The sequence below is a fragment of the Sciurus vulgaris genome (assembly GCF_902686455.1).
Source record: "Sciurus vulgaris genome assembly, chromosome: 4".
NCBI lineage: Eukaryota > Metazoa > Chordata > Mammalia > Rodentia > Sciuridae > Sciurus > Sciurus vulgaris.
This window is the reverse complement of record NC_136464.1, coordinates 105191563-105479920: the sequence shown is the minus strand read 5'-3', so window position 1 is coordinate 105479920 and position 288358 is coordinate 105191563. Positions and strand designations below refer to the sequence as shown.

General features: G+C 35.7%; 2 protein-coding genes, 1 long non-coding RNA gene and 1 pseudogene across 5 annotated transcripts; 1 reads left to right on the top strand and 3 right to left on the bottom strand.

The window, feature by feature from the left end:
- Window positions 1-19483: 19483 nt before the first annotated feature.
- LOC306659028 lies at window positions 19484-20479 on the bottom strand. Its single transcript, XR_013763179.1, has 2 exons — window positions 19837-20479; window positions 19484-19768 (listed from the first exon to the last, which is right to left on the bottom strand). It is a non-coding gene; the product is annotated as an uncharacterized lncRNA (long non-coding RNA).
- Window positions 20480-35054: 14575 nt separating this feature from the next.
- Window positions 35055-39345, top strand: LOC306660495 (sister chromatid cohesion protein PDS5 homolog B-like; annotated as a pseudogene). The gene has a single exon. The product of its transcript is annotated as a sister chromatid cohesion protein PDS5 homolog B-like (transcript).
- Window positions 39346-102810: 63465 nt separating this feature from the next.
- On the bottom strand, window positions 102811-245620 carry LOC306658963 (uncharacterized protein; the record flags this gene model as incomplete). The annotated part of the gene is made up of 28 exons (XM_079136235.1): window positions 102811-103841; window positions 104408-105356; window positions 120572-120755; window positions 122206-122425; window positions 127525-127666; window positions 131149-131182; window positions 133025-133182; window positions 138085-138212; window positions 138333-138390; window positions 154708-154880; window positions 154973-155030; window positions 166018-166166; window positions 166262-166319; window positions 174392-174543; window positions 174639-174696; window positions 185128-185276; window positions 185370-185427; window positions 201836-201984; window positions 202081-202138; window positions 211265-211413; window positions 211511-211568; window positions 220756-220904; window positions 221001-221058; window positions 228962-229110; window positions 229206-229263; window positions 237475-237638; window positions 237734-237779; window positions 245597-245620. 28 exons carry the CDS (start codon window positions 245618-245620, stop codon window positions 103786-103788), a joined length of 3846 nt encoding a protein of 1281 aa, XP_078992361.1. The 3' UTR covers window positions 102811-103785.
- On the bottom strand, window positions 245381-278169 carry LOC306659259 (uncharacterized protein). Of its 2 annotated transcripts, none has more exons than XM_079136679.1 (13): window positions 277901-278169; window positions 275741-275855; window positions 275400-275573; window positions 272028-272134; window positions 270585-270722; window positions 268277-268335; window positions 267053-267074; window positions 264702-264774; window positions 260612-260663; window positions 256660-256690; window positions 252364-252427; window positions 246118-246169; window positions 245381-246022 (listed from the first exon to the last, which is right to left on the bottom strand). In XM_079136679.1, the coding sequence occupies exons 1-13, from the start codon at window positions 278077-278079 to the stop codon at window positions 245793-245795; spliced, it is 1296 nt and encodes a 431-aa protein (XP_078992805.1). In that variant the 5' UTR covers window positions 278080-278169; the 3' UTR covers window positions 245381-245792. The 2 variants fall into 2 exon arrangements, with proteins under 2 accessions (XP_078992805.1, XP_078992806.1); XM_079136680.1 differs by having other exon boundaries at window positions 245837-246022; window positions 264702-264740.
- Between the last annotated feature and the right edge of the window lie 10189 nt (window positions 278170-288358).

Genomic DNA, 288358 nt, shown 5'->3' with positions numbered 1-288358 from the left:
AGTTCCCAACATATATGGCAGTGTCCACAGTACTTGAGGGAAATAAAAAGGAATGCAATAAAGCAAATTATATGTAAATTAGAATTGATTTTTCACATATATTCTACTTAATACTTGAGGAAAAATATTGGAAAACAGAACTAAAGAAGCAGCAATTTCTTGAATCTGACATACATTTCCTTTGCACATTTATGAATGCACCACAGTCAATCTCAACAATATGTACATCCACAAGACTGGAATCTTAATTAGAATAGGATACACCCCATGTTTGTATACATATATCAAAATGGTTTCTATTGTCACGTATAACTAAAAATAACAACAACAATAACAAGATCGCTGCAGGAGGAAAAAGAAAGCAAAGGATCTCGACTATGGTTGCTTTCTCTGCAAGATTCAGATGGCCAACTCATGGGATAGTCACCTGAGTAAACCATATACGTGCTTTGCTGTGATGATATACTTACGACCAAACATACCAGTATGCAGTACTATATTTATCATTACTTCTCCCTTCCTATCAGAAAAGACAAGGGAAAAAATATTCATTGCCTTTACTTATGAAAAAGTAGAACTACTTTAGAAAATAAAGGAACCCAGTGAAATGCCTTTATATACACAGCATATTTAGAAATGATATGTGGTTAATTAAAAAATGTTTGACAGTAATATAATTACTTTCATATTATTCTTTTATAATTTTAACGAAGGAAACATCATTTACTCATAATTGGTAAATGAATGTATCTTGAAGAATGTGTTCAAATATTGAGTAAAATTTCTATTTAGCATGAGAAAAGTTAATTTTTGTACTTTAAATACTTAAGGAAGTAGTTTAGAGAACTGATTTTAATTAAGAAAATCAATTCATATGAAAACTTGCATACAAATAGGAAAAATATTAATAGGAAATCATAGAGCAAGATGAAATTTAAAATTCAATGTGGATTTAGCTTCTATATCTTCCATATATTAAAGATGATCTAGAGAGTCATTATATGTCATTTAATAGGATCCAATTTATGCATACTGAGAAAAAGTATTTTCCATTTCAAAATAAACATCTCCCTCTTCTGGAATTTTTATTTAATTCAGCAAATTACAGATTTTATTGAATAAACCTAATCAATTTCAATTTGGCATGTAGATATTTGTAAAAACTAATCAGTACATTCCAGTAGCTCATCTATGCAATATAGATTACAATATGGATTTTGTTTACATTTTTCTCTTAGTTTTGCTTTTTAATATTAGTATGCTTAATCAAGAATTTTAAATGATCTTATTAATAATTGGGAAGTGACTTTTGAGTAATACGTATTTACTTCATTGCTATGTATGGTATTATGTAAGTTGTGTGTATATTTTATATTTTGTTCACTTTCAAAATGTTTATATGATTTTCTTTCAGTTACATATTTATCTCAATAAAGCTTACACATTTCCAAAACATTGATAACTAAATCACAAGATACCATAAAAAAAGTGAAATTTTTTAAGTCAATTAAAAAAAAAATCAAACTCTAACGACTTTTCTTTTTTTCATCTATCCAAAATTTAAAGAACTACAAATAATGCATTTATGAGAGCAGCTCATAAACAAGATTTCATTTATGAGATACAGCTTTTATTGATTTTAGAAAATTATGAAATTTATAATAGGAAAATTACCAAAATTAAATGTTTTGAAAATCAATACAAAACTTAAAAACTGAGAAACTACAAAATCATCCTTAGAAGCTTTACAAAACTTATTTCTGATACATACACATGGATCTTCCTGAACATTTTCTAAAGATTTATGGATTAACAAATTCCAAACCAAAAAATTTTAAGGCATTTCAGAAACAACTTTGGTTGCAGCCATCCTAAATGTCATAATAATGTGAGTCAAAACAATAGTTTTTGTAAACACATACACATATTTTTAATCTATATAAATGCTGGCAAGTAAACTGAAAATTTAAGGTTTTTAAAGTGATACAACTTTTCTAATATTAAAAATATACGAATGTATTTTAATAAAATTGAAGTGAATAAGAGCTATGAGTGTATTAAGAAGTTTTTAAAATCATTTTTAAAATATTGTTTAGGTTGACAATGGGCCTTTATTTATTTATTTATATACAGTACTGAGGATGAAACTCAGGACCTCACACATGCCAGGCAGTGCTCTACCACTGAACCACATCTCCAGCCCCTGTATTAAGAAATTTGTTATGAAAACATTGACAAATTATTTATAGCAGATTTTAGATTCCTTTGTTATCCCTAGAAAGAATCATTTTCTTCTGCAAAAGAAAAGATAACCAAGTTAATAATACCAGTTTAATCATCACATATCACCACCAAGTATAGCTCCTTGACCATGACAGAAGTGAACTCATGTCATAGCTCAGACTTGCCTGTGCTTTTTAATTTCTCACTCTGGGACATTAAGCTGACCTGTCACTGGGACAATTCTATCAAGAGACACAGACATGTAGTATCTTTTCAGACTGTTTCACAGAGTTCGTGTCACTGGTATGTAACACAGCAGTGACAGAGCTCTACACATAATAAAACAAGGTAACCCTGTTGTGGTACAAATGTTCATCTGTCTTTGGATCCAAGCTTCAAGCTTCTCAATCCCTGAAGAGATGCTAACACATGCTGATCAATCAGGTTGGACCCCTGAATGAAAAGTAAAATCCTTAAAGAAATGTTGACCTCTTTTGTGAGATTGATTCCCAAGTATTTTATTTTTTCCATGCTATTGTGAATGGGGTAGTTTTCCTAATTTCTCTTTCTGAAGATTCATCACTTATGTATAAAAATGCATTGGATTTATGAGCATTGATCTTGTAACCTGCTACTTTACTGAATTCACTTATGAGTTCTAAAAGTTTTCTGGTGGAATTTCCAGGTTCCTCTAAGTATATAATCATGTCATGAGCGAACAGGGATAGATTTAGTTCCTCTTTTCCAATTCGTATCCCTTTAATTTCTTTGGTTTGTCTAATTGCTCTGGCCAGAGTCTCAAGAACGATGTTAAATAGAAGTGGTGAAAGAGGGCATCCCTGACTTGTTCCAGTTTTTAGGGGGAATGCTTTCAGTTTTTCACCATTTAGAATGATATTGGCCATGGGCTTAGCGTAGATGGCCTTTACAATGTTAAGGAATGTTCCCACTACCCCAATTTTCTCTAGTGTTTTGAGCATGAAGGGATGCTGTATTTCATCGAATGCTTTTTCTGCATCTATTGAAATAATCATGTGATTCTTAACTTTGAGTCTGTTGATATGGTGAACGACATTTATTGATTTCCGGATGTTGAACCAAACTTGCATCCCTGGGATAAAATCCACTTGATCATGGTGCACTAGATTTTTAATATATTTTTGTATGCAATTTGCTAAAATTTTTTGAGAATTTTTGTGTCGATGTTCACTAAGGATATTGGTCTGAAATTTTCTTTCCTCAAAGTGTCTCTGTCTGGTTTAGGTATCAGGGTGATATTGGCTTCATAGAATGAGTTTGGGAGGGTTCCCTCCTCTTCTATTTTATGGAATACTTTGAGAAGTATTGGAATGAGCTCTTCTTTAAAGGTTTTGTAGAACTCGGGTGAGAATCCATCTGGTCCCGGACTTTACTTTGTTGGCAGGCTTTTGATGACCTCTTCTATTTCATTGCTTGAAATTGATTTATTTAAGTTGTGTATGTCCTCCTCGTTCAATTTAGGTAATTCATATGTCTCTAGAAACTTGTTGATGTCTTCAAGGTTTTCTGTGTTGTTGGAGAATAGATTTTCAAAATAGCTTCTAATTATGTTTTGTATTTCAGTCGTGTCTGTTGTGATATTTCCTTGTTCATTCCGAATTTTAGTAATTTGAGTTTTCTCCCTCTTTCTTTTTGTTAGTGTGGCTAAGGGTTTATCAATTTTGTTTATTTTTTCAAAGAACCAAGTATTTATTTTGTTAATTTTTCCGATTGTTTCTTTTGTTTCAATTTGTTGATTTTGGCTCTGAGTTTAACTATTTCCTGTTTTCTACCACTTTTGGTGTTGTTCTGAACTTCTTTTTCTAGGGCTTTGATCTGTAGTGTTAAGTCGTTTATTTGTTGATTTCTACTTCTTTTGTTGAATACACCCCATGAAATACATCTTCCTGTAAGTACTGCTTTCATAGTGTCCCAGAGATTTTGATATGATGTGTCTTTGTTCTCGTTTACTTCTAATAATTTTTTAATTTCCCTCCTGATGTCTTCTGTTATCCATTCATCATATAATAGTGCATTATAGTGCATTATTTAATCTCCAGGAATTGGAGAAGTGTCTGTTTTTTATTCTGTCATTTATTTCTAATTTCAATCCATTATGATCTGATAGAGTACAAGGTAGTATCTCTATCTTCTTGTATTTGCTAACAGTAGTTTTGTGGCATAAAACATGGTATATTTTAGAGAAGGATTCATGTGCTGCTGAGAAGAAACTGTATCATTCTTTGTTGGATGGTATATTCTATATAAGTCGGTTAAGTCTAAATTGTTGATTGTGTTATTGAGATCTATAGTTTCTTTATTCAATTTTTGTTTGAATGATCTATCCAGCAGTGAGAGAGGTGTGTTAAAATCACCTAGTATTATTGTGTTGTGGTCTATTTGATTTCTGGAATGGAGAAGGATTTGTTTGACATACATGGGTGAGCCAATGTTCAGGGCATAGATACTTATGATTGTTATGTCTTGCTGATTTATGCTTCCCTTAAGCAGTATGTAATGTCCTTCTTTATCCCTTCTGACTAGTTTTGGATTGAAGTCCATATTATCTGAAATGAGGATGGATACTCCAGCTTTTTTGCTGTGTCCCTGTGCATGGTATGTTTCCCATCCTTTCACCTTTAGTCTATGGGTATCTCTTTCTATGAGATGAGTCTCTCGCAGGCAGCAAATTGTTGGATTTTTCTTTTTAATCCATTCTGCCAGTCTATGTCTTTTGATTGATGAGTTCAGGCCATTAACATTCAGGGTTATTATTGTGATATGATTTGTATTCCCAGTCATTTGACTCATTTTTGTTTTTTGACATGATTTGGTTTCCCCTTTATTTGGCTATTCCTTTAGGCTAGCTCCTCCCGTTGCTGATTTGCATCGTTGTTTTTCATCTCTTCCTCATGGAATATTTTGCTGAGAATGTTCTGTAATGTTGGCTTTCTTTTTGTAAATTCCTTTAGCTTTTGTTTGTCATGGAAGGATTTTATTTTGTCATCAAATCTGAAAGTAAGGTTTGCTGGGTATAAGATTCTTGGTTGGCATCCATTTTCTTTCTTCGCTTGGTAAATGTTGTTCCAGGCCCCTCTAGCTTTTAGGGTCTGGATTAAAAAATCTGCTCATATTCTTATTGTTTTCCCCCTGAATGTAATTTGATTCTTTTTTCTCGTGGCCTTTAAAATTCTGTCTTTATTTTGTATGTTAGGTATTTTCATAATAAGGTGCCTTGGTGTCGGTCTGTTGTAATTTTGTATATTTGGAGTCCTATAAGCCTCTTGTACCTGGTTTTCCATTTCATTCTTCAGATTTGGGAAATTTTCTGATATCATTTCACTGAATAGATTGTTCATTCCTTTGGTTTGTTTCTCTAAGCCTTCCTCAATCCCAATAATTCTTAAATTTGGCCTTTTCATGATATCCCATAATTCTTGTAGATTCTGTTCATGATTTCTTACCATCTTTTCTGTTTGGTCAACTTTGTTTTCAAGATTAAATATTTTTTCTTCAATATCTGAGTTTCTGTCTTCCAGGTGTTCTATCCTATTGGTTATGCTTTCTGTGGAGTTTTTAACTTGGTTTATTGTTTCCTTCATTTCAAGGATTTATGGTTTTTTTTTCAATATCTCTAACTCTTTATTGAAATGATCTCTTGCTTCCCGTATTTGCTCCTTTAACTGTTGATTGGTGCGATCATTTAATGCCTGCATTTGCTCTTTCATCTCCTCCTTCAATGCCTGCATTTACTCTGTCATCTCCTCATTTGCTTCCCTGATTGTTTTAATTATGTACATTCTGAACTCCCTTTTTGACATTTCTTCTGTTGTGCTGTAATTGGGTTTTATTGATATAGTATCTAGGTTTGTTTGGGACATTTTCTTCCCTTGTTTTCTCATATTGGTCAGATGTCAGTGGGACTTTGTGATATTTCAGAATTCTTCTATTGGCTTATAGTGTCCCTATAGATTTCCAGTGTATCACCTTCCTGCCTTTGGTAGCCTGATGTCTTGGAGTAACTTGATAATGCAGTGCTTCCAAGGAAATCTACCCTAGCCCGCTACTGGTTCCAGGACTTAGAGCTGGCTCTGTGTGGAAAGGCTCTCACTAGGGGGCCTGCTCCGAGATGCCAGCCTGGAAAGGTGCTTCCCGCTGGAGGGGGCTGGGCTTTTGGCTGATTGCGGAAGTCCCTGGCTGCACTGTCCTGGTCTCTGAAGCAACCTGTGGGCAGGAACTCGCTGCCCTAGTTCAGGGACTTGAAGCTTGGTTCTGTGCAGAAAGGCTCTCAATGGGGGGCCTGCTCTGAGATGCTGGAGAATCTGGCCCTGTGGGAGGAGCCCACCACCGAAGTGCACAGAGCTGCCTGGGGAAGACTCTAGCTGCCCTACCCTACTCTAATAATCCACCCGAATCCGTGCCTGCCACCCATTCAGCACTTCACCGGGTGGGGGAGACTCACCCCATGGCTCTGTTTTGGTCTGAGTCTCTCAATGCTTCCCCTTCTCGTATCCTGGGTTCTGGAGCTACTGGAGATGCAGTCACCCTCTTGTCTGCCATCTTGGATTGCCCCTTGGAAAAAACCTCCGTCCAGGGTGCCCCGGGGGCAAGTCCGCCTGGAGAGGTCTCTGGCTGCCTTGCCCTGGTCCCAGAGGCTGCTTGCAGGCCAGAGGTCTCTGCTGGCTTGGGGACTTGAGGCTGGTTCTGTGTAGAAAGGCTCTCCCTGGGGGGCCTGCTCCAAGATGCTGAAGAATCTGGCCCTGTGGAAGGAGCCCACTGCCGAAGTGCACAGAGCTGCCTGGGGAAGACTCTAGCTGCCCTACCCTACTCTAATAAGCTACCCGAATCCCGGCCTGCCACCCAGGCAGTGCTTCACCAGGTGGGGGAGACTCATCCCGTCGCTCTATTTTAGTCCCACCATCTTGGATCCATCACATTTTAATTCCCTTTGCTCCAGTCTTCTCATGCTTGAGTTTAAGACCGTTATGTAGTTATTACTATTAAGTTTTGCCCCATGAGTTTGTATGGACTTCTTTGTAATCACATGATAATTTAAATGGGAATTGAGTGGGAAATGTATCTCTCCTTTCAGACAATATGAACATTATTCATAGTTTTTCTAGCTAATGTACTAACAACTTTAATGACAAAGGATTTGATTTTCACTTTGGAAATGGGACAGAAAGTGTGGTGGTATAGGATTTTTTGGGGTCCTGGGTTCACTCTAGGCATATTTTTCTAGCTGTGTTTTTTTTTATGTAAAAGCTTCTAGAAAAAAATGAGGTTAACCTTGACATTCATTTTTCTCATGCATTAATCAATATTATTCTCACAAATATATCAACTTACTATACTAAAACAACAATGATAGGTGGTGAATTGAATAATTTTGAAACAAGTTTAGTAGCTATAATACATTCAGCTATAATGTGTCTAATTAATACCTCTTGAGTTGGGGTTCCACATCTGTTTCAGAAGTCTGCTGATTTTTCAAAGCACATCCTGTTGGGGAGTTCCCTGACCACCACCAAGCCATTCTAAGGATGGAGGTTCTCCTTATTAACTAGATCTTCTCCACCCCTCCTAGGGGCTGGGAATGTGTCTGTGACTCAAGGAGGCTGACTAGTCCAGGAGGAGATTAAAGCTGGTCTGTTCAGGATTCTTTGGGAGCTTTAATTTTTTTTAAAGTGCCCTCGTCCCATATCCATTGCCTGTAAGGATGGAGATCCTGCTTGAAAATAAAGCCAGCTATCCCTAAAAACTAAGAAAAGTGATTATTTAATCTTGTTGCATAAGAGGTAGACATACTTAATGCCTTAGAGTGCACATGGTGAGCCTTTATGACTATAACTTTATGGAACCAGATAGAAAAATTTTAGGACCTTGAACTGTGTTGGGTACTATTTCCAGGCTTAAGTAAGTTCCCACAAGGAAATGAACATTGGTATAAATAGGCTTATTGGGAATAAATAAAAATAAGAAGAAAGAAAACACCCTCAAATTTCTGGAAACACTTTCTGCTCTTAGTCAACAGCCAATAAGTTTAAAAATCATAACAACATGCCCACCAAATTTGGGAAAATATGGTTAATCTCCTACCCAAAGTAGAGAGAAAGTGGTGAGAGTCACAGGCAGACATTAGATTTCAATGTAGAAAGGCAGAAAACTGAGGGAAGCCCAATCTCGTAATTTTTCTGAGTAGTTCTTGCTTGACAGAGGCCAAAATTATTGCACTCAGAACAAAAATGTCAACCTCTGGTAGTTTAATCCAGCCACCTTAAGTTTTTCTATTTCAGAGTTGGGCCCAAATTAAAGCAGATGAACCAAAAGTATACACTGTGCAGCTAAGCAGCATATGACAGGCACTTGGGGCCTGCATCATGGCTCATGCATGAATGGAGGTCCCCAGCTTTGCTGGTTGGCACTCTGATTCAACCAGCAGCCAGGGAAGGTTGTAAAGAAATTTCTTCTCTATCATGTAAGGCTAGAAAATTGCTGTCTGCCCATATAAGTTACCATCTGGCCTACATGCTTCTTCTATATATATCCAAGGAAGGCAGTGAATAATAAAGGGAGTGCTTTCAGAGGACATACCTGAGAACAGTAAGAATGACTGACCAAGAAAGGTAGTCCATGCTGAAGGCAAATGTGCTTGCTATCTCTGTCCAAAAGCATGTGGTCTGAGCAATGCAGCTGTGATGTGCTTTTCCAAATGGCATTCTTTTCTATTATGTGTTTATTTATAATTGCTTTATGTATCATCTTTTTATGGTTCTCAGAAATTTGCTTTTTGTGCCTAACATGCTTAAATTGGTCATTGAGCTGTATGATGAGGGCTGGCTGTAGTTATTTGGGAAGAATCTTCTCAGGACCAGGGTGATACTGCTCTTCTCTTTATGAGGTTAGGACTATCAAATTATCTAATTCAGATTTTCATCCCAATATGAAGGAAAGTTTCAAACAAACTTTCATTTGTTTGTTCTGAACCTGTATATCTTCATTTAATGTGTTAAAAGACCTCTTGTTTTGTTTTGAAATCATTTGGAACCAATACTTTTGTTAATTATAAGAAAAGTATAGGAAAAGCAAAATTTAAAATTCATATGAATCAAGTATTAGTATATTATTTTGAGATTTAATGGGCATAACTATTTGGTCAAAAAATAAAAATGTGTAAACATTATGAATTTCTGTACAATTGTACTTCAGAGAGGTGACAGATAGGATGCAGATGATACTGTGGTAACCCAGGATTACAGCACTGGGGTCCTGTACTTCATGAAGTTGTCCCCAAACGGCATACTCCATGACTCCATACTCAGCTTGAGAGTCACAGCGGCAAGGAAATTGACTCACACATAGAGAACATCTTATAGAGGTGCCTGATTTAAAAAAACAATGAACATTTAAGAGAACACATTGAATTAATGTGTTGGAAATTTCTAATTGCCTGCCCGATGTCCATTTTCTCTCTTTCCAACTAGGAGACTCCTGAAGTTTAACTGGTGCACTGCTGCTCTTTTAAAGGATGACTTTTCATTCCTTCTCCTGCACTCGTGTACAGCCAGGTGACAGTTCTTAGGTCCTTGGACAAGCCTACTGTGAAATTGCAGTCAAGTTTTTAGAGAAAGGGCAAATAGGATTATGCATTCTTCCCTCTGGTTTGTTCCTGGAGTGTGGAGACATTGGCAGAAGTTCCACAGCGGTGCCGGGTGAAGAAGATGGGAGTGCCACCCTGTGTCTGCAGAGTAGATGACTGTCCAGGACAGGATCCCCAGGTACCATGGAGCAGTCACAGATAAACCACCCCTGCCAGTGGCATCCAGGACAGATCATTTCTATGCTATATATTTTTGCAAATGCCAGAGGCCATGCAGTGCTTCAAATGAGGTGGATCACATGGCTTGAGTTGAGGTAAAACATTCTGGGACCGTTACTGCAAAGATGGCTGAAATCAGAGCATGTCTCCCTTTAGCACATCATTCTCCTATATTTATTTTGCACACAATGTGCAGCACATTCTGTTATATCTCTTTTTATTTATAAAGACAAACATGAGCCCTCCCCCCGCTGGAGCGCCATAGAGGAGGCCGCTCGGCACAGCACTGGGACTCGGAGCAGCCACTGGGGCTCCGGCGGCTGCCCAGGGGAGGAGTGGCGGGGAGAACTGTGTGGACTCAGGACACCGGGGCCTGCCCTGAGGAGGAGGAGAGGAGCGTGGCCACTTGGATTCGGAGAGACTGCACCAGAGCTGCAGGCGGTTGCCAGAGGAGAAGCCGCGCGGCGAGCTGTTTGAAATCAGAACGACGCTTCTGAACACCGGGGCCTGCCCTGAGGACAAGGAGGAAGAGGAGCGGCCGCTTGGATTCGGGTGACTACACGGGAACTACAGGCGGTTGCCAGAGAAGGGGCTGCGTGGCGAGTTGTTTGGACTCTGACCACTTCTGAACCCCGGGGCCTTCCCGGAGGAGTAGGAGAAGGAGCGCGGCGGGTCCTTTGGACTCGCAGGGACTGCATTAGCGCTCCAGGCGGCTGCTCAGAGGAGAAGGCGAGTGGTGAGTTGTTTGGTCTTAAAGTGACAGCTCCTGAACACAGGGGGGCTGCCTGGAGGAGAAGCGTGGTGGGACGCTTGGTCTTGAGGGGCCACACCAGAGCTCCGGGCGGTGCCCAGAGGACCCGTGCAGCGGGTCACGTGGATTCAGAGCCACTCAGAGGGACTGCTCCTGAACACCCGGGGGGTTATCTGGAGAAGGAGGAGGAACGGGGAGGGTCACTTCGACTCGGAGTGATTGATTGCCCCGGGCTACGGGTGGTTGGTGGGAGGAGGAGGCACGAGGTGAGTTTCTTGGACTCCTAGTGACCGCACCGGCATACTGGGCGGCTGTCTGGAGGAAGAGGCCTGTGGCGGGTCTCTGGGACTCAGAGCGATTGTTCGGGGCCACAGGTGGCTGCTCAGAGGAGGGGCCACGCAGCCAGGCGATTAGGTGCAGAACAGGGTCCCAGGACCTAGGAGGCTTCTGGGTGGAAGAGCCGCACAGAGACAGGCTTAGGGCGGAGCGAAGGTTCCAGGCCTATGGGCAAATTCTCTGAGGAGGGGCAGCCTAAGGAGATTCATCTGCGAAGGGTGAGGCTCCCAGGCCCAGGAGGTAGGGCCGGGCCCCTGGAAACTTTGCAGAGGAAGGCAGCCCAGCCCAGGCAGTAGCTGTAAATTGAGGGGAACCTCTAGGAGGAAACTGACCAGCGAGGCCTCCCCACTGGGTGAGTCTTCCCTGCCTGGTGAGGTTTCCCCACAAGGACGTTAAACCAGAGACACAGGCCCAAACAGGCCTTGCCTCAGCCCACAGCCTAGGTCCCCTTTGGATGACCATTGGTCAACAAGTGGAGGCACCTCTGCCCACTAGCAGGGAATATACCCCACCTGAAGGCCACCACTCCTAGAGAGGCAGCTTCCTTGTGGAGCACCGCATTATCAACCTCCTCCAAGACTTCAGCCTACTGAAGGCTAAGAGGGGATATATATAGAAATCTTCAGGGTCATTGTAAATCAACAGAGGAAATCTGCAATATCTCAGCGGTCCACTGATATCTGAACAACATGAGAAAACAAGGAAAGAAAATGCTGCAAACAAATCTAGATGTTACATCAATAAAACCCAATGACAGCATGGCAGAAGAAATGACAGAAAAGGAGTTCAGAATGTACATAATTAAAATGATCAGAGAAGCAAACGAGGAGATGAAGGAGCAAATGCAAGCATTGACTGATGAGATGAAAGAGCAAATGCAAGCATTGATTGATCGCACCAATCGACAGTTAAAAGAGCAAATACAGGAAGCAAAAGATCATTTCAATAAAGAGTTAGAGATATTGAAAAAAAAACAAACAGAAATCCTTGACATGAAGGAAACAATAAACCAAATTAAGAACTCCATAGAAAGCATATCCAATAGGATAGAACACCTGGAAGACAGAACCTCAGACATTGAAGACAAAATATTTAACCTTGAAAACAAAGCTGAACAAACAGAGAAGATGGTAAGAAATCACGAACAGAATCTACAAGAACTATGGGATATCATGAAAAGGCCAAATTTAAGAATTATTGGGATTGAGGAAGGCCTAGAGAAACAAGCCAAAGGAATGAACAACCTATTCAATGAAATAATATCAGAAAATTTCCCAAATCTGAAGAATGAAATGGAAAATCAAGTTCAAGAGGCTTACAGGACTCCAAATACACAAAATTACAACAGACCCACACCAAGGCACATTATAATGAAAATACCTAACATACAAAATAAAGACAGAATTTTAAAGGCTGTGAGAGAAAAGAACCAAATTACATTCAGGGGGAAACCAATACGCATATCAGCAGATTTTTCAATCCAGACCCTAAAAGCTAGAAGGTCCTGGAACAACATTTTTCAAGCCCTGAAAGAAAATGGATGCCAACCAAGAATCTTATACCCAGCAAAACTTACCTTCAAATTTGACGATGAAATAAAATCCTTCCATGATAAACAAAAGCTAAAAGAATTTACAAAAAGAAAGCCAGCATTACAGAACATTCTCAACAAAATATTCCATGAGGAAGAGATGAAAAACAAAGAAACAAATCAGCAAAGGGAGGAATTATCCTAAAGGAATTGTCAAATAAAGGAGGAAACAAGTTGTGTCAAACAAATAAATAAACAAAATTTTAAAAATGAACCAAATGACCGGGAAACCAAATCATTTCTCTATAATAACCCTGAATGTTAATGGCCTGAATTCATCAATCAAAAGACATAGACTGGCAGATTGGATTAAAAAGAAAGATCCAACAATATGTTGCCTGCAAGAGACTCAGCTCATAGAAAAAGATACCCATAGACTAAAGGTGAAAGGATGGGGAAAAACATACCATGCACATGGACTCAGCAAAAAAGCTGGAGTATCCATCCTCATTTCCGATAATGTGGACTTCAAACCAAAGTTAGTCAGAAGAGATAAAGGAGGACATTTCATACTGCTTAAGGGAAGCATAAATCAGCAAGATATAACAATCATAAACATCTATGCCCCACACTGTGGCTCATCCATGTATGTCAAACAAATCCTTCTCAATTTCAGAAACCAAATAGACCACAACACAATAATACTAGGTGATTTTAACACGCCGCTCTCACCACTGGACAGATCTTCCAGACAAAAATTGAGCAAAGAAACCATAGATCTCAACAACACAATCAATAATTTAGACTTAACGGACATTTATAGAATATTCCATCCAACCAAGAGTGAATACACTTTCTTCTCAGCAGCACATGGATCCTTCTCTAAAATAGACCATATATTATGCCACAAAGCTAATGTTAGCAAATACAAGAAGATAGAGACACTAGCATGTATTCTCTCAGATCATAATGGATTGAAGTTAGAAATAAATGAAAGAGTAAAACACAGAAACTATTCCAACATCTGGAGATTAAACAATATGCTATTATATGATGAATGGATAACAGAAGATATTAGGAAGGAAATTAAAAAATTCTTAGAGGTAAATGAGAACAAAGAAACATCATATCAAAATCTCTGGGACACTATGAAAGCAGTACTTAGAGGGAAATTTATTTCATGGAGCGCATTTAATAAAAGAAGTAAAACTCAACAAATAAACAACCTAACACTACAGCTCAAAGCCTTAGAAAAAGAAGAACAGAACAGCACCAAAAGTAGTAGAAGACAGGAAATAGTTAAACTCAGAGCTGAAATCAATGAAATTGAAACAAAAGAAACAATACAAAAAATTGACAAAATAAATAGTTGGTTCTTCGAAAAAATAAACAAAATTGATAAACCTTTAGCCACACTAACAAAGAGAAGACGAGAGAAAACCCAAATCACTAAAATTCGGAATGAACAAGGAAATATCACAACAGACACGAGTGAAATACAAAACATAATTAGAAGCTATTTTGAAAATCTATACTCCAACAGAATAGAAAATTTTGAAGGCATCAACAGGTTTCTAGAGACATATGAATTGCCTAAACTGAATGAGGAGGACATAAACAATTTAAATAGACCAATTTCAAGTACTGAAATAGAAGAAGTCATCAAAAGCCTACCAACAAAGAAAAGTCCGGGACCAGATGGGTTCTCAGCCGAGTTCTACAAAACCTTTAAGGAAGAGCTCATTCCAATACTTCTCAAAGTATTCCATAAAATAGAAGAGGAGGGAACCCTCCCAAACTCATTCTATGAAGCCAATATCACACTGATACCTAAACCAGACAGAGACTCATCAAGGAAAGAAAATTTCAGACCAATATCCTTAATGAACATCGACGCAAAAATTCTCAACAAAATTTTAGCAAATCGCATACAAAAACATATTAAAAAGATAGTGCACCATGATCAAGTGGGTTTCATCCCAGGGATGCAAGGTTGGTTCAACATCAGGAAATCAATAAACGTAATTCACCATATTAATAGACTTAAAGTCAAGAATCACATGATTATTTCAATAGATGCAGAAAAAGCATTTGATAAAATACAGCACCCCTTCATGCTCAAAACACTAGAAAAAATAGGGATAGTGGGAACATTCCTTAATATTGTAAAGGCCATTTACGCTAAGCCCATGGCTAATATCATTCTAAATGGTGAAAAACTGAAAGCATTCCCCCTAAAAACTGGAACAAGGCAGGGATGCCCTCTTTCACCACTTCTATTCAACATCGTTCTTGAGACTCTGGCCAGAGCAATTAGACAAACCAAAGAAATTAAAGGGATACGAATTGGAAAAGAAGAACTCAAACTATCCCTGTTCGCTGATGACATGATTATATATTTAGAGGAACCTGGAAATTCCACCAGAAAACTCTTAGAACTCATAAGTGATTTCAGTAAAGTAGCAGGTTACAAGATCAATGCCCATAAATCCAACGCATTTTTATACATAAGTGATGAATCTTCAGAAAGAGAAATTAGGAAAACTACCCCATTCACAATAGCCTCGAAAAAAATAAAATACTTGGGAATCAATCTCACAAAAGAGGTGAAAGACCTCTACAATGAGAACTATACAACACTAAAGAAAGAAATTAAAGAACACCTTAGAAGATGGAAAGATCTTCCATGTTCTTGGATAGGAAGAATTAATATTGTCAAAATGGCCATACTACCTAAAGTGCTATACAAATTCAATGCAATTCCAATTAAAATCCCAATGACGTACCTTACAGAAATAGAGCAGGCAATTATGACATTCATCTGGAAGAATAAGAAACCCAGAATAGCTAAAGCAATCCTTAGCAGGAAGAGTGAAACAGGGGGTATTGCAATACCAGATCTTCAACTCTACTACAAAGCAATAGTAACAAAAACGGCATGGTATTGGTACCAAAATAGAAAGGTAGATCAATGGTACAGAATAGAGGACACGGACACAAACCCAAATAAATACAATTTTCTCATACTAGACAAAGGGGCCAAAAATATGCAATGGAGAAAAGATAGCCTCTTCAACAAATGGTGCTGGGAGAATTGGAAATCCATATGCAACAGAATGAAACTAAACCCATATCTCTCACCATGCACAAAACTAAACTCAAAATGGATTAAGGACCTCGGAATCAGACCAGAGACCCTGCAGATTATAGAAGAAAAAGTAGGTCCAAATCTTCACCTTGTTGGTCTAGGACCAGACTTCCTTAACAGGACTCCCATAGCACAAGAAATAAAAGCTAGAATCAACCACTGGGATAGATTCAAACTAAAAAGCTTTCTCTCAGCAAAGGAAACTATCAGCAATGCGAAGAAAGAGCCTACAGAGTGGGAGAATATCTTTGCCAATCATACTTCAGATAGAGCACTAATCTCCAGAATCTATAAAGAACTCAAAAAACTCTACTCCAAGAATTCAAACAGTCCAGTCAACAAATGGGCTAAGGAAATGAATAGACACTTCACAGAAGAAGATCTACAAGCAATCAACAAACATATGGAAAAATGTTCAACATCTCTAGTAATAAGAGAAATGCAAATCAAAACCACCCTAAGATTCCATCTCACCCCAATTAGAATGGCGATTATCAAGAATAGGAGCAACAACAGGTGTTGGCGAGGATGTGGGGAGAAAGGTACACTCATACACTGCTGGTGGGGCTGCAAATTAGTGCAGCCACTCTGGAAAGCAGTGTGGAGATTCCTTAGAAAACTTGGAATGGAACCACCATTTGACCCAGCTATCCCACTCCTTGGCCTATACCCAAAGGACTTAAAATCTGCCTACTACAGAAATACAGCCACATCAATGTTCATAGCTGCTCAATTCACAATAGCCAGACTGTGGAACCAACCTAGATGCCCTTCAATTGATGAGTGGATAAAGAAACTGTGGTATATATATACTATGGAATATTACTCAGCCATAAAGAATGATAAAATTATGACATTTGCAGGCAAATGGATGAAATTGGAGAATATCATGCTAAGTGAGATAAGCCAATCTCAAAAAGCCAAAGGACGAATGATATCGCTAATAAGTGGAGGTTGACACATAATGGGTTGGAGGAAGGGTTAGAGTTAGGGTTAGGGAGGGGGGCAAGTATGGAGGAAGGAACTACTGTATAGAGGGTAAAGAGGGGAGGGAGGGGTGGGGGGAAGGGAAAAAATAACAGAATGAATCAAACAACATTGCTCTATGTAAATTTATGATTACACAAATGGTATGCCTTTACGCCATGTACAAACAGAGAAACAACATGTATCCCATTTGTTTACAATAAAAAAAAAAAGACAAACATGAGTATGTTTTAGTTAACATAAACATTCAAGTTTAAAAAATGGTTTTGTCCTAGAGCAGAAGAGATAATTTAATCATTGTACTTCCTCTTGGGTATGTTTTTAGGTAGAAAGGCAGCAAGATCAATTTATGTTTATTTCATATTTGGCATCTTTTTTTGGAAAGGATCTAGTTACTCAACTTGCTTCTGTACTTCAATTCACATTTCAGGTTGTTTAAACTTTCATGTACCCTCCAAGTAAGGTTATTGATCCATTATTTTACATTTATAAGGTATTTTCTGATAAATCTGTTTCCCAAAACTTCACAAGTTTATAGGTAGAACAAAGGAACATTTGAGAGTTTATGTTCTGAAATGTATTATATATTTATTCAATGGAATTAGTTACTTCAAAATCATAGATTCAGTTTATGAAAATATTTGAGCTTACATGCAGGTGAATTTTATGAAGTAGAGACAGTTGTCATTCTGTACCTGGGTACTGCATGACATGGTCTCCACTGATCTTCATTTGCCAAGAGGCCAGACATTCATTTGAAAAACAATTTCAGTTGAACAAATGATAAACTTCAACTCCCATGTGAAATTAATCCAATATCTAATTATCCAAAACTGTATAAAAACAAAAGTGTGTGATTATTTAACAGCTTTCCCCTTATTTTCCCAAACAAGCTGTGAAATAATAGTGTTGATACTTAAAAAGTAATGTCATAGTGGGTCTCATGAAACACTGCTTTAGATAAATATAAAGGACGTAATATTTTCCCAAACAACAAAGTCATACAAGAAAAGTATCCTTATCCCTCTGTAATTTTAAAAGTATTGCAACAGGGTTGGGCACAGTGGTGCATGCCTGCAATCCCAGTTGTTCAGGAGACTGAGGCAGGAGGATTTCAAGTTTAAAACTAGTTTCAATGAACCCCTAAACAACTTAGTGAGACTCTATCTCAAAATTTAAAAAAAGAATTTGGCATATATCTCAGTGTTTAAATGCCTCTGGGTTCAATCTCTGATGCCAAAAATAAATAAATAAAAGAAATATATATATATATTTATATATATGTATGTATGTATACTGCAATAGGTAGCAACAATATTATTTGTAAAAATCTGCAGAGTTTTTTGAGTATATTGTGATCTTCCTTCTGCCTTTGAGATAATATTTTTTGCCAATAAGCACAGTGTACAAAAGTTTCACTTAAAATTGAATTGCTTTCATTTCTTTGAAAACACTGTGATCTTTTATGCGTAGGTGACATACACAATCCAGATGACCTTCCATACATTGTAGATTCTTGGACAATTTGTATTAGTCCATCTTGAAAATTTCTCTTCTACTCCCCCTTTCTCTGCAATTCTGAGTCCCCAGTCTCAGTTGGACCTACATGCTAGGCAAAAAGCCTCCTCCATTCACATCTGTCTTTGCCATTAAAAGTGAGCTTCTCCGTCCCACTATCCAGTACATTTCAGACCACTAAATGGTTTCAAATACATATTATTGCCTTGTCATCTTTGACCATCAAAGTAAAATGAATCACAGATATAAAACTTTTTTGTTGTTGTCATTGTTTTTTGAAGTTTTAAATTAGTATTGGTATCATTGCTAGCTGAAAAATATGGACCATTTTCTAGTAATAGCAGATATCTATTTTCTCACCAGCGATGTAGGAAGGCAAGTTGAAGATTATCTTGCTGTAAGGCTCAGTGATAAATTGTCTCCTGAAATGTCAAGTGTTAGGTTGTTACAGAGTGTCATTGTGAATTTAATTATATTTTAAAATGCCAAGTGCTTTTTTGAATATTGCATCCTTAATGTAATAATTTCTGAGAAACACTGAATGGTTTACTTATTGTTTGTGTATATAGAAAAGTGGTAGGGCCCTAGTACTGGAGAATCTAGTGTGGGTAGAAGTTTCATCTCCCATACCTTCTTGCCTTTGTCCATTTGTATTATCAAACCTCTGCCAAAAATATTTTTACTTTTTATTTAAACAGTTTTTATCAAGATAGCATGTTGCTGTGCTTAAAAAAAGATAAAAGTTAGTAAAGTGTATGTTCTCATAATAACTAGAAAAAACTAGCCTAGGACTTTTAATAACTTGCTTTACTCAATTAAATTGCATGCACCCACAGAAGCATATTCTATCTAAGTGAAAGGAGGTATGATCAACATATTTTTCCCTTTCAATTTGTTAGTATCTTTATATAGAAGTACAATTACAGCCTTGTGAAGTTTGGTTGTCTATATTTTAATTATCAAATTTAAATAGAATGTATTCAAGTTGTAATTCTGCTTGCAGAATCAATATTCAACCACAACTTTAACTGGTGACTTCCATGAACCTTTAACCAAATGAAGGGGAATGATATCTTAATAATTTGGTAATATTCAAAAGATTTCAGAGCAGTAATGACATTGAACTACAACTCATTGTTTATTTCATAATTATATTTAAACCTCTATTGAGAAGATTCAATATCTAGAATATTAATCAGAAAAAAGAAAATACTTTCTAAGCCACCAAATATTCACAATTCATTAAAGAAAATATCTAAGATTTTGAAGCTTGACATCCCCCCACAGAAGACTAATATCTAAAGGCTATCAGAAGTCTGCATCCTGTTATGACAACTTAAACTAATTAGATCACATAAAAACGTATTTTTCTTCTTTCTCCCACCACTGAGTAATGATCAGATTCCTGCACATGAATATGGTGAATGAGTTTAATGCCTATGAAAGATGTGCAAGAATAAATTAATTTCAAATCAGTCCATCCTATTATTTAAAAAATGTTGTACAAATCATATCATTTGAGATGCAAAAAAGTAAATAAAATAGCCAGGATATAAAGTGGAGACAAGAAAATGTTAAAACCAACTGGGAGGTAAGCAGTAATAGCAGCAGAAAAGTAGTTTACAATCACCTTCAAAACTTAGAGCAGCCAAGTACAGAATGGGAAGGCAAACACACATTGATGGACAGGCTCTGGCCACCTGTTTGTTCTTCCTTTTGTGAATGCTTCTGTCTTCATATATTTGTACAACACACATCCGGGTAATCCGAGACATCTCACTGGTTGATCTACAGTTCTGAGATTCTACATTTTCTTCAGATGTGTCTCTTGGCATTGCAGTGAGAAAGGAAGCAGATGCCCAGATGAAGAGAAAGGAACAAAGAATTCTGGAATCTTCTGTCCCTTAGCTTACCCCAACTCTGCTGGATGGGCTTAATCTACACCATATTATGGGAGACAGCTTAGACTGTCTACATTGCACACGTTTCCATTACTAAACTGCTGCATTTGTGTTGGCATAGGTCTCAATCAATCTGATACACTATCCAGAGTTTTCCTTAGAGGGAAAACAACATTTCCAAATTCTTCTCTGGTTTTGATATTTAAGAATGAAGTCACTGGATTAAGCTAAATCTGTCACAGAAATGCTATGAACGTATGTAGCACTCTCCTGCATGTCTGTAATGTCACTGGTTTTTACATGGAAATAGTTTTGATTTTAATGTAGAAACAGAAAGAAGAAGCAAGTGAGGCTAAACAAGAATCCTAATCACATAAAACACATATTAGTCAAATTGGATTAGCTTAAATCACTTATGTTTTGAGTTATGTTATCAATAAAATGATTGCCAACGTACATAAAGAGATGTTCAGTAAAACTGAAAGATATTTGGGATTCCTTCAATAAAGTTTTTTTTATCATATGTCACCAGATTTCTGGTAGTTGAATGCAGTCACACAAAGATCTTCTCAGGAAATATGGAAATGACTATTTGAAGACAAACATATATCCAAAAATTTCTAGCTCTGAGATATTGTGAGCCATCTGTGAAATATTTTTTAAAAAACTTAAAATCTTCTGTGCATTTCACTAATTTAAGTATGATTTATTTCAGATACTAATCTTTCAATGGAAATATTTGATCTGTATTTAGATTTTTATTACATTTACTGTTGGAAAAATAAATTTGTATACCCTAGTTATGCCAACTGCTTTTCAGGTAGTTTTCAAATACTTGAATTGAACCTTTGTTTCTTAATTTAAATTTTTATTAGTTAGCATGAATTTAAAGTATAAATTCAGTTGTTTAATTATGAGTCACATCTCAAATTCTCAAAAGACCTGGGGATGTTGGCACACATAATCCCAGAGGCTAAGGAAGCTGAGGCAGGAGCATCATACATTCAAAACCAGCTTCAGCAACTTAGTGCGACCTTAAGCAACTTAGACCCTGTGTCAAAATAAAAATAAATAAATAATAAAAAATAATAAATAATAAATAAATGAATAAATAAAAGGCCTGGAGATGTGCTTTCATGGCTTCAATCCTGAGCACAAAATAATAATAATGATTATAATAATAATAATAATAATTCTCAATAGACATGTGACTAATGGATATCATATTGAACAAACTAGTAAGTTCTAAAACCTCTTTAAAATATATATTATAAAACTAGAGGGAAAAAAAAACTCTGAACATGAACCACATTAATTTCCAAGTGTAACATTTTCAAATTAATTTTTAAGGCCAAATAATACGCATATGAGTTGGTTTTTAGTCGGATAGCATTATAGATGGAGCTTTATAGTACAGAGTAATTGTGTCCAATGGTGGAAGGAAAGTTTAAACTAAGGTTATTCAAATCCATAGGGAAAATGGTTGTGTAAATTGGGAGGAAGGGAATTTTGGGGTATTAAAGCAGAAATCAATTTAAGAATAGAACAAATAATTAAAACTTTAGTTGGGATAATATGAAAAGGAAAGCACACTTTAGATTTTGCCAATAAGTCAAAAAAGGTATAAACCATGAGAAATGATCTAACTGGTGGTATACTAAATTTTTTCCTATTAAACTCTGCCTTTGTAGGGTCCACTAGATTCTCAGTGGTCTGCAGAGCGTAGTGGTTTTACAAATGGTTATTTGATGTTCAGTCAGCTGGTTGGATATTGAGCAGTTTTGCATCATGTTTGACAGAAGAGGAACCAAGAAGTTAAAATGATATATGGATTTTCTGCTCTCAGGTCAACCTGGGTACATTAGACAGGACACCTAAAGAGAACCTGGGGAAGGTTTTCAGTAAGTAAGCAGTAGGGTAAGGTTCTCTATGGATCTCTCAATCTGCATGTCTTATGAGCAGGGCTGCCTTGGCTCCAGGTTATGTTTTCAGCAGGATTTCTATAGTGAACAGTCTGGGAAGGTAAAGATGGTATTTTCCCTGGAGCAAAGGCTTTGCATGTCTATTGTCCATGATAAAAGGTTGAAGATCCTTAAGTTAAGGATCTTCTATGTTCACACAACCTGTGCACTGTTCTGGGAGATGAGTCACTTGGGCCTCTTTACATAACTCCATGGGAATATGGGGTTCTGAAATGGAAAAAAAAATTAGAGCTCTACTATTATTGCTGTAATAAGCTAAGTGTTTTCTCTGACTCAGAAATCCTACATCCTCTTATAGCATATGTGTGCAAATGGCAGGCTAAATTGATGGTGTTCAAACAAGGTAAAATCTCACTCTTTGAAATTGTTGATAAATTTTACTTTTATACTCATTAAAAATAGTTTGCTCTATGATTCTTTTACCTTGGGATATTTGCTATTGTGTCTTTTATGTAATGGAACACAGAATTTATATTAATAAACTATGTAGATTTAAGTTTTAATTAGCTCTTCAAATTAAAACTAATCAAAATTTGCATCTTCCATTTCAATGTAGATTTTAATATAATGTTTTAAATAAATATTTAAACTTTTAAGATTTTTCTATTAGATCACAAATATTTTAACAATTTCAAATTTTAACATCATGTACACCAGTTAAGAATACCATTAATCTGATTTTTAAAAGACATTATAACCAATGTATACATCATACTAACATGGGTTATACCTTTATGTTCTATCAGGTTTTGAAGAATTATTTAAATGAGGAGTAATAAACTGCTGCTTAGACTAAGAATACACCATGAGCCATTGTACTGGACAAAGTGTGAACTAATTCATTTCCAAATAGTCTTTATCATAATAGTGAAAAGCATTTATCATAATAATGAAAAGTGTTGGTCATAATAATTTAGCAATGCATCCTGATATTTAAAGAAAAATAGTAGTCGGTTGTGAAATATTTTTAATTCAAATGAAATTTCCAAGTTGTAGAAAATGCTTCCTGTTTGCAATGGAAATATTTTCCCTCTACTTTTAAGTCAGTCTTGGTAGATGTATTTTGGTGTGAGTGTAAAAATTATTTTAGTATCATTAAACATTTCAGTGTTAACTTTATAAATTTTATTTTCACCCTCTGGAGTACAGAAAAGTTTATGAATATGAGCTCGTGGAAAATATTTCTATCATAGTGCTTTTTTATTTACTTGCCTATTAAGAGATTTTATTGAATGTTTGTAATAGACACAAATTAGAGCAATCTCTAGCTTCCAAGGTCTCCAAAGACTGATGGTGGCACTTTCTTTTCTTTTGGTCATGATAGATGGCTTCCAGGACAGAAAGTGATCTAGCATAGATCTAGCATATCTCTTTCCCAGAGGTGGTTGTTTCTCCAGTTTCTAGTTTCCCTGAACCTCAATTGCTGCACCCTTCTTCAGATTCCATAAGCCTGGTCAATGTCCATAGTTATAATTTTTCTTATTAGAATGTGTTTCCATTGCTTTCAACTAAGCAGTCATGATTTGTATGTGTTAGGCAATGGGCATTTTTTAAATGAATAATAATGGGTATGATGAAAAATAAAGCAGTCACAAGTGTCATGCAATTGAGTGGAGATAAGTCAATCATCAGGTATAAATCATGAGATAGATGATTGCTAAGGCAAGAGTAAATGATGGTTTCCCTGAGGACATCAGAGTGACTTTTGACTCAGTCTCATTTGTCAGGTGCAAGGGTGCAGAGAGCTAGATTCCTCCATTTTCCTTCACTCCCCACATCTTCACTTTCCCCATGATGAAACTGATTGGAATAGTCTGCACTGAGCATGGCATTCTGATTTTTCCACTCCTCTTGGCCATCTTTACCATCACCATGTCCCTCAGCAGCCACAGCCCACCCAGGACAAAGAGGACCATGGAGAAGTAATATTTGCCCTGTTTCAGCTACTCTTCTTAAAATAACAAACATATTTTATAATAGTCTTTTAATATCCAGAAATTCTTTTCAGAGGTAATAGAGCTTCATTTTTATAAATTAAAAGTGTGAACAGTGCTTGTGATATGAAGGAGGGGAAAGGTCAAGGTATTTAGAAGGTAAGAGTGTGTACATTCTCCCTTCTGCGTTCATTGGGGATTGGCTCCAGGAACATCTCTGGATATCAGCATCTGCAGATACCAAGTCCTTTACATCAGACCATCTGTTCTCAGCCTCCTATAAACTTAGAATTATCTCTATATTCTTTGTAATACCTAACGCCATGTAAATGCTATGTAAGTTATTGTTACATGGCACCATTTCAGAAAATAATGAAAAGAAAAATGCCTGTCATGTTCAGTATAGACCTCAATTTATATTTCTCAAATATTTTTGATCCATGGTCACTTGAACTCATAGATGCAAAACTCATGAATACAGAGGAATGATTGTGTCATACAAATATGCTCAAGAATGACTGCATTAGAGTATAATGAACTAACTAAATGTTCATACTTCTCTGTATAATCAAGGTGAACATGGTAGCTAAGAATACAAAATTATACGCATATATTTAAATGACTACTTAGATGCTATAATCAGCTTCCCCACTGATAACGTGATTGTCCAAGGTAATGACAGGGCCTTATGAAAGATCTAAACAAGGCAAAGTACACTTATAAAGTTAGCTGCCCCAGGCATTTCATTGTAGCAATGCAAAGCCGACTAATGTATCAACGTAGATAGAAGGTGACACTATGAGGCAGTTTTTATGTGGGGCCTGTTTCCCAATTCCCCTGGTATCCATGGTCATTGAACATGTCAAATGTTTTTCCCTACAAGTGGGCAGGAATGACATGACTCCAGTTCAGGACAAGAAATGAAAGAATGGGTGGGCCTCTTCCATTCTCTTCATTTCTTGCTACATCCAGAGAATTTCCAAGACTTAGGGTATTGTGGGACTACAGACTGAGTGGTTCCTGGTTGTGGAAGCACCAGAGGTCTAGACGAGCAGGAATACTGCATCAAATTATTGCACGAATAAAAAATGAACTTTACATCTAACGTCATTGAAAGAGATCCTTATTTTAAAAAATGAGAATTTTTTTAAAAAATATTAAAATGATTCTATTAAACATTAATAGTAATTGCAATACATAACAAGAAATTTTTTAAAAAATTTTCTGCCTAAAGTTTGAGCTAAAACCTACAGGTTCATATAAAGAATATGATTGAAAATAAATGACTGGGGTAGGGAATGTAATTCAATGGTAGAATGCTTCCTAGCATGCATGATACCTTGGATTCAATCTCCAACAAAGAAAAGAAGACTTATGTAGACAGACCAGAATAATGTTAAAGAAAGATATACAGCAATGTTACTATTGGATAAAATAAAATTCAAGGAAAGAAACATGACAAAGACTTTTAAAAACTTTGAAATCATTTGAAAGAAAATAGTGCCATTGATTTGCATTCAAACAATTAAGAATTTCTACTTTAAGGCAATAATTAATGAAACTACCAGGAAACTTGGCAAAAGCCTGAAAATTTTAAGAAAAATTTTTAATATATTCTGCCAGAAAACAAAATTTTCATAGACAATAATAAATGACCGTAAATAAGAATTGAATATCATCATCAAGATCTAAATTATAGGTATGTATACAAAATATATATTTTTTTTTAATTTTGTTTTTGCAGATTGCATTTTGATTCATTGTACACAAAGGGAGTACAACTTTTCATTTCCATGGTTGTACATGATGTAGATTCACACCATTCGTGAATCACACATGTACATAAGGTAATGGTGTCTGTTTCATTCCACTATCTTTCCTTCTCCTACTCTCCCCCCACATTTCCCTCTACACAATCCAAATTTCCTCTATTCTTCTCTTACCCCCAAACACCCCCTCTCCTGTTAGGTGTCATCATACAATTGTCAGAGAAAACATTCAACCTTGGGGTTTTTGGGATTGGCTTATTTCACTTAGCATATTCTCCAACTCCATCCATTTACCTTTATTCTTCTTAAAGGCTGAATAATATTCCATCGTGTATATATACCACAGTTTCTTTATCCATTCATCTATTGGAGGGCATTTAGGTTGGTTCCACAATCTATACATTGTGAATTGAGGTGCTGTAAACATTGATGTGGCTGCTTTACTGTAGTATGCTGATTTCAAGTCCTTTGGGTATAAACCAAGGAGTAGGATAATTGGGTCAAACAGTGGGTCCATTTCAAGTTTTCTGAGGAAACTCCATACTGCTTTCCAGAATGACTGCACCAATTTGCAACTCTACCAGCAATATATGAGTGTGCCTTTTACCCCACATCCATGCCAACATCCATTATTGCCTATGTTGTTGAAAATAATCATTCCAATAGGGGTTAGAGGAAATCTTAGGGTGGTTTTAATTTGCATTTCTCTACTAGAGATGTCGAACAATTTCTCATATATTTGTTGATCATCTGTATATCTTCTTCTGTGAAGAGTCTGTCCAGTTTCTTAGTCCTTTTATTGATTGGGCTCTTTGTATTTTGGTGTCAAGTTTTTGAAATTCTTTATAAATTTTGGAGATTAGTGCTCTGTCTGAAGTGTGTGTGAAAAAGATTTTCTCCTACTCTGTAGGCTCTCTTTTCACATTATGATTGTTTCCTTTGCTGAGAAAAAGCTTTCTAGTTTGAATCCATTCCATTTATTAATTGTTTTCATTTCTTGCACTCTGGGAGTCTTGTTAAGGAAGCCCCAGAATAACCAATTCAGTCCTGAGCAGGAAGAGTGATGCAGGAGTTATCACAATACCAGATCTTAAACTATACTATAGAGCAATAATAGCAAAAAACAGCATGGTATTGGCACCAAAACAGAAGGGTAGACCAGAGGTACAGAATAGAAGATACAGGGACAAACCCACATACATACAGTCATCTCATACTAGACAAAAGTACCAAAAACATACAATGGAGAAAAGATAGCCTGTTCAACAAATGGTGCTGGGAAAACTGGAAATCCATATGTAACAAAATGAAATTAAACACCTATCTCTCACCCTGCACAAAAACTGAACTCAAAATGGATCAAGGACCTAGGAATTAGACCGGAGACCCTTCATCAAATAGAAGAAAAAATAGACCCAAATCTACATCACGTTGGCTTAGAATCAGACTTCCTATACAGTGTATTCGAAAGGCAAACAATACATACACAGATCTATTGTAAAATTACCTTGCACGGGCCCACTAGAGAAATCTCAAGATTTTTTTTACATATTATTTCATCAAGACTGTAGCTGTTCACTAGAGTTTAATGAAATTAGAAAATAAGAATAATTAACATCCAAAAATTAACATATGTCTCTACAATGGAGGATAGAGAACAAACAAAATAATTTGAATAAAATGACCAAAAACATGACATAAAAATATAAATAATATGATACTTTACAGAATTATATCCTTCAATGAATCTACTGCAAACATAAAAGTTTTTAAGTGAATCAATGACTTTGACAAAAAAAAAAGCAAAAACGTATCAATCAATCAAAAATAGAAATGACAGGAAATAGCATAGAAATTTCAAAATACAAATCTATCAACAAATTAACACTGATTAATACAATCTAAAGAGTGCCATTTAAAAATGAAATAAATTCAAAAATACAAAAGTACAATAACAAATATAGAAGGACAGGGAGCACCTTACAGTCAAAGCAGGACAAAATTAAACAAAATGTTTGACTTATAAGAATATCCAGTGTGGCCTCTGATTGCTACACTTCTCAGACAAATTACACAGGAGCCCAGCAAAGGCTTCTGCTTCTTCCATATCCAAGAATTCTTCCCTTCAGCAATGTCAAATTAGTACAAAGGTGCCAAGTTACATGTGTAGCTATTTAATTTATTATTCATTTTGACTTTGATGAAATTTAATAGAAGGAATAGAATTTTAGCACTCTGTATATCCAAAAACATACCAAAAATCTCTTTTCTCATCCATCTGTAAAAGACGTTTTTGATTTGATTCTCTACCCATAGTTACAAAAGAATCCTTTGAAATGTTTCCTCACACACTTTCCACGATGGAGAGTCACTACTCTAAATACTATTGATGGAGTTTGGGGCCATTTTTATCATTATAGCACCATTTCTGTCTTCATAAATTCATTGCCAGAATAGGTGGCATGTCCACTTTTAAAGTCAGAGCTTGGCTGTGGTAAGTTCCAGTTGTGTTCTGACACCTCTCAGTGCCTTGGCCCCAGAAACGTAAATCATCTCTCAGCTTTGCTGAATTATTCCTTGTTTTATTGTTACTAGATAAGGTATCAGAGATCTTTATGCTAGTATCAGCATATGGGATTACCTCACTTTATAAACTAATTGCTGCAGTTCTTCCCTGGTCACATATGAGGGAATAAATTCTTGCTCATTATCTCCTCATGGATTTAAGAATGATGGTCACAGGATCCTTCTATCATTACATAAGGCAAATAAATCATTTTTTACAATTAAATACAGAAACAATAGGTTTAAAAATTACATCTAAAAATCTAAAATTCAAAATGAATTGATACCAAGAAAAGTTTATGTTTGTTTTATAATGGTCAAAATCTTTACCATGGCATGTGATACAAAAGCAGTTTAACTTTGTTTAGAGAAAATGCAAAACACCTGTCAATCCAAAATGTCACAGATAGAATTAAATAGTAAATAGTATTTTAAAAACTATTTTTTAGCAAATAATTATCATCTTGTTATCGATGTAGATCATTGGATCAGGATACACTCATATTTCATTATAATTTAGAAATGGCTCAAAAAGACAATTATGTTAATTTTTGATACATTTGAAAATTTGGATAACACAAAAAAAGTCAATTTGGAGAACATTATAGGCATAACAGAAAGAAATCATTTCTATTAAATTGACAAATATTAAATCTATATATTCTCAATGCTTGTAAGGTATTGAAGTAGCCTTCGACTCTTGAGGAGAGTAAAATGCTGAAACCTTTTCAATATTTTTATGCGTATGAAGCTACCTTAAGGAAGAAAATAAGAGGGCAAACATTCATTTACAATAATATTAATAATTCTATCAGTGTAATAAAGGAAAGAAACTCAAGATTGCACATTCATTTCTCTTTCTAATAGTCATTGAACCCCCTGGTATTGTTCTGGGGATAAAATGGAGACTCATACATACCTGTCGTATTCAGAGAGAATTAGTACCTAGTGGTGGGAGTCAGTGTTTATAAACTATTTTACTACTAAATATATATTTGCAAACCACATGCAAAGAAAGTACAAAGAGTACACCAGAAAGTACTTGAGAGTACACCAAGGGGGTACAGAGAAATGAATTATCTTTTACAATTAAATTATAGAAACTTGATAGGTTTAAAAATCAACATTCCTGAGACACTGGGAAGAAAAAAATTGAAAGGTTTTGGTGCTGGATTGGTTATGGCCTTGATGGGGAGGGAGGCATCGTAATGGTTTCTAACTTTCTAATTTGAATAACCTACTAGATAACAATGACATTTACTGAGATAAGAAACCCTTTAAGGGCCTTTGGTAAGAAGTGCGCTCTGATGGAAATTCACATTTGGTCATCCTCCTGGGCATGCAGCAATAAGCAAAGCTGAAGTGCACCAGTGAGTTGTTGGAAAGACAGCAAACAGAACTGTATAATAACACATTTGCATATCTTATGAATTCTTGATGGAGTCCAGAAAGAGGTTAAACACGACAAAGTTACCACAGAGATCAGTGTGACCTCTGTCTTGTTACACTAAATTTAAGAGACACTGGGCCTCTGAAAACAGCCACACTGAATATATACGTCACTTCCATAGACTGAAGACTGATCATTTTTTGACCTGAGCCCAGGGAGAGAGCTTATGACCCAATATTTATAAATTTGGGCAATGTGTAAGTAGTTAAATATATTTATTTTAAAAATGAAAAAAAAAACTTAAGCATAATTAAAATCAGTGAAAAATACATCTAGATACATTGTTTAGGCAACTTCTAAAACACCCAAGTATTAGGATAAGTAATGTTGACATTTCTTCTCTTATAATTTGGAAATATACAAAATCTTAATCAATATGTCAACCCACAAGACTGGTGATGGAATTTCCCTGGGAATAGCATGCTAAGTACCATGTGTGCAGCTCTTGTGGCCTGTTTTCTTGAGTACTTCTGTCCCTACCTGCACTCATTTCTTTCTCCAGCCTCTAAGGATAAAAACAGACTTGGTCTGTGTTTATACACTATCCAAGCTTTCAGTTAGTTAAGTTTAAGACTGGATGCTACTGAGCAGCTCACACATTTAGATGGTAAACTTGCCCAGAATTTTGATGTCATAAAAATGTAGCCTTTACCGTAGTTGAGTGCATATTTAAGAAACTGTTAGGATCCTACATTAATTAGTTAATGACTATTTGTTACTTTCAATAAGAGAAGGCTTCTCTTATGCCAGAGTATTTAGAACTTACTTGAGAAGTAAACTGAACACACAGCATGGGCCTCAACAGAAAGATGAGAAATGCACATTTGAAATTAATCTTGCTAGAAGAAGGCAAGGGCTGCACAGCATAAGCCAGGGGAGTCCAAGGAGCGTCTCTTCCCTGCAGCTGAAAATATCCTGATTAATAGACCAATTAAATATGTGATACCAGTGAAGATGGATGTCAACAAAAACCAGTGGGCAGAAGAGTGAAATGCTGTTTTCTGGGAATAAACATATGTAAATAAAGCCTGATACTGGAGGGTCAATGGTGTGGAATTTTTCTTCAGTCATGAGTAGAGGTGTTGCAGCTAAGACTTTATTGAGATGAATGTTTCCACAAAGCAGTTTGGGTTGGTCCTGATGACCCACATGGTTTTTGCATGATGAATACAAAAGGAACAGGTTCTAGTCTTTACTCAATCAGTATATAGTGATGATAGATTTTGTAGACATCTTAAAGCATTGAATATTTAAGCAAGGGTAAATCCTCCTGCACTGAGACTGGAATAATAAAAAAAATATACTTGTGTGGGCTCAATTCAACATTGAAAATGATGAAAGTGGATGTGCAATGGAAATGCAAATATATGTGGGAGTTACAAAGAATATTAAAATATTAAGTGAAAGATTGAAGCAATTGATAGCTCCCAAAGAGTTCTAACCATTAAAACTTCCCTACGAATATTTATTTGTCTAAGGGATAAGGACAGACATAGTGAGACCTGAAGGGTTTAGTTTTATATATTTTAATAATTTGTGTTTCGTATAGAAATGAACAAAAATTGTAAATCCAAAATGAGGAAAGAAAAAATTTAAAAAGAAAAATGCTGAAAATATTACAGATACAACCCAATGTAAAAAGAAAAAAAAAAAAAAAAAAACTCCGTTAATTAGTTAACTGACTCAGTTCTAAAATACATGTTTAAAATTATTGGTTTGATTAACAATTCTGAAAAAAATAAATATTTTGACATTAGGAATACATTAGAGCAATTCAAATACATTTTAAAATTGCTGATATGCATGTTGAGCTACACTATATTGTAATCAAATTATTGTTATCCTACATTTGTTTATTTGTTAGCATGTGCAGGTGCCTCTGTGTATTTTTGGTTCTTTACTCTGATTTGCTAAGTTGATAGTGATTTTGTCTGAAGGTGTCAAATTTCATCAAGACAAAATGCATCAGACCCTACGACATGATTCTGCAGATGGGGATGTGTAAAACGTGCAACTGTATAAATGAACACTAGCTCCTATACTGGTGGTAAAGCTTTGAGGTTTTACCCCATAATCACACGGATTCTTATTACTTTCCTTCCAAAAAATTAATGATATGTATGATTTATTTATAACTATGTATGTACATATTAACATATATATGTTCTCACAGGTACACACACATAATTGTGTGTGTTTGTAGTGATAATTGAATTTCTCTTTCAAATACCAGTGGAAACTAAATCCTCTCATAAATTAAATGCACATTTCTAGTGCTTGGAAGACCTGTCCTCACACATCTCCTGCCTTCTGTGACTTCTGCACTTCTCGTGTGCTTCTCCTGACAGAGCTGTAATAGCCATTCACAGCAAAATGCAACTTGCGGTTCTGTGTCAGTGTCTTGAGAAGGGAAAAGTCAACACAGAGGGAAATGGATGTCTTCCTGAAAGCCTTTCCTGAACCACAGGACAGACCACAAAAACATAGCAGTGGAAGTGATGTCAAAGCATAAAAATGAATCCTATAAGTCTACTTCCTTCTGTTGGATTCCTAAAATGACAGCTGGCACTTAATGATCAACAAAAATAAGGAGTGATGTAACAGAGGGAAAATCAGAACAGTAATAGAAAATGGTCTTTATTAATCATAGTTGATTTAATTTTGCAAATTTTTTCAAGAGCGTTGTGACCAGTTGAACATGTTGCTTAATCCCTGAAGAAGGTTTGTAAAATTGCTCCTGAAAAAAAATAATTGTTTTTACATTAGTGACTCATCTTGTTACTAATTCCTGTTTTCCCCACTATTGCTCTGTTTTAAATGCAGAACATTATGTCTATTTTAGAGAGAGGCACTCTGCTGACTTCTGAAATGGAATCTGTGTAGGCATGATGCCAGCCTGCAATGCTCCAGTGCCTGTCAGTCATTCCCTTTTAACACCATCAGCTGTGCTTCAGGACGATCCAAACTTTGTACCTGAGCCCAAATGCGGTGGTTTTGGAAAGTTAAATAACATGAACCACAAGCTCATATATTTTAGAAACTTAAAAATCAGTGCTTTTCAGCTATTATGGTTTGGATGAGAGGTGTCCCCTGAAAGCTTACATATGAGACAATGCAGGAAGGTTCAGAGGAGAAATAATTGGGTTTTAAGAGTCTTAACCCAATTAGTGAATTACTCCTTGATGGGATTAATTGAAGTGGTAGGACGTGGCTGAAGGAGGTGGGAATTGGAGCATGGTTATGGGTATATAGTTTCTATCTGGAGAGTGGAGTCTCTCTGTCTGCTTCCTGCCACACTCTCCTGCCTTGATGTTCAGCCTCATCTGGAACCCCAAGGAATGAAGCTGGCCTTCTATGGACTGAGACCTCTGAAACCATGAGCCCTCAAATAAACTCTTTCTCCTCTACGGTTGTGCTGGTCAGGTCATTTAGTCACAGCAGTCAAAAAGCTGACTAAGACACCTGGTTTTCAGATAAGCAGCTGACAACCAATAATGAGGGATTTGCATATTGTCCCTTCATTAGGTACTAAAATAATCACATACATATGCCTTACTTTGGATTCCTAACACTTTGGAGTTGTTTAGATAATATCCTTCTATTTACTCAATACAGCACCCACCTTCATTAAAAAGGCTATTATATGTAAATAAACTAGTATACTGGAGGTCTTTTTCTATATTATTATCATTATTATTTTTATTATTATTATTTTGATGGTGCTGGGATTCAACCCAGGAACTCATGCATGCTAAGCAAACTTTCTACTCCTGAGCTGTAGCCCCCAGTCACATATAGTTTAATTTATATTATTTAGTAGGTTGTATATATGCTACTAAATCAGTTGGTTTTTATTAATTTATGACGGCATTGAAATAAATACTTCAAAACTAATGTACCTTCAAATATACACCTTTCCTACCAACTCTAAATGGCAGAGTGATGGCTTTAATTTGCATCAAACCATATGTTGTGAGTTTGGGCAAGAGATTTTATGTTAACTGTAGGTTAGTCAATATTCATTACTACATATTGTATTTTTCACAATACAAAGTAAATAAAATTATTTTTGAAAATAGCTAGAGGGAGATTAAATTGAGACAGCTCCTTTTCTTATTATGAATTACTTTCATGATCTTTTAAACTTTCTCATAGAGTTTTCTTCTGTGTTTTATCTAATGGTTGTCTTTTGGTAAGGGTAGTTAAAAACTGTAAGGTCCTACATAGAACTTGTATTATCTTTGCTAAACAAGTGTGTACAGAGGTCAATTAAACACTCTCATGTTTGTCCATTACATCTAAATGAAACTTTGTGTTCTGTATTTTACACTAATTCAGCAAAATTATTTGTCAGTTAAACTCATCAAGAAATTTTCCCAGTTGTGTGGACTAATTTTGTTTTGAAACACACTAAGAGTGGTTGCCATCTGTTTACGTCTTTTTAAGGTGTATGCGCATGGTAGGAGTGGCTGTGATTCCAGATATATGACCATGGCTGAAGCTGCAGAGTCCCCAGGTCAAGTTCTGATGTACTCTTGAAAGCAAAACCCAGAAATCACTAACATCAATATAATGCACATTTACAACTGATTCACAAATTAATGTTTATTTTTGACCATCAAAGACCATATTTTTAAATTTATATTTTTTGTGGATTGTTCCTTAAACCTGTGTTTTTTAGTAGAGGAATACAATTGGCAAGGAACTTATGATTCACTAAAATAGTTCATTATTCTCAGAATTTATAGACCATTCCACCATAACTGTAGTATTCTTTGCAATTACTCTCTTTGTAAATACTATTTACTTTTGATGCTTCTTAGATGTTAATAATGACATTTTAAGGAAGACAGTATCACCCTTACCAGAGACAGGAAATAGATGAATTGAATCTTTTTTATTTTGAGGAAATAAAATGAATTATTTGAAAATCAAGGAATATTCAATAGTGTTATTTACTTTAGAGTTGACCCCCAAATAGTGTAGTTTCATTAGTTAATTAACAACAAATCAGTTGTTTACTTTAAAATGATTACAGAAGGTCATTTTGAAGCGGAGAGGAGGAGGAACCGCTGGTCTGGCTGCGGAAGGGGAGGAGGCGATTGGTGGTGGATCCCAGTGAGCAGCGGAGTGAGAGGAGTAGTGAGTCGGTCACCCGGAGGGGTAAAAGTATTTCCACTATGGCTCATTCAAAGACTAGGACCAGTGATGGAAAAATTACTTATTATCCTGGTGTCAAGGAAATCTCAGATAAAATATCTAAAGAGGAGAGGGTGAGACAGTTAAAGATGGCTGTGAAAACTTTCATGCATATGGACCAGGACTCTGAAGAAGAAAAGGAGCTTTGTCTATACCTAGCTTTACATCTTGCTTCAGATTTTTTCCTTAAGCATCCTGATAAAGATGTTGGTTTACTAGTGGCCTGCTGCCTTGCTGATATTTTCAGGATTTATGCTCCTGAAGCTCCTTATACATCCCCTGATAAACTAAAGGATATATTTATGTTTCTAACAAGGCAGTTGAAGGGATTAGTGGATGCGAAGAGCCCACAATTCAATAGGTATTTTATTTACTTGAGAACATTGCTTGGGTCAAATCATATAACATATGCTTTGAATTAGAAGACAGCAATGAAATTTTTACCCAACATTATTTTCAGTAATAAACAATGGACACAATCAGAAAGTTCATATGCACATGGTAGACCTCATGAGCTCTATTATTTGTGAAGGTGATGCAGTGTCTCAGGAGCTTTGGGACACAGTTTTGGTAAATCTGGTGCCTGTCCATAAGAATTTAAGCAAGCAAGCCTATGATTTGGCAAAGGCTTTACTGAAGAGGACAGCTCAAGCTATTGAACCATATATTACCAGTTTTTTAATCAGATTCTGATGCTTGGAAAAACATCTATCAGTGATTTGTCAGAACATGTGTTTGACTTAATTTTGGAGCTCTACAATATTGATAGTCATTTGCTGCTCTCTGTTTTACCCCAGCTTGAGTTTAAATTAAAGAGCAATGATAATGAGGTACGACTCCAAGTTGTTAAACTACTAGTAAAAATATTCGGGGCAAAGGATTCCAAGTTGGCTTCTCAAAACAAACCACTTTGGCAGTGCTACTTGGGCAGGTTTAATGATAGCCATGTACCAATCTGCCTGGAATGCGTGAAATTTGCTAGTCATTGTCTCATGAACCATCCTGATTTATCAGAGGATTTAACAGAATATCTTAAAGCGAGGTCACATGACCCTGAGGAAGCTATTAGACATGATGTTATCATGTCTATAGTTACAGCTGCTAAAAAGGATATTCTTCTAGTCAACAATCAATTTTGTGAGATAACAAACATTAAATAAACAGTGGAGAGTGTGCAAAGAAGCCATGATGGGACTGGTCCAAATTTATAAGAAGTATCCTTTACAATCAGCAGCTGGAAAACATGCTGCAAAACAGATATAGTGGATCAAGAACAAATTGCTACATATATATTACCAAAATAATATGATGATTGATTACTTGTTGAATGGATCTTTGCTCAATACATGGTTCCCCACAATCTGGAAACTACAGAATGGATTAAGTGCTTGTATTACTTGTATGCCACACTGGATTTAAATACTGTGAAAGCATTGAATGAAATGTGGAACTATCAAAATAGCTCCAACATTAAGTAAAGGATTTGCTTGACTTAATTAAGCAACCTCAAACAGATGCCAATGTCAAGGCCATATTTTCAAAAGTGATGGTTATTACAAGAAATTTGCCAGATGCTGGTAAGGCTCAGGATTTCATGAAGAAATTCACACAAGTGTTAGAAGATGATGAGAAAATAAGGAAACAGTTAGAAGTACTTGTTAGTCCAACATGCTCCTGCAAACAGGCTGAAGGTTGTGTGCGTGAAGTAACTGAGAAGTTGGGCAACCCTAAACAGCCTACAAATCCTCTCCTGGAAATGATCAAATTTCTCTTGGAGAGGATAGCACCTGTGCACATAGAACTGAATCTATCAGTGCTCTTATTAAGTAAGTGAACAAATCAATAAATGGAACAGCAGATGATGAAGATGAGGGTGTTCCTACTGATCAAGCTATCAGGGCAGATTTGGAACTGCTTAAGGTCCTCCCATTTACACATCCTATCTCATTTAATTCTGCTGAAACATTTGAATCACTTCTGGCTTGTCTGAAAATGGATGATGAAAAAGTAGCAGAAGCTGCACTGCAAATTTTCAAAAATACAGGAAGCAAAATTGAAGAGGATTTCCCACACATTAGATCAGCCTTGCTTCCTGTTTTACATCACAAATCTAAAAAAGGACCCCTTTGTCAAGCCAAATATGCCATTCACTGTATCTATGCGATATTTTCTAGTAAAGAGACCCAGTTTGCATAGATATTTGAGCCTCTGCATAAGAGTCTAGACCCAAACAATCTGGAACATCTTATAACACCATTGGTTACTATTGGTCATATTGCTCTTCTTGCACCTGATCAGTTTGCTGCTCCTTTGAAGTCTTTGGTAGCTACTTTCATTGTGAAAGGTCTTCTCATGAATGATTGGATTCCAGGAAAAAAGACAACTAAACTTTGGGTTTCAGATGAAGAAGTTTCTCTTGAGACAATGGTCAAAATTCAGGCTATTAAAATGATGGTTCGATGGCTACTTGGAATGAAAAATAATCACAGTAAATCAGGAACTTCTACCTTAAGTTTGCTAACAACAATATTGCACAGTGATGGAGACTTGACAGAGCAGGGGAAAATTGGCAAACCAGATATGTCACATCTGAGGCTTGCTGCTGGAAGTGCTATTGTGAAGCTGGCACAAGAACCCTGCTACCATGAAATCATCACATTAGAACAGTATCAGTTATGTGCATTAGCTATCAATGATGAATGCTATAAGTAAGACAAGTGTTTGCTCAGAAACATCATAAAGGCCTTTCCCGATTACGGCTTCCACTTGAGTATATGGCAATCTGTGCACTTTGTGCTAAAGATCCTGTAAAAGAGAGACGAGCCAGACAGTGCCTGACAGTGTCTAGTAAAAAATAGAAATGTAAGACAAGAGTATCTGAAGCAACATGCAGCTATTAGTGAAAAATTATTGTCTCTTCTACTAGAGTATGTTGTTCCATGTACAATCCACCTTTTGGCACATGACCCAGGTTATGTCAAAGTACAGCATATCAAACAACTTAAAGATGTTAAAGAATGTGTTTGGTTTGTTCTGGAAATATTAATGGCTAAAAATGAAAATAACAGTCATGCATTTATCAGAAAAATGTTTGAAAATATTAAACAAACAAAAGATGCCCAAGGACCAGATGATGCAAAAATGAATGATGTTGCCATGAATATCATCATGTCAAAGAGCACCACATACAGTTTGGAATCTCCTAAAGACTGAGTGACACCAGCTCGTTTTTTCATCCAACCTGATAAGAATTTCAGTAACACCAAAAATTACCTGGCTCCAGAAATGAAATCATTTTTCACTCCTGGAAAACCTAAAACAGCCAATGTTCTAGGAGCTGTTAATAAGCCACTTTCATCAGCAGGCAAACAATCTCAGACCAAATCATCACGAATGGAAACTATAAACAATGCAGGCAGCAGCTCAAATCCAAGCTCTCCTGGAAGAATAAAAGGGAGGCTTGATAGTTCTGAAATGGATCACAGTGAAAATGAAGATTACACAATGTCTTCACCTTTGCTGGGGAAAAAAGGTGACAAGAGAGATGACTCTGATCTTGTAAGGTCTGAATTAGAGAAGCGTAGAAATTGGGGAGGGGAGGGAAACCCTGTCACAGATGCAGAGGAGAAATTAGGTATGGATGACCTGACTAAGTTGGTACAAGAACAGAAACCAGAGGCAATCAGCAAGGCCGAAAAAGAGGCCATACAGCTTCAGAATCAGATGAACAGCCGTAGCCTGAGGAGAAAAGGCTCAAAAAGATCTATTAGAAAATGAGGATGAACAGAACAGTCCACCTAAAAAGGGAAAAAGAGGCCGGCCACCAAAACCTGTTGGTGGAGGTACACCAAAAGAAGAGCCAACAATGAAAACTTCTAAAAAAGGAAACAACAACAACAAAAAAAATCTGGACCTCTCTCAGCAGAGGAAGAGAAAGAAGAAGATAGACAAAGTGGAAATACAGAACAGAAGTCAAAAAGCAAACAGCACCGAGCATCAAGGAGAGCACAGCAGAGCCATGTAGGACGCTCCAAGCAAGCAGCTACTAAAGAAAATGATTCAAGTGAAGAAGTAGATGTGTTTCAGGGTAGCTCTCCTGTCAATGATGATATTCCACAGGAAGAAACAGAGGAAGTGGAAGTTTCTGCAGTAAATGTATAGCAGAGAAGTTCTAAAAGGGACAGGCGATGAACAGATAGAATTTTCTTTATGAAAACTTTGGAAAAAATCTTTTTTTTTTTTTTTTTTTGGTCAAGCTTGAGGCTGAACCAAGCTTTTGATGCCCAAATGGGACTGCCGAAAAGTGGACAGTTGGCCCTCACTTTTATGACCTCATGCATTTGTGGTCACACGCTTTAGCCATACACAGTAATGACATTGTGGAATCTTATTAAAGTGTAATGTGCAATGGCTATGTAGACAAAAAACTAAAGAAAAACTTGTAAATATCCTTTTTTCTTTCCTTTTAAATGTTTCTGACTTCTAAAGTTCTTATATAGGTTTTATCTGTGGCTTTAAACTGACAGTACTCAACTGTTTACTGGATCTATTGATTTGAAGAGTTTGTTAGGATAGATCTTGAGCAGTAATCTGTCAGTGTTTGTATTTGTATCCTCTGAAGTTTTTCTGTGAAATTTTTTTCAACAATAACAACAAAAATGATTAAAGAAAATGTGAAATTAGATTTTGCCTCAGCAGGCTATTAATCTAGCCCCATGTGGGTCAAACTATGTATAAAGTTGCCATTATTGAAAACAAAACTGTAATTACTTGATTCTGAATAGCCTGGTTGTTTGGTTTGAAGCCTTTGTTTTCCTTGGATGCTAATGAAATGATTGCCCTGTTTGACTTTAGAAAATGTGGCCAATGAAATAAAACTATAAGTTTTGTCTAAACAAAGCAACTGTCAATTCACATCACAGGCTCCTTCTAAATAAAGGACTCCAGTATATTAAATTTGTTTTTCTTTAATGAACTTAACACTTTTCACTGTCATTACTCATTGCTTCTAAAAACAGTGGGAAATGCAATACATTAATCAACTGAGATAATTTGTCTTGAGGTGCATATTTTAGTGATGTAAGTAAATGAGATACTGGCTCACTTAACTACCAATGTTTTGATTTTATAGAAATTCTGAATATACATTGACAATTGTCATTTTTTTAAAATTAGCCCTCATTTCCAGAGGCTCTTGTAATAATCTGAAGGAGATTCAGTGTAAACTAGTTAGAAAACCATTATGAATGTGTGTTATGTGAGAAATACATGCTGAAGATGTTACAGATGCAGTTCCTTGAAAAGTGTGCATGTCATAAAACATAAACTTACAGAAATTCAGTTATTCTCTAGCCTCTACTAATTAACGATATTGTTCAATATACTCTTACTGCTTCAATCAAGTTAGAATCCAGCCTTCTCCATATAATTACACAATTATTGCAAAGAAAGTGTTTCTGATTTATTCTCATGTTTCCACTGGTAATAGTGAATTGAACCTTTATGACAGAATGTGTGTTCAGAGATCTCTGTTGCCTGCAAATGCATGCCATTTTGACTTCTAAACTTCTAAAATAGTACAGGTTATTGAAATCTCCCATGTTATGTTCCAGGGAAGGGATAAGCCAGACACTCAACATTCATAGAAGGACGCTTTGCGGCAATAGCCTGTCTGCCTTGAAGAAGAAACAGGCTACTTCCTTTTGTTTCTGGACTGAGACAAAACTTTTAAGCATATGTACAAGTTGGAAGAAATTTTTTGGTGGTATCAGTGTTTTGGAGTGTTGCAAACTTCTATATTGTTTATATTCTTATGCTCTTCTTTATAAATGCAATCTTTGAAGAACTCCAGTGTAAATTATCCTGCCTGATAACCTCCTCCACTCAGTGAAAAAAAAAAAACACTAAAGAAATTCATCAGTTGGATAGAAAAAAATGGGTTAAGTAGGATTTGCTCTTGGAATTCAAACAGATTTGAACCTATTGGCAACTTTTAATAAAAGGAAAGATTCCCTTAAAAATGCGACATTACGGAGTTTTCAAGATGGCGGCCTAGAGGGTGGCTGCATTTCATGTTGCTCCAGGACTCAGGATTCAAAAGAGGAGATATTGAGAGACTTGGGACTAACTCAAAGCAGCCGGGTGACTCTCACCCGTTGGGAAGGCGTCCCGGATGGGACGGTGGTCCCGGAACGCAGGAAACTTTGTGAAGTACAGCTGCCGGTGAGACGCCCCTCCCCCCGCTGGAGCAGTGAACTCGGACAACTGGGAGCGCCGTAAAGGAGGCCGCTCAGCACAGCGCTGGGACTCGGAACAACCACTGGGGCTCCAGCGGCTGCCCAGGGGAGGAGTGGCGAGGAGAGCTGGGTGGACTCAGGACACCGGGGCCTGCCCTGAGGAGGAGGAGGAGGAGCGTGGCTGCTTGGATTTGGAGTGACTGCACCAGAGCTACAGGCGGTTGCCAGAGGAGAAGCTGCGCGGCGAGCTGTTTGGACTCAGAACGACGCTTCTGAACTCCGGGGCCTGCCCTGAGGATGAGGAGGAGGAAGAGGAGCGCGGCCACTTGGATTCAGAGTGACTACACGAGAGCTACAGGCGGTTGCCAGAGGAGGGGCTGCGTGGCGAGCTGTTTGGACTCAGACCACTTCTGAACCCCGGGGCCTGCCCGGAGGAGGAGGAGAAGGAGGAGGAGGAGGAGGGCGGCGGGTCGTTTGGACTCGCAGTGACTGCATTAGCGCTCCAGGCGGCTGCTCAGAGGAGAAGGCGAGTGGTGAGTTGTTTGGACTTAAAGTGACAGCTCCTGAACACAGGGGGGCTGCCTGGAGGAGAAGCATGGTGGGTCACTTGGTCTGAAGTGGCCGCACCAGAACTCCGGGCGGTTGCCCAGAGGACCCGTGCAGCGGGTCATGTGGATTCAGAGCCACTCGGAGCGACCTCTCCTGAACACCCGGGGGGTTATCTGGAGAAGGAGGAGGAACGGGGAGGGTCACTTCAACTCGGAGTGATTGATTGCCCAGGGCTACGGGTGGTTGGTGGGAGGTGGAGGCATGCAGTGAGTTTCTTGGACTCCTAGTGACCGCACAGGAATACTGGGCGGCTGTCTGGAGGAAGAGGCGTGTGGCGGGTCTCTGGGACTCAGAGCGATTGTACAGGGCCCCAGGTGGCTGCTCAGAGGAGGGGCCGCATAGCCAGGCGATTAGGTGCAGAGCAGGGTCCCAGGATCTAGGAGGCTTCTTGGTGGAAGAGCCGCACAGAGACAGGCTTAGGGCAGAGCGAAGGTTCCAGGCCTGCAGGCAGATTCTCTGAGGAGGGGCAGCCTAAGGAGATTCATCTGCGAAGGGTGAGGCTCCCAGGCCCAGGAGGTAGGGCCGGGCCCCTGGGAACTTTGCAGAGGAGGGCAGCCCAGCCCAGGCGGTAGCTGTAAATTGAGGGGAACCTCTAGGAGGGAATTGACCAGCGAGACCTCCCCACTGGGTGAGTCTTCCCTGCTGGGTGAGGTTTCCCCACAAGGACGGTAAAACCAGAGACTCAGGCCCAAACAGGCCTTGCCTCAGCCCGCAGCCTAGGTCCCCTTTGGATAACCATTGGTCAACAAGTGGAGGCACCTCTGCCCACTAGCAGGGATTATACCCCACCTGAAGGCCACCACTCCTAGAGAGGCAGATTCCATGTGGAGCACCGCCTGATCAACTTCCTCCAAGACTTCAGCCTACTGAAAGCTAAGGGGGGATATATATAGAAATCTTCAGGGACATTGTAAGTCAATAGAGGAAATCTGCAATATCTCAGCGGTCCTCTGATACCTGAACAATATGAGAAAACAAGGAAAGAAAATGCTGCAAACAAATCTAGATGTTACATCAATAAAACCCAATGACAGCATGGCAGAAGAAATGACAGAAAAGGAGTTCAGATTGTACATAATTAAAATGATCAGAGAAGCAAACGATGAGATGAAAGAGCAAATGCAAGCATTGAATGATCCCACCAATCGACAGTTAAAAGAGCAAATACAGGAAGCAAAAGATCATTTCAATAAAGCGTTAGAGATATTGAAAAAAAACCAAACAGAAATCCTTGACATGAAGGAAACAATAAACCAAATTAAGAACTCCATAGAAAGCATATCCAATAGGATAGAACACCTGGAAGACAGAACCTCAGACATTGAAGACAAAATATTTAACCTTGAAAACAAAGTTGAACAAACAGAGAAGATGGTAAGAAATCATGAACAGAATCTACAAGAACTATGGGATATATGAAAAGGCCAAATTTAAGAATTATTAGGATTGAGGAAGGCTTAGAGAAACAAACCAAAGGAATGAACAATCTATTCAATGAAATAATATCAGAAAATTTCCCAAATCTGAAGAATGATATGGAAAATCAAATTCAAGAGGCTTATAGGACTCCAAATACACAAAATTACAACAGACCCACACCAAGGCACATTATAATGAAAATACCTAACATACAAAATAAAGACAGAATTTTAAAGGCTGTGAGAGAAAAGAACCAAATTACATTCAGGGGGAAACCAATACGCATATCAGCAGATTTTTCAATCCAGACCCTAAAAGCTAGAAGGGCCTGGAACAACATTTTTCAAGCCCTGAAAGAAAATGGATGCCAACCAAGAATCTTATACCCAGCAAAACTTACCTTCAAATTTGACGATGAAATAAAATCCTTCCATGATAAACAAAAGCTAAAAGAATTTACAAAAAGAAAGCCAGCATTACAGAACATTCTCAGCAAAATATTCCATGAGGAAGAGATGAAAAACAAAGAAGCAAATCAGCAAAGGGAGGAGTTATCCTAAAGGAATTGTCAAATAAAGGAGGAAACAAGTTGTGTCAAACAAATAAATCAATAAAATTTAAAAAATGAACCAAATGACGGGGAAACCAAATCATTTCTCTATAATAACCCTGAAAGTTAATGGCCTGAATTCATCAACCAAAAGACATAGACTGGCAGACTGGATTAAAAAGAAAGATCCAACAATATGTTGCCTGCAAGAGGCTCACCTCATAGAAAAAGATACCGATAGACTAAAGGTGAAAGGATGGGGAAAAACATACCATGCACATGACTCAGCAAAAAAGCTGGAGTATCCATCCTCATTTTCGATAATGTGGACTTCAAGCCAAAGTTAGTCAGAAGGGATAAAGAAGGTCATTTCATACTGCTTAAGGGAAGCATAAATCAGCAAGATATAACAATCATAAACATCTATGCCCCACACAGTGGCTCATCCATGTATGTCAAACAAATCCTTCTCAATTTCAGAAACCAAATAGACCATAACACAATAATACTAGGGGATTTTAACACGCCTCTCTCACCACTGGACAGATCTTCCAGACAAAAATGGAACAAAGAAACCATAGATCTCAATAATACAATCAATAATTTAGACTTAAAGGACATTTAAAGAATACACCATCCAACCAAGAGTGAATACACTTTCTTCTCAGCAGCACATGGACCCTTCTCTAAAACAGACCATATATTATGCCACAAAGCTAATGTTAGCAAATACAAGAAGATAGAGACACTACCATGTATTCTATCAGATCATAATGGATTGAAGTTAGAAATAAATGAAAGAGTAAAACACAGAAACTATTCCAACATCTGGAGATTAAACAATATGCTATTATATGATGAATGGATAACAGAAGATATTAGGAAGGAAATTAAACAATTCTTAGAGGTAAATGAGAACAAAGAAACATCATATCAAAATCTCTGGGACACTATGAAAGCAGTACTTAGAGGGAAATTTATTTCATGGAGCGCATTTAATAAAAGAAGTAAAACTCAACAAATAAACAACCTAACACTACAGCTCAAAGCCCTAGAAAAAGAAGAACAGACCAGCACCAAAAGTAGTAGAAGACAGGAAATAGTTAAACTCAGAGCTGAAATCAATGAAATTGAAACAAAAGAAACAATACAAAAAATTGACAAAATAAATAGTTGGTTCTTCGAAAAAATAAACAAAATTGATAAACCTTTAGCCACACTAACAAAGAGAAGATGAGAGAAAACCCAAATCACTAAAATTCGGAATGAACAAGAAAATATCACAACAGACAGGATTGAAATACAAAACATAATTAGAAGCTATTTTGAAAATCTATACTCCAACAAAATAGAAAATTTTGAAGGCATCAACCGGTTTCTAGAGACATATGAATTGCCTAAACTGAACGAGGAGGACATAAACAATTTAAATAGACCAATTTCAAGTACTGAAATAGAAGAAGTCATCAAAAGCCTACCAACAAAGAAAAGTCCGGGACCAGATGGGTTCTCAGCCAAGTTCTACAAAACCTTTAAAGAAGAGCTCATTCCAATACCTCTCAAAGTATTCCATAAAATAGAAGAGGAGGGAACCCTCCCAAACTCATTCTATGAAGCCAATATCACCCTGATATCTAAACCAGACAGAGACTCATCAAGGAAAGAAAATTTCAGACCAATATCCTTAATGAACATCGACGCAAAAATTCTCAACAAAATTTTAGTAAATCGCATACAAAAACATATTAAAAAGATAGTGCACCATGATCAAGTTGGTTTCATCCCAGGGATGCAAGGTTGGTTCAACATCAGGAAATCAATAAATGTAATTCACCATATCAACAGACTAAAAGTTAAGAATCACATGATTATTTCAATAGATGCAGAAAAAGCATTTGATAAAATACAGCACCCCTTCATGCTCAAAACACTAGAAAAAATAGGGATAGTGGGAACATTCCTTAACATTGTAAAGGCCATTTATGCTAAGCCCATGGCTAATATCATTCTAAATGGTGAAAAACTGAAAGCATTCCCCCTAAAAACTGGAACAAGGCAGGGATGCCCTCTTTCACCACTTCTATTCAACATCGTTCTTGAGACTCTGGCCAGAGCAATTAGACAAACCAAAGAAATTAAAGGGATACGAATTGGAAAAGAGGAACTCAAACTATCCCTGTTCACTGATGACATGATTATATATTTAGAGGAACCTGGAAATTCCACCAGAAAACTTTTAGAACTCATAAGTGAATTCAGTAAAGTAGCAGGTTACAAGATCAATGCCCATAAATCCAACGCATTTTTATACATAAGTGATGAATCTTCAGAAAGAGAAATTAGGAAAACTACCCCATTCACAATAGCCTCGAAAAAAATAAAATACTTGGGAATCAATCTGACAAAAGAGGTGAAAGACCTCTACAATGAGAACTACAGTACACTAAAGAAAGAAATTAAAGAACACCTTAGAAGATGGAAAGATCTTCCATGTTCTTGGATAGGAAGAATTAATATTGTCAAAATGGCCATACTACCTAAAGTGCTATACAAATTCAATGCAATTCCAATTAAAATCCCAATGACGTACCTTACAGAAATAGAGCAAGCAATTATGAAATTCATCTGGAAGAATAAGAAACCCAGAATAGCTAAAGCAATCCTTAGCAGGAAGAGTGAAGCAGGGGCTATCGCAATACCAGATCTTCAACTCTACTACAAAGCAATAGTAACAAAAACGGCATGGTATTGGTACCAAAACAGAAAGGTAGATCAATGGTACAGAATAGAGGACACGGACACAAACCCAAATAAATACAATTTTCTCATACTAGACAAAGGTGCCAAAAATATGCAATGGAGAAAAGATAGCCTCTTCAACAAATGGTGCTGGGAGAATTGGAAATCCATATGCAACAGAATGAAACTAAACCCATATCTCTCACCATGCACGAAACTAAACTCAAAATGGATTAAGGACCTTGGAATCAGACCAGAGACCCTGCAGATTATAGAAGAAAAAGTAGGTCCAAATCTTCACCTTGTTGGTCTAGGATCAGACTTCCTTAACAGGACTCCCATAGCACAAGAAATAAAAGCTAGAATCAACCACTGGGATAGATTCAAACTAAAAAGCTTTCTCTCAGCAAAGGAAACTATCAGCAATGCGAAGAAAGAGCCTACAGAATGGGAGAATATCTTTGCAGTCATACTTCAGATAGAGCACTAATCTCCAGAATCTATAAAGAACTCAAAAAACTTTACTCCAAGAATTCAAATAATCCAGTTGACAAATGGTCTAAGGAAATGAATAGACACTTCACAGAAGAAGATCTACAATCAATCAACAAACATATGGAAAAATGTTCAACATCTCTAGTAATAAGAGAAATGCGAATCAAAACCACCCTAAGATTCCATCTCACTCCAATTAGAATGGCGATTATCAAGAATAGGAGCAACAACAGGTGTTGGCGAGGATGTGGGGAGAAAGGTACACTCATACATTGCTGGTGGGGCTGCAAATTAGTGCAGCCACTCTGGAAAGCCGTGTGGAGATTCCTTAGATAACTTGGAATGGACCCTCCATTTGACCCAGCTATCCCACTCCTTGGCCTATACCCAAAGGACTTAAAATCAGCATACTACAGAGATACAGCCACATCAATGTTCATAGCTGCTCAATTCACAATAGCCAGACTGTGGAACCAACCTAGATGCCCTTCAATTGATGAGTGGATAAAGAAACTGTGGTATATATATACAATGGAATATTACTCAGCCATAAAGAATGAGAAAATCATGGCATTTGCAGGCAAATGGATGAAATTTTAGAATATCATGCTAAGTGAGATAAGCCAATCTCAAAAAGCCAAAGGACGAATGATATCGCTAATAAGTGGAGGATGACACATAATGTGGGGGGAGGGAAGGGTTAGTGTTAGGGTTAGAGTTAGGGTTAGGGAGGGGGGAAGTATGGAGGAAGGAACTACTGTATAGAGGGTAAAGAGGGGTGGGAGGGGTGGGGGGAAAGGAAAAAATAACAGAATGAATCAAACAACATTACTCTATGTAAATTTATGATTACACAAATGATATGCCTTTACTCCATGTACAAACAGAGAAACAACATGTATCCCATTTGTTTACAATAAAAAAAAATTAAAAAAAATAAAATGAAAAAAAAATGCGACATTACTAAAAACTAAAAAACAAATTAAAATAGACTTTACAATATCTGATCAGAAAAAAACTATTGCTCTTTTCTTAGGAATTTGAAGTAAATTCCTTCTTCTGAGTTTTCCTTCTTTTGAGTTTTCAAGTCAATGCATTTGAAAATCACATTTCTTCAGCTGTATCCCTTGAGTGACGAGGCATTATTATGTTATCAGCATAGAATTTCTTTGTAAGGTCATTGATTTAATGCAATACTTTGACCATTTCTTTATTCAGGAAAGGAATTAAACTTTACTAGGTATGCATTTTTACAAATTGCATAGGACTAAAAACAATGTGGTCCATATCATGAGAATAGAAAATAATCATGGATTAAATATTTGCTTCTGAGAAAAAAGAGAACATTCTATTTTTAAGTGACAAATCTTAATTCAAAAATATCAGGAAAAAAGAGATGATAAAATCAATCCCATTTATCTTTTCCTACCTTCATGATATAAACATTCAATATAGAGAAATATTCAACCCAGCCATCTTTTCTTTGCATTTAAAATTATTATATATGTTATTACTCATGTTAACACTCACAAACACACAGCTTTTTATTCAAAGGAGCTCTCTCTTCCTCTAGACAGGATTGGAAAGTGAGTGCAAGGCACTCAAATTATAGTATTTCTACAGGAGTTGATTGCGATCACTCACTTCCTTTCTTCCAATACGACATGACAACTGAAATAAAGAAGAGGGGACAAAAACCGAAATCAGAATTCAAAATTAATACTTTAGTTCTCATATGAATGATACTTTCAGTTAACCTCAGTCTGTTTAGAAGAACCCTGTCTCCTGTAGAAGCACTCCATTGAAAGACAGTATTAAAGCACACACATAATAGTTTGCGGTATTTTATCAGTCTTGAGATTCATATGTTTATTACGAATAGGTCACTTGTGGAACATGTAGTTAATATATTATCCTCTATATGTGTCCTTTAAGGAGAAGTATTGGAAAAGTTGAAAGGCGTCAAGTTTTTAGATATTTAAAAAATAAACTTGTCTCTCTAAATTTTCATTTTAATTTTATATAAGTATAATATAGCTACATCTATGAGTAAGATAAATAATTATATCATTTTAATTGCTAGGCATAGGGATAGGGTATAAACAAGAACATATTAGTAGATAAACTTTACTTCATTAATTTCCATGTCATTGAAGCTTCTTGTTTTGAAAATGGATGCATAATCCGCTATAAATACATACTTTGGTAGTTACCTGACAATTTGATCCAGATTTCTATAAAAAAAAGTTTATGATACCTATGTTCCCTTCATTGATCATCATTGGTGTTTTTCAACAAAGTATAAAAATTAACATTTTAAAATGTTAATATTTAATAATTAGGCAACACTCTGTAGCCATTGTTTTAGTACTGCTTACTTATCCAAGCAGATTAAAGTAATGACTATTATAATCATAGTGTAACACAAGATGCTTCTCAACTGCTCCTCAGGGAGATATGAGAGTAAAGCTAGTCCTGAACAGTTGCTTCACTCTAAAGTACATGAACATGCAAGCAATAGCCAATGTTTTCCAGTTTTGAGGGAAACAATCATATTGGTAGCCATGTTGAATCTGGAGGGAAAATGAATGGAAAATATAGACAACTTGCAATAGTCCATTTCTTTTTTGCCTTTGCCAGAACAGTAATATATGATTTCCGAAGGAAAAATTTCTAAGGATATTCCTGAAAGAAGGCATTTGAATGTAGCTCTTTTGATATCACCCCTTTATTTAGACCAGGAGTAAACAAAATTTGTTTGTGAAGTGGCACAAAGTACGTATATTCGGCTTCAAGAGCCATAAGGTCTCCGTGGAACTGCTCAGCCTGAGAAGTGAAAGCAGCCAGAGACATCATTAGACAATGGATATGGCCATGCAGCAAGGGAACCTTACTTATGAACACCACGATTGGAATTTTCTACAAATTGCAAGTCAGAAAATATTCTTCTGTAACAGTCACAAGCAGAGCTCTTGGGTAGAGCAGAGCTCAAAATTCAGTATGACAACTCTCTTGTCATATATGCCACCAAGGTCCTTGACCCTTTATCTTTTCCTATCCTCAGCTTTATACAAGGAATGAGTTGATACTCTGAGGTGGAATTTGGCATGATCTCAAGGTCACTGATGGGGTGAAATATGGACATCTAGCATCTTGAATATGAAATAAAGATGTCTGTGGTGTCTGTTAATCACTAATAATTACTAATGAAAAGAAAAATTTTTTGTGTGTGTTTTTAAAGTGCCTGCCCTCAATATTGTGTTGTTGAATTTGTAATATCAAGTTGTCGTGTCTTACATGTAACTTGTTTATTAAGCAACATTTTTAGGGCTTTCATATTAGGGATGATGTTTCCCTAAATAATACGCCAGATATTGGCAGAGTTCCATGAGTCTGCAGTTCTGGCTTGGCCACAGCACTGATTCTCAAATTGTATTGTACAGAACCCTTGTCAGGGAGCTTCTGAGAAGGCTGAGGGGTCTTTGCCCCCATGTTAGCAATGTTCCATATGATTTCTACACAGATTCATGTAATGCATGGTCCATTTTGCTGGTGCATGTTTTGGGTAATCAGTGACTTTGTACATGTAACTTTGTTAGTTTCACTTCAGCTAAAATAAACAAATTTCATTGGCACACACTTCACTCCTTAGCTGAGAGCCTCTCCCTTGCATTTATTACACAAGATGGTCCAGAATCTACCACACTTGACCTTCTCATTTCCCCCATTATCCCCCAAAATATATATCATTGCATTCTGGGCTGAATGCCTCATCCATCTCTGAAAGCTGAAATTTTGTCTGAATTTTCTGTGTATATGAATATCTTTGGAAATTCCCATCCACTTCATTTCTGTTTTCATTTTATTCACTTCTCAAAGAGCCAGCTTTTTTTTTTTTTTTTTTCTGAACTGGTATAATCTTCAAAATTTTTTTTCTAGATTGTTTTCAATAAGAATTCTGTACTCAGTGGATAGTTTCCTTAGGAGTTGGTAGGTGTTCATTGAAGGTATGCTGTAACACTACTTCATTGCTTAAGGGACCCCAAAGAGGGATGACATAGGTATGTCAGGGGACGTACAGTTCTCTGGGGCACACATTTTCAGTATAAACATGTAGGAGTGATGAACAGTACCTCATTTAAGACTGCTGAAATTTTGTAGTGAGGAAGAAGTCTAACCCCTAAAATTCCATTCCAGAGAGACCACCCAGTGATTTAAGCTTGGTATAAGTTGAGAAGTCTAAGAATTTCAGAATCATTTTAAAAAATATAAATGCAAAGGAAATGTTATGAAGCTTTTTTGCATATATCTCTGTTGATGGTCTACATTTTGTAGGTAATATTTTCCTGTTTATAGTTTTATCCTGTCAATTTGAATCAAATTGCTTTGTTTGAATTGATAGGAGAATTCTGAATCTGTATAAGGAGTTCTCAGTGGACATCACTGAGGGCTGGGTGGCCTTCCCCAACAGCTCCTTTACTGACACATGGTAACATTCTGCATGGTTCCAGTGAGGAGCTCAACATAGAGTCCTGCATGTTTAAAGGAGAGATTTAGAAACGGCGAACACATTTCGCTTAAAACAAAAATGTGTCTGTGGTTTCTTCTCCAATGTATAACTATTATTAACACTTTTGTGCATATTTCCCAGGTTTGTAATCTGTGGTAGTAATTTATTGCTCTGCTTTCTTTCTGTTCTCAATTTATTTTCTCATGTTAACATTATTTTAGCAAAATACACTTTGTTATCTCATGGTACTGTTTTTCCTACTATAAATCTGAAAATGAATTAACTTGCTGCTACAACCTTACACTCATACATAAAGGTTCCTTTAAAATATATTAAGTGGGCTGGGACTGTAGCTCAGTGGTAGAGCACTTGTCTCAAACATGTGAGGCACTGGATACAATCCTCAGCACTACATAAAAATAAATAAATAAACATATTGTGTCCATCTACAACTAAAAAATACTACATATATATGTATATGTGTATATATGTGTGTGTGTGTGCGTGTGTATGTGTATATATATATAAAATAATATATATAGTAATACCTGTGTCTTATTTGGGCTTCACAGAGTTTTTGGTTTTAAATGAGAAGATAAAAGATATCTAAAATATTTTAAGATTATTTAAAATACTTGGTCTTGCTTCCACTCAGATTCCTTTGGCATTTCAGAATGAAATAACAAACCTAAATTTTTTATTGTATAGATTTTAGGTGTTACATAAAATGTTACTTCATATGCTCCTTTGTCTTGTTCTGTTTTTCCTTTGAATTTCATTAATCCCTACAGTGGGTTATTGAAACCAGCTCTCTGAATTACTCTAGAATATCAGAGATGGGTTTGCTTTCTTTCATCATGAATCACTTAGTGTATTTGGATCACAGTTTCTGAGCAACGAGAAGAAAGTGACGTCAACGTTTTGGTTTCTAATGATTGGCTTGGAGTTGTGGGCACCTTGAGTAGGAGGTACTGCCAGGGACCTCTTCAGTACCATGGGTGGCATTGGTGTTAGAGAACAGCAGAATTCTGTCAGCTGGTCATACCAGCCACCCTGGAGTCCTTTCAAAGAGCACAATTAATTCTGGAGTTATGTTTGCTGTTTACATATCTACTCATCCACGTACTGCCCTAGGATTTATGTAGTCAGTTTGTATTTGGTTCATCAACACACAGTACTCAGAGTGCTATAGGGGCAAGTGTCTCTGACTTTGCCACATCTGTAGGGCAGGATCCAAAGAAGAGAGAAGCCACTCCTGGTGACTTGAGCCCAGTTGGTGGTGCTCCTGGATTCCATGTTTCCTGACCAGTATTCACTACAGAAGGTCCCTAAATACTCTTACATTGTACACTGAATCCGTGCCTCCACCACACTTGTGACCACACAGTCCCCACTACACAAGGAGCAAGGGATTTGAATCCCAGATGAAAATAAACAGTCTCTGTCCCCAAAAGCCCTGAAAGATCTCTATCCACTCCCCAGACACACAGGGACCCCAGAGAGCTGGGCAATCCCATTTGCAAAAAACAATGAAAGATTACCTTGCCTTAATCACCTAGTTATTAAATCCCTTCACCTTTGCCATAGTCTGCTGGCTAAACCTAACATACAGTTCTTTACACTCTCTAAAGGGAAGGGTTACCCAGATGTGAACAGCAAAGAGTGAGAAACGGTGGGGGAGGGCACCCAGGATGAGTGTCATGAGGGCCGCCAACTCCCAGCCTAGTTTCAGGTCCATGTCAAGTGACCCCTTCTCCCCGGTCTGTCCTTGAAGGATACACCTCCATTAGCATGCTCCCCTGCCCAGCACCAGCATGGCTTGAACATTCCCTGCCTTGTCCTTAGCTTGCATCTGCCTGCTCCATTTCACTGGGATCCTGTTTCCTCCTACATTCCTTTCTGTCCTCGGTACCTAATGGGGTTCTCTTCTCAGCCAGTCCTTCAGCTCTTTCCTTTCTACCTGCAGCTTATTCCCAGCTTGAAGCTCTATGAGCTGCACCTAAGAAGGAAAACCAGTTGGTGAGAAGAGGTGGGAGGTCTGCTTGGGGTAAGGTTTTCTTCCTGAGCAGTCCTTTCCCAGCACCTAAGGAAGGAGTGATGAGTGTTGCATTTGACTGGACACAATGCAGTCAGCAGTGGCTTAATTATATCCATATGTTGTTAGGAGGGACTAACCTCTTTCTCTAGTCACCTGGAATTTTCATCAGCCTTGAGATAAACAACCATCACCAATCTACCTTCTGGATCTGTCCATGTCTCTTAACTTCCCAGTCATCCAAGCATTAGGACTACATGTCTAGGAAATCTCTGAGGTTATATGAGCAATATAATTAAATGAGCCCTTGATGGCTTTTGTTGTTTTATAAATGAAACTTCTTGTGCTTGTCCATGAGACCATCAAATGTGGAACAGTGTTGGAGACCTCTGCTATTTTTACCTGAAGTGAACAGAAAGTATGACTATTTTGTAAAGAAAAGTCATTTCAGTCATGTGAAACTAGCTACTAGCACATACACCAAGGTGACTTTTAGAGTGGTGCTTTGAGTGCGCTGGCAATTCAGCATCCAAATTCAGCATCCTGAAGAGGCTCGATTAGAGTGGTTCTTCCAGCTGGTAGCCCACACAGCTTTGTTTTTCACTTACAGACATTTTCTCTGAGATGGTAGTTGCTTAGTAAGATGAGCTAAGTACCTGTGTGAGCCTATCAATGAAAGAGTATGCATAAAGTTCAAATAATGTATAAAAGAGCATGCAATCCCAATATGAGGAAATAGGAGCCCTGGAAGTACTCATTTCCACTTAGGGATGGACCTGTTTCGGAGCAGTACAGGTTCAGTTTGTGTTAGACAATCAAACTTCGATTATTTTTAGGTCTGAAAATAAAAATATTTTAGCCTGATAACTATATTTGATATGTCATATCACATTTATATTATAAGTTTTAAAATATTAGCAAAGCAGCCTGGGCCAAATCAGTAGAATGCCTTTATTTTGGTGTGTTTTGCTTTAAATTTGAACTTTATCTACAAGGTTTACACAGTCAGGAGCCTTCAGATGCTAGCATTCCAATGGGGTTTTGCAACACCAGTGGATAGAATGTTCCTGCTCAGATAAAGTGTTTTATATGGATTTCACTACAGTTGATTCTGAACTGAATTTCTTAAAAAAGGTATTCAACATCCTATTATATGGAAGCTTAGATTACTTTACAATTCATGGCTTACTATGTGCGACTCTAAGGATGTCACCTAAACTCTTAGTTGTCAGTGATTCCTTCATGTAAATTGGAAAATAAAATCCCTAAGTTATTTTCAGTTTTTAAAAAGGAATGCAACATCATTCTAAGCCTCCTGAGGTTTCTTCTATCCCTAGGGTCGATGATGGTTTTTAGAACAACAATACATAAACAACTGCAAATCTCTAATTCGGTGGAAATATATTTTCCATTAAAAGGAGAATGGATTTTTAACCTCTAAGTCATTCTGGGTTTTCCAGTTTGCATGACAGGCTCAGAGGTGGTGTTTCTAATACGCAGTCAGACCCTGTCTCTTCTTTCCTCCTCAAGTATTCTCTTTATTGCAGATTCTTTCCTGCTCACCTGAAATTCCAACAGTAGCTAATCTGGACCTTTTCAACATAAACAACCTGTAGTGGATGAGCCTCAGGGGACAGCAGGGAGGTTTTTTTTTGTTTTTGTTTTTGTTTTTTTATGTGAATATTTGAAATCTCTCTTTGGATAAAGGCCTAGATTTCTTTCAGAATTCACCTGTAATTATGTCATCAGCACTTTCCCTCCTCAGGACTGCCAGGCATAGAGTAATTGAGAATAGAACAGCTTTACTGTAGGGAGACTTACCTTTATGAAAATAAACCACAGTTAGAGTTTGAAACTTAAATGAAAGAGAGAGTAATGGGAGAGAAGAGAGAGGCATTGTATGAATCACCCTTATGCTCACCCATTTCCAGTTGCAGTCACTGCTGAATGATTCCAGATATTTTATGCTCTCAGTGATCAATAAGGGAGAATCTACTAGATGTGTTGAACAAATTTATTAGTGGTCCTGGTCAATGTATTTATGTTTCTGTAAGTTTGTTTCCTGTTAGCGGCAGCATGAGGACAGCAGTAGGCTTGCAGGAGTGTGTGGGGTAGACGCCTGGCTCTTCTTGATTTTTCTGTCTCCAAAGCTCTTTATGCTCCCATTTCAACAATTAAACCACAAGAATTATGATCTTGGGGATGATGTAAGATTATTTGAAAGCGCATTGTACCATTCACACACATGCTCAATGTAAGGAGAGAATGCTTTAATGAAGAACACATAAATCATGAATTTCTTGGCAAAGATGGATAATATTTTGAAGATAAATTTGAGAATCAAGCACTAAATGAGGAGTTGTCCTATGAATATACATGGACACACTGGGTATGTTATTCAGTTTGAGGGTTAAGCAGAATAGAAAGTTGAAACAGCAATTTATTTTGGGAAGCAGTCCCTGGAACAACTCTTTTGAATTATTGACACAATTCAATGTGTCATTTGAGTTGTTAAATAACCATAGTTTATTTTGAAATACAAATTAGTTATCTATTACAATCTTGCTATTGCTCATCTCCTCCAGTCATGAATATACAAATGACTCTAATTAGAGCACTGTCAGACAATATTAGGGCAAAGTCACTTACCATGGTTTAGAATGAAAGGGTTTGGTTCCAAAATATTTATAAAACTGTTTCTAATGTTCGCTTTTACTTAATTGGGATTGTTCTGAATGTCTTACTGGTTTGAAAGAAATAATCACAGGCAACAAGAAGAAATTTCTTTTACAGGCACAAGTTTTGAATTGACACATGATGGATTAGAATGTTAGAGAATATTCTTACTTCTAATATGAATTATATATAATATCTTAAATTTCTGAAATGGCTATGTTTATTCTTATTCCTTTTTTACTCATTACCATAAGAAATAAGGATTAATATAATTGTAATTTGCACCACAAAGAAAGTTTGTTTCATTTAAAATAATCATTTTATATAGCAGAATTAATATTAAAAAATATTAAATAAGCCAATCCCATAAAACCAAAGGCCAAATGTATTCTCTGATAAGTGGATGATGATACATCATGGGCGGGAGGTAAGAGAAGAATGGAGGAACTTTGTATTGTGCAATGGGAAATGGGGAGGGTGGGGTTGGGGGAAGGAAAGACAGTGGACCGAGACAGACATTATTACCCTATGTACATGTATGTGCGAATCTACATTGTGTACAACCATAGAAACACAAAGTTGTACCCCATTTGTGTGCAATGAATCAAAATGCAGTCTGTAAAAATAATTTTTTTATTAATCAATACAAGGGCATGCACATGACAGCATTGCATTTTGTACAGTGCATTTTAATTAAGGTTAAAAGGTTTTTTCCTATGCTCCATCTTTGTTATGTGCTGAGAGCACAGTAGTTTTATTTGAAGAGCCATAACAAGCTTTCTTTCTTTCTTTTTTTTTTTTTTTTTTAAACAAATGGGAATTCATTTTTTTTCACAGAGGAGGTTTAAAAGTTGATGACTACCACTCTTATTTCATGGACTCATGTCAGGCATCTCTCAGGGTCTCTTAGCCCTTTCTTTTGTTCTTTATCGCCATTAGGGAGCAAGATTGGCCACCCCAACTCCAGAAAACTTGTTAACAATCAAGCAGGAAAGAGAGTATGGAACTTTCTTATGCCACTCAAACTCTCTGACATTCTCCTTCCCATTGAATATAGTGTACATCTAAAGAATTACTTTATATAATGATTACTAGGAAGGGAAAAATAAATATTATAACACATTGCCTGGACATTTTAAACTGAAGTCATTTGACATCTTCCCTTCCAGATGATTACATTGGCATGCTGTATTACCATCTGTTTATATAAATAGAGAAGTTACATGAAGGAGTTACATCAAGGGGGAGACAGAATCATCAGAGAAGGAAATGTGGGGCTACCAAAATTGAGTATGAGAAGATAATGGTTCAGGTAAGTGCAGACTGAGAGGAAGAGTCGAAGATGTAGTGGAGGGAAAGAAGAGGGCACAGAAAACACAAGGGAAGCTCAGAATCCAACATTGAGAAGACTGCAGACATTTGAGGAAAAGGGCAAGTGAGGACCACTGACCAGCTTCCCTTAGAGGAGGTGGGAGACTTCCATGGCAGCCACTAGGCTAGGCCTGCCTTTGACTGCTGTTCTTAGGACACTCTTAATGAAGATACCGGATTTCTTTCATGAATAAAGAGACCAAAACATAGCAAGGAACCTTAAATCATTGGCCCTGGAAAAATGAGAAACTGAGACTGGGGCTAGACATTTTTTGTTTTTAAGGAATATTGACTTTCTTTCTTCCTATTTCTTTCTTTCCTTTATTTTTATTTGTTTATTTTTGCTGAACTTTATATGACCTAAAGATTATGAGCATGTTCTCTAGAGTCAAACACTCAAGCAGCAAGCACAGGTTAGCAATGGGAAACTAAGCATGTCCTCTTATTTCTCAAACACTCAATTTCCTCACATGAACTTGGTGCAGGATTATAAAAGTTAAAGCATGTATAGTGTATGTGCACAATTCCTGGACATTGGAAGCAATCAAGGAAGACAAGAATATGAACAAAAATAAAATAATAGAAACATGAATAACATAAAAATAATAACATACCTATTTTATTATATGTCTAAACAGTATGTTCCAATTATGTTTATCTTATATGCAACTTGTAAATTTAACTCATTCTTGAGCTTCTTGAACTTACTCATTTAAACAAAGCTGCTCTCAGGTGCTAGAGAGATCCCTCTCCCTACATTGTATTTTTCAGGTTTAGGTTCATCTAAATATTAAAGTAACTTTTAAAGAATTGTATTTTAAACCTTTTTACATTATTTGGTTATCAAAATTCCAAATTATTTCTTTTTAGCATGTTACTGATATCAGAGGAATTTGGGACTTTGTACTAGTGGTTGATGGAGGGACAGAGGTTAAGATAGTATTACAAATCACTTTTAATGTTCCAAAACAGATTAATGAACCAAATAATGTAAAATCTATTACCACTTATAAAGCCTATGAACTGCATATCAAAAATACTTTCTGATCATCAGTACAAGTGCAACCACAATACCTCTCATACAATAATACCAGCATTTGATATGGTAATTTTTTTCCTGTACTGACTTGCCATTCCCAGTGCAAATGTGCTCTGTGCCAGGACAACACAGCTAGCTTGCATTTGAGCATGCTGTGTGCACCCCACCCACTCTGTCTGTATGTGACCCATGTGCAGAGCATGGCAGACAGCATTTCCTTGGCATAAATAAGCAATTCCTGTGTGAATATCATTCTCATTTTATTAACCTTTAGCAATTAAAAAAATACTACTTGATGCAAAAAAAATGACAATGAAATTTTGAGATAGTACTAGTTCAAAACCATCTCTGGCTTTATCAGAGTATGATTATATGCTGTTTTTCATAGGTTGTACCCAAAGAATAAAAACCATAGTTAAATACTTATATTTCTAGGTTGTACTATGTTAGAGATGCTAAAAATTGTAACCTGAAAATGTCTACAACTTTCCAGCAAATTCTTTCCTTAGATTTCAAATGAATAAAGAAGCCTAAAATATGAGGATAAGTAGGGACACAACATTCTTTCTTTCTGTATCTCTCTATCTCTCTCTCTCTCTCTCTCTCTCTCTCTCTCTCTCTCTCTCTCTCTCTCTCTCTCTCTCTCTCTCTCTCTCTCTCTCTCTCTCTCTCTCTCTCTCACTCTTTTCCCAAGTTTTCAATGATGATTTTACTGGGGAAGAAACTTCATTAGCTTATACTTCCCCAGCCCCAAAAAGTGAAGCACAAATTTTGATACCAACAAAAAGTGTTCAAATTTGGCAATATAGAAAGACCCTACCTTTGGAACAGTCCCTGAAGCCACCTGCTCAGATGGTTTATGTCACAAAAGTGCTACTGTAAGTGCTGGATGTTAGGGATAGTGTCAGTGTAGGTGCAGGAAACCAGCCTTACTTAGCCTCAGCCAGAACTGGAAGCTAAATCATTAAAAGATGGGACCCTCACAGCCCCCCTACCAAGAGGCAGTGGAAGGCAGCAGGATTTCTGCCATCAGGGGAATGCTTATCTGCACTAACTTGAGGTCTCGGGGGCAAATAGTGCTTCATGGATAATTTATAGCAATTACATTTCTCTCACTTCATTTTAGGATTTGAGTTTGTTATTGATGTTACTGTCATGTTCTGGGAGATGCTCTAAATGAGAGCATGCTCCCAAGTTGACAGCTCCCTAGGTGCTGATGGCAAGTGCAGTGCTCTGGGGAGAGAGGCAGCTGCTCTCCCGTTCCTCACCCAGAGCTCCTCACCTCCTCATCTTCTCCACCCCCATCTCTCTTTCTGTGTTGAGAGCGATGTCCATGGCAGTACCTCTCTCTCCACCTGTGCCAAACTTGCTGTTGCACCCAAATGTTCAATTTTAAGGTTACAATAACTTCTGTTTCAAGGTTGTTTTTTTCCTTTTTGTCCTTGAATATTTTTGATAATATTTGTACTTTGCTTTATTTGGGGACTGAGAGAAGGTGTAAAAGAGTCAGGGGAACTATCAACAATTATTTCACAGTCACTTTTGCTGTCGTTTTGTGGTAGTGGGGATTTAACTCAGGGACACTCTACCAATGAGGCACATCCTTGGGCCTTTTTTATTTTTATTTTGAGACAGGATCTCACTAATCATGTTTGAGCTGATTATTACAAGCTGAGTTACTTGGTTATCTGCATTACTTTTGTTTCACTGCAGTTATCATTCACTTACAGTTTCTCCATTCTGTTTGTGAGCATTTCTGCATCCTGCTTTCTGAATACCATCCTCTGAGAAGGATTTGTATTCTGTGTGAAAGGCCTAGAACATGGATCCCTTGATTTGGGGGTTCCATAATCAGAAGTGTGAAACTCAACTGAAGGAAAATAAGAGCAATCTCACTGTTTAAATTCTCAGAAGGCCAGTGCTCTTTAAAGAACATTACCAAGCTATAAATTTCCCACATATTACAATGCATGTACCTGAATGGCACAAAAGACCTGGTGCAAACCTGGTTTTGGTCACCTCTTTTCCAATTTCACATACACATTCCGTTCACTTGCTTTGAGAAAGACATTGTTTTTCATTGACATGAGTCCCAGAGCAAGTTAATACTTAAGTAGTTCAATTTTAATATTCTGCTACATATATTTGATGAAATTCAGTACCCATTCCTTAGAAAAGGATGGTAAAAAACTGAAAACAATAAAAACCATTTTTAATTTAACATAAAGTTATAGAAGCACTTTAATCTACTTTGTTCATTGCTATATTCCAAAACTCTAGCACATTCCCTGGCATAAATTAGCCAACTGTTAAATGACTATTAATAATTATTCTTAGTGTTTATTAGTAATTAGTAATGAATAAATAAACCTAGGTCACTTAATGCATGTATTGAGTAGGGAAAAATTAGAAACACATTTTAAAAACTCGAATCATGATAAAAGATGTCCAACATTATTGCTTAAATCTAAAGTATCTATAAATTGTTTAAATAAATGAATATATATATATATAAAAAACATAAATGCTAGTCACATGTGTGCTGGTCACACAAACTTATATAAGTGATTGAAAGAAAGGTACTGCTCATAATATAAAGGACATTACTCAGATTAACAAAAGTACCCTGAAATAAATTTAATGAAAGGCAAAGTCTTGATTGGGAGACAAAACAATTATTAAGAAAAGTGTAAAATATGATGCCATGTTCATGGATAAATCTTACTAATGTAAAGGCATAATTTTCCCCAAATTATACCACGCATTTGATGTAATATAATTTCCTAGAATGTATTAGGAAACTTGGCAATATTAAATTATATCAGAATGAGCCAAGAATAGCTAAGATATTAGTGTGTGTGGCATGGGGGTTCTATGCAGAGCCAAAACCTATGAGCTAGTACAGGCATAAAGATAATTAAACATGTACTTACGTAACAGAGGCCTGGAATACAACTCACACATGAGGCAGTGTGAAATCTCTTCAAGTTGGCATTCATCTGTAGTGACCCAATAGTATCAATATGCATCAGTTACAAGTAATTTGTAATATATTTGGAAAAAAATAGAATTATATCTCCACACCCAAATCAGAATTTAATTCCAGGTAATTTGAACAGATTTGCAACATTGCATCGAAGTTTGCTATTTGTTGACCACCACTCCCTGCCCATTGTATTCCAACCTTCTCTACTTTTTCTCCATGTGCTAGAGGGCTAAAGTCTCAAGACCATACTTGTTAGAGATTATCACTACTTTCTATTTTGTCTTCATCATGTTTTATTCTCCAGGGGCAGCAACCAAGGCTCAGCAGTGTCACATCTCCACCTGCTCCAGGGGGACATGTCAGCATCAGGAGCCAGCACATCACTTCCTCAACAAGACTCCTAAAGAGCAAGAAGTAAAATCAGGAATCAACAAATGGGATGGCATCAAACTAAAAAGCTTCTTCACAGTTTAAGGAAACAATCAAGATTGTGAAGAAAGAGTCTGCAGAATGGGAGAAAATATTTGCCATCTGCGCCTCAGATAGAGCATTAATATCCAAATATAAAGAACCAGAAAACATAACAACAAGAAAACAAATAACAAAATAAATAAATGGACAAAGGATCTGAACAGACACTACACAAAAGAAATATGAATGGTCAACAAATATATGAAAACATGTTCAACATCTCTAGCAATTAGAGAAATGCATATTAAAACTACAATGAGATTCCATCTCACTCCAGTCTAAATGGTAAGAATACCAGTAACAATAAATGTTGGCAAGGATGTGGGGGAAAAGTATACTCATACATTGCTGGTGGGACTGCAAATTGGTGTGACCACTCTGCAAAGTAGTATGGAGATTCTTCAGAAATCATGGAATGGAACCACTGTTTGACCCACTTATCTTGTTATATACTAAAAGAACTTAAAATCATCATACTATAGTGACATGGCCACATCAATGTTTATAGCAGCTCAACTCACAATAGCTAAGCTATGGAATCAACCCAGATGTCCTTCAATGGATGAATGGATAAATAAAATAGATACACTGAGAAATATTACTCAGCCATATAAAAATGACTTTTGCCAATAAATGAATGGATCTGGATACTATTATGCAGACTCTTACTATTTACTTTTATTTACTTTTTTAATGCCAAATATGTAAAACTGAAAATATCATAATTCAAGGATGTGATAGTGATAAACATACAGGATTTATCATGCTTTGTACAACTGAATGCACAAAAATTTTAACACTAGTTTATGAATATATAGAAATTTTTCTCAGGTCTCAAAAATGGAAATATGTGATGTGATGGAGACTCTTGGCATTATATGTAGTACCCCTCATTAAAATTTTATAGTCTATGGAAGGAATCAGTCTGGATTATGAACAAATATCATTAAAGAAAGTATGTGTGGTAATTTGACATTTTCTTTTTCCTTTGAATGACTGTAACAGATTTTAGCCAGCAATTCTAGGTGATGACATACTCAGGCATTGTCAATGTGCTTTCTATTATTAGTTATATTATCTCACTAGAAAAGGAGAAAATTAAATTATGAGATTTTAAAATGCAATATTATTTAAAGCCAGTGCTGAAAATTGAACTAAAGCTCTGGCCTTGCAGTCCCAAGTCCCAAGTCCCAAGTTCACATAACTACCCACACATAAACCAGGGCTTTAGGGAAGCCATAGTTTTTTCACTAAGTTTTCTCTTCTGTGAAATTCTTCCCTGGACCCACCTGGCTCACAGGACATTGGCTCTAGAATATGAGACCTCAGAGACATTGGCTCTAGAATATGAGAGGGATATATTACCCCTGTTTCAATTGAACAAGCCCAGTTTTTAATATATTTTGTTTGAATAATTCCTGTTTTTTTCATTCTGTGATCCAAATGTTTTATAGAAATATATATTTATAATTATAGCATGCATAACTATGCAATTTTTCTATACTATATTCAATGACAGTCACATGTTAATCCAATTTTTTCATTCCTAACAGCTTTCTTTTAAATGGAGTTATGAGGTTTTTTTTTGAAGCATTGTTTGCTGATTGTTCATGTGATTTTGTTTCATTAATCATTTGAGAGACTTGATATAGAATTTTCTGTTTAAAAATACTGGGTTTATTAAAGGCAATAGGACCTTGAAAACTGAACTGACAGAAAGGTGGGGTTTTCATGTACAGCTCATAAAAACAGAAAGCTAAGAAAATTTGAATTACATTTATTTTCTTATATGAGGAGCTGCATTCAGTAAACCTATAGATGTCAATCCCTCTCTGCCCCAGTACCTTTGTGAGGAAGGCAGCAATGCTGTCAGTAGGGAGGCCTGGTATAGGAGTGTAGAGTTGGTCAGACTTGCAAACCTAAGCTGGTTGGATTAGAAAGCAGTCTTGAAGTCCCAGTGAATTCAAGGTGCCCAGATTCATGCAAGTCTCTCAAATAGTCCAAACTCAATCACACCAATAATTCATAGCCATTAAATTATTTTCATAAAATTAGAAAATTTATGTATGAAATTATAGCACTAAATTTGAGATTTAAGTGAGCACATTTCCACATAATTCTGGGTATTGAAGAAATGAAAGAGAAGTACACACTTTTTTCTTTTTTTCTGCTTTGTTCCTTACTTCCAAGGAACATCAATCTTTTTAATAGCAATGGCAATTTAGTCATTCACTAGCATTTTTTCCTGAATCATCAGGAATCAAAATGGTTTTATCAGTGAAGGAAATTTCATGAAGAGATATGAGGACAGATATTCACATGCAGGTTTTTTAGGTGTTGAATAAGAATTGCTAGGCATCTCATTTATCCTAAATGTTCTTTTAAATATTTCAAATGCCAGTGTCAATTTATCTGGCTATTAGATTACAGATTTCTTCATGTTTCAAATGACATGCATAGCATACACACATACACACATGCACACACACACACAAATAAAACCTCTGAGATGCCAAAATGTTCACTTTTTTGGTAGTAGTCAGGTACTAGTTAATTTTTGTTTCATCCTTGATTGAATGTCATAATGCATTTAGGTTGGCAAAATACTACTTGCATACAGGTTATTGTGTATGTGTTGTCCTATTTAGAATGCTTTAAAAATGTTGAATGTGTCAGTCTTTAGAGATAAAGAAAAATAAATAATACCTAGTCCAAATCTAGTCACATAGAATGAACTCAGTTTTCATAGTTTAAAGGAATGAATGAAAGAATGTTTAAATGAATTAATGGATGAGAACTTGAGCTGTTTAGTGGCTTAATTCTAGAGACCCAGGACTCTGCAATTAGACCATATGTATGGTTGTCCTTCAGTTTCTGAGTTCATGAGTTGGGAATTTTCTCTGTCCCTTTAATTTCCCAGGGTGCCTACTGATGGCAGGACTGTAGTTAACACACCTTGGGTTGAGTGAAGAGCAAAGATGTTTGCAGAGTTCTCTGTGCTCTGAAGCATCATAGCAGAGCAAGGTGGCTTTGGCAAAGCTGAGCAAAAAACTGGCAGACTGACAGTTAATCCTTGTTCTCCACAAGGACCACAAGGATCCCTTTGGAGGGCCCACAGCATCTGACAGGACTGAGGATTGCAGGCAACTGAAAAGCTTTCACAGTCTTATAGAACTCCAGGGGCTCCTGATGTATTATTACTAAAGGTATAAAACTGGATGTGATAACAGCATGCCAGTTAGCTGGTTAGTTTTATGGCATCATAGTTATGAGCTTACTCAGGAAAATTCTCACCTTAGAATATGGCTGTTATATGGATGTCTTGCCTAATAGAAATGTGTCTGAGGTCCCCAAAAATCAGTTTTTGCAAATGCTGCAAAGAAAAACTCCCTGCTTTAGATAAAATGTGTTGCACGCTTGAAGAGATACCCTTTGACTAGTGCTCCAAAAGATAGATTTGTTGATACAAGTAGATGCATAAACAAAAAGGCCCTGTTTAATCAAAGAGAATAAAAAGTCATTTCTTTTTCTATTTCTGAGACATTTAACAGGTAAATCACTTGTGTTTGAAAGTATCTTTTTTAATATATATATATTTTTAGTTGACAATGCACCGTTATTTAGTTATATGAAGTGCTGAGAACCCAGTGCCTCATATGTGCCAGGCAAGTACTCTGCCACTGAGCCACAACCCCGGTCCTTGAAAGTTTCTTGAAAGTATAAAAAGGAAAAGTATAATTGAAAAAAAAAATCACATTTACATTACATGAAAAAAATCAGGACTGAGTTTAAAATGCTTTGCTGGCTCTTACGCATAGATATTATGGAAGAGGCTCCCCGAGAGAGGAAATACAATTTAGGTTTTTCTGTTGTTCATTGTATAGTCATCAGAGAACTAGGGAATGAACACGAATCAAAAGAAAATGGAGCATGCTATTTCCTACATTTAATTATTATGTGATGATTCGTTGAGTCATTCATTCATAATTATTAGTGTTCCTGAGTTGTAACATAATGCATCTAAAATAAGATTTTATGCTTTTATTTTATTTTTGTTTTGTTTTAGGATTTCAGAGATAAATGTTTTGAGGTCTTCCATTCTCCATTCCTTCTTTTCTTCCTTCCTTTAAATGCCTTACTGTTTATTTCATTCTTAAGTTTCTCAATGATGTCAATAGATCCTTGAACATTGCACTTTAAATTACTCTTGCATGTTTTAAAATATAATAGTGAAGGTGTAATTTTATGATTGTCTCTGAAACTATTAACAAGATTAAGAGTAATTTGTATTACACATATTGAAATCTGTAATGTGTATACTATATTTCCTATTTTATACAATTCTATAAATTTATTCTCTGAATTTTTAAATTAAATATCACTTCAGGCCATTTAAATAAGTTTTATCTTATGTTTTAATTAGTTTAATTGAATATTTTTACACCATAAACTTTCAAAACCACCCCATAGTTTATGTAGGGATTTTGCTATTGTAATATTAAATGACATCACTTTTGACATATAACAATCTAGTATTATCAATTTTTTGAAAATAAATTCTCAAATGTTTGAAAATTGTGGTGAGATTTTATTTGAATCTTTCTGTGTTTTTAATTTTTGCAAACTTATCAAATAAATATACATTGGTGCCTCCATAGTACATATGTAGTCCTTTATATATAGAACAGTAAAACTAATATTAATTTTGCTCATTTAGTAGATAATTAAGTCTTTCTAAGTGAATTAGGTTTTTTTTCACCTTTAATCACTCATTAAGAGAAAAAAATTTTTTAAATGTTGGCCTGAGTTAAAGTAAAATCAAAACCAACAAACAAATATAAGCAAGCAAGTATCCCTTTGCAGTTTTTAGCTAATAAATTATGTGCAAAAATGAACAAATCTGCTATATTCTTAAAAAGTATGTCCTGTTTTCATATTAGATGAATTTATGTGACATGAATGCCAAGGCTGAGGCTGGAGTGATGTGAAGGGGGCAAATCTGCAGCCAGGGCTGGCTGTGGGTCTGAGGAGCAGACATGCTCTCCATGAAAGATGCCCTTTTGCTAAGGGTTCTGTTAAGTGACTCAGAAGCCAATAATTAGTTCAATTTAGTGTGTAATTCCTCATAATTTTACTTAATATCCTCTGCTTCTTGTTCTCTTGCTCTTGCCATGTGCTATGTCATTGTGTGTGCCCTATTTTTGCCAGGTGGCTTTCCATAGGGGGGACTTCCCAAATGAACGTGGACATATGGTACCATTAAGAATAGGAAGAAAAAAAATTCAAAACTTTACTTTGAGAAACGTAGGACTTATTTCAGACTGTGAAGCTATTCTATAAGAAGCCAATAACCCAGAAAGCAGCAGCATAGCAAGTGTTTCTTGAAGTATCATTTTACATTATGCAGTGATAATTATGTGGTAATTATATAACAGCAGTCATGAAAGTGACAAGGGCATGATGAGAAATAACATAATTGATAATTCTTAATTTCAGAACAGTAGATCTCAGATTCCATTTATTTATGTTATAAAACTGAATGAAACTATTTTTTGTTCTCCACTTAAGAGAACTTTGATCTAGAACTTTGGTTATCCAGACTTACACAATGTAAGAAATACTTAACTTGCATTTTAATTTTCAAAAATTTCCTGACTTTTGAAAAAAAAAAAAGCTAAATGTGAGTGGCCATTGTCTTATAAATGCCTCAAAACTAAAGAAAAAATGCTGACCTCATAGGTATTTCTCTAGCTCAGAGAGAAGCCCTCCTGAATTAGAAAAAGGCCCACCTAAAAATCATTCTTCCTGAGCTACTCTGAGTTGCATTTACAACTTTGGTGGAGTCAAGGACTGAGAGACCTATGAAAAACAGGCTTTTTTTTTTTTTTTTTTCCCTAAAGAGGAGCAGTTAATGTATTTCTTTATCATCCACGTTTTAAATATAGCATCATTATCCAAAGTGATTCAGCCAATTTCAGACTCATGAAGAACTAGAGAAAATGTAATGGTGGGTGATTTAATATATAGTTACAAGCCTGTATTATTTGTGAAAATGCTAAGTACAGATAGAGCACAAACGTGTGCAATGTCTAACATCTTGGTGCAGCGCTTCATCTGAAGTATGTTTGTTTATTATCAAGATTGCATGTTCAAGCTTGATGGACTAAGATGTAAATCATGTTTTAAATGTTCAAAAACAACAGCACAGAATCATTACTTAAGTTTAGACCTCGTTTGTGTGTCACATTTTCCCTTTTCAGCATTTTCTGAAAAACTTCTACATCATCGTGGGCATCACCCAATTATTGAGAGGATAGTTGCTCCCAGAAGCCATCAGCGTTGAACAGAGGCCCATGACCAAGGAACACATCTAGAGGGACACATCTAGAGGGACAGGCGAGTCAAGAGGCAGAACTAGTGAATGAAAGAATGTTGAAGAGGTTGAAAGTGATACAGATAGGAGGAAGAAATAGGGTTCATTCTTCGAGGCAAGATAGGGATGAAATCCTTATGTGATGCTTTCAAGAATTCAAACGTTATCTAACAAAGAATGCTGACTTGACATGTAGGAGACAAAGGGGTTTTGGAATGAGGGTTTGTACTAATACAACCACTATGGGTCGGGGCCACAGATGCAGTTCCAGGGTTGTAACACATGGAAGAACTTTTAAAAAGATATAAGGGATTAAACAAGTACAAATATTTCCTTTATGCCTCAAGGCTACTAGGAACAAGAATGAATGCAAACATTTGGAGAAAATTCAAATAAGTGCAAATGAGAGGACCACCTTTGTTTATTATCCTTAGTCTTATAAATAGAATTTGTCTTATAAATAGAATTTGAAGACCTCATCTTTCCAGGAAATAAATTAATTACATGACTGTTTGCTATTTTATCATATTTGCAAAAATAAAATTGTGCCTAAAAAGCTTTTATGATAACTATTTGACATAATACGAACTAAAAATTGAAAGAAAGTCAACAGTTTTTGGAGAGAGGAAAAAAACAATAGAATAAGACTCTAACAAGAAATGCTTTTTGTGTGCAAAAGGGACCTGTTTAGGAAATGAGCACATTAGCTTATGTGATGCTTCAGCTTTCCTTTCAAAGTGAAATTAAACTGAGTAATAATATTCTCCTCCAGACTTCTCTAAATAAATACATTCAAACATAATCACTTGCCCTGTGGCATGTGGCTTAATGCTTCTTTTATATGTAATGAGTCCAGGGCAAATGAAGAGGAAAAATATGTTAATAAGAGGGAGCAATGATAACTCAGGGGGTTCCAGTATGTAAAGATCCTACCTTCATCCTTCATCACTGCACAGAGAGTTTTCTTCATTTGTTAACTTCCTTGCATCTCTGAAACACATAAGATAACATAGAGACTTGCAATTGTAAAGGCACTTTCACTTGGATGTTTATGTTGCTTCAGGAAGAATTTACATTTCCTAATTGGGGAGTCATTGGAGTCAGCCCTCAGGGACTGCTTCCTCCATCCTCAGACTAGAAACCCAGGGGGTGATGCTTGATTCACTACTGTCCTTTGACACCTGTGCTCCTTTGCAGCTGGGTTCCTGCCATGCTGGGGTTTAACTAGATTAACAGGGATTGACCGCCCAGACTTGGTCTTCCTCCCCAACCTGTGCTTTGCTTGCTGGAACCCTGCCTCTCAAACTTGGCATCATATAATATCATACAGAAATTATGTTCATTTTTATTTATCCATGTATTTAAGTTAAAATCTTTTTATCTGTGTTTTTTGGTGTGTCATGCCTTAAAACTATATTTTGAAATTGTTTTCTTTTTCGTGAAAGTTGCTTCTTAGAATTTCCATTACTGAAAGAATTTTGGTGATAAAAACTTTTAGGTTTAGATATCAGAAAATGTGATATCTAAAATTCACTGATTTGAATTTTGAATCTTTTGATGCATTATCTATTGGAATATTAAATTATTTATTATATTACTCCACTTTGGCTTCTGTGGCAGTTGGAAATCAATCAACTATCGCCTTAATAGTTCTTTCTTTGTAGGTGATTTCTCTTTCTTAACTGAATGCTTTCAATTAATTTTTTTGTTTTGTGTTTCTTTTAGGTTATTTAATTTCACCATGAGGTATCTAGGTGTAGGTTTCTTTTTACTTGTGTCATTTTCTGTTTGCTTGTATTTTCTACTCGAATCTGAGGTGTGCTATCTCTCAACAAGAAAATTCTCAGAATTTATATATTTTTTACTGGAATAGTCCCCTTTTTCCTTTCTTCTCCTTTCTTTCCATGCAAAAAGTAATTGCAATGTGATGAAATTATTTCTTCCTTTTTCACTTTTTATCATTTTCTTTGGGTTTCACATATTTCTGTCTTCGTGATTACGTCTAATAGTTTTGGAGGTTTTCCTGTCTTAATATCTATTTCATTCACTGAATATCAGATTTTCAATTAGTTTAATGTCTAGATAGTCTTTTCATTATTTAAAAACATTTCTTTTTTTTTTTTTTTTTTTTCAAAATTGTGCATATTGGGCTGGGGAGATAGCTCAGTCGGTAGAGTGTTTGCCTTGCAAGCACAAGGCCCTGGGTTCAATCCCCAGCACAAAAAAAAAAAAAAAAAAAAAAAAAAAAAATTGTGCATATTATTATAATCAGTTTCTTTAAATTATTTTGAATCTGGTCATCTGCTGTGTCTCATCTCTCCACAGTCTGAAGTCTTTGAGGTCTGTCATGCTGTCATAAATGCTCTATGCCAGTTCCTGCGCCTGCTCCTAGGTTTCCATGGGTAACTTGCCATCTGCTTACCTTTGAGTCTCAGAATCTTTCAACTTCTTCTGTGAAAATTCTTTGAAGTCTAGATTGAAGTTAATTTGTTTCTTATCAAAAAGGCTTGCCTTCACTTTTGAAAATGCCTGAGAGTAATAACAACCTGACACCACTATTGTTTGGATACAGCTTGACATGACTGCAGCCCTCTGGAGGTACAGGCACCATGACTACTCCTGAGTAACCTGCCTGGTTGTTCCTGCATCATTTCCCAACAAACTGTAAGTAGACAAATCCATTAGAGTCATATTTGAGACTTTACAATTGAACCCTGGCTCCAGGGATATGCCTACCTCTTTAAGGCATATTCAGCCAATTGGAAATGATTTTTGTCCTAATCCATAAATAATCCTCTTTCTAACCTAAATTGCTGGGATCAATTTTTGCTGCCTAGACTTCTGGTGAGTCTCCCAATAAATCACCTCCTATGCAATCTAGGATTGGCCTCTTTTATTCATTTTCCTGGCATGTTGGGACTGGTTCTCATACACTAGGACTGGGTTGTTCCAGAACATCTATATTTTAATTTTCTGGAGAATTATTTGAATACACAGTTTAATGTAAATGTTCACTTCGAATGATAATGAAGAGTGATTTAGATTTTGAATTTTCAGGGAATATCTTCCTTCCCATATAATAAAGTGTACGTTTTTGTCCATTCTCTTAGAGACACATTTATGTTTGACCTTTAAATGTGAAGAGAAACTTTATAGAACCTTGGTGTTGCATGCAACCAACTCAGTCATCCTTTTTCTCTGTCTTCTTCATGCATGGCACTCCCTGCTCTCTAGGCTTCACCCATTCATTCTTCTGTGTGAATCAAACTTAACTGCAGGGAAAATATCTTTTCTCTATTCTCCAGCCAATATTAGATAGTCCTTACTCTTACCTCTAATTCTATTTATTTATTTATTGTTATTGTACAAAAACCACACAATTTTCCAGTTAGTTGTTCTCTACTTTGTTGATGTTGGTTATATGAATATGGATATTGACCAAATTTTAGAAACCTAAGTGCAAAAGGCATACCTTATCTATTTTCTGTATAATGCCTAGTGCTAATCTTGGAAATGTGGTGCTGTTAATAATAATAATAAAAATAAGTAATTGATTTCCAGAATATTAATCTTGGACTTTCTTGTTATATTGGCAGTGAAATTTTTTGTTCTGGTAGGCTTTTGGAAGACACAGATGAACTTTCATTTTATTTTTTTCAACTTTCCAAATGTGGTTTCATTGGCATGTGTTTAGACCAAGTTCCATTCTTGTAATACTGTTATGGTCTGCATGTGAAGTATGTCCCAAAGACTCCCGTGTTGAAGGGTTGGTTCCCAATTCAACAATATTCAGAGTTAGGGACATGGGGATGAGATTGGATCACAAGGAGTTTGACCTCAACAGTGGATTGATTCATTGAGAAATTCATAGCTGAATGAACAGTTTGCAGGTAGTCGACATTGTAGGAGGTAGGACATTTTTGAAGGGTGTGCTTCCTTGTGGGCATACTCTTAGAGGATGTGTTTTGCCCCTGGTCCCTTTCTCTTTCTTGCTTTGTTTGCTGGCCACCATGAGCTGAACTGTTTTTCTTCATCATGCCTTCTGCTATGATGTTCTGCCTCACCTCTTGCACAAAACCAGAGAGCTGACTAATCATGGATTGAAACTTCTGGAACTATGAGCCAAGATAAACCTTTCCTCCTTTAAGTTGACTTTTATTAGCATTTTGTCACAGTGATGAAAAACTGATTAATACCTGCTGGGGGATATGCCATATGGACTACGCCAAGATGGCGCCTGGCAGCCAGCCAGAAGTTGTTTTGATCACATGGGCAGTGAGGAAGTCGGTTAGCATAAGCACACCCAGGTGTTTTATCATTGGCCATATTCAATTAAGTTCAATACGTGCACAGGTGTTCCCGAGTGCTCCTGTTTGTGCCTGATCGTTCTTGACCTTTACCATGATTGGATGGCTAGCTCCTTGCCTAATAATTGGCGTCAGTCCTACCCTGTGCCTCCTGGAGGGGATATAAACTGACTCTTCTCAAGCGCCAGGGTTCCCAGGTATCCTGAATCTACAATAAACCGTTCTGAATTCAAGAGCCTCACTACTCTTTTGTCTCCCACGCCAAATTGACTCCGCTGGACAGCGTCAAATACCACTGCTTTTTTTTTTTCTGAAAAAGGTATGGACAATTATAAATAATTGTTGCAAATAAAACTGCACATCTTAAGTTTGTAAACTATATTAAGCAATCATATTTCCTTCTAAAAAACCTAATGCAGATTTGTTTAGCACTTTATGTAAAATTTGAACATGTTTCAGTGTCTTTTTTAGAAAATCCAAGTGTTTTTATTTCTCAGTGACAAAAAGATATGTGGTTAGGGACAAGCAACACCATGTCTATTTCTCTACTTGATCATCATTTGAAAATATGAGTTTATATGTGTGTGTGTGTATGAGAAAGTATTAAATGTATTTTAACAGACTGTTCAGCTCACTTAAAGCTTCCAATGGTTGTTATACACATGAGGCATTTCTAATAGCAATGTTTACATATAATAACTAGTCACTGGGATTTCAGTGGTCTGTAACAGAAATACAGAGGTACTCCTGGTTCACCTTCAGTGAAATCTTAGGTGTTTTGCCTTTGTCTATTCATGGTTTTCTTCCAGGAGTTTTTAAACTTGACATTGAATTTTCATTTCTGTGGGCTTCACAGAGCAATGGTACAGAGAAGACAGTGATAAACGCAAACCCATGCTGGCATCTGATCCTTGCCACAGGTGCCAAAAAATAATAGAGAAAAGACAGCCTACTAAACTACAGGAGCCAGGAAAACTGGTTTTCTATGTGTAGAAGAATTAACTAGTATCTTAACTCACACCCTGGCCAAAGATCAACTCAAAGTGTATCAAAGACCTAGGAAGTAGAACAGAACATATGCAATTCCTAGAAGAAAACATCAGGTTGACATTCCAACATTTAGGCACAGGCAACTGCTTTCTCTCCAGGACCACTGAAGCTCAGAAAATGATGCCAAAAGTTAATCAATTCTTGGGATGGCATAAAATTAAAAATCTTCTGCATAGCAAAGGAAACAAAGAGAAATGTGAAAGAAAACCTACAGAATGGAAGAAAAACTTGTTATCTATTCTTCTGACATAGAATTAATACCTAGAACATAGAAAGAACTCAAAAAATTTTACACCATAAAATACAATAACCCAATTCATAAATGGGTAAATGAACTAAACAGACCCTTCTCAAAAGAAGAAATAAAAATGGCCAACAAATATATGAAAAAAAAATGTCCAACATCATAGCAGTTTTGGAAAAGGAAATCAGAACTACATTGAGATTTTATTTTATACCAGTCAGAATGACAGCCATCAAAAATACAAATAATAATACAGCCTGGAGAGGATAAGGAGAAAAAGGGACACTATCCATTTTGGGGGATTCTAAACTACTACAACATTTAGAAAATCATAATGGAGGCTCCTCAAAAGACTAGGTATAGAACGACCACAAAACAAAGCTTTACAACTCTTGGGTAACTTTCCTACAGAAATAGACATCAGTCTACAGTGGTACATGCATACCCATGATCATCACAATTCACAATAGTCACACTATGAAAACAGCAGAGATAGCTGCCAATGGATAAAGAAAACATGATTTCATATATGTATGAATAATGGAAGTCAACATGAACGCTCTTCAGAAGACCAGGCCTGGAACCACCATATGACTCAACTGTACACTGTAGTCATCACACTACAGTGATACATGCACGCCATGTTTATAGCAGCAAAATTCACAATAACTGCAGGGGCGTCTGGAATTCCATCCAGCGCTTGACAAAGATCCTCTGGAGGATGTTTGCAAAGGCTCATCCTAAAAGGAATTGCCGGATGTTTTGCTCCGGAGCATGGTGTTTTTTCTGCTGTGTTTTTCTGATAATATATTACTCATTTCAGTCTGAACGGATTGCTTAAGGGGATGAGGGAAATACAACAAAAATTCCAGAAAATATTACCTACAATCTGAAAAACAATGGGTCTTTACCACTAACAAAATTAAAAATAATTTTGCAACCGTGCAATGAGTCCCTATAAGCCTCTGGAGAAAATAGATATAGATCTGCCTTTGTCTCCAACAGGCTGGTTAAATTCTAAGGATGGTGGTGGGGTAAAAGAATAAGGTTTCACAACATTCCTTCCTTCCTACAAAGAATAGGTCACCCCTATAATAAACGTTGGTGCACAATGCCCTGTTCTGGAAAAAAAAGAGCTACATAAGACAATGTAATATATTCAGTAAAAAAAACTTGGCCACGAGAACCATTGGGACCGCTGCCCTCCTGTAGCCCTTAACTCAGCAATTTCGTTATTAACCAGATGGACCTAGTAGAGATGGTCACATGAGATTACTTGTCTATCGCTTTAACCTGAGAATAATAAGAATAGTCTTAGGTCACATAGAGTTTAGATATTAAGGAAATAAACATTGTATTAGCTCATCGACTTAGTTAGATATTCTTAAAACAATTGTGATTAGGTAAGAATAATCTGTAAAGTTGCTGTTTTCTGCCTATGCTTTGGAAACTTCTTTAATATTAACTGGTTTTAATTTTAATATTAACTGGTTTTAATATTAACTGCCATTATAGCCTTGAAAGAAAAATGTATATAAACCCAGCCTTCCCCAGAATAAAGTGGGATTGATTGCACCAGAACTAGAGTCTGTGTCTTTCATTCTCTATCCATCGCCGACGCTGTCTCCCTGTGCCCTGTTTACCTGTGTGGAACCCATGGACTCCTGCTAGGGCTGGACCCCGGCAAATAACCAAACAATGGAACCAGCCTAGGTTTCCATCAATTGATGAATGGGTGAAGAAAACAGGGTGTATATACACAGTGGAGTTTTATTCAGCTATAAAAAATGAAATTATGTCTTTGCAGGAAAATTGATGTTACACGTTAAATGAAATAAGTCAGTCTCAGAAAGTCAAGGGGCATATTTTTTTTTCTCTCATGTGAACGATAGAGAGAAAAAAAGAAAAGAAAGGTGGGGAAAATCTCACAGAGGAAAGGAGGGAGATTAGGAGATAGGAAGAAACGCTGGGGAGCGATATTGGTCAAATTATATTGTTATATTTCGCCCATGTATGAATGTGCAACAAATCCCACCATTATGTACAACTGGAGTGCACCAAATAAAAAGTGTGAAAAATCAAAGTAGAAGAGGCTTCCTATTTCCCATGAATATATTGGTTACTCTCACATAGATAATGGGGCTAATTACTTACATATCCTGCTATGGTTACGGAAAGCAAACTCTGGGAAGCATCTCATTTTCCAGAATTCCATTCAAGCAAGGCAGCAGTCTCGTTCTGCCCCTTCTGTTGTGGCAAATCTTGGTTCATGTATTTGAGTGAGCTCCTTCACCCTTGATATCCCAGGATCCCAATGAGAAAAGAACTCCAAATGACAATGTGAGAAAAAGAACTCAGTCCAACAAGGGGGAATCTTCCTTCTACTACCAAAGTCCACAATTCCCTAATCCTAGAGGTTCAATATAAAATCCAGGCACATCTTGGATCATCTTTTTACTGCTTCCAGTCATATGGTATGCAAATGTTAGGTAGTAAAGAGTGGAGAAAAACAAAAACACAGAATGAAGAACTGTTCTTTTGGCAGTTTTGAAAAAAGGTATTTTTTTCAACTCAAAAAAGAAAAGACAAAAATTCAATGACTATAAAATTTAAAAACCAAAGGTATTATGAAAAAGTAATGTCATGACAATCAAACTAAGTAACTGATTAAATCAGTGATGAGAACACAACTAATTAATCTTATTGAAAAGTAACTATTATTCTTCACCTTCAACTTTCATAAAAGGTGGAAATATAAAGGAAGAAGAACAAAATTAACAAGATGGAAGTAATGAGGACACTGATGATGATGGTGACGAATTCATTCAACAAAGAAAGAAAAGAATTTTTGATCACCAGTGGTTTTTTCTTTCTTTTTTTTATGTAAACAAATGGGATACAACTTGTTTCTCTGGTTGTACATGAAGTAGAGCCATATCATTTATGTAATCATACATTTACATAGGGTAATGGTGTTTGGTTCATTCTGTTATTTTTCCTCCCCCCACCACCCATCACACCTCTGTTTTTCCCCTCTATAAAGTCCTTCCTTCCTCCATTCTTGCCTCCCTCTCACCGCCCCCCCCCCCCATTATGTAGCATCATCTGCTTATCAGCGAGGTCATTCACCCTTTGGTTTTTTGAGATTGGCTTATCTCACTTAGCATGATATTCTCCAATTTCATCCATTTGCCTGCAAATGCCATAATTTTATCATTCTTTATGGCTGAGTAATATTCCATTGTATATATATACCACAGTTTCTTTATCCATTCATCAATTGAAGGGCATCTAAATTGGTTCCATAATCTGGCTATTGTGAATTGAGTACCTATGAACATTGATGTGACTGCATCACTGTAGTATGCTGATTTTAAGTCCTTTGGGTATAGGCCAAGGAGTGGGATAGCTGGGTCAAATGTTGACTCCATTCCAAGTTTTCTAAGGAATCCACACTGCTCTCCAGAGTGGCCGCACTAATTTGCAACCCCACCAACAATGTATGAGTGTACCTTTTTCCCCACATCCTCACCAACACCTATTGTTGTTTGTATCCTTGGTAATCGCCATTCTAATTGGGGTCAGATGGAATCTTAGTGTAGTTTTGATTTGCATTTCTCTTATTATTAGAGATGTTGAACATGTTCTCATATATCTGTTGATTGCTTGTAGATCTTCTTCTGTGAAGTGTCTGTTCATTTCCTTAGCCCATTTGTTGATTGGGTTATTTGTATTCTTGGTGTAAAGTTTTTGAGTTCTTTATATATTCAGGAGATTAATGCTCTATCTGAAGTATGAGTGGCAAAGATTTTCTCCCACGCTGTAGGCTCTGTCTTCACATTGCTGATAGTTTCCTGCTGAGAGAAAGCTTTTTAGTTTGAATCTATCCCAGTTATTGGTTCTTGCTTTTATTTCTTGTGCTTTGAGAGTCATATTAAGGAAGTCTGATCCTAAGATGACATGATGAAGATTTGGACCTACTTTTTATTCTACAGGGTGCAAGATCTTTGGTCTTATTCCAAGGTCCTTGATACATTTTGAGTTGAGTTTTGTGTAGGGTGAGAGATAGGGGTTTAGTTTCATTCTGCTGCATAGGGATTTCCAGTTTTCCCAGCACCATTTGTTGAGGCTATCTTTTCTCCATTGCATGTTTTTGACACCTTTGTCTAGTATGAGAAAATTGTATTTATTTGGGTTTTATGTGGGTCCTCTACTCTGTATCATTGATCTACCTGTCTATATTGGTGCCAATACCATTCCATTTTTGTTACTGTTGCTTTGTAGTATAGTTGAAGGTCTGGTATTGTGATACCCCCTGCTTCACTCTTCCTGCTAAGGATTGCTTTAGCTATTCTGGGTTTCTTATTTTTCACGATGAATTTCATGATTGCTTGCTGTATTTCTGTTAGGTACAACATTGGGATTTTAATTGGAATTGCATTGAATCTGTATAGCACATTAGGTAGTATGGCCATTTTGACAATATTAATTCTGCCTATCCAAGAACATGGGAGATCTTTCCATCTTCCAAGGTTGTCTTTAATTTTTTTCTTTAGTGTTCTGTAGTTCTCATTGTAGAGGTCTTTCACCTCTTTTGTGAGATTGATTTCCAAGTATTTTATATTTTTAGAGGCTATTGTGAATGGGATAGTTTTCCTAACTTCTCTTTCTAAGTATTCATCACTTATGAATAAAAATGCATTAGATTTATGAGCATTGGTCTTAATGTAGTAGTAGTATCCTGCTACTTTACTGAATTCACTTATGAGTTCTTAAAGGTTTCTGGTGGGATTTTCTGGTTCCTCTAAATAAATAATCATGTCATTAGTAAATAGGGATAGTTTGAATTCTTCTTTCCTATTCATATCCCTTTAATTTCTTTGGTCTATCTAATTGCTCTGGCTAGAGTTTCAAGGACAATGTTGAATAGAAATGGTGAAAGAGGACATCCCTTCCTTGTTCCAGTTTTTAGGGGGAACACTTTCAGTTTTTCATCATTTAGAATGATATTGGCCATAGGCTTAGCATAGATAGCCTTTACAATGTTAAGGAATGTTCCCACTATCCCTATTTTTTCTAGTGTTTTGAGCATGAAGGGGTGCTGTATTTTATCAAATGCTTTCTCTGCATCTATCAAAATAATCATGTGATTCTTGATTTTAAGTCTGTTGATATGGTGAATTACATTTATTGATTTCTTGGATGTTGAGCCAAACTTGCATCCTTGGGAGAAAACCCACTTGATTTTGGTGCACTATTTTTTAATATATTTTTGTGTGTGATTTGCTAAGATTTTGTTGAGAATTTTTGCATCAATGTTCATTAAGGATATTGGTCTGAAATGTTCTTTCCTCAATGTGTCTCTGTCCGCTTTAGGTATCAGGGTGATATTAGCTTCATAGAATGAGTTTGGGAGGGTTCCCTCCTCTTCTATTTCATGGAATACTCTGAGGAGTATTGGAATAAGCTCTTCTTTAAATGTTTTGTAGAACTTAGCTGAGAATCCATCTGGTCCTGGATTTTTCTTTGTTGGTAGGCTTTTGATGACACCTTCTATTTCATTACTTGAAATTGATCTATTTAAATTGTGTATGTCCTCCTGGTTCAGTTTGGGTAAATCATATGTCTCTAGAAACCTGTTGATGTCTTCAAGATTTTCTACTTTTGTGGAGTAGAGATTTTCAAAATAGCTTCTAATTATGTTATGTATTTCAATCGTGTCTGTTGTGATATTTCCTTTGCATTCCAAATTTAGTAACTTGAGTTTTCTCGCTCCTTCTCTTTGTTAGTGTAGCTAAGGGTTTATCAATTTTATTTTTTCAAGGAACCAACTATTTATTTTGTCAATTTTTTGATTGTTTCTTTGTTTCAAATTTTATTGATTTCAGCTCTGATTTTAACTATTTCCTGTCTTCTATTACTTTTGGTGTTGATCTGTTCATCTTTTTCTAGGGCTTTGAGATGTAGTGTTAGTTTGTTTGTTGATTTTTTTCTTCTTTTATTGAATTACTCCATGAAATAAATATTCCTCTAAGTACTGCTTTCATAGTGTCCCAGAGATTTTGATATTTGTATCTTTGTTCTTGTTTACCTCTATGTTTTTTTTATTTCTTACCTGATGTCTTCTGTTATCCAATCATCATTCAATAGTGTATGATTTAGTCTGCAGGTGTTGGAGTAGTTTCTGTTTTTTATTCTGTCATTTATTTCTAATTTCAATCCATTATGGTCCTGATAGAATACGAGATAGTATATCTATCTTCTTGTATTTGCTAACAGAAGCTTTGTGGCATAATATATGGTCTATTTAGAGAAGCATCCATGTACTGCTGAGAAGAAAGTGTATTCGCTCTTTGATGGTATATTGTATATATGTCCATTAAGTCTAATTATTGATTGTGTTAATTGAGACCTATGGTTTCTTTGTTCAATTTTGTTGGAAGATCGTCCCAGTGGGGAGAGAGGTGTGTTAAAGTCACCTGGTACTATTGTGTTGTTGTCTATTTGATTCCTGGAATAGAGAAGGATTTGTATGACATACATGATGAGACATTGTTTGGGACATAGATATTGATTGTTATTGTCTTGCTGATTTATGCTTCCCTTAAGCAGTATGAAATGTCCTTCTTTATCCCTTCTGTCTAACTGTGGCTTGAAGTCGACATTATCTGATATGAGGATGGATACTTTGGGTTTTTTCCTGAGTCCATGTGCATGGTATGTTTTTTCCCATCCTTTCACCTTTAGTCTGTGGGTATCTCTTTCTATGAGATGAGTCCTTGCAGGCAGCATATTGTTGGATTTTTCTTTTAATCCAATCTGCCAGTCTATGTCTTTTGATTGATGAGTTCAGGCCATTAACATTCAGGGTTATTATGGAGATATGATTTGTATTCCTGGTCATTTGGCTCATTTTTGTTTTTTAACCTGACTTGGTTCTTCCTTATTTGGCTATTCCTTTAGGCTAGTTCCTCCCTTTGCTGATTTACATCATAGTTTTTCATCTCTTCCTCATGGAATATTTTGCTGAGAATGTTCTGTAGTGCAGGCTTTCTTTTTGTAAATTCTTTTAGCTTTTGTTTATCATGGAAGGATCTTATTTCATCGTCAAATCTGAAAGTAAGTTTTGCTGGGTATAAGATTCTTGGTTGGCACCCGTTTTCTTTCAGGGCTTGGTAAATGTTTTTCCAGGCCCTTCCAGCTTTTGGGGTCTGAGTTGAAAAATCTGCTATATTCCATATTGGTTTCCCCCTGAATGTAATTTGGTTCTTTTCTCTCATAGTCTTTAAAATTCTGTCTTTATTTTGTATGTTAGGTATTTTTTTTATAATGTGCCTTGGTGGGTGGGTGTTATAATTTTGTATATTTGGAGTCCTATAAGCCTCTTGTACTTGATTTTCCATTCATTCTTCAGATTTGAGAAGTTTTCTGATATTAATTAATTGAATAATTATTCATTCCTTTGGTTTGTTTCTCTGTGCCTTCCTCAATCCCAATAATTCTTAAATTTGGCCTTTTCATGATATCCCATAGTTCTTGGAGATTCTGTTCATGATTTCTTACCATCTTCTCTGTTTGGTCAACTTTGTTTTCAAGGTTAAATATTTTGTCTTTAATGTCTGAGGTTCTGTCTTCCAGGTGTTCTATCCTATTGGTTATATTTTCTAAGGAGGTTTTAATTTGGTGTATCGTTTCCTTCATTTTAAAGATTTGTTTGGGTTTTTTTTTTCAGTATCTCTAACTCTTTATTGAAATGATCTTTTGCTTCCCACATTTGCTCTTTTAACTGTCGATTGGTACAATCATTCAAAGCCTGCATTTGCTCTTTCATCTCATCGTTTGCTTCTCTGATCATTTTAATTATGTACATTCTGAACTCCCTTTCTGACATTTCTTCTGCCATGCTGTCATTGGATTTTATTGCTGTAGCTTCTAGGTTTGTTTGGGACATTTTCTTCCCTTGTTTTCTCATATTGTTCTGGTATCTTCCTCTCTAGTAGTGAAACTCTGAGATCTTGTTGATTTCCCCTATTGACTTATAGTGTCTCTGCAGATTTCCAATAACTCACCTCCTAACCTTCAGTAGCCTGAAGTGTTGGAGGCACTTGACAATGCAGTGATCCACAAGGAAGCTGCCCCTCTAGGGGTAGTGGCCTTCAGATGGGGTATATTCCCTGCTGGTGGGGAGGTCTCGCTGGGCAGCTGTCCTCCAAGAAGTTCCCTGCAGTCCATGACTACCACCCCTGACAGGTAGCCTCACCCAGTGGAGGAGACTCACCTGACAGCTCTGAGTTGGTCCTGAGTCTCTCAATATCTCCTCTTCTTGAATCCTGAGTCCACAGAATTTGTAAGAATGAAGCTTAATAGCCCTAGTCTCTAAAAGAGATTCCCCCTGTGGACCTTCTCTGTCTAATCTTCTAATCTGGTTTTTTCTTAAGAAAAATGAATCATATGATGGGTAAGGCAAAAGCAGTACTCCCAGTAGACACCTGTTATTGTCCTACAAAAATAACTTTGGACTAATATTCAAGCATATTTATGCTTTACTGCACATATTCAGCCTCAGGAGGTCATCAGAAAAACAATGTAACTAAATCATAAGATGCCATTTTTCCTTTATACTGATACATGTCTACCTACAAAAAATAACCAAGGTTGATAATTATGGGGATAAAGATGTTCTCATGTCCTGTTGATAAATGAAATTTGTCAGTACATTTGGAAGAATGATTTAGTAACATGCACCAAAATTTCAAAATATTATTCCATAAATCTAATAGTGTCACTTCCTTTTCTGTATCTTTCTGGGAAAGGAAAACATGATAGACAATGTTTACATATGCACATTTGTTAAGGACATGTAGACATGTATTCTATATTATCCAAAATGTACAAAGATGAATATATCCCTTATATGCATCATACATTGAAGACATGGAATACATTTGCTGGGCACATTAATATAAACATTACATATTAAGTGTGTATGTTAAAGGCATTTACCATGGCATTGTCATATCAAATTTGAGTTAGTTTGAATACTCAGCAATAAGGAAAGAGTTAAATTGTCATATCTATAAAATAATGAAGTACACAACCCATTAAAATGAAATCAACTCTCTAGGGTATGGTTTATTTAAGTCAGTTATTTTAATGACATCTCTTAAGCACAATTTTGTTTTAAAACTTACTTTGAGTTACAAAAGGAAGCTGCCTGCCACAGTGGCACTCTGCCTTGTTATAGCAGTACTAATCATCAGTAGATGTGGAGTATTTGTTTCCAATGCCCTAGTGCTCAAATAATGACTCCTCAGATTAATCTGAATATTGTGAATACGTGGCACATGGGGGTCAATGTTTCAGCAATACTTTCTTATATTGGGTAAACTCTATTAAAACTTCCATCAGATCTTCAATATACTGAAGTAAGAGTTGGCAAACTCTTTCTGCAGAGTCAGACAGTACATATTTTAGTCTTTGTGAACCATGGGTTGGTTTTTCATTGTTGTTTTGTTTTGCTTTGTTTTGTTTTGTGTGTATGTGTGTGTGTGTGGTGCTATGGGATCGACCCCAGGGCTTTGTGCATGAGGCAAGCACTCTATCAACTGAGCTATAACACCAACCCCAGAGGGTCTTTGTGATTGTCCTCTGAAACATGTTATAGTCACTAGTGGATGAGTATGGGTTGCAGTTTTTTAAGGGGTAGAAATATACCTATGGGTAGTATTTGTTTAAAATGCACATGACTCTGGGTTCTGTTTCAGCACCACAAAAATAAAAACAAAAACAGTAGAACTTTCTTTAGAAAAGTATGCAAATGATGGATTTGACCCACAGGCACTAATTTATTGACTTTCCTGCTAAATCCAAGGTTAGCTAATGAAGTGAATCTTCCTTGTAAATGCTGATTGCATGTATGCCATCATTTTTTTAAAGGTAATATATGGGAGCGTGCATCACACTACATTTTTCAATAGTGGCTTAACATACAACTCATGATGATTGAGTTTATAAATTTGATTATGTTTGGAATTTCTATCTTTTTATTACTGTTATAGAATTCAGTGTTTTAGTATGACTAATAACTTTGCACATGCATACCATAAGATATCATAAAAATTAAAGATTTGCTTGAAAACAAGAATTACTTCAGTGGTAATTAGCTATGAATATGAGCAAATGAAAATGTCTATAGATATATATCTAAGATGTTTTTAAGGTTATTTTATTTTAGTTTTATAGTTTTATGACAAATTTATTAATAACTTCATTTAGGGAGTGTATGTGGTTGGGACAAATGTAATCTTAAAAAGATGTAAAAGAGTCACAAATATACTATCAAATCATTATATAGGATTGAAAAATGAGAGTTAAATTAGAAAAACATTAGATCATAGCCACTATGCTACTTAACTAGAAGGCTATTGTAAGAAAGATCTCTACTCACTGACTACATTCCCTTCCCTTTTTTAGTAATTTTGTTTGTTCACTGAAAATCCCAGGGAATCAAACCCAGAACCTTGAGCATACTAGCAAAGCCCTCTACCATTGTGGACATTCCCAGCCCTCCATTTGTGCTTGAACTCACACCAATAATTCTCACTCATCTTTCCTCCAAAATTGCTTTCCCCAATTTTACTTCCAGTTTTCACTTGAATGAATCTAGAAAACAATTTCTTCCATATCAAGCTTACTTAACCTCTCAGCAGTATTGGGACCTCGTGGAGACCTCCTCCAGCACACTTTCTTCACTTCGCTTTTAGAATATATCAGTCCATCCCCCTGGTTTTCCTCCCCACTTTTGAGTCCCTCCAGCTTAGGTCTGTTTTATTTGTTTCTTCTCTTCACACCCTCTGATGTTTTCCTTATACTTTTTATATACCAGTTATTTCCAAATGTACCTCTCCACCATGATCTTACCTCTTAATTCTAGACATTTATATAAACTACCTGCTTAGCTGTTGAGTGCCAACTCAGCAGGTCCAAATTGATCTAAACATATCCTCATTCTACCCCTCATTCTTACTTGAGTTAATGGACACTTTAACCTTGGTGTCTTTCTTGACTCAGGTATTTCTCTTATGCTTCACATTGAATCTGTCTGTAAATCTTGTCAGGTCTGCCTTCAAGATTAGTCACATCTTCCATTTCCAAGCTACTAGCATCTCCTGTCCAGACAACTGTAATAGTCAGCAAATTAGTCTCCTTGTCTCTTTTTAAATGCTCTTACCATCCATTCTTGTCACAGTGTACCAGGTAGACCAACTCTGATTAGGTTACCTCTCTGCTCACAGCATTCTAGTGGCCCCATTTCACTGAGTCCATGTTAGAACCCTTCCTAAGATGTACCAGACATGCCATTCTTTCTTGCCACACCACAACCTGCTGCCACTCAAAGGTGCCTCATTCCACAGTGGTGGTTTTGGCTGTGGCAGACAAGATTGGACCAGGAGAGTCACCAACACCATCAGGTCATTCAGGTACAGGGAGAGGCTAGCCGATGCTTGGTCCTTCACCGCCTGGATCAGCCAGTGGGGAGTTGCAGTGGGAGTTCCAGGTGTCTGCCGGGCAGAGGCCATGGCCTGTCCTGGGCCCCAGCTCACCTTCTGGCCTGGGGCTTGAGGGTCCCAGAGGGCCCTGGGGAGCAGGCCAGGCTCTGCTTTCTCATCACAGCTCTCTATCAAAACTCAGAGTTGATACTTTTTTTATGGAAATAAAACAGAATAATGTAGTTCAGGAGAGAGGAAGGAAATACTCAGTATATCAATGCAGCTGACAGATTGACAAAGACCAGTGACTTTGACAAGGAGTAGTTTCTATACATTGTCACCATGAAAGCCTGACTTCAATGAATAATTGTAGGAAACCTCCTTAGGGAATTTTTCAGGGATGGCCATGAAAGAGTGAATAATGACTAAAGAAGAATGTGACACTAAAGAGTTAAAAAAACAAGTATTTAGTGTATTTCACATGCCCTTGGAAATGATCATAAGAGGACAGGCTTATTCAATTACTTGGGTTTTCATATCCAATATTAGCTTCATAGGGGTACCTTTTAGGTTTTATAGTAAACTGTCTATACAACTGCTTGTGAATTGTCTATATAATTCCATTTATAAAATTGTAAATGCTAATGGTCCTTAGAATTTCTGTTTACTTGTACATTTTCTATGCAAATGTTGTAGTTCATTTTGTTTGTTCAATATTAGATATCCTATATAATTGAACATTCAATTGATGACTCAAATTTTCGATTATGATAGATTTAAAAAAAAAATCAGTGTAGTAGAAAACATTCAGCCACACAGGTCATACTCTAGAGAACATAATCATGCCTTCTGCCTTGACAGTATTATCACTAGTCACTCTGATTTTGTATAATACTCTAAATTTATTATATTGAAGTATCAATATAATAGGTACTTAGAATCTGGGGGGAAAAGGGAGTGTTGTGTTTTGTGTGCAATAACAAATATGAAGTATTGACAGCAGAGTTGAGATTAATTCCTTTAATTGGGGGTTTGTCACTAACAAGATGCATGGGTTTTGGCAAGTTATTTGGCCTTTCTTTGACTAGTTCCTTCCTTTATAAGAGACTTAATGTTATCTACCTCACAGAATTGTTGGGAGAATGAGAATTAAAACAAGTTTGGCATATGTGAACTGCTTTGAATTATGTATAGTCATTGCATTGTAGGTCCTGAAACAAGAACCCTATCATTATTGCAAAAGGGTCTTCCTCATATAAGGATTTAAGTCATAATTTACAAATGAGTTTTGGTAACTTGTATAAGTTTTATTTTTTACAAATGATAATAAGAAAACACTGTCACATTTCTATCAAATAATGCAAGTAACATTATATTATTTTGCTTTGACTGTCAGAAAATGTGATCTGAATTTAATTCTTTGTTTTGATTCTTTTAGTAGTAGTATTCTTGGTTTCTTAGTGCTATTGTTTCTGTTTCCACTTGAATTCCCCATGTGGAAAATGATTGTAAAATTTATGGGTACAATAAATTAAAAATATAGAGAATTTATATATAAAAGAAAATAGTCAATGCATTTTAAATATTTGGTATTTGTCTGAAAGAATTTTATGTCTTTCTTTTCTTTCTTCTTTCTTCCTTTCTTCCTTTCTTTCCTTCTTTCTTTCATCTTCCTTTTTACTATTTTAGGCCCACATGAAAAACATCTAATGAAAAGAACAAGATATTATTACAAATAATACAAGATAATATTTATTGATAAAGTACATTATGAAAGGCAAAGTGATACAATACAAAAATATGAATTAAAAATATATTGCAAAAGGTAAAGAACAGAGAATTTTTTGCTATCTAAAGACTTTAACTTTGAAAATGATTAAGAAGCAGACCTTTGTTCTGGGTCTCGTGCTCCTCTAAGGGTTTAGAAGTGAGCTGTGATTTTTCACGCCTGGCAGAAAAAGCAAACATGGCCAGGTCAGAAAAAAGGCTTGGCCAACCTGGCCAGTGGCACACCAAGGATGACGATTGTTGTGCCCTTTCTCTGGACTTAAGCACAATGAAGAATATGAGTCCCTTTAGGCCAAAAGAAAAGCACAGAAGAAACAGGTCAGCTGTGTGGTAATTGAATCAGAATCTGATGATGAATATGCCCATAAGGAAAAGAAAGGTAAGTTAGGCAAAGGAAGCAGTGAAGATGAGATGTTGGAAGAGTTTTCTGACACCAAGGAACAGAAGCCTCCAATAACTATTATTGATGATGATGATGATGACAATGATGATGGCAGCAATAACAAATTGAAGGGTCCTAAGACACTTGAAGATGATTGCTGTGATCATGACCAAATTTCCTTTGATAAAGAAGAGGTAGATGAGTTTGCTGCCTCTCAGAGCAACACACTTGATAATATTGATGAGATGCAGAATTTTGGTAAAAATGGTATCCAACCACCAATGATCCTGAGGTTGATCTAGAAATTATAGATACAAAGTTGCCAAGTGAAGAGCCCATAACTGTGGTGGAACAACCAAAAAAAAAAGGCTTAAGTACAAAACCAAAAATATATGTGTGATACCTGCTGGTAGTGGGGGAAAAAAAAGCATGAGCTGTAAAGAAGAAATTCAGTACAATGAAAGTTGAAAATGGGAGTCTGGGAAGTCCATGTGCAAAATACCTGGATGTTTCTTGTATGACATTAAAAAATAAAAGCAAAGCTCTGAAAAGAATTTCAAGCAAAATAAAGATGAGTTGGTTCAGAAAAATCTACCAACTGTTCAACAGCACATCTTTGATCAAAAGCTGTGGAGAAAAGAGAAATCGCCTGGAATAAAAATGCTGAGAACTGCTGGCTTTTGCACCACTAGTGAGTCACAACACTCCAAAAGGGAATGTTATGCCAAGATCAAGATTCCTCTGAAAGTCTGTGACTCTGCAGACTTCCTCTGTGATATTTTGATCCATTAAATATGCCCTGCAGCCTCCTGCCTGTTTGCCAGTGTCTGATATTCTCATGGTGATGCATGCAAGTATTATGTGAGAAAATCCAATTCAGGACACCCTGAGCTGCCCAGGATCACTTGTTGCCATAACTATATGATTAGATACAGGATTAATTATGAGTGTACTCAGTGCAAAACCAGGGTTGGCTGCTACACCAAGTCAATGAACACTGAACACTTTATCTGTGCCAGATGCAGAGGACCTCTGGTCATGTTGCCATTAACTCATAAAGATGGAACCCCCTTTGAGCCCCAGATGAGACCATTTGCCAAATACCTGCAGGAGAATTATCCAGTGGTGTTTCAAGGAACAGCCAGGATCAGCCATGCAGACGTGATGAGAAAGCTCAGCAAGGATAATGTTGCCCGTAAACAAAAGAAGAATCCTTAGAGTATATTTATATGAACTGAAACCTTACTGATGTAAAGTTTTAGAAAAAAAATCTCTATTACTGTGAAGTTATGACTGTTAGAGTTTAAATACGTGTTTTGAGATTCTTGTTATTCAAGATGATTAATCTTAACCAAGGGCTCTATTGCTAACCATTTTGTCCTTGATCATATCCTGAAACTCTCTGGATCCATCTTGAATATTATTTTGAAAGTAGAGTTTTAAAATGCAAAACAAAATAGAGAAAAACTGTAAGGTTTTGAGAGTGGCAGCTTGAGAGAATAAGAATGATACTGGAAATTGAATAAGTTTTAAAAGCAGCACTTCACACAGGACCGCTGTCAGATGTAACCTGTTAAACCCACCTACACGTACAAGACAATCATGTTGTGTGAATTCAATTGCTGATGACATCTAGTGAAGCTGTCTAGTTGTAATTGTTCAAAAAATAAAATAAATGTTTTTGCATCTCCAAAAAAGGTAAGAATAACCATTGATATAAGTTTCCTTTTGATAGAAATTGGTTCTTTGAAACACTATCTGTGCCTTTGCTTATATAAGAAGGTGTATAATTTTCACCTCCATGTATTTAGTATATGGTGTATATATTTGGAGTATATTTTGATATTGGATTTATGTTTTATAGGTCAAAAAACAAATGCTATGGAAGAACTTGATGAATCACAGTCATATGTAACAGCCTCACAGGCTTCTAAAGTGATAAACCCACATAAATACAGTTATCTCATACTAGACATGGGTGCTGTAAACATACATTGGAGAAAAGATAGCCTCTTCAACAAATGGTGCTGGTAAAACTGGAAATCCATATATAGCAAAATTAAACTGCTATCTCCCACTTCATACAAAAGTCAAAGTGGATCAAGGACTTAGGCATTATGACAGAGACTCTGCACCTAATACAAGGAAAAGTAGGTCCAAATCTACATCATGCCAGTTTAGTAATTGATTTTCTTAACAAGATTAATAAAATGCAAGTAGTAAAATGAAGAATCAATAAATGGAATAGAATTAAACTAAAAAGCTTCTTTGCAGCAAAGGAAACAATCAAAAGGACAGGAAGAGAGAGCCTACAGAATAGAAGAAAATCTTTACCAACTTCACTTCAGCTACAGTATTTTTCTCCAAGTTATATAAAGAATTCGAAGACCTCATCACCAAAAAAAAACAAATAACCCAATCAATAACTGAGCTAAGAAATTGAACAGACACTTCATAAAAGAAGAAATATAATGTCTACAAATACATGAAAAAATGTTCAAAACCTCTCGCAATAGGAGAAATGCAAATTAAAACTGCACTGAGATTTCATCTCACTCCAGAGTGCCATTTATCAAGAATACAAGCAATAATAAATGTTGGCAAATATGTGGGCAAAAAGACACACGTATGCATTGGTGGTGGGACTGCAAATTGTTGCAATCACTCTAGAATAAGTATGGAGATTCCTCAAAAATCTTAGAATGGAACCACCAATTGACCCAGGTATTCCCTCCTACATTAATACTCAAAGGATTTAAAATCAGCATACTATAATGACACAGTCACATCAATGTCATTTTGATCACCATTTCTGAGTCTAAACAATACCACACAGCAAGTTTTGAGACCTAGTGTTTAAATCATACCTTAGTCAGCCAAGTACTAGTTCCCCTCAAACCTTGACAGACATTTTAACTTGTCAGACAGGGGAGCTAAAAGCCCCCAGCTGACATGCCCCTTTGTAGGTGTGGAGAAATGGGCATGAAAATCCCATTTCTGGATACTCATCTCCTAGAAAAACTGTTTTTGGGGGAAACTGAACCCGTAAGTACCCTCAACACAGGGCACCCCATGTGTGAGAGCTCATTGTCAACAAGATGGGAGGGGTGACCACAAAGGATGCATCCCAGACACTTCCCTGTCTACACTTCTACCACTGAAGTGACTCCCCTTGGCAAGATCTACAAAGAAAACTTGTCCTGAAGGCTCTGACACAATACACACTGTATGAAAACTCACAATTCACATTTAGAGAAGCTAGAGGGAAATTACACTGCAAACTCCATTTGGAATTGAATGCTGTAGTACACAACAAACAAATATCTTAGGACACAAAATCAAGAGGTTATTCCCTAAGAAGTTTCTTACATAAAAGTGGAAGAAATATACATCCCCACAGATGAGCAAATCTCAACATACATACAGCAGACATATGGAGGGAAAGGTTACATAACTTCTTAAAAAGTTCATAACTCTCTAGTAACTGATTCCAAAGCTAATGCAGAAGATGAAAAGCCAGAATAAAATTTCCAAAGACTGAGGTTACAGATGGTCAATTAATTCAAAGTAGATACAAGTAAATGACTGAATATATTAAGGAAGATAAGGAAGGATATTAAAGAGAAATTTGATAGTTTTTGAACAGAAATCTTGGAAAGGAAGAGCTCAGTCACCCCAAAAAATTGAGCTGAATTTACACCAACAGACTAGATCAAGTGGTCAAAAAAAATCAGAGTTGGAAGACAATATTGATAAATTATCAAAACAAAAAACCAAAAAGAAAAAACGTGAATTATCAGAAGACACATGGCCTATGGGGAACAATTAAATTAGTAAACTCATGAATCATATGTATATACAAAGGAACAGGGGTATGGAATAATAGCAGGAAATTTCCCATATTTTTGCAAAAAATGTGGACATCAAGTAGAGAAAACATTTAGAACACTGAAGGAGGACCGGAGAAGAAGATCTCCAAGCATTATTAAATAAAGTTGCCAAAAGTACAAAATAGGGAAGAATATTAAAAGCTCCAAGCGGGAATGTCCAAATCACTTATATAGACAAACCTGTCAGAAGAATAACAGGCTTTCTATATTAGAACCTTATGGCTATACATAGTAACTCAGTTCATTTTGACAATATCACACATGCATGGAATTTGATTTACCCCATTTCAGTTCCTATTTCCCACCTTTCCCTCACCTCTTCCTTCTCCCTTTCCATCTTTCTCTACTCTGTCTCCCTTTTGCTGGTTTGTTTATTTGTTTGTTTGTTTTGGGTACCAGGGATTGAACTCAGGGACACTCAACCACTGAGCCATATCCCCAGCCCTATTTTGTATTTTATTTAGAAACAGGGTCTCACTGAATTGCTTACTACCTCACTGTTGCTGAGACTAGCTTTGAACTCATGGTCCTCCAGTTTCAGCCTCCCAAGGTGCTGGGATTACAGGCAAGGGCCAGCATGCCCCACTGGTTTATTTATTTTTTATTGGTGCATTTTATATACCCATGAATGTGAATTCCCTGTGGTATATTTTATATGTGCACATGGCATGATTTTGTTTAATTTATTCCACATTTCCTCCCCTTCCTCTCACTCCTCCCTCCCTCTCATTCTCCTTCTTTTAAACCACTGATCTTCCCCATATCTTTATGATATCCAATTTACCCCTTCCCACCCCCTTATTTTGCCCTAACATTCACAATATGAGATAAAGCACTTGACCCTTGATTTTCTGAGTCTGGTTTATTTCACTTAGCATGATATTCTTCAGTTCCATCCACATACTGTAAAATGGCTTATTCCCATCCTTCTTTATGGTGGAGTAAAGCTCTATTGTGTACATATACCAAATTGTCTTTATCCATTCATCTACTGACAGGCATCTGAGCTGGTTCCACAGTTTGGCTATAGTGAATTGTGCTGTTATAAACATTGATATGACTACACTGCTATGGTATGCTAATTTTTGTTCATTTAGATAAATACCAAAAAGTGGAATTGCTGGCGTCATTTGGTAGTTCCATCTCTATTGTTTGAGGAGTCTCCACACTGCCTTCCTGAGTGGTTGTGTTAATTTGGTTATTCCACCAACCATGTATGAGGGCACCTTTTCCTTCACATTGTCAGCATTTATTTGTATTTGTATTGATGATTTCTATTCTGAATGTTGAGATGAAATCTTAGTGGAGTTTTGATTTTTTTTTTGTATATTTTATTGCTATTTGTGTTTTCTCTTTTGAGAAGTTTCTGTTAGTTCTTTTATTCCACTCTATTAATTTTTTTGGTCTAAATTTTTTGTGCTCTTTGTATATTCTGGATATTAATCTTCTGTCAGAGGGGTAGCTGGCAAAATTTTTCTCCCATTATTTGGCTCTCTTTTTATGCTCTAATAATTTCTTTGCTGTGCAGAAAAAGATTTTAATTTGATGGCATCCCACTTATTGATTCATGGTTTTATTTCTTGAGCTTTAGGAGTCTTGTTAAGGAAGTGATGCCTGCAACCAATATGTTGAGTGTTGAATCTGTTTCTTCTAGTTGTTGTTAAGTTTCTGGTCTACTCCCTAAGTATTTGAATCCTCTTCATTTGTGCTCTGAGCAGGGAGAGAGAGAGGGATCTAGTTTCATGCTTCTACATATGTATATTCGATTTTTCTAGTTTTGTTTGTTTAAAGGGCTATCTTTCCTCCAACATATACTGGTTATCTTTGTCAAGTCTCAGATGACTCTATCTGTGTGGATTTGTCTTTGTGTGTCCTATTCTGTTCCATTGGTCTTCATTTCTATTTGATGCCCAATAAAAGTGACAGTTTTGATGCTGTAGCTCTGTAGTACAGCTTAAGATCAGATATTGTGATGCTTCCTGCATCACCTTTATTACTCAAAATTGCTTTACATATTCTGGGTCTCTTATTCTTCCAAATGAATTAAAGGACTATTATTCTAATTCTATGAAGAATGCTAAGGTATTTTAATAGGGATTTCATTGAATGTATTATACTGCTTTTGGTGGTATGGCCAATTTACAATATTAATTTTGTCTTTTCCAAGAAGATAGGAGGCATTCATATTCTCAGGTCTTTATTTCTTTTCTCAGTGTTCTATGATTTTCATTTTTTAAATATTTCACCTGCTTGGTTAGATAAATTTATATGAGTTTTTTTCTTTTCTCTTTTTTTTGTGATTTTTTGAAATTGAATGGTTTTCTTGATTTCTTTATCAGAAGGATCACAGTTGGATTGTAGGAATGCTATTGATTTAGAAATATTGATTTTATATCCTGATACTTTGCTGAATTAATTTATGAGCTCTAGAAGTCTTCTTTTGTAGTTTATTTTTTTGGGGGGGTCTTTTAGTTATAGGATCATGTCATCATCAAACAGAGATAAATGACTTCTTCCCTTCTTATTTGTATCCCTTTAATTTCCTTACCTTGTCTGATTTCTCTGACTAGAGTTTCAAATTTCTAATGAATAGGCATGGTAAGAATGAATGTCCTTGCTTTTGTCCTGATTTTAGAAGAAATGCTTTCTTTCTTTTCCTCCATTTCAGTATAATCTTGGGTTTGAGTTTGTCATATTTCTCCTTTATAATGTTGAGGTAAGTTAATATTATTTCCAGTTTCTTCAGAATTTTTAACATGGATGGGTATGATATTTTATCAAAGGCTTTTTATGCATTAATTGAGATGATCACATGATTCTTGTCCCTTAATTTTATTCATGTAGTGAATTACATTTATTGATTTGCATATGTTGAACAAACTTTACTTCTCTGGAATAAAACCTACTTGATCATGGTGTACTGTCTCCTTAGTTTGTTTTGAATGTGGCTTAATATTTTATTGAGAATTTTGCATCTATGTTAATCAGGGAAATTGGTCTATTGTTATCTTTATGTCCTTATTTGGTGAAGGTATGAGAGTAATTCTGACTTCATGAGTGAATTGTGCTGTATTCCATTCCTTTGTGTTTCATGGATTAATTTGAGAAGCATTAGCATTAGTTATTCTTTAAAGGTCTGAGAGAAGTCAGGTGAGAATGCATCTGGTACTGAGCCTGTCTTTGTTGTCTTTTAATTACTATTTCCATCACATTGCTAGTTACTGGTCTGTTTAGAGTCTCTATAGCCTCTTGATTCCATTTGGGCAGGTCATAGTTACCTAGAAATTTGTTAATATCTTCTAGATTTTCCAATTAATTTTATATAAATTTTCAAAACAATTTCTAATGATCCTCTGGGTTTCAGAAGTATCTGTATTGACATCTCCTTTGTCATGTCTAATTTTTTGTCCTCTCTCTTTTGATTTGTTTAGCTAAAGATTCATCAATATTATTTCTCTTTTCAGAGACCCAATTCTTCATTGCATTTATCTATATATTTTTTATTCTAAATTTCATTAATTTCAGCTTTGATCTTGATGATTTCCTGTCTTCTACTGATTTGGGAATTAATTCGTTCTTCCTTTCCTAACCCTTAAGGTGGAGCATAAACTTATTCATCTGAAATTTCTCTGTGTTTTAATGTAGGCACTCAATGCACTATACTTTTCCCTTAGAAACTGACTTCATGCTGTCCCACAGATTTTGATATGGTATATCTCTGTTCCTTTGTGTCTAAGAATTTTTTTATCCATCTCATGGTTTCTTCTTTGATCCATTCCTCATTTAAAAAAAAGCATTATTCAATGTCTATGTGTTCATAATTTCTATGCATTTTCTTACTGTTGGTTTCTAGTTGTATTCTCTTATGGTCTGTTTTAGTCAGCTTCTTCACTGCTGTAACTAAAGAAGCCAACCAGAACAAGTACAGAGGAGGAAAGGTTATTTGGTTCATGGTTTCAGAGATCTCAGCACATAGAAGGATGGTTCTATTCTTCAGGGCTCAAGGTGAGGCAGGACATCATGGTAGAAGAGTGTGGTGGAGAGAAGCAACTCATATGATGATTCGGAAGCAGAGAGAAAGGTCTTCACTTTCCAAGCACAAATATATATCCCATAGTCATGGCCCCCAAAAACCATTTATTCCAGCCACACCCCACCTGCCTCCACTCACAACACAGTTAATCCAATAAGGGATCAATTCACTGATTAAGTTAATGCTATAACCCAACTATTTCTCCCTCAAACCTTCTTGTGTTGTCTCACACATGAGCTTTTGGGAGACACTTCACATCTAAAACATAACATGATTTAATGAGATGTATGGGGTTGAATCCATTATTGGAATTTGCTAAGAAATTGTGATCTGGAACATGGTCTGTTTTCAAAAAGGTTCTATAAGCTTTTAAGAAGAAAGTGAGAATCTCCCCCGCCAAGCAGAGGCCAGCCACCAGACCCACTGCCTGTGCCAGTCTCCCACACCCACCATCTACAGCACAGAGGCCTGTGCTCCAGCCAACCATCTCAGCACCTGCACCTGCATGATCTAGTGCCCACGCTGCTGTAACTGACCATCTTTCAACACATGGAGTTGCCTTTGCCCACTAACCTTGACTATTCCCAACCTAGAAGTCAACATCCATAGTGGGACAGCACCCTTCTTGGGACACCACATTATCAAGTTCCTCTCAGGCATCAGGCTACTGAAGACTCGGAGGTTTGAACAGTACAGTATAGTTTTATTGTAGAATTTTTTATTAGTAGTAGTAGTATGATTATTCCTATTGTAACTACTATTATTCTTATTTTTTTCTTATATATTTTTCTCACTCTCTCTATTTTCTTATCTATTTCCATGAAGATTTTTTCTCTCTTTTCTCATGCTGACAACCTATTTCTTTTGATTCCGCTTTCACTGTGCTTATGACCTAGTACCTCTAAAGATGCACTTCTTACCTCATAAATATTATATCCTACATCCCTCCCATCCTCTCTGTCCACCATTAGAAATTGTGGTCCTTATTACAAACCTACTGGTTATGCTGTAGATAATAACTAAACTCATCATCTCTGTTTATTAAGACAATATTGTTAATATCAAAATAGGGAATATTTGGGTTAAGGATGCATATTGTTTGTGTGGTGTGCTGCTAATATTGATTTCTTACTTCAAGGTGAGTTATTGGAAACCTGCAGAGACATTATAAGTCTATAGGGGAGAACTTCAATAACTAAGATTTGCACTACTAGAGGGGAAGATACACAAATGACATGAGAAAACAAGAGGAAAAAGTGTCCCAAACAAATCTAGACTGTATATGAATAGAACCCAATGATAGGATGGCAGAAGAAATGTCAGAAAGGGAATTCAGAATGTACATAAATAAATGATCCAAGAAGAAAATGATGAGATAAGAGAGTAAATGCTGGCAATGAATGATTGCACCAATAAACAGTTAAGAAAGAGCAAATGCAGGAAGCAAAGGATCATTTCAATAAATTGAGATTCTGAAAACAAAACAAAAATCCTTGAAATGAAGGAAACAATAAACCAAATTAAAAACTAAATAGAAAGCATAACCAACAGGCTAGGTCACTTGGAAGACAGAACTTCTGACAATGAAAACAAAATATTTAATCTTGAAAACAAAGTTGACCAAACAGAGAAGGATGGTAAGAAATTGTGAATGGAACCTCCAAGAATTATGGGATATTATTAAAAGACCAAATTTAAGAATTATTGAGATTGAGGAAGGCACAAGACACAAACCAGAGGAATGAATAATCTATTCAATGAAATAATATCAGAAAAATTCCCAAATCTGAAGAATGAAAAGGAAAATCATATACAAGAGGCCTACAGGATACCAAATGTAAAAAATTACAACAGATCCACACCAAGCACATTGTAATGAAAATACATCATATACATAGTAAAGACAGAATTTCAAAGGTTGTGAGAGAAAAGCATCAGATTATGTACAGAGGGAAACCAATGCAGATATCATCAGATTTCTCAGCCCAGATCCTAAAAGGAAGAAGGGCCTGGAACAATATATTTCAAGCTCTGAAAGAAAATGGATGCCAAACAAGAATCTTATAACCAGCAAAATTTAACTTCAGATTTGATGATGAAATAAAATCCTTCTATGATAAACAAAAGCTAAAACAATTTACAAATAGAAAGCCTGCACAACAGAACATCCTCAGCAAAATATTCCATGAAGAAGAAATGAAAAGCAACAATGTCATCAGCAAACGGAGGAACTGCCCTAAAGGAATAGCCAATTAAAGGAGAAACCAAGGCAAATTAAGAGCTAAAAATAAGTCAAAATGACCAGGAATACAAATCATATCTCAATAAAAACCCTGAATGTCAATGGCCTAAACTCAGTAATCAAAAGACATAGACTGGCAGATTGGATTAAAAAGAAAGACCCAACATTATGCTGCCTTTAAGAGACTCATCTCATAGAAAAACACATCCACAGACTAAAGGTGAAAGAATGGTGAAAAACATACCATGCACATGGTCCCAGTAAAAAAGCAGGAATCTCCATTTTCATATCAGATAAAGTGGACTTCAAATCTAAGTTAATCAGAAGGGATAAAGAAGGACATTTCATAATGCTTAAGGGAAGCATAAAACAGCAAGACATAACAATCATAAATATTTATACTCAAACAATGGAGCATCTATGTTCATCAAACAAACCCTTCTCAATTTTAAGAATCAAATAGACCAAAACATGATAATAGTGGGGGACTTTAACACACCACTCTCACCACTGGATAGATCCCCCAAACAAAAACTGAACAAAGAAACTACAGAACTAAATAATGCAATCAATGATATAGACTTAATGGACATTTACAGAGTATTTCATCCATCATCAAGCAAATATACTTTCTTCTCAGCAGCTCATGGATCATTCTCCAAAATAGACCATATGCTATGCCACAAAGAAGCCATTAATAAATACAGAGTACTACATTGTATCCTACAGACCATAATGGAATGCAATTAGAAATGAATGATAAAATAACAAACAAAAACTATTCATACAGACTAAATAATATGCTATAGAATGATACAATGATAACAGAAGACATCAGGGAAGAAATAAAAAAAATTCTTAGAGGTAAATGAGACCAATGATACAACTTAACAAAATCTCTGGGACACTCTGAAAGCAATACTAAGAAGAAAATTCATTGCCTGGAGCACATTCAAGTAAAGAATAAAAAGTCAACAACAAAATGACCTAACATTACATCTCAAAGCCCTAGAAAAAGAAGAACAGATCAACACCAAAAATAGTAGAATACAGGAAATAATTAAAATCAGAGCTGAAATCAATGAAATTGAAACAAGAGAAACAATTCAAAAAATTGACAAAAATTTGGTTCTTTGAAAAAGTAAACAAAATTGATAAACTCCTAGCCACACTAACGAAGAGGAGAGAGAAAACTCAAATTACTAGAATTCATGATAAAAAAAGGAAAGATCACAACAGACACCATTGAAATACATAACATAATTAGAAGCTACTTTGAAAATCTATACTCCAAAAAATGGAAAATATTGAAGACATTGACAAATTTTTAGAGACATATGATCCTCCCAACCTGAATCAGGAAGACATACACAATCTAAACAGATCAATTTCAAGCACTGAAATAGAAGAAAAAATCAAAAGCCTACCAACCAAGAAAAGCCCAGGATCAGATGGATTCTCAAATTCTACAAGACCTTTAAAGAACTGATACCAATACTTGTCAAATTATTCCAGGAAATAGAAAATGAGAACCCTTCCAAATTCATTCTATGAAGCTAGTATCACTCTGATAAAAAACCAGATAAAGACACATCAAGGAAAGAAAACTTTAGAACAATATCCCTGATGAACATGCATGCAAAAATCCTTAACAAAATACTGGCGAACTGCATACAGAAATAAATTAAAAAGACAGTGCACCATGATCAAGTGGGGTTTATCCCAGGGATGCAAGGTTGGTTCAACATCCTGAAATCAATAAATTTAATTAATCACATCAATAGACTTAAGGTTAAGAATCATGATTATTTCAATAGATGCTGAGAAAGCATTTGATAAAATACAGCACCCCTTCATGTTTAAAACACTAGAAAAAATAGGAATAGTAGGAACATACCTCAACATTGTAAAGGCTATCTATGCTAAGCCCACAGCCAACATCATTCTTAATGGAGAAAAACTGAAAGCATGCCCTCTAAAAACTGGAAGAAGACAGGGATGCCCTCTTTAACCACTTCTATTAAAATCAACCTTGAAACACTTGCCAGAGCAATTAGACAGACCAAAGAAATTAAAGGGATACAAATAGGAAAAGAAGAACTAAAACCGTCACTATTTGCTGATGACATGATCCTATATTTAGAAGATCCAAAAAACTCCACTAGAAAACTTCTAGAACTAATAAATGAATTCAGCAAAGTAGCAGGATATAAAATAAATACATGTAAAGCTAATGCATTTCTATTCATAAGTGATGAATCCTCTGAAAGAGAAATTAGGAAAATCACTCCACTCACAATAGCATCAAAAAAAAAAAAAAATTAAATACTTGGGAATCAAACTAACAAAAGAGGTGAAAGACCTCTACAATGAAAACTACAGAACACTAAGGAAATAAATTGAAGAAAACCATAGAAGATGGAAAGATCTCACACGTTCTTGGATAGGCAGAATTAACATTGTCAAAATGGCCATTCTACTTGAAGGTGCTATACAGATTCAATGCAATTCCAATTAAAATCCCGATGAAATTCCTCATAGAAATAGAGAAAGCAATCATGAACTTAATCTGGAAGAACAAGAGACCTCAAATAGCCAAAACAATCCTGAGTAGAAAAAGCGAAACAGGAGGTATCACAATACCAGACATCAAACTATACTACAGAGAAAAAGTAACAAACATGGCATGGTATTGGCACCAAAATAGAGGGGCAGACCAATGGAACAGAATAGAAGACACAGAGACAAAACCACATAAATACAGTCACCTCATACTAGACAAAGGAGCCAAAAACATACAGTGGAGAAAAGGTAGCCTGTTCAACAAATGGTGGTGGCAAAACTGGAAATCCATATGCAATAAAATGAAATTAAACCTGTATCTCTCACTCTGCACAAAACCCAACTCAAAATGGATCAAGGACATAGGAATTAGACCAGAGACCATGCACCTAATAGAAGACAAAGTAGGCCCAAATCTTCATCATGTTGGCTTAGGATCAGACTTCTTCAACGAGACTCCCAAAGCACAAGAAATCAAAGCAAGAATCAATAACTGGGATGGACTCAAACTAAAAAGCTTTTTCTGAGAAAAGGTTACAATCAAGAATGTGGAGAGAGAGCCTACACAGTGGAAGAAAATCTTTTCCACATGCACTTCAGATAGAGTACTTATCTCCAAAATTTATAAAGAACTTACAAAACTTTACACCAAAAATTCAAAGAACCCAATCAATAAATGGGCCAAGGAACTGGACAGACACTTTACGGAAGACACAGAGGCAATTAATAAATATTGAAAAAGTGTTCAACATCATTAGCAATAAGGAAAATGCAAATCAAAACTACACTGATTTCCTCTCACCACCAGTCAGAATGACAGATATCAAGAATACACCTATATTGACTCAGCTATCCCACTCCTCAGTCTATACGCAAAGAAATTAAAATCAGCATTCTACAGTGATGCAGCCACATCAATGTTTATAGGAGCTCAATTCATAATAGCTAGATTGTGGAAACAACCTAGATGACTTCAATAGGTGAATGGATAAAGAAACTGTGGTATATAAACACAATGGAATATTATTCAACCATAAAGAAGAATAAAATAGTGCCATTTGCAGGTAAATGGACTGAATTGGAGAATATCATGCTAAGTGAAATAATCCCAAAGAACCAAAGGCTGAATGATTTCTCTGATAAGTGGATGATGATATAAACGGGGGTGAGGGGAGGCAAGAAGGGAGAAGGATGGATTGTATAAAGAAAACTGAGGGGTGGGGGGAAGAAAAATAACAGAATGAGACAAACATCATTACCCTATGTACATATATGATTATACAAATGGTATGACTCTACTTTGTGTACAACCAGAGGAACTAAAATTGTACCCCATTTGTGCACAATGAATCAAAATAAATATTTTTTTAAAAACTGTGAGCCAAAATAAAACTTTTATCTTTATTTTTAAAAAAGAATACACCTATAATAAATGCTGGAGAGTATGTGGAGGAAAAGGAATACTCTTGAAATTTTTGTGGGATGGCAAATTAGTATATCCACTATAGAAATCAGTATGGAGATTCCTCAAAATACTAGGCATGGAACCACCACATGACCCAGCTCTACTATCTTTCAGTATTTATCCTGAAGAATTAAAGTTATCTTTCCACATAACCATGTTTTAAGCAGCACAATTCACAATTACCAAACTATGGAACCAGTCTAGGTGTTTATCAGTAGGTGAATGGATGAAGAAAATGAGGCCTGTGTACACAACGGAATTTCATTCAGGCAGAAAGAAAAATGCAGCAAAATGGATTATGATAAATAAACTCAGAAGGTCAAGTGTTGCATGTTTTCTCTCACATGTAAGAAGCTAGAAAGAAAAAAGGTAAGATCTCAGGAAGATCAAAAGGATATCAGTAAAGGAAAGGGATCAAGGGGAGGGAGGCAGGGTAGGAGAGGTGGAAGTGTTAGAGAGTGATGTTGGCCAAATTATATTCTTATATTGTATGAATGCATGAATATGTAATGACAAATCTCACCATTGTGTACAACTACAATGCACCAGTGAAAAACTAAAAAAAGCATATAAGGTTGATTACACTATAGTTATTGTAATAAAAATAAAACATTGTTACCAGCCACAGTGTTAACATAGCAAAATAATGTTAGTGTAAATCTTTAGGTCCATATTAGGAAATAAAAATTAGAGAATACAAATAAGACACCAATAATGTGATATTTAGATTCAAAAAGTTACTAATGACCACTTGGTTTTTAGGGTAGTGTTTAATCAGCTGGCTTTTGGGTGGTTTGGGTACATAAAAATCAAATGTGTGAATACTTGCAATTCAAATTTAGTTGTAGATAACAAGAAAGATTCAAATATTTTTTAAAAATTTAGTATATACTCACTTTATTCAATCTTGTGAAATTGTGTATTCCACACATACATACAAATACCCATTATCAATGCCAAAAATAAAGTCTAAATCCACTTGAGTGGAAAAAAATAACAAAACATTTTCCTACATAACCCCTGGATTAAAGAGTAATTTGGAATAGTGACCAAATAATTTCCTATAAAGAAATATTTTACAGTGAATATAGTTGAAGTTGTATTGAAAGAAAACAGTCTTCTGCATTTACTTTTCAAAGTCTAAAAATGAGTAATATGTTTACTAAATAATAATCAACCAGGATGAGTACATTAAAAATAAAGTTTAAAAAGTAGAAATAATTTAAAAAGCACAACTAAGAAACTTGGAAAACTAAATGTGTAGAAAGGATAAATAAAAGCAAACTTGAAATGCTAAATCAGAAATATATAACAAGCTTTATAGAAACATAAACTAAAAACATAAAGTGAGGATTTGAAAGCAGTAAAACACATGTTACAAAATATTTTTTAAATAATTATGAAAAAAGTAGATATTTTTACTACACTATGTTTGCAGAAAGTCTAGCAAGTCTAGGTTCAAATCCTGCAGCAAATGGAAAACAATTATTATTATTGCATTCTTTCTATCAAAAATTTCACTGTTTACAGTTCATGTTGTAAAACATTACTATGAAATATAATTTCCCCATAGTTGTACGCTGATTTAATTATCACTGTGGCTGAATATCAGAGCTTCAGGTTTCCCCATTCTTCATTTTTCAGTTCAACATTCATATGGTCAGGTAGTATGACAAGTATCAGAATTATAAGATTAATATGAGAAAGTCCACTCCTCACATGTTGAAGGCCCTGGGTTTACCTCCAGTTCTGAAAAACAAAAACAAATAAATAAGCTCACTATTAAGATAATAAAATTAATTATAATGGAAATCCAAAGAATGCTGTACACTGACATTAGTATCCAAAAACACATTTTATTGTTTAAAAAACTTCAGATTTACTGTTAAATGTCCACTTTCATGATACTTGACTTGTGACTTAATCTGGTTTCTTCTTAAATCCTGTGTATTTGCTTCTAAATTAAGGTGATAATCAGATGAAACTTGTAGTGAAGCCAGTTCTTGTTGAAGTGGTCTCACTACCACCTGATATTTGTGTTAATGATTGTATAAATCACTTATATTATTTCTATATGTTAATAATACTTAACTCTTACATATTTCTCTGACAAATATCACCACATACATCAATCCACCTTCTGGAGATAAATGCTTATTTATTTCTGAGTTCTGCTAAGGATACAGAAGGTGTTGTCTTCATGTCTAACCACTGTTATGTTCTTTAGACAACAGAAACAGCCCTCTATCCATTCAAACATTACTTTTAATTTTTCTTCAAAGGCAATTCATGTGATTTTCATATTTGATACTTACTTTTCTTTGTTTTATCATTTTCATATTGATGGAGTCTTTCTTCAAAATGATTGCATTGATTGCTTAACTTCTCAATTTTTTTTTCCAGAATGAGATTGTTGTTTCTGTTCTTAGCTTGAAATTTTTCTATAATATCATGAAATTCCTGTTGGATACACATTACCATGTCTTTATTGTCAGATTTGTTGTAAAGTTCGTGTAATTGCTGTTGAAGCAATATATTTTCATTTTGCAGTTGCAATCTCTCTTCCGTGGAATCCTGCTTCCCATGATAATTATTCACTTTAGTTTGTTCACTTTGATATGTGTGCGTAATTTCTTCCATTTGGCACTGTGTCTGCCTTAGGTCTCTTTGTACATTTTCTAAAACCAATGTCATTTCTTTAAGAGCATGTCTTGTCTGATGGAGCTTACTTTGTAGGCTACTGACTTTTATTTTATACTTAGTAAGTTCTTGGGAAACCTCCTCATAATTAATTTGGAGGCAAGAGAAATCAAACTTCATCTGGGCCTGTGAATGCAAATATTTATCTCTGGCTCTCTGGAAAGCAAGTTCTTGGTACCCATTTGATGTCTGGCTTTCACGAAGATGAGAGGGAGCAGCAATGATTCCGGCACGGTATGACTTCACTTCTGTTTCGAGTCTTTCCCTCTTTCGTTTTTCATATTCCAGTTGAAATATAAGCATTGTAATCTCAGATTTCATATTATCATATTGTTCATTATACTGGAATACATTCTCTCTAAGTATTTCTTCCTTTATTTTGATGGTCTTTTGAAGGTCATCATACTTTCTTTTTATAATTTCAATATCCTCAAGGTATTTCTTTTCCTTTTCTTGGTTCTCATGTTTTATTGTGTCTGTTTCTAGTCTCATCATAGTGACTATATCCTCTATCCTGTGATGTTTATCCAGCAGCTGTTTTCCTGTTTCAACACTAGTGGAAACCTAAGCAAAAACAATGAGATATTTAGCTAATACTCAGCAAAATGATAGATCACAATTTACTTTGAAATCAAAAAATAACCTATATAATATGTACAATGAAAGGGTTGCAGTAAATGGATATCCAACTGGAGGAAATTAGATCTAAACTTCAGAGCTTATAAGAGCATACATTCCCAGAAGTTAAAAAAGTTAATTGAAGAAAGGGAATCTATGAGAATACAAAAGAGTCCAGTGGGAAGCACCTCTCTAGGCTAGCTTCCCAGGACAGACCGCCCAGTGAGAGCCTCCTGATGCAGAGCCAACCACGGGTCCCCAAGCCAGCAGAGACATCCGATACACAAGCAGCTTCTGGGACCAGGGCTGGGCAGCCAGAGACCTCTCCAGGCAGCATTGTCCCCCTCCAGCTGCAGGCTTATTCCATGGGGCGATCCAAGATGGCGGACTAGAGGGTGACTGCATCTCCAGTTGCTCCAGAAACCAGGATTCAAGAAAGGAAGGCATTGAGAGTCTCGGACAAAAATAGAACCACGGGGTGAGTCTCCCCCACCCAGCGAATCTCAGCTGGGCGGCAGGCCCGGATTCGAGTGGCTTATTAGAGTGGGACAGGGCAGATAGCGTCTCCCCCAGGCAGCTCAGTGCAGTCTGGCGGTGGGTTCCGCCCACAGGGACAGATCCTCCAGCCTCTCGGAACAGGCCCCCCAGTGAGAGCCCTTCTGCCCCCCCAGTTCCAGCCAGCCCGCAGGTTGCCTCAGTGACCACCACAGGGCACCAGGGACTTCCGCAAGTAGCCCAGCCCCCCTCCAGCGGGAAGCGCCTCTCTAGGCTAGCTTCTCGGGGCAAATCACCCAGTGAGAGCCTGTCTACACAGAGCCAGCCACAAGTCCCCAAGCCAGTGGAGACCTCCGACCTACAACCACCTCTGGAACCAGGGCTGTGCAACAGGAGACATCTCCAGGTCTCTCTCCCTGGAACCAGTAGCGGGCTAGGGGCAGCGTTCTTCGGAAGCACTGCATTGTCAAATTAATCCAAGACTTCTGGCTACTGAAGGCTGGTAGGTGATACACTGGAAATCTACAGGGTCACTATAAGCCAATAGAGGAAATCTACAATATCACAGAGTCCCATTGACATCTGACCAATATGAGAAAACAAGGGAAGAAAATGTCCGAAACAAACCTAGATACTATATTAATAAAACCCAATGACAGCACAGCAGTAGAAATGTCCGAAAGGGAGTTCAGAATGTACATAATTAAAACAATCAGGGAAGCAAACAAGGAAATGAAAGAACAAAGGCAGTCATTAAATGAACGCACTAATCAACAGTTAAAAGAGCAAATAACGGAAGCAAAAGAGCATTTCAATAAAGAGTTAGAGATACTGAAAAAAAACCAAACGGAAATCCTTGAAATGAAGGAAACAATAAACCAAGTTAAAAACGCCTTAGAAAGCATAAACAATAGGATAGATCACCTGGAAGACAGAACCTCAGATATTGAAGACAAAATATTTAATCTTGAAAACAAGGTTGACCAAACACAGTAGATGGTAAATCATGAACAGAATCTACAAGAATTATGGGATATCATGAAAAGGCCAAATTTAAGAATAATTGGGATTGAGGAAGGCTTAGAGAAATAAACCAAAGGAATGAACAATCTATTCAATGAAATAATATCAGAAAATTTCCCATATCTCAAGAATGAAATAGAAAACCAAGTACAAGAGGCTTATAGGACTCCAAATATGCAAAATTACAACAGACCTACACCAAGGCACATTATTATGAAAATACCTAACATTCAAAATAAAGACAGAATTTTAAAGGCCACGAGAGAAAAGAATCAGATTACATTCAGGGGGAAACCAATAAGAATATCAGCAGATTTTTCAGTCCAGACTCTAAAAGCTAGAAAGGCCTGGAACAACATTTAACAAGTCCTGAAAGAAAATGGATGCCAACCAAGAATCTTATACCCAGCAAAACTTACTTTCAGATTTGACAATGAGATAAAATCCTTCCACGATAAACAAAAGCTAAAGGAATTTACTAAAAGAAAGCCGGCATTACAGAACATTCTCAGCAAAATATTCCATGAGGAAGAGATGAAAAACAATGATGTAAATCAGCAACGGGAGGAACTAGCCTAAAGGAATAGCCAAATAAAGGAGAAACCAAATCATGTCAAAAAACAAAAATGAGTCCAATACTAGGAATACAAATCATATCACAATAATAACTGTGAATGTTAATGGCCTGAACTCATCAATCAAAAGACATAGACTGGCAGATTGGATTAAAAAGAAAAATCCAACAATATGCTGCCTGCAAGAGACCCATCTCATAGAAAGAGATACCCATAGACTAAAGGTGAAAGGATGGGAAAAAACATACCATGCACACGGACACAGCAAAAAAGCTGAAGTATCCATCCTCATTTCAGATAATGGGGACTTTAAGCCAAAACTAGTCAGAAGGGATAAAGAAGGACATTACATACTGCTTAAGGGAAGCATAAATCAGCAAGATATAATAATCATAAATATCTATGCCCCGAACATTGGTGCATCCATGTATGTCAAACAAATCCTTCTCAATTCCAGTAATCAAATAGACCACAACACAATAATACTAGGCGATTTTAACACACCTCTCTCACCACTGGATAGATCGTCCAAACAAAAAATGCATAAAGGAACCATAGATCTCAATAACACAATCAACAATTTAGACTTAACCGACTTATATAGAATATACCATCCAACAAAGAACGAATACACTTTCTTCTCAGCAGCACATGGATCCTTCTCTAAAATAGACCATGTTTTATGCCACAAAGCTACTGTTAGCAAATACAAGAAGATAGAGATACTACCTTGTACTCTATCAGATCATAATGGACTGAAATTAGAAATAAATGACAGAATAAAAAACAGAAACTTCTCCAATACCTGGAGATTAAATAATACACTATTATACGATGAATGGATAACAGAAGACATCAGGAGGGAAATTAAAAAATTCTTAGAAGTAAATGAGAACAAAGACACATCATATCAAAATCTCTGGGACACTAGGAAAGCAGTCCTGAGAGGAAGAATTATTTCATGGGGCGCATTCAACAAAAGAAGTAGAAATCAACAAATAAACGACTTAACACTACAGCTCAAAGCCCTAGAAAAAGAAGAGCAGACCAACACCAAAAGTAGTAGAAGACAGGAAATAGTTAAAATCAGAGCTGAAATCAACGAATTTGAAACAAAAAAACAATCGGAAAAATTAACAAAATAAATAGTTGGTTCTTTGAAAAAATAAAAAAAATTGATAAACCCTTAGCCAAGCTAACAAAGAGAAAAAGGGAGAAAACTCAAAATACTAAAATTCAGAATGAACAATGAAATATCACAACAGACACGAGTGAAATACAAAACATAATTAGAAGCTATTTTGAAAATCTATACTCCAACAAAACAGAAAACCTCGAAGACATCAAATAGCTAGAGACATATGAATTACCTAAACTGAACGAGGACATACACAACTTAAATAAATCAATTTCAAGCAATGAAATAGAAGAGGTCATCAAAAGCCTACCAACAAAGAAAAGTCCGGGGCCAGATGGGTTCTCAGCCGAGTTCTACAAAACCTTTAAAGAAGAGCTCATTCCAATACTCCTCAAAGTATTCCATAAAATAGAAGTGGAGGGAACCCTTCCAAACTCATTCTATGAAGCCAATATCACCCTGATACCTAAACCAGACAGAGACACATCAAGGAAAGAAAATTTCAGACCAATATCCTTAATGAACATCGACGTAAAAATTCTCAACAAAATTTTAGCAAATCGCATACAAAAATATATTAAAAAGATAGTGCACCACGATCAAGTGGGTTTTATCCCAGGGATGCAAGGTTGGTTAACATCCAGAAATCAATAAATGTCATTCACCATATCAACAGACTAAAAGTTAAGAATCACATGATTATTTCAATAGATGCAGAAAAAGCATTCGATAAAATACAGCATCCCTTCATGCTCAAAACACTAGAAAAAATTGGGGTAGTGGGATCATTCCTTAACATTGTGAAGGCCATCTATGCTAAGCCCATGGCCAATATCATTCTAAATGGTGAAAAACTGAAAGCATTCCCCCTAAGAACTGGAACAAGGCAGGGATGCCCTCTTTCACCCCTTCTATTCAACATTGTTCTTGAGACTCTAGCCAGAGCAATTAGATAAACCACAGAAATTAAAGGGATACGAATCGGAAAAGAGGAACTCAAACTATCCCTGTTCGCTGATGACATGATTATATATTTAGAGGAACCTGGAAATTCCACCAGAAAACTCTTAGAACTCATAAGTGAATTCAGTAAAGTAGCAGGTTACAAGATCAATGCTCATAAATCCAATGCATTTTTATACATATGTGATGAATCTTCAGAAAGAGAATAAGGAAAACTACCCCAGTCACAATAGCATCAAAAAAAATAAAATACTTGGGAATCAATCTCACAAAAGAGGTGAAAGACCTCTACAATGAGAACTACAGAACACTAAAGAAAGAAATTAAAGAACACCTTAGAAGATGGAAAGATCTCCCATGTTCATGGATAGGAAGAATTAATATTGTCAAAATGGCCATACTACCAAAAGTGCTATATAGATTCAATGCAATTCCAATTAAAATCCCAATGATGTACCTTACAGAAATAGAGCAAGCAATTATGAAATTCAGCTGGAAGAATAAGAAACCTAGAATAGCTAAAGCATTCCTCAGTAGAAAGAGCGAAGCAGGGGGTATCGCAATACCAGATCTTCAACTCTATTACAAAGCAATAGTAACAAAAACAGTATGGTATTGGTACCAAAATAGAAAGGTAGATCAATGGTACAGAATAGAGGACACGCACACAAACCCAAATAAATACAATTTTCTCATACTAGACAAAGGGGCCAAAAATAGGCAATGGAGAAAAGATAGCCTCTTCAACAAATGGTGCTGGGAAAACTGGAAAACCATATGCAACAGAATGAAATTAAACCCCTATCTCTCACCCTGCACAAAACTCAACTCACAATGGATCAAGGACGTGAGAATCAGACCAGAGACCCTGCATCTTATAGAAGAAAAAGTAGGCCCAAACCTTCAACTTGTTGGCTTAGGAGCAGACTTCCTTAACAGGACTCCAATAGCCCAAGAAATAAAAGCAAGAATCAACAACTGGAATAGATTCAAACTAAAAAGCTTTCTCTCAGCAAAGGAAACCATCAGTAATGTGAAGAGAGAGCCTACAGAGTGGGAGAATATCTTTGCCAATCATACTTCAGATAGAGCGCTAATATCCCGAATCTATAAAGAACTCAAAAAACTCTACACCAAGAATACAAATAATCCAATCAACAAATGGGCTAAGGAAATGGACAATTCACAGAAGAAGATCTACAAGCAATCAACAGATATATGAAAAAATGTTCAACATCTTTAGTAATAAGAGAAATGCAAATCAAAACTACCCTAAGATTTCATCTCACTCCAATTAGAATGGCGATTATCAAGAACATAAGCAACAATAGGTGTTGGCGAGGATGTGGGGAAAAAGGTACACTCATACATTGCTGGTGGGGTTGCAAACTAGTGCAGCCACTCTGGAAAGCAGTATGGAGATTCCTCAGAAAGCTTGGAATGGAACCACCATTTGACCCAGCTATCCCACTCCTTGGCCTATACCCAAAGGACTTAAAATCAGCATACTACAGAGATACAGCCACATCAATGTTCATAGCTGCTCAATTCACTATAGCCAGATTGTGGAACCAACCCAGATGCCCTTCAGTTGATGAATGGATAAAGAAACTGTGGCATATATATATACAATGGAATATTACTCCGCCATGAGGAATGACAAAATTATGGCATTCGCAGGCAAATGGATGAAATTGGAGGATATCATGCTAAGTGAGATAAGCCAATATCAAAAAACTAAAGGACGAATGATCTCGCTGATAAGCGGATGAGGACATACGGGGAAGGTGGTAGGAGGGGTTAGTGTTAGGGTTAGGGTTAGGTTTAGGGTTAGGGATAAGGAGGGTGGTAAGAATGAGGAAGAAAGGAATGTATATAGGGAAAAGGGGGGGGGGGGGGGAGGGCGGAAGGGAAAACAATAACAAAATGAATCAAACAACATTGCCCTATGTAAATTTATGATTTTTAATTAAAATTAAAAAAAAATAAAAAAATGTTAAAAAAAAAAGAATAAAAGGAAAAGTTCCACTTTAAAAAACAAAACAAAAAGAATACAAAAGAAATGATAATGTTTAAGAATCTCAGAATTAAAGAACACTTTTCCTGAATTACAACAGACTCAAGACAGAACAAGTGATTTATAGGCTTGACCATGGGGCTGGGGTTGTAGCTCAGTGGTAGAGTACTCGCCTAGCATGTACGAGGCACTGGGTTAAATTCTCAGCACCACATAAAAAATAAATAAAGATATTGTGTTCATCTACACCTAAAAATCTTTTTTAAAAAGATAGGTCTGGCCATGTTAAAAAATTTTTCACATTCTTATAACTTAGGTATAGAGCCAACCCATAGTCAGGGCCTTAGTGTACATATATTTGATAGACAAAAATTTCACAAACTTCTTTTGCTTCTCCGTTCCTGAAAATGTTCTACAAAACTCTACTTTTCTAACATTTTTTACTTCATTATAAGAATTACACCTATTGATAATTGATGAATCCAGGCACTAAACTCCGCAATTCTACATACGCCAGTGAATTATTTTTAATCCATGATTCTGAAAAGAAAGGTGAGGTTGAAAGTATAAGTAATCTTTTATCCTCCTAATCCCATAGCCCCTCCCCTCCCTTCACTACCCTCTGCCTAATCCTCTATTCTGCCCTAGCTCCCCCACTGTGAATTAGCATCATATCTGAGAAAAGGTCTGGCCTTTGGTCCTTTGGGATTGGCTTATTTTGTATAACAAATTAGAACAACAACAAAAAGACCCCCAAGTAACAAAAAGTGGATACAGGCTTCAGAATTTCCTCCCAGTCCTCTGACCCCATTTGAGGTTCTCTTCCTCCAAGACAGTAATTTCTGTACTATAAACATATATGGTTCAAAATCCTAACAGCAAGTAAAGTAAATAATGTATAAGGCTCTTCTCAGAAAATCCTGAGATTGTTTTCTGTTTGGTAATATTTATTTTTTCATTGTAATTTTTGAAATATGAGTAAATATGAAATAGAGAAAACACAGACCTATTTTATTAGGAATGAAACAAGTACCAATAAATCTTCATTAAATATTTGGTATTCCGAGTCAGTGTTTTCAGAAACTCTTTGTACAGAAAGAGGAGATTACTTGGAGCAAACTGTTTCATTTCTCAAAATGGAGGAAAGAATATTCACACTAAGGTTTCTGCTGGCTACACTGTTCCTCCTGGCTTACTAGTGGGACTCTTAAGCAGACCTCCACATTAACATGCCAAGGGGTTAAAATCACTGCCCCAAACTAGAACATCTATTATTAGTAGCAATGGTTTGGAGATTATTAGAAAATCACCAATTGCTATGAAATATATTAAAAGTATTTTCTCTAGATGAAGCCATCATGAAAGGGACTACTGAATTGCTGCAGAAAAGATTAGTTGAAATAAGAATGTTACTTTATCCAATGGGATAAAATTGCCCCCATCACGAAAATATGTACATTAAGGATATACATAGATGATACTAAAATTCTCTACACATTCCAAGTTGCATACAGCTTTTGTTTAAAGCACATATGAATACACACACATATGAATACATACACATATATTTTAAAAACAAAAAGAAAGTAATCAGGAATTGTTTTTTTGCATGTCTGTCTATGTTGTTTGCAAGAATAATTTGCCAGAATCCCATCTTATAATATTCTTTCTCTTTTCTAAAAAGTTGCCTCTTGGTGTCATTTTGTCCCTCTAGAACATAGATACATTTCATTAAGTTTTTGATCTCCTGCCACCAGATGTAAGTCTAAAAGCTTATTAAAAGCAGTACTTTCAAAATTTAAAAAAAAAAAAAAAAAACCTGTTATAAAGGAGGAGCCTGGACCACAGACGGAAGCTGGTTGCTGAGCCGCCCTGTCTGCCCCACACTGCAGAGGGACACTGTGCCTGCCCCCCGAGCTGACCCAGCACACCCTCACGCTGGCTCTCCCCAGCTTCTTTGGAGACTGGTGCAGGCATTTTGAATTATTACTGATGGTGTGGCCATCATCACTGGAAGGGCAGCTCCCTTCCTAAGACACCTAGTGGAGACTGGAGGCCCTTTGACAGGTACCTCTATTTACTCACTAACATCTTACACCCTTCCCCATCCTCTTGTTCACAACTAGAAACACTGTAAATAGTAATTGAACTCATCCTGTTCATTACAATAATGTTAAAGTCTTCATAGGGGCTATCTGGTTCAGGTCTGCATTTTCTCTGTATTGGGTACTACTGGTATTGAGCTCCCCTTCAAAGGATAAGTACTGGAAAATTGTAGGGTCATAATAAGCCTGCACGGTGGAAACTTCAGTACCTCTGATATTCACTGCAAGAGGGGAATATAGAGGAACAATATGAAAAAACAGGGGAAGAAAGTGCCCCTAACAAACCAAGATGTTGTGATAGAATCCAACGACAGCATGGCAGGAGAAATGACAGAACAAGAGTTTAGAATCTGTATGATTAAAATGATCCATGAAACAAAAGACAAGATAGGAGAGCAAATGCAGGCAAAGCATGACCATTCCAGTAAATGGTTAAAAGAGCAAATTCAGGAAGCAAAAGGACACTTCAATAAAGAGATATTCTGAAAAAAAAAATACTTGAAATGAAAGAAATGATAAACCAAATTAAAAGCTCAATAGAAACATCACCAACAGAATAGATCTAGTGGAAGACAGAATCTCAGACAATGAAGACAAAATATTTAATCTTGAAAATAGGGTTGAACAGAAACGATGTTAAGAAGTCATGAATGGAACCTCTAAGAATTACAGGATATCATGAAAAGACAAATTTAAAAATTATTGGGATTGAGGAAGGTACAAACCAAAGGAATAAACAACCTGTTCAATGAAATAATATCAGAAAATTTCCCAAACCAGAAAAAGGAAATGGAAAATCAAATACAAGAGGCTTACAGAACACCAGGTACACAAAATTACAACAGATCCACACCAAGACACATTATAATGAAAATACATCACATATAAGCTAAAGATAGGATTTTAAAGGCTGCAAGAGAAAAGCAGCAGATTATATATAAGGGGAAACCAATAGAGATATCAGCAAATTTCTCAGCCCAGACTTTAAAAGCAAGAAGGGCCTGGAACAATATATTTCAAGCTCTGAAAAGAACACGGATGCCAACCAAGAATTCTATACCCAGAAAAACTAACTTCAGATTTGATGATGAAATAAAATCTTTCCACGATAAACAAAAGTTAAAAGAATTTACAAATAGAAAGCCTGCACAACAAAACATTCTCAACAAAATATTTTGAGAGGAGGAAGTGAAAAACAACAATACAAGTCAACAAAGGGAGGAACTACCCTAAAGGAAAAGCCCATGAAAGGAGAAATCAAGGCAAGTTAAAAGCCAAAAATAAGCCAAAATGACCAGGAATACAACTCATATCACAATAATAACCCTGAATGTTAATGGCCTAAACACAATAATCAAAAGACATAGACTGGCAGATTGGATTAAAAAGAAAGACCCAACATTATGCTGCCTTCAAGAGACTCATCTCATAGAAAAACACATCCATAAACTAAAGGTGAAAGAATGGTGAAAAACATACCATGCACATGGACCCAGTAAAAAAGCAGGAGTCTCCATCCTCATATCAGACAAAGTGGACTTCCAACCTAAGTTAGTTAGAAGGGATAAAGAAGAACATTTCATACTGCTTAAGGGAAGCATAAAACAGCAAGACATAATAATCATAAATATTTATGCCCCAAATAATGGAGCATCTATGTTCATCAAACAAACCCTTATCAATTTTAAGAATCAAATAGACCAAAAACATGATAATAGTGGGGGAATTTAACACACCACTCTCACCACTAGATAGATCCTCCAAACAAAACTGAACAAAGAAACTATAGAAATAAAAATACAATCAATGATATAGACTAATGGACATTACAGCGATTTCATCCACCATCGAGTGAATATACTTTTCTTCCAGCAGCTCCTGGATCATTCTCCAAAATAGACCATATGCTATGCCACTAAGAAGCCATTAGTAAATCCAAAAATATAGAGATACTACATTGTATCGAACAGACCATAATGGAATGCAATTAGAAATGAATGATAAAATAAAAAACAAAAACAACTCATATACCTGGAGACTAAATAATATGCTATTGAATGAGCAATGATAACAGGAGACATCAGGGAAGAATTAAAAAAATTCTAGAGGTAAATGAGACAATGACACAACATATCAAATCTCTGGGACACTCTGAAAGAAATACTAAGAGGCAGTTTCAAGGACTTAGGAATTAGACCAGAGACCATGCACCTAATAGAAGACAAAAGTAGGCCCAAATCTTCATCATGTGTTGGCTTAGGATCAGACTTCCTCAACAAGGACTCCCAAAGCACAAGAAACAAAGCAACAATCAAAAAATAGGATGGACTCAAACTACAAAACTTTTTCCGAGCAAAGGATACAATCAAGAATGTGAAGAGAGAGCCTACAGAGTGGGAGAAAATCTTTTCTGCATGCATTTCAGATAGAGCACTTATCTCCAAAATTTATAAAGAACTTACAAAACTTTACACCAAAAATACAAAGAACCCAATCAATAAATGGGCCATGGAACTGGACAGACACTTTACAGAAGAAGACACAGAGGCAATTAATAAATATATAAAAAAGTGTTCAACATCTCTAGTAATTAGAGAAATGCAAATTAAAACAACTCTGAGATTCCATCTTACTCTAATTAGAATGGCTATTATCAAGAACACAAACAATAATAGATGTTGGCATGGATGTGGGGGAAAAGGCACACTTTTACAATGCTGGTAGAGTTGCAAATTGGTGTAGCCACTCTGAAAAGCAGTGTGGAGAATCCTCAGAAAACTTGGAATGGACCCACCTTTTGACCCAGTTATCCCTCCCACTCCTTGGTTTATACCCAAAGGACTTAAAATGAGCATACTACAGTAACACAGCCACATCCATTTTTATAGCAACTCAATTCATAATAGCTAGATTGTGAAACCAACCTAGATGCCCTTCAACAGAAAAATGGATAAAGAAACCGTGGTGTATATATACACAATGGAATATTATTCAGTCATAAAGCCATATTCAGCCATTATTATTAACATAATAATAATGTTATGGCATTTGCAAAGAAATGGATTGAATTGGAGAATATCATGCTAAGTGAAATAAGCCAGTCCCTAAAAACAAAGGGCCAAATGTCTTCCCTGAAGAGAATGATATAATAATGGGGTATAGGGGGTTGTGGGGAGTGAGAGAAAAATGGAGGAACTTTAGATTATGTAGAAGGAAACGGGAGGGGGTATGAAAAGTGGTGGAATGAGCCAGACATTATTACCCTATGCACATATATGATTACAAGAATGGTATGAATCTACATCATTTACAACCACAGAAGTGAAATGATGTACCACATTTGTGTACAATGAATCAAAATGCAGTCTGTAAAAATTTTTTTTTAAATAATTAAATTTAAAAAGAAAGAGAATCAGGACTTTAAAGATGATTTAGTATCATCAAAAATAAAAAAGGAGCCTGTCAATATCTCCTAGATTTTTCCAATTTATTGAATAATTTCTAACAATCCTCTGGATTTCAGAAATATCTGTGGTAATATCGCCTTTTTCTTCTTTACTTTTGTTGACCTGGGTCTTTGCTTTCTTTTGGTTAGTTTGACTAAAGGATTATAAATCTCATTTATCTTTTCAAAGAACCAACTCTGTTGCATTGATCCTGTGAATTGTGTTTATTCTCAATTTCATTAATTATGGCTCTAATTCTTATTATTTCTTCACTTTTACTGACTTTTGTGTTATTTGTTCTTATTTTTCTAAGGATTTGAGGTGGAGCATAAGCTTATTTAGTTGGGTTCTCTCTATTTTTTTTAATGTAGGCACTCAAAGGAATGAATTTTTTCTCTTAGTACTTCTTTCATACTATCCCAAAGATTTTGATATGTCATATCTTGGTTTTCATTTGCTTCTAAGAATTTCTTGGTTTCTTTTCTCCAAATTTCTCCTTTGATCCATTCTTCATTTAAAAGAGTGTTAATTCCCATATCTTTATGTAGTTTCATTATTATTTTCTTACTGATGATTTATATTTTCATTCCATTATGATCTGAAATAAGAATTCACTCTCATCACTTCTATTCAATTTATTTCTCAAAACTTTAGCCAGGGCAATCAGGAAAGAGATGATAATTTAAGGAATACAAATTGGAAAAGAAGATGTTGAACTATCACTGTATGCTGATGACAAAATTTTATATCTAGAAGACCCAAAAAATTCCACCAGAAGATTTCTGGAGCTGATAAATGAATTTAGCAAAGTAGCAGGATACAATATCAACATTCATAGATCAATATCTTTTCTATACTCTAACAGTGATTCAGCAGAGAAATGAAGAAAACAACCCCATTCAGTATAATATCAATCAATAAATAAGTTAAATACCTGGGAATTTACCTAATCAAGAAAGTAAAAGGACTCTACAATGAAAATCATAGCACACTGAGAAAAAAAAATTGAGGATGACTTCGGAAGATGGAAAGACCTCCAATGTTCTTGGATAGGCAGAATTAATATAACCAAAATGGCCATATTCCCAAAAGCAGTATTCACATTCAATGCAATCCCCATGCTTTTTCCACATAACTAGAGAAAACAGTCCTACAATTCATGTGGAAGAATAAAAGAATCAGGATAGCCAAAGCAATTCTTGGCAAGAAAAGTGATTCAGGAGGCACTAAAATACCTAATCACAAATCATAGTACAGAGCTATAGTAACAAAAACAGTATTGACATCAAAGTAGACATGAAGACCATGAAGTAGAAGACAAGATACAGAGACAAACTCAAATTTATATACCCATTAGGTATTTGTCAAAGATGCCAAAATATATGTTGGATAAAAGACAGCCTTTTTAATAAATGGTGTTAGGAAAAATGGATATTCCGATGTAGAAAAATGAATTTAGGTCCCCGGTTTTTCATCCCATACAAAAGTCAAATCAAAATAGTTCAAAAACTTAGCAATTAGAGCAGAAACCTTGAAAGTGCTCTAAGAAAACATACACTCAACATTCCATGATATGGGTTCAGTCCCTGATGTCCTCAGTGAGACACCTAAAGTTCAAGAAATAAAACCAAGAATCAATAGATGGGATGCCATCAAATTATAAAACTTCTGACCAGCAAAGGAAATAATTAGAAGAGTGAAGAGTGAGCCTAAGGAATGGGAAAAAATCTTTGCTGGCTACTTCTTGGACAGGAGACTAATATACAAAAAAAAATAAAGAACTCAAAAATATCAGTGAAAAATAACAAGCAGTTCAATCAGTAAATGGGCAAAAGAATGAAACAGAAACTTCTCAAAAGAAGAAACACAAATGATCAACAAAGTATGAAAAACCTTCAGCATCTCTAGCAATTAGGGAAATGCAAATTAAAACACACTAAGATCTCATCTCACTCCAGTCAGAATGGCAATTATAAAGAACATGAATGCTGGTGAGGATATGGGGGGGAAGGTACACTGTTACATTGTTGGTGGGATAGCAAACTAGTACAACCATTCTGGAAAGCAATGTAGAGATTACTCAAAAAACTAGGAATGGAATCACCATGTGACACAGCTATCCCACTCCTCCTTGTATATCCGAAAGATCTAAAATCAGCATACCATAGCAATACACTTCAGTGTTTATAGTAGAATACAGTAGCCAAACTATTGAACCTGTCTAGATATTCATCGGTGGATGAATGGATTAATAAAATGTGATAAATATACACAATGGAATTTTACTCAGCCCTAAAAAAAGAATGAAAGAATGACATTTGCCAGCAAAGGGATGGAAAAGGGCAAAATCATGCTAAGGGAAGTAAACCAGACTGAGAAAATCAAAGGTTAAATGTTTTCTTTCATATGTGGAAGCTAGAGCAAAATAAGAGAAAGAAGACAGTGGGGGAAGGGGTCAGAGTTCATAAAGATACAGGAAAGAATAGTGAAGTAAATGTAGGAGAATGAGAGGAAGGAAGGAAAAGGGGAAGATAAATGGAATGAATTTAACAAAACCACACTATGACCATATATAAAGATACCAAAGGGAATTTCACTTTCATGCTTATGTAAAAGAAAGGACGTTTAATAGAGAAGAGAGGGAGGCTAGCAGGAAGGAAGCAAATGAGGAAAAGAGGGGGAAAGGGGCTTGAATTCAACTTCCTTGCAGGTAAGATTTAGTCAAAATGAACCCAAATATTACATATAATTATGGTACTCTAATAAATATATCTTAAATAGAAGGAGTATATTAAGGCACATAGAACTTTATCCGACATGAATAGCTCAAATTTTAATCACATATATGACAGCTAAACTGGTCAGAGCAGAAACATATCCTAAATGCAGACTGAGGCAGTATCATGAAATACAAAATTTTATAAAACATGTAACAAGTTTCCTGATATTTTCAAAGTGATTCAGCTTATATTATAACACAAAATGCCCAAATTAACAATTACGTTAGTGAGTTAACTTCACTCACCTTCCATTACTACATTCAGAAATGATGTTGAGCATCCATTAGATGTCAACATTTGCAATAAATAATTTTAGCCATAAAGGCCATCACTTAACTTTAGGATGAGATAGTCTTTTGTTTTAAATCTAAATAATGTAGTCATGCATAGCATAACAATTCTTTAATAGACAACACACTGGATATATAAAAGGGTAGACATCTTCAGTGAGTGTGAGTACAGCTTATGATTGCATAATGATGAAATTACTAAACAATGCCATTGTTCTCAGATCTTATCCCAATCATTAAGTGAAACATGACTACATATATTAAATTATACAAATATTACAATTAATGCTGAAATAAGAAGTTTGAAACTTTACTGAGGATTACTTTACCTCAATTAACTTATTTCTTGCAGCACTCAGTTCCATATCTCTTCTTTTAAGAGAGATTTCAAGTTGTGTTTTGATTTCCCTTTCTTTATTATAATCTTCTTCTTTTTCTCTTAACTTGGTCTTAATTTTATTTAAAAAATATTCAGCATTACTTCTCCTCTTCTCCTCTTCTTGTAGGTCACAGCTGCAGTTAAATAGGTTATCTTAAAATTCATTTTGTTAGTGAAAAGTTCATTTTGTGATCTGGCTCTTCGTATGTTAATTTATCATTCTAATAAAAAATTCTGTGTTCTCAAATACATTTCCCTTCTTGTTTTCATATTTTATTTTCTTCTTCAATCTTTCTCAAAGGGGATATATGTATATATAGATATAGAAGATTTAGACACAGAAAGGTAATAAAGAACATTCCATTAGTGGTTAAGAGTCTGTTATAAATAACTGGTAGAAATTATGCAAAAAGAATTTTGAGATGATTCTGTAAATTGATAAGTTGAAACTTAACTTTCAAGCAAAGTCATGTTTCCTCCTCAATTCTAAATAAAATTTAAAGATGTTTAAAAAATGTATTTTTTACAAATCAGTTTATAAGTTTACTAGAAATAAAGTTTCATCTTCATGAAACACTGAACATATTCCTACCAATGATTCACAATGTAAGTTATAGCACCTTTTTATATTGTTTTCACACAATACATATCAGCATATTAATATAACCCAAGGCTAGTCCACGGAGTCTAATTCCTGTTATTACACTTTTAGTTATTTCTTTCTGGGTGACATTTTCAACTGATCTTGTTGATTATTATGTACTTTATAAACAACTTACAAATTACCCTTGGAATAAGAAAGGACCTTATATTTAATCCAAAAATAAAGAGTAAAATATCCTTTTACCAGAGAAATTTGAACTAATTTTATTTATTTATGAGAAAAGGTGAATAAGCTAGTCAGTAATCACTTTTCAATTCATATTTTCTTTCATGGGTCTTAAGAATAAAACAGTACCTGGGGATCTAGCTCAGTAGTAGCACACCAACCCACTTGAACAAGATCCTGGGTTTTGATCCCAGACACCAGAAGAAAAAAAAAATATGTAATTTTTCAAAACATGTTCTTGGTTGAGGAAAATGCCCATTTCATCTCTCCTGGAACTGTAAATTAACATAAACTTTCTAGAGTACAATTTAGAAATCCTGATCAAATAATTTTTTAAAAATCTCTCTACTTTAATCAAATAATTCTATTTTGAAGAATGTAGTAAAAACAAACATATAGAAAATGATTTCTATAAATGAGGCTTCTTGAAGCAATGATTGCAATACAAATGTTTTTTAAAAGAATGAAAGACAACCCCAAACTTCATTTGTTACAAAATACTGAGATTCCTGTAAAGTGAGCTTCTATGTAGCCAGTAACATTATGATTGGAGAGAATATGCATTTAATTAGTAGAAGAAATCATTTCTACTGACTTGTTATTATGTCCAAGATTTTCACACTCCAGATAAATAAGAAATTTACTTCATTATGAAATGCCAAAAGGTAAGTCAGGAAATACATTATATTCCCTACATATCTGTAGTTAAAACAAAAAAATCATTCAAACATTCCTCTAAGTTTAGGATATTGTACCTCAAATTAAAGAGTTTTTGTTTCCACTCTGCTTTTTTATGCTCTAGCTTGCATGTCACTCTCATTGCTTCTAATAGCTTCATCTCTAGTCCACAAACTTTATCTTCCATTTTTACAAGTTCTTCTGTAAGTAGTAAACACTGTGAACAGTGACATTTTTTATGTTCTATTCTTTGAGAGGAAATAACTGCATCTTCAATTTTGGATAGACTAACAGAATCTATATGAGGGAAAAAATAAGATAGAAGTAAAATATTTGAATATTTCTCATATATGAATGACTTACATTTTCACATGCACTCATTCCTGCACTGAACAAATTCATGCAGTCTGCCTACAATTTCAGGCATATTATAATATACTTGGTAGACAAACCTATCAGACCCATGTTCTTCTTTAGCTTAAAGTGTAAAGGAGGAGACCAAAAAAATGCATAATGTAAGGAAACAGTTTTGTAATCACATAATGGAATCAAATCTACAGAAAGATTTCCCTGAGGAAAATATGGCTCCCCAGAGAAGTGAAGAATGATCAGGAAGTAGCTGGGCAGAGGGTGAAGAAGAGCATTCCAGTCAACATACAGCATGCACTGAATGAAGCTCTATTACAGTCTGCTTCTGGTCAAGATGGAGTAACAGGTACTCACCTGAAACTACCCAAACCCAAACAGGCAAAATACATTAAATACCAATTTTCAAGACAGTGGACTTCAGACAATGAGGACAATGTTCCCTGGAAGACAGGAAACAAACGATGTAAGCTTTGCAAGTGTGCCATCTCCCTGTTGTGAGAGAGCTTCCAGCCCTGACTCAAGGAGAACAAGCAGTAGAGTCTATCAGCCTCCCTGAGCTGAGATGATGGGGCTGAGATTCTGGTAAAACCAAGACACAGAGAGATCTCAGGATAGAGCAGGAGAAGAGAAAGCAGTACAGAGAAAGAATCTTGGAGATCTCCGGAGGGACCCTTTTGAATATTTAGAAGACCAGTGGACAACAAACCTATGAGTGCCAAGAAGCAACCTGAGATCAAAGGCAAAAGCACTGCAAAGCATTGGAGGAAACTGCCTTTGGTTCACAGAGTGCCAGGAAGGTCTCTTCCTACCAGTCAGTGTGGAATATCGGATATTTCATAGGACATGGGAAGAGTCATCAGCAGGTTCCAGTAGTGGAGAATTCATAACCAGTTGATCACCTGACAAATCATAAAAACAAGACTGAGAAGAATCAAGCTCATTACCAGTACCCTAACTGAATTCCAAAATAAAATTCAAAAGGAGACTAGGAGGCATGAAAGATATAATTTAAAAAGAAACACAAATTACACTTGTAGGGAGGAAAACTGACAGAAATCAAAGAGCACAATGACAGATAAGCCCAACTACATTAACCATTGAACAAAACAGGTTTGAACTCTGTGGGTTGTCTTATACAAGGATTTGTTTGTTATTTGAGGAAATTAGAAACAATTTGAAACAGCTCAGAGAAGTCAGGAAATATCATATACATAACTACACTACTCTAGTAATTTTGTAGTCACCTCCTATGGGTATTGAGGTGAACTCAAGTCTTATAAGCATCTGCTTAAAAGGCCACCAGAGCTAATCAACTCCATGGGAGCAGTTTACCTCCAGTAAATTAATTGACTATCACTGTAAGCAGTGATCTCTCACAGTTTTTTATACTCCCCCCACAACACCTTTCACATACAAAATGTTGTTTATATTATGAAGAAAGTTTTGGTCAACAGCAGTCCCTTAGTAACTCTGATTTTGCAGGGTTCAAATATACACTCAGATTTTTTGACTGCAGAGGTGGTTGGCACTCCTAACACCAAGACTGCTCAAGGGTCAAATGCATATAACAATCATATTAAATCAAAAAGTTCTAACAACTTCAATTAAAAGGCAGTATGGACAAAACAGTCTGATTCAACTACACTTCCTGGAAGAAATATGCTTCCTACAACCATAAATTTCCTACAAGAAATACCTTTTTAATACAGACACAAATTGGTTAAAAATATGAAGAAGACAAACCATACTGACACTTGGTAGAATATGGTTTAACAGGATTGGCTATTTAAAGGTATAATTACAAAACACTAACAGCGATAGACATGGTCATTTCACAGTGATAAAAGATTCAATTAATGAAGAAGACCCACAATCTTGAGTGTTTATGTACCCCGTACAGATGCAAAATTCATGAGAAAAAAAAAAACTGATAGAACTACACGCAGTAATAAGTAAATGTACAGGTATCATCTAAGAGGTCAAAGCCTCTTACTCAGTGAGAGAAAAAATAGGCAGAAAGTCAGCCAGAATGTAGAAGAGTTCACCACCACTTTTCTTCTCACCAAAATACAACATGTGATAACACCATACAATAAATTGTAATTAAAGATTGTCATAATGATTTAACAATGCATGGTAAGTTGCCTAATTACAAAGTCATCAGATCAGAAATCAACAACAAATATATGTTTATTTTCTTTATCCATTCATCTGTTGAAGGGCATCTAGGTTGGTTTCATAATATCTATTCTCTAGAAAGAATTTTGCATGATTCTAAAAGAGATGAAAGATAATCAAGGTGACAGATATCTGAAACATGCTTATCTTATAATTACACATAATATATATGAATTGAAATGTCACAGTTTACACCATAAATATGTCCAATTACTGTCAGCTAATAATAAAATGGTTTACAAAATAAATTAAAATGCTGTAAAACAAATATCTGTAATTAAACAAATGCATGAGTTAGACTTCATCAAAATTTAAAACTGAAGCTCTTAAAAATAAACTGTCAATAGGAGAAAATATCAAGTCACAAAGTGGTGAAAACATTTTGCAAAAAGAATAGCTGGTAATGGAATGGTATCCAGATCATATAATGAACTCTCCATCCTCATCAAATAATGAAAGAAACTAATTTTTTAAGTGGCAAGAGACAGTGGAATGAATCAGACAAGTCTTTCCAATGTACTTATTTGTTACACCACAGTGAATCTCAACTGTGTACATCCACAAGACTAGAATCCTAACTGGAATAAATTATATTTCATGCTTATATAAATATATCAAAATAGATTCTACTGTCATGTATAACTAAAAATAACAAATAAACAAAGAGAATTGAAAGGATAAATTGTGGGAAGTCATCCTTATTTAGCAGAATCAGACTAGGTTAAGCAGAGGGATGCAGAGGCCTGGTTTCTAGGAACTGCCAGGAAGCATGCATCGATGCACGGGAGTGGTTCCCTGTCTCCTTCTGGAATTTTCCCCCTAAGAGGATGGCTCTCCTAACTCCACCCTATCCTGTCCATCACAGAAAAAGCTCCTCCCCGTCCTTGCCTCCTTTTACCTGTGCATCTATGAATAACAGACAGTTGGACTACTGCAGGTCTAATGTTGTAAAGAGGCCAGATCTGGTATGGCCAGACCCGTTACACCCCATCTCTCACAAAGAGAGTATTGGCTCTTGTGTGTTTATTGAGTAGATATGTTTTTTGAGTAATGGATAGAAAAACCACCAACATCCTCCTCTGGCAGTCAACCCTTTCCTCTTCCACGTGGGACACAACACAGAAGATCCCAACAATAAATGACCAAAAAGTTATCCAAATTAATAATAAGCTCAGGGAAACATGCTCAACATTAATTGTCATTAGTGTAATGCATATTGAAACCATACTGATGTGTACATGTGTGCAGAGCACCCCCATTAGAATGGTTATAATTGTAAAAATGGACAATACTATGTGATATTCAAGATATAAAAGAATGGGACCTCTCATACCATGGGCATAGAAAATGGTGGAAATATTTTGGAAAACAGTTTGACAGTCTCTTAATCAGGTAATATAAAGGGGCATGAAAACTATTTTTGTGAGTATTGGGTTTCTTAACTGTTTTGTAATTTGTTATTTTTTCATTACACATGACAGTAGAATGTATTTTGGGAAATTATACAACATAGAGTATAAGTTATTCTATTTAGGATCCTATTCTTGTGGTTGTACATGATGCAGTTACCCTGGTTGTATATTCAAATACAAGGAATGGAAAGTTATGTCTGATTCATTCTACTGTCCACTCCCTTCCCTTCTTTTCTTTTTGTCTAATCTGATGGATTTCTGTTCTTCCTCTCCCCACCCTCCCTTGCTTCGGGTTAGCATCCGTGAATCAGAGAGAACTTTTGGCCTTTGGTATTTTGAGATTGGCTTATTTCACTTAGCATGATATTCTCCAGTTTTATCCATTTACTGGAAAATGCCAAAGTTTTATTCATTTTTATGGCTGAGTAACATTCCATTGCACATATCTACCACATTTTCTTTATCCATTAATCCATTGAAGGACACCCAGGTTGTTTCCATAGCTTGTCTATTGTGAGTTGACCTGCTATAAACATTGATGTGGTTGTGTCACTGTGGTAGGCTGATTTTAACTTCTTTGGGTATATACCAAGGTATGGGATAACTGGGACAAATAGTGGCTCCATTCTAAGTTTTTGGAGGAATCTCCATACTGATTTCCAGAGGAGCTGCACAAATTTTTAGCCCACCAGCAATGTATGAGTGTACCCTCTCCCCCACATCAGCACCATCAACATTTATTTTGCTTGTATTCTTGATTGTTGCCATTCTAACTGGAATAAGATGGAATCTCAGTGTCAACATCTTGATTATGGTATTTAAACATGTTTAATACATATGTCAAAATTTGTCAAATCACACACATTATATATGTGCACTTTATTATATTTCAATAATAACTCATGAAAGGTTTTGAAAACTAAAAGCAGTAATGCAAGGCCAAACATCTAAGACACTGTTTGGGACACAGAAATGCAGAATAAAGCTAGATAATTGAAATCTTTAACCTTATAACAAAGATAAGTGAGAGCAAGGTTTCAAGGGTGGGGTTAGTATAATCGATCTGAATTTTTTTAAATGTGTAATTATGAGAGCAGGCTTGAGCATGATTTCAGGAGGTCAGGCAGCAGGAAAAACAGGTCTAAGGTACTGCTGACTTCAGATAGAGACAATGGTAACCTGACCTGATAATGATAAAGGCATAAGAGTGCAACACAGCCAATAAAAGTAGTTGAGGTGCATTCACAAAGAAAAGTGCAGTGGGAATTATCATAGCTCTTTGGCTAAGGGTGTAACATAGTTCTCCATCTATTTTAATATAAAGTATATTTCTGATAGAAACAGATATAACACATCACTGCTCCACAGTGCAGTACCCTATACTATACTATTACTATAATATATATAAAAGGCCTAATTTTTATGCAAAGGTCCTACCTTTACATGATGTTTTGTGTTGTTCAATCAACAGCAAAATTTTATTATAATTAGGGTGAGCCAACTCAAAATCCTTTGAGGCTGTTTCAGATGATTGGTTTAAGTTATCAAGGTCTTCCATGGCATTGGCTTGTTTTTCAACCTATAAAACCAATATGATTTCCAAGGAAGAAATAAAAAATTATTTATAGGTAAATGAGAACACCAATACAACATATCATAATTTCTGGGATACTATGAAAGCAGTGCTAAGAGGAAAGATCATGGCATTGAGTTCATACATTAAAAGAATAAAAAGTCAACAATTAAATGACCTAACATTACAGCTTCAAAGTTCTAGAAAAAAGAAACAGATCAACACCAAAAGCAGCAGAAACAGGAGATAATTAGTATCAGAGCTTTATTTATTAATGAAATTGAAACAAAAGTAATAATTGAAAAACTTGACAAAACAAAAGTTGGTTCTTTGAAAAAATATACAAAATTGATAAACCTTAGCCACACTAACAAGAAGACAGAGAAAACTGAATTCATTAAAATTCATGATGAAAAAAGAAATATCATAACAGATACTACTGAAATACAGAAGATTAGAAATATTTGAAAATTTATACTCCAATAAAATAGAAAAACTCGAAGACATCGACAAATTTCTAGACATATGATCTATCCAAAACTGAAACAGGAGGCCATATAAAATTTAAACAGACAAATTTCAAGCAGTGAAATAGAAGATGCCATCAAAAATCTACCAACAAAGTAAAGCCCAGGACCAGACAGTTTCTCAGCTGAGTTCTACAAGACCTTCAAAGAATAATTAACACCCATATTTCTCTAGTTATTCCATGGAATAGAAAGGAGGCAACCTTTCCAAACCTATTCTATGAGGCTAGTATCACCCTGAAACCAAAACCAGACAGACACATCAAAGAAAGAAAACTTCAGACCAATATCTCTGAGGAACATACACACAGAAATTCTCAATAAAATTCTGGTTAATCTCATATCAAACATATTAAAAAGATACTGCACCATGATCAAGTGGGGTTCATCCCTGAGATGCAAAAGTTGGTTCAACATATGGAATCAATAAATGTAATATACCCATTAATAGACTTAAAGACAAGAATCAAATGATCATTTCAACAGATGCAGAAAAGCATTTGACAAAAATACAGCACCCCCTTCAGGTTCAAACACTAGAAAAACAAGGGATAGTGGGAACATACCTCAACATTGTAAAAAGTTAGCTATGTTAGGCCCATGGCCAACATCATTCTAAATGGAGACAAATTGAAAGCATTCCCTCTAAAAACTGGAATAAGACAGGGATGCCCTCTTTCACCACTTCTGTTCAATAGCATCCTTGAAATTCTAGCCAGAGCAATTCAACAGATGAAAGAAATTAAAGAGATACAAGTAGGAAAAGAAGACCTCAAAGTTTGCCTATGTGCTGATGACATGATTTGATATTTAGAGGATTCAAACATCCTACCAGAAACTTTTAGAACTCATAAATGAATTCAGCAAAGTAACAGGATATAAATCAATACCCACAAATCAAATGCATTTCTATTCAAAGTGACAAATACACAGCAAAAGAAATTAGGAAAACTATCCCATTAACCATAGCATAAAAAAAATAAATACTTGGAAATCAATCTAACAAAAGAGGTAAAGACTTCTATAATGAAAACTAAAGAAACACTAAAAAAAATTGAGAAGACCTTAGAAGTTGGAAAGACCATGTTCTTGGATAGCCAGAATTAATATTGTCAAAACAATCATACTACCAAAAGTTTTATACAGATTTACTGCAGTTCCTATGAAAATCCCAATGACATTCTTCATAGAAATAAAAAAGGCAATCATGAAATTCATTTAGAAAATTAAGAGACCCAGAATAGCCAAGGCAATTCTTAGTAATAAGTGTGAAGCAGGAGCCATCACACTATCAGACCTTAAACTATACTACAAAGCAATAGTAAAAACTGTATGCGTATGGCACCAAAATAGACATGTAGACCAATGGTATAAAGTAGAAGGAACAGAGACAAACCCACATAAATACAGTTATCTCATACTAGACAAGGTGTCAAAAACATACATTCAAGAAAAGATAGCCCTTTCAACAAATGGTGCTGGGAAAACTGGAAATCCATAAGTAACCAAATGAAATTAATCCTCTGTCACCCTGCACAAAAATCAGTTCAAATGGATCAAAGGACTTAGCACTCGGACAGAGAAAGACCCTGCACCTAACAGAAGAAAAGTAGGACCAAATCTTCATCATGTCAACTTAGGACCTAACTTCCTTAACAAGACTCCTAAGTGTAAAAGTAAATTTAAGAATCAATAAAGGGATGAATTCCAAACTAAAAAAGCCTCTTCTCAGCAAAGGAAACAATCAATAACGTGAAGAATGAAGCTACAGAATAGGAAACAATCTTTACCACACACCCTCAGATAGAGCACTAATCTCCAGGAATATATAAAGAACTCAAAAAACTTAACACCAAAAATACAAAGAACCCAATAAATAAATGGGCACAGGAACTGAGCAGGACACTTCACAGAACGAAGATATACAATCAATCAACAAATATATGAAAAAATGTTCATCATCTCTAGCAATTACAGAAATGCAAATCAAAACTAAGATTTCATCTTACTCAGTCAGATGCCCAATTATTATGAATACAAGCATAAGAAATGTTGGCAAGGATGCAGGGAAAAAAGGTACACTCATATTGATGTTGAGACTGCAGATTGGTGTGACCCCTTTGGAAAGCGGTATGGAGATTCCTCAGAAAACTTGGAATGGAACTACCATTTGACCCAGCTATCCCATTCCTTGGCCTACACCCAAAGGACTTAAAATCAACATACTACAGTGACACAGCCACATTAATGTTTATAGCAGCCCAGTTCACAATAGCTAAACTATGGAACAACCCAGATGCCCTTCAACAGATGAATGGATAAAGAAAATATGGTACATATACACAATGAAATATTACTCAGCCTTAAAGTAGAATGAAATAGGCATTTGCAGGTAAATGGATAGAGCTGGAAAATATCATGCTAAAGTGACATAAGTCAATCCCAAAACCCAAAGGCCGAATGCTTTCTTTTGATAAGTGGATAATGATCCATAGAGGGGGAAAGGGAGGGAAGAATGAAGGAACTTTGGATTATGCAGAGGGGAATGAGGAGAGGGGTGGGCTGGTAGGGATGTGAAGGATGGTAGAATAAGAGAAACATTATTACCCTATATACATGTATGAGAAATAATTTTTAAAAATTAAAAATTGAAATAAATAATAAAAATATGATTTCAATATGTCTTCCAAATATATATACCATGTACTAAATTCATGGGAGGGAGCAATTGTCTGTCATTTTATATGCAACAACACAGGTACTTGTTAAAAGAGCTAGTTTCTCTTAAAAGAGCTAGTGACTGCTTCTTAATCACTTTCTCAGAGTAGAAGTCTTTACCGAACAAAAGATTCCCTAATTTTTTTCAGGTTACATTTTACAAATCACTTTTAGATTGTATCACTTAGCCTTTCAGAGTGCATTTTTTAATAAAATACTATCTTTTATTATTTTTAACAATACCTTTCCCTTTTCATTAGATGCTTTCTCTGTGAGCCTAAAAAAAGAAAAAACACACACATAAAATCCTTTCAGGCAAATACTAATATGTAAATAAGAATGTCTATTATCTTTTTATGTAAAATCTCTACCTTCATAATTTGTTTCTCCTATTCATAAATTTTATGGGTTATTTAAATTTCAATCATTTTCTACTATCATAAACAGAAAGAGTAATATTAAGGGACAAAGAATAATACTAACAATAAGTCCATAATAAAAGTAAAATTCAGACCACACTTTGCCAAAGAAAGAGTATATGTTACCTCCATTATTTGATAGAAATACAACATTTTTGCAGTTGTAATCCAAATAAGACAAAATTTTACCAGAGACTCAAACCCACTGGTAAAATAGGACTTAAAGCCTTTTACAAGGGAAAATCCTTTTGTAAAATAATATGAGTTAGTTTCTCAAAACCTACTATGTAACCATTTTGCATGTTTCCAGCACTCCACATGGGTTCAACTTCTTTGCATCTTCACAACAATTCCACAAGGCAGATAGCATATTAGGTATTTATAAGGGAAGAAACTAGGCAAAGAAAGGCCAAGTTACTTGCTCAAAGGCATACAGATGGTCAGCAGCAAACCCAGAATACATGTTTCAGGTTCTAAAACATGTGTTTCACAATACGCTGAAAAAGTGTTTTAAGAGTTATAATAGCAGATCAGTCTACGTTATCATCCCTTATCTGGTGATAATTATAAATAATAATTTTTGAATCTTGCCAATATTTTTTAAATAAAGAGTTTAAGGCAATTTTGGAAACCTAGTTTAGTTTCAATAACTAGAGATTTATTTTTTCTACAGAAATTTATCAACAGGCATTATTATCTATTCACTAGTTTATTTGTACATTTCACAAATACTTTCTCAGCACGGAATCCATTTTTAATGCCACTGTTGATATGAGGAAACAAGATTTGTATGCTTTAAAACTTTAAAATCCCAAAGCAATATTGGATACTAGGATGTCAATTGTTCACATTTCTGTTGTGCACAAACAAAACCTTCCATTTTCCCTAAACAACTATTAAATTGATACACCTGATATTTTAAAGCACCAAACAAAATCATAGCTACACATGATGATTCCCAAGAATTAGAACAAAATGTGTTTAAGAGGCATCATCAAACTGTTGTAAATGTACTTAAATTGTGAAATTATCAGTGTGCTATAGAACCAACCTCATTTTTTAAATGAGTGCATACTGCATTAGTTTATGGAAATGGCATTTCACCTACTTCCTTATTGATGAGTATTTAGACTATTTCCAACTTAATATGACAGTGCTATAATAAACACCCTTAATATACACATTAATGTACATATTTATATAAATGTCCTTAACATATATTTTGTATGTTTAATGTACCTGTTACAATTATTAGATATATTCACCTACTGTGTATTATATACAACATATATTTGTTCTTAATATATGTGTGCAGGTAATGCATTTACAAGTCATCTTTTCTATTCCAAGAAGGATTCAGTAATAGAAGTGAAGCTTTTAGGTTTGAGGAATAATATTTTGAATCTTTGGTACATACCACTAACATATCCTTCCAAAAGTGATGAGCAATTTACTGCAAGAACAGTATACGAGAATGTGTTCTTCCTCACAGTGGTTATTATTTTGTAAATAAATATTCATCAATACATTTGGAATAAAATGGTACCTCATTGTTTATTTTCATTTTTCTGGAAACCCTCCAAGGTTGAATATCCCCAGTTAAACCTTAATATTTCTGAATCCTGAGTATTAGACCGAATTAGTATGAGATTTAGAAGAGAATAACAATTATCTACTGTGAAATACGACCATAGGCTTACCCATCATGTTTTTGATACTTCCTAAGAGAAACACATTCATGATCAGTTTTTTTGCTCTCTCTTTTTTCAGGTGATTCATCATCATCATCTTCAGCACCTTCACATAGGTTTTGTGATTCTTTTATTTCAATTGGGTGCTCCTTGTTTTTTTCTTCAACCTTTAAATGAAAACTGATACTTTTCAATAAAAAGGTTTCTCTTTCTGTTTCATCCTTAATTTTACCACCTGACTTAGTTTATTGTCACTATTTCAGCCCATAAAATATTTTGTGCTTCCTTTACTTTATAAAATGTCATTGAAAAGTTTTGTAAATTCTGCTTCATTTTGAGTGGAGGAAACAGAATTCTTCAAAGTATCAAAGAAAACAATTCTTCATTCTATGCTTATATTTTGATCCATTCTTTGCTATCTTTTACATTCCCTGTTTATGACTGGCAGATGCAGAAAAAAAGGACATGAAAGGAGTCCTCTTTTCTCTTTACTACCTGGATCTTAAATGAATCATCCAGATTCAGAGACTGCATCTGTGGGCCTCAGTAAACACAGGAAGATGTCCCCTTTCTTCTCTAGTCTTTACCCCTTGCCTTTTGCAATTTTTTTTGCCATTTGGATCCAGGGAGAGCAATACAGTGAAGGTGCTCACTGCACTGTATGCACTAAGTTTGCTGCAACACAAGGAACAGGGCAAACCTGCTGCCTTGTAACTGGAATGCTGGAAAGTGAGATGCTTCCCAGACTGGTTATCTACATTAGCCCCACTATCTACCTAGGAGTAAATTCAAGAGATTTTATGAGTCTATCAAAGCTCCCCAGTGGCACTACCTAGCATCTTGGTGGCATAGAAAAATACTGCAATTTCATAATGCTGGATCAGATAAATTATCTAGAATTTCATATCTAAACAGAAATATTAAATGCAACCTAGGCAAAGTGAAGCAATGCTTTCTTGGGAAATGGGAAGCCTCCCAGTTCACAGGCCACTACATTTATTTTAAAAAGGATATCTCTATGTTTTTGCTTATATTTAAAACTCAGTGATCTTCAAAGTCCATGTTTATATCAGTAATAAGTACAAACTTTGGGGCTGAGATTTAATGCTTTTTTTATGTGATAAAATCATTCATACCAAAATTAACAAATTTTCCAAAATGACCTAAAGGGCTGCCTGAAACAGAAACATTTAAAAGTAATGATTTTTAAAATGCAGAACTACATATACTTATTAAAAAATGTTTAAAGTGCTCATATTAGAATTATAAGTTTCAATCATTTGAGTAAAACAGATAAATTTATACAGATGGAAACACAATAAACAGATTAGTTTGGCTGGAAATATATGTCACACCTCCCCAAACTAGGCACATGGATATATTCTATCTCAGTCATGACTTCCTTCCCCTGACATTTCCATTATTTTGTTTAAATAAATGTTAATTAATCTTAGTCCAATAGGAAAAACCAAACAGAAAACACTTCAAGTTTATTACATCTTGTAAGCAATTTTCTCTATACTTATTTTGGTTCAGAAGGTTACATACATGGTACAGGACTAAATTTCCCAGTTCATATGCACTTGAAAGATTGATTGATTTAAGATAATGAAGAAGAAAGATCATGAGAATGTTTTCTCCTGTTTATGGAGAGAGCAACGAGAATCTATTTCTAGATAAAATTTCATATTTATATAACCCCATTTAATACATGAGCTTTTTAAAAGCAGGAAATCAGAATATAATCAATAGAAGAACCAAGAGTAGCAACAAGAGAACATCTATCCCATTTTGAAGGTACTCTTTTGCTTTTTCTAATGCCAGGACCTCCACCTGTACCATGCCTATCTCATTCCTAAACCTTCCCTTGCCTTGCAGTGAGTGGTCATCTAAACATCCTGCCATCATTCTGTCACTACGTGGCAGAGAGAAACTCATCTTTTCTAATTCAGTTCCCATGCTCTTATGGCTGTCAGCACTGCGATGATCATATAATGGCTTCTGGAACACACCTTGTATTGATTTTATTTTCTTATACGTATCTTTAACAGTGTAAATACTGTGCCTTTTCATTTGAGTCATGTGATGCACTTCTTGGGAGTAGGGAAGATGTGAATCGAGATGGGTTTTTTACTTACTAGACCCAGGCATATGTCCAACATTTAAATTCCAACTAGGAGTAATTATGTTCATAGTTGATTTTATTTGCAGATCAAATTCTTGATCTTCGTTCATTGTAACTGTTAACAACTTCTGGTTTGCTTTTTCTTATTTTCTGTATTATAAAAATCATCCTCTTCAGAATTAGAAACATGTTCAGTTTCTAATTTGTGATTTTCAGGCTCTAATTTATTTTCACTTAGATGCATCTCAGAAGATGAATAGTGAGAATGCTCCAGGAATTCAGAGCATTCATAAGAAGGAAAGATATTTTCAACACTGGGTTCTTTTGGTTTAAGACATTTCTGCAGTACCACAGAGACAGACACTTCGGAAGCAACTTTTCCCTTACCATCAAGTACATGACTTGTCAAATTAAAGGGTGTTTTATTTAAATTGGTTCTTCCTTTGGAGTTATCATATTTTAAGAGCCAATATCAGTATACACCAAATAAGGCAGTGTATGGATGTGAAGGACCTGAATCCACTGGATGACGGGAATATGGGCTTGGCAGGGTGTGCTGGGGTCTCCCTGCCCCCACAGCTGCAGTGGGAAAACACTGCAGTTCAACTGTACAGTCAGTGACCAGGTGAGACTGAGAACACATGTAGAACATTAAGAGAATTTCTAAAAAAAAAAAAAAAAAAAATAGGCTACTGTGCATGTTGGCGAGGTGGGAGAGGGTAAGATCCCCTCTGGGGAGACAAGTGAAAGAATGCTAGCAATTTCAAGAAAATTGGACACTATGATAGGCTAAAAAAAACTAGAGTTAATATCCAAGATACACAAAGAACTCAAAAAACTTAATACCAAAAAAGAAGCACAAATAACACAATCAATAAATGGGCAAAGGAACTGAATACACACTTCATAGAAGAAGAAATACAATTGGTTAAAATATGTATAAGAAAAAATGTTCAACATCTCTAGCAACTAGAAAAAATGCAAATTAAAACTACAATGAGAATCCATCTCACTCTATTCAGAATGGCAATTATCAAGAATGCAAGTAACAATAACTTTTAGCAAGGATGTGAGGGGAAAGTTCACTCATACATTGCTAATAGGACTGCAAATTAGTGCAACTACTATGGGAAGTAGTATGAAGATCAAAGAAAACTTGAGAGGAACCACCATTTAAGCCAGTTTGCCTACTCATTGGTTTATACCCAAAGAAGTTAAAATCAGCATACTATGGTGATGCAGCCACATCAATGTTTATAGCAGCCCAATTCACAATAGCCAAACTATAAAACCAACCAAAGACTCCTCTCTCCAACAGATGAGTGGATGAAGAAAATGTGGTATACACAAAATGGAATATTATTCAGCCATAAAAATGAATGAAACTGGCAATTTCCAGTAAATGGATGGACATGGATACTATCATGTTAAGTGAAATAAGCCAATCCCAAAGGATGAATGTTTTTTCTAATATGTGAATACTAACCCACAACAAGGAAGGGGAGGGAAGGAAAGATTAGAAGATCATTGGATTAGGAAAAGTGGAATGAAGGGAAGGGAGAGGGATAGGATAGGAAAGACAATAGAATGAATTAGACATAACCTTTCTTTGTTCATAAATGAATACATGACCAGTATAATTCCACACTGTGTAAAACCACAAGTATGGGATCCTAAATGAAATGGGTTGTACTTCATGTATGTACGATATGTCAAAATACACTCTACTGTCATATATATCTAAAAATACCAAATAAAAATTTTTAAAAATAAAATAAACGAAGAGAAAAAACCAGTAGAGTTGAGTATAGTTTTAGAATTCCATGTGCTCTATCCTAGGTATTTTTAATGGCTGGGTAAGGAACTATTTTTTCCAGGGGTCCTTTGTGTAGGCTTACTGCATGGTTAACCAGAAATCCCTTCAGTTTTTTTAGACCTGCAAAACCCACCTGCATCATTAATTGACTGGGGCTTCAGGATTCAACTGCAAGTCAGGCCTCTAAGTATATCATTTGGAATTGCCATCTGACTGCTATTACACTTGTTCAGATTTCTTAGAACATCTGTGTCCTAGTTTGTCTATGGGAGCTAAGTGGGTACAATTCTGAATTATAATTAGTGGTTTGATCCTAGCAACAGGGAACAAATTCAGCACTGTGAGCTTTCCTCAGGACTTATTTACTAAGTTTCTAAAAATATGTAGATTAATATTTGCTTATGTTTCTATACATTATAACAATAAAATATTGTGGTGATGTTGTCTCGCACCCTGTTTCCCAGTCACTCCAGAATGTGAGGAGAAAATGACAGACAAATGTGACCTACTGTTCTCTCTGTCCAGAATGTCCTTCTCCTAGATTTATGGGTGTGGTTCCTTCCATTCCATAACTTGTCAGCTTAAATGACAGAACTGGAAAGATCTTCACTGATTCCAGAATTCCACTCTTGCTCCTATCCACTTCTGATCAATACATAAACTACTTAAATTTAAAAGAAGTGTGAATTATATTTCTTCCACTTCTTACTTAAAATGAATTTTGAGTCTTTCAGAAGAATCTAGTTTACATTTCCTGCCATCCTTAACTTCGCTATTTTTTGTTGGGTTTGCATTACATCCTGTGTCTCCACTTTCTTTTTCAATCTAGATATTTATATCGTACTTCTTTGAAGAATACTTCCCATTTTTTCCCTTCTCACCTTCAGATTCACCTAGCTCTTCATTTACTTTTTTTTCTAATTCTCTCCTTCCATAATAACATACCTGAGAATTGTTTACTACTAGCAACTTCTATGAATCTCAGTCCTCTTGGTGCAATACATATTTTCTATTGTGACCTAGTAGGGGCCTTATATTTCCTTCTTGAATTGTCAAAATCATTATGAGGATATGGGAGATAATATGTTAAATAAAGAATTGAGAGAAAAGCATTAAAAGAGGACTGACCTTTAAGTGAAGTGTTGAAGGTGCAGTATTATGCAAGCTCATTCCTTTGATATGTCTTCTATCAGTGGTGGAAATCACAACTTCTTTTTGACTCTCAGAATTACTGATGGCAAGCAAGGCTTGATTTTCTTGTTTTGTAGGTTCATATTTTGTTTTTATGGTAATAAAACAAAGAAAAAATACATAAAATTCTTGAAAATTTCTAGTCAATAAACAGCACAAGAATGGGTAGTGTTCAAAGAGATTACCATCATCTCTGGATTGCTGGAAATTTTCACATACTTCTCCTTTTTCTTCATGGACATTCTAGGAAGGGAAAAAAAACAACACAAGTGTAATGAGCAAACATTCAATACACTTTTTTCTCAGCAGCACACACATTATTTTCTAAAATAGACCACATCTTAGGCCACAAAGCAATGTTTACTACATATAAAAAAATTAGAGATAATACCTTGCATACCACTGGATTATAATAGGATGGTATAGAAATCAACACTATAATAAAAAAAGAAGCTACTCTAACACCTATAGACTAAATACTATATTACTGAATGAATAATGGATAGCAGAAGAAATAAGGGATGAAATTTTAAAAGGCTTAGAGATAAATGAAAAGAGTGACACAACATATCAAAATCTCTTGAACACTGTAAAGGTTGTTCTTAGGGGAAAGTTCAGTGCACTGATCTCATTCTTGAAAAGAATAGAAAATCAGTTTTTAGAGGGAATGCTTTCAGTTTCTCTCCGTTTAGAATAATGTTGGCCTTGGGCTTAGCATAGATAGTCTTTACAATGTTGAGGTATGTTCCTACTATCCCTATTTTTCTAGTGTTTTGAGCATGAATGGGTGCTGTATTTTATCAAACACTTTTTCAGCATCTATTGAGATAATCATATGATTCTTGTCTTTAAGTCTATTGATGTGATGAATTACATTTATTGATTTCCAGATGCTGAACCAAACTTGCATCCCAGGGATGAACCTCACTTGATCTTGGTGCACTATCTTTTTAATATGATTTTGTATGCAATTTGCAGAATTTTGTTATGGATGCTTGCATCTGTGTTCATCAGGGATATTGGGCTGAAATTTTCTTTCCTTGATGAGTCTTTGTATGGTTTTGGTATCAGAGTGATACTAACTTCACAGAATGCATTTGAAAGGGTTCCCTCCTTTTCTATTTCATGGAATACTTTGAGGTGTATTGGTATTAGTACTTCTTTAAAGGTCTTTCAGAATTCGGCTGAGAATTCATCTTGTCTCAGGCTTTTCTTAGTTGGTAGGCTTTTGATAGCTTCATCTATTTCATTGAGTGAAATTTATCTGTGTATATCCTCCAGATTCAGTGTGGGAGGATCATATGTCTCTAGAAAATTGTCAATGTCTTTGAGATTTTGTATTTTGTTGCAGTATAGATTTTCAAAAAAGCTTCTAATTACTTTTTGTATTTCATTGGTGTCTGTTGTAATATTTCCTTTTTCATCACAAATTTTAGTAATTTGAGTTTTCTCTCTCCTTTGCATTAGTGGGGCTAGGGTTTATCAATTTTGTTTATATTTTCAAAGAATCATCTTTTTGTTTGTCAGTTTTTGAAGTGTTTCTTTTGTTTCAATTTCATTTATTTAAGCTCTGATACTAATTATTTCCTATCTCCTACTACTTTTGGTGTTGATCTGTTCTTTATCTAGAGTTTTGAGATGGACTGTTAGGTCATTTATTTGTAGACATTTTATTCTTTTATTGAATATGCTCCATGCAATAAATTTTCCTCTTAGTACAGCTTTCATTTTGTCCCAAAGATTTTGATTTGTTGTATCACTGTTCTCATTTACCTCTTAGAAATTTTTTATCTCCTCTCTGATGTCCTCTTTTATCTAAATAATATGCTATTATTTAGAGTTGTCGGAGTAGTTTCTGTTTTTTTTATTTTATCATTGATTTCTAATTTCATCCCACTATGATCTGATAGAATACAAGAAAGGGATGCCCTCTTTCACCATTCTATTCAACGTCATCCTTGAAACACTAGCCAAAGCAATTTGAGAGACCACAGAAATTAATAGGGTTATGAATAGGAAAAGAAGACCCTGAGCTATCACTATTTGACAATGAAATGATAGTATACTTAGAGGACCCAAAAAAATACCACCAGAAAACATCTAGAACTAATAAATGAATTCAGCAAAGTAGCAGGATGAAATCAACATGCATAAATCTAATGCATTTCTATTCATAAGTGATGTGTCCTCCAAAAGAGGAATTAGGAAAATACTCCATTCACAATAGCCTCAAAAAAAAATAATTGGGAATCAATCTAACAAAAGAGGTGAAAGACCTCTACAATGAAAACTACAGAACACTAAAGAAAGAAATTGAAGTAAACCTTGGAAGATGGAAAAATCTCCCATGTTCTTGGATAGGCAGAATTGATATTGTCAAAATGGCCATTCTATCAAAGGTGCTATACAGATTCAATGCAATTCCAATTAAAATCCCAATGACATTCCTCACAGAAATAGAAAAAGCAATCATGAACTTCATCTGGAAGAATAAGAGACCTCGAATAGCCAAAACAATCCTGAGCAGGAAAAGTGATACAGGAGGTATCACAATACCAGACATCAAAATATACTACAGAGCAATAGTAACAAAAGCGGCATGGTATTGGCACCAAAACAGAGAGGCAGACCAATGGTACAGAATAGAAGACACAGAGATGAACCCACATAAATACAGTTACCTCATACTAGACAAAGGAGCCAAAAACATACAATGGAGAAAAGATAGCCTCTGCAACAAATGGTGCTGGGAAAACTAGAAATCCATATGGAGTAAAATGAAATTAAACCCCTATCTCTCACCCTCACAAAACTCAACTCAAAATGGATCAAGGACCTATGAATTAGACCAGAGATCCTGGACCAAATGAAAGAAAAATAGGCCAAAATCTTCATCACTTTGGCTTAGGACCAGGTGTCCTTAACAAGACTCCCAATGTGCAAAAAATGAAAGTATCAATAAATGGGGTGGATTCAAACTAAAAAACATTTTTCACAGCAAAGGAAACAACCAATAACGTAAAGAGAGAGACCACAAAGTGGGAGAAAATCTTTTCTACATGCACGCCAGATACAGCACTAATTTCCAAAATTTATAAAGAATTTACAAAACTTTACACCAAAAACACAAAAAACCCAATCAATAAATGGGCTAAGGAACTTGGCAGACACTTCACAGAATATATAAAAGTGATCAACAAATATATGAAAAAATGCTCAACATCTCTAGTAATTAGAGAAATGCAAATTAATAGCACCCTAACATATCATTTCACTTGCATTATAATGGCTATTATCAAGAGTACAAGCAATAAAAGATGTTGGCATACATGTGGAGAAAGAGGAACACTCGAACGTTGCTGGTGGAGTTGCAAATTGGTGCAGCCACTATGGAAAGCAGTATGGAGATTCCTCAGAAAACTTGGAATGAACTCACCATTTGACTTAGTTATCTCACTTCTCAGTTGATAACCCCCAAAATTAAAATCATCATACTATAGTAAAGCAGCCACATCAATGTTTACAGCTCAATTCACAATAGCTACATTATGGAACCAACATAGATACCGTTCAATAGATGAATGGATAAAGAAACTGTGATATATATACACAATGGAATATTATTCAGCCATAAAGAATAATATTATGGTTTTTGCAGATAAATGAATGGAATTGGAGAATATCATGCTAAGTGAAACATGCCAATACAAAAAACCCAAAGGGTGAATGTTTTCTCTGATAATTGGATGACAATACATAACAGGGGTAAGAGAAGAATAGAGGAACTCTGGGCTGTGTAGAGGCAAATTAGGGGAGGGAAGAAGGGAGGGGAAGGAAAGGTAGTGGAAGGAGATAGACATTATTACCCTATGGACATGTATGATTAAATGAATGGTGTGAATCTACATCATGTACAACCATAGAAAGGAAAAGTTGTGACCCATTTGTTTACAATCAATCAAAATGCAGTTTGTAAAAAACAAAAATAAATTAAATTAAAAAAAAAGAATAGAGGCAATCCAAGATGGCGGACTAGAGGGTAACTGCATCTTCAGTTGCTCCAGAACCCAGGATTCAAGAAGGGGAGGCATTGAGAGACTCGGACTAAAATAGAGCCACAGGAGTCAGCCACAAGTCCCCAAGCCAGCGGAGACCTCCAGCCCGCAAGCAGCCTCTGGGACCAGGGCAAGGCAGCCAGAGACCTCTCCAGGCAGACCTGCCCCCGCCCCTCCCCCCTCGGCCGCAGTCTTTTTCCACGGGACAATCCAAGATGGCGGACTAGAGGGTGACTGCATCTCCAGTCGCTCCAGAACCCAGAATTCAACAAGGGGAGGCATTGAGAGACTCGGACTAAAATAGAGCCACGGGGTGAGTCTTCCCCACCCGGTGAAGCGCTGCCCGGGCGGCAGGCCCGGATTCGGGTGGCTTATTGGAGTGGGGTAGGGCAGCTAGAGTCTTCCCCAGGCAGCTCTGCGCACCCCGTAGGTGGGCTTCTCCCACAGGGACAGATTCTCCAGCATCTCGGAACAGGCCCCCCAATGAGAGCCTTTTTGCACAGAACCAAGCTTCAAATCCCTGAACCAGGGCGGCAAGTTCCTGCCCACAGGTTGCTTCAGGGACCAAGACAGGGAAGCCAGGGACTTTCCCAAGCAGCCCGCAGCCCGGCCGCCTCCAGCAGGAAGCGCCTTTCCAGGCTAGCTTCTCTGAGCAGGCCCCCCAGTGAGAGCCTTTCCACACAGAGCCTGCTCCAAGTCCTGGAACCAGTAGCAGGCTAGGGGCAGCTTTCCTTGGAAGCACTGCATTATCAAGTTATTCCAAGACCTCAGGCTACTAAAGGCAGCAAGGTGATACACTGGAAAACTACAGGGACACTATAAGCCAATAGAAGAATTCTGCAATATCACAAAGTCCCATTGACATCTAACCAATATGAGAAAACAAGGGAAGAAAATGTCCCAAACAAACCTAGATACTATATCAATAAAACCCAATGACAGCACAGCAGAAGAAATGTCAGAAAGGGAGTTCAGAATGTACATAATTAAAACAATCAGGGAAGCAAACAAGGAGATGGAAGAGCAAATGCAGGCATTGAAGGAGGAGATGAAAGAGCAAATGCAGGCTTTAAATGATCACACCAATCAACAGTTAAAGGAGCAAATATGGGAAGCAAGAGATCATTTCAATAAAGAGTTAGAGATACTGAAAAAAAAAAAAAACAGAAATCCTTGAAATGAAGGAAACAATAAACCAAGTTAAGAACTCCATAGAAAGCATAACCAATAGGATAGAACACCTGGAAGACAGAACCTCAGATATTGAAGACAAAATATTTAATCTTGAAAACAAAGCTGACCAAACAGAAAAGATGGTAAAAAATCATGAACAGAATCTACAAGAATTATGGGATATCATGAAAAGGCCAAATTTAAGAATTATTGGGATTGAGGAAGGCTTAGAGAAACAAACCAAAGGAATGAACAATCTAGTCAATGAAATAATATCAGAAAATTTCCCAAATCTGAAGAATGAAATGGAAAACCAAGTACAAGGGGCTTATAGGACTCCGAATATACAAAATTACAACAGACCCACACCAAAGCACATTATTATGAAAATACCTAACATACAAAATAAAGACAGAATTTTAAAGGTTGCGGGAGAAAACAATCAGATTACATTCAGGGGTAAACCAATAAGAATATCAGCATATTTTTTAATCCAGACCCTAAAAGCTAGAAGGGCCTGGAACAACATTTACCAAGCCCTGAAAGAAAACGGATGCCAACCAAGAATCTTATACCCAGCAAAACTTACTTTCAGATTTGATGATGAAATAAGATCCTTCCATGATAAACAAAGGCTAAAGAAATTTCCAAAAAGAAAGCCAGTATTGCAGAACATTCTCAGCAAAATATTCCATGAGGAAGAGATGAAAAACAACAATGCAAATCAGCAACAAGAGGAACTAGCCTAAAGGAATAGCCAAATAAAGGGGAAACCAAATCATGTCAAAAAACAAAAATGAGTCGAATGACTGGGAATAAAAAGTAACAAATCAAATTATCCCTATATACAAATCATCTGATCCTCTTTTAGAAGGTCCTAAAATCTCTACCAGAACAACGTAAGATGTGATTAAAAAATTTGGCAAAGTAGCTGAAAATGAAATCAACATAAAAATATAAATAATATTTCTATACAACAAAAACAATCTCACTGAGGTATGGGGTTTGGGCTCAGTGATACAAAACACTTACCTGGCATGGGTTTCTATTCTCAATACCACATAAAAAGAAATAAATGAAATAAAGGTACTGTGTCCATCTACAACTAAATAAATTTTTTAAAAAATCCCAGTGAGAATGTAATTAGGATAACAACACTACTCACAAGAGATGCAAAAAAATAAAAATAAAAATAATTCAAACCAAGGAGGTGAAAAAACTATTCAAGGAAAATTGCAGAATGATGAAAACAAAATTGATGAAAAACACAAGGTAGAGAGACATCTTATATTCAAAAACAAAGGTACCCTGAATATGGGGGAAATATTCATGTACAGAACGTGGTTCACAGATTTTTTAGGCTGTCCCTATCAAACCTCCAAAGTTACTATTCATGCAACTGGAAAAATTATTCTGAAATTCATATGAATAAAAAACAGATCAACAATAGACAAACGAAAACTGAGATAGAAGAGCATTACAATACCCAATTTCAAACCATAACACAGAGGAACAGTCGGGAAAAGAGCATGATGCTGGCATTAAAACAGAAATACAAACCAGAATTGACTGAACACACAGAGACAAACCCACATGGTTGGAGTTGTCTGATTCATGGAAACAAGTGCCAAAAACATTACTACAGGAAAAGACAGTTTTCTTTTGTTTTGTTTTCTAAAAGTGCTGGCAGCCAAGGAAAGAATAAAGAACAGGAAGAAAGTTCACGAAAGAGGAGAAAATCTTTGTGCACTAATCCTCTCAGAGGGCATAAATAATAAGAATATATAAAGAACCCTAAACACTTAACATCATAAATACAATTAACCCAACTGATAAGGACTTAACAGACATTTCTGAAAGGAAGAAACACAAATGATTCAATATATATGAACAATGTTCAAAATATCTAGCAATGAAGAAAATGCAAGTCAAAACTCCACAAAGATGTCCTCCCTTTAATTTGGAATGGCAACCATCAAGCATATAAATGATATTAAATGTTGGTGAGGATGTGGGGATAAAAGTTACCCCCAGACAAGGAATGAAATTACCATAGTATTCAGCTATTCCACTCTTGGGTGTACACACAAAATTTGTAAAATCACCAGAACATTTGGAATACAAGTCCATCAAGGTCAATAGCAGCATAACTCGTATTAGCCAAGACATGATGAATGGAATATAAAATTCATTATATATATATATAATATATATGTATATGTATATAAAATTCATTATATATATATATATGAGACATGGTATTACTTTGTATTAAAGAATGAAATTATGCTATTTGTCAATACATGGTTAGAACAGGAGAATGTCAGGATAAATGAAATAAGTCAAATAAAAAATTTGAGTATTGAAATGATTTTGCTCAGAGACAGGAGATAAAGCAAACTAAGAGGGACAAAGGTGGGGTGGATATCACAAGTAAAGGGAAGATTAGTAGTGGGAAAACACTGAAACATGAGACAGTTACGTGGACTGAGGAGTGTTACATAAGGCAAGGGCACATAGAAGGAATCTGATAAAATTAAACTTTATGCATGAAAATACATAATAGAGAATTCCACTTTTATATATAGAGTATATATTAATTAAAAATTAATATATATTAATTTAAAATAAATATATAGAGAGGTTTCAAGATGGCGGACTAGAGGGTGGCTGCATTTCATGTTGCTCCAGGACTCAGGATTCAAAAGAGGAAATATTGAGAGACTTGGGACCAACACAAAGCAGCCGGGTGAGTCTCTCCCGTTGGGGAGGCGTCCCGAATGGGGCGGTAGTCCCAGAACACAGGGAACTTTGTGAAGTAGAGCTGCCCGGCGAGACGCCCCTCCCCTGCTACAGCAGTAAACTCGGACAACTGGGAGCGTCCTGGGCCGCTCAGCACAGTGCTGGGACTCGGAGCAACCACGGGGGCTCCGGTGGCTGCCCAGGGGAGGAGCAGTGAGGAGAGCTGTTTGGACTCAGAGCGACCACTCCTGAACACCGGGACCTGCCTGGAGGAGGGGGAGGAGGAGGAGCAGTGCAGCGAGGCGCTTGGACTTGGAGCGACTGCGCAAGAGCTACAGGCGGTTGCCAGAGGAGGAGCTGCGTGGTGAGCTGTTTGGACTCAAAGCGACCTTTCCTGACACCGGGGCCTTCCCGGAGGAGGAGGAAGAGGAAGAGGAGCGCGGCGGGTCGCTTGGACTTGGAGTGACTGCCCAGGGCTACGGGCGGTTGGCGGGAGGAGGCTCGCAGTGAGTTGCTTGCACTCCTAGTGACCGCACCGGAGCACCGGGCAGCTGTCTGGAGGAAGAGGCGTGCAGAGGGTCTCTGGGACTCGGAGCGATTGTACGGGGCTCCAGGTGGCTGCTCAGAGGAGGGGCCGCATAGCCAGGCGATTAGGTGCAGAGCAGGGTCCAGGACCTAGGAGTCTTCGTGGTGGAAGAGCCGCACAGAGATACGCTTAGGGGCGGAGTGAAGGTTCCAGGACTGCGGGCAGATTCTCTGAGGAGAAGCAGCCTAAGGAGACTCATCTGCAAAGGGTGAGGCTCCCAGGCCCAGGAGGTAGGGCCAGGCCCCTGGGAACTTTGCAGAGGAAGGTAGCCCAGCCTTGGCAGTAGTTGTAGATTGAGGGGAACCTCTAGGAGGGGAACCGACCAGTGAGACCTCCCCACCAGGTGAGTCTTCCCTGCCGGGTGAGGTTTTCCCACAAGAATGGTAAAACCAGAGACACAGGCCAAACAGGCCTTGCCTCAGCCCGCAGCCTAGTTACCCTTTGGATGACCATCGGTCAACAGGTGGAGACACCTCTGCCCACTAGCAGGGAATATACCCCACCTGAAGGCCACCACCCCTAGAGAGGCAGCTTCCTTGTGGAGCACCGCACTATCAACTTCCTCCAAGACTTCAGCCTACTGAAGGCTAAGAGGGGATATACTAGAAATCTTCAGGGACATTATAAGTCAAAAGAGGAAATCTGCAATATCTCAGCGGTCCACTGATACCTGAACAACATGAGAAAAAAGGGAAGAATATGCCCCAAACAAATCTAGATGTTACATCAATGAAATCCAATCACAGCATGGCAGAAGAAATGACAGAAAAGGAGTTCAGAATGTACATAATCAAAATGATCAGGGAAGCAAACAATGAGATGGAAGAGCAAATGCAGGCATTGAATGATCGCAACAATCGACAGTTAAAAGAACAAATACAGGAAGCAAAAGATCATTTCAATAAAGAGTTAGAGATACTGAAAAAAAAAAACCAAACAGAAATCCTTGAAATGAAGGAAACAATAAACCAAATTAAGAACTCCATAGAAAGCACATCCAATAGGATAGAACACCTGGAAGGCAGAACCTCAGACATTGAAGACAAAAGGTTTAACCTTGAAAACAAAGTTGAACAAACAGAGAAGATGGTAAGAAATCATGAACAGAATCTACAAGAACTATGGGATATCATGAAAAGGCCAAATTTAAGAATTATTGGGATTGAGAAAGGCTTAGAGAAACAAACCAAAGGAATGAACAATGTATTCAATGAAATAATATCAGAAAATTTCCCAAATCTGAAGAATGAAATGGAAAATCAAGTTCAAGAGGCTTATAGGACTCCAAATACACAAAAATTACAACAGACCTACACCAAGGCACATTATAATGAAAATACCTAACATACAAAATAAAGACAGAATTTTAAAGGCTGTGAGAGAAAAGAACCAAATTACATTCAGGGGGAAACCAATATGGATATCAGCAGATTTTTCAACTCAGACCCTAAAAGCTAGAAGGGCCTGGAACAACATTTTTCAAGCTCTGAAAGAAAATGGATGCCAACCAAGAATCTTATACCCAGCAAAACTTACCTTCAAATTTGACAATGAAATAAAATCCTTCCATGATAAACAAAAGCTAAAATAATTTACAAAAAGAAAGCCAGCATTACAGAACATTCTCAGCAAAATATTCCATGAGGAAGAGATGAAAAACAAAGAAGCAAATCAGCAAAGGGAGGAATTATCCTAAAGGAATTATTAAATAAAGGAGAAACCAAGTCGAGTCAAATAAATAAATTAATAAATAAAATTTAAAAAATGAACCAAACGACCGGGAAAGCAAACCATATCTCAATAATAACCCTGAATGTTAATGGCCTGAATTGATCAATCAAAAGATATAGACTGGCAGATTGGATTAAAAAGAAAGATCCAACAATATGTTGCCTGCAAGAGACTCAGCTCATAGAAAAAGATACTCATAGACTAAAGGTGAAAGGATGGGGAAAAACATACCATGCACATGGACTCAGCAAAAAAGCTGGAGTATCCATCCTCATTTCAGATAGTGTGGACTTCAAGCCAAAGTTAGTCAGAAGGGATAAAGAAGGTCATTTCATACTGCTTAAGGGAAGCATAAATCAGCAAGATATAACAATCATAAACATCTATGCCCCAAACAGTGGCTCATCCATGTATGTCAAACAAATCCTTCTCAATTTCAGAAACCAAATAGACCTTAACACAATAATACTAGGTGATTTTAACACACCTCTCTCACCACTGGACAGATCCTCCAAACAAAAATTGAACAAAGAAACCATAGATCTCAATAACACAATCAATAATTAGACTTAATGGACATTTATAGAATATACCATCCAACCAAGAGCGAATACACTTTCTTCTCAGCAGCACATGGATCCTTCTCTAAAATAGACCATATATTATGCCACAAAGCTAATGTTAGCAAATACAAGAGGATAGAGACACTACCTTGTATTCTATCAGATCGTAATGGATTGAAGTTAGAAATAAATGAAAGAGTAAAACACAGAAACTATTCCAACACCTGGAGATTAAACAATATGCTATTATATGATGAATGGATAACAGAAGATATTAGGAAGGAAATTAAAAAATTCTTAGAGGTAAATGAGAACAAAGAAACATCATATCAAAATCTCTGGGACACTATGAAAGCAGTACTTAGAGGGAAATTTATTTCATGGAGCGCATTTAATAAAAGAAGTAAAACTCAACAAATAAACAACCTAACACTACAGCTCAAAGCCCTAGAAAAAGAAGAACAGACCAGCACCAAAAGTAGTAGGAGACAGGAAATAGTTAAACTCAGAGCTGAAATCAACGAAATTGAAACAAAAGAAACAATACAAAAAATTGACAAAATAAATAGTTGGTTCCTTGAAAAAATAAACAAAATTGATAAACCTTTAGCCACACTAACAAAGAGAAGACGAGAGAAAACCCAAATCACTAAAATTCGGAATGAACAAGGAAATATCACAACAGACACGAGTGAAATACAAAACATAATTAAAAGCTACTTTGAAAATCTATACTCCAACAAAATAGAAAATTTCGAAGACATCAACAGGTTTCTAGAGACATAGGAATTGCCTAAACTGAACGAGAAGGACATACACAATTTAAATAGACCAATTTCAAGTAATGAAATAGAAGAGGTCATCAAAAGCCTACCAACAAAGAAAAGTCCGGGACCAGATGGGTTCTCAGCCAAGTTCTACAAAACCTTTAAAGAAGGGCTCATTTGAATACTTCTCAAAGTATTCCATAAAATAGAAGAGGAGGGAACCCTCCCAAACTCATTCTATGAAGCCAATATCACCCTGATACCTAAACCAGACAGAGACACATCGAGGAAAGAAAATTTCAGACCAATATCCTTAATGAACATCGACGCAAAAAATTCTCAACAAAATTTTAGCAAATCGCATACAAAAACATATTAAAAAGATAGTGCACCATGATCAAGTGGGTTTCATCCCAGGGATGCAAGGTTGGTTCAACATCAGGAAATCAATAAACGTAATTCACCATATTAATAGACTTAAAGTCAAGAATCACAGGATTATTTCAATCGATGCAGAAAAAGCATTGGATAAAATACAGCATCCCTTCCTGCTCAAAACTCCAGAAAAAATAGGGATAGTGGAATCATTCCTTAAAATTGTAAAGGCCATCTATGCTAAGCCCATGGCTAATATCATTCTAAATGGTGATAAACTGAAAGCATTCCCCCTAAAAACTGGAACAAGCCAGGGATGTCCTCTTTCACCACTTCTATTCAATATCGTCCTTGAAACTCTAGCCAGAGCAATTAGACAAACCAAAGAAATTAAAGGGATACGAATTGGAAAAGAAGAACTCAAAGTATCCCTATTTGCTGATGATATGATTATATACTTAGAGGATCCAGGAAATTCTACCAGAAAACTTTTAGAACTCATAAGTGAATTCAGTAAAGTAGCGGGATATAAGATCAATGCACATAAATCTAATGCATTTTTATACATAAGTGATGAATCTTTGGAAAGAATAATCAGGAATACTACCCCATTCACAATAGCCTCGAAAAAAATAAAATACTTGGAAATCAATCTCCCAAAAGAGGTGAAAGACCTCTACAATGAGAACTACAGTACACTAAAGAAAGAAATTAAAGAAAACCTTAGGAGATGGAAAGATCTCCCATGTTCTTGGATAGGAAGAATTAATATTGTCAAAATGGCCATACTACCTAAAGTGCTATACAGATTCAATGCAATTCCAATTAAAATCTCAATGACGTACCTTACAGAAATAGAGCAAGCAATTATGAAATTGATCTGGAAGAATAAGAAACCCAGAACAGCTAAAGCAATCCTTAGCAGGAAGAGTGAAACAGGGGCTATCGCAATACCAGATCTTCAACTCTACTACAAAGCAATAGTAACAAAAACAGCATGGTATTGGTACCAAAATAGAAAGGTAGATCAATGGTACAGAATAGAGGACACGGACACAAACCCAAATAAATACAATTTTCTCATACTAGACAAAGGGGCCAAAAATATGCAATGGAGAAAAGATAGCCTCTTCAACAAATGGTGCTGGGAGAATTGGAAATCCATATGCAACAGAATGAAACTAAACCCATATCTCTCACCATGCACAAAACTCAACTCAAAATGGACTAAGGACCTTGGAATCAGACCAAAGACCCTGCAAATTATAGAAGAAAAAGTAGGTCCAGATCTTCAACATGTCGGCTTAGGACCAGACTTCCTCAACAGGACTCCCATAGCACAAGAAATAAAAGCAAGAATCAATAACTGGGATAGATTCAAACTAAAAAGCTTTCTCTCAGCAAAAGAAACTATCATCAATGTGAAGAAAGAGCCTACAGAGTGGGAGAAAATCTTTGCCAATCATACTTCAGATGGAGCACTAATCTCCAGAATCTATAAAGAACTCAAAAAACTCTACTCCAAGAATACAAATAATGCAGTCGACAAATGGGCTAAGGAAATGAATAGACACTTCACAGAAGAAGATCTACAAGCAATCAACAAACATATGGAAAAATGTTCAACATCTCTAGCAAAAAGAGAAATCCAAATCAAAACCACCCTAAGATTCCATCTCACCCCAGTTAGAATGGCGATTATCAAGAACACAAGCAACAACAGATGTTGGCGAGGATGTGGGGAAAAAGGTACACTCATACATTGCTGGTGGGGCTGCAAATTAGTGCAGCCACTCTGGAAAGCAGTATGGAGATTCCTTAGAAAACTTGCAATGGAACCATCATTTGACCCAGCTATCCCACTCCTTGGCCTATACCCAAAGGACTTAAAATCAGCATGCTACAGGGATACAGCCACATCAATGTTCATAGCTGCTCAATTCACAATAGCCAGATTGTGGAACCAACCTAGATGCCCTTCAATTGATGAATGGATAAAGAAACTGTGGTATATATATACAATGGAATATTACTCAGCCATAAAGAATGATAAAATTACGGCATTTGCAGGCAAATGGATGAAATTGGAGAATATCATGCTAAGTGAGATAAGCCAATCTCAAAAAACCGAAGGTCGAATGATATCGCTAATAAGTGGATGAGGACACATAAAGGGGCGAGGGAAGGGTTAGTGTTACAGTTAGAGTTAGGGTTAGGGAGGGGGGCAAGAATGGAGGAAGGAAGGACTGTATAGAGGGAAAAGAGGGATGGGAAGGGTGGGGGGAAGGAAAAAAATAACAGAATGAATCAAACAACATTACCCTATGTAAATTTATGATTACACAAATGGTATGCCTTTACGCCATGTACAAACAGAGAAACAACATGTATCCCATTTGTTTACAATAAAAAATAGGCAAAAATAAATAAATAAAATAAAATAAAATAAATATATATTAATTTAAAATTTATATTAATTAAAAATAAATGAGTGGAAGGTTGACTACTAGAGTAGAAGATGATGAGGGGTAAGTGAAGGGAAAGGGAGGAATTAGGTTCTGAAATAGTGTAAAAAACATTCATGTTTCCTAATATCAATATGAACCCAACTATTATATATACATTTAATGCAATACAAAAGCCAAAGAATGGCATTGGGCAACCTGGATATCCATTTGTAGAAGAACAAAATGAGATCTCTAATTCACACCTGTAGAAGACGACACAAAATGTATAGAACACCTAGACATAAGAACATATTTAACGCAACTGCTGGCAGGAAATCTACAGGAAACACCTTAGCATATAGGCACAGAATACACTTTATGAAGAGGAATAATACAGCTAAGGAAATAATAGCAAGAGGGAGATTAACTGATGTATAACAAATAAAATATTCTGCAGAGCCCAGAACACAAGTAACAGAGTGTATAGCATGAAAGAAGAACCAAGCCACTTACTCCTTGACAGATGATTACTAGATTAAATATATAAAAACTAAAAAAAAAAAAAAAAAAAAAAAAAAAAAATTCAGCACTGGAAAGACAAACAACCCTTTTAACCAATGGCAAATGAACAGAGAGTTAACTAAAGAAAAGTTATAATCAGTCGACTATTATGTGAAAAAAGATTCAATGTCTTTTGCCAAAGGGACATGCAAGCAAAAATTATGTTGAGATTCCATCTTACCCAATTCTGCAAGCAATACTCAAGAATACACAAAGTAAACACTGATGAGGATCTGCCTAATAGGAATCTATCAGTACTCTTCATGAGGATGCATATTATTACTTCCACTACAGGAAGCAGAATGGAGGTTACTCTTCAAATTAAAAATAAAATTTCCCATGGCCTGGTTATACCACTGCCCACTAGTACTGAAAATAACACAGTCAGCATACAAACAATGGATTCTTATTGTGCCATGAAAGAAATGGTGCCATGTGCAGGGAAATGGATGGAAATGGATGGGATTGTGTTAAATAAGTCAGACTCTGAAGTAAACATGTCATATGTGAAAAAGGTCATCACGAAATGTGTAGGAAGACCATAAGTGGGAAGGGTGAGGAAAAAATTGGAATGAAGAGAAATGGTAAGGCTATATTTTGAGACTGACATTCATCAAACTAAGTTACACATGTATACAAGTATGACACAGAGAAACCCTCTGTCCTCTACAACAAATGTTGCACTGGTACGAAACTTTGACCCTATTAATTATTTTCAGTCAACAATTCCTTAGTGCTAAGATACAATATGTATTTCAAGTATCAATGAGAAGGGAAGTAAAGAAACTTTTTATTAAGTATCTAAAATATGTAGGCATATATTTCTATGTGTTTCTATACTGTATAATCATAAAATGACTTTGGTGATGTTATCTCACACCCTGCTTCCCAGTCACTCCACAATGTGAGGTGAATGATGGAAGACAAATTTTCACTCTGTGCAGAAGGTTCTCCTCTTACACATTTATGAATCTGGCTCCTTCCCTTCCTTTACATGTCAACTTAAATGTCACAGTTGAGATAAATTTCAATGATTCCAGAATTCCCCTCACAGACCTATCACCTCTGAATTATATATAAACTCTTCAAATATAAAAGAAGTGAGATTACATTTTCTTCCACTTCTTACTTATAATGAATTTTAAGTCTTTCAGGGGAATTGAGTACACACTTCTGCTATCCTTAAATCCACTAGTTTTGTTGGGTTGCCACTACATCCTTTGTCTTCACTCTCTTATTCAATCTAGATATTTACATTTGCTCTTTATAAAGAATACTTCCCGTTTTCCTCCCATCTCACCTTCAGGTTCAACTAACTACTCATTTAATTTTCATTCTAATTCTTTCCATCCACAATAAGGATACCTAAAAATTATTTACTCCCACCAACTTATACAAATCTCCATCCTGTACATATGTCTCTCTTGATACTGCACTTATTTTCTATTGTGATCTAGTAATGGCCTCATATTTCTTTTTAGGATCATTGCCATCATTATGAGGCCATGGAAACAATAAATTTAAAAAGGAGATGGAAACAAGTATTAAAAGACACCTTACCTTTGAGACAGGTGATGAAAAGGGAGCATCATACAAACTCTTTTCCTTGACACAGCTTATACTAGCAATTGAAACCATATGTTCTCTTTCACTCTCAGATATATTCTTGTCAAGCAAAGCTTGATGTTTTGGGTTCCCAAGGTCGCATTGTACTTTTATGGTAATCAAACAAACTAAAAAAAAAAAAAAAAAAAAAGAATGGATGAAATTCTCTATTATTTCAAGGTAATAAACAGCACAATTGGGGAGTCTTCAAAGAGATTACCATCATTCCTGGATTGCTGCAATTTTTCACACACTTCTCCTTTTCCTTCACAGACATACTAGGAGAGACAAAAAAAAAAATGAAAAGTGTAATGAGCAAGCATGAAATAACACTTTCACCTCAGTAGCACCTAGCTCATTTTCTCAAAAAGACCACATCTTAGTCTACAATGCAATACTTAGTACATACAAAAAATTAGAGATAATACCTTGCACTGCATCAGATTATAATGGAATGGTTTAGAAATCAACAACATAACAAAACAGAAACTACACTAACAACTCCAGATTAAATAATACACTACTAAATGGCCAATGGATAGCAGAAAATCAGGGATGAAAGTTTAAAATGATTAAATGTAAATGAGGATAGGGGCAAAACATATCCAAATCTCTGAGGCTCTCTTAAGGTGGTTCTAAGAGGAAAATTCATAGCACTCACCAGATTCATTAAAAGAATAGAAAGTCAACTAATAACCTAACATTATATCTCAAGGCCTTGGAATGAGAAAAACAAATCAACACTAAAAGTAGAACAAGACTGGAAATCACAGCAAACATCAATGAAACTGAAAGTTTCAAAACAATTGATAAAAAAATTGGTTATTAAAACAAACATGTACTTGATAAAACTTCAACCTAGATGAACCAAGAATGAAGGAAAAAAATCAAATTCCTACAATTTGTGAAGGAAAAGGAAATATCACCATAGAATAAAAGGAAATTCAGACGATAATCAGAAATATTTTTGAAAATTTATACTCCAATAAAATAGAAATCATGAAGACATTGATAATTTTCTAGAGAAAGATTACCTACCTATTCTGAGCCTTTCAGTCACAGAACATTTTAACACATCAATATCAAGCAATAAAATTGAACATATTTTCAAAAGTCTGCCAACAAAGAAAAACCCTCGACCCAATGGAATCTCAGACAAGTACAAATAGACAGTCAAAGAGGAACTAACATCAATCCTCCTCAAACAATTATATGAAAAATAAAAGGAGGGTAATTGTCCAAAGGCATTCTGTGAACCTAGTATCACCATGATTTGAAAACCAAACAAAGACACATCAGGAAAGAAAACTTCAGGCCAATAATCCTGAGAACATGAACACAAAAATTCTGAATAAACTACTGGGAAATTGATACCAAAACTTATTAAAATGATAGCACAACATGATCAAGTGGGTTTTTTCACAGGGATGCAAGGTTGGTACAACATACAAACATCAATAGATGTAATTCACCACATCAATACACATAAAAGACAAGAATCACATGATTATCTTATTAGATGCAGCAAAAGCATTTGAAAAGATAAAGATTCAAAACATAAGAAAACACAGAGATAGAAGGAATATATCTGAACATTGTAAAAGCTATTCATACTAGATCTAAGTCCAACATCATTCTTTTTGTTGTTGTTGTTCTCATTAGTTGTACATGACAGTAGAATGCATTTATACATTTTGATAGATCATACATAAATGGAGGGTAAGTTATCATTTTTCTAATTTTACACATTGTAGGCTCACATAGATCATGCAATCATATACGTACATGAGGTAAATAATGCCTGTTTCACTATTATGCTTCCTAAACCCATACCTCTTCCTCTTCCTTCACTCCCCTTTACCTAATATAAAGTAACTCTATTCTTTCCTCTCCACCCCACTAATGTGAATTAACATCTGCATATCAGGGAAAACTTTAGGCCCTTGGCTTTTTGCTTTTAGCTTATTTTGCACAGAATGATATAATTCATCTCCATACATTTCCATGAAAGACCAAAATCCTGTTCTTCTTTAAAGCTGAGTAATATTCCATTACACACACACTTGTGTGTTTGTGTGTATGTATGTAGTGTGTGTGTTTGTGTGCGTGTTATATAAAACACATTTTCTCTATGCATTCTTCTGTTGAAGGGCACCCTAGGTTTCTTCTATAATTTAGCTATTGTGAGTTGAGGTGCTATAAACATTGATGTGGCTGTGTCACTCAAGTATGCTGATTTTAAGCACTTTGGGTATAAGCCCAGTAGTGGAATAACTGGGTCAAATTCTGGTTCCATTCCAAAGTTTCTGAGGAATCTTCATGGTGCTTTCCATAATGTTGCACCAATTTGCTCTTCCACCAGCAGTACATGAGTTCCCTATACCTCATCCCTATTTGTTGTTGCTTATTTTCTTGATAATTGTCATTTGAAAGTAAAGCAGGAGGCACCACAACACCAGACCTCAAACTATAGTGCAGACCTATAGTGAAAAGAAAAAAAAAAAAAAACAGAATGGTATGGCCACCAAACAGGCCCACAGACCAATGGTACAGAATAGAAGACACACAGACAAACCCACATAAATAAAATTATCCCATACTAGACAAAGGTGCCAAAAACATTCATTGGAGGAAAGATAGCCTCTTCAACAAATGGTACTGGGAAAAAATTGAAAGCCATGTGTAACAAAATGAAATTAAACCTTTATCTCTCACCCTACATGAAACTCAACTCAAGGTTGATCAAAGTTTTAGACACTAGAACAGAGACCCTAAGACTACTAGAAGAAAAAATAGGCCCAATCTTCAACATGTTGGCCTAGGATCTGACTTCCTGAACAAGACCCCCAAAGGTATAAGAAGTTAAATCAAGAAACAATAAATGGGACATGTTCAAACTATAAAGATTCTTACCAGCAAAAGAAACAATCAATAATTTGAAAACAGAGAATACAGATGGAGAGAAGATCTTTACCACGTGCACCTCAGATGAAGCCTGAATCTCTAGGACATATACACAACACAAAAAAATAAATATCAACACCATTCCAAATGTAGAAAAAATGAAAGCATGCCTTCTTAAAACTAGAACAAGATAGGGATGCCATTAACCACTTCTGTTCAACTGAGTCCATGTCACTCTAGCCAGAGCTATTAGGCAAAAGAGAGTAAGAAAAGGGATACATACAGGAAAGAAGAGCTAAAACTAGGTCTGTTGGATGAGGACATGATTGCATACTTGAAAGACCCAAAAGCAATACACCAAAGAAAATTCTAGAACTCCTGAACAAATTTAGCAGTGTAGAGGCATACAAAATTAACACCCATAAATCAATTTTATAAGAGTAAACTGAACCAATTCATGGACAATAAGGCAACACTGCAGAAGGTTCTCAAAAGAATCCTACATAAAAAAAAAGATGAAAATAAGACGTGCATGTGAAAAATAAATATCACTAAAGTAGACAAGCAAATGTCAATAAGTAGTGACTCTAAATTTAAAAATAAAGTGAAAGGACATGAGGAAATACATCCCTGTCTACCCTTCACACTGAACGTAAATGGGCTTGATTCTTCATTAAAGGCATTAAGTGAAATAGTGAGTGAAAAAAATCAAGAGCCAACTGTATCTTGTCTGCAGGAAATAAACATCACAGGCAAAGAGACTCACAGAATGAAAGGCTGGAAAATGGTATTTCCTTAATATAAATGGAAGCCAAAAGGAAGGAGAGGTAGGTATTCTCATGTTTATCATGTAGACTCTCAATTCTCATGTAGACTTCAAGTCACAATTAGCCAGAGATGACAAAGAATAACACTATTGGTAAAAGGAATAGGCCAAAAACAATGTTTAATCACTGTAAACATTTACACCTTGAATATCAGTGCCCCACATTTAATGAAACAAAAACTACTGAAAGTAAAGTGACAGATTAGGCCATGTAACATAAGTATGAGTGACTTCAATATAGCACTCTCAACAATAACTATGACATCCAGACGAAAAGTCAACAGTCACTACGGAGTTCAACTTACTTTTGATCAAAAGGACTGTACAGATGTCTATGCAATACTTCCTCAGAGAACAGTAGAATAATCATTATTTTCATAGAATCTTCCCTAAAGCAGATTCTAATTAGGTCATAAAAGCTATTCTTAGCAAATACACAAAAGCAATAAAAGTAATTCCTTGCATAATATCAGATCACAGGAAAGAATATTTCAAACCCACACCATGAAAAACACAGAAACACCACAATCCCTTACACAGTGAGAAGTGTACATTTGCGAGAACAATGTGTCATCAAAGAAATTGGGGGAAGCATTAAAAGTTCCTTCAAATCAATTGAAAAGAGAAAAAAAACAGAATCTATGATTTACATTGTAAGCAGCACTAAGAAGGAATTTATAAATATGGTTACCTTACTTATAAGTCAGAGGAAACTCAAATAAATCACCTGTAGATGAATTTCAAGGACTCAGGGAAACAAGAACAAACCAATGCCAAACCCAGTAGAATGAAAGAAAGGATAAATAGTAGTGCCAAAATTTATGAACTAGAAAAACAATGACTAACACCAATGATAAATGAAACAAGGAGCTGGGTCTTTGAAAAGATAAACAAGATTAAGAATCCATGAACCAAACTAAACAAGGAAAAGAGAGAAAAGATACAAATGAATAAAGTTATAGACAAATAAAAAAGTGGATCTTATAATAGACACCACTCTGAAATCCAGCAGATCACCAGGGACTATATTGAAAAGTTAAATGCCAATAAGTGGGAAATACAAAGGCCTATTCAGATAAATTACATCATAAAAACTAGCAAATGGAAGGAAAATTGAAAATTTTCTAGACAGATATGATCTATAAAAATTGAATCAGGAGGAAAGAGGAAATTTAAAGAGAGCAAAAGCATACCATTGCACTGAAAGAGGAATGAAAAGCTTCCTACAAACAACAGCCCAGGACCACCCACATTCATGGGTGCATTTTGCCAGACATTCAAAAAGCCTCAGGCCAAGCCCCCTGGAGTGCCCTGGAGACAACGGCAGAGGCGATTTCATGTATCGCAAAGGCAAGTCGCAGATACAGACACTCATCTGATATAAAGCACACCGAGGAACAAGACCTGAGACTCCGGGTAGTGCTGCATAGACAGTGCCAGGAACAGCCCCAGGAGAGAGGGAAGATCTGTGGCTTCGAGAGGAAAACCGTAAGGCTGAACCTTGAAAAGATGCAGCCAGCACGGAGAAGGCTCTCCTTCCCCCATGGCCCTCCAGAGACATCCAGGCCCTGGTGCCTGGACAGGAAGGTCTTTGCAGAGGTGCCAAGTGGGGAATTTGCAGTGAGGAGGTCATACTGGGCTTTCTAGTGGGCACCCTGTGGTCACAGGGTCATGATGGCCAAGGCGGGAGGGCCAGAGACTCAAGGTGACTTGATGAGAAGCAGAGGTACCAGAAGCTGCTGCTGCTGGCTGTGAGGATGAAGGATGGAGCTGTGGGCCAGGCATGCAGATGGCCTCCAGTGTGAGGAGCAGCGAGGGACTCCTTCCTCCCTCAGCCTCCAAGGAGGGTGTGGGCGTACCTGCGTGTGGCACCGTCTGAAGGCCAAGCCTGTGGCAAGGCCAAGCCTGTGGCAAGGCCACAGCAGTGGGGCAAGCCAACCCCAAGGCACACTCAGCCTTTGCTCTTCCAAGTGGACACCATGTGGACATCCAACCCATGCACTGCCCTGGCCTCCCCAGTTGCCTCTGCTGTTGCAGACCTCTGTGCCCTTTGAACCTGGGCTAGATGGTCTGCTTCCAGCCGTGGCCACCCAGTCTCCACAACCCAGCTGTGTCCACACTGTTGCTTCTCTCTCCCAGGCCAAAGAGCTCAACCTAGACAGTGTCCCATGACATCCATTATGTATGTGTCCATGTTGCCATTTTTACACGTGTGTCCATGCTGGTGTGTGTTGTCTGAATTACTCCCTAGAGCTTTGCATATGGAAGATGAAGCTGGTTTTTTTGGTGCTGGGGATCAAACCCAGGGCCCAGCATATGCTGGCAAGCACTACGCCTTGAACTCCCCAAACCTTTTTATTTTATTTTGAGACAGGTCCTCACCAAGTTGCCCAGGCTGGCCTGGGACTTGCCATTCTCATGCCTAGGCCTTCTGAGTGGTTGGGATCACAGGCATAGCCACCACTGGTGGCTCACAGCTTTTAAACAAATCAATTAACTAGTGAAGTGTAAGCATCAATCCACCTACAATAAAATTATCCAGGAAGTTCAGGGCAAGGGATACTAGGTCAACATCAGTTAAAAATCCCTGAAAGGGGTTAGGGTTCAGAGTACACACTCAGGAATTTCTTCCAGAAGAGCCTCCCTCCTGGCACCTGTTCTCCTTCCCCGGCCCAGTGTCATCTGTGACCCTGTCTCTCTGGGTCCTTCTGTTGGGCCCTTTCCCTTGGGTCTCCTTCTGCATCTGCTTTGCAACTTTGCAGGGAGGTGGAGATGGTCATCTGTTCTGGGCACAGCCTGAACACCGGCAGGCAGAGAGGAAGAGCACCCTGCTCTCTAGCCAGTTGGGTGGTCGGCACCCCTGCTGCTCCCAGCCGTCCTGTGAGGAAAGCATCCGTTGCCCCTGTGCCCTCGAGGACACAGACCCAGAGGAGTCAGGCTACTTGCCCAGGTTCACACAGTGAAAGGAAGTTGCAGGATTCAGGCTAATCTTGTTCCTGTATCTGGGTTCTTGAGACTGCATACACTGCTCAGGTTCCCAGTCTAACTGGCAACGAAATGCATCTAGTGTGTAAAAATGCAGGAGAAGGAGAACCGTGAAGACTGCAGAATGATCATCAAAATTCAAGCACAGTGCTAACAGAGCATAGGTATTTTGAAAATAAAGACACAACAGCATGGATTCATAGCCAAATTCACAGATAAAACTCATCATGAAAAAAACAAAAAAGAAGATATTTTCAAATATGCTCACATAATACTTGACAACAATTTCAACATCGCATTTAAATGATCATACACCATCATAAAATTGGTTTAATTCTAAAATTGCAAGGACAAGTCAACACATGCAAACTAATAGATGTAGTACATCACACAGAGAATCACACACAAAACCTCATAATCATCGCAATCGATGTATAAAAAGCATTTGACAAAATACAAAGTTCCTTCATGAGAAAAGTCTTAAGAAGCCATTAACAGCAGGAACTTGTTATAGTATCACAAAGGCTTTGTATGGGTTTTGGCTTTGTATGCCAAACCCAAAGCCAGGCACATTTAATGGTGAAAAATCTACAGCATTTCCTCTAAAATCAGAAACAAGTAAAACATGTACATGCTCATCTCTCCTATACAAAATAGCACCTGAAATGTTAGTCAGAGCAATTAGACAAGGGAAGGATATACAAGGTAAGAAGTCAAATTATCCCTATTTACTGATTATCTGACACTCTTTGAAGGAAGATCCTATAGGCTATACCAGAAAAATTTTAAGATGTGATAAACAAATTTGGCAAAGTAGCAAAAAACAAAATCAACACGTATCGATAATATTTCTATACAACAAAAGCAATCCCACTGAAGGTTGGGTTTGGGCTCAGTGGTAGAGCAATAGACTGGCGTGTGTGAGGCACGAGGTTCAATTCTCAGTACCATATAAAAATAAAGGTATTCAATACATCTACAACTAAACAATTTAAAAGAATACAATCCTAATGAGAATGAAATCAGCATAAATGCCACTCACAATAGAAGTACCAAAAAACAAAACAAAACAAAACAAAAATACACAGGAAGAAAGCAAACCAAGTGGGTGATACAAATATCCAAGAAAAATTGCAGAATGATGAAAAAAAATTGAAAGATATAGAGAGGCCTCATATATTAATGAAAAGGCAACCTTAATATGGGGAAGATAGCCATGTACAGAAAGTGGTTCACAGATTTTATGCAATCCCTACCAAACCTCCAACGATATCATTCATGCAAGTGGAAAAATTATTCTGAAATCCATATGGATGAAAAACAGACTAAAAATACACAAAGGAAACCTGGGACAAAAGAGCAAAGCAGAAGGCATCACAATACTCAATTTCAAAGCATAAGACACAGCAATCATCAGGAAAACAGCAAGATACCAGTACTAAATCAGAAACACAAAACAGAATTGATGGAAGATACACAGAAGAACCCACCTGGCAGTCATATGATATTTGAACAAAAGTGCGAAAAACATATGCATGGGAAAAGTCAACTTTTTTTGATAAGTGCTGGCTGCAAAGGAAGTGATAAACAGCATTAATAGAGAATCCACAACATAGGATATTATTGTCCACTACTCCTCTGAGAGGGCATTAATAAAGAAGGTATATAGAACTCAAAATGCTTAACATCAAATACAATTAATCCAATTAATAAGAACTTGACAGACATACCTCAAGAGAAGAAACACACATGGTCAAATATACATGAAGAAAATGTTCAAAGTATCCAGTAGTCAAGGAAATGCAAATGAAAACTGCAGAGCTTTCTTCTCTTCACAGGAAGAATGGAAATCATCAAGAATATTCATAATAAATGTAGGTGAGGATGTGGAGGGAAAGTACAACCACACATTGTTGGTGGAACCACATATTAGTGCAAGCATTCTGGCAAGTCATATGGAAATTCCTCGAAAACTAGGAATGGAACCACCATATGATCTAGCAATTCCTATCCCGGGTACATATCCACAAGTTGTAAACTCAGCAGACCAACAGGGATACAATTACATCAATGTCTATAGCAACACAAATCAGAGTGGTCAAGACATATTGAAAGAATCATAAATTGGGTATACAAACAGAAAGAAGTGTAACTCTGTCTTAAGAAATGATATAATGCCATTTGCCAATAAAGGCATAGAACTGGAGACTATCTTACTAAATAAAATAAGTCATAAAAGAAAATTGAGATTTCAAATGTTTTCTCACATAAGCGGAATCTAAAGCAAACAAAGAGGACCAAGGTAGGGATGTATAAGATTAAGTTCCATGGGAGATTAATAAAATGGAAAGAGCTTCATGGAGAGGCAGGAGGGTTAAGGAAGGGGAGGGAATTTGAAGGAATTTGACAATATTATTCTTCATGTATGGAAATATATAATGGGGATATCCACCTTTTATATATATCTATGATTTAAAAATAAATCAATGAGTGGAAGATAGATCAGTACAGTAGAAGAAGGTGAGGAATGAGAGGTGAGGGAAAGGAACAGGAGGAACAGGATCTGAAATGGTATAAAAAAACATACATTTATGATTATATCAGTATGAACCTCACTATTATGTACACGTTTAATGCAATGTAGGAGCAAAAGCAAAGGTCTTGGGAAAGTGGATGGCATATGTAGAAGAATGGAAGTAGATCTCTATTTCTCCACATGAAGAAGACAATACAAAAGGGTTAACAAACCTAGAAATAAGAACAGAAACCTTCAACTATTTGCAGGAAATTTGGGAAAACATCTCAGCATATAGACATGGAAGATGGCTTTAGGAAGAAGAATATTAACTGCTGAGGAAGTAACAGCACAAAGAGATAAACAGGAGAGCATCAAAATAAAGCCTTCTGAAGAGCAAAGGAAACAACTAAAAGAGTGATGAGACAGTGTATACCACAGGAGACAATGTGTGCCAGTTAATTTTTGACACAGGATTAGCATACTAAATATATAAACAACTGAGGGAATTCAGCACTCGAAGGACAAACAACCCTTTTAATCAACGGCAAATGAACAGAGAGTTAACTAAAGGAAAGGTATAATCGGTCAACTCTTACATGAAAAGAGTCAATATCTTTTGCCATAAGGGACATGAAAATGAAAATTATGTTCAGATTCCATCTTACCTAATTCGACAAGCAATACTCAAGAATACACAAATTAACATTGATGAGGATCTGCCTAATAGGAATCTGTCAGTACTCTTCGTGAGGATGCATATTATTACTTCCACTACAGGAAGCAGAATGGAGGTTACTCTTCAAATTAAAAATAAAATTTCCCATGGCCTGGTTATACCACTGCCCACATACAGTCAGCATACAAACAATGGATTCTTATTGAGCCGTAGAAATGGTGCCATGTGCAGGGAAATGGAAGGAACTAGATGGGATTGTGTTAAACAAATAAGCTAGACTCAGAAGTAAACATGTCATGTGAAAATGGTCATCATGAAATGTGTAGGAAGATCATAAGTGGGAAGGGTGAGGAAAAAATCAGAAGGAAGGGGAAATGGTAAGGCTATATTTTGAGACTGACATTCATCAAACTAAGTTACACATGTATACGAGTATGACACAGAGAAACCCTCTATCCTTTATAACAAATATGCTGTGGTACAAAACTTTGACCCTCTTAATCATTTTCAGTCAACAATTACTTAGTGCTAGGATACAATATGTATTCCAAGTATCAATGAGAAGGGAAGTAAAGAAACTTTTTATTAAGTATCTAAATATAAAGGCATATATTTCTATCTGTTTTATACCATATGATCATAAAATGATGTTGGTGATGTTATCTCGCACCCTGCTTCCCAGTCACTTCACAATGTGAGGTGAATGATGGAAGATAAATTTTCATTCTGTGCAGAAGGTCCTCACCCTTATACATATATGAATCTGGCTCCTTCCCTTCCTTTACGTGTCAACTTAAATGTCATAGCTGGGATAAATTTCAATGATTCCAGAATTCCCCTCACAGACCTATCCACCTCCGAACTATATTTATAGAATCTTTAAATAAAAAAGAGGTGAGAAGTATATTTTCTTCCACTTCTTACTTATAATGAATTTTGAGTCTTTCAGGGGAATCGAGACCATACTTCTGCTATCCTTAACTCCACTATTTTTTTGGGTATCTATTACATCCTTTGTCTTTGCTCTCTTATTCAATCTACATATTTACATTTGCTCTTTATAAAGAATACTTCCCATTTTCCTCCCATCTCACCTTCAGGTTCAACTAACTACTCATTTAATTTTCACTCTAATTCATACCTTCCACAGTAAGGATACCCAAAATTTATTTACTCCCACCAACTTATACAAATCTCCATCCTCTACATATGCCTCTCTTGGTGCTGCACTTATTTTCTATTGTGATCTAGTAGGGGCCTCATATTTCTGTTTAGGATCACTGCCATCATTATGAGGATACGGGAGACAATAAATTTTAAAAAGGGACGGAAAACATGTATTAAAAGACACCTTACCTTTGGGAGAGGTGATGACAGGGGAGCATCACACAAGCTCTTTTCCTTGATATGGCTTTTACTATCAGTTGAAACCATATGTTCTCTTTCACTCTCAGCAATATTGTCAAGCAAGGTTCCACGTTTTGGGTTCTCAGAGTCACATATTACTTTTCGGTAATAAACAAAGTAAAAAAAGTAGATGAGACTCTCTATTATTTCAATGTAATAAACAATACAAATGGGGAGTCTTCAAAGAGATTACCATCATTCCTGGATTGCTGCAACTTTTCACACACTTCTCCTTTTCCTTCACAGACAAACTAGGAAAGAGAGAATAAACATAAAAACATTAATGAGCAACCATGAAATACACTTTCTCGTCAGCATCTCCCAGATCATTTTTTCAAAAAGACCACATCTTAGTCTACAATGCCATACTTAGTACAACAAAAACTTAGAGATAATTCCTTGCACTGCATCAGATTATAATGGAATGGTTTAGAAATCAACAACATAACAAAACATAGAAACTACACTAACAACTCTAGATTAAATAATGCACTCCCACATGGCCAATGCATAGTAGAAAATCAAAGATGAAAGTTTAAAATGTTTAAACATAAATGAGGATAGGGGCAAAACATATCCAAATCTCTCAAGACACTCTGAAGGTGGTTCTATGAGGAAGTTCATAGCACTCAATACATTCCTTCTTACCTCCATACCCTTCCTCTTCCTTCACTCCTATATACCTAATATAAAGTAATAATATTCTTTCCTCTCCACCCCCCTACTGTGAATCAACATCCGCATATCAGGGAAAACTTTAAGCCTTTGACTTTTTACTTTTAGCTTATTTCACATAAAATGATATTCTCCAGCTCCATCCATTTACCAGCAAATCCCAAAATTCTATTCTTATTAAAGCTGAGTAATACTGTACACGCACGAGTGTGTCTGTGTTTGTGTGTATGTATGTGTAGTGTGTATGTGTGTGTGTGTGTTTGTTTGTTATATAAAACACAATTTCTCTAGCCATTCATCTGTAGAGGGGCACCTAGTTTCGTTCCATAATTTAGCTATTGTGAGTTGAGTTACTATAAACATTGATGTGACTGTGTCACTCTAGTATGCTGATTTTAAGCACCAAGAGAATAAGCCCAGGAGTGGGATAACTGTGTCAAGTGCTGGTTCCATTTCAAGGTTTCTGAGGAATCTTCAGAGTGCTTTCCATAATGCTGCACCAATTTGCTTTTCCACCAGCAGGACCATAATTCTCCACATCCTTATCAACACGTGTTGTTGCCTGTATTCTTGATAACTGCCATTTAAAGTGAAGCATGTGGCACCACAGTACCGGAATTCAAACTATGCTATACCTATAGTGAAGGAAAAAAATATAAAAAACAGAATGGTGTGGGCACCAAATAGGCCCATAGACCAATGATACAGAATAGAAGACACATAAATAAAATGATCCCATACTAGACAAAGGTGCCAAAAACATTCACTGGAGGAAAGATAGCCTCTTCAACAAATGGTGCTGGGAAAAAATTGAAAGCCATATGTAACAAAATGAAGTTAAACCTTTATCTCTCACCCTTCATGAAACTCAACTCAAGGTTGATCAAAGTCTTAGACACTAGAACAGAGAACCTGCGACTACTAGAAGAAAAAGTAGACCCAATCTTCAACATGTTGGCCTAGGATCTGACTTCCTTCACAAGTCTCCTAAAGGTATAAGTAGTTAAATCAAGAATCAATAGACGGGACATGTTCAAACTATAAAGCTTCTCTTCAGCAAATGAAACAATCAATAATGAGAAGAGAGAGCCTACAAATGGAAAGAAAATCTTTACCACATGCATGTAAGACAAAGCCTGAATGTCTAGGACATATAAACAACTCAAAAACTTAATATCAACAAACCAATGCCAAAACCAGTAGAATGCAGAAAAAATGAAAGCATGCTTTCTAAAAACTGGAACAAGATAGGGATGCCCTTTAACCACTTCTGTTCAACTGAGTCCATGTCACCCTAGCCAGAGCTATTAGGCAAAATAGAGCAAGAAAAGGGATACATACAGGAAAGAAGAGCTAAAACTAGGTCTGTTAGATGAGGAAATGATTGGATACCTGAACGATCCGAAAGCAATACACCATAGAAAATTCTAAGACTCCTGAACAAATTTAGCAGTGTAGAGGCATACAAAATTAACACCCATAAATCAATTCTATAAAAGTAAACTGAAACAATTCATGGACAATAAGGCAGCACTGCAGAAGGTTCTCAAAACAATCCTACATTAAAAGATAAAGATGAAAATAAGACATGCATGTGAAAAGTAAATATCAATTAAAGTAGACAAGCAAATGTCAGTAAGTAGTGACTCTAAATTTAAAAATAAAGCAAAAACATGAGGAAATATATCCCTGTCTACCCTTCACACTGAAAGTATATGCGCTTGATTCCTCAATTAAAGGCATTAAGTGAAACAGTGAGTGAAAAAAATCAAGAGCCAACTGTATCTTGTCTGCAGGAAATAAACATCACAGGCAAAGAGACTTACAGAATGAAAGGATGGAAAATGGTATTTCCTTTTCATATAAATGGAAATCAAAAGCAAGGTGAGGTAGGTATTCTCACGTTTATCAAAGTAGACTTCAAGCCACAATTAGCCAGAGATGACAAAGAATATCAGTAACTATTGGTTAAAGGAATAGGCCAAAAAGAATGTTTAATCACTGTAAACATTTACACCTTGAATATCAGTGGCCCACATTTAATGAAACAAAAACTACTGAAAGTAAAGGGACAGATTAGGCCATGTAACATAAGTATGAGTGACTTCAATATAGCACTCTCAACAATAACTTATGTCTTCCCGACAAAAAATTCAACAGTCACTACAGAATTCAACTGTACGTTTGATCAAAAAGACTGTACAGATAGATGTCTATGCAATACTTCTCAGAGAACAGTAGAATAATCATTACTTTCATAGAATCTCCCCTAAAGCAGACTCGAATTAGGTCGTAAAAGCTATTCTTAGCAAATACACAAAAGCAATTAAAGTAATTCCTTGCATATTATCAGATCACAATAAAGAACATTTCAAACCCACACCAAGAACAGGACGGAAACACTACAATCCCTTAGACAGTGAGAAATGCACTTTTGCATGAAAACGTGTCAGCAAAGAAATCTCGGGGAAGCATTTAATGTCCCTTCGAATCAATTGAAAAGAGAAACCAATCCCAGAATCTATGGGATACAATGTAAGCAGCACTAAGAAGGAAATTTATAAATATGGTTACCTTACTTATAAGTCAGAGGAAACTCAAATAAATCACCTGTAGATGAATTTCAAGGAATTAGGGAAACAAGAACAAACCAATGCCAAACCCAGTAGAATGAAAGAAAGGATAAATAGTAGTGCCAAAATTTATGAACTAAAAAAACAATGACTAATACCAACGATAAATGAAACAAGGAGTTGGGTCTTTGAAAAGATAAACAAGATTAAGAATCCATGAACCAAACTAAACAAGGAAAAGAGAGAAAAGATACAAATGAATAAAGTTACAGACAGAAAAAAAGGTGGATCTTATAATAGCACCATTCTGAAATCCACCAGACCACCAGGGACTATTTTGAAAAGTTAAATACCAATAAATGGGAAATCCAGAGTCCTATTGGGATAAATTACATCGAAAAAACTAGCAAATGAAAAGAAAATTGAAAATTTTTTGAACACATATGATCTACAAAAATTGAATCAGGAGGAAAGAGGAAATTTAAAGAGAGCAAAAGCATACCATTGCACTGAAAGAGGAATGGAAAGCTTCCTACAAACAACAGCCCAGCACCACACACATTCATGCCTACATTTTGCCAAAGCCTCAAAAGAGAACTAATACTGATGCTCCTCCCTCAAAAATACATGGCAATTAGAAAACAGGGAGAAACTGACATAAATGGCATTATATGAAGGCAATGTCACCCTCATAGCAAAGCTTCCAAAAAAAAAAACAAAAACAAAAACAAAGAAACAAACATGTAATAATATTAAGATATTTTCAAATGTGCTCATGCAATACCTGAAAATAATTTCAACATCGCATTTAAATGATCATACACCATCATAAAATTGGTTTAATTCCCAAAATTCAAAGACAATTCAACACATGCAAACTAATAGATATAGTACATCACACAGAGGAATCACGAACAAAAACCTCATGATCATCCAATTGATGTATAAAAACCATATGACAAAATTCAAAGTTACTTCATGAGAAAAGTCTTAAGAAGGTAGAAACAGCAGAAACTTGTTATAGTATTACAAAGGCTATGTATGCCAAACCCAAACCCAGGGGCACACTTAATGGTGAAAAGTCTACAGCATTTCCTCTAATTTCTGAAACAAGTAAAAGATGTGCACGCTCATCTCTCCTATACAAAATAGCACCTGAAATGTTAGAGCAATTAGACAAGTGAAGGATATACAAGGTAAGAAGTCAAATTATCCCTATTTACTGATGATCTGACTCTTTGAAGGAAGATCCTATAGGCTCTACCAGAAGAATTTTAAGATATGATAAACAAATTTGGCAAAGTAGCAGAAAACAAAATCAACACATATCGATAATATTTCTATACAACAAAAGCAATCCCACTGAGGGTTGGGTTTGGGCTCAGTGGTAGAGCACTAGCCTGGCATGTGTGAGGCACCAGGTTCAATTCTCAGTACCATATACACATAAATAAGAAAAATAAAGGTACTCGATACATTTATAACTAAACAATTTAAAAGAATGCAATTCCACTGAAAATGAAATCAGGATAACTGCCACTGATAATACATACAAAAAAAAATACACAGGAAGAAAGAAATCCAAGCAGGTGACAAAAATATTTAAGTAAAATTGCAGAACGATGAAAAAAAAATTGAACAAGGTAAAGAGGCTTCATATATTAATGAAAAGGCTACCTTAATATGGGGAAGATAGCCAAGTACAGAGAGTGGTTCACAGACTTTATGCAATCCCTATCAAACCTCAAATGATATTATTCATGTAACTTGAAAAATTATTCCAAAATCCATATGGATGAAAAACAGACCAAAAATACACAAAGGAAACTTGAGACATAAGAGTAAAGCAGAGGCCATCGCAATACTCAATTTCAAAGCATCAGACACAGCAATTGTCAGGAAAACAGCAGGATAACAGAACGAAATCGGAAACACAAAACAGAATTGATGGAAGATACAGAGAAGAACCCACCTGGCAGTCATCTGATATTTGGACACAAGTGCCAAAAACATGTGTATGGGAAAAGTCAATTTCTTTTTCTGATAAGTGCTGGCAGCAAAGGAAGTGAAAAAGAGCATGAATAGAGAATCCACAACATAGGAGGAAATATTTGTCCACTATCCTCACAAAGGGCATTAATAACAAAAATGTATATAGAACTCAAAACACTTAGCATCAAATACAATTAATCCAATTAATAAGAACTTGACAGACATACCTCAAGAGAAGAACACTCATGGTCAAATATACATGAAGAAAATGTTCAAAGTATCTAGTAGTCAAGGAATGCAACTGAAAATGCAGAGCTTTCTTCTTTTCACAGAAAGAATGGAAATCATCAAGAACATTCATAATACATGTAGGTGAGGATGTGGAGGGAAAAGTACACTCACACATTGTTGGTGGAACCACATATTAGTGCAAGCATTCTGGCAAGTCATATGGAAATTTCTCAAAAACTAGGAATGGAACCACCACATGATCTAGCAATTCCTATCCTGGGTACATATTCACAAGTTGTAAAATCAGCAGACCAACAGGGATACAATTATATCAGTGTCTATAGCAACACAAATCAGAGTGGTCAAGACATAAATTGGGTATACAAACAGAAAGAAGTGTAACTCTGTCTTAAGAAATGAAATAATGCCATTTGCCAATGAATGCATAGAACTGGAGAATATCTTACTACATAAACTAAGTCATGAGAAAACTGAGATTTCAAATGTTTTCTCACATAGGCGGAAGCTAAAGCAAACAAAGAGGAACAAGTAGAGATGGATATGATTAAATTCAATGGGAGATTAATAAAATGGAAAGAGCTTTATGGGGAGGGAGAAGGGTTCAGGCAGGGGAGGGAATTTGAAGGAATTTGACAGTATTACTCTTCATGTATGGAAATATACAATGGGGATATCCACCTTTTATGTATAGCTATTAATTAAAAATAAATAAATGAGTGGAAGATAGATCAGTACAGTAGAAGAAGGTGAGGGGTGAGAGGTGAGGGAAAGGAACAGGAGGAACCAGGATCTGAAATGGTATAAAAAACATACATTTATGATTATATCAATATGAACCTCACTATTATGTACTCATTTAATGCAATGTAGGAGCAAAAGCAAAGGTCTTGGGAAAGTGGATGGCATATGTAGAAGAATGGAAGTAGATCTCTATTTCTCCACACAAAGAAGACAACACAAATGCGACAACAAACCTAGATATAAGAACAGAAACCTACAACTATTTGAAAGAAATTTGGGAAAACATCTCAGCATATAGACATGGAAGATGGTTTTAGGAAGAAGAATATTACTGCTGAGGAAGTAACAGCACAAAGAGATAAACAGGAGTGCATCAAAATAAAGCCTTCTGAAGAGCGAAGGAAACAACTAAAAGAGTGATTGGAAGGAAGAGAAAAAGTAAGGCTATATTTTGAGATTCACATTCATCAAACTAAGTATATACCACAGGAGACAATGATGCCAGTTAAGTTTTGACACAGGATTAGCATACTAAATATATAATCAACTAAAGGAGTTCAGCACTGGAAGGACAAACAACCCTTTTAACCAATGAAAAATGAACAGAGAGTTACCTAAAGCAAAGGTATAATCGGTCAACACTTACATGAAAAAAGAGACAATATTTTTTGCCATAAGGCACATGCAAATGAAAATTATATTGAGATTCCATCTTATGCAATTCTGCAAGCAATACTCAAGAATACACAAAGTAAACACTAATGAGGATGTGTGTAATAGAAATCTATCAGTACTTTTCATGAGGATGTATAATATTACTTCCAGTACAGGAAGCAGAGTGGAGGTTACACTTCAAATTAAAAATAAAATTTCCCATGGCCGGTTATACCAGTGTACTACTATTGAAAAAATACACTAGGCATACAAACAATAGACTATGATTCAGTCACAGAAATGGTGCCAATGCAGGGAAATGGAAGGAACTGGACAGGATCCTGTTAAACAAAATAAGCCAGACTCAGAAGTAAACATGTCATATGTGAAAATGGTCATCATGAAATGTGTGGAAAGACCATTAGTGTGAAGGGTGAGGACAAAATTGGAAGGAAGAGAAAAAGTAAGGCTATATTTTGAGATTGACATTCATCAAACTAAGTTACACATGTATAGGAGTAATGCACAGAGAAACCCTCTATCCTCTAAAACAAATGTGCACTGGTAGGAAACTTTGACCCTCTTAATTATTTTCAGTCAACAATTACTTAGTGCTAGGATACAATATGTATTCCAAGTATCAATGAGAATGGAAGCAAAGAATTTTTATTAAGTATCTAAAAATGTAGGCATATATTTCTATGTGTTTTATACTGTATAATCATAAAATGATGTTGGTGATGTTATCTTGCACCCTGCTTCCCAGTCACTCCACAATGTGAGGTGAACAATGGAAGACAAATTTTCACTGTGTGCAGAAGGTCCTCCTCTTATACATTTATGTATCTGGCTCCTTCCCTTCCTTTACGTGTCAACTTAAAGGTCATAGCTGGGATAATTTTCAATGTTTCCACAATTCCTCTCACAGACCTATCCACCTCTGAACTATATATAAAATCATTAAATATAAAAGAAGTGAGAAGTACATTTTCTTCCACTTCTTACTTATAATGAATTTTGAGTCTTTCAGGGGGAATCGAGACCACACTTCTGCTATCCTTAACTCCACTATTTTTGTTGGGTATACATTACATCCTTTGTCTTTGCTCTCTTATTCAATCTACATATTTACATTTGCTCTTTATAAAGAATACTTCCCATTTTCCTCCCATCTCACCTTCAGGTTCAACTAACTACTCATTTAATTTTCACTCTAATTCATACCTTCCACAGTAAGGATACCCAAAATTTATTTACTCCCACCAACTTATACAAATCTCCATCCTCTACATATGTCTCTCTTGGTGCTGCACTTATTTTCTATTGTGATCTAGTAGGGGCCTCATATTTCTGTTTAGGACCACTGCCATCATTATGAGGATACTGGAGACAAATTTTAAAAAGGGATGGAAAACAGGTATTAAAAGACACCTTACCTTTTGGAGAGGTGATGACAGGGGAGCATCACACAAGCTCTCTTCTTTGACATGGCTTTTACTACCAGTTGAAACCATATGTTCTCTTTCACTCTCAGATATATTCTTCTGAAGCAAATCTTGATGTTTTGGGTTTCCAGGGTCGCATTGTACTTTTTTGGTAATAAACAAAGAAAAAAAGTAGATGAGACTCTCTATTATTTCAAGGTAATAAACAACACAAATGGGGAGTCTTCAAAGAGATTACCATCATTCCTGGATTGCTGCAACTTTTCACACACTTCTCCTTTTCCTTCACAAACAAACTAGGAAAGACAAAAAAACATAAAAACATTAATGAGCAACCATGAAATACACTTTCTTGGGAGCAGCTCCCAGATCATTTGTACAAAAAGACCACATCTTAGTCTACAATGCCATACTTAGTACAACAAAAATTAGAGATAATACCTTGCACTGCATCAGATTATAATGGAATGGTTTAGAAATCAACAACATAACAAAACATAGAAACTACACTAACAAACTCTAGAGTAAATAATGCACTACTAAATGTCCAATGGATAGCAGAAAATCAGGGATGAAAGTTTAAAATGTTTACATGTAAATGAGGATAGGGGCAAAACATCCAAATCTCTGAGACACTATGAAGGTGGTTCTAAGAGAAGTTCATAGCACTCACCACATTCATTAAAAGAATAGAAAGTCAACTAATAACCTAACATTACATCTCAAGGCCCAGGAAAGAGAAAAACAAATCAATACTAAAATTAGAAAAAGACTGAAATCATTACAATCAGAGCCAACTGCAATGAAACGGAAAACAAAGTTTCAAAACAATTGATGATTAAAAATTGGTTATTAAAACAAACATGTACTTGATAAAACTTTAACCTAAATAAACCAAGAATGAAGGAAAAAAATCAAATTCCTACAATTTATGAATGAAAGAAAATGAAATATCACCACAGAATACACGGAAATTCAGACGATAATCAGAAACATTTTTGAAAACTTGTACTCCAATAAAATAGAAATTATGAAGACATTGACAATTTTCTAGAGAATGATTACGGACTTAATCTGAGCCTTTGGGTCACAGAACATTTTAGCACATCAATATCAAGCAATAAAATTGAACATACTATCAAAAGCCTGCCAACAAAGAACAACCTAAGACCCATGGAATCTCAGAAAAGTACAACTAGACATTCAAAGAGGAACTAACATCAATCCTCCTCAGACAATTCTATGAAAAATTAAAGGAGGGTCCCTTCCAAAGTTATTCTTTGAACTTAGTATCACCATGATTTGAAAACCAAACAAACACACCAAGGAAAAAAACATCAGGCCAAAAATCCTGAGAACATCAACGCAAAAATTCTGAATATTAAAATGATAGCAAAACATGATCAAGTGGGTTTTTTCACAAGGATGCAAGGCTCGTTTAACGTACACACATCAATACATATAATACACCACATCATTACACATAAGACAAGAATCATGTGATTATCTCAATAGATGCAGCAAAAGCATCTGAAAAAAATAAAGATTCAAAACATAAGAAAACACAGAGATAGAAGGAATATATCTGAACATTGTAAAAGCTATTCATACTAAATCTAACTCCAAAATCATTCTTTTTGTTGTTGTTCTCATTAGTTGTATATGACAGTAGAATGACTTTATACATTTTGATTGATCATACATAAATGGAGGGTAAGTTATCATTTTTCTGATTTTACATATTGTAGGATCACTTAGGTCATGCAGTCAGATATGAACATGGGGTAAATAATGCCTGTTTCAGTCTACTATGCTATCTACGTCCATACCCCTTCCTCTTCCTTCATCCCCATTTACCTAATATAAAGTAATAATATTCTTTCCTCTCCACCCCACTACTGTGAATTAACATCTGCATATCAGGGAAAACTTTAAGCCTTTGGCTTTGGCTTTTAGCTTATTTCACACAAAATGATATTCTCCAGCTCCATCCATTTACCAGCAAATCCCAAAATTCTATTCTTATTAAAGCTGAGTAATACTCCATGGTACACGCATGAGTGTGTCTGTGTGTTTGTGTGCTGGCTGTCCTGCCCTGGTCCAGAGGCTGCTTGCGGTCAGAGGTCTCCGCTGGCTTGGGGACTTGTGGCTGGCTCTGTGTAGAAAGGCACTCACTGGGTGGTCTGGTCCAAGAAGCTAGCCTAGAAAGGTGCTTCCCGCTGGAGGGAGCTGGGCTGCTTGGGGAAGTCCCTGGCTGCCCTGTCCTGGTCTCTGAAGCAACCTGCCCGCCATGTGTTTTTTGAGGAGCATCAGTATTAGTTTTCTTTTGAGGCTTTGGCAAAATGTAGGCATGAATGTGTGTGGTGCTGGGCAGTTGTTTGTAGGAAACTTTCCATTCCTCTTTCAGTGCAATGGTATGCTTTTGCTCTCTTTAAATTTCCTCTTTCCTCCTGATTCATTTTTTGTAGATCATATGTGTCCAGAAAATTTGCAATTTTCTTTCCATTTGGGCCACTCCAGTGGGAAGCACCTTTCTAGGCTAGCTTCTCGGACAGCCCGCCCACTGAGAGACTTTCTACACAGAGTCAGCCACAAGTCCCCAAGCCAGTGGAGACCTCCAACCCGCAAGCAGCCTGCCTCTGGGACCCGGGTAGGGCAGCCAGAGACCTCTCCAGGTCTCTCTCCCTGGAACCAGTAGCAGGCAAGGGGCAGCTTTCCTTGGAAGCACTGCATTAACAAGTTACTCCAAGACTTCAGGCTACTGAAGGCTGGGAGGTGATACACTGGAAATCTATAGGGACACTATAAGCAAATAGAAGAAATCTGCAATATCACAGAGTCCCACTGACATCTGACTAATATGAGAAAACAAGGGAAGAAAATGTCCCAAACAAACCTAGATATTATATCACAAAAACCCAATGACAGCACAGCAGAAGAAATGTCAGAAAGGGAGTTCAGAATGTACATAATTAAAACAATCCGGGAAGCAAACGAGGAAATGAAAGAGCAAATGCAGGCATTGAAGGAGGATATGAAAGAGCAAATGCAGGCTTTAAATGTTCACACCAATCAACAATTAAAAGAGCAAATAACGGAAGCAAGAGATCATTTCAATAAAGAGTTAGAGATACTGAAAAAAAAAATCAGAAATCCTTGAAATGAAGGAAACAATAAACCAAGTTAAAAACTCCACAGAAAGCATAACCAATGGGATAAAACACCTGGAAGACAGAACCTCAGATATTGAAGACAAAATATTTAATCTTGAAAACAAAGTTGACCAAACAGAAAAGATGGTAAGAAATCATGAACAGAATCTACAAGAATTATGGGATATCATGAAAAGGCCAAATTTAAGAATTATTGGGATTGAGGAAGGCTTAGAGAAACAAACCAAAGGAATGAATAATCTATTCAATGAAATAATATCAGAATATTTCCCAAATCTGAAGAATGAAATGGAAAACCAAGTACAAGAGGCTTATAGGACTCCAAATATACAAAATTACAACAGACTCACACCAAGGCACATTATTATGAAAATACCTAACATACAAAATAAGGACAGAATTTTAAAGACTGCGAGAGAAAAGAATCAGATTACATTCAGGGGGGAAACCAATAAGAATATCATCAGATTTTTCAATACAGACCCTAAAAAGCTAGAAAGGCCTGGAATAACATTTACCAAGCCCTGAAAGAAAACAGATGCCAACCAAGAATCTTATACCCAGCAAATCTTACTTTCAGATTTGACGACAAAATAAGATCCTTCCATGATAAACAAAAGCTAAAGGAATTTACAAAAAGAAAGCCGGCATTACACAACATTCTCAGCAAAATATTCCATGAGGAAGAGATGAAAAACAATGATGAAAACCAGCAATGGGAGGAACTAGCCAGAAGGAATAGCCAAATAAAGGAGAAACCAAATCATGTCAAAAAACAAAAATGAGTCAAATGACTGGGAATACAAATCATATCACAATAATAACCCTGAATGTTAATGGCCTGAACTCATCAATCAAAAAACATAGACTGGCAGATTGGATTAAAAAGAAAAATCCAACAATATGCTGCCTGAAAGAGACTCATCTCATAGAAAGAGATACCTACAGACTAAAGGTGAAAGGATGGGAAAAAACATACCATGCACAGGGACACAGCAAAAAAGCTGAAGTATCCATCCTCATTTCAGATAATATGGACTTCAAGCCAAAACTAGTCAGAAGGAAAAAGAAGGACATTGCATACTGCTTAAGGGAAGCATAAATCAGCAAGACATGACAATCATAAATATCTATGCCCCGAACATTGGCTCATCCATGTACATCAAACAAATCCTTCTCAGTTCCAGAAATCAAATAGACCACAACACAATAATACTAGGCGATTTTAACACACCTCTCTCACCACTGGATAGATCGTCCAAACAAAAAATGCATGAAGGAACCATAGATCTCAATAACACAATCAACAATTTAGACTTAACCAACTTATATAGAATATACCATCCAATAAAGAACGAATACACTTTCTTCTCAGCAGCACATGGATCCTTCTCTAAAATAGACCATGTCTTATGCCACAAAGCTACTGTTAGCAAATACAAGAAGATAGAGATACTACCTTGTACTCTATCAGATCATAATGGATTGAAATTAGAAATAAATGACAGAAGAAAAAACAGAAACTTCTCCAATACCTGGAGATTAAATAATACACTATTATATTATGAATGGATAACAGAAGACATCAGGAGGGAAATTAAAAAGTTTTTTAGAAGTAAACAAGAACAAAGACACATCATATCAAAACGTCTGGGACACTATGAAAGCAGTACTTAGAGGAAGATTTATTTCATGGGGTGCATTCAACAAAAGAAGTAGAAATCAACAAATAAACGACTTAAAATTACAGATCAAAGCCCTAGAAAAAGAAGAGCAGACCAACACCAAAAGTAGTAGAAGACAGGAAATAGTTAAAATCAGAGCCCAAATCAATGAAATTGAAACAAAAGAAACAATTGAAAAAATTAACAAAATAAATAGTTGGTTCTTTGAAAAAATAAACAAAATTGATAAACCCATAGCCACATTAACAAAGAGAAAGAGGGAGAAAACTCAAATTACTAAAATTCAGAATGAACAAGGAAATATCACAGCAGACACGAGTGAAATACAAAATACAATTAGAATCTATTTTGAAAATCTATACTCCAACAAAACAGAAAACATCGAAGACATCAACAAGTTTCTAGAGACATATGAATTACCTAAACTGAACGAGGAGGATATACACAACTTAAATAAATCAATTTCAAGCAATGAAATAGACAAGGTCATCAAAAGCCTAAAAACAAAGAAAAGTCCAGGATCAGATGGGTTCTCAGCCGAGTTCTACAAAACCTTTAAAGAAGAGCTCATTCCAATACTTCTCAAAGTATTCCATGACATAGAAGAGGAGGGAAGCCTCCCAAACTCATTCAATGAAGCCAATATCACCCTGATACCTAAACCAGACACAGACACTTCGAGGAAAGAAAATTTCAGACCAATATGCTTAGTGAACATCAACGCAAAAAATCTCAACACAATTTTAGCAAATCACATACAAAAATATATTAAAAAGATAGTGCACCACGATTAAGTGGGTTTTATCCCAGGGACGCAAGGTTGGTTCAACATCCGCAAATCAATAAATATCATTCACCATATTGACAGACTAAAAGTTAAGAAACACATGATTATTTCAGTAGATGCAGAAAAAGCATTCAATAAAATACAGCATCCCTTCATGCTCAAAACACTAGAAAAAATTGGGGTAGTGGGAACACTCCTTAACATTGTGAAGGCCATCTACGCTAAGCCCATGGCAAATATCATTCTAAATGGTGAAAAACTGAAAGCATTCCCCCTAAAAACTGGAACAAGGCAGGGATGCCCTCTTTCACCACTTCTATTCAATATCGTTCTTGAGACTCTAGCCAGAGCAATTACACAAACCAAAGAAATTGAAGGGATACGAACTGGAAAAGAGGAACTCAAACTATCACTGTTCGCTGATGACATGATTATATATTTAGAGGAACCTCAAAATTTCCCCAGAAAACTTTTAGAAGGGTGGGAAGAGTGGGAAGGGTGGGGGGGAAGGGAGAAAAATTCAAAATTAATCAAACAACATTGCCCTATGTAAATTTATGATTTTTAAGTAAAATAAATAAATAAAAAGAACCCAAGCAACAATAGGTGTTGGAGAGGATGTGGAGGAAAAGTATACTCGTACATTGCTGGTGGGGTTGCAAATTAGTGCAGCCACTCTGGAAAGCAGTATGGAGATTCCTCAGAAAGCTGGGAATGGAACCACCATTTGACCCAGCTCTCCCACTCCTTGGCCTATACCCAAAGGACTTAAAATCATCATACTACAGAGATACAGCCACATCAATGTTCATAGCTGCTCAATTCACTATAGCCAGACTGTGGAACCAACCTAGATGCCCTTCAGTTGATGAATGAATAAAGAAACTGTGGCATATATATATACAATGGAATATTACTAAGCCATAAAGAATGATAAAATTATGGCATTTGCAGGCAAATGGATGAAACTGGAGAATATCATGCTAAGTGAGATAAGCCAATCTCAAAAAACCAAAGGTCGAATGATATCGCTAATAAGTGGATGAGGACACATAATGGGGGGGGAGGGGTTAGTATTAGGGTTAGAGTTAGGGTTAGGGAGGGGGGCAAGAATGGAGGAAGGAAGGACTGTATAGAGGGAAAAGAGGGGTGGGAGGGGTGGGGGAAGGGAAAAAATAACAGAATGAATCAAACAACATTACCCTATGTAAATTTATGATTACACAAATGGTATGCCTTTATACCATGTACAAACAAAGAAACAACATGTATCCCATTTGTTTACAATAAAAAAAGAAAAAAGTAAAAAATAAAGAATAAATAAATAAATAAAGATATGATAAACAAATTTGGCAAAGTAGCAGAAAACAAAATCAACACGTATCGATAATATTTCTATGCAACAAAAGCAATCCCACTGAGGGTTGTGTTTGGGCTCAGTGGTAGAGCATTAGCTTGGCATGTGTGAGGCACCAGGTTCAATTCTTAGTACCATATAAACATAAATAAGAAAAATAAAGGTATTCGATATATTTACACTGAATCCTTTAAAAGAACGCAATTCCACTGAAAATGAAATCAGGATAACTGCCACTAATAATAGATGCAAAAAAAAATTACACAAGAAAAAAGAAATCCAAGCAGGTGACAAAAATATTTAAGAAAAATTGCAGAATGATGAAAAAAAATTGAAGTAGGTAGAGAGGCTTCATATATTAATGAAAAGGCTACCTTAATATGGGGAAGATAGCCAAGTACAAAGTGGTTCACAGATTTTATGCAATCCCTATCAAACCTCAAATGATATTATTCATGCAACGGGAAAAATTATTCTGAAATCTATATGGATGAAAACAGACCAAAAATACACAAAGGAAACCTGAGACATAAGAGCAAAGCAGAAGGCATCACAATACTCAATTTCAAAGCATAAGACAGCAATGGTCAGGAAAACAGCATGATTACGGCACTAAATCAGAAACACAAAACAGAATTGATGGAAGTTACAGAGAAGAACCCACCTGGCAGTCATCTGATATTTGGGCACAGTTGCCAAAAACATATGTATGGGAAAAGTCAACTTCTTATTTTAATAAGTATTGGCAGCAAAGGAAGTGATAAAGAGCATTAATAGAGAATCCCCAACATAGGAAGAAATATTTGTCCACTACTCCTCTGAGAGGGCATTAAAAACAAGAATGTATACAGAACTGAAAACAATTAGCATCAAATACAATTAATCCAATTAATAAGAACTTGACAGACATACCTCAAGAGAAGAAACAACCATGGTCAAATATACAAGAAGAAACTGTTCAAAGTATCTAGTACTTAAGGAATGCAACTGAAAACTGCAGAGCTTTCTTCTCTTCACAGAAAGAATGGAAATCATCAAGAATATTCATAATAAATATTGGTGAGGATATGGGGGGAAAGGTATACTCACATATTTTTGGTGATACCACAAATTAGTGCAACGACTTTGGAAATTCATATGGAAATTCCTCAAAAACTAGGAATGGAATCACCATGTGATCTAGCAATTCCTATCCCAGGTACATATCCACAAGTTGTAAACTCAGCAGACCAACAGGGATACAATTACATCAATGTCTATAGCAACACAAATCAGAGTAGTCAAGACATATTGAAAGGATCATAAATTGGGTATACAAACAGAAAGAAGTGTAACTTTGTCTTAAGAAATGAAATAATGCCATTTGCCAATGAAGGGTTGGACTGGAGAATATCATGCTAAATAATAAGGTATAAGAGAAAACTGAGATTTCAAATGTTTTCTCACATAGGCAGAAGCTAAAGCAAACAGAGAAACAAATTAGGGATGGATATGATTAAGGTCAATGAGAGTTTAATAAAATGGAAAGAGCTTCATGGGGAGGGAGGAAGGTTAAGGAGCGGGAAGGAATTTGAAAGAATTTGACAATATATTCTTCATGTATGGAAAGATATAATGGGGATATCCACCTTTCTTATATATCTATGATTTAAAAATAAATGAGTGGAAGATAGGTCAGTAGAGCAGAAGAAGGTGAGGGGTGAGAGGTGAGAGAAAGGAACAGGAGGAACCAGGGTCTGCAATGGTATAAAAAACATACATTTATCAGTATGAACCTCATTATTATGTACACGTTTAATGCAATGTAGGAGCAAAAGCAAAGGTCTTGGGAAAGTGGACATCATATGTAGAAAAATGGAAGTAGATCTCTATTTCTCCACACGAAGAATACAACACAAAATCGATAACAAACCTAGATATAAGAACAGAAACCTTCAACTATTTGCAGGAAGTTTGGGAAAACATCTCAGCATACAGACATGGAAGATAGCTTTAGGAAGAAGAATATTACTGCTGAGGAAGTAACAGCACAAAGAGATAAACAGGAGTGCATCAAAATAAAGCCTTCTGAAGAGCAAAGGAAACAACTAAAAGAGTGATGAGACAGTGTATACTCACGGGAGACATGCATGCCAGTTAATTTTTGACACAGGATTAGCATACTAAATATATAAACAACTGAGGGAATTCAGGACTGGAAGGACAAACAACCCTTTTAACCAATGGCAAATGAACAGAGAGTTAACTAAAGGAAAGGTATAATTGGTCAACTCTTACATGAAAAGAGTCAATATCTTTTGCCATAAGGGACATGAAAATGAAAATTATCTTGAGATACCATTTTACCCAATTCAGCAAGCATTACTCAAGAATACACAAGTAAACACTGATGAGGATCTGCCTAATAGGAATCTGTTAGTACTCTTTGTGAGGATGCATATTATTACTTCCACAACTGGGAGCAGAATGGAGGTTAATCTTCAAATTAAAAATAAAATTTCCCATGGCCCGGTTATAGCACTTCCCACTATTATTGAATAAATACAGTCAGCATACACACAATGGATTATTATTCAGTCATAGAAATGGTGCCATGTGCAGGGAAATGGTAGAACTGGTCGGGACCATGTTAAACAAAATAAGCCAGATTCAGAAGTAAACATGTCATATGTGAAAAGTTTCATCATGAAATGTGTAGGAAGACTATAAGTAGGAAGGGTGAGGAAAAAATTAGAAGGAAGAGGAAATAGTAAGGCTATATTTTGAGACTGGCATTCATGAAACTAAGTTACACAAGTATACGAGTATGACACAGAGAAACCCTCTATCCTCTATAAAAAATGTGCTATGGTATGAAACTTTCACCATCTTAATTATTTTCAGTCAACAATTACTTAGTGCTAGGATACAATATGAATTCCAAGTATCGATGAGAAGGGAAGAAATTTTTTATTAAGTATCTAAAATATGTAGGCATATATTTCTATGTGTTTTATACCATATAATCATAAAATGATGTTGGTGATGTTGTCTCGCACCCTGCTTCCCAGTCACTCAACAATGTTAGGTGAACAATGGAAGACAAATTTTCACTGTGTGCAGAAGGTCCTCCCCCTCTTATACATTTATGAATCTGGCTCCTTTCCTTCCTTTACGTGTCAACTTAAAGGTCATAGCTAGGATAATTTTCAATGATTCCACAATTCCCCTCACAGAGCTATCATCCTCTGAACTATATATAAAATCATTAAATATAAAAGAAGTGAGAAGTACATTTTCTTCCATTTCTTACTTATAATGAATTTTGAGTCATTCAGGGGAATCGAGACCACACTTCGGCTATCCTTAACTCCACTATTTTTGTTGGATTTTCATTACATCCTTTGTCTTCACTCTCTTATTCATTCTAGATATTTACATTTGCTCTTTATAAAGAATACTTCCCATTTTCCTCCCATCTCACCTTCAGGTTCAACTAACTACTCATTTAATTTTCATTCTAATTCGTTCCTTCCACAGTAAGGATACCCCAAAATTATTTACTCCTACCAACTTATACAAATCTCCATCCTCTACATATGCCTCTCTTGGTGCTGCACTTATTTTCTATTGTGATCTAGTAGGGGCCTCACATTTCTTTTTAGGATCACTGCCATCATTATGAGGATAGGGGAGACAATAAATTTTTAAAAAGGATGGAAAACAGGTATTAAAAGACACCTTACCTTTGGGAGAGGTGATGACGGGGGAGCATCACACAAGCTCTTTTCCTTGACATGGCTTTTACTACCAGTTGAAACCATATGTTCTCTTTCACTCTCAGCAATATTGTCAAGCAAGGTTCCACGTTTTGGGTTCCCAGGGTCACGTTTTACTTTTTCGGTAATAAAGTAAAAAAAAGTAGATAAAACTCTCTATTATTTCAAGGTAATAAACAACACAAATGGGGAGTCTTCAAAGAGATTACCATCATTCCTGGATTGCTTCAACTTTTCACAGACTTCTCCTTTTCCTTCCCAGACAAACTAGGCAAGACAGAAAAAACATAAAAATGTTAATGAGCAACCATGAAATACACTTTCTTGGGAGCAGCTCCCAGATCATTTGTACAAAAAGACCACATCTTAGTCTACAATGCCATACTTAGTACAACAAAAAATTAGAGATAATACCTTGCACTGCATCAGATTATAATGGAATGGTTTAGAAATCAACAACATAACAAAACATAGAAACTACACTAACAACTCTAGATTAAATAATGCACTACTGAATGGCCAATGGATAGCAGAAAATCAGGGATGAAAGTTTAAAATGTTTAAACGTAAATGAGGACGGGTCAAAACATATCCAAATCTCTGAGACACTCTGAAGGTGGTTCTAAGAAGAAAGTTCACAGCACTCACCACATTCATTAAAATAGAAAGTTGACAAATAAATAACCTAACATTACATCTCAAGACCCTGGAAAGAAAAGAACAAATCAACACTAAAATTAGAAGAATCATTACAGTCAGAGCCAACATCAATGATTCTGAAACAAAGTTTCAAAATAATTGATGATTAAAAATTGGTTGTTAAAACAAACGTACTTGATAAAACTTTAACATAGATGAAACAAGAATGAAGGAAAAAAAATCAAATTCCTACAATTTGTGAATGAAAGAAAAAAAAGTATCACCACAGAATACATGGAAATTCAGAAGATAATCAGAAACATTTTTGAAAACTTATATTCGAAGAAAATAGAAATCATGAAGACATTGACAATTTTCTAGAGAAAGATTACCTACCTATTCTGAGCCTTGAGGACATAGAATAGTTTAACACATCAATAAGAAGCAATAAAATTGAACATACTATCAAAAGCCTGCCAACAAAGAACAACACAGGACCCAATGGAATCTCAGACAAGTACAAATAGACATTCAAAGAGGAACTAACATCAGTCCTACTCATATGACTCTATGAAACATTAAAGGAGGGTAATCTTCCAAGGTCATTCTGTGAGGCTAGTATCACCATGAGTTGAAAACCAAACAAAGACACACCAAGCAAAAAAACTTCAGGACAAAAATCCTGAGAACATGAACACAAAAATTCTGAATAAACTACTGGGAAATTGATACCAAAACTTATTAAAATGATAGCACAACATGATCAAGTTGGTTTTTTCACAGGGATGCAAGGTTGGTTCAACATACACACATCAATACATGTAATTCACCACATCAGTACACATAAAGACAAGAATCACATGATTATCTCAATAGATGCAGCAAAAGCATTTGAAAATATAGATTCAAAACATAAGAAAACAGAGATAGAAGGAATATATCTGAACATTGTAAAAGCTATTCATACTAACTCTAAGTCCAAATCATTTTTTTGTTGTTGTTGTTCTCATTAGTTGTACATGACAGTAGAATGCATTCATACATTTTGATAGATCATACATAAATGGAGGATAAGTTATGATTCTTCTAATTTTACATATTGTAGGATCACTTAGGTCATGCAGTCAGATATGTTCATGAGGTAAATAATGCCTGTTTCTATTATGCTTCTTACGCCCATACCCCTTACTGTCCCTTCACTCCTCTTTACCTAATATAAAGTAACAATATTCTTCCCTCTCCACCCTGCTATTGTGAACTAACATCTGCATATCAGAGAAAATATTGGGCCTTTAGTTTTTTGCTTTTAGCTTATTTCACACAAAATGATATTCTCAAGCTGCATCCATTTACCAGCAAAAACCAAAACACTATTCTTTAAAGCTGAGTAAAGCCTTTCTGCACAGACCCAGCTCTGGGTCACGGAGCCAGGGGTGAGCTCTGGCCTGCAGGCAGCCTCTGGAACAGGGCAGGGCAGCCAGAGACTTCTCCAGGCAGACAGGCTCCCTCAGGCCGCAGGCTTCTTCCACGGCCAGCTTCTCAGTGCAGACAGCCCACTGAGAGCCTTTCCGCACAGAGCCAGCTCCAAGCCCTGGAACCAGTAGAAGACTAGGGGCAGCTTTCTTCGGAAGCACTGCATTATCAAGTTGCTCCAAGACTTCAGGCTACTGAAGGGTGGGAGGTGATATACTGGAAATCTACAGGGACACTATAATAGAGGAAATCTGCAATATCTCAGAGTCCCAATGACATCTGACCAATATGAGAAAACAAGGGGAGAAACTGTCCAAAACAAACCTAGATATTATATCAATAAAACCCAATGACAGCACAGCAGAAGAAATGTCAGAAACGGAGTTCAGAATGTACATAATTAAAACAATCAGGGAAGCAAACGAGGAAATGAAAGAGCAAATGCAGGCATTAAATGATCGCACCAATCAACAGTTAAAAGAGCAAATACAGGAAGCAAGAGATCATTTCAATAAAGAGTTAGAGATACTGAAAAAAAAGACAAACAGAAATCCTTGAAATGAAGGAAACAATAAACCAAGTTAAAAACTCCATACAAAACATAACCAATAGGATAGAACACCTGGAAGACAGAACCTCAGACATTGAAGACAAAATATTTAATCTTGAAAACAAAGTTGACCAAACAGAAAAGAAGGTACAAAATCATAAACAGAATATATAAGAATTGTGGGATATGTTGAAAAGGCCAAATTTGGGAATTATTGGGATTGAGGAAGGCTTAGAGAAACAAACCAAAGGAATGAACAATCTATTCAATGAAATAATATCAGAAAATTTCCCAAATCTGAGGAAAGAAATGGAAAATCAAGTTCAAGAGGCTTATAGGACTCCAAATACACAAAATTACAACAGACCCACACCAAGGCACATTATAATGAAAATACCTAACATACAAAATAAAGACACAATTTTAAATGCTGCAAGAGAAAAGAATCAGATTACATTCAGGGGGAAACCAATACGAATATCATCAGATTTTTCAATACAGACCCTAAAAGCTAGAAAGGCCAGGAACAACATTTACCAAGCACAGAAACAAAATGAATGCCAAACAAGAATCTTATACCCAGCAAATCTTACTTTCAGATTTGACGACAAAATAAGATCCTTCCATGATAAACAAAAGCTAAAGGAATTTACAAAAAGAAAGCCGGCATTACACAACATTCTCAGCAAAATATTCCATGAGGAAGAGATGAAAAACAACGATGAAAACCAGCAACCGGAGGAACTAGCCTAAAGGAATAGCCAAATAAAGGAGAAACCAAATCATGTCAAAAAACAAAAATGAGTCAAATGACTGGGAATACAAATCATATCACAATAATAACCCTGAATGTTAATGGCCTGAACTCATCAATCACAAGACATAGACTGGCAGATTGGATTAAAAGGAAAAATCCAACAATATGCTGCCTGAAAGAGACTCATCTCATAGAAAGAGACACCCATAGACTAAAGGTGAAAGGATGGAAAAAAACATACCAAGCACACGGACACAGCAAAAAAGCTGAAGTATCCATCCTCATTTCAGATAATGTAGACTTCAAGCCAAAACTAGTCAGAAGGAATAAAGAAGGACATTATATACTGCTTAAGGGAAGCATAAATCAGCAAGGCATAACAATCATAAATATCAATGCCCTGAACATTGGTTCATCCATGTACGTCAAACAAATCCTTCTCAATTCCAGAAATCAAATAGACCATAACACAATAATACTAGGCGATTTTAACACACCTCTCTCACCGCTGGATAGATCGTCCAAACAAAAATTGAATAAAGAAACCACAGATCTCAATAACACAATCAACAATTTAGACTTAACCGACTTATATAGAATATACCATCCAACAAAGAACGAATACACTTTCTTCTCAGCAGCACATGGATCCTTCTCTAAAACAGACCATGTTTTATGCCACAAAGCTACTGTTAGCAAATACAAGAAGATAGAGATACTACCTTGTACTCTATCAGATCATAATGGACTGAAATTAGAAATAAATGACAGAATAAAAAACAGAAACTACTCCAATACCTGGAGATTAAATAATACACTATTATATGATGAAGGAATAACAGAAGACATCAGGAGGGAAATAAAAAAATTCTTAGAAGTAAATGAGAACAAAGACACATCATATCAAAATCTCTGAAACACTATGAAAGCACTACTTAGAGCAAGATTTATTTCATGCAACACATTCAACAAAAGAAATAGAAATCAATAAATAAATGACTTAACACTACAGATCAAAGTCCTAGAAAAAGAAGAGCAGACCAACACCAAAAGTAGTAGAGGACAGGAAATGCTTAAAATCAGAGCCGAAATCAACAAAATTGAAACAAAACAAACAATTGAAAAAATTAACCAAATAAATAGTTGGTTCTTTGAAAAAATAAGCAAAATTGATAAACCCTTAGCCACACTAACAAAGAGAAAGAGGGAGAAAACTCAAATTACTAAAATTTGGAATGAATAAGGAAATATCACAACAGACACCACTGAAATACAAAGCATAATTAGAAGCTATTTTGAAAATCTATACTCCAACAAAACAGAAAACCTCGAAGACATCAACAAGTTTCTAGATACATATGAATTACCTAAACTGAACGAGGAGGATATACACAATTTACATAAATCAATTTCAAGCAATGAAATAGAAGAGGTCATCAAAAGCCTAAAAACAAAGAAAAGTCCAGGATCAGATGGGTTCTCAGCCGAGTTCTACAAAACCTTTAAAGAAGAGCTCATTCTAATACTCCTCAAAGTATTCCATGAAATAGAAGAGAAGGGAACCCTCTCAAACTCAATCTATGAAGCCAATATCACCCTGATACCTAAACCAGACAGAGACACATCAAGGAAAGAAAATTTCAGACCAATATCCTTAGTGAACATTGACACAAAAATTCTCAACACAATTTTAGCAAATCACATACAAAAATATATTAAAAAGACAGTGCACCACGATCAAGTGGGTTTTATCCCAGGGACGCAAGGTTGGTTCAACATCCGCAAATCAATAAATGTCATTCACCATATCAACAGACTTAAAGTTAACAATCACAGGATTATTTCAATAGATGCAGAAAAACCATTTGATAAAATACAGCATCCCTTCATGCTCAAAACACTAGAAAAAACTGGAATAGTGGGAACATTCTTTAACATTGTAAAAGCCATCTACGCTAAGCCCATGGCCAATATCATTCTAAATGGTGACAGACTGAAAGCATTCCCCCTAAAAACTGGAACAAGGCAGGGATGCCCTCTTTCACCACTTCTATTCAACATCGTCCTTGAGACTCTAGCCAGAGCAATTAGACAAACCAAAGAAATTAAAGGGATACGAATTGGAAAAGAAGAACTCAAACTATCCCTGTTCGCTAATGACATGATTATATATTTAGAGGAACCTGGAAATTCCACCAGAAAACTTTTAGAACTCATAAGTGAATTCAGTAATTTAGCAGGCTACAAGATCAATGCTCATAAATCCAATGCATTTTTACACATAAGTGATGAATCTTCAAAAAGAGAAGTCAGGAAAACTACCCCAGTCACAATAGCCTCGAAAAAAGTAAAATACTTGGGAATCAATCTCCCAAAAGAGGTGAAAGACCTCTACAATGAGAACTATACAACACTAAAGAAAGAAATTAAAGAACACCTTAGAAGATGGAAAGATCTTCCATGTTCTTGGATAGGAAGAAGTAATATTGTCAAAATGGCCATACTACCTAAAGTGCTATACAAATTCAATGCAATTCCAATTAAAATCACAATGACGTACCTTACAGAAATAGAGCAAGCAATTATGAAATTCACCTGGAAGAATAAGAAACCCAGAATAGCTAAAGCAATCCTTAGCAGGAAGAGTGAACAGGGGGTATTGCAATACCAGATCTTCAACTCTACTACAAAGCAATAGTAACAAAAACGGCATGGTATTCTTACCAAAATAGAAAGGTAGATCAATGGTACAGAATAGAAGACACGGACACAAACCCAAATAAATACAATTTTCTCATACTAGACAAAGGGGCCAAAAATATGCAATGGAGAAAAGATAGCCTCTTCAACAAATGGTGCTGGGAGAATCGGAAATCCATATGCAACAGAATGAAACTAAACCCATATCTCTCACCATGCAGGAAACTAAACTCAAAATGAATTAAGGACCTCGGAATCAGACCAGAGACCCTGCAGATTATAGAAGAAACAGTAGGTCCAGATCTTCAACATGTTGGCTTAGGACCAGACTTCCTTAACAGGACTCCCATAGCACAAGAAATAAAAGCAAGAATCAATAACTGGGATAGATTCAAACTAAAAAGCTTTCTCTCAGCAAAGGAAACTATCAGCAATGCGAAGAAAGAGCCTACAGAGTGGGAGAAAATCTTTGCCAATCATACTTCAGATAGAGCACTAATCTCCAGAATCTATAAAGAACTCAAAAAACTCTACTCCAAGAATTCAAATAATCCAGTCGACAAATGGGCTAAGGAAATGAATAGACACTTCACAGAAGAAGATCTACAAGCAATCAACAAACATATGGAAAAATGTTCAACATCTCTAGTAATAAGAGAAATGCAAATCAAAACCACCCTAAGATTCCATCTCACCCCAATTAGAATGGCGATTATCAAGAATACGAGCAACAACAGGTGTTTTCAAGGATGTGGGGAGAAAGGTACACTCATACATTGCTGGTGGGGCTGCAAATTAGTGCAGCCACTCTGGAAAGCAGTATGGAGATTCCTTAGAAAACTTGGAATGGACCCTCCATTTGACCCAGCTATCCCACTCCTTGGCCTATACCCAAAGGACTTAAAATCAGCATACTACAGAGATACAGCCACATCAATATTCATAGCTGCTCAATTCACAATAGCCACACTGTGGAACCAACCTAGATGCCCTTCAATTGATGAGTGGATAAGAAACTGTGGTATATATATACAATGGAATATTACTAAGCCATAAAGAATGATAAAATTATGGCATTTGCAGGCAAATGGATGAAATTGGAGAATATCATGCTAAGTGAGATAAGCCAATCTCAAAAAGCCAAAGGTCGAATGATCTCGCTAATAAGTGGATGATGACACATAATGGGGGGAGGGAAGGGTTAGTGTTAGGGTTAGAATTAGGGTTAGGGAGGCGGGCAAGAATGGAGGAAGGAAGGACTGTATAGAGGGAAAAGAGGGGTGGGAGGGGTGGGGGGAAGGGAAAAAAATAACAGAATGAATCAAACAACATTACTCTATATAAATTTATGATTACACAAATGGTATGCCTTTACGCCATGTACAAACAGAGAAACAACATGTATCCCATTTGTTTACAATAAAATTTTAAAAAAATGAAAAAAAAAGAAGATGGAAAGATCTCCCATGTTCTTGGATAGGCAGAATTAATATTGTCAAAATGGTCATACTACCTAAAGTGCTATACAGATTCAATGCAATTCCAATTAAAATCCCAATGATGTACCTTACAGAAATAGAGCAAGCAATTATGAAATTCATCTGGAAGAATAAGAAACCCAGAATAGCTAAAGCAATCCTCAGTACAAAGAGCCAAGCAGGGAGTATCGCAATACCAGATCTTCAACTCTACTACAAAGCAATAGTAACAAAAACGGCATGGTATTGGTACCAAAATAGACAGGTAGATCAATGGTACATAATAGAGGACACGGACACAAACCCAAATAAATACAATTTTCTCATACTAGACAAAGGGGCCAAAAATATGCAATGTAATAAAGACAGCCTTTTCAACAAATGGTGCTGGGAAAACTGGAAAACCATATGCAACAGAATGAAACGAAATCCCTATCTCTCACCCTCCACAAAACTCAACTCAAAATGGATCAAGGCCCTCGGAATCAGACCAGAGACTCTGCATCTTATGGAAGAAAAAGTAGTTCCAAACCTTCAACTTGTTGGCTTAGGATCAGACTTCGTTAACAGGACTCCCATAGCACAAGAAATAAAAACAAGAATCAATAACTGGGATAGATTCAAACTAAAAAGCTTTCTCTCAGCAAAGGAAACTATCAGTAATGTGAAGAGAGAGCCTACAGAGTGGGAGAATATCTTTGCCAATCATACTTCAGATAGAGTACAAATTTCCAGAATATATAAAGAACTCAAAAAACTCTACAAGAATACAAATAATCCATTCAACAAATAGGCTAAGGAAATGAACAGAAACTTCACAGAAGAAGATGTACAAGGAATCAACAGATATATGAAAAAGTGTTCAACATCTCTAGTAATAAGAGAAATGCAAATCAAAACTACCCTAAGATTCCATCTCACCCTAATTAGAATGGTGATTATCATGAACACAAGCAACAATAGGTGTTGGCGAGGATGTGGGGAAAAAGGTACACTCATACATTGCTGGTGGGGTTGCAAATTAGTGCAGCCACTCTGGAAAGCAGTGTGGAGATTCCTCAGAAAGCTTGGAATGGAACCACCATTTGACCCAGCTATCCCACTCCTTGGCCTATACCCAAAAGACTTAAAATCAGCACACTACAGAGATACAGCCACATCAGTGTTCATTGCTGCTCAATTCACCATAGCCAGATTGTGGCACCAACCTTGATGTCCTTCAGTTGATGAATGAATAAAGAAACTGTGGCATATATATACAATGAAAAATTACTCCGCCATGAACAATGATAAAATTATGGCATTTGCAGGCAAATGGATGAAATTGGAGAATATCATGCTAAGTGAGATAAGCCAATCTCAAAAAACCAAAGGAGGAATGATCTCGCTGATAAGCGTATGATGACATATAATGGGGGGTGGGAGGGGTTAGCATTAGAGTTAGGGTAAGGTTTAGGGTTAGGGTTAAGGATGGGGCAAGAATGGAGGAAGGAAGGACTGTATCAAGGGAAAAGAAGGGTGGGGGGAAGGAAAAAAAAGTAACAGAATGAATCAAACAACATTATCCTGTGTAAATTTGTGATTACACAAATGGTATGCCTTAGCTCCACGTACAAACAGAGAAACAACATGAATCCCTTTTGTTTACAATAAAAAATAAATAAAAAATAAAAAAAATAAAGCTGAGTAATACTCCATGGCACACGCACATGTGTCTCTGTACATTTGTGTGTATGTATGTTGTGTGTGTGTGTGTGTGTGTGTTCTGTAAAACACATTTTTTCTATCCAGTCTTATAGAGGGAGCCTGAGTTCATTCAATAATTTAGCCATTGTGAATTGAGTTACTATAAACATTAGTGTGACTGTGTTACTCTAGTATGCTGATTTTAAAAACTTTGAGTATAAGCCCAGGAGTGGGATAACTGGGACAAATGCTGGTTCCATTCCAACGTTTCTAAGGAATCTTCATAGTGCTTTCAATAATGTTGCATGATTTGGTTTTCCACCAGCAGTACATAAGTTTCCCACATTCTCATCAATGTTTACTGTTGCTTGTATTCTTGATAATCACTATTTGAAAGTGAAGCATGAGACACAATTCTGGAACTCAAAATATACTATACCTATAGTGAAGGAAAAAAAAAAAAAAAAACAGAATGGTATGGGCACCAAACAGGCCCATAGACCAATGATACAGAATAGAAGACACAGAGACAAACCTAAATAAATAAAATTGTACCATACTAGACAAAGGTGCCAAAAACTTTCATTGGAGGAAAGATAGCCTCTTCAACAAATGGTGCTGGGAAAAAATTGAAAGCCATGTGTAACAAAATGAAGTTAAACCTTTATCTCTCACCCTTCATGAAACTCAACTCAAGGTTGATCAAAGTCTTAGACACTAGAACAGAGACCCTGCAACTACTAGAAGAAAAAGTAGGCCCAATATTCACCATGTTGGCCTAGGATCTGACTTTATGAACAAGACCCCTAAAGGTATAAGAAGTTAAATCAAGAATCAAGAATCAACAAAAGGGACATGTTCAAACTATAAAGCTTCTTCTCAGCAAAAGAAACAATCAATAATAAGAAGAGAGAGTCTCCAGACAGAAGGAACATCTTAACCACATGCACGTAAGATAAAGCCTGAATCTCTAGGACATATACACAACTCAAAAACTTAATATCAACACCATTCTAAATGTAGAAAAAATGAAAGCATGCCTTCTAAAAATTGGAACAAGATAGGGATGCCCTTTAACCACTTCTGTTCAACAGAATCCATGTCACCATAGCCAGAGCTATTAGGCAAAAGAAAGCAAGAAAAGGGATACATACAGAAAAGAAGAGCAAAAAATAGGTCTGTTAGATGAGGACATGATTGTATACCTGTAAGACCCAAAAGCAATGCACCAGAGAAACTTCAAAGACTCCTGAACATATTTACCAGTTTAGAGACAAACTTAACACCCATAAATCAATTTCATAAGAGTACTGAAACAATTCATGGACAAGAAGGCAGCACTGCAGAAGGTTCTCAAAAGGATCCTACATAAAAAGAAGATGAAAATAAGACACGCATGTGAAAAATAAATATCACTAAAGTAGATAAGCAAATGTCAATAAATAGTGACTCTAAATTTAAACATAAAGCCAAAGGACATGAGGAAATACATCCCTGTCTACCCTTCACAATGAATGTAAATGGGCTTGATTCTACAATTAAAGACATTAAGTGAAATAGTGAGTGAAAAAAATCAAGAGCCAAATGTATCTTGTCTGCAGGAAATAAACATCACAGGCAAAGAGACTCACAGAAAGAAGGGATGGAAAATTGTATTTCCTTTTCATATAAATGGAAGCCAAAATCAAGGTGAGGTAGGTATTCTCATGTTTATCAAAGTAAACTTCAAGCCACAATTAGCCAGAGATGACACAGAAGATCAATAACTATTGGTAAAAGGAATAGGCCAAAAAGAATGTTTAATCATTGTAAACACTTACACCTTGAACATCAGTGCCCCACATTTCATAAAACACAATGTCCTGAAAGTCAACGGACAGATAGGCCTTGTACCATAAGTATGAGTGACTTCAATATACCACTCTCAACAATAACTATGACATGCAGAAAAAAAATTCAACATTCACTACGGAGTTCAACTGTACTTTTGATCAAAAGGACTGTACAGAGAGATGTCTATACAATACTTCCTCAGACAACAGTAGAAAAATCATTATTTTCATAGAATTTTCTCTAAAGCAGACTCTAAATAGGTTATAAAAGCTATTCTCAGCAAATACACAAAAGCAATGAAAGTAATTCCTTGCATAATATCAGGTCACAGGAAAGAATACTTCAAACCCACACCATGAAAAACACAGAAACACGACAATCCCTTACAAAGTGAGAAATGAACTTTTGCATGAACAATGTGTCATCAAAGAAATTGGGGGAAGCATTAAAAGTCCCTTTGATTCAATTGAAAAGAGGGAAAAAAACCAGAATATATGGGATACATTATAAGCAGCACTAAGAAGGATTTTATAAATATGGTTACCTTACTTACAAATCAAAAGAAACTCAAATAAATCACATGTAGATGAATTTCAAGGACTTAGGGAACTAAGAACAGACCAATGCCAAACCCAGTAGAATAAAAGAAAGGATAAATAGTTCTGCCAAAATTTATGAATTAGAAAAACACTGAATAATACCAATGATAAATGAAACAAGGAGTTGGGTCTTTGAAAAAATAAACAAGATTAAGAATCCTTGTTTGAACCAAACTAAACAAGGAAGAAAGAGAAAAAATACAAATGAATAAAGTTACAGACAAAAAAAAAAGGTGGATCTTATAATAGACACCATTCTGAAATCCACCAGATCACCAGGACTATTTTGAAAAGATAAATGCCAATAAGTGGGAAATACAGAGGCCTAACACATATAATCTAAAAAACATATAATCTACACATATCTAAACACATATAATCTACAAAAATTGATTAGGAGGAAAGAGGAAATTTAGAGAGAGCAAAAGTATGCCAGTGTACTGAATGAGGAATGGAAAGCTTCCTACGAACAACAGCCCTGTACCACACACATTCATGGATACATTTTGCCAAAGCTTCAACAGAGAACTAATACTGATGTTCCTCAAAAAATAGATGGCAATTAAAAAAGGGAAGAAAACTGACAAAAATGGCATTATATGAAGGCAATGTCACCCTTTTGGCAAAACTGCCAAAGAATAAAACAAGGAAAGAAACTTATTTTATAATATTCTTAAGATATTTTCAAACATGCTCATGCGATACTTGAAAACAATTTCAACATCGCATTTAAATGATCATACACCATCATAAAATTGGTTTAATTCCAAAACTTCAAAGACAAGTCAACACATGCAAACTAATAGATGTAGTACATCACACAGAGGAATCACAAACAAAAACCTCATGATCTTCACAATCAATGTATAAAAACCATTTGACGAAATTCAAAGTTCCTTCATGAGAAAAGTCTTAAGAAGCTAGAAACAGCAGGAACTTGTTATACTAATACAAAGGCTATGTATGCCAAACCCAAAGCCAGGGGCACATTTAATGGTGAAAAGTCTACAGCATTTCCTCTAAAATCAGAAATAAGTAAAAGATGTGCATGCTCATCATCCTATACAAAATAGCACCTGAAATGTTAGTCAGAGCAATTAGACAAGGGAAGGATATACAAGGTAAAAAGTCAAATTATCCCTATTATTGATTACTGACACTCTTTGAAGGAAGATCATACAGGATCTACCAGAAATATTTTAATATGTGATAAACAAATTTGGCAAAATAGCAGAAAAAAAAAAACAACAAAAATCAATAATATTTGTACACAACAAAAGCAATCCCACAAAGGGCTGGTTTGGGCTCAGTGGTAGAGCACTAGCCTGGCGTGTGTGAGGCATCAGGTTCAATTCTCAGTACCATATAAAAATAAATAAGAAAAATGAAGGTATTCAATACATTTACAACTAAATAACTTAGAAAAATAAAATCCCACTGAAAATGAAATCAGGATAACTGCAACTCATAATACATGCAAAAAAAAAAACAATACACAAGAAGAAAGGAAACCAAGCAGGTGATGCAAATATTCAAGGATAATTGCAGAACAATGAAAAAAAACTGAAGAAGATAGAGTCTCCTCATATATTAATTAAAAGGCAACCTTAATATGGGGAAGATAACCAAGTACACAGAGTGGTTCACAGATTTTATGCAATCCCTTTCAAACCTCCATCGAAGTATTCACACAACTGGAAAAATTATTCTGAAATCCATATGGATGAAAAACAGACCAAAAATACACAAAGGAAACCTGAGACATAAGAGCAAAGCAGAAGGCATCGCAATATTCAATTTCAAACCACAAGACACAGCAATCATCAGGAAAAGAGCATGATAACGGCACTAAACCAGAAACACAAAACAGAAATGATGGAAGTTACAGAGAAGAACCCACCTGGCAGTCATATGATATTTGCACACAAGTGCCAAAAACATATGCATGGGAAAAGTCAACTTCTTTTTTTGATAAGCGCTGGCAGCAAAGGAAGTGATAATGAGCATGAATAGAGAATCCACAACATAGGAGGAAATATTTGTCCGCTACTCCTCTGAGAGGGCATTAAAAACAAGAATGTATATAGAACTCAAAACACTTAGCATCAAATACAATTAATCCAATTAATAAGAACTTGACAGACATACCTCAAGAGAAAAAACACATATGGTCAAATATGCATGAAGAAAATGTTCAAAGTATCTAGTAGTCAAGTGAAAACTGCAGAGCTTTCTTCTTTTCACAGAAAGAATGGAAATCACCAAGAATATTCACAATAAATGTTGGTGAGAAAGTGGGGGAAAGATACACTCACACATTGTTGGTGGAACCACATATTAGTGCAAGCATTCTGGCAAGTCATATGGAAATTCCTCAAAAACTAGGAATGGAACCACCATATGATCTAGCAATTCTTATCCGGGTACATATCCACAAGTTGTAAACTCAGCAGACCAACAGGGATACAATTACATCAATGTCTATAGCAACACAAATCAGAGTAGTCAAGATATATTGAATGGATTATAAAATGTGGTATACAAACAGAAAGAAGTGTAACTCTGTCTTAAATGAAATAATGCCATTTGCCAATGAATGCATAAAACTGGAGAATATCTTAATAAAATAAGTGATATGAGAAAACTGAGATTTCAAGTTTTCTCACATAGACGGAAGCTAAAGCAAACAAAGGAAAAAGTAGGGATGGATATGACTAAGTTCAATGGGAGATTAATAAAATGCACAGAGCTAAATGGGGAGGGAGAAGGGTTCATGCAGGGGAAGGTACTTGGAAGGAATTTGACAATATTACTCTTCATGTATGGAAATACATAATAGAAAATCCACCTTTTACGTATAGCTATGAATTAAAACTAAATAAATGAGTGGAAGATAGATCAGTACAGTAGAAGAAGGTGAGGGGTGAGAGGTGAGGGAAAGGAATGGGAGGAACCAGGGTCTGAAATGGAATAAAAAGCATACATTTATGATTATATCAGTATGAACCTCACTATTATGTACACGTTTAAAGCAATGTAGGAGCAAAAGCAAAGGTCTCAGGAAAATGGACATCATATGTAGAAGAATGGAAGTAGATCTGTATTTCTCCACACGAAGAATACAACACAAAAGCGATAACAAACCTAGATATAAGAACAGAAACCTTCAACTATTTGCAGGAAATTTGGGAAAACATCTCAGCACATAGACATGGAAGATGGCTTTAGGAAGAAGAATATTACTGCTGAGGAAATAACAGCACAACGAGATAAACAGGAGTGCATCAAAATAAAGCCTTCTGAAGAGCAAAGGAAACAACTAAAAGAGAGATGAGACAGTGTATACTCACGGGAGACAATGCATGCCAGTTAATTTTTGACACAGGATTAGCATACTAAATATATAAACAACTGACGGAATTCAGCACTCGAAGGACAAACAACCCTTTTAATCAATGGCAAATGAACAGAAAGTTACCTAAAGGAAAGGTATAATCGGTCTACACTTACACGAAAAAAGATTCACTGTCTTTTGCCATAAGGGACATGCAACTCAAAATTATGTTGAGATTCCATCTTACCCAACACAGCAAGCAATACTCAAGAATACACAATAAATACTGATGAGGATCTGCATAATAGGAATCTCTCAGTACTCTTTATGAGGATGCATATTACTACTTTTACTAAGGAAGCAGAATGGAGGTTAATCTTCAAATTAAAAATAAAATTTCCCATGGTCTGGTTATACCAATGTTCTTTGGTACTGAAAAAATACAGTCATCATACAAACAATGGATTATTATTAAGCCATAGATATAGTGCCATGTACAGGGAAATGGATGGAACTGTATGGGATCGTGTTAAACAAAATAAGCCAGACTCAGAAGTAAACATGTCATATGTGAAAATGGTCATCATGAAATGTGTAGGAAGACCATAATTGGGAAGGGTGAGGAAAAAATCTGAAGGAAGAGGAAATGGTAAGGTTATATTTTGAGACTGATGTTCACCAAACTAAGTTATACACATATAGGAGTATGACACACAGAAACCCTCTATCCTCTATAAAAAATGTGCTGTCATACGAAACTTTGACCCTCTTTTTATTTTCGGTCTACAATTCCTTAGTGCTAAGATACAACATGTGTTCCACGTATCAATGAGAAGGGAAGTAAACAAATTTTTATTAAGTATCCAAAATATGTAGGCATATATTTCTATGTGTTTTATACTGTATAATCATAAAATGACTTTTGTGATGTTATCTTGCACCCTGCTTCCCAGTCACTCCACAATGTGAGGTGAACAATGGAAGACAAATTTTCACTGTGTGCAGAAGGTCCTCCTCTTATACATTTATGTATCTGGCTCCTTCCCTTCCTTTACGTGTCAACTTAAAGGTCATAGCTGGGATAATTTTCAATGCTTCCACAATTCCTCTCACAGACCTATCCACCTCTGAACTATATATAAAATCATTAAATATAAAAGAAGTGAGAAGTACATTTTCTTCCACTTCTTACTTATAATGAATTTTGAGTCTTTCAGGGGGAATCGAGACCACACTTCTGCTATCCTTAACTCCACTATTTTTGTTGGGTTTTCATTACATCCTTTGTCTTCACTCTCTTATTCAATCTACATATTTACATTTGCTCTTTATAAAGAATACTTCCCATTTTCCTCCCATCTCACCTTCAGGTTCAACTAACTACTCATTTAATTTTCACTCTAATTCATACCTTCCACAGTAAGGATACCCAAAATTTATTTACTCCCACCAACTTATACAAATCTCCATCCTCTACATATGCCTCTCTTGGTGCTGCACTTATTTTCTATTGTGATCTAGTAGGGGCCTCATATTTCTGTTTAGGATCACTGCCATCATTATGAGGATACGGGAGACAATAAATTTTAAAAAGGGATGGAAAACACGTATTAAAAGACATCTTACCTTTGGGAGAGGAGATGACAGGGGAGCATCACACAAGCTCTTTTTCTTGACATGGCTTTTACTACCAGTTGAATCCATATGTTCTCTTTCACTCTCAGCAATATTGTCAAGCAAGGTTCCACGTTTTGGGTTCCCAGGGTCACGTTTTACTTTTTCGGTAATAAACAAAGTAAAAAAAGTAGATGAGACTCTCTATTATTTCAAGGTAATAAACAGCACAAATGGAGAGTCTTCAAAGAGATTACCATCATTCCTGGATTGCTTCAACTTTTCACAGACTTCTCCTTTTCCTTCCCAGACAAACTAGGAAAAACAGAAAAAACATAAAAACGTTAATGAGCAACCATGAAATACACTTTCTCATCAGCAGCTCCCAGATCATTTTTGCAAAAAGACCACATCTTAGTCTACAATGCAATACTCAGTATATACAAAAAATAAGAGATAATACCTTGCACTGCATCAGATTATAATGGAATGGTTTAGAAATCAACAACATAAGAAAACATAGAAACTACACTAACAACTCTAGATTAAATAATGCACTACTGAATGGCCAATGGATAGCAGAAAATCAGGGATGAAAGTTTAAAATGTTTAAACGTAAATGAGGATAGGGGCAAAACATATCCAAATCTCTGAGACACTCTGAAGGTGGTTCTATGAGGAAGTTCATAGCACTCACCACATTCATTAAAAGAAAAGGAAGTCAACTAATAACCTAACATTACATCTCAAGACCCTGGAAAGAAAAGAACAAATCAACACTAAAATTAGAAAAAGACTGAAATCATTACAATCAGAGCCAACTTCAATGAAACTGAAACAAAGTTTCAAAATAATTGATGATTAAAAATTGGTTGTTAAAACAAACATGTACATGATAAAACTTTAACCTAAATAAATCAAGAATGAAGGAAAAAAAATCAAATCCCTACAATTTGTGAAAGAAAACAAAATATCATCGCAGAATACATGGAAATTCAGATGATAATCAGAAATATTTTTGAAAATTTATACTCCAATAAAATAGAAATCATGAAGACATTGACAATTTTCTAGAGAAAGAATACCTACCCTAAACTGAGCCTTAAGGACATAGAATATTTTAACACATCAATATCAAGCAAAAAATATTGAACATACTATCAAAAGCCTGCCAACAAAGAACAACACAGGACCTAGTGGAATCACAGCCAAGTACAACTAGACATTCAAAGAGGAACTAACATCAGTCCTCCTCAAACAACTCTGAAAATAAAAAGGAGGGTAATCTTCCAAAGTCATTCTGTGAATCTAGTATCACCATGATTTGAGAACCAAACAAAGACACACCAAGCAAAAAAACTTCAGGACAAAAATCCGGGGAATATGAAGTCAAAAATTCTGAATAAACTACTGGAAAATTGATACTGAAAGTTATTAAAATGATAGCACAACATGATCAAGTGTGCTTTTGCACAGGGATGCAAGGTTGGTTCTAACACACACATCAATAGATGTAATCCACCACATCAATACACATAAAAGACAAGAATCACATGATTATCTTATTAGATGCAGCAAAAGCATCTGAAAAGATAAAGATTCAAAACATAAGAAAACACAGAGATAGGATTATATCTGAACATTGTAAAAGCTATTCATACTAAATCTAAGTCCAACATCGTTCTTTTTTGTTGTTGTTCTCATTAGTTGTACATGACAGTAGAATGCATTCATACATTTTGATAGATCATACATAAATGGAGGATAAGTTATGATTCTTCTGATTTTACATATTGTAGGATCACTTAGGTCATGCAGTCAGATATGTTCATGAGGTAAATAATGCCTGTTTCTCTCTATTATGCTTCCTACGCCCATTCCTCTTCCTGTCCCTTCACTCCTCTCTACCTAATATAAAGTAACAATATTCTTCCCTCTCCACCCTGCTATTGTGAACTAACATCTACATATCAGAGAAAACATTGGGCCTTTAGCTTTTTGCTTTTAGCTTATTTCATACAAAATGATATTCTCAAGCTGCATCCATTTACCAGCAAAGACCAAAACACTATTCTTCTTTAAATCTCAGTAACACTCCATGGCACATGTACATGTATCTCTAATATAAAACTCATTTTCTCTATCCATTCATCTGTAGAGGGGGGAACCTAGGTTCGTTCCATAACTTAGCTACTGTGAGTTTAGGTACTGTAAACACTAATGTGACTATGTCACTCTAGTATGCTGATTTTTAAAACTTTGAGTATAAGCCTAGTACTAGGATAACTAGGTCTAATGCTGGTTCCATTCCAAGGTTTCTGAGGAATCTTCATAGTGCTTTCCATAATGTTGCACGATTTGGATTGCCACCAGCAGTACATAAGTTTCCCACATACTTATCAACATTTATTGTTGCTTGTATTCTTGATAATTGTCATTTGAAAGTGAAGCATGAGACACCACACTACCAGAATTCAAACTATACTATACCTATGGTGAAGGGAAAAAAAAAAAAAAAAACAGAATGGTATGGGCACCAAACATGCCCATAGACCAGTGATACAGAATACAAGACACAGAGACAAACCCACATAAATGAAATTGTACCATACTAGACAAAGGTGCCAAAACATTCATTGGAGGAAAGATAGCCTCTTCAACAAATGGTGCTGGGAAAAAATTGAAAGCCATGTGTAACAAAATGAAATTAAACGTTTATCTCTCACCCTTCATGAAACTCAACTCAAGGTCGATCAAAGTCTTAGACACTAGAACAGAGACACTGCGAATACTAGAAGAAAAGTAGGCCCAATCTTCAACATGTTGGCCTAGGATCTGACTTCCTGAATAAGACCCCTAAAGGTGTAAGAAGTTAAATCAAGAAACAATAAACGGGACATGTTCAAACTATAAAGATTCTCCTCAGCAAAAGAAACAATCAATAAAGAGAAGAGAGAGCCTCCAGATGGAAAGAAAAAATTTACCACGTGTACCTCAGATGAAACCTGAATCTCTAGGACATATAAACATCTCAAAAACTTAATATCAACGCCGTCCTAAATGGAGAAATATGAAAGAATATCCTCTAAAAATTTGGAACAAGATAGGGATGCCCTTTAACCACTTATGTTCAACAGAGGCCATGTCACCCTAGCCAGAGCTATTAGGCAAAAGAGAGCAAAGAAAGGGATACATACAGGAAAGAAGAGCTAAAACTAGGTCTGTTAGATGAGGACATGATTGTATACCTGTAAGACTCAAAACCAATGCACCAGAGAAAATTCTAGAACTCGTGAACAAATTTAGCATTGTAGAGGCATACAAAATTAACACCCATAAATCAATTTTATAAGAGTAAACTGAACCAATTCATGGACAATAAGGCAGCACTGCAGAAGGTTCTCAAAAGAATCCTACATAAAAAAAAAAGATGAAAATAAGACGTGCATGTGAAAAATAAATATCACTAAAGTAGACAAGCAAATGTCAATAAGTAGTGACTCTAAATTTAAAAATAAAGTGAAAGGACATGAGGAAACACATCCCTGTCTACCCTTCACAATGAATGTAAATGGGCTTGATTCTACAATTAAAGACATTAAGTGAAATAGTGAGTGAAAAAAAATCAAAAGCCAAATGTATCTTGTCTACAGGAAATACACACCACAGGCAAAGAGACTCACAGTATGAATGGATGGAAAATGTTATTTCCTTTTCATATAAATGGAAGCAAAAGCAAGGAGTGGTAGGCATTCTCATGTTTATCAAAGTAGACTTCAAGCCACAATTAGCCAGAGATGACAAAGAAGATCAATAACTATTGGTAAAAGGATTAGGCCAAAAAGAATGTTTAATCACTGTAAATATTTACACCTTGAACATCAGTGCCCCACATTTCATGAAACACAACGTCCTGAAAGTAAAAGGACAGATAGGCCTTGTACCATAAGTATGAGTGACTTCAATATACCACTCTCAACAATTCTCAACAATACTATGGCATCCAGAAAAAAAATTCAACAATCACTACGGAGTTCAACTGTTTGATCAAAAGGACTGTACAGATAGATGTATACGCAATACTTCCTCAGACAATAGTAGAATAATCATTATTTACATAGAATTTTCTCTAAAGCAGACTTGAATTACATCATGAAAGCTATTCGTAGCAAATACACAAGAGCAATAAAAGTAATTCCTTGCATAACATCAGATCACAGGAAAGAATATTTCAAACCCACACCAAGAAAAACACAGAAACATTACAATCCCTTACACAGTGAGAAATGTACTTTGCATGAACAATGTGTCATCAAAGAAATTGGGGGAAGCATTAAAAGTCCCTTCAAATCAACTGAAAAGAGAAAAAAACAGAATCTATGATTTACATTGTAAGCAGCACTAAGAAGGAATTCATAAATATGGTTACATAACTTATAACTCAGAAGAAACTCAAATAAATCACCTGTAGATGAATTTCAAGGACTCAGGGAAACAAGAACAATCCAATGCCAAAGCAAGTTGAGAGAAAGAAAGGATAAATAGTACTGCCAAAATTTATGAATTAGAAAAACAATGAATACCAACGATAAATGAAACAAGGAGTTGGGTCGTTGAAAAGATAAACAAGATTAAGAATCCTTGTTTGAACCAAACTAAACAAGGATAAGAGAGAAAAGATACAAATGAATAAAGTTACAGACAAAAAAAACAAGGTGGATCTTATAATAGACACCATTCTGAAATCCACCAGATCACCAGGGACTATTTTGAAAAGATAAATGCCAATAAGTGGGAAATACAGAGGCCTGTTGACATAAATTACATCATAAAATCTAGCAAATGGAGAGAAAGTTGAAAATTTTCTGGACACATATGATCTACAAAAATAGAATCAGGAGGAAAGAGGAAATTTAAAGAGAGCAAAAGCATGCCATCGTACTGAAAGAGGAATGAAAACTTTTCTACAAACAACAGCCCTGTACCACACACATTCATGGATACATTTTGCAAAGCTTCAACGGAGAACTAATACTGATGTTCCCCAAAAAATAGATGGCAATTAAAAAAGGGAAGAAAACTGACAAAAATGGCATTATATGAAGGCAATGTAACCCTTAGCAAAACTGCCAAAGAATAAAACAAGGAAAGAAACTTATTTAATAATATTTTTAAGATATTTTATAATGTGCTCAGGCAGTACTTCAAAACAATTTCAGAATTGCATTTAGATGATCATACACCATCATAACACTGGTTTAATTCCAAAACTGCAAGGACAAGTCAACACATGCAAACTAATAGATGTAGTACATCGCACAGAGGAATCACAAACAAAAACCTCATGATCATTGCAATCGATGTATAAAAAGCATTTCACAAATTTCAAAGTTCCTCCATAAGAAAAGTCTTAAGCTAGAAACAGCAGGAACTTGTTATACTAATACAAAGGCTATGTATGCCAAACCCAAAGCCAGGGGCACATTTAATGGTGAAAAGTCTACAGCATTTCCTCTAAAATCAGAAACAAGTAAAAGATGTGCATGCTCATCTCTCCTATACAAAATAGTGCCTGAAATGTTAGTCAGAGCAATTAGACAAGGGAAGGTTATATAAGGTAAGAAGTCAAATTATCCCTATTTACTGATTTCTGACACTCTTTAAAGGAAGATCCTACAGGCTCTACAAGAAAAAGTTTAAGATGTAATAAAAAATTTGGCAAAGTAGCAGAAAACAAAATCAACAAGTATCAATAATATTTCTACACAGAAAAGCAATCACACTGAGGGCTGGTTTGGGCTCAGTGGTAGAGGACTAGCCTGGCGTGTGTGAGGCACCAGGTTCAATTCTCAGTACCATATAAAAATAATTTTAAAAATAAAGGTACTCGGTACATGTACAACTAAATAACTTAATACAAACCCACTGTGAATGAAATCAAGATAACTGCAACTCATAATAGATGAAAAAAAAAAAAATAGGAATAAAGCTCACCGAGCATGTGATACAAATATTCAAGGATAATTGCAGAACAATGAAAAAAACTGAAGAAGATAGAGTCTCCTCACATATTAATTAGAAGGCAACCTTATATGGGGAAGACAGCCAAGTACAGAAAGTGGTTCACAGATTTCATGCAATCCCTATCAAACCTCCATCGAAGTATTCACACAACTGGAAAAATTATTCTGAAATCTATATGGATGAAAAACAGACCAAAAATACACAAAGGAGACCTGAGACATAAGAGCAAAGCAGAAGGCATCACAATACTCAATTTCAAAGCATGAGACACAGCAATCCTCAGGAAAACAGCATGATAATGGCACTAAACCAGAAACACAAAACAGAATTGATGGAAGTTACAGAGAAGAATCCACCTGGCAGTCATGATATTTGCACACAAGTGCCAAAAACATATGCATGGGAAAAGTCAACTTCTTATTTTGATAAGTGCTGGCAGCAAAGGAAGTGATAATGAGCATGAATAGAGAATCCACAACATAGGAGGAAATATTTGTCCACTACTCCTCTGAGAGGGCATTAAAAACAAGAATGTATATAGAACTCAACACTTAGCATCAAATACAATTAATCCAATTAATAAGAACTTGACAGACATACCTCAAGAGAAGAAACACACATGGTCAAATGTACACGAAGAAAATGTTCAAAGTATCTAGTAGTCAAGTGAAAACTGCAGAGCTTTCTTCTCTTCACAGAAAGAAAGGAAATCCCCAAGAATATTCACAATAAATGTTGGAGAGGATGTGGGGGGAAGATACACTCACACATTGTTGCTGGGAACACAAATTAGTGCAACCACTCTGGCAATTCATATGGAAATTCCTCAAAAACTAGGAATGGAACCACCAAGTGATCTAGCAATTCCTATCCAGGGTACATATCCACAAGTTGTAAACTCAGCAGTCCAACAGGGATACAATTACATCAATGTCTATCGCAACACGAATCAGAGTAGTCAAGATATATTGAATGGATTATAAAATGTGGTATACAAACAGAAAGAAGTGTAACTCTGTCTTAAGAAATGAAATAATGCCATTTGCCAATGAATGCATAGAACTGGAGAATATCTTACAAAATAAAATAAGTCATATGAGAAAACTGAGATTTCAAATGTTTTCTCACAAAGATGGAATCAAAGCAAACAAAGAGGAACAAAGTAGGGATGGATATAATTAAGGTCAATGGGGGATTAATAAATGGAAAGAGCTTCATGGGGAGGGAGAAGGGTTCAGGCAGAGAAGGAAATTTGAAGGAATTTGACAGTATTACTCTTCATGTATAGAAATCCATAATAGGAAATCCACCTTTTATGTATAGCTATGAATTAAAAATAAATAAATAAATGAGTGGAAGATAGATCAGTACAGTAGAAGAAGGTGAGGGTGAGAGGTGAGGGAAAGGAATGGGAGGAACCAGGGTCTGCAATGGAATAAAAAACATACATTTATCAGTATGAACCTCATTATTATGTACACGTTTAATGCAATGTAGGAGCAAAAGCAAAGGTCTTGGGAAAGTGGACATCATATGTAGAAGAATGGAAGTAGATCTCTATTTCTCCACACGAAGAAGACAACACAAAAGTGTTAACAAACCTAGATATAAGAACAGAAACCTACAACTATTTGCAAGAAATTTGAGAAAACATCTCAGCATATAGACATGGAAGATGGCTTTAGGAAGAAGAATATTACTGCTGAGGAAATAACAGCACAACGAGATAAACAGGAGTGCATCAAAATAAAGCCTTCTGAAGAGCAAAGGAAACAACTAAAAGAGAGATGAGACAGTGTATACTCACGGGAGACAATGCATGCCAGTTAATTTTTGACACAGGATTAGCATACTAAATATATAAACAACTGACGGAATTCAGCACTCGAAGGACAAACAACCCTTTTAATCAATGGCAAATGAACAGAAAGTTACCTAAAGGAAAGGTATAATCGGTCTACACTTACACGAAAAAAGATTCACTGTCTTTTGCCATAAGGGACATGCAATGAAAATTATATTGAGACACCTTTTTACCCAATTCAGCAAGCAATACTCAAGAATACACAATAAATACTGATGAGGATCTGCATAATAAGAATCTGTCAGTACTCTTCGTGAGGATGCATATTATTACTTCCACTAAGGAAGCAGAATGGAGGTTAATCTTCGAATTAAAAATAAAATTTTCCATGGCCCGGTTATACCATTGCTCACTGGTATTGAAAAAAAATACAGTCATGATACAAACAATGGATTATTATTCAGCCATAGAAATGGTGCCATGTACAGGGAAATGGATGGAACTGGATGGGATCATGTTACACAAAATAAACCAGACTCAGAACAGGTCAAATGTGAAAATGGTCATCATGAAATGTGTAGGAAGACCGTAAGTGGGAAGGGTGAGGAAAAAATCTGAAGGAAGAGGAAATGGTAAGGCTATATGTTGAGATTGACATTCATCAAACTAAGTTAACACGTTTATACGAGTATGACACAGAGAAACCCTCTATCCTTTATAACAAATGTGCTGTGGTACAAAACTTTGACCCTCTTAATCATTTTCAGTCTACAATTCCTTAGTGCTACGATAAAATATGTATTCCAAGTATCAATGAGAAGGGAAGTAAAGAAACTTTTTACTAAGTATCTAAAATGTATAGGCATATATTTCTATGTGTTTTATACTATATAATCATACAATGATGTTGGTGATGTTATCTCGCACCCTGCTTCCCAGTCACTCCACAACGTGAGGTGAACGATTGAAGACAATTTTCTGTGCAAGAAGTCCTCCTCTTACACATTTATGTATCTGGCTCCTTCCCTTCCTTTATGTGTCGACCTAGTTGTCATAGCTGGGATAATTTTCAATGATTTCACAATTCCCCTCACAGAGCTATCATCCTCTGAATTATATATAAACTCTTTAAATATAAGAGAAGTGTGAAATATATTTTCTTCCACTTCTTACTTATAATGAATTTTGAGTCTTTCAGGGGAATTGAGTCCACACTTCTGCTATCCTTAAATCCACTAGTTTTGTTGGGTTTTCTTTACATCCTTTGTCTTCACTCTCTTATTCAATCTAGATATTTATATTTGCTGTTTATAAAGAATACCTCCCACTTTCCTCCCATCTCACCTTCAAGTTCAACTAACTACTCATTTAATTTTCATTCTAATTCTTTCCTATAGGATACCCAAAAATAGGATACCCAAAAATTATTTACTCCCACCAACTTATACAAATCTCCATCCTCTATTTTGTCACTCTTGGTACGGAACTTACTTTCTATTATGATCTAGTAGGGGTCTCATATTTCTTTTTAGGATCACTGCCATCATTATGAGGATATGGGAGACAATAAATTTTAAAAAGGGATGGAAAACACGTATTAAAAGACACCTTACCTTTGGGAGAGGTGATGACAGGGGAGCATCACACAAGCTCTTTTTCTTGACATGGCTTTTACTACCAGTTGAATCCATATGTTCTCTTTCACTCTCAGCAATATTGTCAAGCAAGGTTCCACGTTTTGGGTTCCCAGGGTCACGTTTTACTTTTTCGGTAATAAACAAAGTAAAAAAAAGTAGATGAGACTCTTTATTATTTCAAGGTAATAAACAGCACAAATGGGGAGTCTTCATAGAGATTACCATCATTCCTGGATTGCCGTAACTTTTCACACACTTCTCCTTTTCCTTCCCAGACAAACTAGGAAAGAAAAAATAAAAATAAAAACGTTAATGAGCAACCATGAAATACACTTTCTTGGGAGCAGCTCCCAGATCATTTTTTCAAAAAGACCACATCTTAGTCTACAATGTAATACTTAGTACATACAAAAAATTAGAGATAATACCTTGCACTGCATCAGATTATAATGGAATGGTTTAGAAATCAACAACATAACAAAACATAGAAACTACACTAACAACTCTAGATTCAATAATGCACTACTAAATGGCCAATGGATAGCAGAAAATCAGGGATGAAAGTTTAAAATGTTTAAACGTAAATGAGGATGGGGCAAAACATATCCAAATCTCTGAGACATTCTGAAGGTGGTTCTATGAGGAAAGTTCATAGCACTCACCACATTCATTAAAAGAATAAAAAGTCAACTAATAACCTAACACTACATCTCAAGGCCAAGGAAAGAGAAGAACAAATCAACACTAAAAGTAGAATAAGACTGGAAATCATTATAATCAGAGCCAACATCAATGATTCTGAAACAAAGTTTCAAAACAACTGATGATAAAAAATTGGTTGTTAAAACAAACATGTACTTGATAAAACATTAACCAAGCTGAAACAAAAATGAAGGAAAAAAATCAAATTCCTACAATTTGTGAAGAAAATGGAAATATCACCACAGAATAAAAGGAAATTCAGAAGATATTCAGAAGCAATTTTGAAAACTTATACTCCAATAAAATAGAAATCATGAAGACATTGACAATTTTCTAGAGAAAGATTACCCACCTAATCTGAACCTTGAGAACATAAAATATTTTAACACATCAATATCAAGCAAAAAAATTGAACATACTATAAAAGCCTGCCAACAAAGAACAACCCAGGACCCAACTGAATCTCAGCCAAGTACAAATAGTTATTCAAAGAGGAACTAACATCAGTCCTCCTCAAACAATTGTATAAAAATAAATGGAACGTAATTTTCCAAATTCATTCTGTGACCCTAGTATCACCAGGATCTGAAAACCAAACAAAGACACACCAAGGAAAAAAAACGATGGGCAAAAAATCCTGAGAATATGAATGAAAAAATTCTGAAAAACTACTGGAAAATTGATACCAAAACTTATTAAAATGATAGCACAACATGATCAACTGTGCTTTTTCACAGGGATGCAAGGTTGGTTCAATATACACACATCCATACATGTAATTCACCACATAAGTACACATAAAGACAAGAATCACATGATTATCTCAATAGATGCAGCAAAAGCATTTGAAAAGATTAAGATTCAAAACATAAGAAAACACAGAGATAAGGAATATATCTGAACATTGTAAAAGCTATTCATACTAAATCTAAGTCCAACATCGTTCTTTTTTGTTGTTGTTCTCATTAGTTGTACATGACAGTAGAATGCATTCATACATTTTGATAGATCATACATAAATGGAGGATAAGTTATGATTCTTCTGATTTTACATATTGTAGGATCACTTAGGTCATGCAGTCAGATATGAACATGAGGTAAATAATGCCTGTTTCACTCTATTATGCTTCCTATGCTCATAACCGTTCCTGTCCCTTCACTCCTCTTTACCTAATATAAAGTAACAATATTCTTTCATCTCCACCCACCTAATGTGAACTAACATCCGCATATCAGAGAAAACATTGGGCCTTTAGCTTTTTAATTTAGCTTATTTCACACAAAATGATATTATCAGGCTCCATTCATTTACCAGCAAATACCAAAACACTATTCTTCTTTAAAGCTGAGTAATACTCCATGGCACATGCATGTGTGTCTTTGTGTGTTTGTGTGTATGTATGCAGTGTGTGTATGTTTGCGTGTGTGTTTTATATAAAACATATTTTCTCTATCCAGTCATCTGTAGAGGGGAACCTGAGTTCATTCAATAATTTAGCTATTGTGAGTTGATTTACTATAAACATTAATGTGATTGTGTCACTCTAGTATGCTGATTTTAAGCACTTGGAGTATAAGCCCAGGAGTGGGATAACTGGGTCAAATGCTCGTTCCATTTCAAGGTTTCTGAGGAATCTTCATAGTGCTTTCAATAATGTTGCACCAATTTGGTTTTCCACCAGCAGTACATAAGTTTCCCACATCCTCATCAACATTTATCGTTGCTTGTATTCTTGAAAATCACCATTTGAAAATGAAGCTAGAGGCACAATTCCAGAACACAAAATATACTATACCTAGAGTGAAGGAGGGAAAAAAAAAAAAAAAAACAGAATGGTATGGGCACCAAACATGCCAATAGACCAATGATACAAAATACAAGACATAGAGACAAACCCACATAAATAAAATTGTACCATACTAGACAAAGGTGCCAAAACATTCATTGGAGGAAAGATAGCCTCTTCAACAAATGGTGCTGGGAAAAATTGAAAGCCATGTGTAACAAAATGAAGTTAAACCTTTATCTCTCACCCTTCATGAAACTCAACTCAAGGTCGATCAAAGTCTTAGACACTAGAACAGAGACCCTGCAACTACTAGAAGAAAAAGTAGACCCAATCTTCAGCATGTTGGCCTAGGATCTGACTTCCTGAACAAGACTCCTAAAGGTATAAGAAGTTAAATCAAGTATCAATAAACGGGACATGTTCAAACTGTAAACCTCTTCTGAGCAAAAGAAATAATCAATAATGAGAAGAGAGAGCCTCCAGATGGAGAGAAAATCTTTACCATGTGCACCTCAGATGAAGCCTGAATCTCTAAGGCATACAAACAACACAAAAACTTAATACCAACACGGTTCTAAAGGGAGAAAAAATGAAAGCATGCCTTCTAAAAACTGGAACAAGATAGGGATGCCTTTAACTACTTCTGTTCAAGTGTCCATGTCACCCTACCTAGAACTATTAGACAAAAGAGAGTAAGAAAAGGGATACATACAGGAAAGAAGAGCTAAAACTAGGTCTGTTAGAAGAGGACATGATTGTATACCTGAAAGACCCAAAAGCAATGCACCAGAGAAAATTCTAAGACTCCTGAAAAATTTGGCAGTGTAGGGGCATACAAAATTAACACCCATAAATCAATGTTATAAGAGTCCTGAAACAATTCATGGACAATATGGCAGACTGCAGAAGGTTCACAAAAGAATCATACATAAAAAAAGATGAAATTAAGATGCACATGTGAAAAATAAATATCACTAAATTAGATAAGCAAATGTCAATAAGTAGTAACTCTAATTTTAAAAAAAAGAAAGGACATGAGGAAATACATCCCTGTCTACCCTTCACAACAAATGTAAATGGGCTTGATTCTACAATTAAAGGCATTAAGTGAAATAGTGAGTGAAAAAAATCAAAAGCCAAATGTATCTTGTCTGCAGGAAATAAACATCACAGGCAAAGAGACTCACAGAAAGAAGGGATGGAAAATTGTATTTCCTTTTAATATAAATGGAAGCTAAAAGCAAGGAGAGGTAGGTATTCTCATGTTTATCAAAGTAGACTTCAAGTCACAATTAGCCAGAGATGACAAAGAAGATCAATAACTATTGGTAAAAGGATTAGGCCAAAAAGAATGTTTAATCACTGTAAACATTTACACCTTGAACATCAGTGCCCCACATTTCATGAAACACAATGTCCTGAAAGTAAAGGGACAGATAGGCCTTGTACCATAAGTATGAGTGACTTCAATATACCACTCTCAACAATAACTATGGCATCCAGAAAAAAAATTCAACAATCACTACTGAATTCAAATGTACTTTTGATCAAAAGGACTGTACAGATAGATGTATATGCAGTACTTCCTCAGACGACAGTTGAATAATTATTATTTTCATAGAATCTTCCCTAAAGCAGATTCTAATTAGGTCATAAAAGCTATTCTTAGCAAATACACAAAAGCAATAAAAGTAATTCCTTGCATAATATCAGATCACAGGAAAGAATATTTCAAACCCACACCATGAAAAACACAGAAACACCACAATCCCTTACACAGTGAGAAGTGTACATTTGCGAGAACAATGTGTCATCAAAGAAATTGGGGGAAGCATTAAAAGTCCCTTCGAATCAATTGAAAAGAGAAAAAAAACAGAATCTATGATTTACATTGTAAGCAGCACTAAGAAGGAATTTATAAATATGGTTACATAACTTATAAATCAGAAGAAACTCAAATAAATCACCTGTAGATGAATTTCAAGGACTCAGGGAAACAAGAACAATCCAATGCCAAAGCCAGTTGAATGAAAGAAAGGATAAATAGTACTGCCAAAATTTATGAACTAGGAAAAAAATGAGTAATAACAATGATAAATGGACAAGGAGTTGAGTCTTTGAAAAGATAAACAAGATTAAGAATCCTTGTTTGAACCAAACTAAACAAGGAAGAGAGAGAAAAGATACAAATGAATAAAGTTACAGACCATAAAAAAAAAGGTGGATCTTATAATAGCACCATTCTGAAATCCACCAGATCACCAGGGACTATTTTGAAAAGATAAATGCCAATAAGTGGGAAATACAGAGGCCTGTTGGGATAAATTACATCATAAAATCTAGCAAATGGAAAGAAAATTGAAAATTTTCTGAACACATATGATCTACAAAAATTGAATCAGGAGGAAAGAGGAAATTTAAAGAGAGCAAAAGCATGCCATTGCACTGAAAGAGGAATGAAAAGCTTCCTACAAACAACAGCCCAGGACCAGACACATTCAAGCCTACATTTTGCCAGACTTTCAAAAGAGAGCTAATAATGATGCCTCTCAAAATATCAGATGGCAATTAGAAAACAGGGAGAAAACTGACAAAAATGGCATTATATGAAGGCAAGGTCACTCTTGTACGACTAGTGTCAAAAAAATAAATAAAAAAAAAAAACAAGGAAAGAATCTTATTTAATAATATTCTTAAGAAAGATATTTTCAAATGTGCTCATGCAATACTTGAAACAATTTCAACATAGCATTTAAATGATCATACACCATCATAACATTGGTTTAATTCCAAAAATTCAAAGACAAGTCAACACACACAAACTAATAGATGTAGTACATCACACAGAGGAATCACAAACAAAAACCGCATGATCATCGCAATCAATGTATAAAAAGCATTTCACAAATTTCAAAGGTCCTCCATGAGAAAAATCTTAAGAAGTTAGAAACAGCAGGAATGTGTTATAGTAATACAAAGGCTATGTATGCCAAACCCAAAGCCAGGGGCACATTTAATGGTGAAAAGTCTACACCATTTCCTCTAAAATCACAAACAAGTAAAAGATGTGCATGCTCATCTCTCCTATACAAAATAGTGCCTGAAATTTTAGTCAGAGCAATTAGACAAGGGAAGCTATACAAGGTAAGAAGTCAAATTATCCCTATTTACTGATTATTTGACACTATTTGAAGGAAGATACTACAGGCTCTACCAGAAAATTTTTAATGTGATAAACAAATTTGGCAAAGGAGGAGAAAACAAAATCAACAAGTATCAATAATATTTCTATACAATGAAAGCAATCAAACTGAGGGCTGGTTTGGGCTCAGTGGTAGAATACTAGCCTGGCGTGTGTGAGGCACCAGGTTCAATTCTCAGTACCATATAAAAATAAATTTAAAAAAAAGAAAGTAAAGGTACTCAATACATTTATAAGTAAACAACTTATACAATATAATCCCACTGAGAATGAAATCAGGATAACTGAAATTAATAATATATGCAAAAAAATAGGAAGAAAGCAAACAAGCAGGTGATACAAATATTCAAGGAAAATTGCAGAATGATGAAAAAAACCTGAAGAAGACAGAATAATGAAAAGGCAACTTTAATATGGGGAAGAGAGCCAAGTACAGAGTGGTTCACAGATTTCATGGAATCCCTATCAAACATCCATCAAAGTATTCACACAACTGGAAAAATTATTCTGAAATCCATATGGATGAAAAACAGACCAAAAATACACATAGGAAACCTGAGACATAAGAGCAAAGCAGAAGGCATCACAATACTCAATTTCTAAGCATAAGACACAGCAATCATCAGGATAAGAGTATTATACTGGCACTAAATTGGAAACACAAAACAGAAGTGATGGAAATTTCTGAGAAGAACCCACTTGGAAGTCATCTGATATTTGGACACAAGTGCCAAAAACATATGCATGGGAAAAGTCAACTTCTTTTTTTGATAAGTGCTGACAGCAAAAGTGATGAAGAGCATGAATAGAGAATCCACAACATAGGAGGAAATGTTTGTCCACTACTCCTCTGAGAGGGCATTAAAAACAAGAATGTATATAGAACTCAAAACACTTAGCATCAAATACAATTAATCCAATTAATAAGAACTTGACAGACATACCTCAAGAGAAGAAACACACATGGGTCAAATATACACAAAGAAAATGTTCAAAGTATCTAGTAGTCAAGGAAATACAAGCGAAAACTGCAGAGCTTTCTTCTCTTCACAGAAAGAATGGAAATTACCAAGAATATTCATAATAAATGTTCGTGAGGATGTGGGGGGAAAGGTACACTCACACATTGTTGGGGGGACCACAAATTAGTGCAACCACTCTGGCAATTCATATGGAAATTCCTCAAAAACTAGGAATGGAACCACCAAGTGATCTAGCAATTCCCGGGTACATATCCACAAGTTGTAAACTCAGCAGTCCAACAGGGATACAATTACATCAATATCTATAGCACCACAAACCAGAGTAGCCAAGATATATTGAATGGATTATAAAATGTGGTATACAAACAGAAAGAAGTGTAACTCTGTCTTAAGAAATGAAATAATGCCATTTGCCAATGAAAGCATAGAACTGGAGAATATCTTACTAAATAAAATAAGTCATGAGAAAACTGAGATTTCAAATGTTTTCTCACATAGGTGGAATCTAAAGCAAACAAAGAGGAACAAGTAGGAATGGATATGATTAAATTCAATGGGAGATTAATAAAATGGAAAGAGTTTCATGGGGAGGGAGAAAGGTTCAGGCAGAGAAGGGAATTTGGAAGGAATCTGACAGTATTACTCTTCATGTATGGAAATATGTAATAGGAAACCCACCTTTTATGTATAGCTATGAATTAAAAATAAATAAATGAGTGGAAAATAGATCAGTACAGTAGAAGAAGGTGAGGGGTGAGAGGTGAGGGAAAGAAATGGGAGAAACCAGGGTCTGAAATGGAATAAAAAACATACATCTATGATTATATCAGTATGAACCTCACTATTATGTACACGTTTAATGCAATGTAGGAGCAAAAGCAAAGGTCTCAGGAAAATGGACATCATATGTAGAAGAATGGAAGTAGATCTCTATTTCTCCACATGAAGAAGACAACACAAAAGGGTTAACAAACCTAGATATAAGAACAGAAACCTTCAACTATTTGCAGGAAATTTGGGAAAACATCTCAGCATATAGACATGGAAGATGGCTTTAGGAAGAAGAATATTACTGCTGAGGAAATAACAGCACAACGAGATAAACAGGAGAGCATCAAAATAAAGCCTTCTGAAGAGCAAAGGAAACAACTAAAAGAGTGATGAGACAGTGTATACCACAGGAGACAATGTGTGCCAGTTAATTTTTGACACAGGATTAGCATACTAAATATATAAACAACTGACGGAATTCAGCACTCGAAGGACAAACAACACTTTTAATCAATGGCAAATGAACAGACAGTTAACTAAAGGAAAGGTATAATCGGTCAACTCTTATATGAAAAAAGATTCATTTTCTTTTGCCATAAGGGACATGCAAATTAAAATTAGTTGTGATTCCATCTTATGCAATTTTGCAAGCATACTCAAGAATACACAAATAAAAACTGATGAGGATGTGTGTAATAGGAATCTGTCAGTACTCTCCATGAAGATGCATATTATTACTTCCACTACAGGAAGCAGAATGGAGATTACACTTCAAATGAAAAATAAAATTTCCCATGGCCTGGTTAAACCACTGCCCTCTAGTATTGTAAAAATACAGTCATCATACAAACAATGAATTATTATTCATCCATGGAAATGGTGCCATGTGCAGGGAAATGAATGTAACTGGACAGGATCCTATTAAACAAAATAAGCCAGACTCAGAAGTAAACATATCATATGTGAAAATGGTCATCATGAAATGTGTGGAAAGACCATAAGTGGGAAGGGTGAGGAAAAAATCTGAAGGAAGAGGAAATGGTAAGGTTATATTTTGAGATTGACATTCATCAAACTAAGTTACACACACATACAAATATGACATAGAGAAACCCTCTATCCTTTATAACAAATGTGCACTGGTACAAAACTTTGACCCTCTTAATTATTTTCAGTCTACAATTCCTTAGTGCTAAGATACAATATGTATTCCAAGTATTGATGAGAAGGGAAGTAAACAAATTTTTTGGTAAGTATCTAAAATATGTAGGCATATATTTCTATGTGTTTTATACTGTATAATCATAAAACGATGTTGGTGATGTTATCTCACACCTTGCTTCCCAATCACTCCACAACATGAGGTGAACGATGGAAGACAAATTTTCACTGTGTGCAGAAGGTCCTCCTCTTATACATTTATGAATCTGGCTCCTTCTCTTCCTTTACGTGTCAACTTAAAGGTCATAGCTGGGATAATTTTCAATGATTCCACAATTCCCCTCACAGAGCTATCATCCTCTGAACTATATATAAACTCTTTAAATATAAGAGAAGTATGAAATATATTTTCTTCCACTTCTTACTTATAATGAATTTTGAGTCTTTCAGGGAAATCGAGTCCACACTTCTGCTATCCTTAAATCCACTATTTTTGTTGGGTATACATTACATCCTTTGTCTTCACTCTCTTATTCAATCTACATATTTACATTTGCTCTTTATAAAGAATACTTCCCATTTTCCTCCCATCTCACCTTCAGGTTCAACTAACTGCTCATTTAATTTTCATTCTAATTCTTTCCTTCCACAATAAGGATACCCAAAAATTATTTACTCCCACCAACTTATACAAATCTCCATCCTCTACATATGTCTCTCTTGGTGCTGCACTTACTTTCTATTATGATCTAGTAGGGGTCTCATATTTCTTTTTAGGATCACTGCCATCATTATGAGGATATGGGAGACAATAAATTTTAAAAAGGGATGGAAAACATGTATTAAAAGACACCTTACCTTTGGGAGAGGTGATGACAGGGGAGCATCACACAAGCTCTTTTCCTTGACATGGCTTTTACTACCAGTTGAAACCATATGTTCTCTTTCACTCTCAGCAATATTGTCAAGCAAGGTTCCACGTTTTGGGTTCCCGGAGTCACATTTTACTTTTTCAGTAATAAAAAGAGTAAAAAAAGTAGATGAGACTCTTTATTATTTCAAGGTAATAAACAGCACAAATGGGGATTCTTCATAGAGATTACCATCATTCCTGGATTGCCGTAACTTTTCACACACTTCTCCTTTTCCTTCCCAGACAAACTAGGAAAGACAGAAAAAACATAAAAACGTTAATGAGCAACCATGAAATACACTTTCTTGGGAGCAGCTCCCAGATCATTTTTTCAAAAAGACCACATCTTAGTCTACAATGTAATACTTAGTACATACAAAAAATTAGAGATAATACCTTGCACTGCATCAGATTATGATGGAATGGTTTAGAAATCAACAACATAACAAAACATAGAAACTACACTAACAACTCTAGATTCAGTAATGCACTACTGAATGGCCAATGGATAGCAGAAAATCAGGGATGAAAGTTTAAAATGTTTAAACGTAAATGAGGACGGGGCAAAACATATCCAAATCTCTGAGACACTCTGAAGGTGGTTCTAAGAGGAAAGTTCATAGCACTCACCACATTCATTAAAATAGAAAGTTGACAAATAAATAACATTACATCTCAAGACCCTGGAAAGAGAAGAACAAATCAACACTAAAAGTAGAACAAGACTGGAAATCATTACAATCAGAGCCAACATCAATGAAACTGAAACAAAGTTTCAATACAATTGATAAAAAATTGGTTGTTAAAACAAACGTACTTGATAAAACTTTAACCTAGCTGAAACAAGAATGAAGGGAAAAAAATCAAATTCCTACAATTTGTGAAGGAAAAGGAAATATCACGACAGAATACACGGAAATTCAGACGATAATCAGAAACATTTTTGAAAACTTATACTCCCATAAAACAGAAATCATGAAGACACTGAGAATTTTCTAGAGAAAGATTACCTACCTATTCTGAGACTTGAGGATAGAATATCTTAACACATCAATATCAAGTAATAAAATTGAACATACAATCTAGGGCCTGCCAAAAAAGAACAAATCTCGACCCAATAGAATCTCACCCAAGTACAACTAAACATTCAAAGAGGAACTAACATCAGTTCTCCTCAAACAATTCTATAAAAAAAAATGGAATGTAATTTCCCAAATTCATTCTGTGACCCTAGTATCACCATGATTCCAAAACCAAAAAAAGACACACCAAGGAAAGAATACTTCAGGCCTACGATCCTGAGAACATCATCACAAAACTTCTGAAAAAACTACTGGAAAATTGATACCAAAATTTATTAAAAACATAGTACAACATGATAAAAGGGGTTTTCACAGGGATGCAAGGTTGGTTCAACAAACACACACCTATAGACGTAATTCACCACATCAATACACATAAAGACAAGAATCACATGATTATCTCAATAGATGCAGCAAAAGCATTTAAAAAGACAAAGATTCAAAACATAAGAAAACACAGAAATAGAAGGAATATATATGAATATTGTAAAAGCTATTCATAGTAAATCTAAGTCCAGCATCATTCTTTTTGTTATTGTTGTTCTCATTAGTTGTACATAACAGTAGAATACATTCATACATTTTGATAGATCATACATAAATGGAGGGTAGGTTATCATTTTTCTGATTTTATATATTGTAGGATCACTTAGGTCATGCAGTCAGATATGTACATGAGGTAAATAATGCCTGTTTCACTCTATTATGCTTCCTAGGCCCATACCCCTTCCTCTTGCTTGACTCCTATTTGCCTCATATAAAGTAACTCTATTCTTCCCTCTCCACCCCCTTATTGTGAATTAACATCCACATATCAGAGAAAACTTTAGGCCTTTGGCTTTTTGGTTTTAGCTTATTTCACACAAAATGATATTATCAGGCTGCATCCATTTACCAGCAAATCCAAAATTCTATTCTTCTTTAGAGCTGAGTAATACGCAATGGCACACACACGTGTGTCTGTGCGGGTGTGTATGTATGTAGTGTGTGTGCATGTGTGTGTGTTATATAGAACACATTTTCTCTATCCATTCATAGGTAGAGGGGCACCTAGTTTAGTTCCATAATTTAGCTATCATGAGTTTAGGTGCATTAAACTTTGATGTGACTGTGTCACTCTAGTATGCTGATTTTAAGCACTTTGAGTATAAGCCCAGGAGTGGGATAACTGGGTCAAATGCTGGTTCCATTTCAAGGTTTCGGAATCTTCATAGTGCTTTCCATAATGTTGCACCAATATGGTTTTCCATCAGCAATACATAAGTTTCCCACATCCTCATCAACATTTATTGTTGCTTGTATTCTTTTTTTTTTTAGTGTAAACAAATGGGATACATGTTGTTTCTCTGTTTGTACATGGCGTAAAGGCATACCATTTGTGTAATCATAAATTTACATAGGGTAATGCTGTTTGATTCACTCTGTTATTTCTTCCCTTCCCCCCACCCCTCTTTTCCCTCTATACAGTCCTTCCTTCCTCCATTCTTGCCCCCCTCCCTAACCCTAAACTCTAACCCTAATACTAACCCCTCCCACCCCCTATTATGTGTCATCATCCACTTATCAACGAGATCATTCGTCCTTTGGTTTTTTGAGATTGGCTTATCTCACTTAGCATGATATTCTCCAATTTCATCCATTTCCTTGCAAATGCCATAATTTTATCATTCTTTATGTCTTGATAATCACTATTTGAAAGTGAAGCTAGAGGCACAATTCTGGAACTAAAAATATACTATACCTATAGTGAAGGAAAAAAAACACAAAATACAGAATGGTATGGGCACCAAACAGGCCCATAGACTAATGATACAGAATACAAGACACAGAGACAAACTCACATAAATAAAATTATCCCGTACTAGACAAAGGTGCCAAAAACATTCATTGGAGGAAAGATAGCCTCTTCAACAAATGGTGCTGGGAAAAATTTGAAAGCCATGTGTAACAAAATGAAATTAAACCTTTATCTCTCACCCTTCATGAAACTCAACTCAAGGTCGATCAAAGTCTTAAACACTAGAACAGAGACCCTGTGACTTCTAGAGGAAAAGGAGGCCCAATCTTCAACATGTTGGCCTAGGATCTGACTTCCTTAACAAGACTCCTAAATGTATAAGAAGTTAAATCATGAATCAATAAACAGGACATGTTCAAACTATAAAGCTTCTCCTCAGCAAAAGAAACAATAAATAATGAGAAGAAAGAGACTACAGATGGAGAGAAAATCTTTACCACGTGCACCTCAGATGAAGCCTGAATCTCTAGGACATATAAACAACTCAAAAACTTAATACCAACACCATTCTAAATGGAGAAAAAATGAAAGCATGCATGCCTTCTAAAAACTGGAACAAGATAGGGATGCCCTTTAACCACTTCCGTTCAAGAGTCCATGTCACCCTAGCCAGAACTATTAGACAAAAGAGAGTAAGTAAAGTGAAACATACAGGAAAGAAGACCTAAAACTAGGTGTGTTAGATGAGGACATAATTGTATACCTGAAAGATCCAAAAGCAATGTACCAAAACTTCAAAAACTCCTGAAAAATTTAGTAGTGTAGAGGTATACAAAATTAACACCGTAAGTCAATTTTATAAGAGTAAACTGAAACAAAACATGGACAATAAGGGGCACACTGCAGAAGGTTCTTACATTAAAAGAAGATGAAAATTAGACCCGCATGTGAAAAATAAATATCACAAAAGTAGATAAGTAAATGTCAGTAAGTAGTGACTCTAAATTTAAAAATAAAGCAAAAGGACATGAGAAAATACATCCCTGTCTACCCTTCACACTAAATGTAAATGTTCTTGATTCTTCAGTTAAAGTCATTAAGTGAAATAGTGAGTGAAAAAAATCAAGAGCCAAATGTATCTTGTCTGCAGGAAATAAACATCACAGGCAAAGAGACTCACAGAATGAAGGGATGGAAAATAGTATTTCCTTTTCATATAAATGAAAGCAAAAAGCAAGGAGTGGTAGGTATTCTCATGTTTATCAAAGTAGACTTCAAGCCACAATTAGCCAGAGATGACAAAGAAGATCACTACCTAATGGTAAAAGGAATAGGCCAAAAAGAATGTTTAATCACTGTAAACATTTACACCTTGAACATCAGTGCCCCACATTTCATGAAACAGAAACTACTGAAAGTAAATGGACAGATAGGCCATGTACCATAAGTATGAGTGACTTCAATACACCACTCTCAACAATACCTAGGGCATCCAGAAAAAAATTCAACAGTCTCTGTGGAGTTCAACTATACATTTGATCAAAAGGACTGTACAGATGTCTATGCAATACTTCCTCAGAAAACGGTAGAATAATCATTATTTACATAGAATTTTCTCTAAAGCAGACCCTAAATAGGTCATAAAAGCTATTCTTAGCAAATACACAAAAGTAATGAAAGTAATTCCTTGCATATGATCAGATGACAATAAAGAACATTTCTAACTCACACCAAGAAAAGGACCGAAAAAGTACAATCCCTTAGACAGTGAGAAATGAACGTTTGCATGAAGAATGTGTCATTAAAGAAATTGGGGGAAGCATTAAAAGCCCCTTCAAATCAACTGAAAAGAGAAACAAATCCCAGAATCTAAGGGATACAATGTAAGCAGCACTAAGAAGGAAATTTATAAATATGGTTACAAAACTTATAAATCAGAGGAAACTCAAATAAATCAAGCATAGATGAAATTCAAGGACTTAGGGAAACAAGAAAAATCCAATGCCAAAGCCAGTAGAATGAAAGAAAGGATAAATACTACTGCCAAAATTTATGAATTAGGAAAACAATGAATAATCGCAACGATAAATGAAACAAGGAATTGGGTCTTTGAAAAGATAAATAAGATTAAGAATCCTTGAACCAAACTAAACAAGGAAAAGAGAGAAAACATACAAATGAATAAAGTTACAGACAAAAAAAAAAAAGGTGGATCTTATAATAGCACCATTCTGAAATCCACCAGACCACCAGGGACTATTTTGAAGAGTTAAATGCCAATAAATGGGAAATCCAGAGGCCTGTTGGGATAAATTACATCATAAAAACTAGCAAATGGAAAGAAAATTGAAAATTTTCTGAACACATAGGATCTACAAAAATTGAATCAGGAGGAAAGAGGAAATTTAAAGAGAGCAAAAGCATGCCATTGCACTGAAAGAGGAATGAAAAGCTTCCTACAAACAACAGCCCAGCACCACACACATTCATGCCTACATTTTGCCAGACTTTCAAAAGAGAGCTAATAATGATGCCTCTCAAAAAATCAGATGGCGATTAGAAAACAGGGAAAAACTGACAAAAATGGCATTATATGAAGGCAAGGTCACTCTTATAAACTACTGCCAAAAAAAAAAAAAAAACAAGGAAAGAATCTGATTTATTATTCTTAAGAAAGATATTTTCAAATGTGCTCATGCAATACTTGAAAACAATTTCAACATAGCATTTAAATGATCATACACCATCATAACATTGGTTTAATTCCAAAAATTCAAAGACAAGTCAACACACACAAACTAATAGATGTAGTACATCACACAGAGGAATCACAAACAAAAACCGCATGATCATCACAATCGATGTATAAAAAGTATTTCACAAAATTCAAAGTTCCTTCATAAGAAAAGTCTTAAGAAGCTAGAAACAGCAGGAATGTGTTATAGTAATACAAAGGCTATGTATGCCAAACCCAAAGCCAGGGGCACATTTAATGGTGAAAAGTCTACAGCATTTCCTCTAAAATCAGAAACAAGTAAAAGATGTGCATGCTCATCTCTCCTATACAAAATAGTGCCTGAAATGTTAGTCAGAGCAATTAGACAAGGGAAGGATATACAAGGTAAGAAGTCAAATTATCCCTATTTACTCATTATTTGACACTGAAGGAAGATCTTACAGGCTCTAACAGAAAAATTTTAAGATATGATCAACAAATTTGGCAAAGTAGCAGAAAACAAAATCAACAAGTATCAATAATATTTCTATGCAACAAAAGCAATACCACTGAGGGCTGGATTTGGGCTCAGTGATAGAGCACTAGCCTGGCATGTGTGAGGCACCAGGTTCAATTCTCAGTACCATATAAACATAAATAAGAAAAATAAAGGTACTCGATACATTTACAAGTAAACAACATAAAACAATACAATTCCACTGATAATAAAATCAGGATAACTGCCAATCACAATAGAGGCACAAAAAAAAATATGAAGAAAGAAATCCAAGTAGGTGATACATATATTCACGAAAAATTGCAGAATGATGAAAAAAATTGAAAAAGGTAGAGTCTCCTCATATATTAATGAAAAGGCAACCTTAATATGGGGACAATATCCATGTACAAAACGTAGTTCACAGATTTTATGCAATCCCTATCAAACCTCCATCGAAGTATTCACACAACTGGAAAAATTATTCTGAAATCCATATGGATGAAAAACAGACCAAAAATACACAAAGGAAACCTGAGACATAAGAGCAAAGCAGAAGGCATCACAATACTCAATTTCAAAGCATGAGACACAGCAATCCTCAGGAAAACAGCATGATAATGGCACTAAACCAGAAACACAAAACAGAATTGATGGAAGTTACAGAGAAGAATCCACCTGGCAGTCATGATATTTGCACACAAGTGCCAAAAACATATGCATGGGAAAAGTCAACTTCTTATTTTGATCAGTGCTGGCAGCAAAGGAAGTGATAACGAGCATGAATAGAGAATCCACAACATAGGAGGAAATATTTGTCCACTACTCCTCTGAGAGGGCATTAAAAACAAGAATGTATATAGAACTCAAAACACTTAGCATCAAATACAATTAATCCAATTAATAAGAACTTGACAGACATACCTCAAGAGAAGAAACACACATGGTCAAATGTACACGAAGAAAATGTTCAAAGTATCTAGTAGTCAAGTGAAAACTGCAGAGCTTTCTTCTCTTCACAGAAAGAAAGGAAATCCCCAAGAATATTCACAATAAATGTTGGAGAGGATGTGGGGGGAAGATACACTCACACATTGTTGCTGGGAACACAAATTAGTGCAACCACTCTGGCAATTCATATGGAAATTCCTCAAAAACCAGGAATGGAACCATCAAGTGATCTAGCAATTCCTATATCGGGTACATATCCACAAGTTGTAAACTCAGCAGACCAACAGGGATACAATTACATCAATATCTATAGCACCACAAACCAGAGTAGCCAAGATATATTCAATGGATTATAAAATGTGGTATACAAACAGAAAGAAGTGTAACTCTGTCTTAAGAAATGAAATAATGCCATTTGCCAATGAATGCATAGAACTGGAGAATATCTTACAAAATAAAATAAGTCATATGAAAAAACAGATTTCAAATGTTTTCTTACATAGGTGGAATCTAAAGCAAACAAAGAGGAACAAGTAGGGATGGATATGATTAAATTCAATGGGAGATTAATAAAATGGAAAGAGTTTCATGGGGAGGGAGAAGGGTTCAGGCAGGGGAGGCAATTTGAAGGAATTTGACAGTATTACTCTTCATGCATGGAAATCCATAATAGGAAATCCACCTTTTATGTATAGCTATGAATTAAAAATAAATAAATGAGTTGAAAATAGATCAGTACAGTAGAAGAAGGTGAGGGGTGAGAGGTGAAGGAAAGGAATGGGAGGAACCAGGGTCTGAAATGGTGTAAAAAACATACATTTATGATTATATCAGTATGAACCTCACTATCATGTACATGTTTAATGCAATGTAGGAGCAAAAGCAAAAGTCTCGGGAAAGTGGATGTCATATGTAGAAGAATGGAAGTAGATCTCTATTTCTCCACAAGAAGAAGACAACCATAAGGATACCCAAAAATTATTTACTCCCACCAACTTATACAAATCTCCATCCTCTACTTATGTCTCTCTTGGTGCTGCACTTATTTTCTATTGTGATCTAGTAGGGGCCTCATATTTCTGTTTAGGATCACTGCCATCATTATGAGGATATGGGAGACAATAAATTTTAAAAAGGGATGGAAAACATGTATTAAAAGACACCTTACCTTTGGGAGAGGTGATGACAGGGGAGCATCACACAAGCTCTTTTTCTTGACATGGCTTTTACTACCAGTTGAAACCATATGTTCTCTTTCACTCTCAGCAATATTGTCAAGCAAGGTTCCACGTTTTGGGTTTACAGGGTCGCATTTTACTTTTATGGTAATAAAGTAAAATAAAAAGTAGATGAGACTCTCTATTATTTCAAGGTAATAAACAGCACAAAGGGGGAGTCTTCAAAGAGATTACCATCATTCCTGGATTGCTGCAATTTTTCACACACTTCTCCTTTTCCTTCACGGACAAACTAGGAAAGAAAAAAAAAAAACATGAAAAGTGTAATGAGCAACCATGAAATACACTTTCTTGTGAGCAGCTCCCAGATCGTTTTTTCAAAAAGACCATGTCTTAGTCTACAATGTAATACTTAGTACATACAAAAAATTAGAGATAATACCTTGCACTGCATCAGATTATGATGGAATGGTTTAGAAATCAACAACATAACAAAACATAGAAACTACTCTAACAACTCTAGATTATAAAATACACTACTGGATGACCAATGGAGAGCAGAAAATCAGGGATGAAAGTTTAAAATGTTTAAATGTAAATGAAAATAGTGGAAAAACATATCCAAATATCTGAGACTCTCTGAAGGTGGTTCTGAGAGGAAAGTGCATAGCACTCACTTCATTCATTAATAGAATAGCAAGCCAACAAATAAATAACCTAACATTACATCTCAAGGCCCTGGAAAGAGAAGAACAAATCAACACTAAAAGCAGAACAAGACTTGAAATCATTAAAATCATCAAAACTCAATGAAATAAAAATAAATTTTCAAAAAAAGTTAATGACAGAAAATATTGTTTTGCTAAATGAATTATATAGTTGATAAACCATTAGCCAAATTGATCAGAGTGAAGGACAAAACTCACTTATACTCCAATAAAATATATAATCTTGAAGATACTGACAAATTTCTAGTAAAAGAATATTTACATAAATTTAGCTAGGAGAACACAGAATTATAACACATCAATTTCAAGGAAACAAATTAAAGAATCTATCAAAAGTCTTCCAAAAAGAAAAGCCCCACCCAATGGAATCTTAGTTGTGTTCAATAAGACTTTCAAAGAAGAACTAACCTCAATCTTCCTCAAACTATTCTGTGAAAAAGAAAAGGAGGGAACTCTTCCAAATTCATTCCATGACCCTAGTATCATCATAATTCCAAAACTAAACAAAGACACATCAAGGAAAGAAAACTTCAAGCCCATAATCCTGAGAACATAAATGCAAAAGTTCTGAATAAAATACTGGCAAATTGATACCAAAGCATTTTAAAAAGTATAGTACACCATGAGCAGTTGGGTTTCATTCCAGGGGTGAAAGGTTGTTTCAACATAAGGAAATCAATAGATGTAATTCACCACATCAATACACATAAAGACAAGAATCACATGATTATCTCAATAGATGAAGCAAGGGCATTTGAAAAAAAGTAAAGTTTCAAAACACAAGAAAAATTAGGACTAGCAGGAACATACTTCAACATTGTAAAAGCCGTTTACATTAAGCCCAAGGCCAACATCATTCTACATGGAGAAAAACAAAGTATTCCTTCTAAAACCTGGAACAAGACAGGGGTACTCACTGTCACCACTTGTGTTCAACATAGTTCAAGTTAATCTAGTCAGAGTTATTAGAAGAAAGAAAGAACAGGGATATATACAGGAAAAGAAGAGCTACAACTAGCTCTGTTTGATGATGACATGATTCTATACTTACAACACTGAAAAAAACTGGACCAGAAACACTTTGAAAGTCACGAAAAAATTCAGCAATGAAGCAGCATACAAAATTAACACCCATAAATCAATTGCATAAGAGTAAACTAAAACAATTCATGGGCACTAAGGCAGCACTGAAGAAGGTTCTCAAAAAAAAAAAAAAAAAAAAAAAAAAACCTACGTAAAAAGAAGACAAAAAATCAAGACAACAGAGCATGTGAGAGAATAAATCCCACCAGGGCAGGTAAGCAAGTGTGAATTATGAGTGAATCCAAACTGAAAGTAAACCAAAATGACACGAAGAAATACATATCTACCATTCATACTGAATGTAAATGGGCTTGATTCTTCTAAAGGCATTAAGTGGACTACTGGATGAAAAAATCAAGAGCCAACTATATCTTGTCTGCAGGAAACACACAACACCTGCAGAGAGACTCACAGAATGACATGATGGAAAATGGTATTTCCATTTTTCATTTGCATCACTTCATGCAAATGAAAGCCAAAACCAAGAAACAATAGCTCTTCTCATATTTGACAAAGCAGATTTCCAACCACCATTAGCCAGAGATGACAAAGAAGATCACACCTACCAGTAAAAGGAATAATCCAAGAAGAAGTTTTAATGACTGTAAAGTTTAATGCCCTGAACATCAGTGCCCACTTTCTAGAAACAAAAACTACACAAAATAAAGGGAGAGACAGGCCCCGTTAAACAAGCGTGGGTCAATTCAATATGCCACTCTCACCAATAGCTACGTTATCCTGACAAAAACTCAACAGTTACTACAGAGTTCGACTGTACTTTTAATCAAAAAGACTTCAGATATGTCATGGAATATTTCTTCAGACAACAGAATAATCATTCTTTTCATAGAATTTTCTCTGAAACAGAGCATCTATTACACCAGAGAGGCTATTCTTAGTAAATATAAAGCAATCAAAATAATTCCTTGCATATTTTATCATATCAAAATAAAACAACATTTCAAAAGCATACCAAGAAAAATGACAGAAACAGTACAATCACTTAGAGAATGAGCAGTACACTTTTTCATGAAGAATGGGTCATCAAAGAAATCAGGGGAAATATTAAAAGACCCTTAAAATTAACTGAAATGGGAAATACATATCACAATCTACAGGATACAATGAAAGAAATGTTAACAAGGAAATTTATAAATATGGCTACATATCTTAAAAATCAGAGGAATCTCTACTAAATTAACTATAGATGAATATCAAGGTTTTAGGGAAACAAGAACAATCCAACACCAAATCCAGTAGAAAGAAAGAAATGCTAAGTATTAGTACCAAAATTAATGAAATGGAAAATGAATGAACAATACCAATGATAAATGAAATAAAGAGTTTCCTTGAAAAGATAAACAAGATTAATAAATCCTGAACCAAACTAACCAAAGACAAGAGGGAGAAGATACAAATGAATAATGTTGTAGATGAAAAAGTGAATCTTATAAGAGACATTTTTCTGAAATTCAGAGGACCACTAGGGACTATTTTGGAAAATTAAATGTCAATAAATGGGAAATCCAGAAGCCTATTAGGATGACTTACATTATAATAGTCATAAAATGTTGGAGAAATAAATTTCTGGACATATATGATACAAAAATTGAATCAAGAGGATATAGGAAATCTAAACAGAACAATAGCATGCCATTATATTGAAGCAGTAATAAAAAGCCTTCCTAAAACAAAAGTCCAGGACCAAACACATTCATGGCTGAAATTTGCCAGACCATCAAATGATAACTAACACTGATGCTTCTCAAAATTACATGGAATAGAAAAAGGAGGAAACTGAGAAACACATTCTATTACTGCAATATCATCCTTATAGGAAAACTGCATAAACACTTAACAAGGGAAGAACACTATTTAATAATATGTTGAGGAAGGTATTTTGGAAAGTTCACATGAAATGCTTGAAAACAATTTCAACAACACATAAAAATGATCATATAATATCATAATATTGGTTTAATTCCAAAAATGCAAGGATGGTTCAACACATGCAACTCAATAAATGTAGTACACCACACAGAGAATCAAGGACAAAAATCTCATGATAATCGCAATAGATGTAGAAAAAGCCTTTGACAAAATTCAACAGCCCTTCATAAGAAAAGTCTTAAGAAACTAGGGACAGCAGGAACTTGCTATAGTATTACAAAGGCTATGTATGCCAAACCCAAAGCCAATGGTATACTGAATGGTAAAAAATTGAAAGCATTCCCTCTAAAATCAGAAAAAAGTAAAAGTTGTGCATGCTTACCACTTCCACATAAAATAGCACTGGAAGTATTGGTCAGAGCAATTAGACAAGGGAAGGAAATAAAAAGCAGGAACTCAAATTATCCCTATTTACAGACTACCTGATCCTCTTTTAGAAGATCCTAAAATCTCTCAGAAGCTTGCCAAACTAGCTTAAAACAAAATCAACATACATAGAAATATAATGGAGGAAGGAAGGACTGTATAGAGGGAAATGAGGGGTGGGAGGGGTGGGGGGGAAGGGAAAAAATAACAGAATGAATCAAACAACATTGCCCTATGTAAATTTATGATTTTTAATTAAAATAAAAGAATTAACAAAAATAATATTTCTATACAACAAAAGCAATCCCACTGAGGGCTAGAGTTTTGGCTTACTGGTAGAGAACTTGCCTGGAAGTGTGAGGCACTAGGTTCAATCCTCAGCACCACGTAAAAATAAATGAATAAAATAAAGGTATTGTGTCCACTTACAACTAAAAAATTTTAAATACACACAAGGAGAATGAAATCAGGATAACAACTCCACTTAGAAGAGGCAAAAAAAAAAATAGGAATAAAAAAACCAAGAAGATAAAATAACTATTCAAGAAAAATTGCAGAATGGGGAAAACAAAATTGAAGAAGACACTAAGAGAAAGACCTCTTATATTCATGAAACGGCAAACAATATTGGGAAAATATCCATATGCCAGACAGTAGTTCACAGATTTTATACAATCCCAATAAAAACTCAAGGATGTCCTCAAGGAACTGGAAAAATTTATTCTGAATTCACAGTTGAAAAACAGAACAAATATAGAGAAAGGAAAACAGAGACACAAGAGTAATGCAGATGGCATCACAATGCCCAATTTCAAAGCACAGAACTGAGCATTAGTCAGGAAAACAGCATGATGCTGGCACTGAAAGAGAAACACAAACTAGAATTTACTGAAGATACAGAGACAAATCCACTTGGCTGCATTGAACAGATTCTTGGATACAAGTGTCAAAAATATGTCACCAAGAAAAGACAGCTTTTTCATTTTTTTAGGTGCTGGCAGCAAAGGAAATAATAAAGAGCATAAAGAGAGAATCTACAGAATAAGAAAAAAATCTATGTCCACTATTCCTATCAAGAGGGCATTAATAACAAGAATATAGAGAGGCTGGGGTTATGGCTCAGAGGTAGAGCATTCACCTAGCACATGTGAGGTACACGGTTTGATCCTCAGTACCACATAAAATAAATAAAAATAAAGGTGTCCACCTACAACTAAAACATTTTTGAAAAAAGAATACATGAAAAACTGAAAATGCTTAATATCATGAATATAATTAACCTGATTATTAGTATACAGCATTTCTCAAAAAAGAAACACATTCAATACTTATTAAAAAATGTTCAAAATCTCTAACACTCACATTAAATGCAAGTCAAAAATACTCAGAGAAATCCTCTCTCTTCAATCAGAATAGCAGCAATAAAGAATATACATAAACAAATGGCAATGGGTCAACTGGATATCCAAATGCAGAAGAACGAAACTAGACCTCTATTGTTCCCCAAGTACAAGATATCATGAAAGGGACAGAAAACGTAGATAAAAGAATAGAAACGTTACAAAACCTTGCAGAAAATGTAAGGGAAGAACCTCAACATACAAGCACAGACTAAGACATTATGAAGAGGAATATGATAGCTGAGGAAATAATAGCAAGGTGGGATGCAGGAAAATAAAATCTTCTTAAGAGCCAAGGAAACAATTGAACAAGGAGAAAGTGTATAACACAGGAGATGTTTCTTACCAGTTACTCTGTGACAGATGATTACAATAATAAACATATAAACTTACTAAAGATAAAACAGCACTGGAAAAACAAAAAACCCATTTAAGGAAAGGCAAATAAGCAGACAGTTCACAAAGGAAAATACATATTGGTTAACTCTTATATGAAATAATAATCACTGTTTTTAGTCATCAGGGACATGCAAATCAAAAGTCCATTCAGAGTCCATCTTACCCTATTCAGAAAGGAAATTTTCAACATTACACAAAATATAAACTGCTGAGGATAGTGGGGAATAGTAATTTTTTCAACATTGTTGAGGATGCATATTATTACATTCAATATGGGAATCAGGATCTAGATTACTCATAAAAAAATAGAAATATCATGTGGCCCAGCTATACCACTGTTTCCTGAAAACTATTGCAAGCATATACACAAAAGATTATTATTCAGCCATAGCAATTGTGTCAAGCATAGGACAATGGATGAAACTGGACAGCAGCATGTAAAACAAAATAAGGAAGACTCAGAAGGAAACACGTCATATGGGGAAATGCTCATTATGAAAGTAGAAAGGGGTTGTTTAATTTGCATTTCTCTAATTACTAGAGATGTTGAACACTTTTTCATATATTTATTAATTTTCTGTACATCTTCTTCTGTAAAGTGTCTGTCCAGTTCCTTGTCCTATTTATTGATAAGGTTCTTTGTATTTTTGTTTAAAGTTTTGTGATTTCTTCATAAATTTTGGAGATCAGTGCTGTATCTGAAACGCATGTAGAAAAGATTTTCTTCCATGCTGCAGGCTCTCTTTTCACCTTAGTGGTTCTATCTTTACTGAGAAAAAACTTTTTACTTTGAATCCATCCCATTTATTGATCCTTGCTCTGATTTCTTTTGCTTTGGGAATCTTGCTCCAATTAGAATGGCTATTATCAAGAACACAAAAACAACAGATTTTGGCATGGATGTGGGGAAGAAGGCACACTTTTACATTGTTGGTGGAGTTGCAAATTGGTGCATCCACTCTGGAAAGCAGTGTGGAGATTCTTCAAAAAATTTGGAATGGACCCACCTTTTGACCCACTTATCCCACCCCTCCTTTCATACCCAAAGAACTTAAAATTAGCATAGTAGAGTAATGCAGCCACATTGATAGCAGCTCAATTCAAAGTAGCTAGATTGTGGAACCAATCTAGAAGCCCTTCAACAGATGAATGGATAAAGAAACTGTGGTTTATGTACACAATGGAATATTATTCAGAAATAAAGAATAACAATACTATGGCATTTGCAGATAAATGGATGGAATTGGAGAATATCATGCTAAGTGAAATAAGCCAATCTCAAAAAACAAAAGGCTGAATGTTTTCCCTGATAAGTGGATGATGATACATAATGTGGGTTAGGGGATGAAAGAATAATGGAGGAACTTTAGATTATATAGAGGGAAATGAGAGGTGGGAGGGAGCAGGGTATGAATGATGGTGGAATAAGGAAGACATCATTACCCAGTACAAGTATGATTGCACAAATGGTATGAATCTACATCATGCAAAACCATAGAAAGGAAAAGTTGTACACATTGTGGTACAATGAATCAAAATTCAGTCTTTAGAAATGAAAAAATATTGTTTAAAAAATTTTTTAAAAAGGAAGAAAAAAGAAAGCCGAAGAAAGAACATTAGTGGTGAGGTGCAGGAATGCACAGAAACAGGAGGGAATGTTATTGCTATATTTAGGGAGTGACATTCTTGAAACTATATTATATACGTATACATATATGCCACAGGGATATATTTGACCAACTTCATCCTTTTCATTCTATATTTCGTTAGTGATAACATAAAATAATTGTTCCAAGTCTTAAGAAGGGAAGTAAGGAAATTTATTTATTAAGTAGTATCTAAAATGTTTAAGCATATACTTGTAAGATTCCATACCTAATAATTGTAAACGGATTGTGGTGATACATTCTGACACCCTATTACCATTCACTCCAGAATCTTGAGAAAAGAATGCTAGAAAAATGTTCTGTCTGTCCAGAATGTCTTCCGCCTAGACATTTATTCCCTTCCTTTACCTGTCAGCTTCAATGCCACACTTGGAAAGATCTTCACTGATTCCAGAATCCATTCACACAGCCATCCACATCAAAACTACATAAATATTCCATGAATTTAAAAGAAGTGAGAATTTCATTTTCTTTCACTTAATTAAATGAACTTCAACTCTTTCAGAAGAATCTAGTCTACAGTTTCTGCCATCCTTAACTCCACTCCGTTCCTTGTGATTGTATTATATCCTTTCTCTTCACTCTCTTAATCTAGATATTTATTTTGCTCTCTTTTAAAGAATACTTTCCATTTTTCTCCCTTCTCACCTTCAGATTCACCAAGCTGTTCATTTGGTTTTCTTTCTATTTCTTTCTTTCCCCAATACAATACCTGACAACTGTTTACTCCCACCAACTTCCACACATCTCAGTCCTATGCATATGTTTCTCTTGGTCTCTCATACTTACATGCCATTGTGAACTAGTAGGGGCCTTATATTTCTTTCTAGGATCACTGTCATCATTATGAGGATATGGGAGATGATATGTTAAAAAATGGGTGGGAAAAAAGTATGACAAGCCGCCTTACATTTGTGTCAGGTGAGGAGGAGGAGGACGACGGAGGGGTCTCATGTAAGCTCTTTACTTTGATGAGTCTAGTACGAAGGGCTGAAACCACACATTTCGTTGCACTCTCCGAATCATTGTTGTCATGCAAGCCTCGATCTTCTTCTCTCTTAGAGACACATTTTGCTTTTATGGTAATAAAACAAATCAAAATATACATGAAACTCTGTAATTTCAAGTCAACAAACAGAACAACAATGGGTAGTCTTCAAAGAGATTACCTTCATTCTTGGATTGCCGGGAATTTCCACATCCTTCACGGATATCCTAGAAGGGAAAAAAAAAAAAAAAATGATAAGTGCAATGAAAAAGCATTCAGTACACTTTCTTCTCACCAGCACACAGATTATTTTCTGAAATAAACCATATCTTGGGCCACAAAGCAACTCTTAGTGCCTACAAACCATTAGAGATAGTCCTTGCATACAATCAAATTATAAGGGAATGAAATTAGAAATCAACAATATAATGAAAAATGGAAGCTACACCAACCCCTCTAGACTAAACAATGCACTATTGCATGACCAATGAATAGCAAGAGAAATCATGGATGAAATTTAAAAATACTTAAAGGTAAATGAGAATAGCAACACAACATATGCATATCGCTGAGACACTCTGAAGGTGGTTCTCAGAGGAAAGTTTATAGCACTGATCTCATTCATTAAAAGAATAGAAAGTCTCCAAATGAGAGGGAAGTAGGAGGTATGAAAAATGGTGGAATGAGACAGACATCATTACCCTATGTACATGTATGATTACATGAATGATATGAATGTACACCATGCACAACCATAGAAATGATAAGGTGTACCCCATTTGTGTACAATGAAACAAATTGCAGTCTGTAAAAACTAAAAAACAATTTAAAAAAAAGAATAGAAAGTTTCCAAATAAATAACCTAATATTACACCTCAAGAACCTGGAAAAGGAAGAGCAAATCAAAACTAAAAGCAGCACAAGTCAAGAAATAGGGAAAATCGGAACCAAAATCTATGAAATGGAAACAAAAAAGTTTCAAATGAATCAATGATAGACAAAAGTTGGTTCTTCGGTGAAAAAAAACAATAACGTTGACAAACCCTTGACCATGTTAACCAGAGAAAGAAGGAAAAATCTTAATTGTCTAAAATATGTGACTTAAAGGGAAATGTCACCATGGACCACACTGAAATACAGACAATAATCAGAAACTATTTTGAAAACATATAACCCAATCAAATAGAAAATTATGAAGATACTGACAAATTTCTGGAGAAAGATAACCCACCAAAATTGAGCCTGGAAGACTTAGAAAATTTAAATAGATCAATTTCAAACAATGAAATTCAAGATACTATCAAAAGCCTCCCAACAAAGAAAGGCCCGGACCCAATGGAATCTCAGCTGAGTTCAACCAGACCTTCCATGAAGAACTAATATAAATACTTTTCAAAATATTCTATGGAAAAGAAAAGGACAGGATCCTTCCAAACTCATTTTATGAAGCTGAGATCACCCTGATTCCAAAACGAGATGAACACACATAAAAGAAAGAAAACTTCAGCCCAGTACTCCTGATGAACATACATGCAAAAGTTCTGAATAAAATACTGGTAAATCTCATACAAAAACACATTAAAAAGGTAGCACACCATGACCAAGTATGTTTCATCCCAGGAATGAATGGTTGGTTCAGCATACAGAAATCAATAGATGTGATTCACCACATCAAATCATATAATGTCAAGAATCACATGATTATCTCAGTAGATGCAGGAAAAGCATTTGACAAAATGAAGGTTCAAAACACAAGAAAAACAAGGGAGAGTATAAACATACCTCAACATTTCAAAAGTTATTTATTCTAAAACAAAGACCAACATAATTCTAAATGGAGGAAAACTGAAAGTATTCCTCCAAAAGTTGAAACAAGACAGGGACGCCCTCTTTGACCACTTCTGTATAACAATCCTCATCACTCTAGCCACAGCTATTAGGCAAATAACAGAAAGAAAAAAGATTCATGTAGGGAAATAAGAGCTAAACCTAGCAATGTGATTCTCTATGTAGAAGAGCAAAACACTGCACCAGAAAAATTCTAGAACTCATGAACACATGCAGAAAACTACCAGGATACAAAATTAACACCAATAAGTCAATTGCATAAGAGTAAATTAAAACAGTTAATGACAACTAAGGAAGCATTTCTGAAGGTACTCAAAAGAACCCCATATATAAAAGAAGATGAAAATCAGACAATAGAGCATGTGAGAGAATAAATATCACTAGAGAAGATAAGCAAATTTGTATTATGAGCGAATCCAATATTAAAAATAAAGTAAAATGATACAAAGACATACATACCACTCTAACTTTCATACTGAATGTAAGAGGGCTTCATTCATCAATTAAAAGACAGTAAGTGGAATACAGAATGAAAAAATCAAGACCTAGCTGTATCTTGTCTGCAGGAAACACACAACACATGCAAAGAGACTCAGAACAACGGGATGGAAAATGGTACTTCCATCTCATACAAATGGAAGCCACAAGTAAGGAGCAGTAGCTCTTCTCATATTTGCCAAAAGACTTCAAACCACCATGAGCCAGAAATAACAAGGAACATCACTACCTTCTGGTAAAAGGAATAATATAACAAGAAGTTTAATGGCTGTAAATATTTACGCCATGAACATCAGTGCCCCCAATTTCATGAAACAAAAATCACTCAAAAGAAAAGGGACAGATGAGCCCCAGGAATACCAGTGTGGGTCACTTCAATATGCCACTCTCACCAATAGCTATATCATCCAGACTAAAATTCAACACTTGCTACAGAGATCAGATATACTGCTGATCAAAAGAACTTTGCAGATGTCTATAGAATATTTCTTCAGACAATAGTAGAATACTCATTCTTCTCATAAAATGTTCTCTAAAACAGGCTCTATATTGACCATAAAAGCTATTCTTACCAAATATAGAAAGCAATCAAATTAATTCCTTGCATATTATATGAGCAAAATAAAATTTCAAAAATACACCAACCAAAAAGACAGAATCCATGCACTCTAAGAATGAGCAATATGCTTTTGCAGGATGAATAGCTCATCAAAGAAATCAGGGGAAGTATCAAAAGACCCTTAGAATCAACTGAAAAGAGAAACACATCCAGAATCTGTGGGATACAATGAAAGCAGGGCTAAGATGGAAGTTTATAAATAACTACGTACCTGAAAATCAGAAGGATCTCAACTAAACTAACTAAAGGTAAATATTGAAGTCATAAGGAAACAGGAACCATCCAACTCCAAATCCAGTAGGAAGAAAGAAATGATAAGTATTAGTGCCAAATTTAATGAATTAGAAAATGAATAAGCAATACAAAGGGTAAATGAATCAAGGGGTTTGTTCTGTGAAAAGATAAACAAGTTGATAAACCCTGAACTAAACTAACCAAAGTAAACAGAAGATATGAATGAATAAATTCAGACAAAAATGTGGATCTTGAAAAGAAACCTTTCTAAAATCCAGAGGACCATTAAGGACTATGTTGAAAATTTCAATGCCAATAAAAGGGAATTCCAGAGACCTGATGGGATGACTTACATTACAAAAATGAGAAAATGTAAAAGAAACAAATAAATAAATAAATTTCTAGGCATGTGACCTACAAAAACTGCATCAGGAAGATACAAGAAATCTAAACAGACCAATAGCAAGTCATTATATTGAAGTAAAAATGAAAAGTCTTCCAAAAAACAAAAACCCAGGACCAGACACATTCATGGCTGAAATTTCCCAGGCCATCAAAGGACAACTAACACTGATGTTCCTCAAAAAATTACATGGGAGAGAAGAGGGAGGAAACAGGCAAACACATTCTATGAGGGCAATATCTTGCTTGTATGAAAACTGTATAAGAACATAACAAGGAAATAATTATTATTATTATTATTATTATTTTCCCTGAAATCAGAAACAAGTAAATGATGTGCATGCTTACTACTCCTGTACAAAACAGCACTGGAAATTTTAGAGCAATTAGACAAGGGAAGGAAATACAAAATAAGGAGCCAAATTATCCCTATTTACTGACTATCATATCCCCTTTTGGAAGATCCTAAAAGCTCCACCAGAAGAATTTTCTAGGATAAACAAGTTTAGTAAAGTAGCTGAAAACAAAATCAACATAAAAATATAAATAATATATCTATACAATAAAAACAACCCCACTGAGAACAAACTAAGGATAACAACTCCACTCACAATAGAAAAAAAATATATATATATACATAGCAATAAATCAAACATGGAAGTGATACAACTACTCAAGCAAAATTGAAGAATGATGAAAATGAAATTGAAGAAGACACTATTATTCCTAAAAAGGAAGACATAGCATTGGGAAAATATCAACACACACAAAGTAGTTCACTGTAATTCCTATCAAACCCAGTGATATTCTTCACGCATTAGGAAAAAATTATCCTGAAATCTATATGGATGAAAAACAGACCAAAAATAGACAAAGGAAACCTGAGACATAAAAGCAATGCAGAAGGCATCACAATATCCAATTTCAAAGCAAAACACAGAGCAGTAGTTAGGAAAATAGCATGATGCTGGTATTAAAACAGACACACAAACCAGAATTGACTGAAGATACAGAGACAGACTCAATTGGCTACGCTTATCTGATTCTTGGACACAAGTGCCAAAAACAGATGTACAAAAAAGACAGCTTTTATCTTTTTTATTTTTTAAAGGGGCTGGCAGCAAGGCAAAAGATAAAGAGCATGAAGAAAGAATCTTCAGAATAGGAGAAAATCTTTGTCCACTATTCCTCTGAGAGGGCATTAATATCATACTTAACATCACAAATACAATTAACCCAATTCATTATTACTAAACAGACATTTCTCAAAAGAAGAAACACAAATGTTCAAATACATTTGAAAAAAAGTTCAAAATCTCTAGCAATCACATTAACCACAAGTCGAAACTACTCAGACATTTCCTCTCCAGTCAGAATGGCAACCATCAAAAATATACATAATAAATGTTGGTGAGGATGTGGAGAAAAAGGTGCCCTCACACACTGTTGGTGGGAATACAAATTAGTGCAATGACTCTGGAAAACAAATGGAGATTCCTTAAAAAACTATAAAGGAACCACAATACGATCCATCTATTCCACTCCTGGATATATACCCAAAAGTTATAAAATCAGCAGGTCAAAAGGGATTGAAGTACATAAATATCTATTCCAGCAAACTCATAGTAGCCAAGACATACTGAATGAATTAAAAAATATATTATATATACATGAAGATGTTTTCCTATGTTCTAAAAAATGAAATTATACCATTTGCCAATAAATGGATGTTACAGGAAAATAATGTGCTAAATGAAATACGTCATATGAAAAAATCAGTGTTGAAACATTTTCTCTCCAAGGCAGAACCTAAGCCAAACTAAAAGGAACAAAGTAGGGATGGATATCATGGAGATAAATGGAAGATTAGTGGAGCAGAAAAATAGGGAGAGGGAGAGAGGAGGGTTAGAGAATGAGAGGGAATGTGGAATGAATTTGACAAAATTACTCTATTTTCATGGATAAATATATGGTGAATCCCAACTTTAGGTACATCTATAAAGCACCAGTTAAATTTAATAAATAAAGAAGTAAAAGGTAGACAAGTAGAGAAGAGGAAGATAAGTTTGGAGGAAAAGGGAAGATGGGAATCAGGGTATGAATGGTTAAATAACATACGTGAATGATAGTATCAATATGAATCCAACTCCTATGTGCAAGCCTAATACACTACAAAAGCAAAACAAATGGCAATGTGTCAACTGGATATCCATATGCAAAAGAATGGAACTTCATCTCTATTGCTCCCCCAAGTACAAGATATCACCAAAGGGATAGAAAACCTAGATAAAAGAATACGAACATTACAAACCTTGTAGGAAATGCAGGGGAATACCTCAACATATAGTCATAGACTAAGACTTTATGTAGAGGAATATGATAGCTGAGGAAATAACAGCAAGGTGGAATGCATCAAAAGAAAATCTTATGAAGAGCCAAGAAAACAACTAATGGAGTGAGAAGAAAGTGTATAACATGGGAGACGTTCCTTGCCAGTTACTCTGTGACAGATGATTAGAATACTAAATATATAAACAACTGAAAAATACCAGCACTGGAAGGAGAAACAAGTCGTTTAAGCAATGGCACATGAATAGATAGTTCACAAAGGAAAATACATATTCAGTCAACTCTTATATGATTTAATAATGACTATCTCTAGTAAAAAGGAACATGTAAATCAAAAGTCCACCAAGAGTCTAACTTACCCCATGCAGAAAGGCAATGTTCAAACATTACACATAATAAACACTAATAAGGATGTGGGGAATAAGAGTTTTTCAACATTGTTGGTGAGAATGCATACTATTACATCCACTGTGGGAATCAGGGTGGAGTTTACTCATAAAAAATAGAAATAGCATATTTCCAACAATAACATATCCTATTATTTGTAGAAAAACTATTGCCATCATACATACAAAAGACTATTATTCCCCCCATAGAAATTATGTCATGTGTAGGACAATGGTTGTAACTGGGCAGCAGAATGTTAAACAAAATAAGGAAGACTCAGAAGGAAACATGTCATGTGGGGAAATGCTCACTATGAAAGTTGAAGGAAGAACATTAGTGGTGAGGTGCAGAAATGCACGGACCCAGGAAGGAATGTTATTGCTATATTTAGGGAGTGACATTCTTGAACTAAGTTAGTTATATGCATATACATATATGCCACAGGGAACCCTCTATTCTTTAGAAAAAAAAATGTGCACCGGTACAAAACTTTGGCTAACTTCATCCTTTTCAGTCTATATTTCGTTAGTGGTAACATAAAATAATTATATCAAGTCTTAAAAAGGGAAGTAAGGTAATCTATTTATTAAGTATCTAAAATGTGTAGGCATATATTTGCATGTTTCCATACCTTAAAATCATAAAATGATTGTGGTGATATATTCTGAAACCCTGTTCCCATTCACTCCAGAATCTTGAGAAAAGAATCTAGAAAAATGTTCAGTCTGTCCAGAATGTCTTCCCCCTAGACATTTATGTGACTGGTTCCTTCCCTTCCTTTACTTGTCAACTTAAATGAAAAGATGTTCATTGATTCCAGAATCCATTCACACAACTATCCACATCAGAACTACATAAATACTCCATGAATTTAAAAGAAGTGAGAATTTCATTTTCATCTTTTTTAAAGTAAAACTTTAAAAGTTGTAATTCATATACCATACAATTTATAGGGTGTGCAACCATCGCTACAGTGCAATTTTAGCCCCTTACCCCAAAACTGTAGCCCTTAGCGGTCACTCTCCATTCCACACTAACTCCACTCCACAGCCCTGGGCAACTACTCTTTCTCAGTCTGACCAACTTAACAATACATTGACCAGTCCTCAAAATCCATCCCTGAATCTGAACCACAACGTGTAGTTTGGGAGGTCACTGTCCCACGTTATCAACGTGTACTGTAAAAAATACAAATTTGGGGCCTAACGAAGCAGCTTCAGGTTTGATCCACGTTTACTCAGCCTGGTTGGTTTGACCCTGCTTCTCACTGTCACTGTGGGAGTTAACTCCTCAAGATGTGTGTACATTGGGTGCTTGGGCACACAGTGGAAAGCCCGCTCGCCCTGCGCCCTCAAGACCTGCTATCTTCTGCCCGCTGCATCTCCAAAGAGGCCTCGAGGAACAGCAGATGAAGGACCAGGACCGCTTAAAACTAACTGCACACCTCACTCACTCTCAGCAGGTACTAAACTGGCCTCCAGCAAAGCCCCTTATCAGGCAACTATTACAATGGCTTCATTTTCTTTCACTTCTTAATTAAATGAACTTCAACTCTTTCAGAAGAATCTAGTCTACAGTTTCTGCCATCCTTAACTCCACTCCGTTCCTTGTGATTGTATTATATCCTTTCTCTTCACTCTCTTACTCAATCTAGATATTTATTTTGCTCTCTTTTAAAGAATACTTTCCATTTTTCTCCCTTCTCACCTTCAGATTCACCAAGCTGTTCATTTGGTTTTCTTTCTATTTCTTTCTTTCCCCAATACAATACCTGACAACTGTTTATTCCCACCAACTTCCACACATCTCAATCCTACGCATATGTTTCTCTTGGTCTCTCATACTTACATGCCATTGTGAACTAGTAGGGGCCTTATATTTCTTTCTAGGATCACTGTCATCATTATGAGGATATGGGAGATGATATGTTAAAAAATGGGTGGGAAAAAAGTATGACAAGCCGCCTTACATTTGTGTCAGGTGAGGAGGAGGAGGACGACGGAGGGGTCTCATGTAAGCTCTTTACTTTGATGAGTCTAGTACGAAGGGCTGAAACCACACATTTCGTTGCACTCTCCGAATCATTGTTGTCATGCAAGTCTTGATCTTCTTCTCTCTTAGAGACACATTTTGCTTTTATGGTAATAAAACAAATCAAAATATACATGAAACTCTGTAATTTCAAGTCAACAAACAGAACAACAATGGGCAGTCTTCAAAGAAATTACCTTCATTCTTGGATTGCCGGGAATTTCCACATACTTCTCCTTCACGGACATCCTAGAAGGGAAAAAAAAAAAAAAATGATAAGTGCAATGAAAAAGCATTCAGTACACTTTCTTCTCACCAGCACACAGATTATTTTCTGAAATAAACCATATCTTGGGCCACAAAGCAACTCTTAGTGCCTACAAACCATTAGAGATAGTCCTTGCATACAATCGAATTATAAGGGAATGAAATTAGAAATCAACAATATAATGAAAAATAGAAGCTACACCAACCCCTCTAGACTAAACAATGCACTATTGCATGACCAATGAATAGCAAGAGAAATCATGGATGAAATTTAAATACTTAAAGGTAAATGAGAATAGCAACACAACATATGCATATCACTGAGACACTCTGAAGGTGGTTCTCAGAGGAAAGTTTATAGCACTGATCTCATTCATTAAAAGAATAGAATAATAGTCTCCAAATAAATAATGTAACATTACATCTCAAGGACCTGGAAAAGGAAGAACAAATCAAAACTAAAAGCAGCACAAGACAAGGAATAATTAAAATCATAACCAAAAATCTATGAAATGGAAACAAAAAAGTTTAAAATGAATCAATTATACACAGAAGTTGAATCTTTGGGAAAAAGAAAAAACAATAAGATGGACAAATCCTTAGCCATGCTAACCATGCTAACCTGAGAAAAAAAGAAAAAATTCACTTGTCTAAAATATGTGAGTAAAAGGAAATATCATCATCTATAACACTGAAATACAGAAGATAATCAGAAACTATTTTGAAAACTTTATAATCCAATCAAATGGAAAATCATGAAGATATTCACAATTTCTAGAGAAATATTACCCACCAAAATTGAGCCTGGAAGACACAGAAAATTTAAATAGATCAATTTCAAACTATGAAGTTCAGAATACTAGCAAAAGTCTCCCAACAAGAAAAGCCCAGGACCTGACAGAATCTCAGCTGAGTTCAACCATACCTTCAATGAAGAACTAACATCAAACCTCCTCAACCTATTCTATGAAACCGTAAACGAAGGGATCCTTCCAAACTCATTCTACGACGCTATCATCACCCTTACTCCTAATCCAGACACAGATACATCAAAGAAAAACTTCAGGTCAATAATTCTGATGAATATAAATGCAAAAGGTTCCTAATAAAATACTGGTAAATCGCATAAAAATACATTGAAAAGATAGCACACCATGTTTAAGTGGGTTTCATTCCACAGATGAAGGTTTGGTTCAACATATGGAAATCTATAGATATAATGAAAAGTATCACAAGATTATCTCAATTTATGTAGGAAGGGCATTTGACAAAATAAAGATTCAAAAGTCAAAAACATGAGAGTCAAAATATACCTCACTGTTGGAAAAGCTAAAAACAAGGCCAAAACAATTCTAAATAGAGAATAATTGAAAGCATTTCTTCTAAAAACTGGAAAAAGACAAAGATGCTCTCTTTCACCACACTTCTGTCAACACAGTCCATGTTACTCTAGTCAGAGATATTAGGTAAAAGAGAGAGAAAAGGAATACATAGAGGAAAAGAAGAGCTAAAACTATCACTGTTTGATGACAACACGATTCTCTATTTAGAAGACCTGGGCTGGGCTATATCCCCAGCCCTTGTAGAGTGCCTACTTGTCAAGCACAAGCACAAGGCCCTGGGTTCAATTCTCAGCACCACAAAAAAAAAAAAAAAAAAAAATGCACCAGACAAATTTTGGATCTCATGAACAAATAAAACAAACTAGCAGGATACAAAATTAATACCTGTAAATCACGTGTATAAGAGTAAACTAACACAATTCATGGTCACTAAGGCAGCACTGCTCAAAGTAATCAAAACAATACTACACATTAAAGAAGATAAAAACCAGACACAGAGCATGTCAAAGAATAAATCTCACTAGAGTAGGTAAGGAAAGGTGAATTATCAGGAAATGCAATTTAAAAAAAAAAATGCAATGAAGAAATTCATACCTCTCTAGCATTCATACTGAATATAAATGGGATTCCTTTCTCAATTAAAAGATATTAACTGGAACATGAAATGAAAAACCTTTAGACCCAACTATATGTTGAATGCAGGAAATACCCATCACATTCAAAGAGACTAACAGAATGAAAGAATGGAAAATGGTATTTCCATTTCATACAAATGGAAGCCAAAGGCAAGAAACAGTATCTCTCTCTTTTTTTTTTTTTTTTTTTTTTAATGTTCTGCTCTTTATTTTATTTTTGGGTCTTTGGTACACAATCAAGTACTTTATTTTTAAAATCATTTTATTCTATTTTTATTTTTATCTCTCTTATATTTTCCGAAAGACTTCAAACCACCATGAGTCAGAAGTGACAGGAAGTTAACTACCTATAAAAGGCAAAAGGAATCTCCAACAAGTTTTAATGACTGTAAATATTTGTGCCCCAAACATCAGTGCCCCCAATTTCATGAAACAAAAACTGCTCAAAAGGGACAGAAGGGCCCCAGAAAATCAGAATGGGCTACTTCAATATACACTATCACCAATTGCTATGTCATCCAGACAAAAAAAAATCAACAGTTCCTAGTGTGTTCAACTGTAAATTTGATCATAGAAACCTCACAGATCTCTATGAAATATTTCCTTAGTCAATAGAATACTCATTCTTTTCATAGAATTCTCTAAAACTCTCTAGTGGGCCATAAAGAATATCCTTAGCAAATCCACAAAGCAATCAAAATAATTCCTTACATATTATCCAATCATAATAAAATAACATTTCAAAACCACATCATGAAAAAATAAATCATACAAATGATTATAGAGTGAGCAATGTACTTTTGTATGATGAATGGGTCATCAAAGAAATCAGGGTAAGTATTAAAAGATCCTTAGAATCAACTGAAAAGAGAAAAACATTTCAGAATTTGTGGGATACAATGAAAGCAGTGCTAAGAAGGAAATTTATAAGTATGGCTAAGTAACTTAAAAAAATCAGAGGAATCTCAACTAAATAACCTATAGATGAATCTGCAGGTATTAGGGAAACAAGAACAATACAACTCCAAATTTAGAAGAAAGAAAGAAATGATAAATATTAGTGCTAAAATTAGTGAAATAGAAAATGATTGAACAATACAAAGGATAAATAAAACAAAGAGTTGAGAATTTGAAAAGATAAACAAGATCAATAAACCCTGAACCAAATAAGGTAAAGACACAGAGGATACAAATCATAAAATTTACATACAAAAGAAGTGTATCTTAGACACCTTTCTGAAATCCAGAGGACCATTAAGGACTGTTTTGAAAAGTGAAATCCTAATAAATGGGAAATTCAGAGGCCTAGCAGGATGACTTACATTATAAAAATTAGAAAACATAGAATAAATGGCTAAATTTCTAGACATATATGACCTACAAATTGAATCAAAAGGATATAGGAAATCTAAACAGACCAATAAGATGTCACTATATTTAAGAACTAATGAAAAGCATTTCAAACATGGAAGCCAAGATCCAGACACATTCATGGCAGAGTTTTGCCAGACCATCAAATGAGACCTAACACTGATGCTTCTCACAAAACTACATGGGATAGAAAAGGGGGGAAACTGGCAAACACATTCTATGAGGCCAGTGTCACTCTTATAGGAAAACTGCATAAGAAAAAACTAACAAAGAAACTTATTTACTAATATTCTTGAGGAACATATTTGCAAAAACCCTCATAAAATACTTGAAAGCAATTTCAAACAACACATTTAAATGATCATATAATATCATAATATTGGTTTAATTCCAAAAATTCAAGGAAGGTTCAACAAATGCAATTCAATAAATACAGTTCACCACGAAGAGAAAGATGGACAAAAAATCTCATGATCATCTCAATAGATGTAGGAAAAAAACATTTGACAAAGTTCAAGAGTCCTTCATGAGAAAAGTCTTAAGAAACTAGGAACAGCAGGAACTTGCTATAGTATTACAAAGGCAATGTATGCCAAATCCAAAGCCAATGGCACACTGAATGGTGAAAAATTGAAAGTACTTCCTCTAAAAGCAGAAACATGAAAAAGAGGTGCATGCTCACCACTCCTGCCCAAAATAGCATCTGGAGTTTTAGTCAAAGCAATTAGACAAGGATCTAAAAATAAGAAGTCAAATTATCCCTATTTACAGAATATCTGATCTTCTTTGAGAAAATCCTAAAGCCTCCACCAGAAGAATTTAAGATGAGATAAAAATTTAGTAAAGTACCTGAAAACAAAATCAACATAAAAATATAAATAATTTATCTATAAAATAAAAAAAAACAAATGAGAATGAAATCTGGATAACTACACCCACAATAGAAGAAAAATTGTACATAGGAATAACCCGAATCAAGGAGGTGATATAACCATACAAGCAAAATCTCAGAATGATGAAAACAAAATTGAAGAAGACAGAAGACAATACAAGGACCACCAATGGCTACAGAGATGGTTCAAATCACAGACTCTAACAAAAAGGTTTTCTGTAAAGAAATACTGAGCTGAGGAATAAATAATTTTTAAAAAGACAAAGAAGAGGAATAAACAAAAAGAGAGAGATAGGACCTACAAACTGAATAAGAGTTTAAGGTAAGGTAGTAAAGAAAGGAATTAAGAGGAAAGTATTGAAGGAAATGCAACTCAGCCTTTTTTTTCAAATTAATACTACTGATAGGGCTGGGGATGCAGCAGAGTTAGAAGAATGCTTACCTCACATGTACAGGACCCTGGGTTCAATCCACAGAACCACAAATAATAATAATAATAATAATAAATACTGATAATGCTATGTATTATACCATGGTTGTTTTTTGGTTAATATTTCTATAACAAAGTACTTAGTTTTATTACTATAAAGTTAGTAATTCAATGGTTAAATATTATTATAAACCTCTACATGAAATCTGTATCATTATCAGAAGAGATAAAGAAAAATGAAAAAAGAAATATTTCATAAATTTTCTTAAGAACTCGTCATCAGAATTCTAAAATGTCATGCATTTTGTATAGTGGTAAAAGACATATCTAAATAGCACATGGGTGGGATGTCAAAAAAAGTTTAAGGTATTATAATCTAAAACCACAACCTAAACTTGGCATTGGAAGAATCTACTGATATTCTAGAATCTAGTTCAATATATATGACATTTCTCTAATTTGTTTGCTTCCAATTTATGACATTATTTCAGTGTAACCTGAAATTTTACCTCCTATAAACTTAGAAGAGAACATAAATTTAAGCCATATTTTTAGAAATTCAAACCCTAATTATTAGCTACCTCATGGTTATATTATGTAGAAAACTTCATTATGTAGAAATCTTGTTCTTTGCCCATTTATTCATGTCAAATGTATCAATAACTTTCTTACATTCAAATCTGTATCCTAGGTGCTCCAAGATAAACAAAACTATGTTTTCTAACTTTCAGTAATTCTTGAGTGACAAAAAAACATTAAAATGAACATTTAAATAAATAAGTACAGAAACTTCTAAAATTTGAATCTTAGAATGTGACATGAGATCTTGGAGTGGATATTTTAAAACACAACAATACAAAAACAATCTGAAATTAACGTTACACAAAATGATTAGTGAGACTCTTTGCTTCTAGAACTGGTTATTATTTTTTAGAATAAATCCTTCATATAGATGAAGAGATTTAAATACTCTCTTAATGGAAGTACTCAGAAAACATGGAGCAATACCCTTTATAATACAAATTTTGAAAAAATAATATAAAATTTCTAAATTTTCACAATTCTTATTATTATTCTAGTGTAAACATAGAACCAAGGATTGAAATAGAGAAAAAGCTCTTTCCAAAATAAGATGATACTAAAATATAAGTGTTTCAGAGAAAAAAAAAAAAAAAACTAGGACGTAGGTAACAGTAAACTAAATGAAATAAAAGAATCCTTGACCAAATTTCATTATTTCTCTGCAGTTAGAAGCCTCTACCTAATGCAATTCCTGAATTATTACAATTTCCCAGTACATTATTTTCCAGAGCCTACTACCCTTAAGTGTTTGTAGACTACTGCTATTTAAATCAAAAAAAGAAAAACAATTTGAAGTCCACATAATATTGCTTTTTTTTGCAAAATTCCAATAGAAAATAACAGGAAGATCACTGCTAATTTTAATGGTACACACTTCACAAAATTCATAGCAAGAACATTAATTTCACAAAAGTGCACCTTACCTTGGTATCAGATTTATTGTCACCCCCTTTGGATATAGTTTCAGCTTCAACAGGACCAGATTCACTGGACAATCATTACAGCAAAAATGAATAACAAAAAATGAGTAAGCCAGGTTTTCAAAGAAATAAAAGCTGGTGAATGTCTGGATATCACTCTATTAATTGTGGTTTCTAGACTGATATAATTAACATACGATCTCTGTGTTTTTAATTAATTTTTATTTGTTCTAATTAGTTGTTCCTGACAGCAGAATGGATTTATACATTTTGATAGATCATACGTAAATGGAGTGTAATTTCTCATTTTTCTGATTTTACATATTGTAGGATCACATTGGTCATGCATTCATATATGTATATGAGGTAATAATGTCTGTTTCACTCTACTATCCTTCCTACTCTGATACCCACTCACCTTCCTTCACTCCTCTCTACCTAGTATAAAGTAACTCTGTTCTTCCCTAACCCCTTTCCTCTTATTGTGAATTAACATTCTCATATCAGAGAAAACATTCAGCCTTTGGTTTTTTGATTTGACTTAGTTTGCTTAGCATGATATTCTCCAGCTCCATCAATTTACCAGGAAATGCCTCTGTTTTTAGAAATCTTTTTTTTTTTTTAACTTATCTCTGCCTCCACTTTTCCCAATCTATGTAATATGAAATGAAAGCATTATTAGTTCCATTTCAAAGATGATGGCCAATATGTTGACTGAACCTGAGAATAAACTGTTTTTAAAAATCATCCTGAAGGCTGAACTGAAAAAACAAGTGATGATGGAAATCATTTTTATTACCTGAAATGAAACAAACACTGATATCCCAGATTAGGTAGAAAGACACATTGTTCCTTCATCCTTGTCTCTCCCAGGGATCAATGACTAAGCCAGATTAACTTGAAAATGGCAGGTTAAGTTCTTCAGCATGGAAAACACCTACGGAAAAGAACTTATTGCTTCCCTTTACCAAGAAATATCATAGGAGGTTACCTGATCCATTTTAATTGTTTGAAGGATGAATGTACAATAGTGAAAAACAAATGTGCATACTGTTACTGAAAATATTTTTCTCTGAGAGATGGAGGGCCTCTACATTATAAAATCCAACTCATTTTCTTATGTAGGTCCTATCTTACTCAGTACCACATTATATAGAAGTAATTCAAAATTCTGTAGGTATTCATACCCTCAAGGGCAAAGACTGTTGGCAAAGTAGAATACTCTGTTACCCTAAGTACAATCTAAATAACTTCCTTCCTGTGGGCTCCCACTCCAAATACCCTCTCCAACTTTTAAATCTTCATTCTATGAAGATGAAGATTCCTGAAATAAGACTGGGTTCAAAGGACCAAGAGTGGGAGATCTATCTCCCTGCTCCTGGAAGATGAGCTCAATGGAGTGTCACTCACTGGCCTCAGTATGAACATGTTACCCAACTATGCGACTGAACCTTCATGATGGCTCTACCAATCAATTGTACTCCTACCCTACCCTAAGTAGGAATGGTATCAGTGAGTTGGATGAAGGTGAGCAAATATCTGTTAGGGGAAGTAGAACCATGAAGTTCAGGAACTTCAAGTCCCATGATGCTTGAGGGACTCTAAGCCATTCTCACATTCCTCTCTGCTCTGGGGATTCTTCCCAGTGGCTCAAGTTATTTTAACATCCTTCCAAAGAAACTTGAATTTTTCCCCATTCCTCCAATAAACAAAAAAGAACGCAACAACATGTTCAGCCCTCCCCGGGGCACCAATTTTCAAATATGTCTTTCTAGATAGCTCTCAACGGCCTCTGTCATTAATGTTTGTTTGGTCTTGATCAAATTGGCCATAAAACCTTATATTCTGATCTGTTTTCCAAAACCTATGCCTCCAAAACTCAGCATTGTTCCTCTTCAAACTTGTCCTTCCTCTATTACTTACATTCTGATCCTCTAGATGAAGATCATGGATAACTTCACTCTTTTTCAGTTGTGTTCACTTGACACACTCTCCTATTCTATTCTTAAAGCACTCAGCTGTATGCAAATTAAAAATACACTGTGATTCCATCTCACTCCAACAAGAATGAAAATTATTGAGAATAGAAGTAATTACTGAGAATAAATGTTGGCCAGTATGTGGGGAAGAAGGCATACTGATACATTATTGGTGGGACTTCAAACTTGTACAACCCCTCTGGAAAGCAGTATGGAGATTCCTCTAACTCACACTGGAACCCCCATTTGACCCAATCATAATATTCCTTGGTATATATCCAAAGGAACAAAAATCAGCATACTACATTGAGGCAGCCACATCAATGTTTATAGCAGAGCAATATCTAAGTTATGGGGCCATCCTAGGTGCCCTTCAACAGATAAACGGATAAAGAAAATGAGGTATATATACACAATGTAGTATTACTCAGCCATAGTGAATGATGTGATGGCATTTTTTAGTAAACAGATGGATCTGGGGAATATCATGCTAATTGAAATAAGCCATTCCCATAAAACCAAAGGTCAAATATTTTCTCTGGTATGTGGAAGCTAATCCAATATAAAGGGGGAAAGTATTAAAAAAATAGAATTTCAGTGGAATAGACAAATGGGAGTGAAGGGAAGGGAGGGAGATGATCAGAGGGAGGACACTGGAATGAATCTGATATAATTTTCCTATGTATATATGTGAATATCCAATAGTGAAGCCATTGTGTACATCTGCAAGATATTAATTTTTAAAATATCAATGGACAAATGGTAGAAAGGTCAGTGGAATATAGGGAGGGGTGCTGGGGTTAGGGGGCAGGGAGAAGAGGTACTGGGGGTTGAATTAGAATGAGATATATTCCATGTTTTTATAATTCTATCAAGTGACTTCTATCATCATGAATAACTTAAAGGAACAAATCAAAAAAAAAAATAAATGAACAAAAAAAACATACAGAACAGTAAAATTCTAGAATATTGGGCTAATAATTAAGGAATCTGAGGTTCAAATCTTACTATGGCCACTTACTATATACAGAAAATTAATTTAATATTTTTAAGTTGTAAGTTTTTAATCATAGCAACCATTTGGCCAGGATGTTAAACACATTATGAAGTACTAGGAGGGACTTTGGTTGCTAAGATTCCTTGAAATCCTAAAATCTCTGGGTGCTTGAGTCTGTATGTAGAAAAAAAATACTTAGCCGACAGAATTTTCTTAATATATCAGCAGAAACACAAAATTAGAAGAGGAAAGTAAAAAATGAAACAATAAAAAAACAAGAAAAGATTATTGTCATATAAAAGTAAAAAGACTATAAAGAAAGAGGTGTCTAGATAGAACTAGACAGGGGTTGTAACCTGAAGGGAAATCCAAACTGAACAATCAGAAAATAGAGAAATCAATAAAGTATCTTTCTAAAAAGATTCCAAATATTATTAATATAATGTGACATAACATGACCTACACATCCCATTCCACACTTCCAATAAAATAATTATTCCAAGACTTGCTTGATTTTGTTCATGTGAAATCCATGGTCCTATAATCATAGCTATGTGAGATTTTTCCCAAAAGATCTGATGTTTAAAAAGGTACATGGTTACCAATGCAACTATACAAAATATTAAGACAAACTTGCACTATATTCAGACTTCCCAGGTAAAATCTGAATCAAAATGAACACATAACTGAGATTGAATTTACGAATTTGTCTGGTATGGATCAACATTTGATCTTAATGGCACACGGGTCTCTATCAAACTGTGCACAGGGATGAGAGAATAGATTTGTCGGCTAAGCTTATAGAAGGTCAAATCACAGGTCAGCTACTTGTTAATTAGGGAATCATGGGGCAGTCAGTCAAAATCTCTGAATGACAGTGGTTTCATTAGTAAATAAAGACTATAATAATGCAGATAGTTTCAAGCTGCTGTGATTACTATAAGAAAAAACAAATGCCTGGGTGTGGTGGAGCATCCACTAATTCCGGTGATTTGGGAGGATGAGGCAGGAGGATCCCAAGTTCAAGACCAGCCTCTGCATTTAGTGAGATCCTAAGCAACTTAGCAAAACCCTGTTTTAAAATAAAATTTAAAAAAAGAAAGAACTGGGGATATGGCTCACTGGCTATGTATCCCTGGAGTCAATCCCTGGTACAAACAACAACAACAACAACAACAATAACAACAACAACAACAACAACAAAAAAAGTGCCAGGCACATGATAGGCTCTCTAGCTAAAAACAGAACACTCCAAACTTCCTCCTTTTCTCTATATGCTATAAGTACTTAACAAATACAATTTGTAAATCTATAAAATCCTACCGTCTTGAAGTTTCATATTCAGCATTCTCATCTGTTATTAAAGAAAACAGTAAATTTAATCAACAGTACACAAAATATGAAATAGTAAAAGATATGATGCTGATATTTTGTTACAAAGTATTCCTTTGGGACCATTCCTAGCCACTCTTCTTGAATGAAAATTATTTATTTTAGTGACAGGCAATTAAGGCATGAAGAACTCTTATGTCCCCTCTTTTGGGATTTATCAAAAGAAAGGACAAAGAACAACATTTATCAATGTTTGATTCATAAACTGATGTGTACATGCCATGCCCATAATCCTAAGTGAATGCTAAAAGACTGACAAGCAAAATCATTAGTATATAACTAACAGTGCCAGACAAATAGCAGGAGTTTTCTGGAATAGTCAGTAGAACAATTATAAGGGTTATACTTATTGGGTCATGGGTACATAACAGTGTCTCCAGGTTTTCAATCAAAACTAGTTAGGATGAAACACCTCACCACAAGGAAGCTAGTTCTGTGGGAATTATGCTTACTAGCATGGTAAAATACAAGAAACAGACCAGGGGACAAATACTTACAAAGAAAACCCAGTTTTCCATTGAGAAGTGCTTAATAGAAATCCATGAGATTAATCTCACTAATTCTCTTTTGCTAATCTCTTAGTGCCAGCTATTTCCTCTCTCTTCGTGTGATGCAAATAAGACTTTTCCTCAAACAGAATGATCCACTGGAAAGATAAGTTTGATTACTCTGATCCACTCTTATAAGTTTGATTACTCTGATCCACATGTAATTGTCTTACAGAAGCTTACAAGTAACCTCTGAGGAGACAGTCGCAAGTTGTCCAGGAATAGTTGATATGCTAGTAATACTTGAATAGAACTATTAATAAATTCAAGGAGAATATAAATAAAGGAAGGAGTTGGAGGAGAAGAGAGGAAAGGACAAGGAGTAGGAAAGACCTTTCTTATTCTTGGAAAGGCAGATTTAATATTGTCAAAATTAACATACTATAAAAACTGTTATACAGATTCAATTCAATCTCACCAAAAAACCAATGACATTCTTCACAAAACTGGAAAATAACAACTCTAAAATTCATTTTTAAGAACAAAAATCTCAGAATAGTCAAATCAACACTAAGCAAGGAGGGAAATGCTAAAGGCATTACAATACCTGATATCAAATTAGACCACACAGCTAAGATAACAAAAACATCAGGGTATTGGCATCAAAACATGCATGAGACCAATGGGATAGTATAGGACACAGAGACAAATACACAGTCACCTGATACTTGACAAAAACATACATTGGAGAAAAGATAACCTTTATAACCAATGGTGCTAAAAAACTCTGAATACATATGCAGAAGAAATATCTTTTAACCTGAACAAAAGTCAAATCAAAGTGGATCAATGGCATAGGAATTAGACCAGAAACTTTGCAACTGCTAAAAGAAAAGACAGGGTCAACACTCCAACTTATTGACTCAGTTGCCAAATGTCTTAGGAAAACCTTAAGCTCAAGAAAGAAAATCAAGAATCAATAAGTGGGATGGCATCAAATTTCAAAAGTACTGCATGCAATGCAAACAATTAAGAGCATGAAGACTGAGCATACAGAATAGGAGAAAACCTTTCCCAGCTGCTTCTCCAACAAGGGAATAATATCCAGAATATTTAAAGAACACCAAAGACTATTAATACTAAAAAATAAAGAAATAAATCAACAAAGAAATGGGGCAAGAAAATAAACAGATACTTCTCAAAAGAAAAATGCAAATGGTCAAGAAACACATGAAAGAAGTTCAACATCTCTAGCAATCAGGGAAATCCGAGTCAAAACCACATTGAGTTTTAATCTCACTTCTATTAGAATGGTAATTTTCAGGAATACAAACAATAATAAATGCTGGAAAGGACAGGGAAGAAGGTACACTCATACATTGTTGATGGGGACTTAAAATTAATAAACTCACTGTAGGAAACAGTATGGAGACTTCTCAAAAGCTAGGAATGGAATGACCCTGCTATCCTACTTCTCACCGTTTATCCAAAAGAACTAAAATCAGCACACAACAATGCTACGGCTTCAATTTTTATAGCACTGGAATTTAAAAGACCAAGATATGGAACTGGCGCAAGTGCACATTAATAGATGAATGAATGAAGAAAAGGTGGTATATACAGACAACAGACTTTTACTCAGCCATACAAATCAATTATGGCATTGCTTATAAATGGATGGACCTGGAGAACATCATTAAATGAAATAAGCCAAATTCAGGAAATTAAGGGCAGAATGTTTTTCCTTCATATGCAGAAGTTAGAGAAAAATGAAGAAAGTGGGGAGAAGCCTACAAAAATGGAAGAGATATCAGTGGATAGAAGAAGGGGATATATGTGGAGAGAAAAGGCAAAGGAAAAGGGAGCATCTATGAAAGTTGATCAAATGATGCTAGGAAATATATGATTATACCACAAAAAATTTCAATTCTCTGTCTATGGACAAACACAAATTTTAAAGACTATAAATAAAGTGATGGAAGGCCAGCAGAGTAGTGCAAGAAGAACAATGTAAGGGAGGAGGGGAGGGAAAGTGGTCCTAGAAACTTAAGTGGAGCAAATTATATTCCATGCATGAATAGTTATGTCAAACCTAAACCACAAAATTATATATGGTTATAATGTTCTAATAAACATTTTTACAAAGGCTTAAATGTAGAAACATCTAAGACAAAGGTTGCATTTATAAAAAATCATTTTGCTGCACTCATAAATAACTTATTTTAATCATGGAAACTGACTTTAACATTTGAATTTTTTATGTGAAATCCTACCATAAAATTTGAAACAAAATAAGGATTGGAAAGACTGATTACAATTCAAGAGCTTAACGTAGCTCTTCCCAGAAAAATTTTATAGCAAAATTTATCTGACTTGAATGTCCTTACAGCATTCACTTCCACCACCTTATTGGCTTTGTCTCTTCAATGGAAGGCTTGATGGGTTTGGAAACGAGATATTATATTAAAATTGTATGTATCATACAACGTATAGTTAATGATTCTATATAAAAGTGGAAATATTTTACCCTGTCTTGGGGACATTTCTTTTGGAATATCGAAAAGCAAAAGGGACAGATAATCAATTATACAACAACGTATCAAAAACAACCATAAATTCATGCAGAGTTCATACAAAGAAGAATTCTTATGCATGGTTTGATGATGATTACTTTAGCTTTGGGCTTTTTATTTATGTTTAGGGGAAAAAACATGACAAAAATATACTACAGAAAAACCAGGAATACCGGTTTAATGAAACATAAAGTTAAGATTCCAAAAGCAAGTTTATGTTTCCACTGACAATATTATAGGAGCTGTGCATGGTGGCTCACACCTATAATCCCAGATCATGAGGATGAAGCAGGAGTATTGCAAATTGAAAGTCAGCCTCAGTAAATTAGAAAGGCCCTGAATAACTCAGTGATACCCAGGTCTCTAAATAAAATACCAAAAATGGCTGGGGGTGTATCTCAGTGGTTAAGTGCCCCTGAGTTCAATCCCCTGTACTTAAAAAAAAAAATGCATATATATATAGGAAAGTGTCCATTCACCAATGTAAACAAGCTGATCAGTGGAGCTCAAACTGCTCCCTAATCAGAGGAGCCACTCACAACCCTAGGAGTTGTGGGACAAAATGTCAAAGCTGATGACAGAATGTAACAGGATGTGTCATTCGTGGAACACTGAGAATCACTTATACGATTATAAGACATGTTTGTATACTGCTCCTCAAATTGCTCCTAATTGAATAAGTACAACTTATGGCATTTGTTGGTTTCTCAGTGTCATATTTTGCTTCTATTTGAATGAAAACAAAGTAAAGAATATGTGAAAATGTATATGATTTCAAGTCAAATAAACAGCACAAGAATGAACAGACTTCAAGTATCTTACCATCTTTCTTGGACTGCTGAAAATCACATACTTTTTTTCTTTCAGGGACATTCTGGGAAGGAAGAAAAAGTTTTATGTGTAACAAGCATTACATTTGATAAAATGATTATAATATTCAGCATTATTACATGATACATTGGAAAGAGCACAGATTTCTGAATCATTCGTATGAACATTCAAACCCCAATTCTGCCATGCAATGACCTGCAACTTCTGGGTTGAGAATTATAAGAGAGAGGGACAGTTCCAAACATTACTCCTCTTACCTCTAATCAATTATTATATAAATACTGTGATATCCAATAGATTATTTTCTTGAGCATAATAACACTGGGTAAAAATATGATCCATCCATAGCTCAGCACACTTGTAAGTATCTGACATTTTAAGAAATTTAAAGTAATTACTTGTGATGTTTTGAACTTTTCCATACTATGTACTTGCACAAACTACCTCTTGAGGGGAAAAACACAGAGCTGAGTTTTAAGGATAATTTGTAACTAAGATAGGATAGGGTCACAAACAGTATATAAGTTCCTTTTATCCTGTTTGTCAGACAGCTAAAGACAAATGATTACATGCATTTGGTCCATCCCAGAAAGGCAAGAATAAATCTTGTAGGACAAAGATGGATGAACCAAAGACACACAAGCAAATAGAAAATAGGATGACTAAGTAAAGAAGCCATCATGAAAGCACAGGTGGCTGAAAAGAACAGACCCTAAAGAAATGTATTCTCAAAGGAAGTACTGAGTCCAGGGGTAAAACATTTTTAGAAAGGGAAGGGAGGAGGAAGAACGAAACAGAAAGATAGAGACATGACCAGTCAATTGAATACATGTTTAAGACAAAGAAAGGAAAGGAAGTAAAAGCAAACAAAGCATGGAAGGAAATCAAACACAGAATTTTGACCAAACAAATAATACTGATTAATACTGATTTCTATTACACTATCATTTTCTTTCTATTAAAATTTCTATGATAAAGCATTCAGTTTTGTTATTATAAAAGTAATTCAATTAGTTAACCATAGTTATGAACTATTCTATGAAATCTATAACATTATTAGTAGGGAAAAGTTTCCCCAATTGCCCTCTGAAAGAGAAAACGGGTCATCAGAAGCTAAAAGTAAGGGCTAGGGATATAGCTCAGTTGGTAGATTGCTTGCCTTACATGCACAAGGCCCTGGGTTTGATCCCCAGCACCGCGAAAAAAAAAGCTAAAAGTAGGTAAAACTGAAAAAGATGTATTTAATAGCACATGGGTTGGGCCTCAAAAAAGTTTAAGAAATTTTGATCTAAACTCGTAATCTTAGCTCAAAGCTGGAAGTAGTGAGGGATATCCTGCTACTTACTTTCATATTTGTTACATGTCCTTACTTAGCTTCTTATTTATAACATTAGTTTATAACTCACCAGAAATTTTATTTCTTGGAACTTTAAAAGAGAATATAAGCTTCAGTCATATTTTCAGAAATCCAAAAGCCTTAATATTTAGCTACTTCAGGCTTATTACTTAAAGCACTTCATTATGTAGATATCCTTTTTCCGCGCATTTATTCATGTTCACAAAGTAGTAAAAGTCTTTTACATCTAAACACTATTCTCAGTTTTCCAAGACATACCCACATGTTTTCTATCTTGCAGTAGTTCAAAGTGATAAAAGACTTTTAAAATGAATATTTAAATAACTAAGTAAAAAATTTCTATACCTGAAATCCTAGAGTATGACATAAAGATTCAGTGTGTATTTTTTTAATTAATTTTTTTATTGTAAACAAATGGGATACATGTTGTTTCTCTGTTTGTACATGGCACAAAGGCATACCATTTGTGTAATCATAAATTTACATAGAGTAATGTTGTTTGATTCATTCTGTTATTTTTTCCCTTCCCCCCAACCCTCCCACCCTTCTTTACCCTCTATACAGTACTTCCTTCCTCCATACTTGCCCTCCTCCCTAACCCTAACTCTAACCCTAACACTAACCCTTCCCTCCCCCCATTATGTGTCATCCTCCACTTATTAGTGATATCATTCGTCCTTTGGCTTTTTGAGATTGGCTTATCTCACTTAGCATGATATTCTCCAATTTCATCCATTTGCCTGCAAATGCCATAATTTTATCATTCTTTATGGCTGAGTAATATTCCATTGTATATATATATACCACAGTTTCTTTATCCACTCATCAATTGAAGGGCATTTCGGTTGGTTCCACAGTGTGGCTATTGTGAATTGAGCAGCTATGAACATTGATGTGGCTGTATCTCTGTAGTATGCTGATTTTAAGTCCTTTGGGTATAGGCCAAGGAGTGGGATAGCTGGGTCAAATGGAGGGTCCATTCCGAGTTTTCTAAGGAATCTCCACACTGCTTTCCAGAGTGGCTGCACTAATTTGCAGCCCCACCAGCAATGTATGAGTGTACCTTTCTCCCCACATCCTCGCCAACACCTGTTGTTGCTCGTATTCTTGATAATCGCCATTCTAATTGGGGTGAGATGGAATCTTAGGGTAGTTTTGATTTGCATTTCTCTTATTACTAGAGATGTTGAACATTTTTCCATATGTTTGTTGATTGCTTGTAGATCTTCTTCTGTGAAGTGTCTATTCATTTTCTTAGCCCATTTGTTGATTGGGTTATTTGTATTCTTCGTGTAGAGTTTTTTGAGTTCTTTATAGATTCTGGAGATTAGTGCTCTATCTGAAGTATGATTGGCAAAGATATTCTCCCACTCTGTAGGCTCTTTCTTCGCATTGCTGATAGTTTCCTTTGCTGAGAGAAAGCTTTTTAGTTTGAATCTATCCCAGTGGTTGATTCTAGCTTTTATTTCTTGTGCTATGGGAGTCCTGTTAAGGAAGTCTGATCCTAGACCAACAAGGTGAAGATTTGGACCTACTTTTTCTTCTATAATCTGCAGGGTCTCTGGTCTGATTCCAAGGTCCTTAATCCATTTTGAGTTTAGTTTCGTGCATGGTGAGAAATATGGGTTTAGTTTCATTCTGTTGCATATGGATTTCCAATTCTCCCAGCACCATTTGTTGAAGAGGCTATCTTTTCTCCATTGCATATTTTTGGCACCTTTGTCTAGTATGAGAAAATTGTATTTATTTGGGTTTGTGTCCGTGTCCTGTATTCTGTACCATTGATCTACCTTTCTATTTTGGTCAGAGTGTGTATTTTAAAACACTACAATACAAAAGTTTTCTGCAATTCAAATTATCCCATGTGGTTTTTCAGACTTTCTGCTTCAACAACTAGTTATTATTTGCAGAAAATATCTAGTCTTCATTTAGATTAAGAGATTTATATACACTTTTAACAGGAAGGTTCAGAAAAGGAAGCACAATACCTTTACAATAGAAATGTTGAGAAACAGGTTTTAAATTTCTCCTTCTTAACAATTTCTCATAGTTTAAATGTAAATATGGATGGAACCCAGGTGGGTTTAGAAAAGCTCTTCTAAAATGTTTATGAACTAAAACATAAAGCATACAAGAGAAAAAAATGTATGCAATGTACTCTATAGTATTCAAACTAAGGTATCAGGAAAATTACATGACTCATAAACACTTATCCAAACCGTTAAAGATTTACTTAGTCCTGAGTATAATAAATTATGTAAGTGCATTTACAAGTCACACTAAACTTACCCAAATAATTCTTGACCAAATCTCATATTTCCTGTGCTATTAGAACACTTCTCCTGGGCTGGGGTTGTGGCTCAGTGGTGGAGCACTTGCCTAGCACGGGTGAGGCACTGGGTTAGCTCCCCAGAACCACATAAAATTAAATAGACGTATTGTGTTGATCTACATCTAAAAATATTTTTTCAAAACGAATGCTTCTCCTAGTATAATTTTGCTGCTGTTATGTATTTTCAAAAGCCCCTACCTTCCCTAAAGTATTAGATGGAACATTGATATTTACAAAGTTAAAAATAAAAATTCAATACAATTGTGCAAAATAATTTCTCCTGAGAAAATTTCCAAAGATGATGATGAGGAAAGCATTGTTAAACTGTAAGACTAAACACTTCACAAACAAAATTCAGAGCAAGAAAATTAATTTGACAAGAGGGTATTTACCTTGGTATCAGATTTATTGTTGTCCTTTTCTGATGTAGTCTTGATATCACCAGGATCAGGACTATTTGCAGATCTTGAGAGCAAAAGTGTATAACAAAAATGGGTGAGTCTAGTCCAGTTTTTAAAGTAATAAAATCTGGTGAATGTTTGGATATCACTATATTAAATGAGGGTTTTGACTGATAGGATTAAAATTTGACCTCCATTTTAAGAAAACTTTTGTTTATCACTTTCTGCCTCTGCTTTTTCCATTCTATAAATCATTCAGTGAAGTCACACTTGGTTCCATTTCAAAGAGTGACAGCCAATATATTGGTCAAGTCTGAGAATAATTTATCTTCAAAAACTGTCTGTCCTGAAGGCTGAACTGAAAAATTCAATAAGCAGCCAACATAACCTTTGTGGCCTGAAATGAAACAAACCTAATAATCTAACATGAAGTAGAGGGCTGGGGATATAGCTCAGTTGGTAGAGTGCCTGCCTCGCATGCACAAGGCCCTGGGTTCAACCCTTAGCACCACAAAAAACACGTGCGCACACATACAAAATAACATAAAGTAGAAAGATATATTGTTTCTTCTCCATTGTCTCCCCCTGGATAAGAGACTAAGATAGCTAACTTGAAAATGTCAGCCTTGGTACTTCAGACTGGAAACCACCTGCTAAAATGTCTCTCTTGCTTCCCTTTACTCCTTTACTCAATAACAACACAGGGATTTCCCTGAAACATTTTAATGGTTTGAAAGATGAAGATCCAAAAAAAAAAAAGAAAAAAGAAAGAACAAATGTATATGTCGTTACTGGGAATTCCTTTCTTAGAGAGATTGAAACATTATAAATTATAAAATACAATTAATTTTCCAATACAACTCCTACCTTATTCAGGGTCACAAAAAATAGCAAGCACTTCAAAACATTCATAGACACTCACTCAATGCAAATGATTGCCTATGAAGTACAGTAATGCTAGTTGGACTTCTGTTTCCCCAAGTACTAACTAAATATCTTCCTTCCTGTGGGTTTTCACTCCCATGTCCATCTTTGGCAGGACCTCTAAATCTTCATCCTACGAAGATGAAGTTTCCTGAAAAAAGGTTGGCTTCAAGGACAATAAGTGGGAGTTGCTCTTTCTTTGCTCCAAGAAAACAAGCTAAATGGGGTCTCAGTCACTGGTCTCAGCATAAGAATGTTACCAACCCTCCAAATGACACTCCACAATAGCTCTGCCAAATTGTACCCCTGGCCTACCCTACCTGTACATAGGAAGGACATGAGAGAGTTGGCAAAAGTGGTGGAAGTGAGCACATGTCTGCTCTGGACCATAGATCATGTGGTTCAGCAACTTCTAGTCCTTCGTGCATGAAGTTCTGCAAACCACCCTCATACTTCTATATATTCTACAGATTCTTCCCAGTAGCATAAAAGTTTTTAATAACTTTCAACAGAAACCCTGAATTCTGTCATTCCTACAAACATGAAAGTAACAACCTGCTTTGGACTCCTTCAAACTCCCTTTTAATATGATTTTTACATAGTTCCCAACATCCATGTCCCAAATTCCTATTTTGTCTTCACCAAACCAGGTGAAAATCCCAAAATGTTCATCTCTTTTGGAAAAACAATGATTCTTACCCAATTCAGTGTTTTTCCTCTTCCTCCCTCTGTTAGTTCTATTATGATTCTCTACCTCCAGGTTCACTTACTAATTCTCTTCTGATCATTCATATTTGGGTTCACTAGACTCACTCTCCTATTCTATTGTTGAAACTCTCATACGTGATATGACAATGTAGGAGAGAACTGGCCTACTATTAAGGAACATGAGTTCAAATCTCATTGCTGTTACTTTCTACAACCAGATAATATCCTTAATATATTTAAGCTTCAGGTTATCCATCAAAACAACCATTTGGGAAGAATGCTTAAAATATTTTGAAGTATTAGAAACTTCTTTGACTAATTATTAAGATTCTTTAAAATTCTGTTATTCTTGTGATTTTAATTGTATCTATAGAAAAAAAGAGGTACAAAGCTAATGTAATTTTTTAAAAATCCAAAAGAAACACCAAGGAAAGTAGAACAAAAAGTTTAAAAAATTCAAGAAAATATTACAGCCATGGAAAAAGCAAAAAAGATGAAAAAAGAAAAATGTTTATGGAACCAGACAGGGGTTCTAGCCTGATGGGAAAATCAAACCCGGAAATCAAGAACTAGAAAAATCAATTAAACTATTCTCTAAATAGGTGTTTAAAAAGATTAATGCAATTAATACTATTCATATATATCATAGTCAAGTCACAGGTATTCTCATTAATGTCATTACTTTTTTTTTTAAATTGGAAAAATCATACCTGATTAAAGAGTCACCGTTCTCTAAAAAAAGGGTGAAATAAATATGTTATCAACAATAGAAAATATAAAATAGTACAAATAATGACTTATCATTTTTTAAAAGCAATCCTTTGTGATCATTCCTTAAGATTATTCTACACTGGATATCAATTATATTACTGATAGGCAATTAATGCACTATGAATCAAGGGTATATACAAAGGAGCACAGGTACAGACTGTAGGCATAGCAAACTTATTCTGTAAAATAATACCAGAAAACATACCATGTCTTCAGAAAGATAGTGACATCCAGGAACAGAAAGCATTTAGAACCCAAATGAACCTGACCAGAAAAGAAACTCTCCACATCATATTATCATATACAATTGTCAAAATACAAAATTAGAAATAATATTGAAAGCTACAAGAGAGAATGGTCAAACCACTTATACAGGCAAACCTATAAGAAGAACTCATATTTTTAAACTGAAAATTTAAAAAACAAATCAGTATAAAATGATGTATTTCAAGCCCAAGAGGGGGGAAAAAAGTGGAAAATGAAGGGCATTTATCATATTATACAGAATAAACCAGAAAGTCAAGTATCATGTGTTTTCCCTTACATGTGCAATCTGGAAAATAAATAAAGGATACTCTAAAAATAGAAGTGATGACTAGGAAAGAGGAAGAAGACTAGAGGGAGAGAGAAGGGAGAGAAAGAAAGTAGGCAGGATAGATAGGATTCAAGTATAATATCCCTGAATGGAAATGTCAGAGTGAAATGAAATCATTTGTGTAAAAAATAGGAGTCAATATTTATAATAAAAAAGTGTCCATTTTTAAAGCAAGCCCAATTTATTATAATGTCACTATAGAAGCAATATACAACATACTAATTTTAAAATATTAAAGACAGGTAAGATTTCTGAGCCTAAATTTTAAATAATGAAAATTTTTTTCAGAAAGCACAGATTTAAACTTCAGATTATAAATTTCCTACAATTACTTAATTCTAAATTACAGGATATTAAGAAGGAAATTAAGAAAAATATGAATGACATATACACATTAATTTGTTTCCACTCCTTAGTGATCAAACTTTCTTACTCTTTCTTATGTAGGGTAGGAACACTAAGGGTAATTCACTATGAAAAGGCACTAAGTTCCATACTCAGCACCAGATAAAATAGTAAAAATACTGTATCCATTTAGAAGTAAAAAAAAAATTTTGAGAAGTCTTACCTGCTTTCCTGGTTTGCGTATGTGCATGTTCTGCATTAGTATGATCCAAAATAATTTTCCTATTACAATGTATGAAAAAGTAATGAAATTAGTATCAATGCTGATATGAGAAATACTAACCAAACAAATTGTGAAAAGTGTTTAGATAGCATCAAAGTTAATATCAGTACTTTCCCCATATATTACAAATGTGCAAGTTCTCACTACAGGTTATTAACCTTACAGTCACTTTTATGTTGTTAAAGGAGCGGGTGTTTGTTTTGTTTTGCTTTGGGGATGAGGTTTCAGGCTGGTCTTGAAATCCTGGGCTCATGTGATCCAACTGCCTTAGCATCCCAAGTAGCCAGGGTTGAAACATATACCACTGCACCCATAAGTTGCAATCAAAGAAGAATAAAGTAAGGTGAAATTAATTTCACCTGCTCAAGACTCAAGACATTAACTAAATTAGCCTGACATAAAGGAAAGTATCCTGAACTCAGAAAATGTCCTCTCTCTATAACCAATAGCTCTTTGTTCTTGCACACATCATTTCTCTTAGCTCAAATTCTCCTTCTAAAAAATAAGGATTGTACTGCTTTAGTTCACATGTTGTTATGAAGACTTAATGAGAGAATATAAACCATGCTGACAGAAATAGTAAAGTAATGGAATAATAATTTGTACATCAATGTTGAACTGTTTGAAACTGAGTAAAATCCAATTTTTCACAGGTTCTAATGATCAAATATTATAATTACTAACAAATACTAATGAGTCTTAAATTGGGTCACTGGCAGTGATAGTCTCTGTGCTTTATTGTTTAGGACAAATCAGTTATTTAATCATTTATAACTCAATTTATTTTTAAATATAATTGAATGACATAAATATTCCCTGTAATGAAACTAATCTATCACTGGGCTTGGAGTATTACTATTACAGCAGATCTTTGTTCAGAGTGAGGCTTAATTTCCATGTTGATCTCTAACTAACTTGAAAAAAGAAAAAAAACCCTCTTTTATACATGGATACTGATGAGTCATGATGAGACTTAACTCTTTTAGATGCAATGAATCTACTTTAGTTTCTGAGAATTCTGTTTAATGTCTTCTTTTTGAGGAAGAATTTGAAATATTCTGAAAAATGAGGCACAGCTCCAAATAGCTGGGTAAATTTTCATTCACAGGGAAAACAAATCATATGAGGTACCAGTTGAAAGCTGGCACCCTCACTTGGAAACTGACCTGGAGCCTCCCACAACCAAATAAAATGTGCTTCACAAGATAAAATGAGGTGTTGTGGTACAGATCTGCTAAAAAGACAAGAGAAATCTCAACTCTTCCTGTAGCATTTTTGAGGCTATCCCATAGTTTTGAATGATGCCAAATGATATGTGCTGGCCAAATAACAAACAAAAGCCTCAAAGGACCACTCATCATGAAGGTCTAGGTTGTAAGCTGAAGAGCAGGATCGGTGTGCTCACTATGGGGTGGATAAAGCTAGGAATCCAGCTACCAAAGCAGGTGCCTATTGGGAAACAATGGCTGAGGATATAAACATATGTACATGTGAAAGGAAAAAATGTTGTGGCTTTTAAGTTAAGTGGGTATTACCATGAAGAGTCAGGGATCTGGATCAGTCAGGACAACCTAGTAGCAAAGTTAATCATTACCAGACTGCAGGACTACTTCTAATGCAACACTGCAGCAACAGAATGGACAGAAACAAAAGAATGACTGGAAAGTCCTTGTTTTCCCACCCTCTGGTGAAAGAAAATTTTCTTCCTTAGACATAAGAAACTCCTCAGAGAAATTCAAGGAGAATGTGTGAACAGCTAGTTCACAGCAAAAGTAAGGAGATTTTCTGTTAAACTGACATTGCATGACCCAAATAGCCAAAAGGAAAAATCAAAGATATTATGCTATTTTTGCCCCACATGCAGGGATTATACTTGGAATGTAATGGCTATTGCTGGGATTCCTAAGGATAAAGGTTTTAAAAGTCCTGAGACAGGGGCTGGTGGAATAGCTTAGTGCTACAATGCTTGCCTACCATGCCTGAGACCCTGGGTTCAATCCCTAGCAAAAAAGAAAAAGAAAAACAAGAATGAGAAAGAGAGAGAGACAGAGAGGTCCTGAAATGAATCCTGCACACATTGTTCCTTCTAACTAGTCTAGACTTTTTGCAGGGGTCCAGACTGAAGAAGTGGACTAACTCACTGCATTCCAAACATACCTAAACTATGAAATGTCATTAATGTGTAAGATGCAATAGTTGTAATAGTTTTGAACCTCCATTTAATTAGTATTTTAATGTAGACACTTACACATTGAAACAACTAGCAATAGCATAAGATAACGCGTTCTTTCCAAACCGATCTTTCGCAGAGGTATCAATTCCTCCATGAAGAAGCAGCTCAATTATATGTTTTGCTTCATATTTGGTAGCCAGCATGAGGGCAGTCCTAAAATAACAAAGAGATAACCTCACCTTAGGTACTTTAAATAATGAATTGTCTTTAATATAGTTATTTAAACAGATAATTTGATATATTTTACCAATTTAATTTAGTTGTATAGAACTAAACCTTTACATATACTAACACACATAAGTATCTTAAAGTGTTCATCTTTGCATATTACCTCCAAGTCAAATAGGAAAACCCAAACAGGAAGCCTCTTGTCCCACTGGGGTATTACATAACAGAAGTGGCAAATTTGAAGTCCTTTGATGGACAATAACTATGATGAGGTCATTTAGCTGAGGTAGGTAAAGATCTAAATGAAGAATGATCCATTTTTCCCTAGTCTAATGTAATATGTTATAACTCTCAGTTATGACTATAAAGTAAAAGCTTATTTGCTGGCTTAACAATAGGAATAAAAACAGTGATAATAAGAGTCATTGCAGATTCAGGTGATGATGATAAGCATTTGCTAGGCACTGAAATCGATGCAATCTACATAATATTCCAACCATCTTTCAAGCATATATTAATCACATTTTCATGTCAGGAAACATATTTTTGATGAGTAATGCTTCCAAGGTGAAACACCTGGGAATTAGAAAAGGTAGGAATCCAAACCAGTCATGTTTGGATCTAAACCTATCATTTGTCTCTTTCTTACCTACATATGACTTATGTTTATTAGCATATATTTATCCCAGTAAAGGTACCTTATTTCCCTTTGCTCAGGTCAATTAAAAAATACATCCATCAAAATATGTTAGAAATGAAAAGGGGACTTGAACATAATCTGGCAATAGTAATTAATACTTACTTAGAGATAACCAAAAATCCATGTTCTTCAAAGAAAGTAGTTTAAAGCAAAGGGTCATCCAAAAGTAAATGATTTTCAATGACTACTTATGTTCAATAGAGCATTGTTAAAGAAAAAATACAAAGAAGCAGAAGTTTAAATATGATAAAAGGTTAAGCATTTCGGTATTGAATGAAAAAGTAAACAAATAGCCCATACTTTATAAAACTGATGAAACTAATGTGAAACTCCTTTGGCTGAAGGGTTGATGATACAATCAATAAACTCAGATTACAAATGACAAACATCACCCAATATTATAATGAAATCTGAATCATTACATATAATGTTATTTGTATTTCCTAGTCCAAATAATTGCTTTTCTAAAAGGTGATTCATGTTCATATATTTCACTTTATCCCAATAATTATAATATTCTTCTTCCCATTAATTTAATATTTAAATTTTTATTATCATTCCATAAACTTCAAAAAATATCACTATTATACCTTTTATCATTGTCGACGGCATGTATATTTGCATTATTCTGAATTAAAAGTTCTGCCACTTCTTGTTTATTGTGCTTCAGTGCAAGTAAAAGTGGCGTGTGCCCATCCTAGAAAACAACAAAATAATTCACAAAATTTCTCAACTGAAGCAGAAATCGTATAAAAGACCTACCAGGTTCCAGAGATCTTGGCCTCTATCATAGTATTATGGTATCTTGAAGTTGTGTGTTTGCGGGTTCCTTCTGAACCAAAAACTTCTTGAGGACAGGGACTAAGTCTTTTATCTCCATAATCCCAAACCCCAAAATATAAAAGGTAAAGAATTTAAGTATTTTATTGCATTAATGAACTAAATATTCTTTTCTAGAGTACGGTTTATCCATCTATGTTCCAAAGAATGAGTACTTTTCAAGTAATACCAACCTCATTGTAAAGATTCCTTGATCCATTCTTAGAGAAAACATTATAAAACTGTTCATTGTATATCTAGTATTAAAGTCCTTTGCCATCATTAATACCAATTTGACCATTTTTTGTGTATCAAACAGTCACACTGGAGGAATTAAGAGTTGCAGGGAGATAGCTCTGACAGTTTCCAATAAGAAGGAAGCTTCCTCCATGTGGTACTAACACATTTGATTCTATTTATGGTATCAGTATCCCAGATACCAATGTCAGGCACTCCTGCTCCAAATGGATCAACAAGGAAATGGGTTTTGAATTAAAAGAGGCTTCAAATAACTTTGATTTCATTTCTAACTGGTTCTTACATTTGCTTCTATTAGAAAATGAAATTTGTTTTTATTACCTGTTAGAAAGTTCAACACAAAATATATTCACTCTTAAAATGATAACCCTAAATTCTCATTATTATAACTATTATAGTGCACATCTACTTTTTAGATTCTATTTCACTCTGGTTCCATTTTAATTACAATTTAAAACTATTATTTCAAAAATTTTATGAATCAACAAAAAGTTTATATTAATCTTCATGGGTTGATTTTAGCATCATGAAAAACACTAACTCACCTGGATTTTAAATGTTGACTCAATGAATGAAGGCAAATTAAAAATATCCATGAGTTACGTTTAGTCTGAAGCCCTTGATTTTATCTTTGCTGTGGATGTTTCCAAACTGTCATGTACAATGCAAATATTTGCATGTAAAATTTTTCCCTTAATATCATTTTTTACCCAAAAATGATATCATAAAATGTAATACAAAAAAATTCATAATATCTTCATCTCAAGATTTTTTCCAACACCATCTATGAACTAACATTCCATTTGTTTACTGTTCTTCCAGACTATTATTTTAATAAGAACTTAGTTGCATAGAATGCTGACACTGTTATTAAGAGGATCCCCCCTCTGTGTTCTTACTACATGGTTTTCAGTTTTTAAAACTGCTAAACTGATTAAGCTAGAGTCCCAGAAACATAACAGATCTAGTGAGATAGTCTAACATTAAGCCTCTGCTAAAATTTTCAATACTTGGTATTATTCTAACCAAGAAAATCATCCTTAAAGTCAGCATCTGTTGACCCAATGACCTGAATGATAGCAAAAATATAAAACCCTTAAAAGGTCAGTCCTTGCTTATTGAAAGACTGGCCATAAAAAAAAATCCTCAACACCTTTTAAATGATGGTGGATGATTAATGTTGTTGGAAGGAAAAAGTTGTATTCTGTAAGCCAAAAATTTATCACTACTCCTACTTCTTTTAACTTCCCAGTCATGGAAATAAAGAAAAACAAATATAAGTTAAACTAATATTATCAGAAAGTAAGATTGGAAGAAAGTCAAATTCCAATTCTCCCAGATATTTCTTCAGTTTGGGGGATCTAGGAATTTCGATATTACACTTCTCAATTTAGTGATTAGTCTCTAGGAGTTGGGTAGGAATCTCAGGATGTATTTGTAAATATCCATGTCCAGGTCCTACTGGATTTACTATATAAACCTCCAAGGAAGAGCCTAGGTTTCTAAATTGTTAAAATCTTCCTCAGGTCACTTTGAGGTACCATTCTAGTAGAGGAGCAGACAGACAATCATCTCTTCATCTCAGCTCTTATTTACAGGGATGATTCCCCTCACAATTTGGGCAATTGCCAAAAAAAAAAAAAAAAAAAAAAAAAAAAAAACAAGAGACAGTCATTTACCAAATATTCTATTTAAGTTTCCTAGGTAGTAACAGAATAAGAACCAGTAAATTCAAAATGCAGCTTGGTTTCATATGTAACCCTCCTAAAATTGCTCTTTAGGTATGTTTGCAACTCTGCATCTTCCTTTCCTAAATTAAGTAGTTATTCTCCAAATTGAATAGCACATCATCCATATACAGAAACTGGGGGAAAAATTACAAAAAATAAACTCACATTGGCCTGAATACGATTTACATTTTCCACTTTTCCATTGTTCCTGCTAGAGTCTTACCACAGAGGGATAATTAACTTTTATTTACCTTTTCCCACAGCAATAAAATCACCATTTATTTAAAATTGCTTTTGTTTTGTTTGAGTTTTAAGATAAAGCCTATTTCCAGGGAAAAATTTGCCTCCCTGTTTTGTTTTACACTATTTATAAAAAAAGTTTTGGTGCACATAATTTGGAAACAGGAAATGTTTTTCCTTTAAAAATTCAGTGTTTTCACGAATATTTGCAATTGGTGCATACAAGAAAGCTGTGCCTTCTAATACTTCTCTTACAGTATTGGTATTTAAAGTGAAGTCTTCATCTAAAATCAGCATACTACAGTGATGCAGCCACATCAATATTCATAGCTGCTCAATTCACTATAGCCAGATTGTGAAACCAACCTAGATTCCCCTCAGTTGATGAATGGATAAAGAAACTGTGGTATATATACACAATGGAATATTACTGAGCCATAAAGAATAATAAAATTATGGCATTTGCAGGCAAATGGATGAAATTGGAGAATATCATGCTAAGTGAGATAAGCCAATCTCAAAAAACCAAAGGACAAATGATCTCACTGATAAGCAGATGATGACACTTAATGGGGGTGGGAGGGAGGCAAGAATGGAGGAAGGAGGAACTGTATAGAGGGAAAAGAGGAGTAGAGGGGTGGAGGGAAGGAATGAATCAAACGCCATTATGCTATGTAAATGTACACACAAATGGTACGCCTCTACTTCATGTACAGAGAAACAAGATGTATCCCATTTGTTTACAATAAAAATAAATTTAAAAAAATAAAGTGAAGTCTTCGACAGCCATTTATTTCAAAACATTTTCCTGCAGTGAGTGCTTATGCTTCTAAATATGGAAATGGACACTACATATCTCATTATTAAAACAAATGTATTTCAAACACTCTAGAAATAAAATTGGGTGATGTGTACCTTGTTTTGTAATTCCATATTTGCATTGTGTGAAAGCAGGTTTTCTGCTATTGCTGTTGTCTGACAAAAGACGGCATAGTGGAGAGAAGAATATCCATTAATGTCCTGAACATTTGGATTGGCACCATTATTTAGAAGAATTTCTATACATTCCTCATGCTGGTGTTCTACTGCCTGTTGGTATGATACCAAGAAATATACCATAAATTCAAGAAATGGAAGCCAAACATTTCACAGGGTTCACAAATTAGTTATATTTAAGTTACATTAAACTCTTTTTATTCAAGCATTTCAACCAAATCCACCTCCTTGCAGAAACCCTAGGCTTCTAATGTATGTACCTTATTCAGTGCTGTGCTGAAGTAGTTATCAAGAAGTTCAAGGTTGCACTTCTTCTTTATTAACAGGGTCACCAATTCTGAATGTCCAAAGGTACTGGCATAATGGAGAGGGGTCCTAGGAAAGTAAGAAAATCCACTGGGAGATCATACAGCACTTTTCACCTACTACAGAATCCAACAGGTGAGCCAACCTAGTCTGCCACAGCATCCCAACAAGGCTGCTCCAAGGTCTGATATCTTTCAAGGGCAGAATGGTCATTCACAAACGACACTGCTGAACGTAAGTGAGCTTGTAGAGCTCAGAGGACAGTGACACTGTACATACTCAACCTTAGCTCTCAAAGTGACTCCAGGCCTCTGGAGAGACTTTTCCTGTAAATACTATGAATAGCTCTGAGATGTAACACATCATGATCAACTGGAAATTAATGACATTGGGGAGGTCTTGAAAAACTCAGTTGTTTTTCAAGAGAACTTCACGATTTACAGTCATCCTTCTCCACTCATGATCATCCAGACTGCCAATCCAGCAGCATGCTGTGCATGTCAAGAAACCCCCATACCCACCATGCAGAACGGCCAGTATTGGAGCAGCCAGTATGGTCAATGGTTCCTGGAAGGCCTGCCACCTGCACTCCAGCCAGCACTGGGCTCCTTCACCCAGGTGGAGGTGTAAGACTGCAAGCCCCATTAGACCATTCCTTTGTAGGAGAGTTCCCCTTGCTGTGCAAAGTCAAGCAGTGCTTGCAGCGGCCACCTAGCTAGAGCTGGATGAATTCAGACGCCTCCTGGTGGCAATACAAGAATTCCTCAGTGAAGGGCAAGAAGTGAGGTTGTGGAAGACCAGTGCCAGACACCTCCCAAATTCAGCAACATCGAGGCTGCTTTGGGGCACCCCACAATCATGGTGGCCTTCACCAGGGGCCTGTCTTCTACAGATGCAGTAGTATGCTTCTGGTCCTAGTAGGTTGGGCTAAGATTCAGAATCCCTGGGTTCTAGCATCCTAGGCAGCCCAGAGTCACAGTTAGGGAGGCTCCATCTAGGTGGAGCTAGCTGTGAGATGCCAGGGATACTCTTTCTGCACCTGCGCTGGCCTCAAGGTCCAGGAGACAGGCTGTGTCAACACCGCAGTCCATTTCCCCTTAGTAATGGCCCCCACTCAGGCAGGGGTTTCCTCTCCAAGGTGTAGCCCTGACCTCCCTGAGGGCAAAGGACACTGAGAGGAGGCTGCAGGAGAGGGCTCAGTGCCTGGCTTTGGCTAGGGCAGCTGCCATACCACCCTTTTGCACAACAGACACCCATGACTGCACTGAAAAATCTCGATGTGTTCGCTGCTTCACTAAGAGTGAAACCTTCCAGTGAATTCTCGTCTCTCTCAGGGGAACTAACCGCAATTAGTGCAGCGCTTGCAGGAAATTCAGGCTTGTCAACAAATCTGGTTATGAAGATGGTTGACTGCTCAAGACAATACTGAGTAACCTTTCAGAAGTTGATGAATGAGTCCAAGTGGAGCATACAAGAGATATGGAAAGTCTATTGAGTGGAATTGGCACCCTAAATATGCTAGTGTGAAATAACATTAGAAACAAAAAACAGAAAGGCCCAAGGAGTCATCTTGCCATTTCAAAATGCCCTGGTAAGGGCCTCGGTAGAGAACACATATCCATAGGTGTACACTGATGAAATGGACTGCAGATTGTATTCAAAGAACTATTTTTGCCCTTAAGTTGCTATATTATGGGAAACGTTTTGCCTCCTGCTGCACTTTTCTACACTGTACATAACATGCTTTTTAAAAATGTTTACATTAAAAATAAAATGCTGTGTACATAATTTTGTGATTTAAATCATTTGCAGCCAGTCAAGAGTTCTCTAGGGGAATTTTAAGTGACTGGCAAGACGGCTAACGTTTTGTTTTGCTGCTCAATAAGAACTCCGGGGTGCTAGATAACTTCATAGTCTCTAGATCCCACGTGTTGAGGCGCCTGTGAGGGCGGGAAAGTCAAGCACCCTGGTGAAATGAGAACTGGCCTCAATTTCCCTCCTTCTCCCTGGGCCCAGTGGGAAGGAGGAGGCTTCTGCCATATTGGCCACACCTTCCCGGGTAGGCACCCTGTAGGCACCCTGTCCCTAGGGCCCCTGCCACCCCACCCGATTACCTGTTCTTCTTGTCCCTTTCATCCACGCCAGCTTCCCCATGGGCAAGGATATGGTTCACTTTCTCCACATCGCCCCCGCACACAGCCCTGTGGATCCTGGAGGGAACCTTATACCGCAATACTCTTTTCCGGAAGTTCCGGCCAATGAAACTCTCGGCCGGAAATAATTTAGAGTCCATGACTAGGCCTCAGAGGCCCCGTAACAGCACTGGGGCTCTTCAACACTTCTGAAATTCAGAAAAGCCAACCACTCTCGCCAACGAATTGCCAACGAGTGGGGGCTGAACCGCTCAGCGGTCAGTTATCCCAACGAAAGAATGGTTACCTAGCAACCCTGCGCGTCACAGAGATTGAGTGCGCATGCGCATCTTGTGAGCTTTGGCCAGCTTGGAACCTATGCAGACAGCTTTGGCTGTCCTGCTCAGAGTATAGTATGGCAGACCACGCTAGAGGGTCGCTGACTGTGCACGATCAGGAAACCCCCCACCACCTGCATGATGGCCAGCACCTATGCGGCCAGTGTGGCCAAGCACTCCTGGAAGGCCCACCGCCTGTGCTCAGTCAGCCTGGGTTCTTCAGGTGGAGGTTTAGGACGTGAGGTGTTGGGGAAGGCGCTAGAAGCCAAACTCGAGGTGCAAGGCTCCAGGTCCCATTGTAGGAGAGTTCCTCCTCTAGGGGGGCTTTCAGTGCCGGCTCAGGTAGAGCTGAATGAAAGCAGATACCTTCTGATAAAAGTCCAAGAATCCTGTGTGAAGGGCAAGAAGTCCTTCCCGAGCTCCTGGACAGCCAGTACCAGGTGCCACCCAGATTCAGCACCATCAAGGACCCAGAAAAGGTCATTTCTGAGGATAACCACAGCAGACAACCGAAAACCTCATCCATACTGGACACTCCACTCCATAAAGGGACTTACATTGCAGCACCCCACAAACACCATCCACCTCCCACTGTGCCCAGGCTCAAGTGTACTGAGTGGCGACCTGTGCACCCCAGAGGGCAGCAACCATATACTGCCCTGCCCTGTGGGCTACCCAGCATCTCGTCAGGCAAAATACCTCCACGTTATACTGACACACCTCACACTCTCCAAAATATACACTGGGTGCCACACCCTGGATTTGACAGCATTGGATACAAGGAGTTCCCTTCTGGAGGGCATATAACATGGTATAACCAGGCTGCTTAGTTACAGAAAATTAGACATCCTCTCCTCCAAACTGACAGGAAGCTAATAGGTACCTAGATAAACCAAAGTTTGGAGGGAGTCTCCTAGAATTGTTTCAGAGTGAGCTTGTGCGATCACTATTGCCACACCCAGAGAAAGACTTAAAGCTGAAAGTTGGTGGGCATCTTCTAAAGGTCCCAAATCCTGATGAAATCCACACGAGCAAGACTCAATAGGAACATTTTCCACTTTGGCCTGGATTATTATATGTAGCTCTAATGTCAATTTTGATCTAGTATGTTACTTTTTATTGTGAATCAATAAATGTTCACCTTTTATCAATATTACACCCTCAACCCATTTGACTGTATTCTTTGAAATGTTTTAAAGCATTACCTGGAAACCATTCTATTTTTGTTTTCCTAGGTCAGATTTACACTTGCTCCTCTTAGTCACTCTTCTCCCTCTAACATTGCCTGCTACCAACAAATCCCTCCATCCATCTTTTTCTTCTTTTTAATTTGGTTTGGATTATTCATTTCTATTTTTTCTTTCCTCTTTCATTTTTTTCTTGCCCATTTTATTTCTACTCTTCATCTCCTACATAAAGTGACAGTAATTTTACTAACATTAATAACTCATTTCTCAATGTATTCCAGAATGTTACATTTATTCCAAGAGTATGGAAAGAGCAGAGAAATTTTCCAAGTCCCCAGTGCCCTAAGATTTATTAGTGCATGAGTTTGCTCCGAATCAGTTGTAGTAAATCTTCTCTCAGTAATGCTAAAATTGGAAACAGCAGATGACACATGGTGAGTGGAAGTAACAATACCTGTTGCCTAGCTCAGGACATTTACACAAAGAATCTCAGTAGATTATCTCTTGTATAATAGAAGAAGTAATAGCCAGGCATGGAGGCTTATGCCTGTAAGGCCAGTGGCTCAGGAGGTTTAGCAGGAGGATCACAAGTTCCAGCCCAGCCTAAGCAACGTAGAGAGACCCTAAGCAACATAGGGAGACTGTGTCTCAAAAGTTTAAAAAAAAAGGGGGGGGGGGTGCCAGGGATGAGTCTCATGAGTCTCACTGGTTAAGCACACATGGGGTCAACCCTTGGTACCAAATGAAAAAAAGAAAAATAACAAAAGAATGGAAGTAATAATCATCCCAGAAGATGGGTACACATAAAAATAGAATGAAAAAGCAAGTAAAACAACCACTCCAAATAGGCCACAATACTTCAAAAACTGATCCCATTGACTCCACAGTAAAGGAAATGTTGAGAAAGAATTTAGAAAGTTCATAGCTAAAATATTCAGTGAACTAAAAGAAGATGTAAGGAATTAGAAAGTACAGGAAGTACTTTCTAATTTTTTAGAAAATTAGACAATTTTTTTAAAGATTCTAAAGAAGAACCAAACAGAAATTCTGGAAAGATTCAGTAAATCATAAATTTGGTGGAAAACATCACCAATAAATTAGACCACCTTGAAGACAGATTCTTAGACCTTGAAGAGAAAGAACATAACCTTTTTTTTTAAGTAATAGGTGTTTTTTTCATTTTTTAATTTTGTTTGTTCTAATTAGTTGTACATGGCAATAGAATACATTTATGCATTTTGGTAAATCATACATAATAAATAGAGTGTAATTTCTCATTTATCTGATTATACATATTGCAGGATCACCTCTACTATCATTCCTTTCCCCAAACCCCTTCTGCTCCCTTCCCTCCCCTCTATCTAATACAAACTAACTCAATTCTACCCTATTCACTGCCCCCCTTACTGTGAATGTACTTCCACATATCAGAGAAAACATTCGGCCTTTGGTTTTTGGGTTTGGCTTATTTCACTCAGCATGATATTCTCTAACTCCATTCATTTAATGGTGAATGCCATAATTTCATTCTTCTTTAAAACCGAGTAATAGTCCATCATATGTATATAAATTTTCTTTATCCATTTATCTGTTGAAGGGCATCAAGCTTGGTCCATAGTTTAGCTGTTGCAAATTGAGTTGCTATAAACATTGATATGGTTGTGTCAATGAAGTGTGTTGATTTTAAGTCCTTTGGGCATAAACCAAGGAGTGGGATAACTGGGTCAAATGGTGTTTCATCCTGAGTTTTCTGAGGAATCTCCATACTGCTTTCCATAATGATTGCACCAATTTGCATTCCCACCAGCAATGTATGAGTGTACCTTTATCCCCACATCCTCACCAATGTTTATTGTTGCTTGTGTTCTTCATAATTGCCATTCTTTTTGGATTGAGATGAAATCATAGAGTAGTCTTGGTTTGCATTTCTCTAGTTGTTAAAAATGTCAAACATTTATTCATTTTTTAATCTTAAAAATAGAGGCAATGGTAAAGATGTTAAGAGACCAAGACCAGAATATTCAAGAAATCTTAGATAACCAAAGGTAAGAATAACTGGCATAGAGGAAGGCATCAAAAAACACAATACAGGAATGAACAAACTTTTCAATAAATATCAGAACATTTTGAAAACATTAAGAATAAGATGAAAATCCAAATTCAGGAGCATCTTAGAACCCCACATAGGCAAGATCACTTAAAATCCTCTCCAAGACACATTATAATTAAAATGCCTAATATACAGACTAAGGTTAGAATGTTAAAAGCCTCAAGATAAAAAAGGTGGTCACATTTGGAGGTAAACCAGTTGGAATTTCAAACAATTTCACAGTCCACACCCTAAAAGCAAGGAAGGTTTGGAATTATATATACCAACCAAGAGTAACATATCTAGCAAAATTGTCCTTCAGAATTGAAAATGAAATAAAAACCTTCTATGCCAAATATAAAAGAATTCATATAACCATAAGGACTGCACTACAAAGCTTACTCAATGAAATATTCCATGCTGAAGGAAAAAAATTAAGAATCAGAGCCAGCAGTGGGATGAAACTCACTAGAAGGACACTCAACTAAGGAGAATCAAGTCTGAATTAAGCATTAGATATAAACGAAAATGGCAGGAAATAAATACCATATCTCTATATTCCCACTGACTATAGAAAGAATCCTTTGCATGGCATTTGCTTTGATCCTGAAATTCTGTAAACATTACCACTACATTCGTTAACACAAATGCAAAATTGGTACAAAACTAACTGGTAGGAACTCCAAACCCCATTTCTCCTTCCTATTTCTTCAAACCTCAAACTCCTCCCCCTTCACTATAACTCAGGTCACTGCAGAGACCAATGGGAGCTCAAGGTATATGAACTCAACCCTAGTGGCCCCAAGGTGTTTACCAGGTAGCTCCTTACTCAGAGTAGATGGCATCTGCGCTACATGGTGCTACATGGTCTATAAGCTATCTACAATGTTGTTTTGGTTTTTATTTTCTTTTCATCTAGCATCCTTAGTTGGTGTTCCTGCTTAGGATGGGTAGAAAGAGCAGTCAGACTGATGTGGTGTTGCAGGGGCCCATCTCCTGTGATGATATGGCCTTCAGGGATTGTTATGAGGTTCTGAGGGCCATTGAGTGTAGTGAAACTAACTAGCCCACCTTCTCCTCACTGGGGCAGAGGTGGTGGTAAAAGTCCTGTCAGAGGAAAAAGGGAACTTTTCAGTCCACTCTGAACTGATTATAGTGATGGATCTGGAACATCCCCATGTGACCCAGCTATTTCAGGTTATTGAAATAGGTAGGCATATCTATATCATGATGGAGCATGCAGGTTAGGGAGGACAGCTACTTGACCATATCCAGTTTGATGGCATGCAAGAGGAGGATGCCTGGAGAATGTTCAGGCAGATCATGTGTGCAATAGGCAACTGCCACAAGGGCATCATGTACTGAGACCTGAAGGTCAAGAACATCACAGTGGATGCTAGAGACAACCTCAAACTCATTGATATTGGATAGGCGTGAAGTTCACACCTAAGCATAAGCTGATCTGGTTCCAGGTCACTCTCCCATACTATGTCCCTGAAATCATTAAGCAGGAAGAATACAAATCTCTACCCACCTCCATGGATGTTTGGAGCCTAGGTGTCATTCTGTATGTTATATTTTCATGGAGACAACCATTTATGAAGATCTTTGGGAGCTGGTGACACAGATCATGGGGACAAGATACCACATTCCTGATCATGTTCCCACCCAAAAAAGATTGCTCATCCATAAAATGCTGACCAAGAACCTCCATGCAGGGGCCTTCCTTAAAGTAAATCCTTCAGCACCCATGGCTGAGTGAGGGTAAGGAGTATTCAGCCCATCAACTTATTGAGCTGCTCCCCAAACACCCAAACCCCAGAATAATGACAATCCTGTTTGACATGGGTTATACCTCATATGAAACCTGGGTGTTTCTAGTCAATAGAAAGTTTGATGATGCAATGGCTATGTACCTGATACGCCAGTCCCACAAACACCAGAGACAAGGCTACATTTTCCAGGGGAAGCCTGGGGGTCAGAGTGTTGGGCCTCAACCATGACCCACGGATCATTCCAATTTCTCAGTCCTACCAAAGAAGTGTGCCAGTTAGTCTGCACTCCACACCTTCTCCTTGTCCTATGAGCAACAGCTCCCTGCAGAAGCAGGGCAGAAGGGCATCAGAAAGTTAAGCCTGACTCATTGATGTCTACTCCCTGCATGCAAAGACCTCTGCTCCCTGGATTGCCTCCCTGCCTGACCCTGAGTCCTACATGCTCAAATCCAGGAGGGTCCTCAATTTCTCCCAAGATTCCTCCAAAGGGCAACCTCAGGACAACAGCAACATCTGCAAGAGGGTGACAAGGAGGACCACTGTCAACTTTCAACAACTATGTTGTTACGTGCTGTGTGTCAGTAAAAGTGGCTCTTATCCAGGGAGGTTCTGAATGTGCTAGATTCAGAAACAGGGTGATTCCAGCATATATGCTGAGCTGAGACAGACAAAACCAATGGACAGCCAGCCAGAGGAATCTATGCTCTGTGGATTCTTACATCATAGGACGGGCATTAGTCATGTGGTCTCTAAACAAATGCAGGAACCAGGTGTGCATACTGGCTCAGGTTTCTCTGCATGAGTTCTATCCAGGAGCACCTCTGTACCCTCCTGGACATCAGAAGTCTCCTCTTTTTCCACCTGTGAGAGAAATCAGAATCTGTTTTCCCTGGGACTCTATCCCCTGCCCTATACTTCTCTGTCCTGTCTCCCATGCTTCAAAAATGATAGCAATGTTTCTTTAATACTTGTTTCTTTGTTTTTATATAATAAAATTGATGTTCAAAGATTAAAAAAAATATAAAAGTCTGGTTAAAACACAAAGGGGATGCCTCAAGGTGAGGGCAGGGGCACAGCAGCCATCCTCTGCACACATCTTGGATGACTGTGCCTCGCTCTTCTATTCAGGGTAGACACTTCCCTTGAGCCAGGATAGATGAGCACCAACTTGACTTGACCTAATGTGGCCAGAGATTCACTCCCCTTGAGCCAGTGTAGACATGACTTACTGAGTACTGGTGACCTTGACAAAAAGGAATCTCTCTCCCAGTCATCAGGTCCTTCCCTGAGGTATGTGGAGAGGGTGGGTGGCACAGTTGGAAAAGTCACATCTGAGAAGGCATTGGAGAACATATCGTCTCCATAATCCCATGTCTAGGGAAGTGAGACGTGGCTAGCCTGCAGCAGTGGTTGGCTGCACCCACCACCTGCCTACACACCCCAAATCTCCGCATGGCTTCGGCTAAACAAAGTAGAGAAGGAACACATGGGATTTGGGATGTAGACATGTCAAACCATTTCATGCTATTTACATAAAAGTAAACTGCACCAACGTGGAATTGTTCTTATCTTTGGATTCTGTTAGCACTAAATTTTGTAGTGCACACAATGGATAAGAAATGGTCAGGATAATCAGGAGGGCAGACTTTGGGTACCTTCCATTCCTGACATCTCCACAGGGTTGCAACCCCAGAGCTGCTCTAGCAGCTTCATACTGATCTTCCCCTGAGTGGTCAGAAATGAATACCTTCCAAAAAATGTATGCCTCTATAGTTTCCACTGTAGAGATCTTTCACCTCCTTGGTTTGACTAATTTCTAAGTTCTTTTGTCTTTGTTTTTTGTTATTTTGACATTATTGTGAATAGAATAGTTTTTCTAATTTCTTTTTCCACAGATTCATTATTGGAGTAAAGGAACATGATTGATTGATTTGTCCTGCTCTTGTGTCCTGTTAACTTTCCTTAATTTATCAGTTCTAGAAATCTTCTGGTGGAATTTTTTGGGTTTTCTTAAATAGAGAATTATGCCATCAGCAAACAAATAATTTGACTTCTCCTTTTCTTATTTTGTATCCCTTTAATTTTATTCTCTTGCCTGATGGGCAAGAGTTTTAAGGACTATGTTGAATAGAAATGGGAGAGCATACATGCTGGACATGTTCCTCATTTTAGAGGAAATGCTTTTGGCTTTTCTCCATTCAGTATGATGTTGGCCTGGGCTTGTCATATATAGCCTTTACAATGTTGAGAAAAGTTTCTTCTCTCCCTATATTCTCTAGTATTTTAAACATGAGTGGGTGCTTCATTTTATCAGATACATTTGTGATATAATCCTGTGATTCTTGTCCTTAACTCTACTTAGGTGGTGAATAGTATTTATTGATTTGTGTATGTCTTCTACTGATTCTAGTGTTAATTTGTTCTTTTACTAGAGCTTTGAGGTGTAATAGTAGGCCATTCATTTTGTATCTTTCTATTGTTTTTAAATATAGGAACCCAGTGCTACAAACTTTCCTCTTAGAACTGCTTTCACACTGTCTCACAGATTTTGATATGTTCTACCTCTGTTGTCATTTGTTTCTGAGACTTTATTTCTCCCCTAATTTCTTCTGCAATTCTGGTCTTATTTAAAAGTGTATGGCTTAATCTTCAGGTATATTAGTTTCTTTTTTAAAATCTTGTTGATTTTAGATTTCAATCAATGACAATCTGATAGGATACAAAGAATTCTCTTTAATTTGTATTTGCTAAAATTTTCATTGTGCCCTAGAATATGGTCTGTTTTACAGAATGTTCCATGTGCTACTGACAACATAGTGAATTTGGTTGTTAATGGATAATGAATGGTAGTAATTCTTACAAACAGATGATATTTTGAGAAAAGAAATCAGGCAAAATACATGATGTGATGTGTGATTCTATTCGTGTTATTGTTCCAAGTAGGCCAATTTTTTAATGGTCCTCCACAGGGTTAGTGAGCATCATCCAATGCATTGAAGACCTATATAGTAGTCCCTGTTATCTGTAAGGGGATATGCTTCAAGATCCCCAGCACATTCCTGAGACTGCTGACAATAACAAATCCTAGTTATTTTTTAGTAGTTTTCTATACATACATCTGTGTAATAAATTTTAATTACTATATTAAGCATAGTAAGAGACTATAATAACTCATAAATAAGTTTAGAACAATTATAGTAATGTACTGTGATAAAATTTATGCAAGTGTAGATTTTCTCTGCCTCTCTCAAAATATTGCAATTGTTCTGTACTCACACTACTTTGGTTGACTGTAGGTAATTGAAACAATGTGAGTAAAATGGTGGGTAAGTGGGGAACTGCTGTAGAATAAAAGTTGGAGTAAAGTTTAACTCTGCCGATTGCTTGAGGTAAAAAAGTCGTCTCCTCCTGCCACTCCTGGTTTTTAGGTCTTCAGAACCAACAGTTTACTTTTGTTCTCCAGCTTCAAGACTTTGAATTATGCCACTGGTTTCCCTGGGTCTCCACTTGCAGACAGCAAATGGAGGAAATGCTCAAGCTTCCTACTCATATAAGCCAATCCCCACTATAAATCTGTTTTCTTTGGAGAACACTAAATTATACAGACATCTTTTGGGAACAATTAATCTGCCTATTGTACATGCAATATGTATGATATGAAACGTGTTATATATGATGCATTACATATACATACATCTAGATTTAAAATAATTCAATATTGAAAAAGCACAGAGAAAAATAGAATGGGTGTCACCATGCATGTGTGTATGTGTGTGTGCATAAAAATTTATAAAAAGTGTAATAATTGTTATTAAAATTACAAATATTGTCAAATCTTTTTATTTGATACAACTTTAAAATCCATATTTCCAGATATAATCACTACACTGAAGATGGTGAACTCATTTCTCACCCACACCTTATTGTCTCCCTAACTATGTAGGTTAATAGTATTAATAGTTCTTTATATGTTCTAATACCTGTTCTTTTGTAATTTGTTAAATATCTAGATAGTAATATTAAGCTTTACAACAAGTTTCATGAATAGGTTTATATATTTATTTTAAGCAATGTATTTTCTATTTTAACAATATTCCACACTAAAAAATATATTTCATTTTTATTGAGCATTCAATGTTTATCTTTATTAACAATTGTCTGCCTATATACAGGCCTTGCTTTCACGCTTACAAGTTTTATTGACAGATAGCAGTTGTATGTGGAAATTCTGAGTTGTATTTAGTTTGTTCAAATAAAAATGAACCTCAGCAGCTTTGCAAAATATTGCAAAAGATGTATGTATTGAATCAATTAAATATTATTTCTCTAATATTTCTCCTCTTTAAGTGTAAAAACCTGAGTAACTTTGATGCTATTAAACAAGAGTTATATATTATCTAATGTAATACTTGAGTATATACCTTTGGAATCACCTCCCAGTTGGTGGTACAGACAAGCAAGTATTTACTAATTCTTCTTTAATATAACTTCTGGTAGAAGCAATAATGCATACTTTTAAAGCATGAAGAGAAATTAAACAAGTCAACAGAATTTCTCAATATTAGCATGAAACACTTAATAATTCATGGGTCTGGTAACATTTCAAATTTTAGAACAATTATGAAAATAATATTCTGCCCCCTTGATATATTCATAAGTCATATACTAAAAGCCCCAAGATCTCAAGCAATGATTGGTTGCCTCATGAAGATTTGTTTAATTTCAATACATGGTATCAAAAATATATTGAATACAAATATATTTTCCACATTTTGACATAATTTCCAACAGTCTCCAGATACTGGTGAAAGGCTTCATATATTTCTGTTACTCTTCCATCATGAGTTATTTGTGTTATTATCTGTAATAAACAGGAATTCAAAAGTACATGTTAATTTTAACCCTTACAACTTAGTATCTAGTGAGAATCTGCTTTCATTCAAAGAACACATATCCAGTGAAAGAGAGACCATGGACTGACACTCAACAACCATACACCAATATTCTCCCATCTCCTTCAGATGGGTGCTCGCCTCAGAAACAGAAATGAA

Coding starts and splice junctions, on each gene's coding strand:
- LOC306659259 (XM_079136679.1), bottom strand. CDS start 278,079: ATGGACTCTAAATTATTTCCGGCCGAGAGTTTCATTGGCCGGAACTTC. Junction 275,856..277,900: donor GAAAGGGACAAGAAGAACAG/GTAATCGGGTGG, acceptor TTACTTTCCTAG/GACCCCTCTCCATTATGCCA. Junction 272,135..275,399: donor ATATGGAATTACAAAACAAG/GTACACATCACC, acceptor GTTGTTTTCTAG/GATGGGCACACGCCACTTTT.